This window comes from Felis catus, chromosome B3 (genome assembly GCF_018350175.1).
Source record: "Felis catus isolate Fca126 chromosome B3, F.catus_Fca126_mat1.0, whole genome shotgun sequence".
Lineage (NCBI taxonomy): Eukaryota > Metazoa > Chordata > Mammalia > Carnivora > Felidae > Felis > Felis catus.
In genome coordinates this window covers 86,626,487-86,914,844 of record NC_058373.1, presented here as the reverse complement: position 1 = coordinate 86,914,844, position 288,358 = coordinate 86,626,487, and the positions used below count along the sequence as shown (strand labels likewise).

The window sequence follows — 288,358 nt, the reverse complement described above, 5'->3', positions numbered from 1 at the left end:
AAGGATGAACTCAAACTTCTGTCTCCTAATTTAACTTGGTAGACTTTCTATCCTCTCTTCTAAGCAGTTCCTCTCATTTTCATTATGAACATGGAGGACAGAGGAAAAGCATTTTCTAAATTAAATACCCACAGAGTATATTGTATGTATTTCTAGCTGTATTTTTATGCACAAAAGCATGACTAAAAAGCACAAGGTTCTAAATAGAGATGCTAGGGCATTGATGAGCTGTTTACTTTCTCATGTCATCAATTATCATGGCCAATAAATCAATTGTACTGATTGGCTCCCTACAGCACCGCGTTGGATGTATTTCTTCATACATTGATACACTGCCATTTATCATTACTCTTTAATTAGCATTGTATGGCCACTTTCCAATGCCCAGTGAATTGGCAACGCTTCAAAAGTGAGCTAGAATCAAAATTTCCTGTATCTATTTTTCATTATTAATTCATTTACTTAACTAACATCGTGTCCATTTATTAACCTTTATTCTAAGCACCCTTCTAGGCTTTGTGGCAATTGTATCTTAATCCTTGCTTTCGTAAGACAGAAATAGATATTTTTCTAGCTAGTGTTTACAAAATGTTGTACCAGAAGCATGATAAAGTGGCATAGAGATGCGGGAGGAGGAATACATGATTCCACCTGAGATTGAGAAAGGTTCCATAGAGGACTTAGCATCTGAGCTTATCTGTAAGAGGAAATCTGTAAGAAGTATTTGAACAGATGATATTGGGAAATGAAAGGATATTGGAAGATAAATGGAAGAGCACAGAAAAATATAAGAATATCAAAGAATGACAAATGGCCCAATTTGACTGAGGGGGGGTATACTTAAAGACAAAAGATGTAATTTTGGAAATGTATGCTTGAGCTAAGTCAGGGAAAGCCTTGAATGCTAGCCAAAAGGCTTGGATTTTGTCTTGCAATCTCTTCAACAAATAAAATCAACTTTCAAATTTTATTTAAACAATTCTGACTGAAGATTTCCCATTTATTATACCTTCAATTAGTTCTTCTTTTAAAGAAAAAAATTGTTTTCAAAATGTACAGAGTTAATGTCCTACAATACCAATTGGATTTTTTAAATAAACTGAAATCTTGAATTTTCACGGAATCTTGTCTAACATTCTATGTTAGACAGCGACACCTAATGGTAATATGTTATTTTACAGCCGATTCTATGATCAGGAAGGACACCAAAAGGCCAAGAATGAAATTAGGAGAATCCTCCCAGCAGGAAGACTGCCCAGGACTACAGTCAGGAGTGTAATGAACTTAGGGCAGTGAGAAGAGATGCAGGGTGATTGGAAAGGGCTCAACATTTCCTGAATTACTAAGTTCCAACACAGCCCCAGGATTAGTCAGCAGTTGGGACACTCCATGACGGTGTTCCCTGAACCTGCCAGCTGATGACACACTTAAAGCATTTTTGACCAAAGATAGTAAGAGAGTGAAAAATACACCTCTCTCTACTATTTGGTTCTTCCAGGTCCCCGGGTATTAATAAAAGCCTGCCAACAAGATAAACCCCAAGTGTCCAGAATCTGGTTGACACCACACACAACAGAAATTTCTAAGAACTGTCTTACATTCTGTTACTGGTGTCTTTCTGAAAAAAGATATAACATGGAAAAGTGTTATAAAATGTCACTGTTGTACCACCTCCAGTTCAGAGGCCACTGCAGCATCTGCCTGTCAAATCTTCATGCTGGAGGGTCTTCTCTTCTATGTCATCCTGCAAACAGAGTGGGGAGTGCTCTCAGCTAGGATAAACTCCCCCAAGTACATGTGCATGAGTAATCCAACTTCCTAAAGAGGAAGAAAATGTCACACTCACACATGACAGTGACACCACACGAAGCACATGTTCTCTTGCCCACCCCTAACACTGGCAAACTCAGGAAGAAAATGATCCGTTGTTTAAATGAACAGGAACTTAGTCATCACTTAGTCTCTGCCTGTGTTTCGCATGAAGACCTGTCATCACTCTGGGACTCCAGGCTGCGAATCCCACGCATCCTGGACTGGGGGAGAAAAAGTAAAAGTTAATGCAAAACACCTAGGTTATTTTAGGTTTTCAGTTTGTCAACATCACAGCCTTCCACTCACATTTTCAAGCAGGACAAAAAAAGAAACACAAAATAATCCTATTTGCTTATATGATTCTAATTGGGTACACTTTATTTCAGCTTTTAGCTCAAGTTTTATAATTTTAGCTCACCCTACTTTGAATTATCTTTCTAATTAAGATACAAGTTTCTGAAAACAATCCATATCCCTAAATGACATTAATTTAATGCCATATATTGAATATCTGTTCTGTGTCATCACAGAATTAGGTCCAAGGAAAAGGCTGACAAAAAACAAGCATACTTTGCTTCCCACATCAAGTGTTTGTTTTACTCTGCATTTTCATCCTAAGAAAATACTCTTATGCATACCACATTTACTAAAATTTCTTAGTTGACTTATGGTAGATTTCTATTACATAATGGCTAAGATATACTTCTAAAATTTTCAGTTCCTATTGTTGTCTATATTGTAATCTCTCAAGAACATATTAAAGGTGGGGAAACATCAGGGGAAGATGTTCTAATATACCAGGACTATCCTAAGGTATGTGGCCTGAAAATGGACCGGCAAAAATGCAAATGGAAATCGTGTGCTGGGTCTGAAGGAATCTGATGATAGTGATCAGGGTCGATGGGCCCCAACTGCCTTTCCCAACCCCCAGAGGTAGGCAGCTAGTGTGGGTAGAAAGACCTGCTGTATCCCAAGGTGGTTCTGCCCGCTAATGGCCCTGCACAGACAGGCCCTTTGGTGAGGTAGGAAGACACTGCCAGTCAGGGTAAATTCTCCCAGGGAAGGAGCCTACCAGCTGCCCCACCACAGGTTCTTTCCAGCTGGTTGGAAGCCTGCCTCCTCCACAAGACATATCTTAAAGAGACTGCTCTCCTGCTTCCCTCACCTCTAGCAGAACAATGTTCCCATAGAGAATCACAGAAAGATAGTGATGTCTTTTGTTCACAAGTTTGTTAATTTCCTTTAGCATGAACCTCAAGCCCAATCTGTATTCTACTCTACAACCACAGCTTGATAACATCCCTCATAAAATTAGATAATAAACAGCTACATGAAGTCCATACCACATCACTGTCCTGCATCTACAAGAACTTTTCAACCTTTCTTGGCCACTTCGTAGTGCATACATTTCTTACAAACAGCATATAGTATATTTTTTACACTCATTCTGAGCTTTTCTGTCTTTCAACCAATGAATTTAGCCTATTCACATCTTACATGAAAGGAAATATGCACACTTTGCCCCTTTTGTCTGATTTTAGGTTTGCTGTTTATTATTATTATTATTATTGTGGATCCGTCTGTCCACAGTGGCTTCCCAGATACACAATCAAGAGTAGCACCACCCAACAGAACATTCTATGATGACAGAAGTGTTCTATATCTGTGCTACCCAATTCAGTAGTCCCTGCCACAAATAGCTATTGAACACCTGAAATGTAGTTAGTGCAACTGAGAAACTGGAATTTTTATTTTGTCTCATGACCACAAATGGCCAGTAGCTACCCCATGAGATGGTGCAGCCTAGAAGCTTTGGTTAGGCTGGGGTGCTAGGTGAGGGTGGGTCCTCACTTGAGAGGCAGAGGCCTGGAGCATGGGCTGGGTGACTAAATCCAGTCTGCTTCGTTGGTAGCTCTGGAGCAGAGGAGGGTCTCCAGGTAGCAGAAAGGAGAAGATAACTGCCATCTCAAGTAGGCTCAGGGTCAGTTTTCCAGATGTTCTCTCTGCAGACTCATGGCATCAAAAGCATTGAAATGTCCCATTTCCAGCACTCTGAAGATTTCCACAGCACCAGAAAACTCTCTCAGGCTTTGAGAAATCTCTAACTGTTCTCCTACTACAGATCCAGAGGAGCCAGACCCCTACCTGGTTGCACAATTGGCTTCCTGTTCTGGCTCCTGGCTCTATTCTAGAACCATGGCTCTCAAACTTCAGGAGAAAGTAGGATCAGGCAGTTAAACAGGAACAACACATAACAAGTGGGCAGGCCACCTCCTTTTCAAGAAGATCCACAGGCTTCTACTGGCTAGGCCCGAAAGAAGACACAAAAATCTATCATTTCACTCTAATCTTTGAGAAGACATGGACCCTCCTCCATTTCTGTCATCATTCAGCTCTTTCCCCACAGGGGACTGGCAATCTCAAGGCTCTTTCAAGTTTCCTCCTTTAATTTTTATAAACAACTATTCCAAGAGTCTCCCCCAACAAATTTTCTAAAAGTGTTGCATCTTTGCCCTGCGTACCTTCTAGCCAAATGACTAAAAAGTACTAAATGCTAGACCATCCTAGTCTGGGTCCCAGAAGCCTGTTCACTCAACACTGGATGAAACTTTCCTGAAATTTAGCTTTTCTTACATTTCATTTAAAGTAATCTTTCCCACTTTTAACTACAGAACCACAGGTAACCAAACTCTGCCCTCTGTGACAGCTCCCCACCTGTCCTCCTCCTTTGTTTGATATATGCCCTGTTTACTACGAGCATTTTAAAACTACAAGGACACTAAAGATCTTCTAGTGTAGGTAATCTTACAGGTGAGGAAAAGAGTCACAGGAAGGACAGAGAGAAGGCATGTATGCTGTCACTCTCCCATCCTACACACATGGCAGAAATCACTAATCAGTCAAAGAAATCTCTGCTGAACCCGTACGTGGCCTTAAAATCTTTCTCAACAGAATGTTCCAGGCAGCCTCTTCATATTTAATCACAAAAATGATTGGCATCACACATTAAGCCCATTTGTGGATGCAGTGTTAAATGATGTCAAAGTAATTTGTGGCAAAACTGAAACCAAGACCTGAACCCATGTCCCCTGTTTCTGGGGCCACTGACCTTTCTACCACATCACAATGCTGTGGTTCTGTTCGAATGTCATGCTTTACATTTTCCCAGCAAATATTCCATTTGGGTGTAAGTTTTCCAAAACACGTCTAATCATGTTTTGTCTTTTAGCCTTTTTTTTGTTTTCTTAAATAAGTAATAACATTTACAGGGTTTCAAACTCAAAGCAATATAAAGGTATACCCTGAGAGGGCATGGTCTCACCCCATCACCAAACACTCCAGCCTTCCATTTTTATTAGTTCCTTGTTTATCCTTCCAGGATTTCTTTGTGCAAATACAAGCAAATTGAATATATATTCTCATTTTCTGCCCTGGTTATACACAAAAGGTAGCATATTATATACAATTTTAGCACCTTGCTTTTTTTAACTTAATATATTCTAGAAATGGATCTTCCTGGTTTTATTTTTAGCAGGTACATAATCATGTTACCTTTGACATTCAGACCATTCAAACAAGATCCAATCTGCAGTACATGTCTTCTTAAGCCCTGCTTTTGTTTCCTCTTGGATTTGATGTCTCTATTCAGGCAGTTAACACCTAAGTGGCCCTTTCTGCATAAGTGTAAAGATCATTCATGATCCTCCTCAGAAAGCAGGTGAAGGTTTTCTACCATCCATCACATAACATGGCCAACATTTTTATTTTAAAATAAACTGTATTAAAACCACCCCTCTTCTGAGAAACATTTTTTTTTTATCACAAAGGCACATATAAAGTATCATAGAGGCGTTGATAAAAGCTCAATATTCTGGAGTTGCCAAGTATAAACCTGGAGGCTTCAAAATTAATTTTAAGGACTGAGCCCTGGTTATTGGCCAACACACGGGTGCTCCTGCAACCTCTGTTTCACTACTAGAAAGCCAGGGACTGCTCTGGCTCCTGGGCCTTGGCAGAGCCCCTCTGGATCTGTGACTGCCCTGGAACTGACCCACTTAGACTGGGCTCTGATTAAATGGACCCCAAAGTGCTGGCCTACACTCTTCTGTCAATCGCCCTAAGTGAGCAGGCCTGATCCGTCAGAGGAGAGTGTGCAGTCTGGTCTGCGCAGCATCCTTGCACTTTCTGATCTTTATTACCTTCCGTATAGGTACAAATCACCGGTGTGTTTTCCAGTTCCTTTCAATTGCCTGATAATAAAGAATGATCCCTCTCTCTCAGGAAGCCAACATTTCGATGGGAAAATAAATACTGAGGAAATTATACAAAGCAAAGGAACAGTCTGAAAGATACACATCCTCATTTCCTTCACAATACTTGCCTGGATGACAGATTTCATTCAAAAATTTGGAAAACCAATTTAGGCACAGTGTGAATGGAGACCATAGTAAAGACCTTGAAGCTTGGATTATTGATGCCAGAAAGGCCACTCTCTCCAAAAGGTGGGGACACTACATGGAGATTATTTTTGCCTTTTTCCTACCACTGATCCCCGGAGAGGAACTCCTGTAAGGCAGCACGTTGGCAGTGTTTCTGTATTTGCCTCCTACAGGGCCCCAGGATGGGCCAGGGACCTGTAAGTCCACCTTATTGCTGGACAAGAATAGTAGCGTTGGGGCTCCTGGGTGGCTCAGTCGGTTAAGCGGCTGACTTCGGCTCAGGTCATTATCTCACAGTTCATGAGTTCGAGCCCCACATCGAGCTCTGTGCTGACAGCTCAGAGCCTGGAGCCTGCTTCGGATTCTCTGTCTCCCTCTGTCTCTGCCCCTCCCCCCCTTTCTCTCAAAAATAAACATTAATTTTTTTTAAAAAAAGAATATTAGCCTTAACAACACTAATTAGTAATTTATTTCTTCCTCCTATTGCTGAGCATTTAATGATCCAAATCTTGGGAGGGGGCAGAGTAGTCATTGTTCATTGCTGGACGATCCATCCTGACTTCAGAAGTTGCTGCTGTTTTTACATTACTCTCAAGTATTATCATTAAGTTGTGAGCAAAACCAATTTTCTTAATCATCCCCAATCTCCCCAACCCTTCTTCACTAGAATAATATCATCAACAAGCTGTACAAATCGGGCATCTGAGATTTAGTTGAATTAGTAACACCTCAAAGATCATTTATAGCTGCAGCAATCAGCCACCATTTCATCTAATTAGAGAGCAAGATGATTTCCCTAAATCCTCACTAATATTTCGAGTTGACAAACAATGAAGCAATCCCGGTAAAGAGAATAAATGAGTTTCATAAAGCCACTGCTTTTTTTGCTCCCTCAATAACCTGACCACTAGGTCCCACGTGCAAATGTGTCAAGAACTGAATATGTAAGCATCTGTCACAACAGTCATTAGCCAAGAAACCTCCAAAGAAACCCCCTGAATCATCTGAAGCACTTAAACTCTAGGGTCACCATCTACCAGGAACATTGCTACTGCTTCTATGCTTAAATTCTCAAAACACTCAGGCACAGAGATGACTGTTGCTTGCTCCTGTATCATGAGAATACTTAATAAGTATTTACTAAAGCTAATTTCTGCCAATAACTTATGGCTCATTCCCCAAAGATGTTATTTCTCAAAGATGCTATGAAGCATTTGAAAAGAGTGGTCAATAAAATTTTATAGGGAAATGGTGACCTGACTAAGCCTGCTCTCACTTAGTAAATGACAATGTTTTTCATCTGAGACAACATCTGTAGATATGTCTATTTCAAACATACATAAGATATTAAAATAAACATAAAATTATGGACACAGTGTTGGTGAGTGTGCTCCATAGGAACAAGATGGGAACTAACATAGCAAATACATAGAAAAGGAGATGGAGAATGGAGACAAGAGTTGAATGAAGAGAGGGATATGAATGGAAAGAAGACAAAAATGAAGAGAAAGGTGAAGGGAGAGAGAAACTGCTGAGGTCAGCTTGACAAATAGCATGTGACCACTTACTGCTCCACAGGGGGATCTGATAGGTCAGCCCTTGGGGTGATTGTCTTGTGAATGCACCTGGCTTTGTCCCAAAGCTCTTCATGCAGTGACTCTGGTAGGTCATAATACACCTCAGCTTACCTGGCAACATTCTGGAGGATAAAGGGAGAAGCTGTATTGAAGAAGCAGTAAGAAAAGGGGTGTGCAGTGGGATGCTGGAAAATTCTGGGTTTCTTCTCCCTAAACCGAAGGTCAGGCAGGGTCCCTTAACCTCTGTCCTCAGCAAAATGAAGTATGTCACCCAATCCTGCCATTTGCAACAAGAAGAACACAACAGGCAGAGTTTGCAAATTGCTTCCTGGAAACTTAAAAATGTCTAGTAATTTATTTTAAAGTTAACTCATTTTGAGGTGTGCAAACTTACATTTCCTAGAAAGCTAGAACAACAACTAAACCCCTTGATTTTCTGAGGACCAATAATACAGCTTATTAAGGCAAATGTCAGCATAGCAAAGAGGACCTGCCTATTGTTTTCTCTCTCTGTGTATGTGCAAATAGCACCCCAGCAGGGGTCTGAAGAGCAGTTTAGTTTTCAACAAACAAAGGTGAGGACTATGAAGTGGGTGGAGCCAGATCTGAGCTCTACCATATGGGACTCGGGTTCCACACATGTTCCCTGACCTCTAAACCACACATCAGTCCGTCCTTTGTACTCTGATTAATTACTGAACTATATTTTTCAAACTTCACAGATATTTGAGAAGTGCCAAGAGCTGAAGAGCAAGTCAGGGGGTCCTGCCTTCCTTTTGCTAGAGGGCTGCCTGCCTGTGTGAAGCCTTCTCTAACTTGGTGGAACCGAGGACCTATTTAATAGCTAACATTTATGAAAGACTTAACTATGTGCCACACAGTGTTCTGAACACTGCATGTGAATCAACTCGTTTAGCACAACTACTATGAGAAGTAGTTATCCCTTTTTACAGGTGAGGAAACTGACTCTTAGGCTGGTTAAGTGGCTGAAGGCCTCATCCTCACCACAAATGAGTGGGAGGTGTCTCAGTGTGAACTATGGCTCAGCCTGTGTTTCCCTCTGTGACATCCAGCCACCATTTGCCTGACTTGCTCTCCTTTCTTAAATCTGCTGATATTTTTCTTTAACTTCATAGTCCCAAATGCTTGGTGAAAATATGTTTTATCATTGCAATTTTCTACTAAATTTGTACTTTTTCCCAAATGTTATTGTGTCTTTCCAGTATTTCATTCTGTTTTTTATTTAAAAAAAATTCTCATAGGGCAGGTTGTAGGATCTCCCTCTTTCCTATCACAGCCTTTGCAAACAAATTTAACTCCAGAGATAACCAGGGTTGGAAGTTCGGGGAGGTGGTGTGCACCCTTCTATGTATTTGTTGTGTTGTACCCAAGTACTATATATGGCCATTTATTTATTTAAGTGCACACAAACAACCTTTTTAAAAAACTTATTTATTTATTTTAAGGGGGGAGGAGTGGAGAGAGAGGGACAGAGAGAATCCCAAGGAGGCCCCACAGTGTCAGCACAGAACCCGATGCAGGGCTTGATCTAACAGACCGTGAAATCATGACCTGTGCTGAAATCAAGAGTCGGACGCTTAACTGACTGAGCCACCCAGGTGCCCCACCACATTTTTAACATAAAAGGATTATACCCAAGACACGGTTCCGCAACTCGTTATTTTCAGTAAACAATAGGTCTTGAAGCTCTTTTAATTCCTATGTGTATAGATATGTTTTTCTACTAAGAGATGCAAATAGTCAAATGTCAGCTTATCCGAGGGCATCCCTAGCTATCTGATATAAAATAGTGCCCCACTCACCTCTGTCATTCTCATCCCTTACTTTGCTTGATTTTCTTCTCAGCTTTTATTAAACCCAGATGTATATTGGTTTGTTTATTATCTATCTCCCTCCACTATGAGAATAGGACTTGTGTTTACAGTTATATCCCCAACCCATAGTGTAGTGTTGGCACCTAGGAGACAGTCAAGACATAGTTTTCGAATTAATGCTGTGAGATTACTCTTCAAAAAGACTATCAAATTACATAATCACAATAGTGTATGTGTGCCCATTAGCCCCCATACCTAGTAACATTATATATTATGAGATCTTTTAATTTTTGTTAATCCAAGAGTTTATTTTAATCTACATTCCCAGGAACTTGAGTAAATTACCTGTTCAAATACTTTTTCCTTTAGTAATTGGATTTGATGTCTTTTTATTTATATGTAGGAGCTCTTTATACACGTGGGCATTGATCTTTTGTATCTTGCGTGCTGAAAGCATTTTGTCTTAATCCGTCCCTTGTGTGTTTCTGGTTAGGCACAAAAAATTTGACTGGCTCCCCACGAAGCTCTGCTCCTAGGTGAAACTAGGTGCTCTATGGACTTGCCACCACCACAAATTGGCTTGTTCCAGATAACCTGGACCTTCTAGAACCATTCACTCAGTGTCTACCATTCACTGAGTCCTACCCTCAATAAGGAAGATTCCCCAGATTGTGCCTCCTCCGAGGCCTTGCCAAAGAGCACAGTGTTGAATTAGCTGCTGTCCAGCTGTCATCAAGTCAAGATAAAACATTTAAAGAATATGGTTGGAGGATATGTTGCCCATCCAGGCCTTTATCTACTCTATCCAGCCTAATTATCTGAGAGCTGGATTCTTGGCCTCTGCTCTCTTAGAGTCACACTAGCTGACCTCCACTTATCCAGCTTGCTGATTAACAGATGTTCCCCATTCCCTCTGAAAATGCAGTGAGGAAAGCACATGGCCAGCTGAATGCTCGTAGCTAGCAAATCTGGGCATTTCCGTCTCCCCAGTTATCCATTTGGGAATAACTTTGTTTTCCTGTGTTGTGAATAGTATTAACTTATGTTAACTTGTGTTGCAAATTGTGTTGTGTTTTCTCTCAAATCTATTTACACTAGTTATTTTTGTTATTATAATTTACAATTTGGTTAAATATTATATAAAGTGATCAAGATGCGGATGAAAAGAGATCAGTTGTTTCTGTGAAAACTTAGTGGATTGCTTTCGATACGCTCAGTAAATTAAGTGCTAAAAATTGGTGTCACACTAGGTTTATATTAGACAACTGTAAAAAATTGGGAAATTTCCAAAAATGTAGAAATTCAGAATCATTCCTCATTCAGGTTGCATTGTAAAGAAAAATCCCTGGCTCTACATCAAAAAACGGCTAAATGACTACACCTTTAGTTATAATAAAATGAATATCATAAGCATCTTTCTGATTCCCTGCTTTTATACATTTCTCTAGTAGCTGACCTACTCAGACTGCACTCTGCAGATGGCGGCAGCAGCAACAGCAGAAGCTTACTAAAAATGCAGGACAGCAAGCCCACCCCAGACCTTCTGATTCAGGATCTGCATTGTAATAAGTTCCTCAGGTGATTGTATGCACACTGCACTCTGAAAAGCACCAATCTACAGAGTATTTTTCCTCTGGTTTTATAAGGGACATTAAAATGAATCTGTGGAGTTGAAGAATTCTCTACACACAATTCAGTCCATGTCAAAAATTTCTTTCAAATTTGATGCTAAGAAAAGCTTTTAGAACTGACAGTTTCTTCCTTGCAGACCGTGATAATTATAAAATCAGTCTTACCTCCCTTTTTGCTTTGACCACAAGGAAGCTGACAGACAGAGCTTCTACTCGGCTGTGTCATTTGCTCTCATCTTCCTATTTTAATTTGTAATTCTTTTAGTGTAGCAGTTTCTATTATGTTTTATTATTTCATTGTAGATGTTTCTTCAAATTTATTTACTCTATGCTTTTCCTAGTATCATTTATGGAGAAAGTGGGAAGAGTAAGGAATAGACACTCCTCAGTCTAGCGCTGACGAATTGAATTTAATCTGATCTCTGCCTACCTTCCCAACCTCAGCTCCTGTTCCCCACATACACAGACATCATATTCTAGCCAAACTCCTGACCCCTTTCCATTAGCCATTCTCGTCCTTTTTTCTTGAACTCTCTTTGATCTTTCGAAGTTCAGTCCAGAATTTACACCTCCCTTTTTAAAGGTTTTCCCTGGTCATCCTGAAGCAGAGATTCTTTTCCCTCTAAACTCTAAAGGGCCGTCTGTTAGTGTTCCCCAATAGAAATTCACATTTAGTCAAATATTGTGTCCATTTGCATATGCAGCTTACAAATGTACTTTAAGGGGAGGGAACACATATCCTTTCGGTACCCTGAAGTACCTACTACATTATAAATGTTATATCAATGAATGAATAAATAAATGTGTAGTAGAATGAATTAAGTACATATGATGAGAATTTCTTGTGGTTTAAGTTAAAAAAAAAAGATTTGACAAAGTAGCCAATCTTGTCAGTAAAATAACCCATTATTTTTATTTTCTACTTTACTCATCATCCAAAGGAACTCATAACCCAGGATTTGGTTGGGCATCTGAAAAGTTTACTGAATATTTATAAGACAACAAGCATGAGTGATGTGAATTTTAAGTCAAGCCAAGTGAGTGTTGAGATGGGCAATAGGGTGAGTCAGATGTCTGCATATAGAATTTGGACAAGTGATGGAAGATATATCCATTTTTCCCAAATCACACTGCTTACTTGCGACTTCTGGAACCATTTTTTTTTAATTATTTTTTAATGTTTATTTATTTATTTTTGAGAGAGAGAGAGAGAGAGAGCGAGCGCACAAGCAGGGGAGGAGCAGAGAGAGAGGGAGACACAGAATCCGAAACAGGCTCCAGGCTCTGAGCTGTCAGCACAAAGCCTGATGCAGGGCTCGAACTCACAAACCGTGAGATCATGACCTGAGCCGAAGCCGGACGCTCCACCAACTGAGCCACCCAGGCGCCCCTGGAACCATTTCTAAAGATTCATAGGCCTTTAGCCAAGACTTTTAGGGCCAAAATTTCCCCCACAGACTATCTCACAAGGATCTGAAGCAGAATAAGGTAACGTTGATTTTGGTGGCTGAGAAGCAGAGCAGCATAGCAACAGACAGACAGTCTGGCACACAGCCAGGCAAGAAAAGGGGACATCTGTGTGCAAGCCAAAACGTCCCACTGACCTTGAGCTGAAGGGATGAGGCTCTGGCAAGGACCATTAAAAGGTTCAGACTCCCTAAGTAGAGAATAAACTGTACATACAAGTACAAGGGTGTGGCCCAAGCCACATTCACCAGTCTGGGGCACAGCAGTGATTAACTAAGTCAGATTTCTTAGGGGACATAGGGAATAATAAAGTTTATCAGTACTCTCTTCTATTGAGATCCGTACAATACTGTCTGACAGAAATATAATGCAGGCTACAAAAGCAATTTTAAAATTTCCAGTAGTCACTTTAAAAAGTTAAAAACAGATTAACCTAATTTTAATAATATGCTTAAAATAGTAATAAGCTACATTTAACCCAATATACCTAAACTATTAGCATTTCAATATTTAATATGTCATGTATTTTTAAAATTATGAATACGATGTTACATCCCTTTTACATATTAAGTCTTTGAAATCCACATCTCAGTTTGGACTGGCCACATTTCAAGCACACAATAGGCCCCTGTGGCTAGTGGTTACAATATTGGACAGTGCAGACTTTAGGTCCCAAAATACACAAGTGGTGAATGAAGCATCTATAAACAATGGGAGAAGTCCTGGCTTTGTGGACCAAGGCATCTAGCTTGCATTGCTACTCTTTGGCTTCTTAGTTAGCTCTTGGCACTCGAAAGGCCATCTAACCTCTCTGAGCCTCTCCTCATCAGGAAAATGTTGATAAGTAACCTCTACATTTCAAGTTTGTTGAAATGAATGTATGCAGAGTACCAGGTGTGATATAGCCCCCTGTAGGACACTCAGTAGTGACAATGTACTGATAACAGATCAAGAAGGACTCTGATGTTAGCTGCAGTGAGAACAAGAGATAGAGCCTTTCATTTTTCCTGATTTAAAATCATAATAATAGAAGAGAGTGTCTCATCCTAATTTTTTCTAACTTTCAAGTATGTTGTTCCAATAGACTGTATACCTTTGATGAAAATACACAGATTGGAGGAATCCATATGTTGTTACATTATCATCTTCAAATCAAAGAGTCAAAACATTTTGAATGTCCCACGAGACAACAATTGGAGAAGTTGGAAAATAAATACCTTTCACCAAGACATGTTTCACCTCATACCATTACTCACACAAAATGATTTCATAATCAAATTTAAAAGAAAGTGCTATTGTCAAGTGGCTAAATAAAATACCCAAAAGTGTTCAGACTGCTTGGCTCCCAAGTCACTACTGAACTTAACATCTCATGTGCTTAATTGTCCTTTTCTCTTTGGCCCTTTGTGGGTGTAGTTGGGGTCTTGGGAATCCAGTGCACATTTTTACTTGTTAAAAAGTAGTATTGGAAAATGTCTCAGAAGAAGGGGAAATGAGTTTAGGCATTCAGGAAGTAGGAAGTATTCTAGAAGTGGAGAGTGGCTTTATGTAGATTTTAATGAAAAACAAAAAACAGATTGTCAGGAGACAAATTGTGAAGAGACAATTTCCTGGCCTTAAGCAAAAGGAGAACAGAACCAATTTGGTAGGTGGAAGTGGAGCTTGGACAATATAGGAATTTACTGTCCTCCAGAAAACTCTAAGGTCAAAATAATTACTAGAGAGCCTGGGGAAGAATATATGTTATGAAATAAAGACACAGGCTGCAGAAGGGCAATTTCTCAAATCACTGCCAAGGGGAAAAGGGAATAATTTTCAAAGGCCAAACAGAGCAGGAAAGTAAGAATGTGAAACTAGAGGGGAGATACCAGAACATTTTCCTGGAAGACAAGAATAATTAGAAAACAACAATAGTTTCTCCCTCCAGAACAGAAACATAGCTTCTAGGATGCACCTATAAGAACCTGGGTCAAAATCACTGCAGGCCTTAGGGAGGTCAGATGTGAACTGTGGCTAACCGCTTTGATACATGTGAGAAAGAAGGGCTGGAGTACACTGGAGGCAGAGTGATACACAGAGGCAGAGTGATACACGAAGTTGGAGGATACACAAAATCCTGTCTGGTAAAGCAAAGAGGAATCTCACTTATGAAGCCTTTTAGGACAGGATTCTTGCAGGCTTCCATTGTTCACTGGTAACTGTTAAATATCTGTTGCATTCCCTTCTCCAGCTCTCCACCCTTCAGCTTTTCTTTTTCTTTTCATGGTTGCCATTGACAACAGTTGAAGCACCAGTTCTTGCCTCCTAAGAATGAGGAAATTCTACAGACCCAACATATCAAATGGTTAGATTAAAAGATACTGCTGGGGAGAGGGTAGAGAAGACACCTCGGGAAAAATTTCTTCTATTTAGCAAAATTCAAAATAGTATTTCTGTAAGATTGATTATTTCATACCTGTGTTGTTGGGTTTTTTTTTTTCTCTAGGAAGTTTTGAACTGACACAAATTTTCCAAAAGACTTGTAAAATTTGTTAGCCATGCTTGGAACAAGTTTTACCACATGACTTCTTCAGGTCAAAAGCAGTAAAGTGTGGCTCCTACAAAGGAACTCCTATTCCCTCATGCTGTTTGGCACAGGACACCATATCGTGCCTCTGCAGCCCCACAGGATGAACCCAATATGAACTCTCCACATAGTCTCACTCTGCCATGCTTATAATCTACACTTACCACAGTGTCATGCCTTTCAAAATTGCCCTGGGTCTTTTTGGTAAGTTTTTATCTTTTGGAACATCTGAAATCAGTAGAGGAATACACCACCTACACCAGTGACTTTTAAACCTATTCTTTGCCTTGACCCACAGTACAAAATGATTTTTATATCTAGGCCCTACACACATATTTATAAAATACACAAAAATATCCACAAACTGAATCAACAGCATCATGAAACAACACTTTCTTAGCCCAATACAATCTGAAATTTCAATCCCAGCTCTATTTTATTAAAAAATAAATAAAACAAACTTATTGTTGCCTACTCTGTTGATCACTGCCCATTAGTGGGTCATATACTTGTTTGGAAACCACTGGTGCAAAGGTTGAGATTTTACTTCCAAAGTTGCAAGGTCTTCCACAGTCTGGTCCCATCTCCCTGTTTTATATGAGTTCCCACTCCTCCTAACACAGCTTTAAAAATAATATAATAGCTTCCTTTCATTGGGCACCTACATTATGACAGTTTCTGTACTAGAGACTATGTACATAATATCTCTAATGCTAATAACCCTGTGATGAGAGTATGACTTCCCCTCAAATGACAAATGAAGAAACTGAGGCTCAGGGAAATTGATCAAGAGAGCGCCTGAGCTAGAACTTGCACTAAAATAGATGTAATCCCGGAAGCCCTTCTCTTTCCACTGGAACACAAAGTCCTGTAAATGGATGTATCTCCCCACTGTCCCTCCACTCATTCTGCCTGGAGCCCACCCATGTTCATGCTGTTCCCCTATCTAAAAAGCCCTTCCAGCTTCTGCTTCTGGCAGTTCACACCTGCATACTCATATTTCTAGACTCAGCTCAAACTCTGCTTTTTCTAAGAAACCATCCAAATGACATTTTACCCCCTTCTAATTCTGGTAGATAGTAAATCTCAGAGCTTAGAGCTCAAGCCCTGGAAACAGACTGCCCATTACAAACGTTAGTTCAACCACTTATAGTCTGGTAATGGTATTAACCAACTGTGTCTCCATTTTGACTTCTGCGAATGGAGATAATTATTGCTCCCACCCTTTAGGATTGTTGGCAGGATAAATGAGTTAATAGACATAGAGTGAATAGTAAAGAAGCTGGTACATAGTAGCTTCATCATAAATGCCATTATTATTCAGTGGTATCACAATGAGACTTCCTATCCCTTAATCATTTACTCAATATGTATGTATCTTACTTACCTGACTAGAATGTAGGCTCTTCTTGGGCAGGACTGCACCACAGGTATATTTATTGCTATATCCCAGAGTTACATAGTACTGGGTATGCCATATGCATTCAACAAGTCAGAATTGGGCATTTCAAAACTGGCCAATGCCAGATTAAGAACGTTTTTTTTTTTTAGCAAAGGGACAGCCAGTGAGGAACTGCTAGCCTTCATATTTCTGAAGGTAAATACTGGTGACCTTTGGAGATAATTTTGCTTTGGGAAGCTCACCAGGATGGTTTTTAAGGACCGCACGTAGAAGTGCTCTTGGGAAAATCTGTGGTGCAGATGCCGCTGTGCTCTGTTTGGTGACTGAACAGAAATAAATTTCATAGATTATGTACTGAGACTGGGAGGTGCAAAAATTTACATCTCTTTATTTTTCCAAAAGCGACGTTATTTTAGCTCTTGAAACTTTGTTTCCAATTGATTAAGTTTACTTGGTCTCTTCAAATTTAAAGCTGCCATTCTAAATGTGATTCTCTTCCCCTCACTTTCTTTTCTCTTCCTCTTCACTACAATAGTCTAACTGCCTAAGCCCAACTGGGGCAAGGACGGAGCAAGAAAGAGGCCAATAAATTCGGGACGTTTTTGCACATCCAGGTTTTAATAACCTGTGAACATGGCTCTAAGAGGTCAGTGTGTTATATGGGCCTCTGCAGAAAATAGGACATTTTAAAGTCACTCAATATAGCCACTTCCTTTGCCCATGGTTTTCTTTTAACTTCACCCAGTTTGGTTCATTCTGCAAACCCCTGCCCCCCACAATAAGCATCTTGCTATAAGGAAGTGACAGCTACAGTAAAGGCACAGACCTCCAGCCTGGCTGACTTTTGCCACCAGTCATATTGGAAACACTTTCTTTCTTTTTTTTTTTTTTTTTTTTTGTACACAGAAGCATGAAAGAGCAGACACACCAAAAAAAAAAAAAAAAAAAAAAAGTCACAAAGAGAAATCTCATAGGAAAAAGTATCAGGAACATCTAAAGAAAATCACATATTTTACTGTACTTATTAATTTTTCCAAGAAGTGACAGTGTGAAATCCCTTACCTATCTGCCGTACCAAAAACATTTCTGCTCCATTAAAAATGCCCTTATTGATTTTGAGGGCACCCAAACACTGGCCTCCCTTCTAGAATTTCAACTGTTCAACTGTTAAATGCTGATCCACAGAACATGGTTCTGCACTCTTGCTCCCATATTTGCTAGTCTGGTTCAAGGAAGATTGGTGGGTAAAAAGGAAATATGGACAGAAATGACAGCTCCCTGGAAAGCAGCATATTTTTTTTTTCCTAGAAAGTGACTTGAATAGGCTTCAGCTGAGGGATAAATCATCCTCAAACTCTGCCTGCTCCATTGACGGCTCAGGGAAAGTTCTAAAAGGGCCTAGACAGTCTCTGGTTGCTCAGAATTCTTGGGAGTTATGACCTGTCATTGTCTGATTTCACTCCAGAATCTCTCAGTGTGTTATACGGCAAGTGCTTATGTTAGCACTAGTAGAAATGTGTAAATCAGTATACAGTCAGCCAGCTTTAAGATTTTACAGCATCCTTTGAAATATTGGTAGCAGACTAAGATTGCAAAATCATATTCCTGGCTTCAACCCAAAGCAGTAGGTACTGGTGTGGTCAGACTAGTGCTAAATAAGAGTTTGGAGAAATTTATTTTAGGGACTACACACCTACTTTGGTTTTTGTTCTGAGACTGGTTCTCCCTGGCTTCTTGGGACATCTGTGAAGACCAGACTGCTCCCACCAGCTACAAGCTCAAGTGGCCGATCAGTTTGACCCATTGCAAACCAACTTAGCTGTCCATTGGGGCTTATGACAAAGATAGATGTTAAGTACTACATGTCAGTATTACTTATGAAAAACAAATAGTTGCATATGTTAAGAAATATTAAATAATGTATTTCACTAATTAAGCAAGTTTTCAGTAGTAACAATACAGAACAAAAACTGGACAAAACTTAATGTCTTTCTGACTTACATGAACTTTATTTTGACTTCTCTTTCTCACAGTCTCTACAATATTATTTTATTTTTTTATATATATAATTTGTTGCCAAGTTAGCCCACCTACATAATTATTTTAAAAGTAAATTCCATTTCCAGTAATAAATTGATGTTATCTTTCCTCTACCCTGCGGAAAGCTATAAAATCAGACATGCCTGCTAGTTAGTTTTCAGAGTTCCTAAGTAATCCACCTGTTCCTTCTAAAATAGTATGGAGTACTTCTTCCTGAAGTAAAATCTTTTTTTAGCAAAAGCATACTTTTTAGATTCTTCTTGTCAAAGAGTTCTCCCTTTGAACTTCCCTTTCCAGTAATTCTACCCAGGGATAAACTGGCACCAATGTCTGCTTTAAGCTTAGAGAAAACCACCCTTAACTTTTATACACCAGAGGCTTATTTTCACAGAATAAGCACCATTTGATACAGAGTCAGAATACATTATGGGGACTACATCAAATTTATCCACTGAAGCTTTGGAACAGGAGCTGGCTGGGGTGCATGGGAGAGGACCTATTTCAAGGAGCTGATGAAATATAGGTAGCCACAATCTGTAGTACTGTGATCATGGAAACGAGGAAGGAGGAGAACTGGGTGTCTTTTCCCATCTTACTGGGTGCGGTGGGATACAGTCTGTTCCCGAACCCCAGCCAAAGCAATTTAGCTCTGTGGGAGAGGTCACCACATTGCAATGAGAGAAGGAGGGAAGGAAAGTGATGAGCCATTCCAAAGGCTCAGAGACCACACTTAAATCAAAGACAGGTACTCCCCCAAACTGGTGTCATGGCCGAGAGATTCAGGTCAGCTTCAACCTGTATGAACAACAGCATGTTGGTGTGAATGACAAGATCATTTCATGTCATTCTCGGGTGTTCAAATCTTCAGTGGCTCCCTTTGTTCTCATGACAAATCACCAAGAAGTTCCAAGTCCTATTGAACCTGCACATTTAGCCCTGATGTAGCTCACAGTCACTCTATCTTTGTGCTGCAGCCACAGTCACCTTCCTGGTGCTCCCCTCAACCCCTGCTCCTCTCAGGACCTCCTCTGACTAAAATGCCCACCCCACCCCCCAACCCTTCACCAGTTCCAATACCATTTAAGTGTCATTTTTACCTAGAAGCCAACCTGATCTTCCATCACCTTATACTTTCTCTTTAGGTACTTGACACATTTGCTATTATATCATAAGTTGTTTAATAGCTGTCTTCTGCATTAAACTGGAAGATCAATGAAAGCAGAAACTAGATCTGCCCTCAATTCTCAGCATCTAAGAGAGTGCCTAGGTCAGAGTGGGTGCTCAGTAAACCTTTGCTGAACAAATGTCTGGGAATGAATGAAGTTGTGTAGGAAAACATGGAGGGCACCTCAGTTAGCAACATGTTGCATTTCTAGTATTCCCTAAAGCCCCCAGATTAATGTTTCCTAAATACCCATTGTAATTATATAGAGAGATTTTATAAATTGTAAACAAAATATATCCTTACGGAATAATTTTAGTTTATCTTCAAAGCCAAAAGGTAGCACTTATATTAATAAATGTGGGAGATAAAGAGAAAAAATATGTAGAATGATTATAGTACTGTCCCACAATTCATGTGCTATGCCTTTCCACCATTTGCCTAATGGATTAGGTTAATTTTAATTTAGTGGATTTTTAAAATTTAGAATTCCATGTGTGCTACTTCTTTCTTTGCTATTGTAGGCAGCCATCCTGGCTGAAATGGAGCAGAAAAAAGCATCTAGGCCAGAATTCATCATTATCAAGTAACAGGCCTGGAACAGGTGTCAGAGTGATCAGAAATAATTACCAAGTAGGTTTCTCAAAGTGTAGTTGACTTTGATCAAGAGCAGCACTCACAAACTTTTATGTGTATATGAAAGGGAATCTAGTTAAACTGCAGAATCTGATTCAGTAAATGTGGAGGCCCAAGATTCTGCATTTCCAACAAGCTCCCAGGTAATGTCTACACTATTCATTCAATTCATGCAGCAAGCAAGGGCCTATAACAGATAGAAATGGTCGCAGATTGGCACAGGTCAGAGGGCACAATCATGCCCTGAAGCAAAGGATCTTCTTTACTGAGAGGTAGTGTCAAAAGTGCCAAAAGTAACATATTTTAGTGGCCCCTTAGGCCACAAGAAGGGTGAACAGCAAAGCTCACCTGTCACCAGCAGAGGGAAGCAGAGGGCAGGGTAAATAGCACAGGACTCCCCAACAAGCCAAACACCCCAAGGGTAATTCCAATAAAGCTCAAAACAGAGCATCGATGACAGGTGAGTTGGAGATGCAGAACACTGAGAGAGTCAGCAGCATGGAGCAAGGTTCACATGGATCAGAATACATTCACACTGTACTTTGTAGCAGTGGAAGGAACACCCATCACAGACTCAGGAGACCTAAGATTCAATTCAGGCAGAAGCTGAAATTAATGAGTAGTGTCTTTGGGTGGGTCACTCACTCACCATCAGCTGGATTCCCATATCAGTAAAACAAGAAGTGTGCAGGTGGTCTCTAACGGGGGGTTTCAACCTTCACATTCTGTGATTAGCGCTTCTTGTTCAGACTCTGAGAAACCTGGGAGGGTCCCTATCCTATAGGCAAAGGATGGGAAGTCAGAGGGAGGACAAAGTCCACGAAGTGATAGCCGGTCAGCAGGAGGCAAAGCCAAAGGGCATGTGGATGGGCAGTGAATAGGTTTGGTCTAAAAGCCAGGCCTCTGTTGAGGCTGTGGGATTGTTATTTTTTTTTTATTTGCTATCAAAGATTATGCATAAATTGATTTAAAAAGACAAATGGGGGGGAGGAGCCAAGATGGCGGAACAGCATGGAAGTTTTTTGTGTGTCTCGTGTCCATGAAATACAGCCAGACCAACACTAAACCATCCTGCACACCTAGAAAACTGATTGGAGGATTAACACAACAAACTGCCAACCTGAACCACAGAATTCAGCAGGTATGCGGCGCGGAGAAGTGAACTTGGGGAGTGAGAAGCTTCGGAGGGCAGGGAGGTGCTTTTGTGGGTGGAGAGAGGACGGAGATGGCAGGGGGAGAACACGGGAAAAGCGCCCCTCCCCAAAAGCAGCTGGAGAGAAAGTGGAAAATTGGAAACGGCCGCAGGGACTAAACTAAAAAAGGAGAAAGGAGACGGTTTAAATTCCATTAAGACTTAAACAAGGGGAGCGCAAAGGCTGCAACTCCGCAGCTCAATACCTGGCGGTGCTCCGGTGGGAAGGGCGAATCCTGAGGAGCAGAGTGGGGTCCGGGAGGTTCTCAGGCCACACGGGAAAAAGCGGTTCCACTGCTGGAAGGACATTTGGTAGAGACTGTTGAGGCCAAATGGTCCCAGCAGAACCCAGAAAACGGCCACATTCACTGGTGCTGGAACAGAGTCATTAAGGGTGAAGCCTGGTGCCTGATGTGTGTTGTGATTTTCCATAATCCCTGAAAAGCTGCTTCTACACTGTCTCCAAAACTTTTTCTGGGGCGCACTGGAACCTGGCCACAGTCTCGGTGCACCGGCAGCAGCAGGGTCCAGCAAGCGTTCCTGGGCGCAGCTGACATTCGGCCATTGTTCTTTCGGCCATTACTCATTCGGCCGTTGCTCGGTGAGACCCTCCCGCAGAGGGGTGGAGCAGGTCAAAGCCGTAGTCCTTCGGAAGTAAGGGACCGGGGAAAACAGCCGCATCTAAGACAACACTCGGGAGAGAGGTATTACCTGGGGCGTGGTCACGGAGAGTGAAAAGGCGGGGAGTGGATGAGAGCTGAAGACAGAGCATGGGTGCATGATTGCTGATCGGAGGGAACAGAGTCCTCATACTAGAGACTGGGCAGCTGGGTGACGCCATTCTCATCGTTCTGGCGCATGCACATAAGCACCTACAGGTGCTGCAACACTCCACCCCCGTAGGCTAGCAGCGCCATCTAGTGGAGAACGGAGCTGTTACACTGAACCCCGCCTAACTGGCCCAACCTCTCGCTCTTCGAGAACACAAGTCTCACCGCCTGCTTAGTTTATGGACTATAAAGCACTTCATAGTCTGATTTCTAGGGGAAAACAAAGTAATTTCAGTCCTATTTCAATCTGTTAGCAGGTCCATCTATGCAATTTTCTTTCTTTTTTTTTCTCTTTTTCACTTCTTTTTCTTGAATACAGAAACAGAAAAAATTCATTTTTATTTTCAATTTTTATTAAAAATATTTTTATTTAATTTTTTTTACTATATTTTTTACTTTTGTGTAAACTTTTTCAAATTCTATTTTACTCCCATCATTTTATTTTAGTCTACTTCAGTGTATTCACTTTTCAAGTTTTCAGATGATTTACTTTTTTTTCTTTTTACTCTTTTTTATTTCTTTTATTTTTCTTGAAAGCAGAAAGAGAAAAACTTCATTTTTACTTTCAATTTCAATTAAAATGGTTTTCTTTAATTTTTTACTATATTTTTTACTTTTATGTAATTTTTTCTCAAATTCTATTTTACTTCCATCATTTTATTTTAGTCTACTACAGTGTATTCACTTTTTCAAATTATTTCCTTTTTTTCTTTTTTGTTCCTTTTCTTTTTATTGAATACAGAAAGAGAAAAAATTCATTTTTATTTTTAATTTTTATTAAAAATATTTAAAAAATTTTTTCTACTATACTCTATACTTGTGTAAATTTTTTCAAATTCTATTTTACTACCCTCATCTCATTTTAGTCACTCTGGTGTATTCATTTTTTCAAATTCTCAAATGATTTCTTCCTCTCCCCCCCTTTTTTTTTCTCTAACCTGTCAAACCACTTTCAACACCCAGACCAAAACACACTAGGATCTAGCATCATTTATTCGATTTGTGTGTGTGTGTTTAATTTTTTAATTTTAATATTTTTTATGTTAATTTTTTAATTTTAATTTTTCTGCCTCAATAATTCCTTTTCTCCCTTCAAAATGACAAAATGAAGGAATTCACCCAAAAAGAAAGAGCACAAAGAAACGACAGCCAGGGATTTAACCAACACAGATACAAACAAGATGTATGAACCAGAATTTAGAATCGTGATAAGAATACCAGCTGGAGTTGAAAATAGATTAGAATCCCATTCTGCAAGAAGTAAAAACTAGGCAGAATGAAATAAAAACTGCTATAACTGAGCTGCAATCACGGATGGATTCTGTGGCGGCAAGGATGGATGAGGCAGAACAGAATCACCAATATAGAGGACAAACTTATAGAGAATAATGAAGCAGGAAAAAAAAAGGGAGATTAAGGCAAAAGAGCACAATTTAATAATTAGAGATATCAGTGACTCATTAAAAAGAAACAACATCAGAATCATAGGGGTCCCAGAAGAGGAAGAGAGAGAAATAGGGGTAGAAGGGTTATGTGAGCAAATCATAGTGGAAAACTTTCCTAACCTGGGGAAAGACACAGACATCAAAATCCAGGATGGAGAATTATCTATCATAGACCATATACTGGGACACAAATCAGCCCTAAGCAAGTACAAAAAGATCGAGATCATACCGTGCATATTTTCAGACCACAACGCTATGAAACTCAAAATCAACCACAAGAAAACATTTGGAAAGGTAACAAATACTTGAAGACTGAAGAACATCCTACTAAAGAATGAATGGGCTAACCAATCAGTTAAAGAGGAAATTAAAGAGTATATGGGAGCCAATGAAAATGACAACACCACAACCCCAAACCTCTGGGACACAGCAAAGGAGGTCATAAGAGGAAAGTATATAGCAATCCAGGCCCTCCTAAAGAAGGAAGAAAGATCTCAGATACACAACCTAGCCTTATGCCTTAAGGAGCTGGAAAAAGAACAGCAAATAAAACCCACAACCAGCAGAACACACGATATAATAAAGATTAGAACAGAAATCAATGCTATCGAAACCAAAAAAACACTAGAACAGATCAATGAAACCAGAAGCTGGTTCTTTGAAAGAATTTACAAAATTGATAAACTGCTAGCCAGTTTAATCAAAAAGAAAAAGGAAAGGACCCAAATAAATAAAATCCAGAATGAAAGAGGAGAGATCACAACCAACACAGCAGAAATACAAACAATAATAAGAGAATATCGTGAGAAATTATATGCCAATAAAATGGGCAATCTGGAAGGAATGGACAAATTCCTAGAAACATGTACACTACCAAAACTGAAACAGGAAGAAATGGAAAATTTGAACAGACCCATAACCAGTAAGGAAATCAAATTAGTAATCAAAAATGTGCCAAAAAACCAGAGTCCAGGGCCAGATGGCTTTCCAGGGGAATTCTACCAAACATTCAAGGAAGAGTTAACACCCATTCTCTCGAGGCTGTTCCAAAAAATAGAAATGGAAGGAAAACTTCCAAACTCATTCTATGAAGCAGCATTACCTTGATTCCAAAACCAGAGACCCCACTAAAAAGGCGAACTATAGCCCAATTTCCCTGATGAACATGGATGCAAAAATCCTCAACAAGATATTAGCCAACCAGATCCAACAATACATTAAAAAAAATTATTCACCACGACCAAGCAGGATTTATACCTGGGATGCAGGGCTGGTTCAATATCCACAAAACAATTAATGTGATTCATCACATCAATAAAAGAAAGGACAAGAATCATGTGATCCTCTCAATAGATGCAGAGAAAGCATTTGACAAAATACAGCATCCTTTCTTGATAAAAACCCTCAAGAAAGTAGAGATAGAAGGAGCATACCTCGAGATCATAAAAGCCATATATCAACAACCCAACGCTAATATCATCCTCAATGGGGAAAAACTGAGACCTTTCCCTCTAAGGTCAGGAACAAGACAGGGATGTCCACTCCCGCCACTGTTATTCAACATAGTATTGGAAGTCTTAGCCTCTGCAATCAGACAATACAAAGACATAAAAAGAATCCTAATCAGCCAGGAGGAGGTCAAACTTTCACTCTTCGCAGATGACATGATACTCTATATGGAAAACCCAAAAGATTCCAGCAAAAAACTGCTACAATTGATTCATGAATTCAGCAAAGTGGCAGGATATAAAATCAACACACAGAAATCAGTTGCATTCCTATACACCAACAATGAAGCAACAGAAAGAAAAATCAAGGAATCGATCCCATTTACAGTTCCACAAAAAAACCATAAAATACCTAGGAATAAATCTAACCCAAGAGGTGAAAAATCTATATGCTGAAAACTATAGAAAGCTTATGAAAGAAATTGAAGAAGACCCAAAACAATGGAAAAAGATTCCATGCTCCTGCATAGGAAGAACAAATATTGTTAAAATGTCGATACTACCCAAAGCAATCTACATATTCAATGCAATCCCTATCAAAGTAACACGAGCATTCTTCACAGAGCTAGAACAAATAATCCTAAAATTTGAATGGAACCAGAAAAGACCCCGAATAGCCAAAGCAATCTTGAAAAAAAAAAAACCAAAGCAGGAGGCATCACAATCCCAGACTTCAAGCTGTACTACAAAGCTGTAATCATCAAGACAGTATGGTACTGGTACAAGAACAGACAGATCAATGGAACAGAATAGAGAACCCAGATGTGGACCCACAAACTAATGGCCAACTTATCTTTGACAAAGCAGGAAAGAATATCCAATGGAATAAAGACAGTCTCTTCAGCAAATGATGCTGGGAAAACTGGACAACGACATGCAGAAGAATGAACCTAGACAACTTTCTTACACCATACACAAAAACAAACTAAAATGGATGAAAAACCTAAATTTCGTCAGGAAAACCTAAAATTTAAATTTAAAAAACCTAAATTTAAGTCAGGAAGCCATCAAAATCCTGGAGGAGAAAGCAGGCAAAAATCTCTTTGATCTTGGCTGCAGCAACTTCTTACTCAACACATCTCCAGAGGCAAGGGAAATAAAAGCAAAAATGAACTAGTGGGACCTCATCAAAATAAAAAGCTTCTGCACAGCAAAGGAAATAATCAGCTAAACTGAAAGGCAACCGACAGAATGGGAGAAGATTTTTGCAAATGACATATCAGATAAAGGGTTAGTATCCAAAATCTATAAAGAACTTATCAAACTCAACACCCAAAAAACAAATAATCCAGTGAAGACATGGGCAAAAGACATGAAGAGACACTTTTCCAAAGAAGACATCCAGATGGCCAACCAACACATGAAAAAATGCTCAACATCACTCATCATCAGGAAAATACAAATCAAAACCATGATGAGATATCACCTTATACCTGTCAGAATGGCTAACATGAACAACTCAGGCAACAACAGATGTTGGCGAGGATGTGGAGAAAGAGGATCTCTTTTGCATTGTTGGTGGCAATGCAAGCTGGTGCAGCCACTCTGGAAAACAGTACAGAGGTTCCTCCAAAAACTAAAAATAGAACCACCCTATGACCCAGCAATTGCACTAGTAGCCATTTATCCATGGGATACAGGTATGCTGTTTCGAAGGGACACATGCACCCCAATGTTTATAACAGCACTATCAACAATAGCCAAAGTATGGAAAGAGCCCAAATGTCCATTGATGGATGAATGGATGAAGAAGATGTGGTATATATATACAATGGAGTATTACTCAGCAATCAAAAAGAATGAAATCTTGCCATTTGCAACTATGTGGATGAAACTGGAGGGTATTATGCTAAGTGAAGTTAGTCAGAGAAAGACAAAAATCATATGACTTCACTCATATGAGGACTTTAAGAGATAAAACAGATGAACATAAGAGAAGGGAAGCAAAAATAATATAAAAACAGGGAGGAGGACAAAACAGAAGAGACTCATAAGTATGGAGAACAAACTGAGGGTTGATGGAGGGGTTGTGGGAGGGGGGATGGGCTAAATGGGTAAGAGGCATTAAGTAATCTACTCCTGAAATCATTGTTGCACTATATACTAGCTAATTTGGGCGTAAATTTAAAAAAAAAATTAAAAATAAAAAAAAGAAAAATAGAACTAAAAGGCTTATAACCAAAATATTCTCTTGTCCCCCTTATCTTCCTCATCCTTTTCTCCAGAAGCAATGTCTTTTAATTATTTCAGTGTTTCTTCCCCTATTCGCCTCCATATTTCCGAATGATATGTATAATATAATCCTGGTACTTGACTTGGTGGCCTTTCACTTGTTAATCTGGTGGATCAGGGTATTAATTCAATCCCATCATCTCTTCCCCTTCATTATCCTCCAACTATAGCATATCTTATTTTTCAGATCATATCTATGTTCACTGTTTCTATTATAACTATATGACAGTAATATAAATATTATTCAAGTGAACTATTATGTCAGGTAAAATACTGTGATTATACTTAATCTGTTGTACAACTATCTGTTTTTCCTGGAATTAATTGTCCTATTTTTCTTATTTACTTCATTTCCTTTGACCAGTTGACTAAACTCCCCACTTTCTCCAACATCTCTATAAAGTGTCTCATAGACAGTTTTCTACATTGGAGAATTATCAGATTATTCTGTTTCACATTTTTTGTGTTGGATACTGTTTCCTGAAACCCATTCTTCCTCCCAGGTTTTTTCCCCTCATTTTAGTGGAGCATATCTTCCTGTAGCAATCAACAACCCTTATGTCAATGCCTCTCTGGTCATTGTGGTTGTCTAAGGCACATTCTCTGGTAGCTTCCTCAGGAAGAACTCAGAGGGCCAATGCCTCTTAAATTATGGTATGGTCATGACAGCAGTTCTCAGCTCTTATGAAGGTAACTTTACCTGGATATAAATTCCTTAGATTACATTTTCTTTCCTTGAATATTTTAACTATCTTATTCATTGTTGTCTGGCGTAATGCATTGTTCTTGAACAGTCTGATGAAAACCAATTTCCTTTCCCTAACACAGGAATTGTCTTTTAGCCTGGATACCCCAAGAATTTTTTTCTTTTGATCTTTCAAGCTCAATATGATTACTAGACTATGTATCAATGTTGGACTTTTTTTTTTTTATCAGTTTTCCCAAGTATTTTCTTTTTTAATCTGAGGCTTGAAGTCATCTTTTACCTCAGGAAAGTTTTCTTGAATTACAGATTTTAGGTTTTGTTGTACCCCATTTATTTAGCTTTCTTCTTTGAGGATTCCTATCATACATATATTGGGTCTTTTTTTACTTATCCTTATATCTGTCACTTTCTATCAAATCTTCTGTCTTCAGGGGCGCCTGGGTGGCGCAGTCGGTTAAGCGTCCGACTTCAGCCAGGTCACGATCTCGCGGTCCGTGAGTTCGAGCCCCGTGTCAGGCTCTGGGCTGATGGCTCGGAGCCTGGAGCCTGCTTCCGATTCTGTGTCTCCCTCTCTCTCTGCCCCTCCCCCGTTCATGCTCTGTCTCTCTCTGTCCCAAAAATAAATAAACGTTGAAAAAAAAAATCTTCTGTCTTCATTTTGATTTTTAATTTTTTTTCCTTTTTCCTCTTCTGTTTCTCTAGAACAGCATCCATTGTGTTTGTTTTTATTTTCCTGCTAGTTTTGTCATTTCTGAAATTTTTCCTTTATTTTTAATTCTTTTGTAAGTTATGTTATTCCTCATTTAATGTTCCTTTTCTCCAATTATCTCACTTCTGGGTTTTTCTTATTCTGATTTATGTTGTTCTCTCATAATTTCTATCAGTGTTCTTTCAGCTTACTTTGAAGTGTTGGTTTACAATTGTTATCTGCTCTGTGGGTATATTTTTCCAGAGTCTTGCATGCGTGAGGACGTCATTCTACTTCTTAGCCTCCTTTTTTGAATAGCTTTGCATTAATTCACTCACAACCTTTTTCAGCTGCTCATTTTTCAGACAGATGAATTTTGCTGTACTTTTAGGAAGTAGGGATGAGTTGGTAGCTTTCGTAGCCTTAGAATTCCTTCTTCTGTTGTTTTAGAAGAGAAAAACGCACAGCCTTGAGCTTTCTGAGATGTTCCTCCTCTGCTCCCCTCTCCCATTTTCATCAAGATTTCTCATTCTCATTTGCCATTATTATTTCTATTCTCGATTTGGACTCTACTCTTATTAGTTTCTCTTCAATGAAAAACTTTGCCTCTAATAGGAGCCTTGGGTTTTTAGTTTCTAGAGTTGGTAGAACGCAAACTACCTTAGACACTCTCCAATTAATTACAGCTTCCAGCTCAAATCATAGATGGAATTCAGACTTTAGATGAGAAGTCTAAACACTGGTCTTTCCACCACATCTCCCTGTAACTCAGAAAGGCATGGTGCTGGTTCCGCTCTTCATCCCGTTCCACTCCCAGTGTTTCTTGAGTATGTGTCACTTTAAGAGGTGAAGTCTGAAAGGGAAAGTAACAAAAGCACAATTAATGAATCTCCATAAAGAACCTGACAGAGTGGGGTACCTGGGTAGCTCAGTTAGGTAAGCATCCTCAGCTCAGGTCATGATCTAACGGTCCATGAGATTAAGCCAGGCATCAGGGCTCTGCATTGACAATGCAGAGCCTGCTTGGGATTCTCTCTCTCCCTCTCTCTCTCTGCCAGCGCTCTCTCTCTCTCTCTCAAAATCAATGTCTCAAAAATCAGTAAATAAACATTAAAAAAAAACCTGACAGAGCAACTATTCACCTTGAGGTTTTAAATTCTCACTGGTGTTATTTCAAAATTTTGCAACTCATTGGATCCATGATTTTTGGTTTTCTATACTAGTTGTTCTGAGTAGCTGAATTTGAGGTGATTTTAGGCTTATATAATCTGATTTGTAACCATTTGTAAATGATAAAAGAATAACAACAGCCACAGAGTTATTGAAATGATAAGATGAGGTGATGTGGAAGTTGAAACATATGAAATTGCCTGTGATTTTACCTGATATTATTTATAAACTGTAAAATGATACAGTGTTGCCACCTATTTCAAAATGGATTTATGAAATATGTGAAAACCTATACTTTTGTTTAAATGCATTGTTTTCATCTTGCATGCTTTCCCCCGTTGTCTTTTCCCACCAGGATATAAGCTTTGTAAGAGCAAAGATTTTTCTCGAGTTTTGTTAACTACCTAGTACAGTGCCTGACACATCGTGGGCACTCAAGAAATACTTGATGAATGAGCTAATCACTTTGTGCTAACTTTGCCTTAAATCATATTATGCAAAGGATAAAACAAATGGGCAAAAAGTTGCATTATTATCAGGCTGCTGTTGAATCGGGACTGTGTAACACACTCTGCCAACCCATTTCCTTCGCCATTTTAGTTTGCTTTGCATTCTTCACTAAAAATAACACTGGCCCCCTGCTGTGGAGAGGGACTCCGCAACACCCAGTGTGCCAGAAAAGGCTACTGCTGAAAATGTGGCAGCATTGGCTTCTTGCCTCCGTCCTCCTGTCCAAGATATAAAAAATTTGAAACAATGTGGAGAATAGCTGGGCAGAGAACAAGGCACAGCATTGTCCTTCTCTCACTGGTGTTTGGAGAAGTCTGGCAGTCTGTTTCTAAGTAAATAGACTCGCTTTAATGGAGCAATCTGTCAAAATAAGCTGGGCTGCTTAGAGGAGACGAGAAGGTGCTGCACTGCTTCTGTCTCCCCTGGGAGCTATTTATTTGCAGAGGATGACAAATGAGAGCGAGGCAGAAGCCTGCGGTAATGACACTCAAAGCAAGAAAAATAATAGCGTGTGGCTTAGGAGGGGCTCATCGTAACTCAATGTATAGACGGTTTTGTGTATTTAAATAGCTAGACTTTCCATCTGCATCTCAAACGCTCCAGAGAAGAAGCAGACAAATGCAGAACCGTCACCAGGTGGCTTCCAGTTAGTGGGTTTTGCAAGAGCAGGGGAGGTACAATGAACAGATTAATGGGAAGAAGCTTAGTCTCGGCCAGTTTTCTCCCTCTTTACTAATGGACGGGGGACAAAACCACCAATTTGCTTTTTCACCGCCCAGTACTTGACAAACCAGTAACATATTTACAATTGTGAGGTATATGCAGCCGGGGGCAGGGTGCAGAGGGGCGTGGGGGGAAAATTACCAAATGTTCACATGAAAACTCATATTTTGGACTTTACCCACAATATTCGCTGCTTGTACAATGACACAGTGAAAAGGCCAGGTGTAGGTTAACCCTTTTAGTTTGTGCCAGAACCTTGAATTCTTTGGAAAGAAGAAAAGGATTTTAATGTAAACTACAAATGCTTTAATCAAGTGGCTTTCTTCACATACCATGAAAGCATTTTGAAACATTCAAATAAAAAAAAAAAAGATTCCCTTATTTTCTGAAAATATAACCTCTTAAACACCAAAGACGCTGCCAGACCAAGTCCCATCAAGTAACAAGGCACAATAAGAAGCTTAAAAGGGGTACGGATTAAGTTACATTTGTATGAATAAGCTCGTTTTTGTTGTTCAGGTCTCAATCCTTAAATGATCCTATCTCGTGCATGGAAGGTGTCTCCTCATTAAATTATACATTTATATTCTCAGTGTGGGTCCTTATGGGACCCAAAATGTCCCCAGGGCTTACCAACCTTTGGAGAGAAATACCTACATCAATAATTAGAATTCAAAGTTTGCTTGCCCATTGTCCCCACGTGCAGGACACTCCCCTCACCCCAACCCCAACCAGGTGGTGCTGATATGCCTAGGAACCGTGTGACATGTGCACATGCAAAGCCCGCACCTGCTCCCCACACATGAGCACAGCCACAGCCCTGCTGCGGGCACCTTCTGTGGGGGTGCCATTCTTGCCGTTATGGTGTCCACAGGCTCCCAGATCTGCCAAGCACACCAGCTGCCTAAAGGTGCACATCAGCTTCAGGCCTCACAGGTCAGTGCCATGCTGGCTCTCTAACAAAACGGTGAGAGGGCCTCTCATTCCAGTGCCATGTCCCACTTTGCTTCTGGGGCCTCGAAACAGCCTGATATGGGCCCATGTCTCATGAAAATCTTTCGTGAAGATATCGTCATCCGCTTCTGCCTTCTGCTTCTCTCTCTACCCCAGACTGAGACCCAGGCCTTGGGAATGGATAAACACCTCTCCTCCATCACTCAGAGAGGCACGGATGTCCCTGTGCAAATCAACTCCTTGAGGCCTTCCCTCCCATTTTACAAACTTTCCAAGATATATTTGACCCTTAACGTCCTGCTTCACCCTGTCTTTCACACCCAAGCACCAGGTCCCGTAAATTTTTCCTTTATAAATCTCCACCTTGACCCTCCCTTTCCTTCCCTTCTGCCACCATCTTCATTCAAGTTTTTATCTCTATGCCCCCGGTTTACCTCAAAAATTCACTAACTGGAATCACTGCTCTTCTAATCCATGCTAAAAGCTGCTCCTAAAATAATAATCTGCGAATGCTGCCTTAAACACATAAACTTTCTGCTGTACTTTCTGACTTCAATTGGCCATACAAATCAAGTATGTTATAGTGGAGAGAATGCTAGCCTTGGAATCAATCACCCTGGGTTCAAATCAGAGCTCTGTGCTTGAATAATTTCCATAACTTTAATTGCTTCAAGCCTAAATTTCATCATCTGTAAAATGTGATATCAACATGTGCTTCATAGGTCTAAAGAAAAATTAAATAATGAACATGAAGTGTTTTTTAAATGTGAACTACAAATGTGAAGAATAATGTTCTAAAAATTCAGGTGTATCCCGTGGAACTAAAGTCCTCCATAAGTTGGCCACCACCCATTTTCCCAACCCTTTCTCTAATTAGTCCCATTTCCAGCCCCCTTTCCTGGACTCATCTGTTTCTTGCCCTTCAAATGTGTCTTTCACTTCTGGATAATGCTAGTTGCTGTAACAGAGAAACAAAAACGTCATTGCCTTAATATGAGAGAAGTTTATTGCTTACTCACTTAAAATCCAAAACAGGTATTCCCACTTGGCATATGGTTCTCCTCCAAGTGATGATTCAGGGATTCAGGATCCTTCTCTCCATGGCTCTGCCATCTTTAACATGTCATTTCCAGGGTTGCTCCAGAAGGAAAGAAAACATGGAGAATCACACGTGGGAGGTTACCATGGGTCAAGCCTGGAAGTGGTTCATATCAGAGCTGAGTCATAAAATGTGGTGCAATGGAATGTCCAATGAGAGGAGGACACAGATTTGGTAGACAGCTGGCTACTCTGTGCCATCACCTCAGACACACAACTAGAGAATATTGCCCAGAATGTATTCCCCAGGTGTATCTTTCAAAGACCAGTTTAGAGCTCACTTCGTTCATGAAATCCTTTTAGAGTAACCTAGCAGATGATCTTATTCTCTAAACTCAAACTCCTGACACATATTGATTATACTATCTTTTGACTCATTAGCCTCCTTCTTGTTAAATCACAGAGTCGTTTATCAGATCTCTTTCTTCTCAAGCTCTCTGGGACATTTAAATCTCATAGCACCCTCCTTGATGAAACACCTCCCCCCCCACCATTGATGTCCATGATTTTAGACCTTCTGCTTCCTGTAAGCTCTGTTGCTGGTTCAGATCTCTTTTCCACTGAATAACTGTTAGAGTCTCCCAAGCCAGTATTCTTCTGGTGAAGGTGGCTGGGAGGTTTTGGTCAGGCCTCATACCTCAATGTCAAAGCCAGGAAGCATTGACTGGGGAAGAAGCTGACCCTGCCAAGAGATCTTCCAGTGTCTAAAGCCTCTTCAGCTGTTGCGTTGTATGATGTTAACAATTTAGACATAAAACATAATAGAGTAAAATTTACACTTGTTGGTAGCCAACGATCCAGAGTAAGAAGTGGGTAGTATTGGCTATAGAAATAGTAGTAATTAGGGGTGCCTGGGTGGCTCAGTCTGTTGGGCATCCGACTTCAGCTCAGGTCATGATCTCATGGCTGGTGGGTTCGAGCCCCACATCGGGCCCTGTGCTGACAGCTCAGAGCCTAGAGCCTGCTTCGGATTTTGTATCTCCCACTCTCTTTCTCTGCCCCTTCCCCACTCACACTCTGTCTCTCCGTCTCTTAAAAAATAAATAAACATTAAAAAAAAGTTTTTTAATGGTAGTAATTAAACATTTAAGGAAGTGAACTTAGGAAGAGTAGAAGATGTAAAAAAAAATGTTTCTGTTCACGTTTTATAGTGTTCATTAGTCAGACAGTAAAGTTCTTATAATGTTTTCTCCCTATAGATGGCAACATACGTACTATTCACTCTCGTCTGTTTTTCATTGCTTTGGAGGAACAAATGAGCCTATGAGACAAAAATAAGTATGATTTGGAGATGGAAGAAAATTAAGAAATTGGATTCATCAGTAATTGCTTACAGAAGTTTAAAATATGAAAACAAATTACCAGAATTCCAAAACCCACCTATAATTGTAAAATAGCCTCCAGTTCCCTCTCCTCTCCTTCTCCTGTGAAGTCAGGTGCCCAGACTGCACAGGACAATTTGGAGACCCCTACTCTGAAATCTCTAGAGAAGTCCCAGAGGGTAGAGACCACTGCTCTCCCACCACTCCGTAGTATGTGGTGAGTTCTCTGGGCAGAAGAGCTGGCTCAGCCCGTCCTTTTGAAGAGACACAAGCCTCACTTGTCGTTCCGCTCTTGACAGCATGGAACGGTGTAAACTAAAGGCTCCTTCACATTTATTCATGCAGCTCAGCTCCTGTCCTGTTGATGTTCCTGAGCAGATGTGCAAGTGCCCAAAGACAATTAAATTATGATTCATACACCAGGACGCCTGCTAAGGCAGGCTGCCTGGCCGTGAGTGAAAACATATTTTAGCGGTAGCTGATCTTTCCCTTTGGTTGAGGACCAAGTCGGACTAGGCATGGCTTTGAAGTTATTTCTGTCTCGGTGGATTAGAGGTATCAAAAGCAGCAGCTCCACAAACGTTTTAACAAATATTTACAATTCTGCACTGAACAACCTCCACCGTACCTTAACCTTTACTGTCTTGTGAAATGCTTGCCAACCTCCCTGCCAAACTCACACGCTTGCCAGAGTAGGAGAGAGGGCAGCAGCTCTGAGGAAACGAAGTACAAGATGGTAAAGCTTTTCACTCCTTTCGCCATGGAGGAGCACAACCTCTGTTTATGCTGCCCTACAGAGGAGGACTCCCTTCCCCAGGCTCCATCCAACTGGACGGGGCGCTCCTCCACTCCTGAGTGATATTTTACCTTCTCGCTCAAGGTGTTGGAGGGACGAATTCTATATTCACCTTCGTGAAGTCACGGGAGGGCCCTGAAGCCAAAGCTTCCAAATGTGCCAAAGCGTGGCCACAGCCAGCACAGGAAGGACACAAAATAATAGGTTCAACTCCAGAGAAGATGGTTAGGAAGCTCAGGACTCCGGGTTTTAGTCAGTTACAAGCTGCAATACTTTTCATAGTTTATAATAGGCCTCCCTCAGTGGAGGTTTCTAAATGAAACTGCTCATCACAGAATTCTTTAGTTGCTTCTAAAATGCTACAGGGATTAGTTAAATGGATGACTGATGTATTTTTTTTTTTTAATTTTTAAGACTCCTCACTGTGAGCACAAAGACCTCACAAAAATCGATGGGGAATAAAAAGATACAGGAAAGAAGCCAGCAGGCAGGATACCATATTGATGGTGGGAAAAGAGCAGTGGTTCAGCCCCTGGCTTATGTCCATCCTGACTTCTCACAGGTCATTGCACCTACCTGTGGAGTCAGTTAGGCTGAAGACGTTAAAGGAGGAGGCTCACGGCATTGCTGAGGTGCCCCAAGTGGCGTTAGTCAGCAACTCCATCAGAGACCTCCATCAGCGAAGTTACCGAAGACAGAGCTTTAGAGAAGCAGATGGCAGCTGGGGACATAAGAGCCACTGAGGTTTGTTGGTATAGCCCCATGACATGGAACCCAGAGAACTCCAGAACTTACTGTGAGACCCTGAAGGGACCTAGAAGAGGCCCTGCAGCAGTGATAAAGTGATAAAGAGTGTGCTATACTGTTACAGGACCACCAGCTGTTACCTCTGGCTGGAGAAGCCCAGAAAACACAAATTAGAAGCATATAAATTCAGGGATGTCTGGGTGGCTCGAGTCAGTTAAGCACCTGACTTTGGCTCAGGTCATGATCTCATGGTCCATGGGTTCAAGCCCCACATCAGGCTCTGTGCTGACAGCTTGGAGCCTGCTTCAGATTCTATGTCTCCTCTCTCTCTGTCTCTCCCTCTCTCTCCCTCTGTCTCTCTGCCCCTCCCCGACTTGTGCCCTCTCTCTCAAAAATAAATAAACATTAAAAAAAATTTTTTGAAGATTCCTTAGCAAAAGAGTGGCTTGATAAGATAGTTACTTTGAGAAAGTGTATCTTCAGTAGCTAAGAAAACTCTTGTATGCAGGACCAGGTTCTCAAACTTTATAGTCACTCCTATTACAATAATACTCAGTAGCATGAACTAGCAAGGAGATCATCAGGTTTTAATCCCCAACCATGTCTTCCTACTGCCCAGAATACTCCCAGGCTACCAAATTTTCTGTGTGCTCTGGAGAGAAAACTCATGTTAAAAAAAAAAAAATCTATGCCAATTATAATTATGAAGGGCTGCCTGCAGGAGGGGGGCCAAAGCAGAACACAGTGAATAGTTAATTATGATACATAATATGATTCTTACCCATGGTTCCAACAAGGGGCATAAGCTCTGGGAGGGTTTTCTGGATGCCCTACAATCTCTCCTCACCTCAAATGGATTGAGGGGACCTCTTTCGTCATAGCCCACAACCTCCAGGTACATATTCTTAATTTACTCAGATAACTTATAAAGTCATTCATGCACTATCCCATGCTTGAAAATATATTTTTCTACAGGGGTATTTTATTACATAAAAATAATAGTAATAGCACGTAATAAAAATAATAGCACAATAGCACATTGTGAGTCTTTATTTTTAAGCATTAAATATACAATAAACTCAACACATTATTTCACACACTTTAAGAATACGAAATGGGAACAATGGTCATCACTCTGTAAAATCTAGCCAACACCTATTAGTTATACTCAAATGTGATAATCTTTATTTATAGAAAATGCTTCCACAATTCCTACAGCAGGTATAAATATTTGCTTTTAATTTCAGAATTGTGTTTTAGTTTAAAAAGCAATAAAATAAAATAAAATAAAAATAGGAACTTCAAATGTGAAGTTTTCTCTCTTTTAAAAATGTAGAAAATACATCATTATTAGCAAAATTAGAAAAAAATATATGAATAAAATAAAGAAAAACCTTTAATCCTGTAATCCCACCATTCAAAGACAATGGCTATTAATACAATATTGTATATATTCTTCTACAAGAGCATATGTGCACATTAATATTGTAGTTATATACTGAACAATATATTATGAATATCTTTCTATGGAAAATATTTAGCTGTGATATACGGTATTTGTTAATAGAGAAATAACATTTTATTGTATAAATATACCATAATTCATTTAACCTATATGCTTTTGTATGTTTGGATTATTTCCAGTTTTTCTATTTTAAAGGCAGACCTTTTATGAGCATGCTGTCTAAATATTTGCTTACATTTGTAATGATTTCTTTAGAACAAATTTGTACGAGTCTAATTTCTGGGTCAAAGGATAGGCATATCTTAAAAGTCTTGTGACTATGGATAACTCTCCCAGAAATTTTAGACCAATTTAATTTTCTTCCTGCAATGAATGAAAGTGTCCATTTTCTTGAACACTGGCTATTATATTATTTATCTGATTTCTGTATTTTTGAATTATGTTCTTTGCCCATTTTAAAATGTGTGTATTTGAAAGCCTTCATTCTTATGCTTAATAACTTTTCATATTTATGTTGCAAACATATTTATTATGTTTCAGTTTACCATTTTTGTTCTGTTTTTGATATAGAGTAGTTTAAATTTGTACATGGTCAAATCTGTCCACCTTTTCCTTTTAAGATTTCTGAATTGTCAGGTTTAGAAAATCTAGCATGCTCAAGATTATATAATTAGTCATCAAAACTTTTCATACAATTCTTATGAACTTTTGACAGTTAAATTTCTTTAATCCATTTGGAATTTATTTTGACTATTTATTTATTTATTTATTTATTTATTTATTTAGAGGGAGAGAGAGAGAGAGCAAGCAGGGGAAGGGCAGAGAGAGAGGGAGAGAGAGAATCCCAAGCAGACTCCATGCTGTGAGCGCAGAGTCCGAAGAGGGGCTCAAACTCACGAACTGTGAGGTCATGATCTGAGCCGAAATCAAGAGTTGGATGCTTAACCAACTGAGCCACCCAGGCACACCATTTAGAACTTATTTGGGTACATGGTGGCAAAGTAGTGGTTTGTCAGGATGTGTTTTGCAAGTGGCTATCCCCACACTATTTGGTAAAACTTCCATTCCTCTTCACAGGTTTCCCCTTTTAATTACATACAAAATTTTCATAAATAAATGGGCGATTTAAGGATTCTCTATTTTTTTTAATCAGGATTCCATTCCTCAGCCAATACTATGCACCTCAGTTATTTAGCTTTATAATACCTTGTAATATCCAGTATGGTGTGCTGACATTTTCATGATTGGTTTGTTTTGTTTTGTTCAAATAGAAATTGAGCTACTCTATGTTCTGAAATTTTTCAATCACTCAAAAAAGCACATAGAATAAAAAAATGAGGGGCGCCTGGGTGACTCAGTCGGTTAAGCGGCCAACTTCGGCTCAGGTCATGATCTCACAGTCTGTGAGTTTGAGCCCCACGTCGGGCTCTGTGCTGACAGCTCAGAACCTGGGGCCTGTTTCAGATTCTGTGTCTCCCTCTCTCTGACCCTCCCCCGTTCATGCTCTGTCTCTCTCTGTCTCAAAAATAAATAAACGTTAAAAAAAAAAAAAGAATAAAAAAATGAGCATCCATGTACCCATCATGCATCTTAAAGCTCTTTTGAATTTATTTATACCCTATGTATGTAAATATATACACTTGTTTAGCATTTTTAACTTTCAATTAAAATCATGCTTTGAATATCCTGTTCCTATTGTTTGTTGATGTTGTTCAATATTGTTTTTGTAAAGTTTCTGCAATTTATATATATATATATATATATATACACACATATATATGTGTATATATATATATATATATATATATATATATATGGCTCTAGCTTTCATTTTCTTTTCTTTTTTTTTTTTTTTAAACGCAGCCAGCGTTCTTTTTTTTTTTTTTTTTTTCTTCAACGTTTTTATTTATTTTTGGGACAGAGAGAGACAGAGCATGAACGGGGGAGGGGCAGAGAGGGAGACACAGAATCGGAAACAGGCTCCAGGCTCTGAGCCATCAGCCCAGAGCCCGACGCGGGGCTCGAACTCATGGACGGCGAGATCGTGACCTGGCTGAAGTCCGACGCTTAACCGACTGCGCCACCCAGGCGCCCCTCTAGCTTTCATTTTCATTGCTTCATAATATTCCATTGTATGAATATATCATTTAAATTTTCTATCCATTGCCTTGTAAATGAGGTTTTACGTGCTTTCTTTTGCTGTGAGCATTATTGTTCCTGCTTCCATATATACACGTAGGAATTTCTTTAGGAGGTATACATACTTATGAGTAGAACTGCTAAGTTGTGGGATGCGTACCTCTTCAGTTTTATACTAGGTATGTCCTAACACTCTCCAGAGGCTGTATATTTACTTTGCTACCATTAGTATGTAAAAGTTTCCATTGTTGTACAGCTTTGCCAGAGTTCAGTGTTTTCAGTCTTTTAAATTTTCATTAATCTGATCAGTTTATTCTTCCACGTAAAGTTTGGAATTGTGTTGTCAAGTTCTAAAAACCTAGCTCATTGAGACTTTTCATAGAATTTGTAATTCATATAATTATTTGGAAAAAGTAGCCCTTTTATATATAATGTGAACTCTTCCCATCTCAGAATATGATTTTTCTTTCCAGTATTTCCTTTTGCCTCTTTCTGAAGTTTTGCACTTTTTCATAGTCATGAACATTGCTTAAGTTAATTCATATGCATTGCATATTTTATTGCTATTATGAATGAACTCTTTTTTAAAGTTGTTTTTTAAGTCAAAATTTATTTTATTCTTTTATTGACTTTGAATTTAAGTAGATTAGTGCCCCAAAAAGATGGAAAATATGTTAAGAACAAATAGCTGAGCACATCCATAGCATTATCTAAAATGTCAAATGAAAGGTCAGCTCTGAAATTAAATTTCAGTACTATTATAAACACTGCTGGTCCCCTTCCTCTGATCTGCCCTACTCTCCAGAAGCTCTGTTTAAAAATAAATAAATAAATAAAAAGCCACATTCAATGGCTCCTCCTCCTAGCAGGCCCGTAACCTCGAGGTGATCTCGAATTCATCACATGAGAAGGTGAGCAGAGAGTAAGCAATTCCTATGGGACCCCCTCCCTAGGACACTTTGCACCATCTTGCAACCCCTTATCAAGTTTCACTAGCAGTTATAAGGACAGTGTTTAACCCTTAGCTCTTTGCTCAAGGACAACAGGGAAGGTAGGAGTACAAATGGGGGTGTCCTACCTCAGTGCTCCTCTCTACCTCTGTGAGAATCCACCTCTTCATCAACAGGAGTTATCAAGCTCCTTCTCTAGACCAAGGGCTGGGTCTAACGCTGTCAGAGTAAGGGAGACAATTTGAAAAGTGCCTAAGACATAGTTCTTGTCCTCAAGGAGCATACAGTTCAGCTGGAAAGAGGAGTCATGTGCACATAGAATTAGAGAACAATCCAGTACCTCTGAAGAGTCTCTCATTTTTCAATACTACTTTCAGCTGTATTTGGTGACAGAGATAGATGATGATGATAGATAGATAGATAGATAGATAGATAGATAGATAATATAAAATATTGGAGGTGTGTTAGTTTCTGTGTTACTTTGTGAACTGGAACAGTGGAAAATACCACAGCTAGATAGAGGGACTAATTTAATGCTGCTGTGTCTCATGAGTGACAGCCAGGTACAAAGGATGCCATTGTTTCCCTATGGGCTTTGAGTGTGTCCCACCTGCTATCACCACTCACTGGCCCTCCACCTGCGGGTTGTTCTGGACTATAGCACTTTCCTCCCCAAAGATGTTATGTTGAGTCCCCAGTTCTGTTAAGCAATCTCTGATGTGAAACAGTAAACTAACCTGTTTCTCAGAAGTCTGAAAGGAGTAGGAAAAAGTCCAGAACCCTGTGTACTTGGGATTAATTTTACTTGTTAAAAAAAAAGTTCCTCCCTCTGGCCTATTGCCTTAGAATGACACTTGGAGTAACATCTAGTGAGAGAGAGATTAGTCTTGTCAATTGTCTTGCGTTATGGTGTACATCATTAAAGACCTAAATACAAAAGATATATACACAGTCTTGAAGCTTAAAAGTAAATTGCAAGCTATTTTGGTTCTTCAGAGGGAATTAATAGTATCACATTCCTTAATCTTTGTAGAGGATTTACAAAGTAGTTTCACAAATATGATCTCCTTTGATTCCCACAACAACCCAGTTGGGTAGGTTGAGCAGGTAATATTATTCCCATTAAATCCATGGATCTTCAGGCTAGAAGGGACTTGAAGACCTATCCTGCAGATAAGAAAATGAGGTCAGAGCAGCCGAGCCAGCACAACAAGTAGAGATGGGATGAGAAAATCTCATTCTGACAACCAGGCCCATTCCCTTTCTGTGACATCATGATCCCTCAACTATTCCGAGTAGGGAAAACTAAAACTGATCATTTAGTCGGTAGATGATCACAAAGGAAGGAAGGAGGACAAAGTATTCAGGGGTTTCAAGTAGTAGAATGTTTCTGTTTTATGACCACATCAACTGAGACCCCACATTCAAGGTCATGGGAGTGGGGGACGGGTGGTGTATGTGCCAGTGTTACACCTGATGAAGCAGTGAAAAGCCCCACATTCAGCCTCTCCAACTCCAAGGGAACATTGGTTTCCAGTCAATGCATCCCTCCTGGCTTTCTCAGGGGATGCCTCGGTCTGGAATTTTAGAATCTCTGAGAAGGAAGGTCATTTCTAAAACTGACTGGGATGCATAGGGCACAAACTTTAGCACAAAATCTTGAAATCCCATTAGGACAAATTCTATCTACAATGAAATCAAACTGTGCAGTTTTCCCCCAGAATCAAAGCCATGGAATAGTTCTAAAGTGAGGACAACTTTCCAGCCCCTGCCTCATTGGACTAACCCTTGTGTTAGCCCACAGATGTACTGATAAGACTAGATAAGGTGACAACCAAGCTGGGAAGGGGAAGAAGGCGCATTTATTTTAGAAGGAGACCCCTATATCTACCTTCACATGGGAGACGCAAGGTGAGACAGGTTGCCCAAGGAGCATATCGCAACCCCCTTGCCCCTTGTGAGGCAGGGTAATGTGTGGCCGCCAAGCTAAGCTCTTTACTTGGCAAGCTACCAGGCATTTGGGACAGACAACTGGGTCACCATGCCCCTGTGACATCAACACTGTTCAGACACTGGAGCAAGTAAGACAGGAATTTGATCCAAAGATTGGTTTTGGACAACCACACTCAGACTGGAAGGCTGGGCCCCTGAAAAAGATCTGTCTCGCCAGCTGGCCAAAATAAATACGTGCAAAAAGAAAAGAAAAGGGGAGAAAAGCAGATTATGAAAAGTTTTTCCAGACATGCAATTCTAAACCGAAAGTCCAGATATGCACTTTAGAAAAAAAAAATGCCCTAGTCTTTTAAACTATACATCTCTGGGAACCTTGTTTTACTTTAAAATTGCTTTAATTCAGAAAACTGACATAGAGTGAGTTCAATAACTTATATGCCTTTATGTAGAAGCTTTATTATTCTGAACATTAAAGCACATTAATACAAGACTGAAATGCATGTCAGCTGATTATTACCAATATAAAACATGCATGACTACCTTCTATATCCTGGTAGTTAGCACTGACTTTTTGTTGTAAATTACTGAAATCCATGTTCACATTTTAAAATGTTTCTTCTTGAGGGGTCAAATTTTCCCCCAATATTGTTTACTTATTTCAATAAACATGCATCAAATACCTACTCTTTGCTGTGCAATTCATTACTGAATTCAAGACATCTTGGCTTTTATGTCGAGGAGAAGAAGAAGATAAAGAAAATGAAGTTCCCAAGGGGAAATAGTTTATAAGACTTGATTGTTCACAATCCTAATCTTCATGTAACTTAGAAAAGTGCATGTCAAATTTGGAAAGGTTTTAATACTCCCATTAAGAAGACATGGGCATAGTTTTGCTTCTGTTCATAATGAATATTGTCATCTTATTGTATCTGCAAATGGTAGCATGCATTGGTTGTTTTCGATCCCACAGTCTCAAATAAAGACAATATCAGTGAAACAAAATTATCCAGAATAATATAGTAATGATTATGTGCTAGAAGTTTAACAGCAGCAATATTAACTAGTAAGTAGACCATTTGAAAGTAAAGTCTTCAGTGATAGAGAAGTAATTCATCAAAATACTGTAATACTATGGAAAATGGAAAATATATTCTTATAATTAACTGCTGTATTCCCCTGTTCTAATACTCTGGGGCCTAGGAGAGCAGAATGTTTACAGCCGGTATTAGCATCCATATCCTAAATAGCTTTTTAATGACACTGTTCTTCTTTGGTTAAATTATGTCACATAAAACCTCCCAGAGAAATTAAAAAAAAAAGAAAAAACAGCACAGCAATGAATGAGACACATAAAGTTCCTATACTCCTTCCAGGGCCTTGCTGATACCTTGCCCATTACTGAACCAGCATACGTTCAAGGCAGCCACTCTCACCTTTCTAATGAGCATCTTTTGGGAATCACAACTGTCATAAAGAAAAGAGATCTTATTAACCAAGAAAGTCCATAGTCCATGTAAGCCTCACACATTAAATATTGCATAATCCATTCACTAGGGAGCAGTAAAGATCAATATTCTAAGTACGATAATCTCAGATAAGCTTAAATGAATGCTTTTATATTTGTATAATGATGGCACACTTTGAACCCTAAATTATGAGTGAACTTTTAATACAAAGCACATAAACACTATCCCTTATTTTTGACAATTTATTTAAAACTGTTAATTATGCCTTTGATGCCTGACCCATTTATACATGAGTTATACTATAAATGAAAGCCAAAGGGAAGATGCCTTTACTTGGGTACCACATAGCATAACTAATTTTCCATATCAAAGGACACTTACACTTTTTTGTGACAAATTGAGATCGGTTGTTGAGGGGCTCAGGAATATCAATCTTAACGTAACCTGCCCAGGTAACTGTTTATTACCAAATCTCTGTATGCAAATAGCTAAAAATACCTTGTTTTGAAAATTCACAAATCAAAGAAATGTGGATTATAGGGGGTGAATAAAACAAAGACTTTCAAAAACAAATCCATTCATGTTGTATTGATGCTGGATCTATAGGCTTCATAGGTTTACTTATGTCTTAATATCTGCTTACCCACATCAATCATGTCTGGCTTTGTGGTAAAGCTCAGATTCTTTACATTTCTTTAACAGTGTCTAGTACAATATGATACCCATATAATAAGAAGCTTTGATGATGGTTACAAATCCCCAGTAAAACTCCCAGTTACCACAAGGGTATCTTACAAATAAAACATTTCTTAACAAACTTGTAGTCACCAATAAAAAGGATCCTAGCACTGACTTGTCACTATTTTTAAGTACTCTTTCAGTCAGAAGGAAACTCTTCTGAGTAATGTAGTATTTCTCTAACTTGAATGCACAGAGATAGCACCAAGAGATTCTGATTCTGATTCTGATTCTGATTCTGATTCTGATTCTGATGACCCTGGGGTGAGGCTCAAGACTCTGAGTTTTTAACATGCTCCCAGGTGAGGCCAGTGCTGCTGGTCCGGGAACTACACTTCGTGTAGCCAAAACAGAATTATTTCTGGAAAACCAGTACAAAACCTCAGCACCCTATTGGAACATTCCTTGGATTTTCATTTACCTAACTTCTCAGCAAAATTAAAGAACAACTATCATTGCTGTGAAGACTGATCCTTCGAGTGGAAAACATAAAGCATTAACAGTCTAGCTCTAATTTAAAGGAATTAAATATATCTTTGCTTCACTGAAATATTCACTCATTAATCAAACATGTGCTCAGCATTAATGAAGTGCCACTGTCAGGCAAGGCAGAATAAAAAATGGTGCAAATCTTGTATTTAAGGAGTCTTCAGTATGATAGGAAAGATGAAACATCTTCCCCAAACACAATTATCTACACCCCTACATAGAAAGGAATCAGTATCCTCAAACAAGTGGAAAGCCGGGGGGGGGGGGGGGGGGGGGGTGGCCAAGGAGAGAAACAGAGTGAGCTCACTGTTGTGTAAATCAAGATTACCTGAAGGGGGTGGGAGTCACCCTCTGAAGGATGAGCTGGGCTGAACATATAGAGATGTAGAGTGAGGAATGGCCCCACACAAAGGTACAGATAGAAATTTGGGTGTTTTTGTTAATATTTTTATTTCTATAAACAAAATATTTAACATTTTAGAGCATGTTTTATTAAAGGTGTTTTTTTTTCAGGACTTCAAAGATTAGACTAGAACTTAAAGCTCTAGTGTTCACAAAGTGGGGTTTCTGAACCAGCAGCATTAGCAAGTTTTTGGTCCCCACCAGGGACGTATTGAATCAGAAACTCTGGACCAGGGCCTAGAATTCTAATGAAACAAACTTTCCACAATAAAGTTGGAAAACTACTGGGCTAGACCTTCTCTGCTTCAGTCTGGATAGGAATCTTTCAGGAGCTTATTGAAATGCAGAGTCCTCAGCTCCACTCCAGAGAATCAGATTTAGTATAGTTGAGGGAAGGCCTCAAATATGCATTTTTAATAAGCATTCTAGCCAATTCTGAGTGAGCCACAGGCTCCATTTTGAGAAACACTGAGTTAGAGTCTCAGTACAGGGTATAAAGGAAAGAAAAGAGGTGTGAAGAGAGTCAGCAAAAACAGGGAGAAAAGGAAGAAAAAGAAAATAAAACAGTTCTGTGTTTATCAATATGAAACCAGCCAGTAAGCAAAGGGTTTGATTCTGAATGCTCTGGAAAAAAAAACAAAAAACAAAAAAACAAAAAAACAAAACTAGATCCAGAAAGCTGATACCTAAGTAACTCACACATTTCATAAAGTTTGATGGACAGTTCTGGGAGGATTTTTCAATAGCCATAAACAATTCCTCTTTTATAACAGAGGTCTCTGAGTAGGACTCCTCTTGACATTACAAGTGTAGAGAAATCACTCGTTCTTCCCTGCTTGATGCCCAGGATAAGCCATTGCTGTTTTTAAAAGACTGTCATTTATTGCTTGTGGGTCACAGGAGAGTTGAATGGCAGAAATTATTCTTAAAGCCTCATCCTGTTTAGAAAGCTAGGTCAGCATTAGCCATTTTTTCTTAGAGAGACTGTTCTTTTTTTTATAAACTTTAAGGGGTAGATCTCAGAGAGACTTAGTATCTAGAAAATAAAGTTCTAGTTCAGTAGAAGCCACAACCTATAGCATAGTGAGGTTAGTTACTAGGTTTTTAAGGTCGAATTGTACTTTCTAACCTTCTTCATTTTAAGATGAAACTGTATTGCCACTTTGGGTCTACATTATTCCAAACAGAAGACAGGACATGGAATTCCTGAAGTTCTCAAGGAACCATACAATTTCTGGGGTGTCAAGAGGCAGTGTTTCCAGGGCACAGATCCCCCTGAGACTTGCAGACCGCTGACAGGCACTTCTCCGTATTAGATGTGGCCTCAGTGTCTGTCCTTCCTTAGGCCCCTTAGACTCAGGTAAAGAGCAAAGCCTTTGCAGTCAGATTGTTTGACCCCTTGGTTGATGTGTGGCTTTAAGCAAATTACCTAATCTGCTTCTGCCTCAGTTTTCTCATCTATAAAATGCAATGTTAATTATAAGAACTTCATGGAGTGGTTGTAATAATTAAAGAGATAATACATATAGAGCATTTAGAAAAGGTCTTGACAGTTTGTAAGCACTTAAATGTTATTATTCTACATATTTTATATAGCTTAAAATGGATCTAAGGAGACATGAAGATAGCACTTAAGACATTAAATAAAAATATAGGTACCATGGAAAGTTCTTTGAGAACTGAATTACTCTACTCTAGTTAGTCATAAAGACTTTCAATCAGAATCCTAAAAAAACCCAAAAAAAACAAAAAACAACTCAAAGAGAGGAGCTTCAGTCTTTTTTATCTGACTTTATTGGTATTTTCATTCCAAAGTATTCCTGAAACAGCATTTCTCAAATTTATCAGGTTGCCTGGGTTTGTATTATGATTCTTTCCTTAAATGTGGGACCTTAACAATAGCCAAATCATGGAGAGAGCCTAAATGTCCATCCACTGATGAATGGATAAAGAAGATGTGGTTTATATATACAATGGAATACTACTTGGCAGTGAGAAAAAATGAAATCATGCCATTTGCAGCAACATGGATGGAACTGGAAGGTATTATGCTGAGTGAAATAAGTCAGTCAGAGGACAGATATCATACGTTTTCACTCATCTGTGGATCCTGAGAAACTTAACAGAAGACCATGGGGGAAGGGAGGGGGAAAAATAGATACAAACAGAGAGGGAGGGAGGCAAACCACAAGAGACTCATCAATACAGAGAATGAACTGAAGGTGGACAGGAGGGGGTGGGGAAGAGGGACAATGGGTGATGGGCATTGAGTAGGGCACTTGTTGGGATGAGCACTGGGTGTTGTATGTAAGCCAATTTGACAATAAATTATATTTTAAAAATGTGGGACCTTGATGGGCCACTGAATATCTCTGGACCCAAATTTCCTCATCTGTAAAATGGGCTCACGGGCACCTGCTGTGGAGGAAGCCTCAGGAACAATGTTGCTGTGTTGCTGTGGTGGTGGATGTTGCGACTATTTCATCGTCACCAGGAACAAAGAGTGAATGCTGACCCCTACCGATCTGTGGTATATCCCCAAGCAGCCTTTCAAAAGGGAGCAATGTCTCCAAAGTCTCATGCTTTACTGTTAAGATTTCATGTGAATTTTTAAAGTTCTATTCCATAACGAAGCTGTATCTTTTTATGTGAAAATGCTTAAATTGCTTTCCAGTTAAATTACTTAAATTTCTCTCTCTTCTCTCCCTCTAACATTCCCCAAGTACAATAGATATTCACTGGCTACCCACTTATTCCCTGGTGTAGAGACATCCCAGGTTCAGAACCCTAGAGGAAAGTTCTATTCAAAACTCACATTTTCATAACCACGCTGCAATGAGAAGTCTAGTGTATTAAGCTATTTGCTAGATTGCCAAGGATTTTCAGGTCTCCAACATTCTTCCCCCACCTTGACTACTTACTGTCAAAGATCCAATATAGTAAACATACGGCACAGGAATTGAAAGCGGGAGATGCAATACTAGAAGCCAGCATCCTGCGGAGATGAGAACTCGCTGCAGAGCTATTACACAACTCATACATTATTCAGCATAAATTGCACCCAGAAAAATTGTGTTGAGATGTTTCCCACATTACAAAGGCACAGAGTTGTACTATAGAATTTGCAAATTTTCTGAACAGGGCTTCAAGACTTTAATAAAATCATTGTTATTTTTAAGGAAAGGAGATCTCGTCTCTGGTTTTTGTGTAATAAATCACCTTAACTTAGACACTAAAATTCTTATCTTGGTCTTCAAATTCAGAAGAGAAATTTGTTTCTAGCTTATAAAGCAAACATACCTAGGGGCGTCTGGGTGGCTCAGTTGGTTGAGTGTCTGGCTTCAGCTCAGGTCATGATCTCACAGCTCGTGAGTTTGAGCCCCGCATCAGGGTCTGTGCTGACAGCTCAGAGCCTGGAGCCTGCTTCAGATTCTGTATCTCCTTCTCTCTGCCCCTCCCCTTGCTCATGCTTTGTCTCTCTCTCTTTCTCTCAAAAATAAATAGACATTAAAAAAATTTAAAGCAAACATACCTAAATGGCAGTCTTCCAGTCTAATAAATTCTGAATATTTTAATTTATAACAAGCTTTAAAAAAACTTACTACTGTGTAACAATCATAATGCCATAAATCATGAAGTTAAATTCTCAATTACTTTTTCTTTCTCCAAATAGAAGTCAAGCTAAGTTGATTCATAGATTTACAATGGTCTCCTATGGGAAATTTATAGAAAAAAGAAATATTTCATGCAGTGTAATTAGGGATCTATTCCTTTGGCCTTAGAACCACATAAATAAAAATAATACTTTAAAGTGTTTATATGTGTATATATGTGTGTGTGTGTGTGTGTGTGTATACATATATATGCACAATAAATGGAATTGTCTAGCCTACTAACCAACTGAGGTAAGATTAAGGAGAATTTTTCTATCTGGAATGTAAATGATGCTTTTTCCACTTAGTGATTTATTGCTTGTAAGTGATGGTTATAAAATTACAAGTATCATCAGCATAAACCACTAGTCAGTTAAGCTTCCTTTCTCTATTAAAATTTGTGTCATGAAGTTGACACAGATATGTTGAGGCAAAGTTTTCAGTGATTAATATTTTTTTTTTCTTTTCATCGGGGGCTTGGAGATCTTTCTACCTGCAGAGAAGCAAGAACTCTAAAGTAAAGCAAAATCACCACACAAGTACATGCAAACTAATACCTTATCCTTTTGCAAATAAATTAAAATTGTGGTGCTGGGAAGATAAAAGTCTTCAAACACAGGCTTAAACAGCAAAATTTTATATTTCTTTATAAATTTAAGTGACTACGGTCGCCACACTATGTGTTTTAGGGAAAAAAAATTTTAAGGCTGTTTTTTCAAAGAGATGGTCACAGTACAAACGTGGACTGAGAATTTTGTGGGCAGGAACTGCCTGAGCCAGTTGCACCTGCAAAGGAGGCCTGCCTGCCAGCTCTAGCTGAGTCCATTGTAGGCTCCCAGGGAAAAAGAGCAACATGCATCTTTCATAGTCTTTTCTCTTTTTTTAAGTTTAGTTATTTTGAGAGAGAGAGAGAGAGAGAGAGAGAGAGAACACAGTGAGCAAGTGGGGGAGAGGCAGAGAAAGAGAGAGAGAGGAGAGAGAGAGAGAGACAGAGACAGAGACAGAGAGGATCTCAAGCAGGCTCTGCATCATCAGCACAGAGCCCTATGCAGGGATCAAACTCACAAACCATAAGATCATGACCTGAGCAGAAATTAACAGTCTGACACTTAACCAGTTGAGCCACTCATGTGACCCAGCACAAACTTTGTGAAGGAAGGAAGGAAGTAACTAAAAATTTGTTATAGTCTCTTATTCACTATACCTAATTGGGTTTTAACTTAATTATGTCATAGCATCATCCAATTATAAAAATTACAATGATTATCCTGAGATGTCGTGATTTCATTTTGCCCTCATCACCTTGACAAGAGTTGTTGTTCAGCTGTTATTTTTATAGCAGGCTGACTTCATTCATCACATCTTGAGTTTTTCTAACTTCATTTTCTAAAGTTATTCATCTCATCTTGTGGTTTTCAGGGTGCTGTGTGTATATGTGTAAGTTAGGCATTGTAAAAGCTGTGGTTCTAAAGACCTCTCTACTCACAGGAAAGGTTAAATAAGAATAGCATTGATGTCATTGCTTTGCCTTTTGAAGATTCTGGGCTTGCCTAGAATCTCACAGCATGCTCACTTTATCATAGAAATGAATGGTAAAATGTAGCCATAGTGTGTTGGGTCATATTGTCCTGCAGGACATAATGTTCAGGCTTGTGTTTTGTTTAAGTAAGTTCATCAAATATTTATGAAGCACCTGCTGTGTGCCAGGAACTGTGATAAGCATTGGTGAGGTAGCAGTGAACAAGGTAGACCTAATCCTTGCCCTTGTAGAGTTTCTGAGTAGTGGGGAAGACACTCATTAAACAAGGATGTACGGATATGAAGCATGTTCCACAGAGTAGGTGATAGTGCTGTGGAAGGGGAGAGCACAAATATCTAAGCCACCCCCCTGTGTAGGGAAAAAGTCTCTTTCTGAAAATAAATTAGCCATGAAAGGTAGGTGAGGAGAGGAACAGATGTTGGACATTGGGATCTCATCATGGATAGTCATAAAATGCCTGTTATTCTTGGAGATCAATGATTCTAAGACATCGACTAACATTTTTTATGCTCTGCTGGAAAACTTCTGGGATTAAGACCTTGTTATTACAAAATGCTCCGAATACAGACTAACACTATCAAAGCACACAATTATTGCTTCTGGTTCTGATCTGCCTGTCCAGGTACCAGTCAACTTCTGCTTCTTGTTCTTTCTCTTTCCCTCCCCATCTCAATAGGGATTATTGTTTTTCCCTCTCTCACTCTGATTACTCTTCCAGATGCACTCCAGGCACTAATACTATACAGTGTTTCCCAAATTGTAATATGAGAAACATTGGCATAAGAAGAGATTCTTTCAGGTAGAACAAGGACAAACTTCTCATTATTTACACATTTATTTTTATAAATTCCTTATGTTAAGTAAATTCAATCGATATTAATAAGTCCACTAAAAGAAATATATAGAGTAAATAAAAATGAAACAAAGTTTGGGTAACATCATTATCCTAGAGGTACTCTAAATTGATTATTTAACCTTTTCGTACCTCGTATTTTTCTTCTGTAAAGTGGGAATAACAAGACCTCCATAGGTTATAATGGTGAAATGAAAATGTCCTTAAGCCATAACTGAGTTTCTGATACATAGTAGGTCTTTAACAAATGACGATTTCCTTTTTCTTCCCTCTCTTACTGCCTACATATTGAACTTCTACTGCCATTCTTATCTGGCTTTTATTTTATTTTTAGTTTTTTTTTTAACAGTTCTTCATTTTTGAGAGACAGAGTGCAAGCAGAGAAGGGGAGAGAGAGGGACACAGCATCTGAAGCAGGCTCCAGGCTCCAAGCTGTCAGTACAGACCCCCAACACGGGGCTCGAACTCACAAACCCTGAGATCATGACCTGAGCTGAAGTCGGATGCTTAACCGACTGAGCCACCCAGGTGCACCATCTGGCTTTTAATATTAAAGATAAAATACAAGGTATTGCCCATTGACTATATTTCAAATTAAAAGCTCAAGATAATCTTACTATTATCACACATTTATCTGAGGCTAGATTAGATATACAGATACATAGACACATTGACATGGATATATATATATATATATATATATATATATATATATATATATACACACCAGTACAAAAGAAACATTAAAGACTGAAAATACTTTTTCTGCACTAACGATCATTAGGCAGAAAGCTTTCATGTCATTATGATAAAGACTAATAGACTATGAATTAATCTTGTTTTATCTCTCTCTAGTGAAAAGGAGCAGAAAGAGCAGTGGCTTTTAAAGTAGAGTAAGTGTTGACTCTCAGCTCCACCATTTACTAGCTATAGATAACTCATCATATAACTCAATCTTCTTGAGTCCTGGTTTCCTCATCTAATGATACCTACTACCTCGCAAGACTGCTGACAAGGTAGAGACAAAGTATCTACGTTGCTTCAAGTAAGTGCTAAAAATCATGATTATTATAGTTATTATTTTCAACCTTGACCCACTTTGACCCATGACCAAACTATATAAATACCTTATTGCAGAAAAGATGCTATTACTCTGACTCCATTCATGAGAAAAGAAAAGCTCTAAATTGTTTTTTTAAAAAATCTTTGAAACTATGTCAGTCAGAGTTCAGCTGTAGATAACAGAAGCCATTCTTGTAATTTTAAGAAGAAAGAGGTTTCGTACAAAGAAATGCATGCTCACATCATTGTCAGAAGGTCCAGCAGGTTCTAGACTGAGCCATCAGAAGAGCAACACAAAAGTGGCCAAACTTGGGGAGTCTGCTCTGCCATAAAGAGAAATGTAGAAAATCAAGAAAAGGTCACAGAAGCTATTGGCTCCAGGAAAAATGTACAATTCATCCAGGATCAGAAAGCCAGGGCCATGAGGGCTGGCTTCCGAATAAGGTTGCTAGATAAGATGCAGGACACCCATTTAAATTTGAATTTCAGATCAGCAACAAAAAGATGTTTGGTGTAAGTGTGTCCCATACAATAGTCAGGACATACTTAGACTAAAAACTTTGTTGTTGATTTGAAATTCAAATGTAACTGGTTGTCATGTGTTCAACTAGGAGTCCTGAATTGCCCCTTCTTTATCTGAAATTAAAATTCAACCAGGTGCCCTGTATCTTTATTTGCTAAATCTAGAGCTCTGCTCTAGAGCCACCCATAGCCGACCGTTTTAATATCAGCAGGAAGGTGTTTTGCATGATGCTGCCTCCATTTAGTCTCATGAGATTGTATCAGATTGGCAGAAACTAAATCACATCGGGAACTCTGGCTGCAAGGACATTTGGGAGACATAATCTTAGCTTTTCAGTCTCGGTATTATGGCAGACATGCAGGAGGTACAATGGAGTGTATGACAAGCAAACAATTCACCACAATATCTACACAGAAATATTGACTTATTGCATTTGTAATTTTTTTTATTTTAACAGATATATCTTGAACATCTCTTATTTTTTAGTCAGTATAAGTATTAGGGATGCAGCACTAAAGAAAATAACGATAATAAAATAATAATAATAATAATAATAATAATAATAATATCCTTGTCCTCATAGAGCTTAGGCTCTCATGGAGAAAAAAAACAACAACAAAACCCCCCTGTAAGTTACAAAAATGTGTAAAAAATTGAAAGTAAAGCCTACTTGTAGTCCTACCATTCTTCTTCCATCTTAATGTAACAATAACAACAACAACAACAAAAGGTAAAACAATCTCCTTATCCTTTTTTCCCTCCAATTTTACTTCCCAGGGATAATCATCAGTAAAAGTTGTGAGTGTATGTGCACGTGCACATGTATTGTGAATAAGTTAAACCTGATCACTAAGTCCCATGATGGTGGGAGATATAGGCTCCATTCATCTGCTGAAGAAGTCAACGTTACTCAAGCTAAAAAGAAAAAGACAGAATCCAGACATGTCCTTCCTCTTCCCTTGGGGTCCTTCATGTCTGATTTAGCTCTCATGGCTTTCTGGAAGGCACTTTCTCCCTTGGTCTCCATCCTGCCTCTATCTTCTTCTATCTCTATCCTGCTGTGTCTCCTTCACCTGCCTTTATCTTCAGAGCAGACAGACTCACTCGGAGTCAGAGTGGAGCACATACAGGACAGGGCAAACCTCTCTCTGCAGAGAACTGATCAATTTTCATAAGTCCAGTTTTCATCTGGTGATGACAAAATGTCCTCAGTTCATTAACATGAGGATGCCAGGAGATGAAATGAATGAAGGGGTGGAACCTCTCTGTCAGTCTCCCCACACCAGCCCTACCTTATACGCCACACAGAGTTAGGTCTTAACTCCTTCTTCTGGCTCCTTTATCTAGCACCAAAGATTTTTCATGTCTGACCACACGGCCAGGTTTTCCTCCCACCATTTCCTCACAAAGACTCTGCTCCAGCCACTCTTCAAACATGCTTTATTTTCCCACTTCTGTCCCTGTCCTGACATTCAGTCTGTATTGAGGGCCTACCAGTCCAACACCTCTGCCCATTTATGAGCACTTACCTCTGCTCAGGATCCAGCTTCAGTGCCTCTTCCTTGGTGATGCTGCCTTAGATTCATTCCTGCAGAAGCCAAACCTGAGACCAGGATTTGAGGGCCAGGGGGTTATTTAGGAGGAGGTTCCAGTAAGCTGGTGTCAGGAGGAGAGAGTGAGGCAAGGGTGAGGAAAGCCAACAAAGGGTATGTTATTGAGGAGGCTATATGGTGGGCAACTGGTGGAGGTGGGGGGAGAGTTTAAGCCGATTGGGGAAGTCAGGGAGAGGCGCTCACCTAATATCAAGGAGGCTGAAGTGTTTATCCTCCACCTTCCATCTGTCATTGCTGAAGGCTGCTCCTAATGACATGAACTCCCTTCCAGTTCTGACCTGGCCTATTGTGATCTGAGAGAAATGCCTCAGGTGGAAAGTGTAGGTGTGTGCAGTAGGACGCTGCCAGTGTGCACAGAAACTGGGTGCCGAGGGGATCTGGACAGGGGGACATGTGGCATTTTGACAAGTTAGACATGATTCCATTATGCTAGGATGGCCTTTGGTTTGTATCATTCCTGCTTCATGTTGTAAGTATTTGTGTGCAATCAGAAAAATATCTATATTAAATGACTAATTGCCTTAGCCTGGGTTACCCCAGAAAGCAGATCCAGAGGCAAATGCTCCTGTGGTCTGACTCTATCAAAAAGTGCAAACCCAGAAAAGTAGGAGCAGTGACAAGAGGGAGTGAGGCAGGGAAGACAGAAGCGCCAATACGAGCTATGTTTTAAAGCTGGCTGCCAAGAGCGTCCTCCTCCAGGAGGCTGTATACACCACTGAGTGTCTCGAGACATGCCACCAAGAGAAGGAAGGGAGAACAATCTATCAACTAGTTCCTTTCTCCCAGCATCAGAGGTGTATTTGACAGGGGCTCAGGCCCCTGCACATCCACGGTACAGCTGGGCGAGCACTGGGTGATCCCATGGCAATCCAACACCTCAGCACTAACAGTGATGCCCCAGGGCAGTGGGCGACGCAGGAGGCAAGGGGCTCTCTGTGGGTGCAGGAGGTTGGTCTGAATCTCATCGAGGGTCTGGGCTAGATGGGACAAAAATATCTGGAGACAAATGAAGGCAAGAGATGCAAAGTGGTTTATTAAAATGTGTCTGGTTCACCAATTGAAACAATTCCCTAGGGATGACCCAATCCTCACATGAGCCCACATATCATGCCTGGAAGATTATCCTGAAATAGTGTGAAGCATCCAACCCCACAGTGGCTCACATATTAAAATCAACCTTCTACTGTGAAAATCTGGTACATCAAACTAAAAATAATAATAATAATAACAAAAACAAAACAAAACAAAAACCAGAAACTGAGTAGATGGAGGTATTCTTTCCAACATGCCTGATGTCTCTGAGGAGCTAGAGATGTACAAGAATGAAGCGAAGAAGAAAAACAAGTGACTGAAGCAAATGTGAATGAATCCTTGTTTTTATCAGGAAGGTAAAGGAAAGGGCTTCTCTGGTTCACTCAAGGATCCTTCAAGGACAATCTATACAGAATTTTTACCTGTTTTTTTTTTTTAATTTTTTCAATGTTTATTTTTGAGAAAGAGACAGAGTATGAGCAGGGAGAGACAGAGAGAGAGGGAGACACAGAATCTGAAGCAGACTCCAGGCTCTGAACTCTCAGCACAGAGCCCGACGCAGGGCTTGAACTCATGAACCGCGAGATCATGACCTGAGCCGAAGTTGGACATTCAACTGACTGAGCCATCCAGGCACTCCCTTACCTGTTTTATTTATTCTCATTAACTTCTGTGAGCCGCTAATTATACGTGTATACAAATTTTTGATATATGTTTATGAATTTTGAATTAAAGAGGCAAAACGAACTATATTAAAGAAACAGGAGGGCCAAAATTTTTATAGGTGCTGTCCTGGCAGGGAGATAACATGTAAAAGAGAAACATGTTTATCTGGTGGAATGATGTAAGTAGCAGGAAAAATACAGGCCTGTATAGACATTATTTAAAGGAAGAGAGAGGAATGTACTCAATTTCTTTACAGCTATCAGCTCTGTATTTATTTTTTTTAATCTAGATACTGTTGAAAACATTATGAGTAGGTATTGATGAAAAGGTCAATGACCTTCTATAATCACGAAGTGTTATTTCAAAAGGAATTATTTTACTTTAAAAAATATCTTAGATGTTAATATTCCTTAAGAAACATTCTATTTATGTTTCCTCACCTTATGAGGAAATTCAGTTATTATTAGCTTTTCAAATATGCATAAAAATGATCTAGAAGCTTTATAATTAATATATAGTATAAATATATTGTTAAAATGCATTAAAGGGTTATGTAGATAACAAAACATAATGTATACAATAATGAAGATAGTGCAACCTTTTAAACAAAGAAGTTTCGATTTCTGGAAGAAGAGCTGTGTAGACTCCTGCAGAAAACATGGTCAGTGTAATCACATCACTGGGGAATATTCTTGAAGATCAAGTGCTTGAATATAGTCAGCCACGGCTTCCTCAATCAGACCTATTCTACCACGAACTTCTGCTCTGCGATTATATATGAGAGCATCATCAGGCTTCAAAGACAGGGCTGTAAAAGAAAAAAAAACATTTCAAGCTATGTTTTATGCTAACATTAGAAAATAGGCTCCTTTTTTAAAAATAAAAATTTTATAAGAACTTTAGTGTTATTTATTTGAAAGCATTTTTCTTCCAATGTAAGTAATTATTTAGTAAGATTAAAAATATCAAATCTTTCTAAGGAAACTAACTTGGGGAACACTGTACAATGTCTTTCTTTGAAAGGCTGCCATTGTTTATGTATGGTTTCCCTAATAATTTTCTGTATCTCAGCTTACCCATGCTTTAAGCTGTTCCATAAAGGAATCAACATTGGTAGTATTAAAGATATAATATATAAAAACATTAATTCTTATGTAAGTTTACCTACACAAATAGACCTGATGACTTTCTCCTTTTGTTGTCAAAAACTAAGCATATCAACAACCCCTGTGATCTTAGCCAAAAATTACAAAACAAAAATACCTCTACTTAGGTCTCCCTCGGCTAGTTCATATTGCTTTAAACAACAGTAGAAGTGTGCTCTGTTAAAATATACTGCAGCCCAAAAGGGACAGCTTTCAACCACATATGCAAAATCTTCTTTTGCTTCTTTGTATTTCTTCAAAATTGTATTTGCAATAGCTCGATTCATGGCAGCACATTCATTTTCTGGATCAAACTTCAAAGCCTTTGAGAAGTAGTCACTGGCCTACAAAATGTGAAGATGATGGTAATTTGAATATATTTCAATTGGAAGCTATATAGTAACTTGAAGCACTTTTGCTCTTAAGTTAAAATAAGGACATTGGCATACCAAGGGGACAGAGGAAGCATTTCATCCCAAATAGGGATGATAAAGAGGTGCATTGTCTGTAGACAATGTAAAAAAAACAGTAATAAAAACAGCCAAAAGTCACTTTTGTTTTTGTTATCACCATGTGTTGGCAAATCTCGATAATGTCAGTGATAAAACACTACTCCTTGCTGAGGTGAAATGCTCTACTACCGACCCCTGAAATCCCACATCCCTGTACCGCACTAGAAGAAGGCAAAATATAAATTAGAAAAGAAGGTCACAACAAGATAAAATATGTTGGAAAATTAACATTTTTCATATAAAAGCAGAGTATCTAAGAGCTACAGAGGTAAATGAATTTTAAAAATAAGGTTCTAAACCATACCATTAAGGGATAAAAACTTAGTTATACTATGAAAGTTGGGAAGAAGGAAGAGAGAGGAAAAAAATCAACTTGTCAAGAAGACCAAAGACTCTAGATTATTCTCTACTCATCATCAAGCTGAAAGGAACACTTCAAAGTGTGGTCTGTAGACTGGTTTTGAGGTCTTAGTTTGAGAATCATTTGCTACAGGTCTGTAAAGAACTTAAGTACAGAAACTAAGAGTAAACTGTCAGTAACTTCTAAAGCACTTGGACGCAGCTATGACATTCCGGCACATAAACGTATTTCTAGTAACTTGTTTATATTGTCTTAGCAACATATTGATCAATAATAAATTGGAAACTTTTAAAATAGTCCTTCACCACAACTCATTTCAGATGCTCATTAGACACCCTACTACTCAAGATAGGAGTGTCTTCTCTAATTCCATGATGGATAAAAATTTGGATCCTACTTTAAAACTTACTTCACTTAAAGGAAAAGTCGTTTTTAACAATACAGACTGTTCTCCGATTTTTTACCACTCAGTTTTTCCCAACACACCACAATCTTGCTTCTCTCTATCTCCCCCTATTTTGTGAGTTCTGCTCTTGCTGAGGCTGCAGATGTCCTCAAACCCAATGGACACTTTCTAGTTCTTTTCTTTCATGACATTTCTGTGGCATGGACACTTTTGATCTTTGCTTCCTTCGTAAAATTCCCTGTCCTTGAGACAGAATGTCTGCTTGGTTTTTCTCTTACCCCTCTAATGATTTTCTCTGTCTCCTTCGCTGAACTATGTTTCTCTGTGTATTACAGGGATTCATGAGTGAAATGAAACACTGGTAGCATGGTATCCAGGTATCCATGGTATCCAGGTCTGGTATCCCAGACCATGGAACCAGATTTCTAGATTCAAATCCTGGCTCTACCACTTGTTATCACCATGTCTTTGGATGAGTAACTAAAACTCCTTTTGCCCCCAGTTTTTTCATCTGTAAAATGGAAGTAACAAATAGAACTCTACTTCCAGTGCTCAATTAGGGTTGTGAGGTTCATATGTAAAGTACTGAGAATAATATTCAAAACACCAATTATTTTCTATTCAATTATTACTGATAAACCATTTTTCCCAGTGTCTACAAATGGAGAGACGACATAGCCCTAAGGCAATTCTCTGTGAACTTTGCTACCTCTGATGACTTTTAAGAGGCAATTAGATCAAGACTGTGTAACCCATCTTATTCCTGGATGGAACTATTCTATGTGGCAGATAAGTGCAGTTTAAGGATCTACTAAAATGGTGACAGAAATGACATCCTTCTCTGAAGAGCTTAAAGAGAATTCACTCCCGAACAGAAGGCTGGACTCAACAATCATCAGAAATGAGGCAAGGAAATGACTCTAAGCAGGGCCAAGACTTTCTTCAAAAAGTAATTCAGGCTTCATTTTAGTTAACCAGTGAATAATCAATAAAGCTCACACTATTCTACATCACAAAAGCATGACTTCAATCAAGTAGGAGCAAATGCTCACTTAAGCTACAATAAAATAATTCAGTAACACACAATAATGTGCCTGTGAACAATGTAACTTTCTATCATAGCTTCCAAAATATATTACTTAGAAAATAAAAGCCCATACATTTAATGAGGTTACTTGCAGTATAGGAGTAATAGTTATGAAGCAATTAAAGGTCAAAGACACCTACTGCAAAGATGGCCTTGATTTTTTAACAATTCATCTAATGCCATAATATCTGTAATTAAAAAGCAGATCTAGTTACTTTTTAAGTCACCCATACTTCATGATGTATGTACGTAGCTCATCCAAATGTGATTTAAAATGATTAAGTCACTAACTAATGATAAAAGAAGCCAAAACATAATACACACACACATATGTGTGTGTGTGTGTGTGTGTGTGTGTGTGTGTGTGTATATATATATATATATATATATATACACATATACACATATATATGCACATATATATTAAGTCTCTAGAGATTATTTGATCTGTTGAAGGACCCTTTTTCCTGCCCCTAAATCTTCCTTTCAGTATAGTTAGAAACAAAGTTTGAGGAGGTGGGAAGGAGGAAATAGAAGCCACTTTCTCCACAAAGGCTTCAGGCATACTAAAATAGCTGCATAATTACTGTCAAAGTCTGCTTAACTCTGGAGAGGGTGTGCTCTGTGAAGCCTAAGTATCCAGCATATCAGGAAAGAGGACAAAATACATTTTAAATGAAATATTCACCCAGCTAATGAGTCCCTAGTGCCAGGAAAACAGAGCCATACTCAAAAAAAAAAAAAATCAAGGATCAAATACACCTTAAATCTAACTAGTTTCATCCTAGTTATTAAAGGCAAGTTTAGGGGCGCCTGGGTGGCGCAGTCGGTTGGGCGTCCGACTTCAGCCAGGTCACGATCTCGCAGTCCGTGAGTTCGAGCCCCGCGTCAGGCTCTGGGCTGATGGCTCGGAGCCTGGAGCCTGTTTCCGATTCTGTGTCTCCCTCTCTCTCTGCCCCTCGCCCGTTCATGCTCTGTCTCTCTCTGTTCCCAAAATAAATAAAAACATTGAAAAAAAAATTTTAAAGGCAAGTTTAAAAGATTGGAATCTCCCTCCCGTGTGGATCTTAAACATTTATGGGAACAGAAAACTGACCTGGTCATTTTATTTATCTTTATCTCACTAACTAACTCCACAATGCAGGGAAACATTGCTAGGACCCAGACAAAGACGGTCTAAGATTGATGAAGTTTAAGGCAACTGACCTTGGCTTATCAACCTGGGAAACATTAGCCTCCCAGCTGTCCATTGAGGTCTGAGCTACAACAACCTCATTCACACCTCATAGAATTATACCTTCAATAATTCTCTGTCCCAGCATTTAGCTTCACTACTGAGGTCAATGAATCTCATCACAGGGCTTGGTGTCCAGGGTCATGATCTAACTTGGGAAAAAATAAGACCTAAATAAACCAAGGCAATGGCAGTAGAACAGAATGGAGGGCACATGTCTGAGGGAAAGAAATCAAGAAGCAAAACTGACAGGATTAGATAACTGATGGATGAAAGAAGTTAGGAAGAGAAAGATACGGTTGATGCTGATGTCTCTACTCAGGTGACCTGATGGAAGATGACATCTTGAACTGAGAGAGGATCTATATGAAGAAGAGCTCGACAAGAGGTAGGGGATAGCGAGATCAATCCAGTTTGGGCTCTAATGTACTTGGAAAATATCCAGTTTTAGCAACTCATATATATGAGTTAGGAGATCATGATCTGAGCTGAAATCAAAAATCGGATGCTTCCCTGACTGAGCCACCCTGCCACCCACTTCCACAACCCTTTTATTCAAGGCTCTGTCTCTGCTGCTGTGACAGTGTTCTTGCCAAAATCATCAGTGACTTCCTGCATCCTCCTCTTTCCTGACCTCTCCCAGCAGCATTTGCCACAGGACACTTTTCCCTTCTTAAAGCCCATTATTCTCGAGGTATTATCATAATCTCCTACTTTTCTTCTGATCATCCTAGCCAGGTGCTCCCTTCTCAGTCTACTTTCTGGTATCTCCTCTCTGCTTTGCTCTTAAACACTGTTGCTACCACAGGGCTCGCTCCTCAAACCCCTCTCTCCAGCTATACTACCTGCCCAGGCGATCTCATCTCATATAGTCCCACATATATGCTTATACTGATATAATGCTTATGTGAGACTGTACTAGATGTTTGTCACTACTAATATTTTTCTTGTTTATTTTCTATTTCTTCCTCCAATAAAAAGTAAGCTACATCAGAAAAGAAGCCTTCCTTATCTTGCTCAGCTCTGTATCCTCAGGGTTATTATTAATGCCTCACATTATAAGTATACGGAGGTTGAAGAGATGAAGAGCTAGTGGAATCAGAAAATATTTGCTGAACTTTTCCAGCAAAATAAAGAGAAGAACGATAGCTCTTGGTATATAAAGATGCCCCACAGGTCATTTTATTCAGGGATACGGAGGCAGTCTTGGATGTCAGAGGAGAACACTGAGGCTATAGTTCTCAGAAAATACAAGCAATAAAAACAAGTTTTTAAAATGAGTACATCATCTTAGAAGGTAAGGGTTGTGAAAATTTCTAAGAAACACAGAGCTTGTAGTGGAAGCCTTCCTAGACCAGGTAGGCTTAGAGAGGACATTTTGCAGTCTTTTGCCATAGCATCAAGGCGAGCAGAACTTAGAAAGTTACCATGGCCCATCACCCTGCTTCCCACAAGAGGCTCTGCTGTTAGTCCAGGAACAAGATGTATCTCATTCAAATGTGAGTTAACAGAGAAGCAATTTGCCTGCCTTCATTGTAAAAGCCAAGGATGAAAAGTAATAGCTTAATTTTTGGAAAGATTATAAAAACTCAGTAGAAAAAAAAAGTATTGTTACAATTAGAGAAAAATTACAATGTAACATTTCAAAACGAACTAGAAAAAAATGCTAAGGGAGCAATTGTGTTTAAGAAAAAAATAAACAAATACTGAAGGATATCAGAAAAGACATGGCTATGAAGACATGACATAGAAATCAGATGGAAAAAAAAATTAAGGTCCACGGGGGATAACAGAGATCTCAGAAAACACAGGAAATATTTAGAAGAGAAATGTAAAAAAAGCAAAGAAATGCAACAGAAATTAAGAAATTAAAAAACATAAGAAAAAATAATTGGTATATAGAAGTCAGAGGGCATCTTATATATAATAATTGGCATTCATTCCAATGAAGAGAATAATGAAACAAAAAAAGTTTTACACTGAATTCAACAAAACTCTTCGGAAATCTGCATCTTGAAAATGCACACTGTATACTTTGACTCCAAATCATCAACTCTGAGACGTACCTTGGTAAAACCTTTTACTTAAAAACAATAACAAATGAACAAAAAAACTTTGGTTGTCATGACAAAACGAAGTCACCAATAAAAGAACAAAAATCACGTTTGCATCAGGCTCTTTGACAACAACATATAACACCAGAAAATAGTGAAATACTTAAAACATTCAAGGAAAGAACAGTGAGTCAGGACCTTAAACCCAGACATGCTACCTTAAGTTGTAAAAGCTGCAGGCAAACAGCTATGAACATTAAAAAATTCAAGGAATATTGCTCTCATGAGCCCTTTCTCAGGACTCTGCTAGAGGACCAATTTCAGGCAACTAAGAAATTAGCAGTTGGGAGGGAAACTTTGGCAAAAAGCCTGGCAATGACAACTGAGTATGCTTAACTGGAGAACAGAGGCTAAAATGTGAAATAAGGGTAACAAAATAGTGTGCAAATATTAACCCCTCTGGCAGTGGAGGAATAACGAAACTCTCAACAAAATGGGAGAAGGGAGAGACACAGTGGAAGACTGGCACCAGCTGATACCATAAGCTTGAACATATTTAAGAATAAAAATAGACACCTTTTTTAAAAAAAGAATACTATTAACTAAAATCAACTAATAGATGAGAGGGAGGATTAAGGGAAGAAGAGATTCAATGGTAATCTTGTTGTTCATAGTAGAGAAACTGGAGAAATAAGAAACTAAGAGTATAGAAATATGTTTATAAAGGTAATCACTAAAGCAAAACTGAAAACCTTCCTAAATATCAGAAAACCTTTCAAAAAATTAAATAAAGCAGACTACAGAATAAAATATTTTAAATGCAGCACACAGAAAATACGACATAAAATAACAGAAGATCAAACATACTGACCATGCCAAAATGTAAATGGACTTAACCCATCTATGAAAAGCCACAGATTTTCAAATTGCCATCTAAAGCAAAATCTAACTCTATGCTGTATAAAAAGAGATGCAAACCTAAAATAAAGGATTCTACACATTGAAAATAAGAGGAAGGGCAAAGGAGTATCAGGCAAAAAGCAAACCAAATGAAATCAGAGGTCACAATCTTCATATCAGATAAAAGCAAATTTATTCCAAAGAGCTAAAAGAAACAGAAGGGCATTTATAATGCACTCACAATGCATATGTAATGTGTATGACTATCTGTACATAAAATAATAATGTAGCAGCAATATTTATAAAGCAGAAATTATAAGAGATGTAAAGAAAACTACAGAGGGCCACACTAATTTTAAGATACTTAAATAAACCTTTCGGGGCACCTGGGTGGCTCAGTCGGTTGAGCGTCCGACTTCGGCTCAGGTCATGATCTCGCAGTCCGTGAGTTCGAGCCCCGCGTCAGGCTCTGGGCTGATGGCTCAGAGCCTGGAGCCTGCTTCCGGTTCTGTGTCTCCCTCTCTCTCTGCCCCTCCCCCGTTCATGCTCTGTCTCTGTCTCAAAAATAAATAAACGTTAAAAAAAATAAATAAATAAAAATAAATAAATAAAAAAATAAACCTTTCTTGGTCCAACATTAACCAAATGAAAAACAAGTATGGATGTAGGCTAAATTAAAAACATAATTTATAAGGTATATTTTATATAGATATTTTTAACTATATATCCTTATAGCATAAATTGTTTTTAGAAAAGGCCCCTGCAGTATTTGAGTTGCCATATACTAGACCACACTAAAACTCAATAAACTCTAAAATTAGAAAATATAAAAGTCCTTCTACCTAGACATTTTAACTGCCTTGTTAATTTATTATTCAGTCAAAGGGGAAATAAAATTTCAGGTGTAACATTTTAGGAAAACAAACAAACAAAAACATTGCAGACCGAAATACATAGGAAACTGCTAAAAGCAGTACTAGGGAAATGGCCTCACCTTGACAACTCACCACAATATAAAATAAAGGGTGACAATAGATGAATTGAACTTCTGACTCAAAGACAGACAAAGAACAAAGATAAACTGAAGATAAAGAACAAAAGAGAGAATATAAATAAAAAATTAAAGTTGAGTTTGAATTATGTAAATATCAGAATAATTTGAATTATGTAAATATCATCTAATAACCCAACATTTTCATTTCAGACTCTGAATTGCAGTCCAAAAAGATTAAGATGTCATAAAACCACAACTAACATCTTTATCTCCTTACTCCCGGTCAAGTGCTCATGTGACTGAAGTTTAGGAAAGGTAGCAATTAAGACAAGTTAGATAATCACGTCATGAAAAAGGAGTCTTGGAGGAAGTCTGAGATTTGGCTAAGTGGAGTCAAAGAGAGGATGCCAGGACAGAAGCTGGCAACAATGGATAGCCAGGCAATGGCCCGTGCTTGGGGAAGTCCAGAACAATGTTTACTGGACAAGTATCAAATGGTTGATGATAATGACAAGAATAAACCCATAGAGATGTAAACATTTAATAAATAATTACAAACATTCTTATGAAAGAGAACTTAAAAAAAAAAGAGCTAATGAATGATTAGCCTGTTATGTAAGGATTGCATTTTGAAACTATATATAACAAAGAAAGCATTTAGTGTCTAAAAGGCAATGTTAAGGAAAACTCGTTACCTGGGAAAACTGCCTGTGGTGAAAATAGATATTTCCTGCATTGAAGTAAGCCAGTGAATATGTAGGATTTAGGGAAATTGCTGCTTGATAGTCTTTCATTGCATTCTGTTGTTGACCCATAAACTCGTGAATCACACCACGATTTGTTAAGAATTCTGCTGTAGTATTGATCTGCAATATAATAGTATGAGTATTTAGCATCTGGGAATAGTGTTTATCTCCAATTTCAAGTCTAAAAATGAATGTTATGAAATCTACTTGTGGGAAACTAGTAATTTTATAGTGCAGGTGAAACCCATTAGAGCAAATATTTTGAGAAACGACAGGGTATGAAGTTGATTCAAAGTCAACCTTTGTTGATTTGGTTGCAATAAAACAAATAATCTTAGTGCTTTACTCAGTTCCTTTCCAAAAGATAGACACAGTGGTAGTGGGGGGGGGGGGGGGCAAGGGGGGAGGTTGTCTGTTTAGCTCTGTTAAGCTGGAGAAGAAATTAAATAGTTAATATGTTTATTTGTCCTAGGTAGCAGCAATTATCTTTCAGTTCTTTCCTTTCTCTCATCTCAAAGATTACAAAATCTGCCCATTTCTACAGAAACAGAATCCAAACTCCAGAAGAAAAGAGAAAGATTTTTCTGTCACTGTATACAAAACCTAAGATTTTTATTTGCCATTTCACTACAGAAGGATTTTGGAATTTATATTGTTCTTTCTTTAGTTCCTTTGAACCCAGAACATTATTTTATTTTTTGCATTTATTTTTTTTATTACAAACTAATATTTATGTCCCATGAAACTATAAATTGCATTTACTGACAAGAGTCAACATTTGTCATGAGTTTGTATTTTAGATTTTAAATGTTATTTACATTATAAAATTGACAAACCATGATAACTCTTTAGGATTCTTCTGGAAAAAGAAAACATACAAATATCATTTTCCCTATAAGTTACTTTAAAAAGTAACCAAGAAGTTACATAACCCTATCTATTAATGGTGCTAATTTATGCCAATGATAATATAATCTAAGTGCATTTTTACCTTTATAGCAGCATTAATGTCTTGAATTGCAGCAAAATTATCACCCATCTGAAGAGAGACCACAGCTCTTCCTTCATAGGCTAAGTAGCATTTTGGATCAACTTCTATGGCAACGGTAAAGTGATTCCAAGCTTTCTGGAATTTTCCTTGGGCCTAAAATAAGGTTTCATTCACATGAAGTTAGAAATTGTCTATAACATGACAAGTTAGAAATTGTCTATAATGTGACAAATGTTTATGGTTCTAACTTAATCAGTTAAAGCCTTCAGTAAGGGCCAATTTATATTGTGCTAAATCCAAGATATTAAAAAAAAAAAAGAAGTAGATTGTACTGTGAGTGCACTCAATTGACTAAATTACCTCTGAGTATTTATACTAACATTTTAATTAATTAAAATAAATCTACTTGTCAGAGTCATCTCTTATGCCAATCTTGGAGAACACTAATGCTTCTGACAATCACCACCATGAGGTTTACTTGAGCTCCATACACACACAGGTAGGGATTGTATTTATTCCTTGGCATTGAATCTCCAGCTACACATAACATATACATAATGAAAATAACAAAATAAATGTGTTGAGAATAAACTAATAGCGTAAAACCTATTTTGACAGATTTTACCAGCATCTAGAATTTTAGAATCACTATACATATTTCATGGAAAAATGCATTCAAATCTACCAAGTATCTGTTCATACAAACCTTAGCACCAACTGGAAAATAAGAACAAAGGTTAGGAGAGGGGTGCTGTTAACTGAAAGATGTCCAAGTACTTCCAAGGGAAGACCAGCTAGCAACTAAATACCTCATCACCGTAAGGCAGTGAGCTGATAAATTCATGGAGGTCCAGAGTCTGTCCTTTATTCTCATAGGTTAAAAATCCACCTTGCCAGAAGCTGCCCCACATACACCAAACTGAGCCCAGTGACTCTTACATAAAACTAATATTTTAACTATACACTGTTTAACCAGCAAATCTTCTGCCTCTGCACAAATTATGTGAAAATCAACACTGTCATGACAAATTCATTTGAGAAACAAGAATAAGAATATTAAGCTGCAGACAGCCTCACAACACGATATCTGTCATCTGTTTCTGACATCTGTTTTGGCTAACTTCTATATCACTAGTGCTAGGCACACAGTAGAGAAATATTTGTTGAACAAATGGTTACTCTTTCCCCTGAGCAGAAATTGGATGAACCTCTGTAACTCTTCTAAGTCCTTCCTTTCCTGACTCAATCCTTCCTCATACTGATGTTTCTCAATCTTCTTTCAGGTTGATATATACAAAGTGAGATCTTCATAAAACAAAACTCTGATGTCACTGCTTTGGTTAATTATATTAGCATTTTTAACTGGCCTGAAAGGCCTTCACCTCCAGTCATTTTCCAATTCTCTAGCCTTGTCCTACAACACTCTCTTCTTCCCGCAACATTCCATCCACTTGGGCCCTGTTTTTTCACAAGACTTTCTAATGGGTTGTTCACTGTGTCTTAGCCCCAATTCTTAACTCTGACTGATTACTAGTCTTTCACACTCCCTTTAATTGTTAATTTCTCAAAAAGCCCTCCCTTACCCCTTCAACAAATCTAAGTTCACTTGTTATAAGTTGTCCTAAAACACATCTTTTTCCTTTGTTGCACTTATCATAAGTATAATTAAATAATTATTCACATGAGTGCTTGATACTCATCTCTCTAGTAGGCAGTAAACTCTAAAAGAAGAACCAAGTATATTTGGTTTACTGCATATCACTAGGCCTAGAGCAATTCTTATCCTATATTAGGTGCTCAGTAAAATGCCTTTTGAATGCGATGCATGACAATGTTAACACATTTCATTGGATTGCAATCAGCTCTAGCAGCTTTGGAAGTCATCCTGTCTCTTCAAACTGACTTTGCAAATTTCTACTGTGATCCAATAATGGCTAATTTTATGTTTAAGTCTCAGAGGGCCATCTTTCCCTTATTATAAGTTCTTGGGCACACTTCACTATAGCTGCCACTCCTAACAATCAACTCCAATGTTATGAATATTATTAGATCAGCCAAACTCATTTATTTTCAAATTAAAAAAAAATCAACTGTAATTGCAGATTATTAATTAGAATTTCTGCAAATTACAATATTTTGAACATATTTGTTGTCCATTATCTAAAATTTTGAATATTGAAAAAAGATTTTAAAAAAGAGAAGAAAAATTTAATTACTCAGTTCCTCTTCATGGAATATAAAGCACACTTAGCACTTTATTCCAAGGATGTCGCTACATATTTTATTAGTGCAAATAGGTTCGTGAGTGCATGGGTCAGGTCAGTGTGTTCCAGAAACCACTCAGAGAAACCTGTGTAGTGACACAGAGAGTAATACTTTCCCATCTTGCTGAAAGGACAAACACCTAGTCTCTTGCCTGCCCAGTAAGTTCTCATTCACTGCCATTTGGAAGATGACCCGAATCCCTGTACAGTGGTTATCTGACCCATTGTATGGCTAAAGTCCACTTCAAAACTCTCACCCATTGCTTATTCTCACCCCTTAGCTTTTCATTAATTCAACAGGACAATAGCTCTGGGGTCCAATACAGGTTAGTGAAACAAATGTTAGCCAGGTTTGTTATATGTGAAACCCATCAGGCAAATTTCAAAAGATGTAAGTGTGGGGGTAAGGTAAGGCAGGGCACAGGTGTTAAGGAATCTCAGGTTTGAAGGGTCATCACCTCACTATGCACCAGTCCCCGGGATGTGGTCCCCAGGCAGCCTCCCTGTGACTAATAAACCCTCGCTTCTCACTGCTGCTCTAGCCTTAAGGGAAAGGTAAAATGTACATAACCAAGGAAATAACATGTATCCTAATCACCAGTAAAGGGCCAAATATATTCTTCTCCTTTTTCCAAAAGGAATTTTTATGAACTAATATGTTATTATAGAATACTACCTGTAAATTATAGCCTAAACTAATTCTGGCTTTTGTGTATGTTGGATTAATGCGCAACACTTTAAGAAAGTCCTTCTGTGCTTGTTTGGTAGCTTCAGCATGGCCGTATTCCATGTAAGAATTTCCCCGTCCAACATAAGCATCCAGAAAACATGGATCAATTTTAAGAGCCCAGGTGAAGAAATCAACAGCTTCTTCAAACTCCTTATTTCTGAAAATAAATGAAAATATTGATGCTTTCTGATGAATTTTCTAAGTGCTTTTCTGTATATAATTTACCCATGAAGATTTGCATTGACCCTTATAAAAAAAATCTTTCATTTTTATTATCCATCATAGGAAGTGAGTACATGAGTTCATATGACCTAAGGAAGACTGACAGGGTCTTTGAAGATTTTGGTGAAAGGAAAAAGGCAGAATATGTTGAGATGATATTCTAAAGTTCTTTTTTCAGAACTATACAAGTATGAATGGCATTCCCGAACTTGTTTTTTTTTTTTTTAACGTTTCTTTTTTAATTTATTTTTGAGACAGAGAGAGACAGAACATGAAGGGGGGAGGGGCAGAGAGAGAAGGAGACACAGAATCGGAAGCAGGCTCCAGGCTCCGAGCCATCAGCCCAGAGCCCGACGCGGGGCTCGAACTCACGGACCGCGAGATCGTGACTTGGTTGAAGTCGGATGCTTAACCGACTGCGCCACCCAGGCGCCCCCCGAACTTGTTTTTAACAGCTATCAGTGGCCAGTACAGAAAAACATACACTATTAATGATGAAAATACACTATTTAAATCAGATAAATTCTCTTGTGGTAGGATGAGAGCTAGTAAAATAATCAAATATTTGTTCGTGGGCAGATATAGTCACTCTTCCATCGTATATGCATATCTAATAATTATATTCAGTCTCTAGAATGAGGGAGCTAACACTGAGTAACTTCTTACATACCACGTACTGTGCTAAATGCTTTACCTATGCTATTTCACTTAATCCCTCCAACAATTCTTAAGCTAGTTATAATTTTCTACATTTTGTAGATGAAAAGAAAATGGCTCAGAAAAGTCTGTGTGCAGTAAATAGCATAGTGACGTTCAACAGCGTGCAATATCTAGGATTCAGACTTGGGTAAACCATAACCTCAAACGTCACGCTTTTTCATGTGGTCATCTCTGCTCACATTCTTTGCTTTAAATCTACCTGCTGTTGGTGCACAAGATCTGATATCTCAACAGTGTAGTCAGAAGAAAGCTCAGACCTAAACCTGAATGTGTAAATTAATATTAATTTTTCAAAATTGTTCTGAAGAGCAAATGAGCACGTGTGAAAACCACTGAGCAAAGAAACCCTCAATAAAGATGGCCATCTTTCTCCCAGCCTCTTCTTCATTACTTCTCAAAACGGTCTCAAAATTTAACAAGATGCACCACTACTTTACTAATTTTTCCTTCATAAAATACATGGAGCCCAGGGAAACTGTTCTAGAGACTGTCATCTCCTAGATATTACTCAGGAATATCTCTTTATAGTGTTCCCCAAACTTCAGCTCCTCCTTTGTGACAGCTGCCCTATGTTCTACCTATGCTATCACTTACTGAACATTTTTCTTTAGGCCAAATCACTGTTTTTTACTTAACTCAATTTATTTTTTTTTTAATGTTTATTTTTGAATGAGAGAGAGACAGCATGACTGGGGTAGGGGCAGAGAGAGAGGGAGACAGAATGTGAAGCAGGCTGTAGGCTCCGAGCTGTCAGCACAGAGCCTGACTCACAAACTCACAAACTCACTCAAACTCACAAACTGTGAGATCATGACCTGAGCCAAAGTCAGACGCTTAACCGACTGAGCCACCCAGGCACCCCTTAACTCGATTTATTTTAAAAGACAACTTAATTTCAATCCCATAAGTAGAAAATTAATATTTCATACCATAAATAGAAAGCAACCGTAAAAATAAATAGCTATTGGAGTTGGATACTATGGTCTGTAGAAAACTGAACCTGAGTTCTATTACAAAGTGTTGGAAAGTTGTTAAGAATAGATTTTGGCTGAGACTTTCCCCTTGATGTATTCATAAGGTTTGAGAAAGAATTCAGTTTGAGGCTGAAAAGCAATTCAGTTTCTCACAACGTGATTCAATATTGTTTAATGCCTAAGCCATGAAGAATAATTGTGGTACTTAGGATATTTGCTGCATGTTTTGGCAAACACTCCCCAAACATGGGGCATCAGGTGTTCTGTCAGAAGATCATACAAGAATCAACAATGAAATACCAGGAAGCTAGCTAGTCCTTCCTTCTAGTATAGGCAGGCAAAAGTGAACATTCACATACATGAGTCAGTTAGTACCCACTGAGTTCTCTCTGTGGATTGTTACTAAGAAAACACAGGTTCACTTCCCTCAGTAGTTTACAGTGAAATTGTGCTTCTCTCCTGATTACTGACACTATTGGAGAGGTAAAAGTTCACTGAATATAGGGTAACAATGTCTGAGGCTGCAGTCTCACTGCTTACAGGAATCATTCTAAAAGTGGATAACGCATTCTGTTTTCCTTTGTACCTCTCAATCCCCTTCACCTATTTTGCCCATTCCCCATCCCTGTCCTTTCTGGAAACCACCAATTTGTTCTCTGTAGTTAGGAGTCTGTTTCTGTTTTTGTTTGTTTGCTCATTTGTTTTGTTTTTTAACTTCCACATTTGTCATTCTCTGTCTGATCTATTCGACTTAGCATAATACCCTCTAGGTCCATCTATGTTGTTGCAAATGGCATTCTTTTTTATGGCTGAGTAATTCCAGTGTATGTGTGTGTGTGTGTGTGTGTGTGTGTGTACCACATATTCTTTATCCATTCATCTATTGAAGGGCATTTGGGTTACTTCCATATCTTGGTTATTGTAAATATGCTGCAATAAACATAGGGCTGCACAGATCTTTTCAAATGAATGTTTTTGTTTTCTTTGGGTAAAGTAATGGAATCACTGGATCATATGGTATTTCTATTTTTAATTTTTTAAGGAAATTCCTTAATGTTTTCCACACTGGTTGCACCAATTTACATTCTAAACAGTGCACCATGAGGGTTCCCTTTTGTCCACATCCTCGCCAACACTTGTTATTTCTTGTCTTTTTGGTACTAGCCATTCTGACGGGTGTGAGGTAATCTCTCATTGTGGTTTTGAGTTGCATGTCCCTGATGATAAGTGATGTTGAGCATTTTTTCATGTACCCTTTGGCATCTGTATGTTTTCTTTGGAAAAATATCTATTCAAGTTCCCTGCCTATTTTTGATCTAATTATTTGGGGGAGGGAGGGGTTGGTGTTGAGTTGTATAAATTCTTTATATATATTAGATATTAACCCCTTATCAGATACTTATTTTGAGAGAGAGAGAGAGAGCATGAGCTGGGGAGGGGCAGAGAGAGAGAGAGAGAGAGAGAGAGAGAGAATCTCAAGCAGGCTCTGCACTGTCAGCACAGAGCCTGACATAGGGCTTGAACCCACAAACTGTGAGAGCATACCTGAACAGAAATCAAAAGTCAGATGCCTAACTAACTGAGCTACCCAGGTGTCCCTAAACTAACAAATTTTAAAATAAAAAATGAGGCAATAAATCAAAGCTATTTTTCTATACCTATCTAGTTATCAGCCCTAAAGTTTAATGAGCACCTAGTCTATTCGGGCTAAGTAAATAATTATTAAAGCTTAAAGCTGGAAAGGAACTTTGAAAGACACCTCGCAAGTTCTTCAAAGCTGACAATGACTAAAAATTAAGTCCAGAGGAGGTGGACAGTGCCAAAACCAGAGACTTCCCAGAGACTTCTGTCTTCCCAGAGACAGAAAAAGAAATAACACAGATACCACTATAGACATAGCAATTTCATTTTTCTGAAGATGTGAATATCACACAATATCCTAGATTGAAGCTCTTGTTAAATAATCACATGTAGTTAAACAATTGGGAAACAATAGTAAACAACAGGTAGAGTATCTATGTTCTATCAGGATACATATTAATCAAGACATAAATTGTTAAGCATCAATTACAAATATATATAAAAGTATATTAAATTAGTTTTTCTAAAATAAAATGTGCTTTTATAAATTTAAAAATAACGTGATCACTGGGGAAGATGCATGATTTTCATTACAATGTCCATAACTATGGACCATGTGCTGAGTGTGCAGGTGAGGCCACAGACACAAAGGTCCACTGCATTTTCAAATTAATCACATACGTGACCAGATGTGCGCTACTGAGTTGTACAAATAAATCATAAATACCTCCCAAAACTAAAGAATGTGGTTTGCAGAGTCCAGGATTCAAAAATATTTTATGCAAATGTAAGAATAGGAAAATAAATGTGCCAGAGTAAAAAGTGGATAGGATACATAATTCTGAGTAAATCAGGCTTTCTCTCTGTGCCATTTTTTTTTAATCTGAAGGTGGCTTTCTCAAAGAGATCTAAAAATTAACTCTACCATAACACTCTTAGTGACCAAATTGGACAACAAGTAGGATATTCAGCCTAAGGAATGTTGTCTCCTAGCAACGACAAGAGTGAGAGCCAGAGATATACAAAGGCATACTTCAAAAGTCTGCAACCCCATGAGTTCAAAGATCAAAGTCCTAAAATTTAAAGATTTATTCCTTTTTCTTTTTTTTGAATTTTCCAAATGAGAAAACTTTTACTTTCCCCGCTAGAAGACATCAATAATGAATCTCAATACTTAGAAACCATGCTGCTGTGTTAAAAGTATGTTATGGCATACCTTGAAAAGCAAAAATACGTTTCCTGAAATAAATACAACCAATCACTAAACATTCCTTATTGCCAAATTCAGTAAAACTGAAACCACATGGAATTGGGACTGTTGAGTTATCAGGGCTTTACTGTTGATTTAAATTCTACTTTTATTAAAGGACAATAGAGATTCCAGTCGGCTGATGAAAGTTGGGTTATTTGGAATTGCAAAGCAGTATCAGCTTAAGGAGGCTCTGCCATATAGACTCAGTGATTACATTTCATAAAAGAGATCGGGAACTGACAGAGAGAGAACTTTACTGTCTCTAATAGTTGCTAAACATAGGAATGAGGTTAGGAAAAATTTTGGAGTCTTTTTTTTTAATTTTAAGAGAATACAATGACCTCAGACATTTTTGGTCTGCACTCACCCACCAAAACAAACACATCAGTCATCATTAGTCCATCTCTCTTTAAGAATGACAATTACCTAAAGAGATGGGTTATGCAAAGGTTGCTGGATTAACACAGACAGTGGTGTGACTATGTTTTGCTGTCTATAGAAAAATAAATGCTTTTTAACTCAGTGATGCCTTTCACAAGTACCAGTTATTAGATTACTATATGTTTGTTAAAAAAAAAAAAAAGTCTTACTCTCACAGGGAAATGTAGCTGTACTACCTATGTCCTAAAGGGAAAAACAGAATGTTGATTTCCTAAGTAATTCAAACTGTATTCTATTCTCGAAATTGGATATTTACAGAGCTTAGTCTACATAATTTATGAATATCCTAATTTCCCTTCCAATTAATTGCTATTGTTTCATGAAAAATAATGCTGTAAACTATTACTTACTCAAATACATTTTATTCCACATTAAAATCTTCATGTGTGAACCTCTATGCTTTTAAAAGCAAAATGACGAGAAATTAATTTTTAGATGCTAAATGTATATGTAGAAACACTATAGTTAACAAAATATATCTACTCTAATACTAAGTTGTTTTCAGTGTTTATTTATTTTTTAGAGAGAGAAAGACAGAGAGTGAGTGGGATAGGGGCAGAGAGAGAGGGAAACACAGAATCTGAAACAGGCTCCAGGCTCTGAGCTGTTAGCACAGAGCCTGATGGGGTCTCAAACTCACAAACCGTGAGATCATGACCTGAGCCGAAGTCAGACACTTAACTGATTAAGCCACCCAGGTACCCCCAATACTATCTAAGTTATTAACTGACCACCATCTGTATTTTAGCCTATGTAACTGCTCTTTTCTCCCCTTCTATAACTTACTTATTTTTATAATATCCCCAGAAACAGGTAACAATGTTTTAGTAATATGGGTTTTTTTTTTTGCAGATTTTATTGTATTTTGTGGATATTTACTGGTATTATTGTAATTGGTTTTAGATTTAGAACTATGTTTTCTAAATGCAAAATATTCTTGAAAATGTATTACTTTTTGAAATCACCCTCTCTTCCAAGAAACATGCTTTTTAAAAGCTAGTTCCATTTTATAAACAAAATTAATTAATTTGATTTTATTTTTAGCTATTTCAAGCTATGCATGATTTTATTCAGTATATTACCAAGGTCCTGTCCTGGGGTGTAGCAGGTGGGTATCGCAATGCCATGATACAGGTATTTTCTTGCAGACTTGGCAAAATCACTTATTGGAAGGTAGAAGGGTACTAATGACACATTCAGGTGTGCCCCCCACTACTTCATAGGGAGTCTTCGTGTCTCTCCCCATTTTTGTACTCTGTTACTTCCACAACATTTTCCTCTGTTTCTTCTATTCTTCTATCATTACTATAAATTTGTTGGTCCTACCTGCTTTCAATGTCTACATTGCACTCCGTACCTGTGATGGCACATGGCAGTGGCTTGACAAAGGCTCACATTAGTCTTGCTTATCAGAGCAGCTTGTTTAAAATCCTGAAACAGTTTTACAGGGCTTTGTTAATTTTGCAACATGATCTTCTGTGCTTTCTTAAACTTCTTTCTAACTTTGATTCTACCATGAACATACTTAACACAAGCATTAAAAATATACATCTTCCTAAAACTTTTTTTTTTCCTTTTAGTATCACAGCTAGTGAGAAAAGATGGAGCAGAGGAAACCCATAACTGAAAACTCACTCGGAATCTTACGCTACTAATCTCCACTTTCCTTGTGGTTTTGCCCTGATGTGTGTAAGGAGATATTTCATTTGCTTTCTTTTAATTGTTTTTTGTTTTTGTTTTTGTTTTCTGAGTGCACATCACCAGAAACATCCTCATCTAGATAGAGAAATTCACTTGGAGACAAGCTTTGGCAATACATGTCTATAAGACAAGCAGATACTCAGTCCCAGTTAAAGCGTATAACTGGGCCTTTCATGTGGATTAGCTAAGGCTACTCCTACCTTTGGAATCCACACTTCTGGGAAGGAGTGTATCATTTTGTGCAGGAATCCTAGAAGCCTCCTGAGAGGGAGCAATGTAAACTCTAACCCCACGATTTTGAGTTAGAGAAGTCAGCTAGGATAGACCTGAATGACCCTGGGGAAGAGGCTGTTAAGAGAATTATAAGTGCTAAATCTGATGCTGTGGCCCTAACGTTGTCCTCTAGTAGGTGCCAGAGATGGGCTAAGCTTAACAGATCGTCTCCCTGTCCTTCTCTGTTCCCCCTTTTCTATCTCCTTCCCATCTTTCTTCCACAAACCTTCCAGGGCTGTGCCAGAGGGAGGAAGCTGGCTGTCTTTTGGGGATAGAATGAGTTTTCTGCAAATACTGGGGTGAAAGATGGAGTAGTGGGGTCAAATGAGCATTCTGCGATCCTACTGGGGGAGGAAGGTATTAGTTACCGAGACCAACCCGCGAATATGGATTCCCCACTTAGATTCCTGAAGTAAATTTTGATACCAAATGGAAATATTTGGGAGAAAATAAGAAAGTCATTGTCTAATCAAATATAATCTAATCAAATATGCTGGTAGCTAACTCCTCTAGAAGGATCATTTGGCTAAAATAGAGGCAAATTTGTAAGTGTGAGATTTGCTTAAATGTTCCTATTAATTTGAGGAGTTGTGGGGAGTGATCATAAACCTAAAAGGTTGAGAATACCAATTTCCGTTTTGTAATCAGATAAAATTTATAAATGTCAACCTGACTTTATATATATATAACCATTATTACACTATATGGTACTTAGACATTAATGATCAGCAATAGACATAAATGATGACTGTTAGCATTACTCAAAATAAAGCTATCAGCATTTTTATTATTTTTCTCATCTGCATTAATCTTTTCTTTAATATGGAGATCATAAATAACAAACCACGCCAAGTCATTTTTACACAAAGCAAAGTCCCAACTCTCATTCTCTCCACTGATTTGAGTTTATTTGTAAACACCTTCACCCACACTGTCTTGCTTTCTGTGTCAGAGGGTGGGCTGGGACCTCATTCGTTCCTGTCTCTTCTGGATACCTGCTCCATCATAGTCCTGCTGTTTTCTGTACCTTTAATCCTTGTCTCACTGCCCCACTCTAACGTGCCTTCCCTCAATCCTCCCACTATCAAACTACACATGCCCTGTCATTCTAGTTCTTGTCCTCGAAAGAACATCTCCTTGAAAGCATGGTCAACACCAATGGCTGCCATGTCTCCACATTCCCTCAACTTCTACTTGTTGTTTAATAAGGCCAATTTTAGGGGTGCCTGTGTGGCTTAGTTGGTTGAGTGTCCAACTTCAGCTCAGGTCATGATCTCATTGTTCGTGAGGTTGAGCCCCGTGTTGGGCTCTGTGCTGACGGCTCAGAGCCTGAAGCCTGCTTCAGATTCTGTGTCTCCCTCTCTCTCTGCCTTACTCTGCTCGTTCTCTGTCTCTCTCTCTTAAATATATATAATAAACATTAAAAAATTTAAGAAAAAAATAAGGCCAATTTTATTTTGTAATTTGTAAACTGCCTCTAAAGACATTTGTTGTTTATTTATTTTTATTCTTATCAAAGCAACCCGTGTATACAGTGTATAGGGTCTAATAAAACTAGAAAGCTTACAGTGACCTCCTGTTCCCCCTCTCCTTACTTGATTCCCACTCCCCAGAGGCAATTCTTTTACAACTTGCTGTTTTTTGTTTTGCTATTTACCTTCCAATTTCTAAATAACATGAGTATCCTATCAGGTTTAACTTCCACCATAGGATAATACTTAGCTATCTTACACCATCGCTCCATGCACCTCACACCTCCTGCCACCATCCCGTATACCTATGGCCATGCATTTGTTGGTTTCAGTCTCTGTTTTACTTCACTCAAGTGTAGGAACCTTGGTACTCATTTATTTTTAAGTTTGAGGTATTAAAATCTTGAGTAGTAGTTTGGGGTGCCATGAACAACTCTTTTCCACTATCTTGAATTTGTGGAATTATATATTTTTTATTCCTTTACTGTCTTCCTGGTAGGTTTTCAAGAGGACAAAGAGATAAACAAATGTTCTTAATCCAACCAGCTTAACTATTAACTTCCTAAACAATGCCAGTCTAAATGCTGCATTCTACTTCCTGGTCAACGTGTTCTTATGAAGGTCATACAACTTTCAATTAACTAATAAGTTTTCAGTACTCATCCTACTTAACCTCACTATTAATCAATTACTCCCACTAAAAAATTTTCCCTGGGAAGTTTTAAGACTGTTTCTCTTGCTTGTTTTATTTAGCCGTCTTAATATTAAAAGTCATATACTTTCACTGGGTTTTTTTCAACTTGCATTTTTTAATTTAGTTTTTAAATTAATTTTTTTACTTTACATACATGAAAAAAAACTTTTTTTCTTGTTTTTACTTTTAATTAGTGGTTGCAGGGCATGCTTTTTTCCAAGACTTTTACCTATTTATATCATTTAAAGTATATTTCTTATAGCCAGAATATAGTTGGGGCTTTTTAAAAATTCCAATCTGATATTCTCATTATTTTAATTGGCACATTTTGCCCATTTCCATTTAATGTAACATCTGATATGATTAGATTCAGGTCTACGATTTTATTATTTGTTTTCTGCTGGTTTTCTCTGTTTTCTGTCCCTGTGTTTTCCCTTTCTAGACTTATTTTGATTTATTTTAAGTTTTTAAACATTGGATTTTAATTAATCTATGGTCTTTTTTACTAAGGAGGCCACATTTGGGCAGAAACTGAAATGAAAGCAAGATAGGCACCACAGACAGATCAGTGGGAAGAGTGTTCCGTGCTTGCTTAGGGAATAGCTTGTGTGAGGGCTCTGAGGCAGGAAGGGAGCCTGCCATTTCCAAGCAAAAGCAAAAGGCCAGAGTGGAGTGACTTGCGTGAAGAAAAGAAGAGCATTTGACCATGAAGGCAGATCAATGGGCAACAGTCAGACCATGTAGGGTCTTGGCTGGCCATAGCCAAGGATTCATATTTTATGCTCAATGTGATGGGAAGCCATTGGAAGGTTTTGAACAAAGGAATAACTTGATCTTCTTTATGTTTTTAAGAGGTCTCTCTGGCTGCTGTGTGAAGAACAGCATGTAGAGGAACAAGAGCAAAAGCAGAAAGGCAATTAAGAAGCTACTACAGGAGTCCAGGGAAGAGATGGCAAAGGCCTGAATTAGGAGGACAGCAGTGGCAAAAATGAGAAGTGATGAATTCAAAATATGCTTCGACAGTAGAGCTGATTGGACTTGCTCATGAGTTAGATGTGGGGTAAAGAAAGAGAAGGGTCCAGAATGATTCCCCTGAGACCATGAGGTCCTCAAGAACTGGAACTCTGGTCTTCCTGATTCCCAAGGCTTCAATGCCAATGCCAGTACCCTGCTTTTTCAGAGAGAACATAGGACTTGGAATCAAGAAAGATCGGAGCTCAAATCTTGCCCCAGTACTTCTTAGTTGAAAGATTTTATTAAGTACTAAATAAATACGTACTTGTTAAATAACACGGGTCCTATATTAAATTCTCCAGCAGCTGAGGTATTTTGCTCCCAACCCCTACTGTCCTCACTTGCTCCACCCCAACACTGGTACCCAGAGTTCCAGAGCTTACTTGCCTACTCCAAAGAAGTGATGGAGCTCTACCTACCTGAGAGAATTCTGAATGGTGTATCTCAAAACCAAAACCTGAAGGAGTTCAAATCTTGAAACTGCATTTCATCACAGTATAAATTGCCTAGAATAAGTTTTCTCAGGCACTTCCTTAACAATAAGTAATTCTGGGGGGGGAGAGGGGCAGAATCTCAAAAGATGGCTCCCAGGCATAGGAAAATAATATAAGCCATGTCTGGAGGTGAAAAAATTAGGGACCACTCCACTCCATATTATTCTGTTGTGGTTCTTCAGACACACAAAAGCAAAACTGCCACTATTTAACTACAACCATCAAATTGCTATTTAATTTTTGCCTCATATCAATTCCAAAATTAATTTAAAAGAGAAAATACAAATAAGATAAAAATGATAATAGTGAATTTTGTTTAATTATAACTAATAATTTTTTTTATTTTTTAATGTTTATTTTTGAGAGGGAGAGACAGAGAGCCAGACAGAGCACAAGCAGGGGAGGGGCAGAGAGGGAGGGAGACAAAGAACCCGAAGCAAGCTCTGAGCTGTCAGCACAGAGCTCGACGCAGGGCTGGAACTCATGAACCGCGAGATCATGACCTGAGCCGAAGTCGGAGGCTTAACCAACTGAGCCACCCTGGTGCCCCAATAATTAATTATTAAAATACATTTTAAACCACCCGTTTTTCTTCTGATACACTACAGATGCTATCTTCCATTGCAATTCTGAGTGCCTGTTTCCACTAAAAAGGCTATTCCCAGTAGCCTATTTTGAGCACCTATTTTCTGCCCTAAACAAAACAAACAGATTTATTTTGATATATTGTCAATGGGGAATGAGGAAAATTGTGAATGAGAAAGAATTATCACTGAGCAGCAAAATAAATCAATACGTAAATCATTCTATTTGCCAAATAATTGAGTTTTGTGTGTAGCCAAAATATTCCCTGGGGGGAGGTGAGTGTTTTGATACTTCATCAAATCAGAAACATTTTTTTTTTTTACATATTAGATGTTTCCCTGTAATCAAAGCAAAGTAAACATACACGATTTCTTGGCAAAGATTCTCTTATTCATTCAAAGTAGTTCAATACAATTCTTGCTAAAGTTGTTATTGCTCATTAATATTGCCATTTGATACCAAAAGAAACCTGTTCACTAGTTTTCAGAACAGAACATGCAATATCAAATAGGTTCATTTTTGCAAGGAAACAAGGTTTACCTCCAATGCGAAAGTATACTGCTCTAACTCTACATAGATGAGTCCACGGTTAATGAAGGTGTTTAACATCACAGTTTCCCCAGCATCGAGAAGCAGCACAATGCCATAATCTGTTAATGCCTAAAAATAAAATAACCACTTACAACCTGGATTCAACTCTAGAGTCTCACTACACTGGCTATGAACAAATGTGTTTATGCCCAAACTAGGACCTCACATCAGTTCTTTAATATGACGTACATTTATGGCCAAAAATAGTCATTTAGATTTAAAGGGTCTCCTTAACTAAGTGTTATAGATACTGCTATGCTTTAATAAATGGTCCACACTGCTCGCTTTTCACATGTTATCTGTGAAACGCTTCTAAGCATTTTTATTGTGTATGGTTTGGTGGGGGGGCATGCAACACCCTCCCTCACCTCAGTAGTTTCACCAAATGACTGTTGACATGAAAGCAGAGCACTTGCTACCTTTTAAAATTTAATTTATTTTTAGTGTTTTATTGTTTTCCCCACTGAAACCTAAGTTTTATGGAGGTAGAGCTTATCTATTTTGCTCACCATTGTAAAGCCAGTAACTAGTTCAGTGCCTGTACATAATAGAAATCAGATAAATTTTTGTTGAATAAATCATGAATCAATGTAAATAGATTTTAATAAACAACAAATAAGCACTCTTTTAAATTTTTTTTGTTTTCAACGTTTATTTGTTTTTGGGACAGAGAGAGACAGAGCATGAATGGGGGAGGGGCAGAGAGAGAGGGAGACACAGAATCAGAAACAGGCTCCAGGCTCTGAGCCATCAACCAGAGCCCGACGCAGGGCTCAAACTCACGGACCGCGAGATCGTGACCTGGCTGAAGTCGGACGCTTAACCGACTGCGCCACCCAGGCGCCCCAAGCACTCTTTTGATAAGCACTTTGATAAGCATATTTGTGTTCTGTAAGACATTATTCTAAACTAAGAATGATCAACTCATAGGACCTTTCTCCATTACTTTAATCTTTCTAAATTATATTATTCACTAAGTATGTTTTTACTGGTCATCTACTCTATGCCAGGTACCAGGAATATGGCAAATTTGGGTTGGAACTAAATCTTTTAACTCATTTTCCTGCTGAATATTTTGTCCAAAAAAGCCACATGGTTTCATCAGAAAAGGGCCAAAACGTACACACTTGTAGCACATACTAACTGAAAATGAAAATAATATTATTTTGCTATTTGCTCATTGGTCCTTCTCTAGTGTTTCATTACTAGGCACTCAAGTGTCTAAAAGAACTGTACAATTAAAGGTCCTATATGTTCATTGTGACATAATTATCAGTGGGCCTATGCCAGGGCTGTAAAAATAATTTGTAACACTTATAAAACAAAAACAAAACTAGAATGTTAGCAATTTTCCTTTCACAGAATAACAGAATGTAAAATCTGTAAGATGCCTTAGAGATCCACTAAGCAACCGAATATGTGACACAAGAGGAAACAGAAGCTGGGAAATGTGATTTCATGAAGGTCAATGAGCAGGATTTGGATCGTGCCTCTGCTATTTTTACTTAGCTTTTCAGTCTTGGGAAAATTGCTTAACACTAAGCCTCAGTTTCTTCGTCTGCAAAACTGGGAGGTAATTTATCATATTGTTGTTGTAGAAGTCCACTTAAAAATATTTGACTTTATGCTGGTAAAGGATTTAGCCCTGTGTTTGTCACCCAATAAGCCCTAAGTAAGTGGTAACTGTTACTTATATTAATACACGGTGGTAGAAAGCAGAATTCACCTTTTGTTAGTTTTTATGAAAGTATATCTTGGAAGAAAGCCTAAGTACATTTTCTACAGAAAGATACTTGGGTTTCCTCAGTCTAGTGATGGCAGGAATCACTGTTTCTCCCTGAGAAACAGGGCGGTAGACAAAAAGAGAGGAGGTGACACTGTTAAATGACATCCGGTCCACATGCTTGATGTCAGATGGCTTTACAAAGCCACCTAAAGACTGTTAACCAGAAGCAAACAAACCTGTGAATACCAATGCAGGTCTCTACTCTCTCTGGGACTTGGTTGTGTTTCTAACTTCTCCCTACTTTCATTTCCTCCTCTGTAAAATGACTCAACGGGATGAAATGTGTTGGGTACAGAGCAGCTCTAACATAACCAATATGTTATTATTCTAGTTAGGTCTCTCGGTAGTTTTACATTTTTCCCATTCATAGAACACTGACTTTGTTATATATCAGAGATAACAAAAGTGGGAGTTCCCTGCCCCTACCCAGTCCATTGTTTGTGGCTTCAGAATTACCCAGAAAAGGCAGGAACGGGGGTGGGGAGGGAGTTGTCAAAGACACCTGCTATGCAGGTTTCTCTGATAAATGATCCTTTAATTAGCTCTTAGAATCTTAACAACTCCTTTGTTAAAAATTAGTTATTCATTTGTCAACATTTCTGGAGGAAACCTGACAGACTGGTTACCAGGAATTCTACAGTCCTTAGGTAGAAAAAATGGTTCTCAACTTTTTCCCTTCCATAGCAAATAAATTTCTAAATCTCCAAATGCTTTAAACAGATTTAACTGTCCAAATTTCAAGGAGATTGGAGGAGTGTATCCACACAGAACAGCAGGAATGTGGTGTAGTTTTTTAAAGGAATGTTTCACTGGCTATGGAAGTAGAGAGGAAAAAAGGAAGACAAGCAGGCAACAGAGAAAGGGAAGCAAGAGGATGGGACAGAACACTAACAGACTGAGACCAGCTGGCCAGTGAGGAATCTCCACTGGAAAAGGACCAAACCCACAAGAGTAGGAAAGAGATGGGGAAGATTAGAAAATATAAAAGAGGCCTTGCACTGGTGGAAGGTGGATCATGACAAATTGAGAAAAATGATTACTGTAGCCTTTAGTTACAGCTTCATAATAAATACACAGGCAATACTGGTCACTGGTCCCAGTCTTGGAAACCATCATTCAAAACTCCCTGCTGTGCCCATGGTCTGAACAGTGTACAAAAAAAAAAAAACAAAAAACAAACCAAAAAACAAAAAACACCCTGACAAACTGTTCTGGCTAATGTTGAAATTTTAAAGCAACAATATTGCTAGTGATCACTGCTTAAAAATTCAGTAGAAACATTTACTCAAGTGAGAATTATGCAATATATTTTAATTTATAAATGCCTTCAAATGCTTATATAAGCATTGTAAAAGTCATTTTCATTTGACATTGCAGAGATTGGTATGAAAATATTTGGTGAGGACCAACAAAAACACTAAATATTCTTTGAAATGGTTCTTTGGTTTCTCAAGTGTGTAAGTGTGTGTGTGTGTGTGTGTGTGTGTGTGTGTGTGTGTGTGTGTATTTCCATAGGAATTATTTTTCAAAATTATAACAGAAATAGGAAGAACATGTTTTACACATACTTTAAATGTGTTTACAAATGCGTTAACATGTTGTTTACTAAAATGGTCATCTTACCATTCGAAGCTCACTTATCTTGGTATAACATAAGGCTCTGTTATAAAATGCTATGTAACTGTTTTTGTCCATGTTGATAGCTGTAGTTAAATCTGTAATTGCTAGCTTATAAGTCTACAAAGAAAAAAATAATTAGATAACAAGGGTTAATCGTAATGGAATGAAATTTAATTGTAAAATAAGTTCTTGATTCTATCAGAATTTTTTGAACACTCATTCAACCATCCTGCGTATCATTTGAAATTAAGACAAGTAACCTAATTTTTCATAGAGTTAATTAAGAAGATCTTTTGATAGGAATTATTATAATAATGTTTCTCCTACCTTCAAATAAAATTCAATATACAAACAACTTTAACTTAGATGATTATTTTATTGCCAATATTGCTATAAAGCAAAAAGAAAATTATACTTATTAGTAAAAGAGAAATAAGCCATATTCATCCAGCAAATATTCATCAGAGCTTGCTTCTGTCACTCTTACTGTTAGATCACATAATCGCGATGTTACCTACCCATGTTCTCCTTCACTTCCTCTTTGATGCTTTCCTGATACCTTATCACTCATTTCTATAGATAGTAATTTTCATGGAATTAACATGTAATGCAAGGTCTTACCTTTACTTTCAGGCATTATTTGCAAAGTATTTCATATGAAATAGTTACAAAGAAAGGTCAGAAAAGAAAAGTAGGGAGAAACAATGTATTCCATGAAGTATCAGATATCAATGGTACTGCTCACACCCTTTGATCCAGTAATTTCCACTTAAGAATCAATCATAAACTCAAGCAATGACTTTGTTTTCAGTGTAACAGTATGAAGATAGTAATATAGTAAAATAGTAAAATATTTAAAACAATCCAAATGTCCAACAATAAAGTGATTAAGAATAAAATATGGTAGAATATTATTCAGTTGTTAAAAATGGTACCCTCAAGTATTGTGACAAGCAAGGCACAACAAATTTATAGGTAGCATAATCCCAATTTTGGATTACATATATATATACAATATATATATATACATATATATATATATATACATACATATATATACATATATACATATATATACATGTATATACATATATACATATATATACACACGTATATATGTATATATACATACATATATACATATGTATATATACATACATGTATATACATATATACATACATATATATACATGTATATACATATATATATATACACACATACATATATATATAATATATATATTTTTCCCCCCAGGGGAAAAAAGACTAAATGTAAATACACCAAAATGCCCTCTGGAATTTTCATTCGATGGTGGGGATAGTAGGTGATTTTAATCTTTCCCTTTATTCCCCTGTGTACTTTCCAAATTCTATAATAAATATACACCATTTTCTTAATCAGATAAATAATGAGTGCTATTCAAAATACAAATGTCAAAATTAAATATCACTATTTTGTGAAAAAAGTATAAAGTGTCTTATGCAGTTCTGTCCTTTATACCTTGGCAATTCTCCTCTCACAGAGAAAAAAAGGAAGCAAGTCATAACTTGGCATCAGGGCACTCTAAAATCTCAGTTAACAAGACAGGAAACCGCCCTACCTTGTTGTAGTATTTCAGAACTCCTCTGTAGATATAGGCACGCACACTCTGAGGATAAATTTTGATGGCCTCATTACAATTCAAGATTGCTTTGGAGTATCTTCCTTTTAAACCATAGAAGGCTACTCGGCTTAGATACGCCTTTTCAGAGAAAGAGCAGAGGAAAGCAAGAATGGAAGTTTTAGTAAAAGCATCACTTCCCCCAAAATATGTAATAGTTTGAACAAATCCATGCCACCCAAAGATTATATAAAATATAGTCTTTTTTCCCACTCTCTTTTATTAGAAAATATTTCAAATATATAAAATAGAAAAAATAGTATAATGAACATCAATATGACTACCATCTTGATTCAATAATTATTATTTTGCGATATTTGTTGTATCTATTTTTTTTCTGAATTATTTAAAAATAAGTTGTAGACATAACTTCACCCCCGAGTTTTCCACTATGTAAACATTCTCTTACATAAGCACCCTATCATTATATATCTAACAAAATTAATAGTATTTCCTTAAAATCATCTAATATTTAGTCCATATTCAAATTTCATAGGCTTTTAAAATCAAGATGCAATCTCGTGTCATCTCTCCAGCCTCTTAAAAGGCAAGAATAAATGTGATAGCAAAATAAGAAGTAAATGAAATTAATAACAGTATATAAAATTATAATTATTAATAGGTAAGTAAAATATTAACAATACTTATAAACATCACAATTCAGAAAGCACCTTTACATATAACATATCACTGTTGGAAATAACATCTTTAGTTCAAAGGGAAATACAGATATATGGATTATCAAAACACAGTTGGCTAAGAAGTAGGTATAAGTAAGTGATTCTTGCTAACTAATAACAACAACGTACAAAGGCTTGAATAGTTTTAGCAAATTTAACACACTCTCCAAATCACTGAAATTGTTCATTTAAATACCTGGTAATGTTTTGGATTGAGGGTAATTGCACGATTAAAATCCAGGACCGAGCTATCCTTGTTAAGTTTTACTTTACAAAGACCACGTTGATAAAAGCCTTCTGCAAAATCAGGATTTGCTTTCACAGCTTTTGTAAAACAATCAAAAGCCTAGGAGAGTATATTGTTAAAAAGAAAATCATTTAGGGAGTAGAATAGATTAACTTAAAATGCTAATAAATTACAGTGTATAACAATTGTTTAAAAGTTTTCACTTATTTTTGGTCATTTTAAATACATTTTCCAGTGAAATACGTGGAGAAAACAAAAGTAATATAAATAAGTCAGGTTTATTACTATAATTTATAGGTTCCTTTACTCCCAAACTGATATCTATATAATCCATGTTGTTAGATACCAATACTTTTGGAGGTGTAATTTTAATTGTTATTCTTCATAATGTGTTTCTTCAAAGAAATCACAACCAGTACATTTATTTTCTATGAGGGCCCAAGAACCATAACAGATACATAGTAATGACATTTCTGAACAATGGAACTCTAAAAATTTCCCCAATGTTGTAAAGCAAATGTTGGTTTGCTCTGGTTGTCCAAAAGGACTAAAAACAGAGAAAATATTTATAATTAATTTTATATTTATTGGAATTTCTTAATGGAACAACTCATCAAGTGCAACTCTTCTTCAAGTTTATGGAGATTCAAGTTTCAAACACTGTCCACCCCTAAATACAAAGACTGGAATGGTGTGTGTGTGTGTGTGTGTGTGTGTGTGTGTGTGTGCATCTGTGTCTATGCCTGTGTATAGGGAGATTCAGTTATGGAATATCCAACATTAGCCACTGTAAAATATCAATTGTATTACTTATTTATCACATCATTGACAATTTTAAAATGGTGAATTATATAAATTAGCCGAATATTGGATCAATACATAATAACTGAGTCAACTGGCTTTCAATGAATCTGACCATCTTAATAACCAGTTTCAATCTGATATGAATTGTTCAGTTGTCAAGAAAAGAAATTAGTATCCTATTCATGTTCTATTTATTCTATAGTATTACTCAGAAGCACTCAATTTAAAATGTTTACAATTTAATGAGTAAATTCATGTTAATGTGATGAAAATATTCTGCTATAACAATTTCTTACAGTTAGATTTATTGTTTTGGTGGGAAACACACATTAGTCTTTGGAATACTGTTGGCAAACCAACATCAAATAAAAGGTACTGAGTAAATAAAATGATATAGCAGGTATTGCAGGGTGCAGACTGATTGTATTAAGCCAACCTTTATAAGAAACTTTGGTCTAGTCAATCGCTGTATAGGTAGCCTTCAGAAATAGAACTGAATTCAAGAAATCAATTTCCAAAATCACAAAAAACCTATGCTCCTAAATACACAAAATACCATTTGTATGTTGCCTTCCTCCATGTAACAAAGGCCCAAGTTATACAGACAGTCTGCTGAAGCTGCTACGGCATTTGGTCCTTTATCAGAATGAGAAAAGATATCCAACGCCTTTTTAAACATTCTCATAGCTTCCTAGAATGATTAAAAAAACATGGAAGGGAATGCTTTAACATTTATTTAACATGACAGCCTTAAACGTTAAAAAGAATGCTAAGCATGCAGCTCTACTCTCATTTCACAGTAGGCCACAGTAGGACACAGGCCTTGTCAGTGCACCACTAGCTGAGGACCCAAGCAGGGAGTCTGATGGCAGGGAATCCCAACAAGGTGTCTCTCCTAAATCTGCTACTTAAGCAGACTTATAGATATGCACTTTTGATACTATAATTTCTAAATTATTAAGGCTATTTTCTTGTAGTATAAAATCAACTTAAAGTTATAGACTAGTTTATGACCAGTTTTTCAGTAATTTTCCTGAAAGAAATAATGAGCAGCTATTAAATAGTAAAAGATTTCCAATGATAATATCTGATGTGGTTTTAATCAAACTTTATTTTGTCCTACTGTGCTCTTTATAATTTTTTTTTAACGTTTATTATTTTTGAGACAGAGAGAGACAGAGCATGAATGGGGGAGGGTCAGAGAGAGGGAAACACAGAATCTGAAACAGGCTCCAGGCTCTGAACTGTCAACACAGAGCCCGACGTGGGGCTCGAACTCACAGACCGCGAGATCATGACCTGAGCCGAGGTCAGCTGCTTAACTGACTGAGCCACCCAGGCGCCCCTGTCCTACTGTGCTCTTAATGGAAATCCACTGGCACCAGAAAATAAACTAACATCAAAAATCACCCTCTTAGGGGAACCTGAGTGGCTCAGTCAGATAAGTGTCTGACTCTTGATTTCAGCTCAGGTCATGATCTCATATTTCATGGGTTTGAACCCCACATCAGGCTCTGCACTGTCAGGACAGATTTTCTCTCTCTCTCTCTCTCTCTCTCTCTCTCTCTCTCTCTGTGTGTGTGTGTGTGTGTGTGTGTGTCTCTCCCCCACTCACTCTCTCCCTCACTCTCTCTCAGAATAAATACATAAATTTTAAAATAAATCACCCATTTAAACTAGTCAAAATAGTTGAAATTTGCTAATGAAAAAAATTCAATTTTCCAGATAGAAATGACTTTTTTATAATTAGCTAACAGATATATTTATGGAAATATAAATATTTGTGACTCTTTAGACCATTTTCTTAATCATATTAAATTACTAAATAAACAACGAGATTTAGCTTGGATATGCTAAGTGTCCTTTGTGCTTCCACTTAGCATCTATTTCACATATAACTTCAACATCCATCTTTCCATCCTTATTCTCAGCACTTGACCTTGCCATAGAAAAAATACATCACCTTCTTTCTGCATTTTCCTCCTTTTTACTTTTCAACACATCTATATATTCTTCCATTTCCATTTTTTTCTCTCCTGACTTTGAATGGTTTCTATTCTTCTCCTTTTCAGAAGGAGAAATTCCTTCTGAGATTTCTAATTCTAATTCAGAAGGAATTAGATTCCTCAAGCTGTGTTCTTGACCCCTACTCCTTCTGCTCTGCCTGAACACAAGTTATTTCCTTCCTCTTCTGGGTCACTGCCCCTTCACTGTCTCTTTGAGTCCACAAAGTCTTCCATCCCATTTAAATTAAAGTAAATACATCTTCACTTCCTCCTGCTTCCTCTCATAGCTAGCTGATGTCCTACCTGTCTCTTCTTCACTTCTCTGAAAAGACTCCTGGGGAAGATCTAGAGGGGTACCCAAGTAAGGCATATTTATGTTCTAAAAATAACACAGCAGCTGTTATGTGGATAAAAGCTTAGAAGAGTGCAACAGTGTTGCTATCATTCTAGTAAAATAAAAATATGTTCTGGATTAAGATAATGACCATAGAAATGGAGAAAGGAAGTAGAACTAAGAGATATCTAGAAAGAATCAAGAGAACATCACTATTGATTGGATAGAACAGGGCAATCAAAGGTAATTCCAGATTTCTATAGAGCAATAAGTGGAGGAGAGGAGGTTAAAGTAAACATAAGAGGGGTGCCTGGGTGGCTCAGTCAGTTGAGCATCTGACTTTGACTAAGGAAAGGATCTCATGGTTCATGAGTTTGAGCCCCGCATTGGGCTCTGTGCTGACAGCTCAGAGTGTGGAGCCTACTTCAGATTCTGTCTCCATCTCTCTCTGCCCCTCTCCCACTTGCACACAATCTTTCACTCTCCCTCCAATATGAATAAATTTTTGTTTAATTTTTAAGAAAATGTCAGAATATTCCCAAAACAAATTCAATATCATAAAGGTGTCAATTCTCCCTAAAATAATCTAGAGATTGAATACAATTCAAAGAAAATTCTGAATTTTCACCTTTCCCATGCATGTGCATACATGCACATGTGCACCACAACGATACACCCCAGTAAGCTAAGCAGCCATGCAGTGGAGAAAGGAGCCATTACACCAAGCCCAATCCAATTGCACCAACCAAGCTCAGGGCCTAGAGCACCACCATGTGTCTTTCTGCCTGCTTAGTGTAAACTATAAAGTGCTTCATACTTTGACTTCTAGGGGAAATTGTATGTAATTTCAGATTTCATTCTGTTTGCTGGTCCATCTATTTGTTTTTTGATTTTTGTTTTTCTATCTTTTTTTTTTCAACGTTTTTTATTTATTTTTGGGACAGAGAGAGACAGCATGAACGGGGGAGGGTCAGAGAGAGAGGGAGACACAGAATCGGAAACAGGCTCCAGGCTCCGAGCCATCAGCCCAGAGTCCGACGCGGGGCTCGAACTCACGGACCGCGAGATCGTGACCTGGCTGAAGTCGGACGCTTAACCGACTGCGTCATCCAGGCGCCCCATGATTTTTGTTTTTCTTTTCTTTTTCTTGGATACAAAGAGAAAATTTTATTTTTATTTTCTGCTTTCTTTTTATTTTTTAATTCTTTTTTACCATATTTTCATTTTTTATAGACTTTTTATTCTATTTTACTTTCTTCATTTCATTTTATTCTATTTTATGGTATACATTTGTTTTAATTTTTAAACATTTTCTTTTTTTCTTCTTTTCTTTTCTTTCCCTTTTTGCTCTATTCTGTCAAGCTTCTTTCAACAACCAAAACAAAACACACCTAGGATCCAGCTTCCTTTATTTGACTTTTTTGTGTTGTTTTTCAATTTTCAACTTAATGTTTTATTTACATTTTTTTCTTCCTCCAGAATGACAAAACGAAGAAATTCACCCCAAAAGGAAGAACAGGAAGAAATGACAGCCAGGGACGTTATCAACACAGACATAAGCAAGATGTCTGACCTAGAATTTAGAATCATGATAATAAGAATACTAGCTGAAGTTGAAAAAAGCATAGAATCCCTTTCTGTGGAAATAACAGGTGAAATTCAGTGAGGATGAAATTAAAAATGCTATAACTGAGACACAATCTCAAATGGATGCCACGTGGCAAGGATGGATGAAGTAGAGCAGTGAATCTGTGAAATAGAAGACAAAATTATGGAGAATAATCCCGAAAAAAGAGGGAAACTAAGGCAAAAGAGCACGAAACAAGAATTAAAGAACTCAGTGACTTATTAAAAAGGAATAACATCCAAATCATAGGCATCCCAGAAGATGAAGAGAGAGAAAAAAGAGGAGAAGGTTTATGGTAGCAAATCATAGCAGAAAACTTTAATTTAATTTTAACTTTAATTTAAAATTTTTAAGTTTAACTTTAAAATTTTAATTTTAATTTTTTCAACCTCATTAATTCCTTTTCTCCCTTCAAAATGCTGAAACTAAGGAATTTACCCCAAAAGAAAGAGCATAAAGAAACAACAGCCAGGGACTTAACCAACACAGATACAAGCAAGATGTCTGAACCAGAATTTAGAATCATGATAATAAGAATACTAGCTGGAGTTGAAAACAGATTAGAATCCCATTCTGTAAGAAGTAAAAACTAGGCAGAATGAAATAAAAACTGCTATAACTGAGCTGCAATCACAGATGGATTCTGCGGCGGCAAGGACAGATGAGGCAGAACAGAGAATCAGCAATATAGAGGACAAACTTACAGAAAATAATGAAGCAGAAAAAAAGAGGGAGATTAAGGCAAAAGAGCATGATTTAAGAATTAGAGATATCAGTGACTCATTAAAAAGAAACAACAGGGCGCCTGGGTGGCTCAGTCGGTTAAGCCTCCGACTTCAGCTCAGGTCATGATCTCGCGGTCCGTGAGTTCGAGCCCCGCGTCGGGCTCTGTGCTGACAGCTCAGAGCCTGGAGCCTCTTTCGGATTCTGTGTCTCCCTCTCTCTGACCCTCCCCCGTTCATGCTCTGTCTCTCTCTGTCTCAAAAATAAATAAACGTTAAAAAAAAAATTTTTAAAAAAAAGAAACAACATCAGAATCATAGGGGTCCCAGAAGAGGAAGAGAGAGAAATAGGGGTAGAAGTATTGTGAACACGTCATAGTGGAAAACTTTCCTAACCTGGGGAAAGACACAGACATCAAAATCCAGGAAGCACAGAGGACCCCCATTAGATTCAACAAAAACCGACCATCAATAAGGTATATCATAGTCAAATTCACAAACTACTCAGGGAAGGAGAGAATCATGAAAGCAGCAAGGGAAAAAAAGTCCCTAACCTACAAGGGAAGACAGATCAGGTTTGCAGCAGACCTATCCACAGAAACTTGGCAGGCCAGAAAGGAGTGGAAGGATATATTCAGTGTGGTGAATCAGAAAAATATGCAGCCAAGAATTCTTTATCCAGCAAGGCTGTCATTCAAAATAGAAGGAGAGATAAAAAATTTCCCAGACAAACAAAAGTTAAAGGAGTTTGTGACCACTAAGCCAGCCCTGCAAGAAATTTTAAGGGGGACTCTCTGAGGGTATAAAAGATAAAACAAAACAAAAAGAGACCAAAAGTAATAGAGACTAGAAATGACCAGAGAACACCACTAGAAGAAACTCCAACTCTAAAGGCATACACAATGGCAGTAAATTCATATCTTTCAGTACTCACTCTAAATGTCAATGGACGAAACACTGAATGGATAAGAAAATAAGGTCCACCTATATGCTGTTAACAAGAGACCCATTTTAGACCTAAAGACACCTTCAGATTGAAGGTAAGAGTATGGAGAACCATCTATCATGCTAATGGTTGCCAAAAGAAAGCCAGAGTAGCCACACTTATATCAGACAATCTGGATTTTAAAATAAATACTGTAACAAGAGATGAAGAAGGACATTTATCATAATTAAGGGGTCTATCCACCAAGAATATCTAACAATTGTAAACATTTATGCCAACGTGGAAAAACCCAATATAAATTAAACATAAAGAAACTCATTGATAATAATATCATAAAAGTAGGACCTTCAACACCCCACTCACAGCAATGGACATATCATTTAAGCAGAAAATCAATAAGGAAACAATGGATTTCAATGACACACTGAATGAATGGACTTAATAGATATATTCAGAACATTACATTCTAAAGCAACATAATACACATTGTTCTTGAGTGCACATGGAACACTCTCCAGAATAGAACACATACTGGGACACAAATCAGCCCTCAACAAATACAAAAAGATCGAGATCATACCATGCATATTCTCAGACCACAATGCTATGAAACTTGAAATCAACCACAAGAAAAAATTTGAAAAGACAACGAATACTTGGAGATTAAAGAACACCCTAGTAAGGACTGAATGGGTTAGCCAATAATTTAAAGAAGAAATTAAAAAGTACATGGAAACCAATGAAAATGGTAACAGCCTAAAACCTCTGGGACGCAGCAAAGGCGGTCATAAGAGGGAGGTATATAGCAATGCAGGCCTTCCTAAAGAAGGAAGACAGGTTTCAGATATGCAATCTAACCTTACACTTTAAAGAGTTGGAAAAATAACAGCAAATAAAACCCAAAACCAACAGAAGACAGGAAATAATAAATATTAGAAGAGAAATCAATGCTGTCAGAAAAAAAAACAAAAACAAAACAAAACAACAGTAGACTAGATCAATGAAATCAGGAGCTAGTTCTTTGAAAGAATTAACAAAATTGATAAACCCCTAGCCAGTTTGATTAAAAAGAAAAAATAAAGGACCCAAATAAATAAAATCAAGAATGAAAGAGGGGAGATCTCAACCAACACCCCAAAATGCAAACCATAATAAGAGAATATTATGAGCAACTATATGCCAGTAAGTTGGGCAATCTGGAAGAAATGTACAAATTCCTAGAAACATATAAACTAGCAAAACTGAAACAAGAAGAAATAGGAAAGTTGAACAGACCCATAACCAGTAAATAACTGGAATTAGTAATCAAAAATCTCCCAAAAAACAAGAGGCCAGGGCTGGATGGCTTTCCAGGGGACTTTTACCAAATATTTAAAAAAGAGTTACCACCTATTCTTTTGAATCTGTTCCAAAAAACAGAAATGAAAGGAAAACTTCCAAACTCATTCTATGAAGCCAGCATTACCTTGATTACAAAACCAGACAAAGACCCCACTAAAAAAGACAACTACCCACCAATTTCCCTGATGAATATGGATGCAAAAATTCTCAAAAAATATTAGCCAACCAGATCCAAGAATACATTAAAAAAAATTACTCACCATGATCAAGTGGGATTTATACCTGGGATGCAGGGCTGGTTCAATATCTGCAAATCAATCAATGTGACACATCACATTAATAAAAGAAAGGACAAGAATCACATGATCCTCTCAATAGATGCAGAGAAAGTATTTGACAAAATACAGCATCCTTTCTTGATAAAAACCATCAAGAAAGTAGAGACAGAAAGATCATACCTCAAGATCATAAAAGCCATATACAAAAGACCCACTGCTAATATCATCCTCAATGCATAAAAACTGAGATCTTTCCCCCTAAGGTCAGAAACACGACAGAGATATCCACTCTCACCACTGTTATTCAACACAGTACTCGAAGTCTTAGCCTCAGCAATCAGACAACAAAAAGAAATGAAAGGCATCCAAATCAGGATGGAGGAAATCAAACTTTCACTCTTCACAGACATGATACTTTATATGGAAAACCCAGAAAGAGTCCACCATAAAACTGCTAGAACTGATCCATGAATTCACCAAAGTCACAGGATATAAAATCAATGCTCAGCAGTCAGTTACATTTCTATACACCAATAATAAAGCAGCAGAAACAGAAATCAAGGAGTTTATCCCATTTGCAGTTGCACAAAAAAAACCCATAAAATACCTAGGAATAAACCTAACCAAAGAGGTGAAAAATCTAAACACTGAAAACTATAGAAAATTTATGAAATAAATTGAAGAAGGCACAAAAAAATGGAAAAATGTTCCATGTTCATAGATTAGAAGAATATGGTTAAAATGTTGATATTATCCAAAGCAATCTACATATTCAATGCAATCCCTACCAAAATAACACCAGCATTCTTGATAGACTTAGAACAAACAATCCTAAATTTTGTATGGAATCAGGAAAGACCCTGAAGAGCCAAAGCAATCCTGAAAAAGAAAACCAAAGCTGGAAGCATCACAATCCCGGACTTCAAGCTGTGTTACAAAGCTGTAATCATCAAAACAGTATGGTACTAGCACAAAAACAGACACATAGATCAATGAAACAGAATAGAGAACCCAGAAATGGACCCACAAACCTATGGCCAACTAATCTTTGACAAAGCAGGAAAGAATATCCAGTGGAATGAAGACTGTCCTTTAGCAAATGGCATTGGGAAAACTGGACAAGCCACAAGCAGAAGAATGAACCTGGACCACTTTCTTACACCATACACAAAAATAAACTCAAAATAGATTAAAGACCTAAATGTAAGACAGACACCAAAATCCTAGAGAAAAAAGCAGGTAAAAACCTCTTTCACCTCAGCCACAGCAACCTCTTACTCAACATGTCTCCAGAGACAAGGGAAATAAAAGCTAAAATAAATTAACTATTGGGACCTCATCAAGATAAAAAGTTTGTGCATGGCAACAGAAACAATCAGCCAAACCAAAAGGCAACTGACAGAATATGAGAAGATGACATATCCAAAATCTATAAAGAATTCAAACTCAACACCCAAAAAAACAAGTAATCTGTTGAAGAAATGGGCAAAAGACATGAATAGATACTTTTCCAAAGAAAACATCCAAATGGCTAACAGACACATGAAAAAATACAACACTTCACTTATCATCAGGGAAATACAAATCAAAACCACAATGAGATACCACCTCACACTTGTCAGAATGGCTAAAATTAACAACTCAGGCAATGGCAGATGTTGGTGAGGATGCAGAGAAAGAGGCATCCTTTTGGACTGCTGGTGGGAATGTGAACTTGTGCAGCCACACTGGAAAACAGTATGGAGATTCCTCAAAAAATTAAAAATAGAACTACTCTATGACCCAGCAATTACACTACTAGGCATTTATCCATGGGATACAGGTGTGCTATTTAGAAGGGACACATGCACCCAATGTTTATAGCAGTGCTATCAACAATAGCCAAAGTAAGGAAATGTCCATTGGTAGATGAATGGATAAAGAAGATGTGGGGTGTGTGTGTGTGTGTGTGTGTGTGTGTGTGTGTACATATATATACACACACAATGGAGTATTACTCTTCAAGCAAAAAGAATGCAATCTTGCCATTTCCAACTACGTGGATGGAACTAGAGTGTATTATGCTAAGCGAAATTAGTTAATCAGAGGAAGACAAGTATCATATGACTTCACTCATATGTGGAATTTAAGATACAAAACAGGTGAACATAAGGGAAGGGAAGCAAAAATAATATAAAAACAGGGAGAGGGACAAAACAAAAGAGACTCTTAAATATAGAGAACTGAGGGTTGCTGGAGAGGTAGTGGGAGGGGGGATGGGCTAAATGGGCAAGGGACATTAAGGAGGACACTTGGGATGAGCACTGGGTGTTATATTAAAGGGATGAATCACTGGATTCTACTCCTGAAATCATTATTGCACTACATGCTAACTAACGTGGATGTAAATTAAAATAAATAAATAATAAAATAAAATAAAATAAAATAAAATAAAATAAAATAAAATAAAATAAAATAGAAGAAGAATAAAGGCCCAAGAATAACCAGTAGTTTCCTAGAGAAGAATATGGTGTAGGGGCTAGCTTTACCAGATATCAATAATTACAATAAAACTAAAATAATTAAGAGAGTGTACTATTGGGCTGGGGATAGAGAAACTGACCAAAAGACAAGAATAGACAGCCCCAAATCAGATCCACATATGCATGAAAACTTATGACAGCTGTACCACTTCAGATCTTTGGCTTGAGAGAACAGTCCAATAAATGACACTTGAACATTTGAATATCCATATAGGAATTAAAATGTTACCACTATCTCACACTCAAAGAAATCAATTTAAGTTAGAGTAAGATCTTAAATAGAAAAAGCAAAACTTAAACTTTTAGAAGAAATATGGAAGAATATCTGTATGACCTTGGGAGAGGGAAAAACTTCTTAAACAAGAATTGTTTAAAAGCCACAACAGTAAAACAAAAAAATAGATACATTCTACTATATTAAAATTAAGAACCTCTGGGGGCGCCTGGGTGGCGCAGTCGGTTAAGTGTCCGACTTCAGCCAGGTCACGATCTCACGGTCCATGGGTTCGAGCCCCGCGTCGGGCTCTGGGCTGATGGCTCAGAGCCTGGAGCCTGTTTCCAATTCTGTGTCTCCCTCTCTCTCTGCCCCTCCCCCGTTCATGCTCTGTCTCTCTCTGTCCCAAAAATAAATAAACGTTGAAAAAAAATTTAAAAAAAAAATTAAGAACCTCTGTAAAACCAGCCACAAATTACAAGAAGGTATGTGGCATACATGACAACCAACCAAGGATTGATATGCAGAATTTATTTTTTAATGCCTAAAATCAATAACAACAAGACAAACAAAAAATATGTGCAGGAAATTGAGAGAACATGAAATATGAGCAATTAACAAACATATAAGAAGATGCTCAATCTGTGCTCAGAGAAATGTGAATTAAGACCACAATGAGACATCAGTTTTTACCTACTAAATTGACAAAAACAAAGTCTGACAACCAATTACAGTAGAGGATAGAGATCAACAGGAACATTCATACATGACAGGTAGGAGCATAAATTGGTACAGCCCTATGTAACAACATGCCATTTTCTTGAAAGTTAAGTATTCACATTCTATACATACCAGCAATTCCATTCATAGGAATATATCCTGGAAAGCGACTCCACATGTTAACAGAAAACATGTAAAGGAATATTTATAGCAGCCCTAGTCTTAAGAGGAAAAATAAATAAATAAAAAGAAATAACCCAGATGTTAATTAACACAAGAATCAATAAATAAATGTTATAATCTAGTCCTGCAAAAAAAAAGTATATAAGCTGTCATGCTGAGCACAATATAAAAATTCTATTAATAGGTTTAGTAAATAATACACAAGACTTTTCACCTTGATTTTCTTGGCTTTCATTTGGGCTTTTGCTAATAGAGTATACATGGTGAGCTCAGGCCTGTTCAAAGTGATCCGATCCAAGACCTGAATGGCCTTGTCATGGTTTTCACAAAATGAATAAATGAGTGCTTGCTGTATAGGACTCAGCTCAATGAGACCTAAAAGGAAAATAAAATTTATCAATTACCTTTGCCAAGTATCTAGGATTTAGAATATGATTATTTTAAGGAAGTCAAGCAATTCAATAATTTATCTTTGTGATATGAATAAATCAATGCAATACTAAAATCCATTTGCTACCAACAAACAATAAGATATTCCAATTACAAACAACAACAAAAACAAAAAAACTAAAATTATAACCCTGGAATCTCCCATAATAATCTCTCAGAAAATTCATTTCATCAATGAAGCATTTACTAGTTGATTTTGTACATGTGAAACTGAAAATTTAAATTTTCAAAATCATCTTTGATGAAGTACACCTTCCATGTTATTCCTACTTGCCTATTGAAAACAGTATAAACATTGTAGGAGGTATTTATTTTAAAATTAAGACAATTATAATTTTGCATTAATTATGTTTACCTTTGTTCATTTCTGCCACTTGATAAATAGTAAACTTTGCAAGATCATAACATTTCATCATAAGAAGATATTGTCCTCTGAAAAAAATAATACCTTTTAATTCTAAGTAGTTAAAATAATTTTTCTAAAATAAAATTTCTTATAATCAGTTACTTAAAATTTTATAATTATAGTACCTTTATTCATACTTATATGTGTATAATAAAAACTATGTAAAAATTATAAACATTTTATATAGTCTAAATTGACCAATTAGCATACAGATGTGATGAGAAAACAATTTAGGAAAAGTGAAGCTGAAATAAAAATACTCAAATCTTTTTCCAATTATCTATATTTTAAATGTTATACTCTGACCCCACAGCTAACATCATACTCAGTGGTGTAGAGCTAAAATTTTCTTCTTCTAAGATCAGAAGTAAAACAAGAATGTCCATTCTTTTATTCAACATAAAAATCTGAGCCACAGCAATCAGACAAGAAAAAGAAATAAAACACATCTAAATTAGAAAGAAAGAAGTAAAACTCTTACTATTTGCAGATGACATGATACTATATAGAAAACTCAAAAGACTCCCCCCCAAAATTATGATAACTAATAAATGAATCCAGTAAAGTTGTAGGATACAAAATTAATATACAAAAATCTGTTATATTCCTATACACTAATAATGAACTATCAGAAAGAAATTTTTTAATCCCATTTACAACTACTTCAAAAAGAATGAAATTACTAAGAATAAATTTAGTCAAGGAGGTGAAAGATCTGTACTCTGAAACTTATAAGGCATTGATAAAAGAAACAAGATGACACAAATAAATGGAAAGATATTCAGTGATTAAAGATGGAAAAACTAATATTATTAGAATGTCTATATTACCCAAAGGTACAATCCATATCAAAATACCAATGACTTTTTTTCATAAAACTAGAAAAAAAGTCCTAAAATTTGTATGAAAGCACAAAAGACCCCAAACAGCCAAAGCAATCTTGAGAAAGAAAACAAAGCTGGAAGTATCATGCTCCTTGATTCCAAATTATACTAAAAAGTCATAGTCATCAAAACAGTATGGTACTGGCACAAAAACAGACAACAGACATATAGATGAATGGAAAAGAATATAAAGCTCAGAAATAAACCCACAATTGTATGGTCAATCAATGTATGAAAAATGAGGCAAGAATATACAATAGAGAAAAAAAAAAACATCTCTTCAATAAGTGGTACTGGGAAAACTAAACAGCTATATGCAAAAGAATGAAATTAGGGCACTTTCTCCCACCATACACAAAAATAAACTCAAAATGGAATAAAGACTTTCCCTAATGTAAAACCTGAAACTAGAAACTCCTATAAGAAAACATAAGCCAAAAACTCTTTATCATTTGTCTTAGCAATATTATTTTGGGTCTGTCTCCTCAGGCAACAATAGCAAGGAAACAACAGCAAAAATAAACAAATGGGACTACATTGAACTAAAAAGCTTTTTCACAGCAAAGGAAACCGTTAACAAAATGAAAACTCAACCTACTGAATGGGAGAAGATAATTGAAAATGTTATATCTGATAAGGGGTGTATATCCAAAACCTATAAAGAACTCCTACAACTCAACACACACACACACAAAAACCAAGAAACAAAAACAAAACAAAACAAAACAAAAAACAAATTGTCTGGTTATAAATGGGCAGAGGGCCTAAAGAGACATTTTTCCAAAGAAGATATGTGGATGGCCAATCATCCACTAATCATCAGGGATATTCAAATCAAAACCACAATGAGATATTACCTTACACCTGTCAGAATGGCTATTATCAAAAAGACAAGAAATAACAAGTATTGATGAATATGTGGAGAAAACCCTTGTGCACTATTGATGGGAATGTAAATTGATACAGCCACTATGGAAAACAGTATGGAAGTTCCTCAGAAAATTAAAAATAGAAAAACCATATGATCCAGCAGTTCTACTTTTGAGATTTATCCAAAGAAAATGAAAACACTAATTCAAAATAATATATACACCACTATGTTCATTGTAGCATTATATAACATACTCAAGATATGGAAGCAATCTAAGTATCCATCAATAGATGAATAGGTAAAGAAGATGTGTATAAATATACAATGGATTATTACTCAGCCATTAAAAAAATGAAATCCTGCCACTTGGGACAATATGGATGGACCTAGAGGATATTATGCTAAATTAAATAAGTCAGAATGGAAAAGATAATTGCCGTATGATTTCACTTATATGTGGGATCCAAAAACCAAACGAACAAACAGCAAAAGCAGAAACAGACCCATAAATACAGAGAACAAACAGGTAGTTACCAGACAGGAGGGGGCAGAGGGATAGGCAAAATAGGTGTAGACAAATGGGTGGTACAGGCTTCCAGTTATGAAATGAATAAATCATGCAAATGAAACAGCATAGAAAATACAGCCAATGGTATTATATGGTGACAGATGTAGCTACAATTGTGGTAAGCATAGAAGAATATATAAAGTTATTGAATCACTATGTTGCACATCTGAGGCAACACGTATCATTGTGTGTCAACAATATTTCAATTTAAAAAAAGATGTGGTATATGTGAGCAATGGAATATTCCTCAGCTGTAAAAAAAAAAAGTAAAAAATCTTGCCATTTGTGACAACATGGATAGGACTAAAGATATTGTACTAAGTGAAATAAGTCAGAGAAAGACAAATACTATATGATTTCACTTACATGTAGACTCTAAAAACAAAATGAGGGGTGCCTGGGTGGCTCAGCTGACTAAGCTTCTGACTTTGGCTCAAGTCACAATTTCTCTCTGTGCTGAAAGCTCCGAGCCTGGAGCCTGCTTTGGATTCTGTGTCTCCCTCTGTCTCTGCCCCTCCCCAGCTCATGCTCTCTCTCTCTTTCTCTCAAAAATAAACACTTAACAAACAAACAATAAAAACTAAAATGAATGAGGAAACAATCTCAGGTGTGCAATATAGTGATTCAACACTTCCATACAATACTCAGAGCTCTTCGAGATAAGTATACTCTTTAATCCCCTTCACCTATTTCCCCCATCCTCCCACCCACCTCCCCTCTGGTTACCCTCTGTTCTTTATAGTTAAGAGTCTGTTTTTTGATTTGTCTCCTTTTTTCCCTTTGTTTTGTGTCTTGAATTCTACATATGACTGAAATCATATTCTAACTGGCTGGTTTATTTTGCTTTGCATTATACCCTCTAGATTCATCCATGTTATTGCAAACGGCAAGATTACATTCTTTTTTATGGCTTAATAGTATTCTACTGTGTATCTTCTTTATCCATTCACCCATCGATGGACACTTGGGCTGCTTCCACAGTTTGGCTATTGTAAATAATCCTGCAATAAACATAAAGATACATATATCCTTTAAAATTAGTGTTTTTGTATTCTTTAGATGAAAACCTAGTAGTGGGATTACTGGATCATAGGGTAGTTTAAACAGGTGTGTTTTGATGCAAGGATAGAGAAAAGGGTAAGATATCTGGTTATCTTATAAATAATCTTAAAATTTAACAAATACAATAGCTATATCTGACTTGCTAGTTGAAAGGTGGTCATTGCTGGGAAATTAAATGTAAAAAGAAGAGGACAGAAAGATCAAGAGGGAAGTAAAGATCCCAACAGCTAGCTCATGTGCTTAGTTATGCCAAGAAGAACTGTTCGTACCTTATTATATATAATTGGATTCCATCTGGCTGAAGGTGGATAGCACGAGATAACTCTCTTACCGCCTTTTTCAATTTATGCAACTGTTGAGTGATAAACAGAAACTTTGCTTATAATAATACTGATTTGTTTCCCTTCTGATGCTTCCCTCCCATCCTTCAATACAGAAATTTTGCAAGAACATCTCCTAATATACATGAGTTCTTTTGGGTTTTGTTTGTTTGTTGCTTTTTAAGAATCATCAAACCAAATGGGATACAAAGAAGTTTTTTAAAACTTTTTAAAAAGTTTTTAAAGGTAAAAAGTTTTTTTACTGCCCTGGGTCTTCTACCTCCACCATCAGGAAAGGAAGGGCATTGCACGGGACTCGAGTCACATTGGGTCCTGAGATGTCAACAATGGAGAACAGAGACTCTAGCTAACTCGCAGTTGACAAGCACTGTGAGCAAGAAATAAACCTTTGTTATTTTAACACAGTGATTTTAAGTGTTCGGGGTGGGGGGAGGGTTTGGCGCGTGTGTGTACGTGTTTAGCCACAGCACAAACTAGACTATCATGGCCGAAACCAGTGTGACCAGAGAAGTTGTAGAAGATGAGGGCAGAATGGTAATAAGGAGCCGATTCCTGTGGTTCTTAGAGGCCTTTGGCTTTTGCAGGATTCAGCTTTTATTCTGAGCACAAGGGAAGCTATTAAAGGGTTCCGGGCAAAGTGAAATAATCTGACTTATGTTTTAACAGGATCACTATGGAGGCTATGTTGAAAATCCTTCCGAAGGGAGTAAAAAACAGAAGCAAGAAGACCAAGAGGTCCCTGTAGCAATCCTGATGAGGAATGACACTGTCTTGGACAAGATGATTAGTGGTGGAGTGGTAGACAGGGATATCTATCTTGAAAGGCAGAAACAACAGCTAACAGTGTTTATCTCTGGAAAGTCAGATTTGGTTGGAATCAGGGAGGACTTTTGCTATTTATTGCATCTTTGACTTTGCAACACTAAAGATATATCACATTTTTTAATTTAAATAACTTGTAAAATTTAAACAAAATCTTGGGGCGCCTGGGTGGCTCAGTTTAAGCGTCCGGCTTCGGCTCAGGTCATCATCTCACAGCTCTTGAGTTCGAGCCCCACGTCGGACTCTGTGCTGACAGCTTAGAACCTGGAGCCTGTTTCAGATTCTGTGTCTCCCTCTCTCACCACCTCCCTTCTTCACGCTCTCTCTCTCTCTCTCTCTTTCTCTCTCTCTCGTTCTTGCTCTTTCTCTCTCAAAATAAATAAACATTAAAAAATATTTTTTAATTTAAACAAAATCTAAAGGTAAGTATGAATGAGTAGGATCCCATTATATGCACAGATCCCATTCTACGAACCCACCTGCTCTCTTTCACACACACACACACACACACACACACACACACACACACTCAAAACCACTGTAAAATGTTAATAGTAGTTGTCTCTAGAGAATAAAATTATGGATTATTTTAACTTACTGTTATTTGCATACATATATTACATGAAATAAATATATATTGTTTTTGTAATAAGGAAAAACATTGTTTTTTTAATGAAAGACAAAATTCACACTTCATAAGTAAAGGCTTTATACATAGGTAATTATAATTAACTATATCTACTTTATATTTATTGCTTGGACATGCATTAGCCTCTGTAATTAACTGAAAACAAATATATTAATATACTGAAATTACACTGAACAATAGATATCCAGAAAATTAAAGCATTTTTTTTTAAAAATCAAGGTTTTCAAAACTTAAATACCTTATGATAGGTTTCTGCTCTACAAATATAGCTTTGGATATATAAAGGATCAAGTCTAATAGCCTCAGAAAAATGCCAAATGGCTTCAACGTAGTTATCCAAGTATAGCAGATGTATGAGGCCAATATTTACGTAAGCCAAAATAACAGTTCTAAAAAAAAAGTGAAAAAGCAAAATCTTGTTAGACATTTGAATTAATCCAAATGTTTTCCAATTTTGAATGAACCTAGTGAAATACATACATCAATATATATCAGGATGTTTTATTAAATGTTTTACTAAAACAAAGTAAATCAGTTAACGATTCTCTTAAAAATTATAAGCACCTTTATAAAATCCTTAGTTGAGAATCAACATTTATAGAGTCTATGCTAGGAACAGAATTCCTGAACTCCCCGCTCCATCTTTACTCTTCCTTGACTTAATCTTGACTTATCTTGAATTTCAAGCTTAGTTTTTCTCAATTTAAAAGTTTTCCCCTCAGGCTATGTTGTATTCGCCATGAGTAACAGAGAGAAACAGTAATATTCTCAGAGCCTGGGGTTAAAAATCCTCTCCACCTACATATTAACCCAGCTTCTTTTCTTTATAAAATAAATGTATTTTTTCTCTCTTTGAATCAAAACATTTTCAATAGAGAATTGATCTTAGAAATTACTTTATTTGATGCCTCTATTTCAAAATGAGGAAACTACATACCCTATAGCCCAGCTTTGTTAGAAGCCTAGACCCTTTGCCTAAAAGACACCAAAGTTCTTACTGCCCATTTTTCGGCTTTTTTTGCAACTGAAACTCTTTTCTTTCTGGCTCAAAAATATCTAAAAAGGAACTACTTTGGCCATATGGAGCCATTCTCCATGACTTTCCTAAGTCAAGTTTAAAGTTTACCTTAGATAAAAGTAAACAGTCTGCTAGTTGGCATGGAATTGGCATGTTGTTTTTAGGTGTTTTTTTTTTGATGCCTTTCATTTTAACAAATGCTTCTTTGAAAAGAACAGAAATTAATTAATTCTGTGTTTTAGAGCTTAGATTTCTGTACACACTAAAAGTGTGTACAACTTTTAGTCTTTGTTTCTTCCTGAACCTACACTCTAACGGTATTGGTTTTTTCTTTTGCTTTACTATCCAAAATGAAGTCAGATTCTAAATAGTTTCCTACTATTGACTCATATGTTGTGTGCATAGCAATATATCAAGCAGAATATTTTCTCATTATTTTAAAACTTGATAACATTTTTTCATGAAGTTAATTTCAAGAAGCTCTGATCTGTTTATCCCCACACTGCTGTTAGTAACTTTATGTTGTTATCTGTGAATTGGACTCATCTCAAAAGCATTCAATATCTAAAATTTGCAAAAGTATCTGAGGTAAACAGATGTTGGGAACCAGATCTTATCTTAGAAGTAGTATTCTAATTCTAGGATGCTTTTACAATTGTTATTTTATAAGGTTATTAATGATGAGGGGAAAGGGCTTTTTCTTTCATTTTGTTTTTTTTTCTTAACTTTATACAAAAGTGAAATCAGTAAGAATGAAAAGGAAAACATACCTTTCTAGAGAAATAACAGTTTCAAAGTCACAGATTGCCAGCAACCAAAGCTTTAGATCTGCATAGAGTATGCCCCGATGTAGAAAACAACCAAGATTCTCATAGCCATCATTTATGAGAGCTTAAAAATAACAACATACATCTTATTTGGGTTCTGAACAAAAATATCTGAGTTGTGTTTTAGTCTTTACCCTTCCCATTGCTTATTCTTACATTTGAACACTTTATAAAACATATCTATGATGAGCGCATTTATTTGGTAAGAAACAGTATTCACATAAAAATGTATTTGTCTATAAGTAACAATGTGGCTATCAAGGTTCACAAATTCATTAAAACTGGAGAAATCCTGATGGTAATCTAGGATAGTCCACTCACTTCACAGATGAAGAGATTAAGGTGCAAAGGGGCTTAACCACAGTCATGATTAAGTCAATGGCAAAGATGGAATCTAACCTCTGATTCACTTCAGTGGATTGCAGTCAGAAGGGCACCATTGCCCTTGATGGGCTGTTAATTATCAGGAAAGCATTGCTATTGGTCATAACACAGGCTCTGGTACAACTCCAGACACGCAGATGACAGAGATCAGGCTGCTACACATCAACCAGGAAGAGCAGCTCAAAGAGACTACTCCAAGGTAAGCTGAACTTGGAGTTAAGGCAGGCAACTTGACTATGCATATTCTAAACAACAGGAGTGTGGGGCAAAAAGAATCTTCCAGTACTCCAGGTGTGTGTCTTTCATCTATAAGCAGTCTAGAGGTCATCTCATGTATCCCCACTTACTAATTTTCCCTTCACTTTCCCAAAAACATGCTAGTGAATTACATGGGTTTTCCACAACATTTGATCCATGTCTTCTAAGCTTCTCAGGCCCATTCTGGCTAAGTAGGGAAAGTTCTGCCAAAAATGTACATAGTGCTCACAGTCTGGGACAAAAATATTCACAGTGTTAGATTTGGGGAAGTATATTGAGTTTAAGCAATGATGACACAGATTAATTAAATAATCATGGAGGCAATCTGCTCCATTCACAGTATAACTGGCTAGCAAAGACAAAGTCAGCTGCACTTTTGGTGGTTGCTCTAGGAAAATTAAAAAATTCTACCTAAGGAAAAAATATTAGAATTACTTAACCTCTCTGTGCCTCTGTTTTCTTATCAGGGATGAAAATAATTCCTAACTCATAGCATTATTCTGAATATTAATTGAAACACTCTATATAAAGCATTTAGATTAGTGTTTGGCAATTAGTGAAATGCACAATAAATGTTAGATATTATTATTAGCTTGGAAAAATATCTTAAGGGTCCTTTTTGATTGTGGAAGATAAAACTCCTTAAGCTAGCCTGTAGAAAAGAATTAAAGCCAAAATCAAGTTGGTCTGCTCTGAATAATTAAATAACAAAGACTTTGTATTATTGTGATAGCCTAGAAAAGAGGGAGTGAGGAGCCCACAACTTGGAGAAGAGGGAAGTATGAAAAAGAGGCTTTTAGAGATTACCAAGAAAGGAGTTTGGCCAGATGGCAGATAGACAGAGCTGACAGAGAGAAATAAACTTCAAGAAAAATGGGTGGGCTTGACCTTCAAATTTAAATCGCTTTGGGGCATCTGGGTGGCTCTGTCAGTTGAGCATCCAACTTCGGCTGGGGTCATGATCTCATGGCTCCTGAGTTCAAGCCCCGCATGGGGCTCTGTGCTGACAGCTCAGAGCCTGAAGCCTGCTTCGGATTCTGTGCCTCTGTCTCTACCCCTCCCCCACTCATGCTCTGTCTCTCTCTGTCTCAAAACTAAACAAACATCAAAAAAAATTTTTTTCTAAATTTAAATCATTTCTGCTAACTTTATCCTTTGAATCCTAAGATATTCATTTTCTTAATATTTATTTATTTTTGAGAGAGAGAAAGAGATCATGAGCAGGGAAGGGCAGAGAGAGAGGGAGACAACAGAATCTGAAGCAGGCTCCAGGCTCTGAACTATCCATAGAGCCCAAGGTGGGGCTCAAACTCATGAACTGTGAGATCATGACCTGAGCCAAACTCCAATGCTTAACCCACTGAGAGACCCAAATGCCCCCAACCCCAAGACATTCATTAACAGTAATCACAAGAATTGTGTGGATATACAAAAATAGAGAATCAACCAGAGAGCAGAAATTAGATGCAAAGATTACAAGAGAGTTAAACAAAATTTAACTTAGTCTTCCCTTCCAAAAATCCTTAGAAATAGAAGGGAGGGTACCAGATTCCTCTCAGCACATAGGATAGACTCTAGGTTATTTTATTTGAATATTCATGGCACAGGTGGCCTCAGAAGACTATCATCTTATATTGCCTTCCTTCAGGAGCTATGTAATTCTCTTTGTAAGAGTATAGTTGTCTCTTAGTCTCTAGATACTGACACTGCCTCATCTAGAATGATGGGATTGTAGTACTTTGCACCCAGGGGAACACTGTTGGTCTCTGGCTGGAATTAACTAATCACAATGGGCTAATTTATTCAGCTGGGACTGTTTACTGAGCACTTACTCTATGCACAGAATGGTGCAGGGCATATTTATATACCAAGAATACACTGATACAGGGTAAAGTGGAAATGACTTAGCTTTTGGCATCCTATTATTACTAAAGATTCTCAAAGCTCATTTTTAGTTTAAGGGTTTAAAAACTCAGAATTTGACTAATCAATGGGCTAGGCCTATGGAGTAGGACACAGCCCACTAGGAAAATTCACTGCTGCTTTAGCAGGCTGACTAGAAAATAGACCTGGATTTCCAGAAATAACCTGAGAACTCAATATATAGAAAGAGATTTCTTTGATATGATATTCTCCCTTTGCCAAAGTTATACACATACATGTAAGTACAAACACACTCACATTCACTAAAAGGGCATACTAGGAACACTTAAACCATTGTAGCTCGTAAATATATGTGAATATATATACTATAAACATATCTTAATATGTAACTACATAAAAATATACATATTATATTAATCATCCCATATTAGTATTCCACTCCATGAACTTCAAATCAAATTCCTATGTATGTGCAGTTGAAGGCAAAGTACCTGAAACGCTGTAGTCCTGGAGCGCTCTAAAAGGGCTACTCTTTCTAAACAAGCAGGCTCTATAATACAGTGCTAACCAATTATTAGGATCTAAGTGAATTGCCACAGAAAGATCTTGAGTTGCTTGCTTATAAAATTGCCGTTTAAAATAAGCTCTTCCTCTGTATGTCCTAGAAAAAGAAAAAAATTCAGTATGTATTGCAAAATACACATTTTCTTTTTTTTCCTTTACAACTAATTTTGTATTTGAATAACAATTTCTGATTATTTCCACTTGCTCCCCAAAAAAGGTTAGCAATGATGTTAATAGCAAAAAGGATATGAACTTTTTATAAATAAACTTAATTTTATATATAATTATATGCTTATTAATAATATGCTAATTATATGCCTACTAATCTTATTACATTTCTTGTATTTATCATAGAAATGTATCAAGAAAATAAATATGAGTTTATTTATTTTTATTACTTATTGAGTACCCAAAATGTTAGGCTTTAATTTATGTAAGATTGTTCTCTAGAAAAAACATAATCCATTTTGAAGGAAATGGGCCTCAGTGAGTGGAGTTGTTAGAAGATTTTTCTTTGGCACTGAAAATGCACCCAAATAAATAGGAGGCTGCTTCACATGGATGAAAGCTATTGTATCAATTGTGTGATTGGATTTTATCTCCATTAACTTCTGACTCCAATTTCAAAATTATCATTAACCTACATCAATTCCTGAAAATTCCATTTTCAATCATTTAGTAATGTAAAGCAAATCAGCTTTTAGAAATAAAATAAGGCAATTAAGGAAAAACAGGAGGAATAAGCTAATAGGTTATCTGCTGCAAAGAAGTTAACATAAATCTAGTTGAGGGGAGGGAGAGGGGATAAGGAGATGTATAAGAAAGTTATATTATGAAATCAATGATAACTTGGAGAAAAGAGTGAAGGCAGTACATTGACAGACTGGTAACAAAGATCTCTCAAAAGCACTAAGCATCCTGAGACTCATGATATTTTATCTTTCACCTAAATGTTTATTGCCCCATCTTTAAGAAATGTCTTATTTATTTTCTAATAAATATAAGAATTTTATATTTATTGTTAAGTATTTCTGATTGCTAAGAATATTCCTAGTGATTTTTCAGCATATTATATGACCCCAAACTTAAAATTTACAGGATAAACCTTTAGTAATATTTCTGTAGGATGCCATTAAGTCATGTCAACTCTTCAAACATACTGACTTTTATATCTTTTCCTTATTTTGTTTCCACTGCTTCATACTTCACACCCTCCTCAGCTCACACCTGTACTATTTTACTCCATTCCTAGTTCTAGAGTAATAAGATCTGATCATCAGATAATAAAGATCTCTTTTCTCAAAAACTTTCAACAAACCCCTATTGGCAATGGAATGAGGTCAAATTCTTCAAAATGGCATATAAGGTCTTCCATAAGCTAGCATCATCTTACAATAGCTTTAATTAATCTTCTTGTTCTCCAACTAATTTGATGCTTTCCTGCAAGTAACACCCCTTTTACTCAAGAAGAAGTAGACAACCAGAATAGAGCAATAACTAGGGCAGAATATTAAAAGACTTTCCAAAAAGATTGTCCTCCTTTCAAATGACTACAAGTTGGGATAATTTTAGAAGCAAGTTATCTCAAACTTTCAAAGAACAAAAATTATCTAATCCTAAAGGATATGTTCCTAAGAAAAGAAAAAGATGGAAGGCTTAATTCCTTTTGAAAAAGAAGCCAAATACTGAAAATACAATCTGACTATGAAACTAGAGAACAATCTCACTACAAATGTAGATGAAAAATCTTCAAGAAAGTAAAAACAAAGAGAACTCAGTATAGTTTGATAATATTCCATCCAAAAATATATGAGATCCAAGAAGCACTTATCTTTCAAAATTAGAAAAACTGTTAATATGAGATTCCTATAAGTAAATGAAAATTCCTATTATTACTAACAGTATTGTTAAGTTAAAGTCAATGCAATGATATAAAGTTGTGAGATTAGAACAGAGAAAAACTGGCAGAATAGGGAACTTCAAAACTTCATCCTTCCATAAAGGTAATGAATATGCTAACACCATCAGAATAAACTTTTTTAGAACTCTGGAATCAATATAATTAAAAACTTCACAACCACCATGAGAATGCTTTATACAGGAAAGAAATCTACACATCAGATGAAGCTCAGGATGCTAGGGAGGATAAATTCAAAGAGATCCACACAGAGACACCTTATGATTAACCTGGTGAAACAGAGACAAAAAACAAAAAAAAACAAAAAACAAAAACAGAAACAAACAAAACTCTTGAAAGCAGGATGAGCGAAGTAACTGCTCCTTTACAGAAGATTTTCAATAAGACTAACAACTGATATCTCATACAAAATCATGGAGGCTAGAAGGCAGTAGAATAGCACACAGGCATGCCTTGTTTCATTGCACTTCCCTTTATTGCATTTTGAAGATACATTTTTTATTTATTTTTTAATTTTCTTAATGCTTATTTATTTTTGAGAGAGAGAGAGACAGACAGACAGAGTGTGCAGGGGGCAGGGGGAGCAGAGGGAGTGGGTAGGTGCAGAGAGAGTGGGAGACACAGAATCCAAAGCAGGCTTCAGGCTCTGAGCTGTCAGCAGAGTCCAATGAGGGGCTGGAACCCATGAACCACGAGATCATGACCTGTGCCAAAATCGGATGCTCAACCAACTGAGCAACCCAGGCACCCATTTTTTTTTAATTTTCTTAATGCTTCTTTATTTTTGAGAGAGAGAGAGAGAGAGAGCGAAGATACTACATTTTTTACAAAGTAAAGGTTTGTGGCAACTGTGTATCAAGCAAGATTATTCACACATTTTTTCCAACAGCATTTACTCACTTCATGTCTCTGTGTCACATATTGGTAATCCTCACAACATTTCAAAGATTATTATTATATTTGTTATGGTGATCTATAATCAGTGTTCTTTGATGTTACTATTGTCATTGTCTTGGGGCTCCTTAAACCATGTCCATATCAGACAGCGAACATAATCAATAAATGTGTGTGTTCTGGCTGCTCTACCAACTGGCCATTTCCTTGTCTCTCTTCCTGTCCTCCAGCCTCCTTATTCCCTGAGACACAACAATATTGAAATGAGGCCAGTTAATAGCCCTACAGTGGCCCCTAAGCATTCAAATGAAAAGAAGAGTTGCATGTTTCTCACTTTAAATCAAAAGCTAGAAATAATTAAGCTTAGTGAGGAAGGCATGTTGGAAGTCAAGACAAGCTAAAAGCTAGAACTCTTGCACCAGTGAGCCAAGTTGTGAATACAAAGGAAAAGTTCTGGAAGGATATTTAAAGTGCTACTCCAGTGAACACATGAGTGATAAGGAAGTGAGACAGCCTTATTGTTGATATGGACAAAGTTTGGGTGGTCTGGATAAGGATCAAACAAGCCACCACATTCCCTTAAGCAGAAGCCTAATCCAGGGGAAGGCCCCAACTTTCTTCAATTCTATGAAAGCTGAGAGAGGTGAGGAAGCTTCAGAAGAAAAATCTGAAGCTAACAGAGGTAGGTTCATGAGGTTTAAGGAAAAGAAGCCATCTCCATAACATCCAAGAGCAAGGTGAAGCAGCAAGTGCTAGACATAAAAAGAATACTACCACATGATTCTATTTATATAAAGTTAAAAAAAAAAGAAACAGGCAAAACTAAACTAAAAATATTTAAGGACACACACTTATGTGATGAAACTAAAAAGGACTACAAGGAAGTGATTAAAATGGACATCAGGATAGTGGTTGTTAATCTTCTAGGAAGGCAAAGGCACAAAGGGGTCTCTAGGGTGCTGGAAATGTTTCTTGACCTGGTAATAGTTACGCAGGTATTTACATTGTGATAAGTCATTAAGTTGCACATTGGTACACTTTTCTGGATGCATCCCTTATTTTACTATAAAAAATTTCAATATTGAACAAATTGTAAGTAAAAAAATGAGCAGGTACAACTACCTACACATTTAAATCTCTTCAAAACAAAACTTAAAGGAAAAAGCAACAAAATGAGAACTTTTTATGCACAATAAGGTTGGAAAAAGCAAAGTTCATTATCAAACTTATAATAAGATATTACAGAAACCTATATAAACAGTTCTCTGTACTCAGTGAATAAAAAGCATATGAAAGAAAACTTAAAGAATAAAATATAGGTCAATATTTTCAAAATTGATAATGTATCTAGTATTTAGGAAATGTAAATGAAACAACTCTAAATTCTCATTTTATGCCTATTAAATTACCCACTACTGTTAGGACTGAAAATTGACTTCACTATTTTTAAAAAGCTGTCTGACATATTTCCAGCAATTTTCTTTCCTCAGAATGTATTTTAAAACAATAATTTCAAAAACCACATCTAAAATAATTCCTACCTGGCTTGAGAATTTTGGGGATCTATATTTAATAAAGCTGTAAAATCTTGTATGGCTGAAATCCAGTTTTCATTTTCATAGTAAAACATCCCACGTTTCAATAATGCATCTGTTCTTTTGGGATCATAAAAAATACACTACATGGGGTGTGGAGGGGAGGCAGAAAAACATAGCACAATAATGAAAAAAGAATAAAACACAAGAAAAGTATATAATCTCATAGCAAATTAACTAGCCGACAACTACGTTTTTAACTTTAGATTATATAAATGCAAACTAACTTAAGATGCCTAAACTTTCAAATTTGCATTTAAAGACCAGGTCTTCAGTAAGAACATTTATCAACAAATTCTAAAAAGGGGAGGAGGTTTACTGAGAGAGGGGAAAAAAAAAACCCAGCATATATCAGAAGCCAAAGCTTTTGCCCACCAAAATTTTTACTGATAAAATTTCAGAGGTGCAATGTTCAACTAAAGTGAGGTTGTATTAGATCATAGCATTTATCCCAATTAAAGATGATACATATTAGACTACATCAAGGCTGATTCAATCAAATCAAATATGTATTAATCTAGTCCTTAAAATGGTAAAAAGAAATTAATTGGTATTGGCCTGGTTTATTCATTTCACATTGACATGCAAGGCAAGAGTGAAAAGGCTACATCATTGTATATTCAGTTGTAAACTCCTTGCCTATTGATAGTGGGGGTTGGGGGGGGGGGAATGGGGAAGTGAAGCACAAAGACTACTGAGTATTTTTTTAAAACAGTAGAAAAAGAAAAGAAAAGAAAATCCTAAAGATTTTGAAGCTTGTTTGGCCTCAAGTGGCTGCATTAGTCAATGCATGGAGGAAATGAACATGAATAGATAATCTAATAATTTCATTATCTTAGAAGAGATTTTTGGTCACTTCTAGTTTACAATCCTCTTGAAACAAAAGAATGTCAACTATGAGGCTAACCATCATGAATTAAGAAAAAGGGTAGTTGGGAACACAGAAAGCTAAGTTATTTAAATAATTTCTAAATTCTCAATTGTATTAAGAAGTAGAATTTAGAGTTAAGTCAGGAGATCAAGGTTACAATTCTGCTGCAATTAGGGGACTATTTGGCTGACTCTAGCCTCAAAGTACAGTTCAGCTAAAAGTTCACTTCTTCAAGGGAATTCCCTGATATTTCCCAATATAAATATATAATTAAATATATATTTACCTCTCCATTATCTTTATTTCTTTCATAGCACTCATCATAAATTGTATGTATTTATGTACGTATTTATTTCTGTAATATGTCCTTTAACCTATAGGCTCCATGTAAGCAAGAAACAGGTCTGTTTCATTCACCAAAATTTATCCACTACATTATGCAGTGATAAATATACAGTTGATAAATATTTGTGAATGAATGAATGAATGAGCCAGCAAGCATAGCTTCTTTAAGAGCAGATGGGTTCTCTGTAGAAGAGAATCAGCAATGTCTCAAGAGTTAAGAGGTGGAAAATAATTTTCTCTCTTGTCTGAAGGGAAGAAGCAATTTTAAAAGGTTTCTTTAAGCACTTTTCATGCTTCAGAAGAGCTAGTAAAGTCATGCCTCCCTCCTGGAGTTGTTTCAATGCACCCATACCCAACTCTTTGATGTAAATCCATTCATTCACTAATAATAAAAAAAATCATTGACATAGCATTAATATCAATTCTACTACTGAGTGCTCTAGGTCCTAACATATAATAAATTCGTTTTTATTATATAATATATGTGAAAGACACTCAATGATTTGCTCTAATATTAGGAGGAGAATATCATGATCTAAAATACATAAATGTCAGCATTATATATGATAAAGCTTACCTTAGAAAAGTCATCGATGGCCAGAACTTTGTTTGCTATTTCATACATCTCACCCCTCCTGAAATATATATCAGCATCTGTGGGCTTGCACTTAATTGCCTGGGTATAGTTTAGAATTGCTAAAGTAATGTCTTTTCTTCCCCTGAAAATTTCTGCCTTTGATAAATATGCCTCTAAAGAAAATTAAAAAGGTAAAATTTAGTTTCACAGTCCTTTTATTAACTATGAAAATTTTAATCCCTTTCCCTCCAAAAACATAGAATAATGTTTCTGTATTACACTTTCTTAACCATTAAGGGTTTTTTTTTAATCTATTTCAACAATGCAGAATTTGTTCTCAAATGCTGGTAAGTATCTATTTGTAGTTATAAGCATTTTCAATTTCAATTTTAAGTAACAAAAATGACCTTTTATCTTTCTGTATATCTGAAGTGTTTCATACTCTTTTAAAGTTTATAGTAAAACAAAAATTTATGGACTTCGGCAGAAATAGGCATAGATCGAAAAACATTTATTAAGCTCAAGTTATATTCTAGGGGTATGTTATTCACGCTGTGGATACAAAGATGGACAGGACATTTTCTCATTCTCAAAAAGTTCCATGTTTAGTCATTCAAGCTGGTTAGAGGACGGTACATAAAGGCAAATGTATAGATTTCATCCAACCAAGAAGTCTTAGAACACTAAAACTCTTCAGAGATTTGTGGTCAAGAAAAGATTTGTCAATCACTTCTATAACTAAAATTTTAAGTTCATATCCTTCTTGTGCGATGACCATTAAGGAACCAATTTATTGTAATGTACACAAGGACATTAATTAACATTTCAAACCATGATGAGTATTTTGAAAATACCATAGGATCATACAAGTCCCATATATACAATATCAAGAGTAAATTTAACTTTAAAGAGCCAGAATCATTTTTGGACACTTATATCTATTAACTTCTATATCTTTATAACACCACTAAGTGACCAAAGCTTAGGTAAAGATATAAATAATATAACTGGACAGAAAACCCACCTGCATTATTTTTATTATATTTATTTACATAATTCAAATCATCCAAAGCTTCATTAATTTTGTCTTGGAAAAGATAAATAAAATGTCGGTGCCAATAGGCATTGAGGAACAATGGCTCCAAGAGTATAGCCTAGAAAATATATGTATAAATTCAATTAAATTTGGTTTATTGAAGGAAGATATCCCAACAAATGAATTTTTAAAATACTATTGATCCCAATGGCATTCTATGTGTATATTATAAAATGATACCTCCCAATCTGACAGACAAAATGTAGCGTTTTCATATCAGTCATTTGAAAATGCCAATAATTATAATTTCATAATCCTACACTTATACCACAAAAATTCATTGTTCAAAATTCTAGTAGAAATTATTACATACATTCTTACATAGAGAGGACAATTACATAACAATATTAATATAAGTACAAATTATTAATATTGCTATTTTGATTAAATAAAACTTACTTCCTGTAGATCTTTCAGGGCACTCTGCAACTTTCCCAGTTTCCTATAAATAGCTCCACGCCTACAATATGCAAATGCAGGATAATTTTTCTTATCATTTATTTCTTTAGTCAAGATCTCCACTTCGGATTCATAATATTTAGTAACTTCTGGAGAAAGACCAGACTTCAAAGAATCACTCAATTCTAGTTTTGGTGGTTCTTTCATTCTTTCAGACATGTCGTTATCGATAGATATTTTAACTCTTTTGTGTGTGGTTGTCTTCTGATGTTTGTGCTTAGAGAACATATCAAGAGCCCATGTTCGAGGGTTAGTATTTTCTGGAATTCCTCCCTTACTTTGGACAAATTCATCAAAATTTAAACACGAAGGTAGACTGGGACACTGAAATTTACGTTCATATAATGGAACTCTGAGTAAATATTTCTTCTGTCCAGGAAGGATTCCATGAGATGTTGATCTAGTTATTAAAAGAGTGATTTTTAAATGAAAGAAATACAATTATTTTTATAACCAATAAATCAACTCAGTTTTACACAAAATTAGTTTCTTTATTATTAAAATAAAATTACATGCTATTTTCATTCAAACCAAGTTCTCCTGTTCATTCTTCAAAATTGTAACATATGAAGAATATGTAGAAACTCTATAGAATTTATGAAAGCAGAAGATTATTATTAAATATGTAGCTTTCTTAGAATACTGAAATAAGGGGTCAATGCTCCTTTCAAGTTTAATTTATAACCCTGTCCCTAACCAGACAAATTACAATGAGGAACTGAGGAGGTAAAACTTGATGTGAGGAAGGCAATGTCATCCAAGAGTTTGGAGAGGACATGAACTTTAGGAAATGGGAAGAAGAAAAGATTTAACTACACAGTATACTACCAAATTAATATCCCAGACGCCACCCTTCTTTAGTAGACTATCAAATTAGAGAACACCTAATATGCTTTCAAATGCAACATTTCTAGTATTTTCCTCCTCAAATTTTCCATTTTCTGAAGTTTTCATTCAGTAAAATTTAGCATATGATGGGTATTGTACCAGCCACACAAGTGAGAGTAAGTACATTCTATTGGAAGAAAAAAATGTAAACCCCATCATTTCATAAATATTTACTGAGTTTATACTGTGAGAAAGACCTATTGCTAAACATTAGGAGAATTAAAAAGTCAGTATTCTTCTCTTCCCTTACATTGTGACACTCTTCATTCCTCTCTACACTCTAGTGCAACCTGCCATATCTCTTTTTGCCTAGAGTACAATCACTTCTTAATACCAGACTTCTACTCTTACTCTTTGTCTAATCTGTTCTCCACATGGAAGTCAGCATGCTTGCTTATTTTTTTCTTAACAAATGTAAATCAGATCATGTTACTCCCTCCAAGAGCTTCTCCTAATATCTAGAATGCAAATCAAGCTTTTCTTCATGGTCTACAAGACTCTACATGATGAGGCCCAGGCATATATCTCTGATAACACTACTCTCGCCTCTCAATTTTCCAGCCATATCATCTGAGAGCAAGCCTCAAGGCTGTTGCACTTTTCAGCACTTCTGAATGGCTGGCTCCTTCTCAATTCATATTTCCTATCAAATGTTACCTTAGAAAGGCCTTCTGTGCCAGATGCATTTTGTTTCTACCTCCACGTTCAACTCTACCCTTGTCTACTTTGCCCTCAGACCTGGGGGACTTAATCTGTTCAGACTATATTCATAAGATCCTTGTTCTCTGTCTTCTAATTGGGTATGTCCAATTAGAAACCCCAAAGAGGAAAGGAGGAGAGTGAAGTCAAGGTATTTATTCCTCTGACACCCTCCTAAAGGGTCACTTCAAAATGGCTATGATCCTTGACCACGGATCACGATTTTTTTTTTTTTTTTTTTTTAAGGAAACCGTTTCTCCAAAATTCCTCTTCTAGGTTCTAGTAATCACTCCTACTTTTTGTCCTCTCAGACTTAGGGGCAGAAAATGCTCTATTTTTTTTTTTAACATTTTTTTTAATTTTTTTTTCAACGTTTTTATTTATTTTTGGGACAGAGAGAGACAGAGCATGAACGGGGGAGGGGCAGAGAGAGAGGGAGACACAGAATCGGAAACAGGCTCCAGGCTCCGAGCCATCAGCCCAGAGCTTGACGCGGGGCTCGAACTCACGGACCGCGAGATTGTGACCTGGCTGAAGTCAGACGCTTAATCGACTGTGCCACCCAGGCGCCCCTGCTCTATTATTTTTAGCCACAGCATACTACATTATCATTTGTGGTTTCTTATGCCCTGACATTTTTGTAAATTGTTTCTTTATTATATTTTCATAGAATTATCCCAAATTGAGAGTGCTGTTTAGTACTGGTACCCTGACTGATAAAATAATTGGTACCCGAGGTAGACTCAGGAAATACACACACAGAAGGATCCTAGTATAAACTTATTCCCAGGATAAAATAGGACACAAATAATCCACGGTGTGTGGTGGCATCAAAGCTCCTCAAATTATCACTAATGTTAGCAGGGGATGGTGCCCAGGTGGAAGGCAAAGTTGTAGGAGATCAAGTAGCTACCACTTAGTCACTAGGACAACAGTAATGGTTATAAAAATTGTAGAATCACTTTACTTCTTTCAGACCAAAAGAGAAGAACAGTACCTAGTAAATGCCCAAATTCCCTAAACCTTGGATACCATGATAATGAAGCTACTGGAAAAGGAGTAGGAAACAGAGGATGTGAACATTTGAGCAGGCATGAATGAGGCCAAGAAGTTTGAATCTCCAAATTTCACTTATCCTCTCTTGACAGAAGAGACTGCCTGAGATACGGTCAGATTCTCCAGTCTGAGAGACTCAACCCTCTCCTGTATAAATATTTTTCAAGGACTACACTGAGATATTGCTTCATATGTTGTATAAAATCTGATTCAAGGACTCCTCAAAATCACTCATCTGGGATCTCCCGAGCCCTCTCATGGAGCTACAATGACTATTGTCCCTCAGTCTCTTACATACCTCCTCCATGGATGGGTGGTTGCTAGCCCTAGCCAGTGAAGCCTTGCTAGAACTTCCTGCCAGTCTCTGAGTGATTCTCAAACTTTAGCATTAGTCACCTGGAAGACTTGTTAAATGCAGATTTCTAGCGTAGATTTCTAGCTAGATTTGGTGGACAGAATTTTAACTCATGGAGATCAGTGGTAAGAACTAAAAGACTGCAGGTCCTCAGAAAGTGAGATATGCGGGCAGCCTGCTAAGGTGTTCTTTGATTTACATAAATGAAAAACCTTTAAGTCTTCTGGGCATAGGCGTAACCAGCTATAGCTGGGGTTTAAAACCTCTCATGCAGCTCTCTGACCTCAGCTAGTTCATATCTAAAACTTCTCACCTGACAGGAAGGCCAGGCCAGGTCCCTCTGAGGAAGGATCTGGCAATGTGGCCCAGGTGGATTTAATGAAATTTCCCCCAAATTTTACAAAGGTCTGGGAGAGAAGAAACACCCAAACCTTCTGAGAATTATTAGATACTTAACCCTAAACTTATGTTGATATACAGATACCCATTGTGGATGCCACTGAAGTTCACAATCAAATTGGGGGATTCTGAAGGTCAAGTGATATAAAGAATCTTGGCCTGAAACCATCTAACAGAATCTAGTGAGACATGGACCCATCCTGTGATAATTTCCCTAGTCCCAGAATGTGTAGTAAGAATGAATCAACTTGATAATTGTGTAAACTACACCATAAAGAAGATAATAGCAGTAAGGATCAAGTAGAACTCTTTGGAACTGCCTCCATTCCATCCCATACCACCACCCATCAAGATAGCACACCAAAAACAATACTAGGCCATCAGGGAAATTACAGACTAGTAGCACTAAGGAAAATATGTCACCTACTGTTTGGGGTAGGGGGAAAATAAATTCTGCCTCTCTTGGGGATGTAGTGGCAGCAAGACGGACAAAAGAAAATCAGGACTGAGACTATAGATTCACTGTCAGGAGGTAGTGAAGTTTGGAAGTTTTGATAGTGGAAGTGGGGACCATGGTCAGTTATTCTAAAAAGAGACAGAAGGAGATGCATTTACAGGGATAAGAGAGCCAATAGCAAAAGGCCTGGTCTGAATCTCAGTTCAATATGTTAGTCAATCCTGGAAGACAGAACACTGGCAGAGATCCGAGGGACTGGCGATTCACAGAAGTCCAGGTAAGAAAGAAGGTAATGAGTATAAGGAAGTAAAGGTGAACCAGGAACCATCAACATGCACATCTTCTTGCTGCAACAGTAAGCTTCTGAAGAAGGTCTCTGCTAGTCCCTCACTGGCTAGTCCACCAATATTGGATGCAGAGATCAAAGCTGAGGGAAACTTCCAGAGAAACGGTGAAGCTACAAAGTTATTACAGACACATAGCATCCTGCCATGATCTAGATGAGGGGCTAGGCAACAGGGGTAACCTATAGTAAAGGGACTGGCAGAAAACACATGGGGCTGGGTTTTTAATCAACTCAAATGGACTTCGGCAGGAGTTACTTTCCACAGTCAAGCTTTGACTTGATATATGAGTACATACACTGTCTGCTTCTAACCATTTAAGGGAGCCAGCAAGAATGAGTATAACTAAACAAGCTTAAAGGTCAGATATACAGTGGTTAAGAAGGATAATTCTGTGTTAACCAAGTTAAGATTCGTGAAAAAAGATCTCAAACTATACAAATAAAATTATTTTTAAAGTTTCTCCATAAACTTGTTTTAAAATAACAATTATTTAATAGCTACACTTTTGTGCTAGTTTAAATTAAGATTTTTTAAAAAGAAGAAAGCTGTACTAATGTATTATCCTAGATAAATACTCCTATAGTTTGTTTTACTGCCTCCACCAAAAGGCTCATCCTATTACACCTGTTGGCAGTATATACAAATTTCAAATTCAGTTGTTAAAAGGCAAATAAATCTCTTTAAATGTGAAACTTTATAATCAAAGTGATAAAGAATCAGTAAGCGGTAAAATACCCTACCAAAATAGTGTTTCATCTGCTTATATTCTTTATAGAGACAGAAGCCACTTAGGTACGGCCAGAATGGTGCAGATATTATCCTTTCTAGGATAGTAACGATCCATATGCTTTGAAATCAGCAAATGTATCAAAACTTTATAAGCAAATTTCTGTTTCTTATCAAAAATATTTGTCAACTTAGAAAAACCTATCTGAAGCCTTCTAAAAGATGAGCTAACAAAACCAGTTCCACATATTTGCTGCCGGGAAAACTCAAGCATAAGTAGTGTGCAGAGAACTTGGGACTTGAATGGCATCCTCCACTAGGATTGGTCTCTCTTTCACTCTGTCACTCACATTTACAGTGATTGTTCCCAAGTCTTTTCAGGGACAATAAGTCACTACACCAAAACATCATGAACCCTTTTTCAGAACCACAAGACTTTATAACAATAAACAAAACAATATGACTCACTTCAACAGTAAAGTCTTTAGTTTTCAAAAGGGCATACACTTAATGAATTCCTTATCATCTGGGGTTATCTAAAGAGGAATAAAGCCCAGAGCTTTCTGCAAACTATTTTGCACAACACTTCAGTCTAAGAAAGTTACGTTCTGAACACTTAAAAAATGAGCATACCTGGAACTTCAGCTATTGTTATCTCAGGTCCTTGCACATTTTAAACATGCTAGATACTATTACTTCCAAGTAAGGAGAAAAATTATTTCTATGTGTTGATCCCTGAATAAGGGCTCACACAACATACAAAAAACAGTTTGTCTACCTAGGTTTCTCAATCTATTAGTTACAATTTGAAAACAGTTAAATCTCAGCAACCTACTTCAACTTTTGAATGGGTGACACTTATTTGGAGCAGGCATTGTTTTTTGGTGTTAAATCGCTTCAGAAAAATAACTTAGTAGATTTTATTTCTTTCCATTGAAAGATTTCATCAAATCAAACTGACTTAGTTTTACTTCATGTCCTTAATCAGCCCCAACTTTAAATTATAGTTTAAAGCAGTCATACATTTGTACCATTAAATATTCATATATTTAAAAATAAGGGATTGTCCTTTAGTTAAGGATTTAGCATATTTTCAGTGCTGAATAAAATAATAACAACTTCAGTTAGTGAAATTATAAGATTAAGGCCAAAACTACAATACATTTCTTAAACTATAACAATTACTGATTAAATAAGACCTTTTAAGAACTTTTGGTGGCTTGGATAATTCATCATACACGTTTGAGAGTTTACTGAGTTTCAATCGTTTCTTCCATTTCATCTTCTTTTTCTTGGGATAAACAATGTAACTTATGCCAGCTTTTCTAGATGCTTCAATGAGAGAGAGAGACAGATCTCTCACATTGCTTCTGTTCTGGATGTGATCTAAGATAGTGTCTATATTTTCTTTCACAGGGATGGCTTCCTCAGTTTCACTTTGCTGAGTCATCCAGCGCTCCAGCTCCTTTGCTTTCTGAAATAGAATCTGTTTCATATTGCTTTGCATGTCATCCTTAATCTCTAGTGGAGTTATGGTCTCCTCTTTCCTCAACTCCACTGCAGATTTTACTCTCTTAATTAGCAAGAAACAAAGACAAAACCATTTAAAATCAATTTAGTGGCTGTGTGTTTTAATTAATTCAGTTACAATTACTATTAACGTAGTTTGGTCGCTTGTTGAAAATTTTTAAATCGTATTTTTGATGTTTTTCAAAGTCAACTTATAAAGTTAATAGTAGGTTAGTTAAAGCAAAGTACAATAATTTGGTAATGTGACATTTTGTTAGCTACATAAAAATAACACTATAAAGTATATATGTATTAACTGTGATTTTATATATTCTTAATTAAAAGAGAATGCTCTTTACATATTGAAATAAAGTACAAACTCTACTTTTACTTGTAATGCAAATAAAAAAAATTGGTAGAATGGGTAAGAAATACTAAAATGACATATCCTAAAAATCAATTTGAGTCAATTTTCTTTTCTTTTCTCTTCTTTTTTTAGAGAATGTTCTTTTTTTAAGTTAATTTTATTTATTTTCGGACAGAGGGAGAGCTCCTGTGCATGAGTGGGGGAGGGGCAGAGAGAATAGGACAGGGAGAATCCCAAGCAGACTCTGTGCTGTCAGTGGGGAGCCCAACGTGGGGCTTGAACTGTGAAATCACGACCTGAGTTGAAATCAAGAGTCAGCCGATTAACTGACTGAGCCACCTAGGCACCTCAGTGAGTTAATTTTCAAAAACAACTTTAACAACACTGAATTTCTATACAGAAGTATTCAAGTATTCTTTACAATAATTTCAAGTCAATATTTTCAAGCTTAAGAAAAAGAATTCCAGCCTAATATTTACTTTATCTAATCATCAGAGAATCCACTTAACTTTTAATAATAATATCAATATTATAATATGCTAATAATTGTAAATAACTTGTAATAATTATGCATTAGTACTTGAAACTCTAACAATAAACCTAATAAAAGACATTAACTCCAATTCTTTAATATAGAATTTCCAGTTTATTGAGCCATGGTCCATAAATTAACTGCATTTAAGTTTGCTAATAAATTTGTTATGCAAATATTTTTCTTTTTTTTTTATATGAAATTTATTGACAAATTAGTTTCCATACAACACCCAGTGCTCATCCCAAAAGGTGCCCTCCTCAATACCCATCACCCACCCTCTCCTCCCTCCCACCCCCCATCAACCCTCAGTTTGTTCTCAGTTTTTAACAGTCTCTTATGCTTTGGCTCTCTCCCACTCTAACCTGTTTTTTTTTTTTCCTTCCCCTCCCCCATGGGTTCCTGTTAATTTCTCAGGGTCCACATAAGAGTGAAACCATATGGTATCTGTCTTTCTCTGTATGGCTTATTTCACTTAGCATCACACTCTCCAGTTCCATCCACGTTGCTACAAAAGGCCATATTTCATTTTTTCTCATTGCCACGTAATATTCCATTGTGTATATAAACCACAATTTCTTTATCCATTCATCAGTTGATGGACATTTAGGCTCTTTCCATAATTTGGCTATTGTTGAGAGTGCTGCTATGAACATTGGGGTACAAGTGGCCCTATGCATCAGTACTCCTGTATCCCTTGGATAAATTCCTAGCAGTGCTATTGCTGGGTCATAGGGTAGGTCTATTTTTAATTTTCTGAGGAACCTCCACACTGCTTTCCAGAGCGGCTGCACCAATTTGCATTCCCACCAACAGTGCAAGAGGGTTCCCGTTTCTCCACATCCTCTCCAGCATCTGTAGTCTCCTGATTTGTTCATTTTGGCCACTCTGACTGGCGTGAGGTGATACCTGAGTGTGGTTTTGATTTGTATTTCCCTGATAAGGAGCGACGCTGAACATCTTTTCATGTGCCTGTTGGCCATCTGGATGTCTTCTTTAGAGAAGTGTCTATTCATGTTTTCTGCCCATTTCTTCACTGGGTTATTTGTTTTTCGGGTGTGGAGTTTGGTGAGCTCTTTATAGATTTTGGATACTAGCCCTTTGTCCAATAGGTCATTTGCGAATATCTTTTCCCATTCCGTTGGTTGCCTTTTAGTTTTGTTGGTTGTTTCCTTTGCTGTGCAGAAGCTTTTTATCTTCATAAGGTCCCAGTAATTCACTTTTGCTTTTAATTCCCTTGCCTTTGGGGATGTGTCGAGTAAGAGATTGCTACGGCTGAGGTCAGAGAGGTCTTTTCCTGCTTTCTCCTCTAAGGTTTTGATGGTTTCCTGTCTCACATTTAGGTCCTTTATCCATTTGGAGTTTATTTTTGTGAATGGTGTGAGAAAGTGGTCTAGTTTCAACCTTCTGCATGTTGCTGTCCAGTTCTCCCAGCACCATTTGTTAAAGAGGCTGTCTTTTTTCCATTGGATGTTCTTTCCTGCTTTGTCAAAGATGAGTTGGCCATACGTTTGTGGGTCTAGTTCTGGGGTTTCTATTCTATTCCATTGGTCTATGTGTCTGTTTCTGTGCCAATACCATGCTGTCTTGATGATGACAGCTTTGTAGTAGAGGCTAAAGTCTGGGATTGTGATGCCTCCTGCTTTGGTCTTCTTCTTCAAAATTCCTTTGGCTATTCGGGGCCTTTTGTGGTTCCATATGAATTTTAGGATTGCTTGTTCTAGTTTCGAGAAGAATGCTGGTGCAATTTTGATTGGGATTGCATTGAATGTGTAGATAGCTTTGGGTAGTATTGACATTTTGACAATATTTATTTTTCCAATCCATGAGCAGGGAATGTCTTTCCATTTCTTTAAATCTTCTTCAATTTCCTTCATAAGCTTTCTATAGTTTTCAGCATACAGATCCTTTACATCTTTGGTTAGATTTATTCCTAGGTATTTTATGCTTCTTGGTGCAATTGTGAATGGGATCAGTTTCTTTATTTGTCTTTCTGTTGCTTCATTGTTAGTGTATAAGAATGCAACTGATTTCTGTACATTGATTTTGTATCCTGCAACTTTGCTGAATTCATGTATCAGTTCTAGTAGACTTTTGGTGGAGTCTGTCAGATTTTCCATGTATAATATCATGTCATCTGCAAAAAGCGAAAGCTTGACTTCGTCTTTGCCAATTTTGATGCCTTTGATTTCCTTTTGTTTCTGATTGCTGATGCTAGAACTTCCAGCACTATGTTAAACAGCAGCGGTGAGAGTGGGCATCCTTGTCGTGTTCCTGATCTCAGGGAAAAAGCTCTCAGTTTTTCCCCGTTGAGGATGATGTTAGCTGTGGGCTTTTCATAAATGGCTTTTATGATCTTTAAGTATGTTCCTTCTATCCCGACTTTCTCAAGGGCTTTTATTAAGAAAGGGTGCTGGATTTTGTCAAAGGCCTTTTCTGCATCGATTGACAGGATCATATGGTTCTTCTCTTTTTTTTTGTTAATGTGATGTATCACATTGATTGATTTGCGGATGTTGAACCAGCCCTGCATCCCAGGAATGAATCCCACTTGATCATGGTGAATAATTCTTTTTATATGCCGTTGAATTCGATTTGCTAGTATCTTATTGAGAATTTTTGCATCCATATTCATCAGGGATATTGGCCTGTAGTTCTCTTTTTTTACTGGGTCTCTGTCTGGTTTAGGAATCAAAGTAATACTGGCTTCATAGAATGAGTCTGGAAGTTTTCCTTCCCTTTCTATTTCTTGGAATAGCTTGAGAAGGATAGGTATTATCTCTGCTTTAAACGTCTGGTAGAACTCCCCTGGGAAGCCATCTGGTCCTGGACTCTTATTTGTTGGGAGATTTTTGATAACCTATTCAATTTCTTCGCTGGTTATGGGTCTGTTCAAGCTTTCTATTTCCTCCTGATTGAGTTTTGGAAGAGTGTGGGTGTTCAGGAATTTGTCCATTTCTTCCAGGTTGTCCAATTTGTTGGCATATAATTTTTCATAGTATTCCCTGATAATTGTTTGTATCTCTGAGGGATTGGTTGTAATAATTCCATTTTCATTCATGATTTTATCTATTTGGGTCCTTTCCCTTTTCTTTTTGAGAAGCCTGGCTAGAGGTTTGTCAATTTTGTTTATTTTTTCAAAAAACCAACTCTTGGTTTCGTTGATCTGCTCTACAGTTTTTTTAGATTCTATATTGTTTATTTCTGCTCTGATCTTTATGATTTCTCTTCTTCTGCTGGGTTTAGGCTGCCTTTGCTGTTCTGCTTCTAGTTCCTTTAGGTGTGCTGTTAGATTTTGTATTTGGGATTTTTCTTGTTTCTTGAGATAGGCCTGGATTGCAATGTATTTTCCTCTCAGGACTGCCTTCGCTGCGTCCCAAAGCGTTTGGATTGTTGTATTTTCATTTTCGTTTGTTTCCATATATTTTTTAATTTCTTCTCTAATTGCCTGGTTGACCCACTCATTCGTTAGTAGGGTGTTCTTTAACCTCCATGCCTTTGGAGGTTTTCCAGACTTTTTCCTGTGGTTGATTTCAAGCTTCATAGCATTGTGGTCTGAAAGTATGCATGGTATAATTTCAATTCTTGTACACTTATGAAGGGCTGTTTTGTGACCCAGTATATGATCTATCTTGGAGAATGTTCCATGTGCACTCGAGAAGAAAGTATATTCTGTTGCTTTGGGATGCAGCGTTCTAAATATATCTGTCAAGTCCATCTGATCCAGTGTATCATTTGTGGCCCTTGTTTCTTTATTGACCGTGTGTCTAGATGATCTGTCCATTTCTGTAAGTGGGGTGTTAAAGTCCCCTGCAATTACCACATTCTTATCAATAAGGTTGCTTATGTTTATGAGTAATTGTTTTATATATTTGGGGGCTCCAGTATTCGGCGCATAGACATTTATAATTGTTAGCTCTTCCTGATGGATAGACCCTGTAACTATTATATAATGTCCTTCTTCATCTCTTGTTACAGCCTTTAATTTAAAGTCTAGTTTGTCTGATATAAGTATGGCTACTCCAGCTTTCTTTTGGCTTCCAGTCGCATGATAAATAGTTCTCCATCCCCTCACTCTCAATCTAAAGGTGTCCTTAGGTCTAAAATGAGTCTCTTGTAGACAGCAAATAGATGGGTCTTATTTTTTTATCCATTCTGATACCCTGTGTCTTTTGGTTGGTGCATTTAATCCATTTACATTCAGTGTTATTATAGAAAGATACGGGTTGAGAGTCATTGTGATGTCTGTATGTTTTATGCTTGTAGTGATGTCTCTGGGACTTTGTCTCACAGGGTCCCCCTTAGGATCTCTTGTAGGGCTGGTTTAGTGGTGACAAATTCCTTCAGTTTTTGTTTGTTTGGGAAAACCTTTATCTCTCCTTCTATTCTAAATGACAGACTTGCTGGGTAAAGGATTCTCGGCTGCATATTTTTTCTGTCTAGCACCCTGAAAATCTCGTGCCAATTCTTTCTGGCCTGCCAAGTTTCAAAAGAGAGATCAGTCACGAGTCTTATAGGTCTCCCTTTATATGTGAGGGCACGTTTACCCCTTGCTGCTTTCAGAATTTTCTCTTTATCCTTGTATTTTGCCAGTTTCACTATGATATGTCGTGCAGAAGATCAATTCAAGTTACGTCTGAAGGGAGTTCTCTGTGCCTCTTGGATTTCAATGCCTTTTTCCTTCCCCAGTTCAGGGAAGTTCTCAGCTATTATTTCTTCAAGTACCCCTTCAGCACCTTTCCCTCTCTCTTCCTCCTCTGGGATACCAATTATGCGTATATTATTTCTTTTTAGTGCATCACTTAGTTCTCTAATTTTCCCCTCATACTCCTGGATTTTTTTATCTCTCTTTTTCTCAGCTTCCTCTTTTTCCATAACTTTATCCTCTAGTTCACCTATTCTCTCCTCTGCCTCTTCAAGCCGAGCTGTGGTGGTTTCCATTTTGTTATGCATTTCGTTTAAAGCGTTTTTCAGCTCCTCGTGACTGTTCCTTAGTCCCTTGATCTCTGTAGCAAGAGATTCTCTGCTGTCCTGTATACTGTTTTCAAGCCCAGCGATTAATTTTATGACTATTATTCTAAATTCACTTTCTGTTATATTATTTAAATCCTTTTTGATCAGCTCATTAGCTGTTGTTATTTCCTGGAGATTCTTCTGAGGGTAATTCTTCCGCTTGGTCATTTTGGATAGTCCCTGGCGTGGTGAGGACCTGCAGGGCACTTCCCCTGTGTTGTGGTGTATAACTGGAGTTGGTGGGCGGGGCCGCAGTCAGACCTGATGTCTGCCCCCAGCCCACCGCTGGGGCCACAGTCAGACTGGTGTGTGCCTTCTCTTCCCCTCTCCTAGGGGCGGGATTCACTGTGGGGTGGTGTGGCCCGTCTGGGCTACTTGCACACTGCCAGGCTTGTGATGCTGGGGATCTGGCGTATTAGCTGGGGTGGGTAGGCAAGGTGCACGGGGGTGGGTAGGCAAGGTGCACGGGGGCAGGAGGGGCAGGCTTAGATCCCTTCTCCTTAGGTGATCCAGTTCAGGAGGGGCCCTGTGGCAGCGGGAGGGAGTCAGATCCGCTGCCGGAGGTTTGGCTCCGCAGAAGCACAGAGTTGGGTGTTTGCGCGGAGCGAGCAAGTTCCCTGGCAGGAACTGGTTCTCTTTGGGATTTTGGCTGGGGGATGGGCGGGGGAGATGGCGCTGGCGAGCGCCTTTGTTCCCCACCAAGCTGAGCTCTGTCGTCAGGGGGCTCAGCAGCTCTCCCTCCCTTTGTCCTCCAGCCTTCCCGCTTTCCGAGCAGAGCTGTTAACTTATGACCTCCCAGACGCTAAGTCGTGCTTGTTGTGGGAACACAGTCCGTCAGGCCCCTCCGCTGCAAATATTTTTCTTTATAGTGAAGTTAGGCCCAAATTCCAAACAGAACAATTTCACACAAACTAGTTATATACTTTAAGATATACTAAAGTACAATAGAGATATTGACACTCCATAACTTACCATACTTCCCCTATCTCAAGAAACTATATATAACTCACTATATAACTAGAGAATAGGGTAATACATAAACTACAGAATATGTGTATGTACAATACACACATACACACACACATATATATATATATCAAGAAAGATAGTCATGTGTATGTATGTGATATATACGTCAATAAAACACATTCCTGAAAAAAAAGTGGAACATAAGATTTCCCGCTTGCTGACTAGATATGAATTACACAGAGAGGCTCCATGCATCTCTGTCGGACACTCAGGAAGGAATCCTAAGGAATCTATAACTATAAAGTAGAGCTAACAGAATGGGTTTGGGACTTTTTCATACCCTTATTGAAATATTATAGATATATAACATATGTAAATTTAGGTATACAAAATAATGATATGATACATGCATATACTGTGAAATGATTACTACAATAAGATTAGTTAACAACTCCATCCCCTCACAAAATTACCATTGTTTTTGTGTGGCGATAACATTTAAGATCTACACTCTTAACAACTTTCAAATATATACAGTATTGTTAGTTATAGTCACCAGACTGTACATTAGAACCCCAGAACTTACACATCTTATAACTGACTCTTGTACCCTCTGGCCAACATCTGTTCGATCCTCTTTTCCCCACACCAGCCCCAGTATTTACTCTATGTTTCTATAAGTTCAGCTTTTTTAGATTCTTCATATAAGTGAAAACACACAGTATTTATCTTTCTCTGTCATGTAGCATAATATCCCAAGGTCCATCCGTGTTGTCACAAACGGCAAAATTTCCTCATTTTTTGTAGTTGATATTCCATTATTTATATATTGTATGTACACACATACTACAAAAAAAGAAAACTGCTGGCTGATATCCCTGATTAGTATAAATGGAAAATTCTCAAGAAAATACTAGCAGACTGAATTCAACAGCACATTAAAAGGATTATACAACATGATCATGTGGGTTTTATCCATCAGATGCAAAGACGATTCAACATATACAAATCAATAAAAGTGACACATCACATTAACAGAATGAAAGATAAAGACTATATATGATTGTTTCAATAGATGTAGATAAAGCATTTGACAAAATTCAACTTCTTCTCATGATAAAAACGCTCAACAGATTTGGTATGGAAGGAACACACCTCAACATAGTAAAGGCCATATACGACAAACCCACAGCTAATATCACGATCAATATCGTGATATATCATATATCATATATATCATATCGATATATCATATATATCATATATATCATATCGATATATCGAAAACTTTCCTGCTAAGATCAGGAACAAGACAAGAGTACTCACTCTTGCCACTTTTGCTTAACATAGTACTGGACATCTTAGCCAAAGAAATTAGGAAAGAAAAATAGGTATCCAAATTAGAAAGAAAGTAGTAAAACTGTCTCTGTTTGCAGATGACATAATCACATACAGACAAAACTCTAAAGACTCTACCAAAAGACTGTCAGAACTAATTACTGAATTTGGTAAAACTGTAGGTTACAAAATCAACACACAGAAATCAGTTGCATTTCTGTACACTAGCAATGAATTATCGGAAAAATAAATTTAAAAACTCCATTTACAATAGCATCAAAAATAATAAAAATACTTAGGAATAAATACATTCAAAGAGGTGAAGGATTTGTATACTGAAAATTACAATACGATGATGAAAGAAATTGAAGAAGACACAAATAAGTGAAGGGTATCTCATAAACCAGAAAAACTAGTATTTTAAAATGTCCATACTACCAACGCCATTAATAGATTCAATATAATCCTTATCAAATTTCCAATGTCACTTTTCAAAGAAATAGAAAAAACAATCCTAAAATTCATATGGAACCAGAAAAGAACCTGAATAGTCAAAGCATTCCTGAAAAAGAACAAAGGTGGAGATTTCACAATTCCAGATTTCAAAATTCATTAAGAAACAATAGTAATCAAAACAGTATGGTACTGGCACAAAAACAAACACATAGACCATTGGAATAGAATCAAGAACCTAGAAATATCCCATGCATATATGGTCAACTAATATTTGACAAAGAAGCCAAGAATACTCAATGAGGAACTGATAATCTCTTCAATCAATTGCTCTAAGAAAACTAGATATTCATATGCAAAAGAATGAAATTTCCTATCTTACACTACTCACAAAAATGAACTCTAACAAATTAAAGATTTCAATTTAAATTCTTAAACTATAAAACTACTAGAAGTAAACATAGGGAAAAGCTATTTGATATTGGCCTTGGTAATGCTTTTTTCAATATGATACCAAAAGTACAAGCAACAAAAGCAAAAATAAACAAGTAGTGGGACTACATCAAACTAGAAAGCTTCTGCACAGCAAAATAAACAATCAGTAAAATGAAAAGCCAACCTACAAAATGGGAAAAAATATCTGCAATCCATTTATCTGAAAAGGGGTCAATATCCAAAATATATAATAAGCTCTTTTAACTCAATAGCAACAACAAAATCCAACTAAAAAATGGTCAGAGCAATTGAATAGAGATTTTTCCAAAGACATGCAAATGGCCAATGGGTTCATAAAAAGATGTTCAACGCCAGTAATCATCAGGGAAATGCAAGTCAAAACTACAATGAGATATCACCTCAAACCTGTTAGAATGGCTATTATAGGGAGGAGTTCCCATGAAGATGGCAATATAGCAAGAGCCTGAACTCACCTCCTCCACAGAACACACTAAATTACACCTATTCACACAACGATTCCTCCTGAAGAACTGAAGACCAACTGAACAGCTTCTGAACAACCAAAGATAGAGAATGACAAAAAAGAACAGCAAGACAGACAAAGACATGGAAACAAAGGGAACTCCCACACCTGATCCTGTACACAGCACTGGAGAGGGATAGTTCTGAGGAACTGGGAACAGATTTGTCTTTCCTTAGGCACAGAAAAAAAAGCCACAGTTTAAAAGAGCAACTAGTATATAAAAGAGACAACACTGGACCAAATGGAGGAGGAGCTTTGGGAAGCTCTCCAGGTCAGAGGAACTAGAGGATAACACAGTTTACAGTCCTTCTCCACCTTAAAAGCCTAGATAGAATCAGGGTCTGGATACCATAACTGGTGGGTCCAGTCATCACAGCAAGCTTACGACCTCAGTAAGCCCAGGGTCTGCAAGCCCATGCCAGCCCCCAGTGTGCCGGGGCACAGAAAAAAGAGCCAAGGTTTAAAAGGGAAGGAACTGCAGGAATGCTCCCTCCCCTTCACCTTGAAAGCCTAGCGGAGAACACGGTCCAGCCCAAGGTCAGCTTGCAAGCTTAGCCAGTCCCAGGAACTACAATCCCAAGGTCCACAAGCCCACACCAGTCCCTGTGGTACTAGAGCACAGAAAATAAACCAGGAATTTTCTTTGGTTGTTTTAGTTCTTTTGTTTTTATTTTTCAATAATTGTTTTTTTTTTTATTGTTTTTTTATTTGTCTTTTTTTTATTTGTCTTTTTTTTTATTTGTCTTGTTTTTATTTTTGCCCCTTTGGGTTTTTTCTTTTTTTTTTTAAACATTTATTTATTTTTGAGAGACAAAGAGAGACAAAGCACAAGCAGGGGAGGGACAGAGAGAGAGGGAGACACAGAATCTGAAGAAGACTCCAGGCTCTGAGCTGTCAGCACAGAGCCCGATGCAGGACTCAAAACAACGAACCTTGAACCTTGAGATCATGACCTGAGCTGAAGTTGGATGCTTAACCAGCTGAGCCACCCAGGTGCCCCATTTTGTTTTTTTTTTCTTTTCTTTTTTCTTCTTTTCCTTTCTTCCTTTTTTCCTTTCTTTTCTCTTCTCTTTTTTCCTTTTTTATTTTACTTTTATTTTATTATTATTTTCTTCTCTCTGTAAAAAGCCACAGTTTAAAAGAGCAACTGGCATTTACAGCCACAGCTCCAAGCAGACAGCAAAAGTCGCCAAGCACACAGTCTGCACAGGGGACACCATATACAAGAGCGACCATTCCTTCAAGTTTAGGAGGAGTAGCTATTCCACCTAGAAACAAATCCAGAAAGTCAAGAAAATGGGGAAACAGAAATATGCTCCAGAAGAAAGAACAAGAAAACAACTCAGAAAAATAACTAAATGAAAAGAGATAAGCAATATGCCTGATAAAGAGTTTAAATTAATAATCATAAAGTACTCACTGGGATGGACCAAAGAGTGAAGAAGTCAGTGAAACATTCAATAACGAGATAGAAAATATATATAAAAAAATAACCAATCAGGACTGAAGACTACAAGAACAGAAATAAAAAACATACTAGAGGGAATCAACAGTAGATGAGAGGGTGTCGAAGAACATAACAGTGACCTGGAAGGCAGGGTAATAAAAAGCACACAAGCTGAACAGTAAAATGAGAAAAGAATTTTTTAAAAATGAGGATAGATTAAGGGATCTCTTGGATAACCTCAAGTGGGCAAACATTTGCATTATAGTGGTCCCAGAAGATAAAGAGAAGGAGAAAAACATAGAAAACTTATTTGAAGAAATAATAACTGAAAAGTCCCCCAACCTAGGGAAAGAAATAGACTTCCAAGTCCAAGAAGCACAGAGTTCCAAACAAGATGAACCCAAGGAGGTCCATACCACAGCACATAATAATTAAAATGTCAAAGGTTAGGGGTGCCTGGGTGGCTCAGTCAGTTAAGCATCTGACTTTGGCTCAGTTCATGATCTCACAGTTCAAGAGTTCAAACCCCAGTCAGGCTCTGTGCTGACAGCTAAGAGCTTAGAGCCTTCTTCAGGTTCTGTGTCTCCCTCACTCTCTGCCCCTCTTCTGCTGTTCTCTTTCTCTCAAAAATAAATAAACATAAAAAAAATTTCTAAATAATAATAAAATGTCAAAGGTTAAAGATAAAGAGAAGATAAAAGCAGCAAGAAGAAACAAAAAGTTTACCTGTAAGAAAAAAACCTATAAGGCTTTCAGGTGATTATTCAGCAGAAATTTTGCAGGTCTGAAGGGAGTAGCATAATATATTCAAAGTGCTGAAAGTAAAAACCTACAACCAAGAATACTCTATACCGACAAACTTATCATTCAGATTTAAAGGAAAGATAAAGATTTTCCTAGACGAACAAAAGATAAAGGAGTTTGTGACCACTAAACCATCCTTACAAGAAATGTTAAAGGGATTTAAGTGGAAAACAAATGGCCACAGTTAGACATAAGAAAATTATTAATAAAAAGATGTAAACTATGACAACATATGTATAAAATGTGGAGGAGGGAGTAAAAAGGGACAAGTGAAGGGGAAAAGAAAAAGAAAGCAATGTTTTTTCTTTTTCTTTTTTTTTTAATGTGTTTGAACTTAAATGACCATCAAATTTATATAGACTACTATGTACTTTGGATGTTACATATGAAGCCCATGGTAACTGCAAACCCAAAACCTATGATAGATACACAAAAAATAAAGAGGTAGAATGGCTATTATAAAAAAGACAGGAGATATCAAGTGTTGGTAAAGCTATAGGGAAAAGGGAACCCTTGTCCACTATTGATAAGAATGTAAATTTGTGCAGCCACTAGGGAAACAGTATGGAGGTTGCTCAAAAAATTAAAAATAGAACTACCATATGATCCAATCCCACTTCTGGGCATATATCCAAAGGAAATGAAATCAGGACCTTGAAGAGCTATCTTCACTCCCTTATTCCTTGCAGCATTAGTAACAATAGCCAAGATATAGAAACAACCTAGGGGCCCATCAATGGAATAATGGATAAGAAAATGTGATGTATATATATTTCCATATATATAATGGGATATTATTCAGTCATTAAAAAAGGAACTTCAGGATGCTTGGGTGGCTCAGTCAGTTGTGTCCAACTCTTTATTTCAGCTCAGGTCATGATCTTATGGTTTGTGGGATCGTGCCCCACATTGGGCTCTGTGCTGACAATGTGGAGCCTGCTTGGGATTCTTTCTCTCCCTCTCTCTCTGTCCCTGCCCCTCCCCCTCTCAAAATAAATAAATAAACTTTAAAAAAAAAAGGGAAATTCTGCCATTTGCAACAACACGGATGGACCTTGAGGGCATTATGCTAAGTAAACGAAATAAATAAGTCAGACAGAGAAAGATAAATACTGTATAATCTCACTTATACATGGAATCTTAAAAACAACAACAACTCATAGATACAGAAAAGAGATTGCTGGTTGCCAGAGGCAAGGATTGGGTGATGGATGAAATGGGTGATGATGGTCAAAGGTTACAAAATTCCATTATAAAATAAATAAGTCCTGGGGATGTAATACAGCATAGTCACTGTGGTTAAAATACTGTATTGTATATTTACAAGCTGAAAAAAAAATTTTTTTAAATTGGGAGCACCTGGGTGGCTCAGTCAGTTGAGCATCTGACTTCAGCTCAGGTCATGATCTCACAGTTTGCGGATTCAAGCCCTGCATTGGGCTCTATGCAGACAGCTTAGAGCCTGGAGCCTGCTTTGGATTCTGTGTCTCCCTCTCTCTCTGCCCATCCCCTGCTTGCACTCTGTCTCCCTCTCTCTTTCTCAAAATAATAAATAAACATTAAAAAAATGTTTAAGTTGCTAAGAGTAGATCTTAAAAGTTCTCATCACATGTAAAAAATGTATCACTGTGTTAACTAGACTTGATGTGGTGATCATTTTGCAATACATACTGTTATTGAATTACAATGCTATGTACTTGAAACTAATATAATGTTATATGTCAATTATATGCCAATAAAGAAATCCTAAGGATAGTGTGATTGTACAGAGATATAAAACAGAGGAATCAAAAGGTCAGTAAGAAGAGAGAATGTCAGAAATGACATAGTAAGCAGGCTAATGTTACGCAAGTTAAAAGCAAGTTACAAGCAAGTAACATGGAGGGTCAAGAAAGATTTCTAAGATTTCAGACAGAAAAACAGAAGCTGAAGCTAGATGTCAACGCCACTGAGGGTAAGCACCAGCCACTCCAGGGGCACCGGGGTGGCTGAGTCAGGTAAGCATCCAATTCTTGGTTTTAGTGAGCTCAGGTCATGATCCCCCAGGTTGTGAGATCAAGCTCCACTGTGGGTTCTGCGTGGACAGCATGGAGCCTGCTTGGGATTCTCGCTCTCCCTCTCTCTCTGCTCTCCCCCAATTGTGCTTTCTCTCTTTATCAAAATAAATAAATTAACTAAAAACAAAAACAAAAACAAAAACAAAAACCCAGCCACTCCAAAAGGCCTGTGCATTCTTCGTGCAGAGGAAAGTACATTGCATTTAGTAAGAGGCGGTGTGGGTTTAACTTCTAGCTCTGCCATTTATCACTTTCTGACCTTTGTTTTTTTTCACACATAAAATAAGGATAATATCTGTCTCACCTTCCTTCTCTCAGGATATTGTGAAGCTTGAGGCCAGACTGGACTAGTGTTCATGAAAATGCTTTAAAACTGTGAGCCCAGTGCAAATGTAGGTCAATATTATAATGGCTTGACTTATAATATATCAAGTAAAGTCAAATTATGAACATGAGATACTTCCAAAAGCTGTTGAAAACCTTAAATTGGGACCACCAACCACAATTTTACAGGGGCTACCAAATACACACTCAAATCCAAACTTTTAATCAATTCTGAATGAATCAACTCACTATACTATTTCAGGAAAGCAAACAAAAAAAGCATCAATAGTGATTATTACTAGAAATATAAGCATTTCTTTTGAATAGTAAAAACCAAAAATGATCATACCTTTAATTGAGGAAATGGTGTGCTGAAACATTTTTGGATACTTTCAAATGATGCAGATTTTTTTAGGAAAAGAAACTGAAATAATCAAATGACAAATATGCATTGACTATAGATACTATTTGGTAAAGTACAATATCATATGACAATTGAATAATTATAAATGCTTAGGTAAATTAATTAAATGCAGAAATGCTAATTAAAATACACATTCTGAGTGACTTTGAAGTCACTAATTTCACAGAGAGGAACAGAACTGAAAATCCATCAGTTAATTTAGAAAAGTGTATAAATAATGGAAACTCTTATTTTTTTAAATTCAACAATACAACAAATACTTACCAAAGCTTTCTGGTTGGTGCAAGGGGCACAAGTGTGTATAAATGTGCCGTAAATATGCTGAGCCATTGATCCCCTCGGCACTGAGGCTGCACTAGTAGGACCTGAAGCAGCTCTGTCCCCTGAACAGTCACCTCTTATCATGAGCAACCTCAACCTTTTACTCCACAGGAGCATACAAATATCATCACTTACTGTGAGAGCTATTATATTGTAAGAGTTGGGAAATACTACTATACTAGATAGTGTAGAAAGTACAAAAAAAAAATGACATGTTCCATATCCTCAACCAATGTAATGGTAGAAACAGAAAGAAAAGAAAACTGTAATCCAAAGCAGCTGTGGCCCTGACTTCAGATGGTATGAATGAATCTGGTGTAAAGAGAACACAAGATAGGCAGAGTCAGTTCTGAAGGGGACGGGACCTGGATATACTGGCGGGAAGAGGTAGTGCGGGCTGGCCTGTGAAAGGTGGCAACATTCCCATAGACTGAGCTGGAGTTGAGACTATCCCAGGCCAAGGGAACAGCCTAAACAAGCACAGAGAATGCAGCAGGGGCATGGGGGAGTCACCAAGGACTCTGGTGCAGGCAGACCACATAAAAGCAGAAACATAATGGGAGGTAAGCTAGAAAGTCTGGTTGAGGCCAGGTTATGAGCCTTAATGAAGCACTCTGACTTTATTTGTTAGGTGGAGTTACTCAGTTTGAGACATGAGTGACATAATCCTACTTGTTTTAAGAATATAGCAGGTGGAGCACCTGGGTGGCTCAGTCGGTCAAGTGTCCATCTTTAGCTCGGGTCATGATTTCATGGTTCATTGGTTCAAGTCCCGCTGTTGGGCTCTGTGCTAACAGCTCGGAGCCTGGAGCCTGCTACAGATTCTGTGTCTCCCTTTCTCTCTGCCCCTCCCCTGCTCATGCTCTGTATATCTCCCTCTCAAAAATAAATACACATGTAAAAATTAAAAAAAGAAAGAATAAAGTAGAAGGCAGTAGGAGCATGGAGGAAGAAGCAGCTACTAAAACTGGGAATAGCTGACAGGCAGGTGTACATAGTGCTACTAAAATAGTCTAGAAAGTGCACGTGGCACTCCAAACTAGAAGGTGACGTTCATTGGTTCAATTATTCTTTATGTGATGGTCACTGCTCTAGGTGATATGGATAAAAGAGTGAAGAAGAGTGCTATGACCCCAGGCTGGTGAAGAATAAAATGATCAAACATACATATGGACAAATATTTAGTAAGTGCTATAAGGAAAATAGCAAAAAAGTGATCTATATTAACATATCCCCTCCAAAAAAAAAAAAAAAAAAAAAAAGAAGTATTACCTAACTGTATGGGGGATAAAGGAGGAGTCATAGACATATCTTTAGCCTAGTTAACTGACCAGAACAGGATTTGATTTGTCCCAAGGCACCAAGACTTTCCACTATGTGCCATTCAGCATCCCAAGATATTATCAAGGGGAGCAGAGGGCTGAAGGCACTAATGAAAGAAAAATAAAACTGTTTCTTGTTTGTCCCCCATAAAGTGCAGGACATTTATTAAACCAGTTATGTATAGTTTATACCTTTCTTCTTTTCTTAGTTTCTCTCAATCATTGTCTCTTTTCTGTCCAATTATGTATATTATTTAATTAGTTTACTTGTATACACTACAGTGATAACAAAGCCATAAGCATGAGTCTAATCACCATTTAGAGAATTCAGTTTTACTGTTTCATGGCCATAACCAATGCCCCCATTTGGTCAAAACATTCACAAACATGTTTCTTTAATCATTTAAGACCTAGGCAAGAAGTGATTAATGAGTGTAAGACTGGAAATTTTCAAAGCTTTAAGAAAATTCATAGCAGACATTCTGCTATTGATCAGTAAATAACATCTTCTGAGTGTCACAAAGACAACACATTTGAAAAAGAAAGTGTGTCCTCAGCAAAGACACCAGTAATGAGTGTTCTGAGGCATTTCCCAGACTAAGGAAGCACCAACAAATAATTTCCAAAACTACTAGAAATTATAGCTGAGCTGTAGGCAGATAAAGCAACCAACCCACAATTTAAAATAAAAATCACACATACCCTAGAACTTCTGCTATGCCGATTTAAAGCGACACTTTCCTTGCTTTCAGATGAAAATTTCTCAATTAAAATTTTGCTTGCTTGAACACTCTGTTATAAAAAGATAACAGTTTTAAGTTATATAGTGGAGTACTTTAAAAAGCCTTTGATTACTGTTATGTCATAATACAACATTATTACCAAATGTGTGGAAAAGGTAGAAGTACAGAAAACGTTTACCACAGACATATTAGAAGTCCAGCTACAGCCATAATATTTGGCCAAAACCCACAATTTGGCTTCTGTGTTGGCCATTGGCCAAATAGATTCTTTTACTTTACTTCTGGCAGTACTAATCTCAGGAGCAATCAATGATACTGTGATCCCATAGGTTAGCATTGAATCTATTTAATATGCCAATATCAGAATTGTGAATAAGACATATTATTTGGATTTACTGTCAATATATGACTATTCTCTGTCAGATACAAGTAAGCATTCTAAATTTTTATTGGAATGGAAAGCTCCTTAAATGCTTTACAATTCAAACTCTTTCCACCAACTAAGTTATATATGTATGCTTATTGTTGTAAGGTTAAATTATTATTAAGTGTGTTATTCTTCTATATTATAATCAGTGATTTGGATATATAGAAACAACTAGAAGATCTAAGTTTGACAGCCTGGTGTAGTCATGATGAGTTAAATCATACTGCTACTTTGCTGAAATTTTTAGGTCTCAAACAATTAACATTTCAAAATCAAACGATATGTATTCAATAGGAAATTAAGCTTTTAAAAGTACCAGGAAATTATCACTGAGAATGGAACAGATATGGAGGCGGCTATGGATAATTTAGGAACTACCAGCATTGATTTTTATTTATCTTCTAGTGTATTTTTATAACACAGCTATAGCACAGTATAAGCTAAGAGAATTACTAAACATAGCAGAAGGCTACCTGGGGTCACCATTACTCTTCAAAGACAAACTACGTGATATACAAGGAACTATTGGAACTATTGGAACTATTTTGTCATATGCTTACACAAAATATGATGGAATAGCAGCTATTATATATTTAAGAAAATTCTTTTAACAATAACAAAAGACAAAAACCATAATACTGTATTTTACAGATATCAAAACAGCAAAACTTACTAATAATAAATGGTTGCTTTTTAAAAAGAGAACATGGTTCAAATATTGGAACCTGACAAGATATTGGCCAAACCAATGTGTCTTGAGAGAGCAAGTATTGCTTATATGATACCTGATGTAACTCTAGAGTTATTGCTCTACTCCAGAGGTATTGCTAAAACTTGTATGCATTCAATAATAGCTGGGATGCAGATAGAAATGGAAACAGTTTTGCTATCTGAAAAGTCAATTATGACTCTGCTTCTAATTATGGCAGGCTAGGTAATTCTGCTGAGGAAAACTAAGAAAGCTACTTGTAGTATGAAAAACACAATCTTCAAAGCATCAAAAAGCTAACATGATGATGAACAGATACTGGGCCAAAATCTAAGAAAAGGCAAGAACCTGGAAAAGTAAGCCCAGTATTCAAGATGCTTTTGTTATGATACTTGCCAAAGCAGCTGCAAGTCTGAGTTACAGATTGACGAATTCTTGGGGTAAGGGTGATAGCAATTGAAGCCCAGAACTTACCTAAGTTATGGAACTTGATTTATTTATAGATTATTTATTTATTTATACACAAATGTAATACACTTTATAATATTGTACATATACAAAATATACAAGTATCCAAGGCTACAGGAGATGCTACATGCTCAGATTTAAAGTGAAAAGAAGCATGGGTGCCCGGCGGGCTCAGTCAGTAGAGAATGTGACTCTTGATCTCAGGGTCCCGAGTTCAGACCTCACATTGGGCATGGAGCCTACTAAAATAAAATAAAATAAAATAAAATAAAATAAAATAAAATAAAATAAAATAAAATAAAAGTTTTAAACCTCTTTTTTAAAAAAGAATGGTAGTAAGTAACCTTTGTGTAGACTTTCAGCCTCAGTTCCATCACAAGGGTGGTCAAATAAATTCAAGCCTCAACTTTAGACTAAAACTATTTCTGAGGACTAACTTCTGACAAGAAGTTTCTCTGGAGAAAAGAAATGCCATTGTTATTCTCAAACGTTTCCTAAAAATAACGTTTTAAATACAATAATAAACATTTAAAGATAGGTACACAAAGAAATAAAACACTAGAACATAACAGATTTGGGGAAAAAAATAAATATTCTAAAAAGAAAAACACAAAACCGAATTTAAAAATACAGTAAACAAATTTAACAGTATCTTAGACACAACTGAAGAAAGAATTTATGAACTTGAACTATAAGATAGACCAGAAGGGAAATTACCCGGAATCCAGCATCAAGAGGAAAAAAAAAAAAAAAAAGCTAATACGTATGATTAAAATCCCAGAAAATTTAAGAAAGAATGGACAGAGGCAACATTTGAAGAAGTCATAACTAAAAATTCTCCATAGTTGATGAAAGACATCAAAGTATGCATTCAAAAATCCCAGAGATTCCAAAGCATAAATAAAAAGAAATCTGCCCCTAGACACACCATATTGAAAATAGGGGGGAAAAAAGAGAAAAACTTAAAAGTAGCTACTTTGGGAGGAAGCAAGGAGTTGATCATCCTCAAAAAATTCACATTTAAGACCCATTTCTCAACAGCAATAGTGGATGCCAGAAACTAGTAGAACATCATTAGTGTACTAAAAGAATATATCTGCAAAGTACATCATACCCAAGTATAATCTCTCTCAAGAATGAGCTAATATAAAGACATTTCAAACAAAGAAAAAACAAGATTTTCACCAACTATGGAACTCCCACTTGCCTTAAAGCAAATTCTAAAGGATATATTTTAGGCAAAAGGTAGAATGATGCCAGACAGAAAGATCTGAGATACTAGAGAGAGAAAAAAAAAAGAAAGGAAGGAAGGAAGGAAGGAAGGAAGGAAGGAAGGAAGGAAGGAAGGAAGGAAGAAAGAAAGAAAAGGAAAGAAAAGAAAGAAAGGAAAAAAGAAAAGAAGAGAGAGATAATTATATTTTATAAAATATTAATAACAATGTTTTGAGGGTTTTAGAAGATAAATATCTAATAATATATCAAAGTAAAAACATACTAAGTCAAAAGGGGGTAAATGGAATTGAAAGGTTTTAAAGTCACTGAATTTTCCTGGAAGAATATAAAGAGTATAAAGGTATTGATCAACATCAGATTTTGATAAGTTAAAGATGTCTGTCGAGGGAAATCACCATAAGAATAAGAAACAGTACACTTACTTCCAAAATAGGGATGATAAAACACAATTTTTTGAAATAGAAAAAGTAAAAATAAAACCAGAATATATTATATCCAGACCACTGACTTTTTTAAAAAAAAATTAACAACAAAAAGATAAATTTAGGAAAAGGAATAAAAGAAGAAATAAAGGCAGAGTCAATAAAAAACACAAAGTATATGGTAGGATAAAACAAAAAATATCAGTAATCATAATATATATATAAACATGTTAAATACACCTTTAAAAAGTAGGGCACACAGACCTTTGTATCTAAATACCATTTCCCATTCAAAGGAACAAGGATTCTTTGAACAAAGGTCTGATTCCAGTTGCGATGTATGGAAAGTGTCCTAGGCCATCTTTTTGTGTCGGAAAGTCCTCCTGGATCCTTTTTCTTCTACACATTGGTGTGAACACCACCAGCACTGATTTGCTTTTGGACCACCTCTCTAACAGGTTACTTCATCATCACCAGTTGTAACCAGTCCTGGTTACAAACCAATCTTGCTACAATTCTTACTTCTGTTCCAACAATTCTGCCTACTCTCAATTCCTTCTATTCACATTTTCTAAATACAAAGACAGAAAAATACATGCCCCTCCTTTATAAACACAGAGTTTGTGTTTGTACTCATTACAGTATATTGCAGTAATATTACATAGTATTCCTATTACCCCCCAGCTGTGTTAGTTCAGTTAGAAGCAGAAACGACCAGTGGAAGACACAGAGAGAGGGAGCAGTAAGAAGCCTTCAGACCATGATGCAGTCTGACACCTGTGAAAGAGGAAGAGAGAGGAAGGAGTGAGTAGCAAGAGCCTTAGATCACAGAGCAGTTCTGAGCCAGGCAGATGGAAAGTTCTGGAGCCAACGCTTCCTGTGAAAACAACCCTCCATCAAGCAGGAATAGGGTCAACATTAGCAAACCCCTTGTGTTCGTTCAGCCACTGGCTAGGAGCAGCCCAGAGGAAAAATGGCCTTGGTGCAAATGCCCTGATGGATCTACAGGACAGCAGCTGGAGGCCGGTGGTCGTGTATGCTTATGTCAATGGATTCTCTTGAAGGAGATGTAAGCATCACATTTTCATGGATGCCATGCCTATTTTTGCAAATTAATATTTACCAATATTTTACATTAAGGCAATCTTTTGTATCCTTTATGTTATGAACTTTCTTGTTTTAGCTCATCACATATTTCCCCCAAAAATATTATCTTCTGAAATAAATTAAAAGTTTAGACTACACTTAAGGAAATGCAAATATACACATCAATCTTCCAAGATTTAAATTATACATATACTTTGACCAGGAATTCCAAATAGAAAAATTTACAAAGATATATGTGCAAGTGTGGTTTGTAGGGAAGGGGTTGTCTTTGTTTTGGTTTTTGGTTTTTGTGTTTTGTTTTTGTTTTTGCTTTTGTTTTTTTGATGCAGCCTCAGCTGAGATCCTCACTCAAACAACATGACAGATCTTGAGCCAGAACCTTCCAGTTAGGCCAGAAACAGTGGATTCCAGACCCTCAGAAACTGTGTGAGATAGTAATAGTTTGTCGTTTTAAGCTGCTACATTTTGGGATAATTTGATCTGCAGCAACGGATAATTAATATGCCCTTCTAAACTGGGTTAGTAGCTATCAGCACCAGAAAGAGGTAGGGAAAATGGTAAGGGAACAAATGGGAAAGGAGGGATATTTTTTTGAATGAAGACAGAATTAGTACCTTTCTCTTTGGGCTCATAGGAAGGTCAAATGAAATAATACAGGAGAGGTGCCTGGCACAGTGTCTGGCTCATAGTAAATACTCAATAAATGAGAATCAACAGAAGCAGGTTTTAAGCAAAATAATCAAGATGAAGAATATAGATTATGTGATTCCACACACGGAAAAAACATTAATTTGCATATATCTGCATTACATAAATGAAAATGAACGTGTTTGAAAGGATACACACAATGTAGTTTATAACTGTTAACTTCAGAGAGAAGAGATCCAGGAAAGAACAGCATTCAAGGTGGGGAGTGATCTTTTTGCCATACACAGCTGTATCATTTGACTTTTTTCTGCACGAAATTATTCATCCACTATCGTGCAAGTTCTTAAATAATTTTAATTGGCCTTGTTACTCAGAACAGCAAAAAACAATAATATTGCTAAAGGAAACAATGGTGGTTTAACAAAAAAAAAACAAGATAGAAGATTTTTAAGACAGAAACCACAGATTAACAACAATAATAATACCAATAAGACCAAATTAACCATATGCTACTTACGTGGTTCGTCTGAAACAAAGTAAAAATTAAAAAAAAAAAAAAAACAAGGATTAAAATGAAAATACTCCTGAATACAAACAGAAAAGAACACAGGGATGGCCATATTACAGTAGAATTCCAGCATTAAAAAAGCCAAAGTAGACCATTTAAAATTGATGAGACAGAATTCATAAGAAAGGTAAAACATTGCTAAATTCATAATAAAGATAAAACAGCTTCTAATTACAAAAAGTAAATAAAAACTACTGGTAACACATGAAGAAATAGATTAAAACAACTGAACTAAAAAATCCTCAACAGTGTTTTTTAAATCAAGTAAAAGAAATATGCCACAGAAGAATGGACTAATATAACAATATAACAGCTATATCTATTGTTAACTGAGCACTGACTTTTCATTAGGCAATATGCTACAACCTCTCATTAAATTCTCAGAACACCCACTTTACATACAAAAAAAAAAACAAAAAAAAAAACAAAAAACAAACAAACAAACAAAAAACGAGACTTGTGGAAACTAAAGATTATCCAGGAAGTGTGTGGGATTCAAATCCAAGATGGATTGGAAAGCCTGTGCTCTGCTTAGTGCTGCCACAAAATGGTCACAACTTAGAATACCATTGAATTAATAGACAATATTGGGATATGTAGGATACCACCAAGCAAATACCAATAAATTCCAAGACACTGATATTCTAAAGAATATATTTTATTATGTTAATAAGGATAAAGAATAAAATCAAAATAATGCCAAGTCAGAACAGTTCTAAAAACACTTTCCCACATAAATCATGTATCAAAAACAAAATGAAAATGGCAATACAAATTATTTAGAAAATAAATGAACACACTATAAATAAAAATTTATGAAATGAGATCAAAATCTTACATAGAAGAAAATTCATGAAGTACTTATACTACTTAAAAGGAAGAAAGATAAAGATATTCATTCAATTGTAAATCAACACAAGAAATTTAAAAAATGCCCAAATAGAAATGTCAACCTTCTATAGAAAGCAAGAAGCCAACAACCAAAAAATTTTCAAAAATAGAAGTATATGAAGAAAATACTTCTGAATATAAAAATTCAGAGCAGCAAAAATTGAATTAATCTGGAAGTGTTTTCAGTCAAAGGTGATAGGTTGAACTTATTTTTCTGACTTACAGGCCAGAAAAATCTAACAGCTAGGGGATCCTATACTATAAACCTTGCTAAAAAAAAAAAAAATTAAAGGTATGATTTGATACTGGTGTGAGTATAGTAATTTGAGAAGTAGAGACTAAAGCATTTGTAATTGAAAACAAATGAGAAAAGATAAAATAAACTCATTTAAAAAATATTTTTTAGAAAGAAAAAATTCTCAAAAATATGATCAGGAATGGGAAAGAAAGTGATGCAACATTAGAAATAAAGATTAACCATTAGAAATGGTTAAGCAGAGGAGTGCCTGGGTGGCTCAGTCGGTTGAGCAACCGACTTCGGCTCAGGTCATGATCTCATGGTCTGTGAGTTCGAGCCCCACGTTGGGCTCTGTGCTGACAGCTCAGAGCCTGGAGCCTGCTTCAGATTCTGTGTCTCCCTCTCTCTCTGCCCCTCCCCTGCTCATGCTCTGTCTCTGTCTCTCTCTCTCTCTCTGTCTCTCTCTCTGTCAAAAATAAACAAACATTTAAAAAATTTTTAAAAAAAAAGAAAGAAAGAAACGGTTAAGCGTCCTATTTGATTTTGGCTCAGGTTATGATCTCACAGCCATGAGCTCTGTGCTGGGTGTGAAGCCTTCTTGGGATTCTCTGTCTCTTCTCCCTCTCTGCTCCCTCTCTCCTTGTGTCTCTCAAAATAAATAAACATTTTAAAAAAAGAAATAAAGATTAACCCTGAAGAGACAGCATATTCATACGCCACATATAATTTATACATCTCAATCAAACAGATGGCTTTCTGTAAGAATGAAATGACTCAAGAAAAAATACTTATCATTGAACAACCCAAGAACAAGGAACCCTTGTGCACTATTGGAGTGTATGCAAACTGGTGCAGTCACTATGGAAAACAGTATGGAGGTTTCTCAAAAAACTAAAAAGAGAGGCATGCCTGGCTGGCTCAGTTGGTATAGCAGAAAACGCTTGATCTTGGCATAGTGAGTTTGAGCCCCCAATGGGTGTAGACATTACTTTTAAAAAATTGAAAACAGAATTACAATATGATCCAGTAATTCCACTACTGGACTTAAGAATATGAAAACACTAATTCAGAAAAATATATGAACCTCTATGTTTAGTGCAGAATTATCTACAATAGCCAATTTACAGAAAAAGCCCAAGTGTCCATTGACAGATGGATAAAGAAGAGGTGGTATATATATACAATGGAATATTACATAGCCATAAAAAAGAACAAAATCTCGCCACTTCCAACAACAAGAATGGAGCTACAGAGCATAATGCTAAGTGAAATAAGTCAGTCAAAGAAAGACAAATACCATGTTCTTCCACTCATATGTACAATTTAAGAAATAAAACAAACAAAGGGAAAAAGAGAGAGAGAAACCAAGAAACAGACTCTTAGCCATAGAGAACAAACTGATGGTTACTAGAGGGGAGGTACGTGGGGGGATGGGTGAAATAGGTGATGGGGATTAAAGAGTACACTTATCATAATGAGCACTGGGTAATGTACAGAATTGTTAAATCACTATATTTTACACTTGAAACTAATAAAACCCTGTGTGTTAACTATACTGGAATTAAAATAAAAAATAAATTAAAATGAATAAAAAAAAGTGAACAACCCAAAAATTAGAAAAGAAAAACTTCTCTGTTTTCAATGACTTAAGCACACATTTATTCCAATATTCTTTTATACATGTTTGTAAACACATCTTAATTAAGGAAGGTGTTACTTGAAAGCAATTATATTCAGTGTAGTTTCAATGAGATAATAAGCATAGGACTTTTCTTTTTTTTAAAGTTTTTATTTAAATTCCAGTTAGTTAATACACAGTATAATATTATAGAAAAGAAAAAATTCTAATTGTCAAACAATTACTTTCCCAAATGGTTCAGATGTTTCCACTGAGTTCTTCCAAATTTTCTAGATTATTTTATGCTATATCAGTTTCAGAATATTTTTTAAAAAATGAAATCCTACCCAATTAACTTCATGAAGCAAGAATAAACCTGATGGGAAAATGCAACAAAGAAAAAGACATTTCATACATATTTCACCATGAGTATACATTAAAAATAAAGTATTGCCTTACAGAATTCAACATAATATTTAACCAAGTAATCTAAAACATGTAAAGATGTTTCAATATTAACATTCAGAATAGATCCAATATGAATGCAATTCCTTCCCTGTCTTGGTTGCAGGGAAGCTAAGTGGTAAACTGATTATTCTATTTCATGCAACATCATGTGTGGACAGAATTTTTTATTTAATTTTACCTCTATTACACAAGAAGGGTAATATACCCTTCTTATGCTCTCCCTATGATTTTTTCAATTTTTTGTTTTATCATGATCTGAGTTTTAGTAAGCTGCCCCAAATACCATGCAAATAAAATAATCCTAAGTACTATTAAAAATTTAAGCACAGGGGCGCCTGGGTGGCTCAGTCAGTTAAGCCTCTGACTTCAGCTCAGGTCATCTCACGGTTTGAGAGTTTGAGCCCTGCATTGCACTGTCTGCTGTCAGCACAGAACCAGCCTCAGGTCTTCTGTCTCCCTCTCTCTGTGTCCCTCCCCAGCCTGCACTCTCTCTCTCAAAAATAAATAAACATTAAAAAAAAGCAGAATAATCTTATTGACTGGCTAGAGTGACATGGATAAGTACAACACTATAAGACCATCCAATCAGTCTTAACTATGGCAACAGTTGTCTGACGATTTACATAGCAACTGTCCAGTAAAATTTAATGTCATAATCAATTATACAATTTAATTATTAAACAACCAAAAAAAGAGAGAAAAGTCATTCAGTGTGTTACCTCATATTTTGGATATAGAATTTCCTTCATAACAGATACTGGAACAGAGAATTTGGGTGAAGTTGGATTCCAAAACGACTTCGTACATCCTGGATAAGCAGACACCTTTGGAAATAAAATGAAAGGTTAGTGAAAACCAGCAAATGATCTCTAGTGTAAAGACCCAAACTTCTGTCAAATATGTTCCTGGTTGCCCAGATAGTGAGTTGATTGGTTCCATAACCACTGAACGTCTGGGAAAGGCAACTTTTCACACCCACCAGATTAGCAGAAATGTAGAGTTGGCAATTCCAACAAATGTCAACGATGTGGGGAAACTAGTAGAACCACAATGGAGACAAACCAGCCGTTTCTAGTAAAATAGAAAATGTACATGCCACATGACCCAGCAATTTCACTTCCCACTGTATACTCTAAGAAAATTCTTACACATGTGCATGAAGAGACATGTACAGGGATGTTCATGCAGCATATGAAATAGCAAAAAAGAAAACCCAATCTAAATGTCCATTAATAGAAAAACAAATTAATAAAATATGGCATATTCACATAACTAACACTATAAGGCCATTCAAGCCCAAAAATTATAAACCACAGATGGATCTTAGGAGCACAGTATTGACAGCAAAATAAGCATCTTTTAGAAAGTGTCATTTACGTAAAAGTCTCTAGACCACACAGAACTATAGTATTTATTATTTAGTATCACACATATATCTAATAAAGTATAAAATCATGAACTAGAAAGACTGCAATTATAACAGTAACTGCTGTTGGGTTAGGAGGAAGAGAAATGAAATTAGAAAGAAGTACAAAATGACTTATTATTTTTTTAATTTATTTTATTTAAAAAAATATGAAACAAGTACGACAAAAAGTTAAAACAAATTCTTGCTAAAGTGTCACCAGTTGTATGTTAGTTTGGTTTCTATATTTGTTTGTTTATTCAAACTTTTTCAAAATAAAACTGAATCAGGCATAGGTGAATTTTTAGGGAGGTGAAACTATCCTGCATGATACTGGAAATGTGGCTATACAACATGATGCATTTGTCAAAACCCACTGAACTTTAGAGCACAAACAGTGAACCTTTGTGTACAGAAATTTTAAAAAAATTATTTAGGGGGGAGCATGGGTGGCTCAGTCAATTAAGCACCTGACTCTTGATTTCAGCTCAGGTCATGATCTCATGGTTCGTGGGATTGAGCTCCAATTTGGGCTTTGTGCTAAGTGTGGAACCTGCTTAGGATTCTCTCTCTCTCTCTCTCTCTCTCTCTCTCTCTCTCTCTCTCTCTCTCTCAAAAAAAAAAAAGTAAAGGTAAGAAAAGAGGAAAGGAAAGGAAAGGAAAGGAAAGGAAAGGAAAGGAAAGGAAAGGAAAGGAAAGGGGAAAAGAAAAGAAAAAAAAAGAAAGAAAAGAAAAAAATAATTTAGGAAATCAAGGGGAATCCCAGGATGGAATGCAGAATATAACAAAAAAACAATCTAACTGTATTATAAATGTATGAAACGACCTCACTGAAGGGGGTTGGGAAAAAAGTTGCTGACCTTAGTAACTTTGGAAATGAGTACAGTTTATAAAAATAAAGACAAAATAAATTGTATATAACACTACTTAAGTTGATGAAGTTGTATCCGCCAGGAATATGGGATAATAATTCTAATACGTCTACACTGAAGTTGAACAGTTAAGTGAATGGATGGAAGATGGTAGCAGCCAGGGTTGTCACTGTTGGTTGGGAGTTTAAAGAAAAGCAAGGGGGGAGGTTAGAACGATCACGTAATAGATTCAAGTTGGAGACATCAGTATGACCCCATGTTTAGCTTAATTTAGACACAGGTTACATACAGACATATTTATAGGAGTTAGTACATATTTCCTTACTGTGTCAGCTAAGAAGGCCTGGAAGCAATAATGCCCCAGTAGCAACAAGCTACACCTAATGTCTAGCTGTTGGTTTCTAATTACGTTCTGCAATAAAGGGAATTAGGGCTTCTTGTTGAAATGGCTGTTTCTTGGGGTGCCTGGGTGGCTTAGCTGGTTAAGCATCTGACACTTGATTTTGGCTCAGGTCATGATATCGCAGTTTGTGAGATCGAGGCCTACACTGGGCTCTGCACAGATAGCACCAAGCCTGTTTGGGATTCTCTCTCTCCCTCTTTCTCTGCCTCTCCCTCTCTTGTGCTTTCTTGCTTTCTCACTTTCTCTCTCTCTCTCTCTCTCTCAAAAATAAATAAATAAACATTAAAAAAAAAAAAAGAAATGGCTGATTCTGTGGTCTGGGACAGGAAATATATAAGATGAGCCTTTTTAAAAAGTGTTGGGGCTTTTGGGTGGCTCAGTTGGTTGAGTGTCCGACTTCAGCTCAGGTCATGATCTCGCGGTCTGTGAGTTTGAGCCCCATGTCAGACTCTGTGCTGACAGCTCAGAGCCTGGGGCCTGCTTCAGATTCTGTGTCTCCCTCTCTCTCTGCCCCTCTCCCGTTCATGCTGTGTGTGTTTCTCTCTGTCAAAAATAAATAAACACTAAAAACAAATGTTTTAAGTGTTATAAAAAAATCCCACGGTAATGGGGGATGGTATTGAAGGGACATAGGAGCCAACTGAAGGAACTCTCAATAACCAATGCTCAAAATGTTTTAGCAAAATATTAATATTAATAATAATAATAAAGTAGTATTGGAGTATAACTCAAAGTGCAACATAAATATCCATGACTCATACTATATAAATAATTGAATGAATAAATAAATGAGAAGAAAAGACAAATCTGCACAAATACAAATTAATTTTTTTTTTTATACTCTGGCCTCCAGGAGATAGAACACAACTCCACATTCGTAAAGTGTGAGCTGAACATAAGTGACTTCCTCCCAAAGAGTATGGTATGAAAGTGGGGGAAAAGAGAAACTATACAATGAAGAAACTTGACAAACACTACCTCAGATGATTAAGACTAACATCAACAGTCATAACACATGTTGATAATACGTACCTTTGATATGATGTAATCAAAATGGTGCTTTCCCTTGGTTGTCTTCCTTCCAAAATCACACCAGGCAAATCCCAATGGGGGCACATTCTACAAAATACCTGACTACTACTCCCCCAAAATCTTAGAAACTGCCACAGCCAAGAGCAAACTAACAAATATGACAACTAAATATATTGAGGTATCCTAGATGGGATCCTGGAACAGAAAATTAACATTACATAAAAACTAAAAAAGTCTGAATAAAACATGGGCCTTAGTTAATAACAACGTATAAATACTAGTTCATGGAACTGTAAGCTGTATTAGTTTGCTGACGCTGCCCTAACAAATTACCACTGGTGGTTTAAAGTAACAGAAATGTGTTCTCTCACTGTTCTGGAGACTAGAAGTCCAAAATCAAGGTGTGGGTATTTTCCAGGCTCCCTTGGAAGGCTCTCGGGAAGAATCCTTCCTTGCCTCTTCCGAACTTCTGGTGGTTGCCATCAGTCCCGGGCATTTCTTAGCTTGCAGATGCATCCTTCCAATCTCTACCTCTACTGTCAAATGGCCTTCCTGTGTGTCTGTGTGGTCAAAGGCATTTTCCTCTTATAACGACCCTGTCCTATTGGATTTAGGGCCCACCCTAAGTCCAGAATTCACCCCAAGATTCTGAATTATATTTGCAAAGATCCTATTTCCAAATAAGGTCACATTCACAGGTATTGTGGGTTAGGCCTTGGACATATTTCTTTGGGGCCACTATTAACCCACTATTATCGTATTAATAATGGGGGAAACAGGATGTGCAATATGTGGGAAACCTCCATACCGTCTTTGCAATTTTTCTGTACTCTGAAACAATTCTACAAAATAAAGTTTATTATAAATAAAAAAAATATTAAATCAAACAAAAAAATTTATCTCAAAAAATAGTTGGAGGCATAAAAATTAATCATTCATGACAAAACCTTGAAGAAAATGTGGTAAGATTTTTAAAAATAAATAGCTGTTTGAATGCATGGTATTATTGGTGATTATGTTTTCTTTAATGTTTCCATTGACTTTTAATAATACTTAATTGGACTATTCATTTTCCCAAAGAAGATTTTTCACCAGAAAAATGACCTCAAATAACGTTAGAGCATCAACTTGCAAGCATCACTGCAGCATTGACTATGAAACCTTAATAGTGATATCTCCTAGAGGGTGGGTGTTACACAGACCTTTTAGAATAATATACAAAGACCCAAACACAGTACATAAAGATCCACAATTATAAGGTGACAGTGAGTCTTGACCACTTTATTTCCAGTCAGATATACTTCAACTACTCCATATACTTGATTGCATTTCCTATACCAACCTAGTAGAGAAAAGCAGGTTTTGCGGGTGCCAGGTTAATTTGTCCACGGTAGGAATTCGAAATTAAGTTTCTATCTCACTCATCCTCTGTTTTGCTGGGCACATTATGTCACTTTATGCTGTACATACCTACAACCAGGAAGTCCTTGCTAAAAGATGAATAAAATCTTCCAAAATCATCTGACAACTCTTCTTCCAAAGATCAACTAGAAATTAAGAAGATTTCAGGCATTCAAATGATAGGATACATACAATACAGTAATTCCTTCTGTGTAGTAGATAGACTTCCAGCAGCTTAAGCATCCAGAATAAAATTATTCCCCTAGAAGTAAGCAAGATATGACACTCAAAGAGGGAAGAGAGGAAAATCTATCACCAAGCAACAGCACTTTGCTATTAAGGAAAAGCACAGGTGCACCTTCAGGAGAGAATTTATCAAATTAAACTGGTAAAGAAACACTCATCATGGTAAACTGATTTCCCCTGCAATGCTCAGAACTTTCTAAGAGAAGAACTAGGAAAATAGTTAGAAATGACAGGGTTGGTGGCTGCTAGTACTCAACAGGAAGACAGGGATTGCACAGCAAAGTAAATTACTATTAAGCAACCAGGCTGATATAGTGTAATAGCACCTGCACAGCCCCTGTGGTTACTATGTACATTACAACCCCATACAATAACTCCTGTTCACACTGAAGAGCCAAGGTCAGAATATTCTGTTCACTAAGGGACAGAGACATGCAAATTAGTTCCCAGGGATGAGTCAAGCTTCAGAGAAGTGAAACATAAGGATGAACGAGACTTTTCAAAATGTGGTCTGAGACTCTGAAGAGCTCAAGATCTTTTCGAGGGTCTTTTCAAGACCTTTTCAATACCTTTCCACACCTGAAAACTATTTCTTCAATAATATTAAGAGGCTCCTTGCCTTTTTCTCTGTGTTGAAATTTGCACTGATGGTGCAAAACAAACAAACAAACAAACAAAAAAAAAAAACATTGAGTAAAACTGATGGCACCTTACCATGAATCAAGGCAGCAGCACCTTAAAAATGCACACCAGAAGGCAGGAAAAATTGTTAAGAACACATCTTTATTTTGTAAGCACACATCAATGTGACTAAATGAGAATTACACATAAAGTGTTTCGGTGGCCGCAGAATGGTGGATTTGAGGAAAAACACGTGCTATTGTTAGAGTTGTGAACTGAACCTGCCACCATTTTCACTTTGACAAGACACACATCAAACTGGTCATTCAGACTTGGATATGTGGCAAGCATTTTCTTGAAACTAAATGAAGAAATCCTGTCATTTCAAATAAAACCACTTATAGTGCCTGTGCCAATGAAACAATTTAAGCATTTAGCCAAAATTAGAATTTTGGAAAATTTGTGCCCCTCACCATGAGCCTGTCAGGTTCCCAATGTAGAAGACTGCTGAGCACACTGACTCCATCTTTGGCCCTCCACCTTGTCCATGCCCGTGCAATGACCTCCCTCAGGGCCACATGGCAGACCCCATGGAGGTTGATGTATACACTGACAGGAATGTGGGAAGGCTCATTCTGATCTCCCTTAAAGTGGTTCACAGAAGGCTCCGCTTTTGGTAACTAGTAGAGCTGACTGGTGCACAGATGCCACCACTTTTGATAACTACCTTTTAACCTCACCAAAATGCCCCTCACTCTACAAAAGCTAAAGATTAGGGTCCAGATTGGACAGAGAATAGCTGCATAGTACCTGAGTAGTTTGTCTGCCCAATCCCCCTTGTCAGTAAGTTACCCTGAATAAAACTATAAATGGTATGGAGTGGTTTCCTTGCTTTTTCAGTCATAAAGTGCCTTCTCAGTCTGGAGGATACTTTGCTGTCCCTCCTCCACCTTCTAACACAATCCTAAAACCTTTTTCTGATAATATTAAAAATACGGTATTTTGATATTATAGTGAAATGTACCAACTTTTGAAGATCTACATAACTTGATGAACAATATTTTCCAAATAACCAAGGTACAATGTTACAAAATAACAAATGGGTAAAAAAAATACATTGCAAGTACAAAAAACCAATAGATTTTAATGTATCAAGGTATGAAAAAGTCATCGATATGGTTTCTGCTTTCATTCGCAAGAAAAATGTTTAGCTGTAGGAATTATCATTTAATACATTCTCTTTCAGCTACACAAATTATCATTCAATATTAATAACGAAGTTTAATTGCTTTGTTGTGATCTAACAATCACAATTTTTTATTGAACTTCTTTATTTTGAGATAATTATAGATTCACATGCAGTTTTAAGAAATATTAAATAATGAGAAATCCCGTCTATACTAGTTTCCCTCAAAGGTAACATCTTGCAAGACTATAGTACAATATCACAAACAAATATTAACATTAATACTACCACAAGGATCCCTCATGTTGTCCTTTTATAGACACACCCATCCCACACCCCATGCTTAAACCCTAGATACCACTAATCTGTCTTCCATTCCTATAATTTTGTCACTTCAAGAATGTTATGTAAGGAAACCATAAGGTATGTAATCTTTTAAAAATGCTTTTTTTAGCATAATTCTCTGAAGATTCATCCTTATAGTTGCATACATCAAGAGTTCATTCCTTTTTATTGCTGGCTGGTAGTTGCATGTTCAGTTAAAAAAAAAAAAAAAAGACTGCTGAAATGTTTTCCAGAGGGTTGAGAGGGGATTTTTTTAAATTAAGAATTCAATTTCCTCCATAAAGACTCCACCAAAAAAACTACTAGAATAAATGGATTCAGTAAAGTTGCATGATACAAAATTAACACCCAGAAATTGGTTGAGTTTCTATACACTAATAACAAAGTAGCAGAAAGAGATATTAAGAAAATAATTTCATTTACGATTGTATCAAAAATAATAAAATACTTACCTAGGAATAAACTTAACCAAGGAGGTGAAAGATATGTACTCTGAAAACTATAAAACACTGATTAAAGATATTGAAGATGACACAAACAAAAAGATATTTCATGCTCATGGATTGGAAGAATTAATATCATTAAAATGTCCATATTCCCCAAAGCAATAATTTCAGTGCAATCCCCACCAGCATTTTTCACAGAACTTGAACAAATAATACTAAAATTTGTATGAAACCAGTAAAGAGCCTGAATAGCCAAAGCAATCTTGAGAAAAAAGAACAAAGCTGAAGGTGTCACAATTCCTGATTTCAAAATATACTACAAAGCTGGAGTAATCAAAACAGTACGACACATGGCTCAGTAGAACAGAATAGAGAGCCCAGAAATAAACCCACACATACATAGCCAATTAATCTATGGCAAAGGAAGCAGGAATGTACAATGGAGGAAAGTCTCTTCAATAAACGATGCTGGGGAAAACTGGACCACTTTCTAACACCATACACAAAAATACACTCAAAATGGAAAAAGATCTAAATGTAAGCCCTACAGTAACATTTTCCTAGATATGTCTCCTAAGACAAGGGAAATTAAAGCAAAAATAAATTATTAGGACTACATCAAAATAAAAAGCTTTTGCTCAGCAAAGGAAACCATCAACAAAATGAAAAGGCAGCCTACTGAATGGGAGAAAATATTTGCGAATTATATATTTGATAAGGGGCTAATACCAAAACATATAAAGAACTTATATAATTCAACACACACACAAAAAAAATCTAATTAAAAAAATTGGGCAGAAGAGGCATCTCGGTGGCTCAGTCCATTAAGCGACCGAATCATTATCTCGGCTCAGGTCATGATCTCACTGTTCATGAATTCAAGCCCCACATAAGGGTCTGCACTGACAGCATGGAACCTACTTAAGATTCTCTGTCTCCTTCTCTCTCTGCCCCTCCCTCACTTGTGTGCACTTGTGCACTCTCTCTCTCTCAAAATAAATAAACTTTAAAAAATACTTCAAAAAACTGGGCACAAGACCTGAGTAGGCATTTTTCCAAAGAAGGCATACAGATGGCCAACAGATACATAAAAAGATGCTCAACATCACCACTCATTAGTGGAAATGAAAATCAAAATCACAAGATATCACCTTACACCTGTCAGAATGGCTAAAATAAAAAAGACTAAAAAATAACAAGTGCTGATGAGGATGTGGAGAGAAAGGAACCCTTTTGCACTGTTGGTGGAAATGTAAACTGGTGCAGCCACTGGAAAACTGTATGGAGGTTCCTCAAAAAATTAAAAATAGAAATTCCATATGATCCAATAATTCCGCTACTGGGTATTCATCTGAAGAAAATGAAACACAAATTTGAAAAGATGTGTGGTACCCCTATGGTTGTTGCAGCATTATTTACTTAGGAAGCAACCTAAGTGTCTATCAATAGATGAATGGATAAGGAAGATGTAGTATGTAAACACACACACACACACACACACACACACACACACACACAGGAATATTACACAGCCATAGAAAAGGATAAGATGGTGCCATTTGTGACATGAATGAGCCTAGAGGGTATTATTCTAAGTGAAGTAAGTCAGACTGAGAAAGACAAATACCATATGATTTCACTCACATGTGGAATATAAAAAATGAAATGAATAAACAAAAAGCAGAATCAGACCTATAAATATAGAGAACCAACTGATTGTTGCCAGAGGGAAGGAAGGTGGAGAACGGGCAAAAATGGGTGAAGTGTATTGGGAGATACAGCTTCTTATTATGGAGTGAATAAGTCATGGGAATGAAAAACACAGTGTAGGGAATACAGTCAATGATATTGGAATAGTGTTATATGGTGAGAGAAGGTAGATGCACTTGCAGCTATGCATATATATGCACTATGCATACAGCATAAAGGTTAAAGAAGCTGAACCACTATATTATATACCTGAAAGTAATGTAACATTGTATGTCAACTATACTCAAACAAAAACACATTTTTAATAATTCAATTTCCTTAATAGTTATAAGGCTATTCAAATTATCTACTTCATTCATAATGAGTGAGCTGTGGCAGCTTTGTTTTCTGAGGAACTGCTCCATTTCATCTAAGTTGTCAAATTTATATGTGTAGAGTCACTCATAGTGTTCCCTTATTCTTTTGACATCTGAAAGATCTTTAGGGACATCTCGCATTTCATTTCTAATATCGGTTAACTTGTGTCCTTTCTTTTTTTTCTTGTCAGTCTTGTTAGAGATCAATTTTATTGATCTTTTCAAAGAATTAGATTTTGTTGCATTGATTTTCTCTATATTTTCTGTTTTCAATTTTACTGATTTCTGCCCTTTATTATTCCTTCCCTTTGCTTACTTTTTATTTTGCTCTTTTTTTAGGTTTCTGAGGTATAAGCTTAAATTATTTATTTAGGGGCACCTGAGTAGCTCAGTCGCTTCAGCAGATGACTCTTGGTTTTGACTTGGTCATGATCTTGGGGTTCCCAGGTTCGAGCCCCACATAAGGTTCTCTGCTAACCATGTGGAGCCTGCTTGAGATTCTCTCCCCCCTTCTCTCCCTCTGCTCCTCACCTGCTCATGTATGCTTTCTCTCCATCTCCCTCTCAAAATAAACAAATAAAACTCAAAAATGTTTTAAAATTATTTATTGATACTTTGTCTTTTCATTTTTTAAAATGTTTTTATTTATTTTTGTGACAGAGAGAGACAGAGCATGAGCAGGGGAGGAGCAGAGAGAGAGGGAGACACAGAGTCGGAAGCAGGCTCTAGGCTCTGAGCTGTCAGCACAGAGCCCGATGCAGGGCTCGAACCCACAGGGTGTGAGATCATGACCTGAGCTGAAGTCGGACGCTTAACCAACTGAGCCACCCAGGCACCCCGATACTTTGTCTTTTCTACGGTAAGCATTTAGTGCTATAAATTTCCCTTTCAGCAGTGCTTTAACTGTGTGCCACACATTCTGATATGTTATATGTTCATTGTAATTCTGTTCAATTGATTTTCTATATGGTTTTCTATCTGTTGAGACTTTCTTGTTAAGCCACAATTACTTATAACTTTATTGTTTAGCTTCTAGCTATTTGGATATTTTCTGTTATCTTTGTTATTGATATCTAAGTTGATTCCATTATGGATTTGCTCTGTCTTGGTATATGTCCTATGAGAACTTGAAAAAAACGTGTATTCTGTTTTTGTTGGGTGTAATCATATATAATTTCAACTAGATTCTATTGCTTAATGGAGTTTTTGAGTTCTTCTACATCCTTGCAGATTTTCTCTCCAAATGTTTTATTAATTACTTACAGAGGGATGTTGAACTCTCCAACTGTAAATGTGGAATATCCCATTTCTCATTTAGTTTTTGCTGCACATATTTTGTAGGTCTGTTCTTTGGTGCACATACTTCTTAAGACTGCCATGTCTTCCTGGTAGGTTGGCACTTTTATCACAGTATAATGCCCCTGTCTCTGATAACTTCCTTCGCTTGAAAGTCTACTTTTTCTGATATTAATGATATTAATAATAATATTAATAACCTGCTTTTCTTTGATTTATGTTTGCATGCTATACCTTTTTTTACCCTTTTGCTTTCAACCTTCCCATATCATCATAACTAAAGTCAGTTACTCGTAGACACTATATACTGAGTCATGCTCTTTTTTTTTAAATTTTTTTTTCAACGTTTATTTATTTTGGGGACAGAGAGAGACAGAGAATGAATGGGGGAGGGGCAGAGGGAGAGGGAGACACAGAATCGGAAACAGGCTCCAGGCTCTGAGCCATCAGCCCAGAGCCCGACGCGGGGCTCGAACTCACGGACCGTGAGATCGTGACCTGGCTGAAGTCGGACGCTTAACCGACTGCGCCACCCAGGCACCCCCTGAGTCATGCTCTTTTAATCTACAATCTCTGTCACATAATTGGTGTATTTAGACAATTTACATATAACTTATGGATATAGTGTGCTATTTCATTTTTTTGTTTTGTTTGCTCTATCTGGTATTTTTTGTTTTTCTGTTTTCTTTTTCCTGCCTTCCTATTGCCTGGATATAGTTTTAAATTCCACTTTTATTTATCTATGGTGTTTTTGAGTGTATCTCTTTCTATAGCTTTTTAGTTTTGTTCTAGGAATTACATTATGTAAAAATAACTTATCAAAGTCTACAAATGTCATCATTTTACCAGTTTGAGTAATATGAAACCTTGCCTCCCTTTATGTCTCCTTACCCTTCCCCATTTATAATATAATTATTTTAAACATTTCCTCCATATACATTTAATAACATAATTTTTGTTTCAACTGACAAACATAATTTAGAATACTCAAAAAGGAGAAGGAAACTAATGCATTTACTCATATTTTTGCTTTGAATGTTTTTGTTCCTTCCAGATACTCCAAGATTCTTCTTTTCATCATTTTTTTCCTGTTTAGAGAACTTCCTCTAGTCATTTTTTTAGGGCAAATCTGCCAGCAACAAATTCTCTGTTTCCTTTCGTCTGAAAATGTCTTGATTCCCTTTTATTCCCAAAGGATATTTTCTCCAGATACAGGACTGATTTCTGGCCTCCATAGTTTCTGATGAGAAATCCACTGCCATTCAAATTGTTTTTCTCCTACAGGTAACATACTGTTTCTTGGTTCTTTCAAGGTTTTTTTCTATGTCATTACTTCTCATAAGTTTTAGTATTATGTGACTTAGTACAAATTTCTTTAGATTTTTCCTGCTTGGGGTTTGCTCAGGTTCCTAAATATGTTTGTATTTTTCCAAATTCAGAGTTTTTCAGCCATCATTTCTTCTTACACATTTTCAGTCACCTCTATCTCTTCTTTTTCTTCTCCTTGCAGGGCTGCAACAACACAAATGTTAGATCTTTGGTAATATTCCCACAGGTCAAGGGACCTGTTCCCACAAGTCTATTTTTTTTCAGTTTATTTCTCTTTGTTGTTCAGACTGGATAAATTCTATTGTTCTATCTTCAACTTCACTGATTCCTGTCTCTGCCACTCTACTTTTGAGCCCATCCACTAAGCTTTTTATTTCAGTTATTATGTTTTTAATTCTAAAATGTTTTCTGTTTCTCCCCTATATTTTCAATTTCTTTCCGAAGACTTTCTATTTCCCTTCTCTTTATTTTTATAATTGAGATATAATTGACATATAACATTATATTATTTTCAGGTGTATAATATAATGATTCAATATTTGTATATGTTGCAAAATGATCACCACAATAAGTCAGGTTAACATTCATCACTATATATAGTTACAGAATTTCTTTTCTTATAAAAAGAAACTTTTAAGATCTATTCTCTCAGCAGCTTTCAAATATGCAATACAGTATAATTAACTGTAGTCTTCATGCTGTACATTACATCCCCATGACTTATTTATCTTAAAACTAGTAATTTGTAGCTTTTGATCCCCTTCACCTTCACCCACCTCCCCACCCCTCACCTTTGGCAACCACCAATCTGTTCTCTGTATCTATGAGCTTGGTTTTTTGGAGTTTGGGAGGGGGTAAGATTCTACATAGAAGCAAGATCATTTGTCTTTCTCTATATGGTTTATTTCACTTAGCAAAATGCCTTCAAGGTCCATCAATGTTGTCACAAATGGCAAGATTTCATTCTTTTTTATGGTTGAATACTCCTGTGTGTGTGATTGTGTATGTGTGTGTGTGTGTGTGTGTGTGTGTGTGTCACATTTTCTTTCACATTCATCCATCAGTGGACACTTACATTGCTTCCATATTTTGGCTATTATAAATAGTGTTGCACGAAACATGGGGGGTTGCATGTATCTTTTCAACTTAGTGTTTTAATTTTCTTTGGACAAATGTCTAGAAGTGGGATTGTTGGATCATGTGGTAGTCCTATTTTTAATTTTTTAAGGAACCTGTTTTCCACAGTGGCTATACCTACTTACATTCCTACTAGCAGAGTACAAGAATTCCCTATTCTCCATATCTTCATCAACACTTGTTATTTCTTGTCCTTTTGATGATAGCCACTCTAAAAGGTGTGAGGTGATATTTCATTGTGGTTTTGATTCGCATTTCCCTGGTGATTAGTGATCTTGAGCATCTTTTCATGTAACTGTAGGCCATCTGTATCTTTTCTGGAAAAATCTCTATTCAGATCCTCTGCCCATTTTTTAATTGGATTGTTTTTTTGCCTTTGAGTTGTATGAGTTCTTTATATATTTTGGATATTAACACCTTATCATATATATTATTTGCAAATATATTCTCCCAGTCTGTAAGCTGCCTTTTCATTTTGTTGATAGTTTCCTTTGCTTTGCAGAAGCTTTTTAGTTTTATATACTCCTACTTACTCACTTTTGCTTCTGGTACCTTTGCTTTTGATGCTAAATCCAAAGAATCATTGCCAAGACCAATATTAAGGAGATTACCACCTATTTTCTTCGAGGAGTTTTTATGGTTTCAGATTTTACACTCAAGCAATTAAACCATTTTTAGTTAAGTTTTGTGTATGGTATAAGATAGTGGTCCAGTTTCATTCTTTTGCATGTGGCTGTCCAATTTTCTCAACATCATTTATTGAAGAGATTGTCCTTTCCCCACTGTATACTCTTGGCTCCTTTGTCATAAATTAATTGACCATTAATTGAGCCTAGATTTATTTCTAGGCTCTCTATTCTGCTCCATTGATCTATGTGTCTGTTTTTATGGAAACACCATATTGTTTTTTGTTTTTGTTTTATTTATTATTTTGAGAGAGAGAAAGAAAGAGAGAGAGTAGGGGAGGGACAGAGAAAGAGGGAGAAGGAGAGAGAGAGAGAATCACAAGCAGACTCCACACTGTCAGTGCAGAGCCCTATATGGGGCTCAAATTCATAAACCATGAGATCATGACCTGAGCTGAAGTCCAACGTTTAACCAACTGAGCCATGCAAGGCACCACATTACCATACTGTTTTGATTACTATAACTTTATAATATAGTTTTAAATCAGGAAGCATGATGTCTCCAGCTTTGTTCTTTTTCAAGATTGCTTTGGCCATTCAGTATCTTTTGTGGCCCCATACGTATTTCAGGACTGTTTATTCTATTTCTGTGAAAAATGTTATTGACTCTTGATCTTATTTATTTACCCTTTCTGTTTTAGGTGACCCTCCACTGGGCTTCCTCTGATACCATCAAAGTGGGGAAGGGGAGGTGTGGTCATTACTGATACTTGGGGATAGAAGTCCAAGATCCCCATGTGGTTTCAACTGACAACAGGAGGGGGATCTCTTTAACACTCTGTTAAGATTAAAGTCCCAGCTCCACATGCAGTCTTCTTTGATATGACCCTGGCAGGGGTGGAAGAGTGCCTCATTAACTCTTATCAAGAGTTAAGTTTCAATTTCCCAATAGGCTTTTGATGGTAGGGGGTAGGGCCACTGTTTTTCCTTTGGTGTTTAACTGGAATAGAGCAGCTACTGTCTAAAACTTTTCTGTCTTGCTAGGCTGCCCCTTTCCTGGTTCTTTGGCTAAAGAGAGCAGGTTTTTGTTGAGGCTTTTTTTTCCTTTGCCTATCTTTGCTTCTATATTAACATCGTTTTCAACTCCAAGTCTAGTATATATGAAGCAAAAAAGAAAACCCAAGGAACTAACTCACAGCCATGTCATTTCTTGGATGCCAACATTTCTAATTAATGTGCTTTGTTCTCCATTTTTCTTTTTTTTAATGTTTATTTTTGAGAGAGAGAGAGAGAGAGAGAGAGAGAGAGAGAGAGAGAGAGACTGTAAGTGAGGGAGGAGTAAAGAGAGACGGAGACACAGAATCCAAAGTAGGCTCCAGGCTCCATGCTGTCAGCACTGACACGGGGCTCGATCTCATGAACCGTAAGATAATGACCTGAGCAGAAGTCAGATGCTTAACCGACTGAGCCCCCGGGGCACCCCTGTTTTCCACTTTTCAAGACTCTTTTATGTTTGTAACAATCAGCATTTTTAATTGTACTTAGCAGGAAGAATAGGGAAGAGTAAAAATACTTTTTCACCATCTTCCCCAGAAGTATAAATCTTGCAACAACTTCCAAGAAACTACCACTTATTAAGTTTTGGCATATTAACAAAGGAAAATATCCATTATTATGTTAAAAGTATGTTAAAGTAATATTTTCCAACTACCTATCTGTGTGAGACCAGAATTTTCCTCGTATATTTCAACCAAAACAACCTACCACAAAATTGAATGCAGAAGCAGTCATGAGAATCCAGCCATCTTCCAGCAAGCTACACATTAAAGATTGCAAAACATGTAAGCCAACCCTAGTTTTCTCATTAAAATTTTGTTTTCAAAAATATAATTATTTTTCATAAAAATTCATTTTATGTTAACATATTACTGTATTAGTGTTATTTTTTAAATGTTTATTCATTTTTGAGAGACAGAATGCAAGTGGGGGAGGAGCAGAGAGAGAAAGACACAGAATCAGAAGCAAGCTCCAGGCTCTGAGCTGTCAGCACAGAGCTGACGTGGGGCTCAAACTCATGAACTGTGAGATCATGACCTGAGCCGAAGTCGGACAGTTAACCAACTGAGCCACCCAAGTGCCCTATTAGTGTTATTTTTAATAAATAAAAAATAAACATTTAGCATTTTCTCAGTTTTAATTCCCAACATTTGTTGTTTGTTTCTTTGTTTTTTAAGTTTATTTATTTTTGAGAGAGAGAGAGAGAGCAAGCAAGGGAGGGGCATGGGAGGGGGTGGATACAGAGGATCCGAAGTGGGCTCTGCACTGACAGCCCAATGTGGGGCTGGAACTCATGAACTGTGGGATCATGGCCTGAGCTGAAGTTGGACACTGAACCAACTGAGCCACCCAGGTGCCCCAATTCCCAACAACTGTAAATGCCAATAGATATAACCTACATAAATAATTATTGAGGTCCTCAAAAATTCTTAAGATTACAAAAAGGGTCCTGAAACCAAAAGGTTCAAGAGCTGTGAGGTAGAGAAAAGTACTATTAAGGTAAGCTCTTACTTCCTCTCCCAAGAGTTGTAGGTGTGGTTTCTGAGCACGCTGTCTAGTTCCTTGTGCCAAATCAGGTAGTATCACTGGTGGTGTTGGAAGGATGGCAACATGTTCTTGATTATCACCCACAACAGGATTTCCTTGCAATATTCTACAGTATGATAAAAAACAATACATTGGTTTGTTAAGTCACTGATGAGACTCATTTCATATCTCTGCTGAAATAAACACACCGACATTTGATATCTGTAATAAGCAGAAATTGTGCAGAAGTCAGACAGTCTGAAATGGGAAATAATTCAAAATAATTTTTCTGTGGTTCTGCATACATTTTAATAGTAACCTTCATGATGGTTTTACTATATTAGAATAACAAATTCATCCTGTAAAAGTCTGATTACAAAAGAGGTAAAAAGGTCTCTACCTTCTGATGGTTAACCTGTTCCCCACTCAAAGCCCATAGGAAATGGTCTCATTTCTTAGAGTGAAGTAAAGTGTCAGCCCAAGAAGAACTGCCTTCTCACATTAAAGTTTTCTCTTCTTGATTCACATCTTGCCAAGATGAACAAAAAATCTATGGCATTTATCTTCCTTTCTAGGCTACAAACTATATATATATAAAAATTATATAAAATTATACAAAAAATATAAACAAAAATTATAATACAAAAAATTATAATATAAAAATTATAAACAAAAGTCTTAATTAAGCCAAAGACATAAGCTAAATGAAAATTTGAAGGCAAGATGTGTCATTAATTTATGAACTGCTTTAAAATACATTAATTTTGTATTAAATTTGGTATTAATTTGTACTAATTTTTATAATTACTGTAAAAGAATTATAAAAGGATATAAAATGAGCCTGCACAGACTATAGCTATATCAATTTCACACGGAAGCCAGTGTTCCACTTTTTGATATACCCTTATGTGAATAGGCAATCACTTTATGAGTCATCAAATGTGAAGACTAAAAGTTCACAAACCACCCAACTCACTTTAGTTACTTAATAATATGCTGAAACCTTCATATTCTATCATACCAGCTCTTAGAAAAAACAGGTCCACCCAAAGTTAGGCTCATGGAAATAGGGCTTGCCAAAGTAGAGTCATGGAGAAAAGCCTCCTATCCCAACTAGTCAAATATTTGAATTCAAAGAGAAGATAAAGTTCAACTGCCAATATGGTGAATATAGTAGACGGCCACTCAACACCCAATTATCCTCCTTCTAATGTGCTTTCCTGAACTACTGAGGATGAAGAAGTAAAACTCTCTTGCAGCCAGTGTCCTAGATGTGAGTTAGGATCCACTAATGAGATGCACTCAGCATACAATTTGGAAAGCAGAAAGTTCTGATGTTTTTGTTAGCAAACAGTCATGGCAACATCGAGTTCTACTGTAGCAGTGCTTCAGTTAATAGTAGTCCTTTTGTAGGTTGCTTTTCTTTTTTTGGGGGGGAGGGGCAGTGAGCAGCGAGCATATCAAACAGACATACTGTGGTTTCAGAGTCTAAAGCTGTAACAATAGAGGCCACTAGATCCCTGAATCATAGCTAGGGTGGTATGTTCCCAGTACTGGCTTCCAGATTTACTACCTTCCTGACTATGCTAGAAGCAGCAGCTTCCTTGGCAGACATTTAAGCATGCTGTGTGTCATCTCTGGAAACCCTCCTTGCCTACAGCCCACTTTCCCAATCTTTCCATTGGTTTTATAAGCATCAAATTCTCATTACTAACTCCCTGTTTGCCTAAAATAGCTAAAAAATATTTCTGTTTTTGTCAACTGAATCCTGAATGGTATGTATAGGAAAAACAAAGAACAGGGTGAAGTCTACTGGCTGCAATAGTGAGCCAAGAGACTACATATATCAAAGTCAGTATTTCTAAGATCATGAAGGACAGGCATGACATAAGAAGCTACCTTGAGGCACTGCTGTATTTTTATCTAGCTCTAAGCCAAAACCAAGGTAGTAAGAGTAATTCCCAACTTACTGTCTTTTCACATTCCAAATGTGCACTAATGACGCTGACAGTGTGGTTGGTGGGAAGAAAAATGAAAGAAGTCATTGGAGTGCATAGTGTTGGTAGACATGTATAGAGGACCTTAGTGAAAGGCTACTCAAGATTAGCAAGTGTTCCTACAGGACAAAGAGTAATCAATTACTTTGAAAATTTTCTCCAGACTTTCCCTTCTTCCTTCTTTATATCCAGAGAGAAGAGCTAATCCTTTCTAGAGTTCATTCTCCTGTTTGGAAAACACCATTTCGGATTGAAAATCTCTTCATATCCAATCTCTCCACCACTTCCAGCAGTAATCACTGGTTCTGCTCCTTCTTCCAAGGTGTCTCTCCTGTCCACTGCATTTTCTCTCATCTGAGTCCTACGATATCATCTTTGCTGGTCCCTTACCTCTAGACCTTCCCTTCTCCAATCCATACTATATACCCTGCCAGAGATGTCATCACTCACCCCCTTTCCAAATACTTTAATGACTATATACACTGTATAAACCTAAGCTCCTGGGCTTTGCATTCAGGGTCCTCCACAGTCTGGATACCATCTACTTGCCAATCCTACTGCCCTCCCCTAACTCCTGGCCCAACCTACATTCACTATGTAGAAGGTGCCTGAGGTGCTGAGATTACTTAGGGACAATAGGGAAGAGAGGCAAACCAGATTACAATACAGTATGGCTATGAAAATAATGAAAAGAAGGCTTGCAGATTGCAGCTCCCTCATGAAACGTTTATAAATCCCCCTCTGCCCAGTCAAAATTCATCTTTGCTTCCCTAGTTTTTCTGCTGCATTTGATCGGATCTTTCATTGTAGAATATGCTATTTTTTATTCTATGTATCTTTTTCACAGTAGACATAGACTGGTTTGAAGAGAAAACTGATTCTTATTCATTTCCTATCTTCTGTGATGCAAATGTAGTACATACTGAATACATATTGTATTTTGGCTCAGCAAGAAAAGTCTCACAGCCTCTGTGAGTTCCCAGTCCCAGACTCTATCCCAGGGAACTGAGAATCACAGGTCAGCATGATGTATTGCAGTGGTTCTCAAAGTGTGTTCCCTAACGCAGCATCATTAAAATCACATACAAACTTGCTAGAAAATGCAAATTCTTGGCTGCCCATTATACCTAATGAATCAGAATCTCAGGGTAGGACTCAGTCACCTGTTTTAACCAGCCCTGCAGATGATTCTGATATACACTGAAAACCAGTGATGTACTACAATCTTTCCTAAAACAGCCTGATTCTAAGAATATCCTGGGAGCTTGTCAAAACTATAGCTTCCCAGATCCCTCCTCTAGAGATTCTAATTCACATGTGGGGTAGGTCACTTCTCCTTTCTAGGTCTCAGTTTCTCCATCTATCTATAGCAACAGTGATCAGGTCTTTCAGGGTCTAATGCTTAGAAATAATATACGTGAGAAATGTCACATTGTACATGTTCAATTATTAAGTAATTAGTAAGTGGCTGATATTCAATTATTATTGCTATTATCATTGAGGATATTAAATGAAGGAAACATGCCCACCTCTCTCAGAGTGAGTTAAGTTTCTTTACTTGTCCCCCATGGGCCAGAGATATAACATATATTTCTTATTGTAGGTTGCTATCAAAGAAGTTTAGAAAACATTTGCTCTAACCTGTGAACACTTTTTAAAAATCTCTGCATACATATTCTACGAGTCACATGAAAGAGAACATGAGCTCTATCCTATGAAGCATAAAGAAGGGTTCTCCCTCCAGCACTCTCCCCTCTTCTTGGATGTGACTCTAACAGAGAAGTTCCCCCGTCACATCTTTGCTGTCCCTTCCTTACTGAACTTAAAATCTTGCTTGTTGGGGTACAAAACCTGTTAAAGGCTTCACAGGATGATGCTCACAGTTGCTTTTATACAACTCAAAGAAGAGATGTACAGGGATATTTTCAGAGTGCTCATGTGCAAAAGTTGTGTCACAAAAATACAGGCAATAGAGTATTATATTCCACACAACATTTTTAAAGTACTTGTCACAAGGCACTGAATTGATTTCACAACCCCTTATTAGGTCACAATCTACAATTTAGAAAATAGTAACTTACAAAGAATGTTATTTGAAAAGCAAACTCCTAGATCTAGAAAAGACTTTAAGAGTTCATCTTCTTGAAGATTACAAATAATTTTCTTTACTATAGTCTTCAAAATCTGTAGCAGAGGTAATGAACACTTTGAACACTTTTTAAAAATTGAGGGAACCATAATCTTAATAAAATGATAAATCTAAAGGAGAATAAGAGTATAACTATGTAGATTTTATTTTTTTACAAAATATGATTAGGGTAGTGGGGGATTTTATTTTTAATCATTGTAACTTCATTGTTACATGCAAACAGTGACATCTGGTGGAATGATACTGCTTTGCTTTAAAAAATTTCAGCTTTCACATATTGACAGTTATGAAATCAGATAAATGTCCAAGTAATTCCTGTTTTTAAATATCTATATAAAATAAAAAATACACTAATCTAATAGCTTATTAAACTTTTATAGTACATAGTAAAATGACTTCTGTCATTCCAATCTGTATTTTTTAAATATGCTGAAGTCTTCCTTAGGTATAAGGGGTATTTGTTAAAAATGGATACAATGGAAATCTAACTGAGGTTACTATTGATTCTACTTCTAACTCCGTCACCAACTGTGATTTGGACTGCAAAATTTACCCTCAGTTTCCTCATCCATAAATATGAGAAGGTTAGGCTAAAAGAAGGATAAGATCCTCTTATGGCTCTAAAACATGTACTTTTGTGACATATGCCCATCTAGACCTCAGACAGGGATTAAGTCTTATGTGCTTTGGCATAATATCTTGGGTCACTGCCTGGAGTATGTACCAAGGAACAAGCTAAGTAAGGTATGTGGGTAGGGCCAGGATTAGATTTAACCATTGAGGAATGGAAGACAATGCAGGAAATGGGGAATAGTGGGGGAAAGTCAGTTCCAGATACCCACGGTGGAAAGTAACATACAGCAGAAGATAAAACACAATATTCCAAATGTAGTATGACAGACCACAGGTAGTGGTGCACTAGAAGTAGTATCAGAAAGTTCTAGCAAGGGATGATGGTTCATTCTAGTAGGGAGAAACCAGTAATAGGGAAAACAAAACCAGGCAGTATTCAGTGCAAGCTACAGGTAAATAAGTAATTAATATCAGGGAAGTCTACCATATTTAGCAAGGTCCCAGCCCTGGCCTAGTACTCAGAAACAAGATTTCAGTTCTTAAGAGGGAACAAGCACTATAAGAACTTCCACCCCAATAGAAGCAGAAGCCCTGCTTCCAATACTGGGTCACAATGGATCGAATAACAAAACACAATGGTAAATAAAATCTCTCAAATTTTATTTGAGATCTCAAATAAAAATTTTATTTGCATATCTCAAATTATTCGACTAGAGCTCCTCAGATTCTTCCTAGCTTATATCAAAATTGGTTCTGAAAACAAGATGAGAACAAGTATTCAGAATGAAGCATGAAAAGAAAAAAACGAGAGGGTCTTCACAAGTTCACAAAACAGTGGAATATAATCGAAACCACATTTAGAATCAAAGAGATCTAGGTCTGAATCTTAGCTTTTACCAGCCCTATACACATGGACTAGTCACTTACACCTACTTTGAACTACATTTTCTTCACTTGGGAAGAAAATACAAAATTTTCCATTTTCATATTCAAATATCAGCAAAATATTTAGAAGATTCAGATAAAATCTTTAAACTGCAAGTGCACTTTATATAGTTGATTTGCCAACTATAGGTAGTAGAGATAGTAAGTCAAAATAATTACCCATGTGCCTGTATTTCAGTTTTAAAGTAAAAATCTTCAAAGGAATATAAACTACGAAAACAACACCCTTAATGTCATTTTTGTAAAATGTATATGTAAGTGCATGCACAGAAAAAAAGGCCTAGAATAATATTTTTAAATTTTTTTATGTTTATTTATTTTTAAGAGAGACAGTGCAAGTGGGGGGAAGGGCAGAGAGACCCAGGGAGACACAGAATCCAAAGCAGGCTCCAGGCTCTGAACGGTCAGCACAGAGCCCAACACAGGGCTTCAACTCATGAACCATGAGATCATGACCTGAGCCGAAGTCGGATCCTTAACTGACTAGGGGAGCCACCCAGGCGCCCCTAGAATAATCTTTATCATATAGAATAAACACTGGAAAAGGTCTGCTTCTGGTATAGTAGTCTTAACAATCACAGAGAAAATGTGTAAAGGCAAAATTCTCATAACCTAATCCACCCCACCCTCAACACCTTTCAGGATTCTGAATGACTAAATTAGTAATATAAACCTGCATCTTCTAGTGCTCCTACTTAAGATCTAAACATAGTATTCTAGGGACACCTGGGTGGTTCAGTCAGTTAAGCATCTAATTCATGATCTCACAGTCATGGAATTCAGCATGGAACACAGAGCCTGCCTGGGATTCTCTCTCTCTCTCTCTCTCTCTCTCTCTCTCTCTCTCTCTTTCTGCCCCTTCCCTGCTTGGGCTCATGCAAGCACTCTTTCTCTCTCAAAACAAATAAATAAATCTTTAAAAACTTTTAAACTCTATCTTTTTTTAAAAAAAGCAATCCATTCCCAAACATGTTCTAGTGACATTATTTAAGGCAAAACTTAAAGTCCTATAAGCATCCAGGAGGAGTAGAGAAGAAACAGATTACTTGCAAATAAAATAAAAACAGGCTGCTTTCAGATTTTTATTTCATAACATCAGATATCAGATGATACAAACAATAAATACATAGATAAATGTCAGCAAATATGACAGATTATAGGAAACAGCAAAGAACTAAAACAAGAGAGAATACAAAGATGACAAAAATAATACCCAGTATAACTGATAATGGCAATAAATGCATATGGGGTGATCCAACCTGTTATAAAAAAAATTGGCTTAAAAATATTCTAGTCTATGCAATCTACAAGCAACACAACTACTAAAGATTAAAAATAAAAGGGCAAACATACACCATATAAATAAAGCAAAAAAATAGGACAAAGTGTAGTTTTACTTTTTATGGAATTAGTGTACAATCTATAATGAAAACAAAAGGACTACAGTTAACAATTTCTTTTTTTTTTTTAATTTTTTTTTCAACTTTTATTTATTTTTGGGACAGAGAGAGACAGAGCATGAACGGGGGAGGGGCAGAGAGAGAGAGGGAGACACAGAATCGGAAACAGGCTCCAGGCTCTGAGCCATCAGCCCAGAGCCTGAGGCGGGGCTCGAACCCATGGACCGCGAGATCGTGACCTGGCTGAAGTCGGACGCTTAACCGACTGCGCCACCCAGGCGCCCCTACAGTTAACAATTTCTTGAATTTTCTTCCACACATACACAAAAATGTGTATATAATAACATATCTGTTTATTTACTTCTATCTTCTTTCAGTGCACAGAGCACTACCTCGTTCTTAGTCATGATTGCAATGCATCCCATCACTGGATGCACCATAAAAAAATATTCTATTGATAAGCACCTAAGTTACTTTCAGTTTTTAGTTACTATAAGGACAATGAACATCCTTCTGCATGTATTTTAGTAAATTACAGTCATCAGCATATAGATGACATTTAAAGCCATGGTCTTGGATAAGATCACTTTGGTAAGTATGGGAGAAAAGAGGTGCCAGTATCAGTTTGGGCACCCCAATGTTTTGAAATCAAAAGATAAGGAGACACCAGCAAAGGAGACTTGAGAAGGTATAGCCAGGGATACAGAAAGAGAACCAGAAAAGAGTATAGTCCCAAAGGTCAAGAAATTAAAGGGTTTTAAGGAAGAGTTAATGCAACTGTGCCAAATGCTACTAAAAAGTCAAAATGAGGACTGTGATATCTTACAGCAAATCTGATCATGTCCTTCTTCCTCAAAAAACTCTATCAATGGCTTCCCAATACACTGTGAATAAGAATCTCTCCCCCAAAGCCTCATATACATGCCCTCACACACCTACAGAGAATCTGTAAAATCCTACATGATCTGATTCATGCCTTCACTCAACCTCCACTGCATCACTGCTCCTCCCGTTCTCCAATGCTGGACTTCTTTCCAATTCTTAGATGAGTTCCAACTGTCCACAGCTGACTCTCAAACTTCAATATGCCTTCAAATCATCTGCTTTTTTAACAAGTTCCCAAGTGATGTTGATTCACTCGCAGGTTGCAATTTAAGTAGCAATTCCTCAAACCTCCCAAGATGATCAGGAAATCTTCCAGTTTCCACAGCACCCTGCACTTCTGTGTATTAATTATCCCATTCACGATAAGTAATTTACCACCTTTCTTCTTTGCCAATCTCCATATTCCCTGAGGGCAGGGATTATTTCTCTTGTTAGCAGATGCTTCCCTAGGGCCTAACTCTATGCCTGCCACACAGTAGGTACACAAAAAATATATGCTGATTGATTTAAGTGATTAGTCAGATCCATATTTCTTGACATGGAAAGATAATTACAACACAGTTAAAAAAATCAGGTCACAAAACGTTCACAGCATTATCCCAGTTTTGTTCTATCTTACTTATTTTCATACAGAAAAGTCTGGAATCATGTATTTAAGCATGTAAATAGTATCCCTGGATAGCAAGATTTTGAATAATTGTAGGGTTTTTTGCATTTTCTTGCATATTTTTCACATTTACTAAAGTATTGTGTTTTTATTGTTATTTTATAACAATAATAAATAAGAGGAATTATTTTTGTTTAATTATTTTGAAATTAAACATTAAATTCTGACACTTAGCCTTTGGTTTTCCAATTATTGCAGTTGCCACTATTTTAACATATGGAGCTAACAGTCTGTCCACATTTTTTCAAAACACGGTTAAGAATTTCTTTTGTAACATGAAGCCAAGTGGAGAGTTAGGTCTGGGATCTATAGCCTAAGCACTGCTTCCCACCAGGAAGCTGGCTGTAAGGTGAACCTGACTTGAGAAGGTCAGCCAATGTTTGTAAGACAGCATTTTTTGCCAACTCTCTCTTTATTGATGCTGGATCAACAAAATACACAAGCAATTTTACATAGACAAGTCAGTAAAATAGGACATAAGTCCATAAATAGACTCAATAACACATTGGAATGTAAGGTATGAGAAGCTGCCATTTCAAAATAGTGAGAAAAGAGGATTTATTGACAATAATGATATTATGCATTTGACTAGTCACTTGGTGGGGGAAGGAATAATGCTTATTCTTCTCATCAAGTTAATTACAGATGGATCAAAGTAAGCTATAAAATGATAGAAGAAAATATGAGAAAATACATTTAAGTGTAAGTGTAGAAAAGCCATTTCTAAGAATGAAACCAAGACTAGAACGCATAGAGAATGACTGCTAGTTTTTACTACATAAAAATTAAAACTTCTGGAGAGCATAAAACACCATAACAAAGGTAGAAAGCAAACAACAAAGTAAAAGAAAATGTCTACCATATATAACAAATAATTAAAATCTTTAATATAAAAAGATCACTTATAAATCAATAAGAGATGAATGATGATCCAACAGAATATGAATTGATAATTCTCAAAAGGAGAATAACCAAAAGACATCACCATCATTTAAAGTGAAAAAATATACAGTAATAAAAAGATATGTTTCCTCATCAGATTAGGAAAAAAATGAAGCAGATTGACAATTAGTTATTTGATAAGGGTAAAAGGAAATGGACATGATAAATTGTTGGTAGAGTATAAGTCTGAATAATTTTTCTGGAAAGAAGTCTGGCAATATGCATCAAAAATTTTAGAGCAAGGGGAGTCTGGGTGGCTCAGTTGGTTAAGCATCTGACCAGCTCAGGTCATGATCTGGTGGTTCATGAGTTCGAGCCCCGCGTCGGGCTCTGTGCTGACAGTGCGGAGCCTGCTTGGGATCCTGTCTTGCTCTCTCTCTCTCTCTCTCTGCCCCTCACCCACTTGTGCGGGGTCTCTCTCTCTCTCCCAAAAATAAACATTAAAAAAATTTTTAAATCAAAAAGTTTAATAATTCACACTTGAAATCTTCTTACATTGCAGCTTGGTTAAGTTAGTGAATAATATGAAAATATTTAAACGTTCACACACAACCCTGAGTGAAAAATCAGTCTATAGAATGTCATACATGGTTTAAACACATGCACATACAGATGTTAGAGGGCTATTCACCAAACTGTTAATGTAATCTAAGTGTTTAAACACTTTTAATGATTTACCTTATTTTAAAACACCAAATCTAAAATTCCATGCTAAGAATTCTAACAAAACAACTATAAACTTCTCTTTAAAATACAGAAACTTTAAAAGCAAAATTATAATTCATATGAAACATTTTTATAGTTCTCAACAAAATTGCTGTTTAGCAAAATAAACATAAGTTTGAGCAATATATTGCTATTTTAAATAAACTTAAGTATGTACCTATCTAGTCCATTAAAATATCCTTGGTGTTTGCCACAGGTAACAATTACTATATGGAGAATTGGGAAAGCATTAAAATTATATAACCACAAATACTGTTAGGCTTCATAGTTAACTGTTCATCTCACAGAAAAAGCAAAAGCCACCAAATGAAAGGGTATTCATTTTGTGTTTACAATTACCTTTCTTGAGAACACTTATTAGTGCAGAAAAAATTATACATTTCTCTGAACTTGTAGGCTCAGCAGACAGATATATTTTGAAAAGGTTAAGCTATGTTTAGCAAGGTAATCCTCAAGAGATGGATGCCAGAGAATTAAATATTCAGTGCTTAAATTAACTTCTTATTTGGTACTTAGGAACAAATTGCCAAGAATTATCATCCTCAAATAGAACATTTATTGACTCTCTTGGAGAAAGCAAGATCTACTTGAAGAAAAAAAATTTTTAGAATTTGAAAGATACCAGTATTTTTAACACTTTACATGACTACTAGAAGCTGTGACACCTCAAAATGATGCTTAGCTACAGTGCTAATGGAAATGACTCAAAACAGTGGGTTCATGACTACTAGATTATGGTTATACCTTTATTTTCCACTTTCAGCTTTAGGCTTTCCAAAGACTACACTGCAGAACTGTTATTTTCTACCAGAGAAACTGGAACCGTTTGGAAATTTCCAAAGTTTTTCACATATAATTTGTTTCAAAAATTTCAAAACACTTACCTGATAAAACTAAAAGACAGGTGTTTAAGATTTTGAGTAGCGAATAAATCTTTGAAAAACATTTTTGCCTAACTAGAAAATAAACATGAGAATGGCTCTCTTTTAGGAATTCAAATTGAATTTCATTGTGATTACTGAACACAGGGAAACCAGATGTTTATTTATTTTTAAAAGAGAGAGAGCATGAGCAGGGGAGGGGCAGAGAGAGAGGGAGACAGAGAATTTAAACCAGGCTCTGTGCTGTCAGCTTAAAACCAGACATGGGGCTTGAACTCACGAACCATGAGATCATGACCTGAGCAGAAGTCAGATGCTCAATGACTGAGCCACCCATGTGCCCTCAGATGATTTTAAAGCTTGAAAGAATGCAATAAAAGTATTAACAATTATCACTAAAAGTCAAGTTTGAGGAAATGAGCTCAGAATACACCATGAAAAGAGTTGAGAAGTTACTAATAATTCTGTGATAGTTTGTGTAATTAAAAATGGTCTTTTAAAATATTCTCACAGGTCTAAAATACTTAAAATATAATACTTAAAATGTCTCTATTTAAATTTAACTTAATATTTAATGTTTTGAATATTCTTAAACATGCAGTAGGTGATTTTTCAGGATTCCTACCAGCTCTTATGAAAGGCAAGAGACTTAACAAATATGCATTCTCAATGGGCAGGTGATACCAATCCCAAAGGGGTGAATGTTGGTGCCTGGGGAGGGAGATGATGAAAGCTTACTCTTTTTATGTATATGGCATGTGCGTATGTGCACACGCGCGCGCACACACGCACACACACACACATGACCATGAGATGCACAGTATATCCAGGGTATTAAAATGTAATGGGGAAAGGCAATTGGGAGAGAAAAAGTGAAAAATCCTTCCTTAAATGGTTGATCATAAAAGATTTTGAGAAAAACTAAGTTAGACACATCTGGATTTTTATCATTATCTAGAGATAAGATCTTTGGCAAGCAAACGGATATTATGGAGCCTAAGCTTCTTCAATAATAAAATGGAAATGATGACTGCTTACAGTTGAAGATTTAAAAAGGAAAGATGCAAAGTACATCACACAGTACTAGGAATGTGGTTTCTGCTAAACACATGTGAGCTTCCTTCCCTTTTCTCCTCTCTTTTGAGGATGCTATAAATTACATCCTATCCGCAAAAGAATACTCAGGTGCCAAAGGAAAATGAGACACACAGAGAAATGGAAGAAACTCCAGAGGCAATGACTTTTGAACATAATCCCTGGACTCAAGTATTCCCAATGATGGTGTGAAATCTAAAAGACTGACTTTGAATCCAAATCTATGATTTTCTTAACTGTGTAAGCCTGGAAGAGTTGCTTGATTTTTATGAACCTCAATTTTCACATCTGTACTCCACAGAGTTGTTATGAAGAACAAATAATATAAGGTATGTGACACTCTTTGGTAACTAGATGCCACTAAACTAAAGCTACCTTATCATGGGCCACGGTTCATGTTAATAATAGTAGGAAATGACACTATCCTAGACTGTGTATGTGCTGGGAAGGAATGGAAAAGGACAAAACCTGCTCCTCTCTAGTGTCTAAAAACAGAATTGTGTCATCAAAATCTAAACCTCAAACGTAGAATTTGACAGTTTAAATCTACTTTAAAAGAAAATTACCAGTGGAACTCTTACCTGTCTCTGCACTCTTCATCTGTAGTGTGATCATCTAAGAAAGAGGTTCCCAATATCCCAAGCAAAGTTCTGTGACCTTTCTTGTCAGCTGTATGGTACACTCGAGAAGCCAAGTGTAAGTTGACAGGCAGCTCCTGGGCTGGGACAGTGGTGCACAGATCATGGAGGGTAGAAGAGGGGTAGTCTTGAGGAATTCTGCAGCAAAAAAAAGAAAGGGGACTTCTTTGATCATTTTGTGATCTTTTGATATAAAATACATTGACATTGACAGTTTAGGCTCTAAAAAGGGTGTCTAAATGTATAAGATTTAAAACTATAATAATGATTTATAATGAATTTAATATCACAACTGGCTACCCGATCTTCAAAGTTATATACCCAACTTTCTGCTGAAGATCTCAACCTATAGGACTTACAGATATCTCAGAAACATGTTTAAAAGCAAACTCATTACCATCCCACCCAAATGCCTTCTCTCCCAATTTCTGTAACTCCTTTGGTGACACCATATCCAGCCATCATGCATTACTTCTTTGCTACTCTGCTCAAATGCTAATGTCCCTGAAGAGGTAGAACAATGTAGTACATTATCCATTAAATAGCATCAATAAACTCAAGTTTATGCAGCATCCTCCTTTCCACTATGCTAGAACTTGCCTCTCTCCTGCCTTTCCAAAGCAGAGAAGAAGGCATGAAGATCTTTCTTAATTTCCATTGTCACTTGCCACCCAATGTACAAACACTAATTGAGCAAGAACCACTACTACTCTATGCTAGGTGATTTACACACATTCTCTCCAACTCCCACAATGAACTTATATGGGAGGTATTATTATCCTTATATTAGAGCAGGCTTATTTTGGAGAGCTCATAAAATTAATGAGTAACTGCTAGGATCTAAACACAACGTTGCAGACTATAAGACAACTTTTTTCCTATTACTGCCTGTTAATGACCCCTGAGGTAGATGTAGCCCCTATCCAGTTCTACTCCATCCCCACACCCCTACTAAAATTATACTTTTTTTTTTAAATTTTTTTTAACGTTTATTTATTTTTGAGACAGAGAGAGACAGAGCATGAACGGGGGAGGGTCAGAGAGAGAGGGAGACACAGAATCGGAAACAGGCTCCAGGCTCTGAGCCATCAGCCCAGAGCCCGACGCGGGGCTCGAACTCACGGACCGCGAGATCGTGACCTGAGCTGAAGCCGGATGCTTAACCGACTGAGCCACCCAGGCGCCCCTAAAATTATACTCTTACATTAACTAAATGATGACCTTTTCATCAAATCAAACCAAATGAACTTTAGATCATGTACTCTATGATCTACAAGACACAGCTGACAATATCGATGACTCTTCCTGAAATGGCTCTTTCTTTGTGAGATTTTTAAAACCTGTGTTATCCCAGCTTTCCATCTACCTCTAAAATTCATCATAATTTGATTTAGTCATTCAATTTTCTTTCTCCAATTTCAAAACTGGGTATAGCTTCCAAGGTTGAACTCCTCTTTGAATATTGGAAAAGTAAGCTTCACTGTTTCAACTATTTCCTCTTGTGCCAAGACCTCCCAAATTTCACCTCCAGTATCACTATCTTACCTAGATTCCTCATCCTTAAGATACAAAAGATTGAGCCATCTTTGAGTCCTCTTCCCTTCACCTGCACATCCTATGAAAGACTGAGCTTCTCTGCTTCCCAGGGCTGCTGCTTCTCCCTCTTCACTTCCAACACACTCCTGTCAAGGTCCTCATCACCTCAGCCTGCATTAGCAAGGGTCTGCCAGTTGGATTGAGTACCACATCCTCTGTCTCTTCCTCTCTTCAATTCCTCCTGCAAAATTCTGCCACATTGGTCTCTAAATACTCCTTTGCCCAGCACAATGGCTCTCTGTTGCTTGCTGCATTCATCTAATTTCCTCTCTAAGTTTCAAGGCTCTTAGCATGTGGCCCTACTTCTAACACAGTAGTTAGAGTCAGACTGCCTCTGTTCAAATCCTGTTTAAAATTATTAGTAGGTCAGGGGTGCCTGGGTAGCTCACTCAGTTAAGCATCTGACTTCAGCTCAAGTCATGATTTCATGCTTCATGAGTTTGAGCCCTGCATAGGGCTTGCTGCTGTCAGCACAGAGCCTGCTTTGGATCTTCTGTCCCACTCTCTCTCTGCCTCTCCCCTACTGCCTCTCTCTCTCTCTCTCAAAATAAATAAATAAACTTAAAAAAATAAAATAATCACTAGGTCGTACGCAAGTCAATTTATTTATATTTTGGCAAATAGGAAATAACATGAGCACATCCTGGATAAAGTTACTTTAAGGAAGAAAGGAATTGAGAACAAACTGATGGCTACCAGAGGATAGGGGGTGGGGGATGGGCAAAATGGGTGAAGGGGAGTGAGAGATATGGCTTCCAGTTATGGAATGAGTAAGTCATAGGAATAAATGGCACAGCACGGGGAATATAGTCAAGAGTACTGTAATAGCGTTGTGTGGTGACAGATGGTAGCTATACTTGTAAACATAGTATAACATATAGAATTGTTGAATCACTATGTTATATACCTGAAACTAATGTAACATTCTGTGTCAACCATACTTCAATAATAAGGACTGAATGCATTTAAAACAGTATCTCTCAGGGGCGCCTGGGTGGCTCGGTCAGTTGAGCCTCTCACTCTTGGTTTTGGCTGGGGTCATGATCTCAGCGGTTTGTGAATTCAAGCATGGCCCACATTGGGCTCTGTGTTGACAGCACAAAGCCTGCTAGAGAGTCTCTCTCTGCCCCTCCCCCGCTCATGCTGTCTCTGTCTCTCTCAAAATAAATAAATAAAACAGTGTCTCTCACATGGCAGATATTAGCTATTATATCAGTCTCCAGGACAATTCACAGGGCCAACAATATCTGTCAGTTCCTTCAGTTGTGGATCAAATGCTGCCTATCTTTTTGTCCGTGCTTACACATCCTTCGAACAAGGCCTCCAAGACAAACTTCTCTGCAAAATTTACTGGTTTTTTTTTAAATATCTCTTTTCATACATTGCCTTCTTCTTGTGCCACCCTTTCTGACCCTTTGTCTAATGGGTTGATGCCAATCTGTCCATCAACTGCTCCATGTGTTCTAGACGGTAGCATACATAGTATGAAGAAGAAAGACTTTAGGGTTGGCTGGGCCTGGATCAGAATCTCAGTTCTAACACTTGCAAGCTATAGCACTGGTCTCCCTGGAGGTCTTCTGTAAGATAAAAATTAAAACCCCTAACTAATGCCTTTGTAAAATCGATAATAAGAAGTCCTGGCCTGTGGAACTCTCAAGAAATGCTTGTTTTATTTTTATTGCTGTTGTTATTAATTTGAACTGGACAGCACCTAACCCATTGCTAGGCACAATATGGACATTACTGAATCACTAATAGAGAACAGTTTATATCATTTCCAAAATAGCATAGGGCTCAACAAAAACAGGACATAAACCGCACACGTTTGAATAGGACAAAGCTGCAGGAGCAGGGGGTGAAGAGAGGTAAAACCAAAGCATTTGGAAATGCCTGAGACAAAGAGACCTAACTGGAGAAGTGAACATGGGTGTCCAGAAAGCCAGGGATCCTGAGAAAGGATTGGGGGGAAAAAAGGAGGGGAGAAAAAGGTGAGCTCTGATGTCAAGCTCATCCACATCATCGTTCTGTCTGGAACAGGTCCTGGCTAGTGGAATGTACTTGAGATTACATTACCAACTTTTTTTTTTTTCCTTAAAAAGCATCACAACCAATCTGAATTCCTATGTTCCATCATACTCTAATAACAGATTTGTAAGTGAATCTCCCTAGGTTATTGAGCTAAATAACATCACATTCCAAGAGATGGATGAATTCCCAAGAAAACAATTTAATGTGGGGGATAGTCACACGTGAGAAAAGTTATGTTAAAAAAAAAAAAGGTCTAAATTAAAAGGAGCAGCGAATAAAGGATTTTCAGAAACATTTTTCCAAAATTCCCTTTCATTATATAAATTTCTTAACTATCAGGTTTTCATTCCTCTGCATCTTATTCTTATTTCTCTCCAATGGAAATTTCTCATTTCAATTTTAATGAATTAACACAGTACTATATATTTCAAAAAGATCTACAAATATTTTTGGCATGTTCAAGAAAGGCTGTATGTTTTTATAGCACACTCTCCTTAAACAGGACTATTTGTCATTCTTTGAAACACTAAGACATAAAAAAGAAAAGACTCTGACTCTGTGTGTGGCCACACTACTTTGCTTAATGCACTAAATGCAAGGTTTTTTAGGGAAAAAAATCAAGAAGTTTCTGCTTCATTGATAATCTGACAGTAACTATTTATTGAAGGTAAAATACTTGTTGTCTGCTGTCACTATTTGTTTTAATACATAATCTTGCTAACTAAATGAGCTCAAAGCAATGCAGATAAGCAATGGCATGTACAGGGTCACTTAAATGCCAATTTGACTCTTTCATAAACTTTGGAATTCTTTTCCCATGAGTCTACTCTCAGCTACTAAATTGTGAGTAATATCCATTTACAGAGTTTAGGCTGGCCATAAAAAGGTTGTCTTCCATGTCCAGCACACCTTTCAATGCCCTAAGCAACAACAAAAGCTAATAATTAAAGCTTCTTTGAGCCCTAATAAAGAGTTGAATGAAGAAGAGTCTAGAATAAACCAACCCATAAAAGCCTAGTGGTAAAATAAGGAAAAAATCAGTTTCAGCAAGGTGATTGGCAAAAGATAAGCCCATAAATCTAACTTGCATTTACACATTATTCAAAATCGTGGTTGTATCCCTGTGTATTAAGAATTTCCATTAAAAATGAGGGGGGGGGAATAAAACATGATATAATGGTAGAGAAAAATAAGGTCATCTAAATTACCAAATTGGCCTATAAACATTTTATGTTGGGTTAAATTTTATTTCATTTTGCCATAACAAAATTAACCAATATAATAAGCAGTTAATACAAATTATGCATTACCGTGACCAAAAATATCAGATCTGACATGTTAACATTTAATTTCCTTTGTCTCAAAAAGAGCTATTTTTATTATAGTTATATCATTGTTATATCATTAAACTAAGTACATTGGTCAAAAGCATTAATAGAAAGAAGTGTGAAGTATAGCATATATATCCTAACCATAATATCTGATACCAACTCTTCCTGTGGGAAAGTTTAACTTAGATCTCATATATGAATTTCCTCAATATTTCTTCTTCCTTTAAAAATGCATGTTCAGTTATCAACGCTACTGACAGTAAAAATTGTAAACATAAGGAAGTTACTTTTTTTTAGGTAGTTTTCGATCCTGTTGGGGTTTTGTACACCTTCCTTGTCTCTGTTGTGGAATTCCTAATTTACTTTTTTGTGTTTGCTTAGCTTCTTTTCCTCTGATTTGCAAAAATTCTGATGATTTCACCTTCAAGAAAATATAAAGTATGCTGTTAAGGAAAGTTGTAACATGAAAATTAGATCTTTCTCTCATATTTAATGGTTTATCTTATATTGAAGCTCCTAATTTTTATATATATTTTATAACAGAATATAAACCCTAAAGGTAAGTTGATATTTTCCTCTAAATCCTTGCCTAGGTTTTCACATATACACCTCAATAGCAATAAAAATACTAGTACCATATTTATCTGTAATATTTTATTTATTGCCTTAAAACTATTAAAGAAGAAATACAAGATATTTTTCCTCCATAAATCTTCTCTTCTTGATTGGTATTTTTTCTTTAAGATTTTATTTTTTTAAGTAATCTCTACACCCAATGTGGGGCTTGAACTTAAAACCCCGAGAACAAGAGTTGAACGCTCCACTAACTGAGCCAGACAGGTGCCCCTTGATTGATATTTTTAATAGAACTTGCGCTTAGTCTCTTTAAAAGTCTGGCATGACTGGTGGTTGCAACCACAAGCCAAAATGAATAACTGTTTTGAGCAATGCTTATCAATTTGTACTTATTATACTATTGTATTGTTTTCTATTTCTACTATTTGAGAAAAATCAAATGCATTTCTGTTTCTTAAATAATTGCCTTTTAATCACTATAGGTATTAGTAATATTGTTTTTCTAGATATCCTAGAAAATTTGCAGAATTCGTGATAATAGTTCATCTAAAAATATTTTTTCTCTGTTGGTTGCTTTGTTTGTTTGTTTGTTTTTAAGCTGGATTTAAGGAAGAAAGCAGAGAGAACTTCCTTAGGGAAAGCAGAAAGATATGGTTGAATAAGTAGAAGGAGGCCAAATAAAGAGAGGTTCTCCTAAATTAGGTCCAGGGTTTGGGCTCCCTGCAGTAAACAGGAGAGAGCTATTGCAATTTCATAGGTAAAGAAGTGATGATGAATAAGAAAAGCTCAGAGTACAGGCCATTCCATCTCACTACCTAGTTAATGTTTGAATTTCCCTAAAGTTTCTCCACCTAATGGTCATCTATCCTGGCTTGAACACGATGAGGAAAAGAGGACTTGGATATATCCAAAGGCAGCCACTTTCTCTGAAACTCTCCCAGTTTGTTTGTTTGTTTGCTTGCTTGTTTGTTTGTTTGTTATACAGCCTAACAATTTTTACCCACCAGTCTCATTTCAAACCTCAGGAGCACACAGGTACAATCTAGCTCCTTCCATTTGATTGACAATCAAATATTTGAATACAGCTGACTCTTCTGGACCCATTTTCTCCCAGATAAACATCATCAGTCCCTTCAATTCTGCCTTACATGTTTCTGAAGTACTGTGCTGTTTCATCTTGAATGTTCTCTTCCAAACGGTCTCCAATTTGTCAGTGTCGCTCCTGGGATTGGATACCCAGATCCGAACACAACATTTGAGGTGTGATGTGATCAGATTAACCAGGAGAAAGATGATCCTCTTTTATGGTATTCGTCAATCAGCACAAACTATGATTGCACTTACCTTCCTATCACAAACCTAAGTGATAGCCTAAAACTCTGAGGTCTTTTTCACATTTGCTCTACATCACGTCACCTCATATCTATGCACTTAGCCTATGGACCCAAGGGCAGAACCATTCACACATTTATCCCAATTAAATTTCATCTGAGGTCTGGCCAACCAAATCTTACCAATCTCATTTGGATGTTATCTAAAAATCCAATCAGTAAATCTTCCATATTCTCATCCAAATTACTAGGAAATATGTTGAATTAGACCCAGCCCTATTGCAGTCCACTAGGGACTCTTATGACGAGCTGTGCATCCTTTGCATAACTAATTACAAATCCATCTAGTAGTTCACCTGATTGCACTCTTGTCTACAAAACTGTCATTTGGAAGCTTACATAAATGGATTGCTATAATCCAAAGGCTAATAACAACAACTAATGTTGATTGAGCATTCCTGTAGGCCAAGCTCTTCACCATGATAGCCTTGCATTGAACTCCAGGTCTAACGCTTTTCTGATGTTCAGTCTAGTAATTCTAGAAAAAGAAATAAGGTTGGTCTTCTGTAGCTTGTCCTTAGGAAACTCATGCTGGCTCCAAGTGATGGCTGTTTCCTCTTATAAGCAGTATACAGGGGCTCTTACAAGGTTGTTAAAATTCTTTTAATGAATCACTTAATCATTCCAGAGTTTTATCCAAGATCAGTGCCTACATACAGAAACCATAACCCTTATCCTTAAAAAAATAAAACTCAGATTTTCAGCTGCCAGTCTCCAGGCTTCTAGGTCCTCTCCTACTAACTACAGCACCTCCTCAAAGCTGCTGCTGACAGGGGTGCAACAGGCTTCAACCTATCTACCTGAGCTGACAGGCTCAGATATCGAAGTTAACTCTGAGAATCTTTAACCAATCTTGGGCTTCAAGTTTCTTTTATCACTTCTTTTTCTTTTCGTTCTAAACTAAAGATTATTCTCCTTGTCATATTTAAGAGAAGCAAAGTACAAGTTTATCAGCTTCCTTTTCTCTATGTCATATTTCTGTTTATTTAAAACTTCAGCCTTTTCCCAAAAATAAATTAAGGTAGCTCTGTCACATGTTGTCATCACATTATTCATCCATAATGACAGGGCTATCCTTCCTTTTTTCTCTCTTTGCTCTTAAACTAATATGAAAAAAAATAATTTTTTTTAATTCTTAGCATGATTCACAGGCCTAAACACATTCTGAATCTTAGGGTTTTTGATATAATTGTTACAGCCACATGCCACTTTTATGTTTATCTATGGATGTGTATTTATTCTTTCATCTTTTGTGTATTTTTAAAACTCTGAATGGAATAGATCACTCATAACTGTTTTCTGAGAACTGGAGGGATTTAGGGCATCCCACATCTCTTAAACTTTCTTCCATTTAGAATCTCAGGACATGTGGTATCTACATTTTGTACAGACTTTTTACCCTTTTCCTTCCTAAAATGCTCAACAATCCTCTCACAAGCCCTTGTGTCAGTCATTTCTTCATAGTCACCATTATCTAATTTGTCTTTTTTATTTAATTTATCTAAGTCATGTTGGTCATGACTTAGAGCAGAGTCCTAATAACCTTTATTATACTAATGAGCTTCTAAGAATATAAATGGCCAACAAGGTAAAGACTGATCAAATTCTGTTTTTTGTTTTTTGTTTTTTTTTTCCTGAATGAGACCTTCTGGCATTTTTCTGAGCAGTGCTCTTTTATCACACCTTTTGGGTAGTTCTATTTGCTATGTCAAAAGAGGTCTTCTTGTCCCCAAATCTGGCCTGGCTTGCTGGAGTCTATTGTTCCTCATTCCTGTGCTAGAGATGCTAGAGACTAATTTTATGACCTCGAATGTGCAGAGTAAAGTTCATGGATTACAACTGATCTTGAAATGTTAATGCAAATAAATACAAGATACTTGGTGGGATGAGTCACAGGAATACTTCCAGTGCCATTTTCTATGGCATTTTTAATATGTCCCACACTATTCCAAAAACAATAATCCATAAAGGTCTTTTTTGGTCCTCTTTTCCTCCTCTTGAAACACTTCTGGGGGGGCGCCTGGGTGGCTCAGTCGGTTGGGTGTCCGACTTCGGCTCAGGTCACGATCTCGCGGTCCATGAGTTCAAGCCCCGTGTCGGGCTCTGGGCTGATGGCTCAGAGCCTGGAGCCTGCTTCCAATTCTGTGTCTCCCTCTCTCTGCCCCTCCCCTGTTCATGCTCTGTCTCTCTCTGTCTCAAAAATAAATAAAAACGTTAAAAAAATTTTTTTAATTAAAAAAAAAAAAGAAACACTTCTGGTTCCAGTTTAGAGCTCTCTTAATCCATTCTCCAAGTCTTTCTTGTCCAACCATTTCTCCTAGTTTAATGAGGACACTCCATCCCTAGTCATTTTTGCAAGTGAGAGTCTGTTTTTGTACTTAACCAGACACCTCTTTATTGTTGTTATGAAAAACAGTGTTGCCAAGGGGTAAAGAGTAAAGGTTCCAGAATTAGACCATCTCAGTCCAAGCCCTGCTTTCATGACCTAACATGATATTTATACTTGGACAAGTTATTTATCTTCTTTATGACTCAGTTTTTTCAAATACAGTCTTGTTAAGAAATCAGTTATTAGGAAAACATAAGATAACATATGTAAAACACTTAGCAAAGTGTTTAGCATGTGGTAAATACTCAATAAATTTAATTAACTTAGGGAAGGACTGCCTCTTTTGACCAAAAATAAATACATTTCCATAATTTCTTAATAATATTTAACAGCAGTCACAACAATCCAAAAGAATTAATGTGAAACTTTTCTAACAAGGGATTTGAATTGCTTCCAGGCCATGGTGGTTAAATTGCTATCCAGAAAGTCCATGTCATTTTTTAACACATTTAGTAGCTAATCATTTGCCTTTCAGGCCCACATTTTACTTCCAAAGTCCCAATGTTCAGGTATAAGTATAGATGAAAACACTACCTGTGCCCAACAGCCTAACACTTTTTCATTAAGATGCCATAGTCTTTAAAGATACTGTCAGGGAAAGGCAAAGCAAGGGGAGGGGAGGGGAGGGGAGGGGAGGGGAGGGGAGGGGAGGGGAGGGGAGGGGAGGGAAGGGAAGGGAAGGGAAGGGAAGGGAAGGGAAGGGAAGGGAAGGGAAGGGAAGGGAAGTCTTTAAAGATACTGTCAGGGAAAGGAAAGGAAAGGGAAGGGAAGGGAAGGGAAGGGAAGGGAAGAGAAGGGAAGGGAAGGAAAAGGTAAAAGGAAAAGGAAAAGGAACGGAAACAGAAACGGAAACGGAAACGTGAAAGGAAAGGAAAGGAAAGGAAAGGAAAGGAAAGGAAAGGAAAGGAAAGGAAAGGAAAGGAAAGGAAAGGAAAGGAAAGAAAAAAGAAAAGAGAAAGGAAAAGAGTATCTAAGATCTCCACACCTAGAAGGTGTCAGCCTGAAACACAGGATTCACCTGGAGGAGTTAGCAATGAGTGGGTTCACTTAGCCTTGGCAGAATTCATTTCATACCCCTAGTGTAAGCTTTAGAAAGATAGCATGACTTCTGATGAAGTCTGTAGCTCATCATAGGATAAGTCCTTTCTCCATAGCAATGGTGGATTTTCTCTGGTCAACTATTATTTGTGCACCTTCCTTATTACCCATTATTCCCAAAAGATCAATATGCCAGGAAGATGAACTTAAGAAAGTAGGGCTTGAGAAATGAAGGAAAAAAACAACAACAGGAGGAAACTGCACTAATCCAACCATAAGGTCACCAGGACCCAGACTAGGATGAGGGCAACTGGAAAAGACAAGGAAAAAAATTACAAGCAATGTTAGGAGGCAGGGTGTCTGGCTGGCTCATCTCGTAGAACATGCAACTCTTGATCTTGGGGCCATGAGTCTGAGCCCCAAATTGGGTGTAGAGATTACTTAAAAATAAAATCTTAAAAAAATAATAATGTTAGGAGGTATCTAAGCCTTGGAGACTGATTATGGGTGAAAGCAAGGGAAGGGAAGATCACAGATAAATCCAAGGTTTCAGAGTTGGGATTTGTGGCACAGGTTGAAGAATGGCCAGTTGAACTGGGGAAAATAGAGCAGGAACATGGTCTTCAGTGGGGAGAGAGGACCCAAAAGGAGAGGGAAGGTTATTACCCAAGAAGTAGTATCCATTTGAGTAAGTCAGAGAGCTATCCATGGTAATAATCAAGACAGTATTTTGTGGTTCAGAAAAAAAAAGTGGCTTCTTTAATCCTAATAATAATGTACCCATTTTTGGGGTCCCTGGGTGTCTCAGTCAATTAAGCATCCGACTCTTGATTTCGGCTCAGGTCATGATCTCACAGTTCATGGGTTTGAGCCCAGCATCAGGCTCTGCGCTGGCAGCACAGAGCCTGCTTGAGGTCTCTCTTTCCCTGTCTCTCTCTTCCCCTCCCCCACCCGCTCTCTCTCTCAGGATAACTAAACATTAAAAAAATGTACCATATTAAAAATTTTTTTTCAACGTTTTTTATTTATTTTTGGGACAGAGAGAGACAGAGCATGAACGGGGGAGGGGCAGAGAGAGGGAGACACAGAGTCGGAAACAGGCTCCAGGCTCCGAGCCATCAGCCCAGAGCCTGATGCGGGGCTCGAACTCACGGACCGCGAGATCGTGACCTGGCTGAAGTCAGACGCTTAACCGACTGCGCCACCCAGGTGCCCCAAAAATGTACCATTTTAAATAAACTCATTTAAGTCAAAAAGTAACTCAGATTAAAGAAAAGTAATAAGCAAATAGTAGTAAGGCAATACACAAACGTGGTAAAAATTATTAAATTACACATATATAAAATGAATTTGGAAAGCATTCTCACAATAGGAAAAGACTCAGGGTTAGGATAAACCTATAAACAGGGCAAAGATGTAAAATATACAAAGTTCACCCAGTCCTGGTCCCTGGGCTACAGTTCCTGACTCCCTCAAGATGGTAATGGGAGGACTCTTGGTCAATTTCTGAAAGCCCTGAGGTTCCTTCACTCCTTAAATATGTGTCTTCTCTCTCCAGAGTTGTAATTAGGTTTGAGACTAAAAGTCTGCAAAACACAATTTGCATATTAGAGAGCCCTTTTTTCAGGGGGAACCTACCTCCATGCCTTGGCCCTTACCCGGCCATTTCTTCACATTTGCACATCCTCAACAATCATAACTGTTTCCAACACAAATAATGTTTTACCTTTAAAGATTTGGCTGCTTTGGAATCACCTATGGGCTGTTCATCTTTCAAAAGTTTACTTGATTCATCTGCTGGTTGAACTTCCAGAGTTTCCTGTGATTTAAATACTATGCTTTCTGTTTCTGAGACTCCCCACTCCAATACATCCTCTTGTTCAAGCTGGAAAATACTTGATAAAGTTTCAGGAAGTTCCTCAAGCACATTCTGTAGGAAAACATAAATGTACGTTTAAGATCTTCTTATTGGTCCTTCCAAAGTTTTAAGTCACACAATGTTTCTTTCTAACCATAAAATGATTATAAAAATACATGATTGAAATTAAACAAATATAGTAAGTTTCCTGTGAAGATTTTGAAATAGAAACTCAAATTGAGTTAAAAATGTAAAGCCTACCAAATTATTTCCTCTGGCTCTTGTCTCAGAAAATACAACTACCCCCAGGTTATTATGCACCAACTCTAAGGAAATCATAAGACTTCAGTCTTACCCTGACTTCACCCCACACGCATACAGAATCAAGGCCCACAACAACAACTGACCTCTGCCCAATCCGAGGTTCTCTGGTCCTAAGAAACGTGGCTCCTACTAGCCAGATGCTCCTCCAGAAGACTGATCTCAGGTCTTCAAGAAGAGCTGACCCAGAAGTCTCAAGAAGACCACCCAGACATCCCAACTCTATCCCAAGCCCTAATGAAAAATTCTCACAAAATATCACTCTTAAAACTATTTTGTCTTCCTTAAAAATGTCTCAGTGAGGCGCCTGAGTGGCTCAGTTGGTTAAGCATCTGACTCTTGATTTCAGCTCAGGTCATGATCTCACAGTCATGAGATCAAGCCCCGCATCAGGCTCCATGCTGTGTGTAGAGCTTTCTTGGGATTCTCTCTCCCTCTCTCTCTGCGCCACTCCCACTCATGGTGTGTCTCTCTCTCTCTCTCTCTCTCACTCTCCCAAAAGAAAAAATAAACATTAAAAAAAAAAGTCTCACTGACTTAATCTGTATCTCACCAAGTCTTATGGAAAATATCTTTATAGCCATATTTGGATATTAACCAATTTTAAACCAAGATTATTTGGGATTATGGAGTACTGGCAGTTAAAACTTCACTGCCTCAAATTAACAGATGATAAAACTAGTCTGACTTACCTAAAAATCTGAATTCTAGAGAATGACTTGAAAATGCAATTGTATCACTTTGTTCTTGATACATTCATTTGCTAATAAGTAAAATAAGAGGTAAAGCTGGCAAACAGTACCAAATACTACATAAATGTCTTTATTACGCCAAAAGGGATGGCTAAACCAAGAAATTTCCATTTATAAAATTAAACTTTAATCTGGAGCTCGTATTTTTATAAAACTGCTTACTGGACATTACTGTAATTTATTGTAACTAGATGGGACATTATTCAAATCCTATATCTGTCAATTAACAGATGTATGATTTTGGTCAAGTTAATTAACACTTTTTAGTCTCATTTTCCTCACTGATAAAAAAAGAGGTTAACAAAATCTTTTTCATAAAATGGCAGAATAGATACCCTCGAGGGACAGGTGCCATAGGCCCTATGCTGTCTACTTATGACAAACTCATTCGTTTCATGCATCACAGATTTGGCACTGTTTATCACTCTCTTTTGAATTTCTCTTCTACTGGCCTCAACACATACTCCCAGTATTCTGGTTTGGAGGACTAAACAGATGAAGGTACCACCCTCCAAAATAGAAAATGAGGAAGAAAAGTTTGAGGAGAGGCAAATGACCCTCTTTAGTACTCATCCCAGCCTTATTTCTCCACAAAATGTTTACTGGTCCTATCACTCTGCCCTGCATCTATTTCAGCATGTATCATACTGTATTATAATTGTCTAGGTAATCATCATCACAGTTGTAATCATCAACATATAGAAGCATTATCTCATTTAATCTTCCACCACAACTCCATGAAGTAGGAACTGTTTGTAACCCCATTTTGTGGATGAAGAAATGGAGACTTACAGAATTAAGTAACCTGCCCAAGGTCACATTGACAGTAAGTAGCAGTGCTCTGTTTGAACCTAGACAACCTGATTCCAACCTGTACTCTCTTACCCTCCTTCCCCTATACCCAACAGACTAGCACTTCTCAAAGTGTGTTCCACAGACTCCTGGCAATCTTTGAGCCCCTTTCAGATGATCTGCAGTGTTAAAAGTATTTTCAAAATAATACTAAGCCTTATTTGCTTTTTTTCACTGTGTTGACATTTGCAGTGATGATGCAAAAGCAGTAGTAGGTAGAACAATGAACCAATACTTTTCTTTTTTTTTAATTTTTTTTAATGTTTATTTATTTTTGAAGGAGAGAGAGAGAGAGAGACAGAGCATGAGCAGGGGAGGGGCAGAGAGAGAGAGGGGGACAACAGAATCTGAAGCAGGCTCCAGGCTCTGAGCTGTCAGCACAGAGCACCACGTGGGGCTTGAACCCACGAACCCTGAGATCATGACCTGAGCCAAAGTCAACCAACTGAGCCACCCAGGCACCCCTGAACCAGTACTTTTCAAATGATTAACACATGAGATTACAAAAGTGTACAGGGGTAAAGAGTCATTCAAAGAGCAAGGCAGATCAATGGATTTTAATGTAAGGATATACAATAAGTTAATTTATCTTGTTTCAGGTTCCCCATTGCAACTCATCTTTAGGAAACTACCACTTGTACAGTTTGGATGTATTAATAGAGAATAGTACCCATAATTATGTTAAAAGGCTATTAAAATATTACTCCCGTTTCAATCTGTATGAGACAAGACCCACTAAATATACTTCAACCAAAAGAACATACACAACAGATTGAATGTAGAAACAGATATGAGACTCTAGCTTTCTATTAAATCAGGTATTACAGAGATTTGCAAAAAAAAAAAAAAAAAAAGTAAAACAATGCTACCATTCTTGCTAAATTATTTTTTGGATACAATTTTTTTCTTAATATGTTTTGTGTTCATATGTAATTGAACATAATAATTGTGTTATTATTTTAAATTAATGAATAAATATTTTATATTTTTCTCAGTTTTAATTTCAATTATGGTATATATTGATCGAAATAATCCACATAAACAAAAACTCCTTTGGGTCCTTAAAATATTTTCTAAGAGTTTAAAGGCATCCTGAGAACAGAAAGTTTAAGTACATTAAAACTTTAAAGTCTGGGGCCCCTGGGTGGCTCAATCAGTTGAGCATCCAACTTCGGCTCAGGTCATGATCTCATGGTTCATGGGTTTGAGCCTCATGTCGGGCTCTGTGCTGACAGCTCAGAGTCTGGAGCCTGCTTCAGATTCTGTGTCTCCCTCTCTCTCTCTCTGTCTCCCCACTCCCCCACCCCCCACCTCTCAAAAATAAATAAACATTTTTTAAAAAAACCTTAAAATTTGAGGATTTCTTAAAAAGGAAATTGTGTCTGGGGCATCTGGGTGGCTCAGTCGGTTGAGAGTCCGACTTCAGCTCAGGTTTTTGATCTCATAGTTCGTGGGTTCAAGCCCCGCGTCAGGCTCTGTGCTGACAGCTCCGAGCCTGGAGCCTGCTTCAGATTCTGTGTCTCCCTTTCTCTCTGCCCCTCCCTCGCTCGCACTCTGTCTCTCTCTCTCTGTCTCAAAAATAAATAAACATTAAAAAAAATTGTTTTAAAAAGGAAATTGTGTCTTACCTATCTTTTATGTCTGAAGTACTTAGTGCACTGTATATCATCAGCAATTATTTGTAAATGAGTGAATGAATAAATAAAAGAAAATGATATCAGTTTCTTCCTCTGCTATGTATTTAGTCTCTATTTAGAATATTCATTGAACGGTATTGTACTTTGTCTCTTTATCTATTGGTCTACTCCATACAATGAGTTCTTCAAGGTCAAGAACTGTCTTTTCTATCTTTGTATTAACCATGTCTACAACAATATCTATCACATTGTAGAAAAGGAATAAATAAATAAGTTCCTTGATTTTTTTATAATTATGTGAGGAAAACATTCTCCATGATGATTCAAAAACTATTATATTTAAAATGGTGGGTACTTAAAGAAAATAAGTTGTATCAAAGAACTGAGAGACCTTTGGCCTGTGGCACTGAGATGTTCACAAGTGAAGCTACATACTCTGAGGATGCCAGGCACAACTTAGAAAGAACAGACCCTCTTCAAATAAGAGCATGTTGCTCTATGCTCCCGCAGACAAATCTCAGCTGAGGAATCTTCTAGAACTCCAAGGGACAAGTAGGATAGACAGGTAGAGTTCTGCTTTCTAGCAGAGTAGGCACCCCAAAAAAATGTACCTAGAAAGATACCACAGAGGAGTCTTTTTACATGACCAGGTATCAAATTAAAAGGTACTTACTTTATGTCAGGGTACCTGGGTAGCTCAGTTGGTTGAATATCTGACTCTTGATTTTGGCTCAGGTCATGATCTCACACTATGTGAGTTCAAGCTCTGTATCAGGTTCATGCTGAGTATGGAACCTGCTTGGGATTCTCTCTCTCTCTCTCTCTCTCTCTCTCTCTCTCTCTGCTCCTCTTGCTCTCGTTCTATCTCTTTCAAAATAAATAAGCTTAAAAAAAAAAAGGTGCTTTACCTATTAAAAAGCCAGTGGCCAGAAGAGGTCCAGTGATTGCTTATAAATGTCAAAGCTGAGAGAATGGTTCCCACAAAATTACAAGGAAATCAATATTTTTGTTTAAATCTTTATTTTAAATAGTCAAGATAATGTCTAAGCTAGGCACCTGATAATTGGCCTTTTTCATAGGTTCCTGAAAATGGTATCTTTTCCTATACTTTACATGAACATAATAAATGGTATTAAGTCACTTCATTTATTAATGAAGAACTTCTATTTTTCTGCACCTAACTACTCTTGTATTTTGAATTTACTATATCTATTAGAAGTTTAGACATCAGAGATTTCAATATCTACCTGTAAATGGTGATCCCTAGAGGCAACTACCATAGATGTCAGTTTTAAGCCCAAAGCATATGTGGGAAACCTTCAAAATTGATTTAGCCACATATTAGTGCCACACATCCTGGGTCCTGAGGTAGGAGGTGAGAATACAAAGCAGAAAAAGGCATGGTCTCAACCCAGGAGCATTTCAAACTCTAGCAGTTTAACCAGTTGTGGAAAGTAATATCACTGGGTCCATGGCTTTTGTGAAAAGATTCCATATATTTTCTAACCATGACATATTATCATAAAAATGAAGTGTGAAGTTTTATGTATGTGGATTCACATTTTCAGGAACTATAGAGTTTGCAATTTAACAATATTTTACAAATTCTTTACAAAGGAAATGACCATCATGCCATCATTTGTATTATGTAAATACGGACTTCTATACATATGGAGCTGCGTCCCATTCATAGGGAATATGTTCCAGATTGCTTTGAATCTTGTAAATATTTTGCCAATGATGGATGGAAAGGAAACTTTATTTCTGAAACAAACTTCTGTCATCAACAGTCCATATTTCTCCACAAAATTTTTCCCCGATCAATAATAGAAAAAATAAAATGATGCTTTCTTAGAAGCTAATAACCTTTAATTAACTCTCCAACTACTTTCTAGATCTAAATGCCTAGACCAGAGGAATTGTTAAAATCTTTCCCTTCTGAAAAGAGTTTTGGGCCTTATCTCCAAAGGTCTATGATAGGCGGCAACAGTGACCGAAAACAGCCAAGACTCTCAAAGTGATATTGGATTGGGTATTTTTACAGTTAAACACACCTCTAAAATAAATTCTTTATTTAGATAAGCATTGTAGCAACAAGAGACAGGCTACTACTTCAATATTGGCAGGGAGGATTCTTATTAAAGACTTTACCATTTGAGGTTCCTCAAAACTTATCTGTAATCCTTGCTCCGCTGGCACTTGAGATGGCTTGTGACCGTACTCTTTCCCCATTAAAGATGTATCCTTGAAGAAGAAAAAGACAACAATTTAAATAATGACAGTTTTTAAAATCATTGAGCTATATTATTCAATGCAGCAAAATTCTACTCATTTAATCAGTGGGGAATAAATACAAGCTAATCAATACTATGCAGTAAGTGAGAAATATAAAACAAAAGACACAATAAAAATATTTTGTCTATTACTCTGACTTCTCGGCTTTTTAAATTATTGGCATCTGTAGGTATATCATCAGATTTAATAAGACAATTGAGTAAAGGTAGAGATACTGTAAAACACGGCTATTAAATAGCTGCACAAGAAAGATAAAATCAAAACAAAAATTTAATCTAATCAAAAGCAAGAAGGAGTATGATTATACTTAAAATTTCAATAAGTATAACTGCTAGTATCATTTTTATCGCTACTAATGCTAATTGCTATGATATAGTCTCTATTCAGCTGAAGTGGTAAGAAGAGAGTCCACCACAACGTCTAACAATGAATAGTAATAAAGAGACCCAGCTCCTGCCCAAACTGTAAAGTCACAGACCAGGTATCAACAGGCAAGTTATTTTGCTCCCCTTAACCTCAGTTTTATCCTCTTTAAAACGGGCATTTGACCATACGACTTTTGACACCCCCTTCCTCCTCTAGATTTTTAGTACATTCACTATAAACCTCAGAAGGGTCACACATTGGTAGTGGTGCTAAATCAGCTCTAGAGTAATGGCTTCTTAGGACTTTAATAACATTTTAAAATAATGCTGGAAAAGATAAAGCTGATCTTCAAGTAGCTTAATGGACTTTTAGAACAAACTCCATCACTTTTGAAAGGAAAACAACAAAATCTCATATTCTACAATGTAAAATGCACAATATTCAGCACTCAATCAAATTTGACCAGTCTCATGGAGAAGCATGAATATGTGACACTTAAAAGAAGAAAAATTAGAAAAAGAGTCAGAAATGATAGATATGTTGGAATTAGTGGATAAGGATCTTGAAATCTCTAATATAAATATAAAATGCTCAAATATATAAGAGGAGCATAAGACATAAAAAAAAAAAAAAAAAAAAAGAATTGGGCACCTGGGTGGCTCAGTCAATTAAGCATCTAACTCTTGGTTTTGGCTCAGGTCATGATCCCGTGGCTCGAGATGGAGCCCCACGCAGGGCTGTGTGCTGACAGTGTGGAGCCTGCTTGGGATTCTCTCTCTCCCTCTTTCAGCCCCTCCCCCACTCTCTCTCTGCCCTTCCCATGCTCACTTGGTCTCTCAAAATAAATAAAAAAGCTTTAAAAAAAACAGAATCAAATGGAATGTCTAGATAAAACACATTATCTAAAATAAAAATTTCACTGAATGGCATTAATAGCAGAGAAGACACTACAGGAAGATAATATTTGTTAACTTGAAGACATAGAAACAACACAAATGAATCACAGAGAGAAATAAAAACTGAAAGAAAATTAATACCCAGTCTAACATAATCTTTCATTAGAGTCCCAGAAAAGGGAGTATGAAGGGAGCAGAAAATATTTGTAGAGAAAAAAATGGCCAAAAGTTTCCAAATTTGATAACAACTATAAACCCTTGATGCAAAAATTTCCATGAATTTCAAGCAGAAACAAAGAATACTATGCCAAGCACATTATAATCAAAATGAAGAAAACTAGTAATAAAGCAAAAAATCTCATCAGCATCCAGAGAAACATTAAGTACAAAGAAACAAATAATTAGTGGTAACAATTACCACAAACTAACATTGCAGGCTTCCTATCAGAATTATGCAGACTGGAAGACAATGAAGCAACATATTTAGAGTACGTGTACTGAAAGAAAACACTGTCTACATAATATTCTATAACCAGCAAAATTATCTTTCAAAACCAAAGGTGAAATACTTTTTCAGCAAACTAAAGGTGAAAGAATTCATTGCCATCAAACCTGCATTACAAGAAATGTTAAAGGAAATACTTTGAGCAGACGGAAAATGGTATCAGGTCAAACCTTGAATGCACACAATGGAAATAAGTAGTAGAATGATTTAAAATGTGTGTAAAATAAAAAGAGACATTTTTCTCTTTAAAAATTTTTTTTAAATATAATGAATGGTTTAAATAAAATTAGTAATGTATTGTTTTATAACATATATATATATATGAAGTATGCATTAATGATAGCACAATGATGGGAGAAGGGAAAAGAAGTATTCTTCTGTAAGTTTCTTATACCATATGTGAAACATTATATTATCTATAGGGATAATTTAAATATGCACATTGTAAAATCCATTAGCACCTACAATAAAACAATAAAACAAAGAGGTAAATAAGCTAATTAAGTAGTACAAAATACCATAAAATGCTTTAAAAATAATTAAAAGAAGGCAGGTAAAGAGGAGGAAAAAAACAATAAACAAATGTGGCATATAGAAACCAAATAGCAAGATAGTAAACATAAACCCAACCATATCAATAATTCTATGTAAATGGTTCTAAATACTCCAGTTAAAAGACAAAGATTGTCACTGCAGAGAAAAAGAAGACCCTACTATATGATTGCTATAGGAAACCTACTTTAAGTATAAAGATATAAATAAGTTAAAAGTAAAAGGATTAAGGGGGTTATAACACACAAACATTAATCATAAGAAAACTGGAGTGGTTGTATTAATATCAGACAAAGTAGACGTCACTTCAAAACAAGAAATGATAGCAAGAAAAAGAAGATAATTTCATAATAATACAAGAGTTAAGTTCCTCAGAAAATATGAAATTACGCACTAATGACAATGCTTCAAAGGACATTGAAAAAAACTAACAAAACTGAAAAGAGAACTAGAAAATTTCATTATTATATTTGGGAATTTCAAACCAACACTATCTGGCCCCTGAGATTTAGCTTTTTATAAATATACTAACTAAACAGGAAATGTAAAATGTGAAATCCTACAAAAATTTCTTTACAATATTTTAGGTTTATAAATGTAACATTAAAGTATAAAACCCTGACAATAATGAACACCAAATTCAGGATATCATTCACACCTGAGGAGGAAGAGAATTATTGGAATTGGAAACAGGTACAAAGGGGACCTCTACTTTACTTGTAATTTCCTATTTATTTAAACAATCTGAAGTGAATATGACAAAAAGTAAATTTTGAAAAATCTGATGAGTACTTTTTCTACAATTGAAAATATTTTATAATAAAGAAATTTCTAACACATTTCATGTAGGTAATGTAGCAATGTCAAAGATGGATTAAAAATATCTTAATAAAGAAAACTAGGGATGCATGGGTGCCTCAGTCAGTTAAGCATCCAATTTCAGCTCAGGTCACGATCTTGTGGTTCACAAGTTTCACAGTTCTGTTCTCAGTCCTGGGCTGACAGCTCAGAGCCTGGAGCCTGCTTCAGATTCCGTGTCTCCCTCTCTCCCTGCCTCTCCCCTGCTCATGCTTTCTCTCACAAAAAATAAAAATAAAAATAAAAAATAAAAAAAAGAGAAACCTATAGTTTACCTTACTTGTGAAAATAAATGGGAAAAAAATCCCAATTAAAATATTTTCAAATGAAACTAATCATCATATTTAGAAACAATAAATCTTGACTAAGGAAATTCTTCCCAGAACTACATGGAAAATTCATTGCTAGTTCATAAGATTAACAGATTAACATGGAAATTCATATGATTAACTCAGTAACTGCTGAGGATGACCATCAATAAAATTCAACACCTATATCTGAGTAAAAAGTAACTAGAAACAAAAAAACTTAAACCCCATGGGAGATATTTGCAGATTCCTGTACCAAACATATTTCAAAATAAAACATTAGATAGATGAGGCCTAATGCAACAAGTAAAGAAACACTACATGTATAAATAACATAGAGTAGAAGACCAAAATGTTACAATTAGTAGATTATGTGACCATATATTTCATGGAAAAAAGAAAATTAACTGAAAAACTAGTAGGCCAAAGCATATCTAATAAATTCAATAAATAAAATTTCATACCAGCAATAACCACTTAAGATCCCATTTTTAAAATAAAAATAAGCAAATAATATAAGCAATAAAATGCATGAATCTCAAAAACATTACGCTTAGCAGAAACAGCCAGGTTAAAATGGTATCAGAATAGCCAAAACTAGCATCCATCTCCAAACCACCCAATAAAGTAAATATAAAGACAAAAATATATGAAAACTTAAAAGTATTTGTCAAGTTAAAGTCTAATGCCTGGGCTTTTTCTTTTTTTTCTATGGGTCATACTTCCTTGTTTATTTGTATGCCTCATAATTGATTGTTGAAAGGCTTATAGCAACCCAGGGAGCACTTTTTAATGATGACTAGTCACAGTAAGAACAGTGAGTATGTTTAGTGTTTTAACTTGCCCTATTCCCATAATCTGGGAATAAGCAGTAGTCTTGAAAAATAAAGATAACAATAAAATAAATATTTTAGTAACTCTCAGCCATAAGAATGTCTATCAGTTGTTTATGGTCAGTCTCAGCCTATCAATAGTGATGCTATTAACTGGAAATACCTGTGGGCAACTACCTGGGCTCATACTATTTGTGGTGAGCCCTCAGAGACATTTCCCCAACCACAGCAAATGTTGTGGCTGGATCAGCACTTGCTGTTCTTATTATCACTACAACACATACCCCAGCAACAACTACCAGGGAACTTTGAAAAGACAAGGTTTATTACTTATGAGTTCTAAAGAGTACATGGCATACCAAGGAGCACACAGTGAGTTTGTTAGGAGAGGGAGGGAGAGGAATGGGACATGGACCTGGGGTTCTGACTTTATTAGAGTTGAAGTGGGATGCCCAGGGTTTACCAGATTCACTATTTATTGGTGAATTTAAAACACCAGTGTGGGAATTAAAGCACAGGAAAGAAAACACAGGCAGGTAGTCAAAGGATTATCCAAGTCAACCAGAACTTTCCAAAAAAGGGAAACTTCATGGTTGGGGCAGCCTGGCTCTTTATCTAGTTGTGTAGTTGACACACATTCAAGATGGATGGATGTCTTTTAAATGAATGCCTTAGCAATCAAAACCTGAATGTCAGGCACTTACATTACAATCAAAAAAGCTAATTGTCAGGCGCCTACACTACATTGATTTGCACACCATAGACTGTGCACATTCTCTGAAAAGACTAGAAGTCCTAAGTTTTCACCTCCGACTGACACTGAGGCTCTAGGCAAGCTGAAAGTTAGAACTAACTCAGGGTTGTAAATTGTCTGCCTGAGGATTGAGGTATGTTCCAACACACAAAAGAGCCCCTCCGAAAATCTGAGACACATTGGTTCCAGGCATTCAAGAAAATCTAGATTCAATCATTACCTGACCACTAAGCTAATAAAACAGAGACTTCAGTGGCCACACACAACAGAGAATACAAACTTCACAAAGTTAGTTCAAGAAAGTCACTAATTTTTTTTAATTACAACAAGAAAAACAACAACAACAATAGGAAATAGCACCATTAACAAACCCTGGGGGGAGAAGTAGGATCTTATTTCCACAATTATCACATTATATTATTTTAAATGTCCAGTTTATAACAACAACCAAAAACAAAAACAAAAAACAAACAAACAAAAAGAGACATGCAAAAAAACAAGAAATTATGGCTCAACATAGGAAACAAGATATAGAAACCATCCTTTAGGAAGCTCAGACATTGGACCTATTACATAAACACTTTAAATCATCTTTTTAAATACATTAAAAAGCTAAGGAAACCTTGTCAAAGCAACTGAAGAAAAGTATGACAGTAATGTCTCAACAAATTGATAATACCACTAAAAAAGCAGAAGGAAAAAAATTAAAAATAAAATAAAAAGACAAATAAACCACTAAAACTGACCCAAGAAAAAGCAGAAAAATTTATCAGACCTAGAACAAATAGAGAGATTGAATCAGTAATCAAAAACCTTCCTGCAAAGAAAAGTCCAGGACCAGATGGCTTCCCTGGTGAACTCTACCAAACATTTTTTTAATCTTTCTTTTTTCATTTAAATGTTAATTTATTTATTTTTGAGAGAGAGTGAGAGAGAACAAGTTGGGAAGGAGCAGAGAGAGAAAGAGAGCACAAGCCCGGGAGGGGCAGAGAGAGGAGACACAGGATCCAAAGCAATCTCCAGACCAAGCTGTAAGAACAGAGCCCGATGCTGGGCTCAAATGGTGAGATCAGGACCTTAGCCGAAGTCAGGCACTTAACCTTAACCGACTGAGCCACCCAGGTACCCCTCTACCAAACATTTAAAGAAAAATTAACATCAATCCTTCTCAAACTTTTCCAAAATATAAAAGAGGAAGGAACACTTTGTAACTAATTCTATAACTCTAATACCAAAACGAGATAAAGACACTGCAAGAAAAGAAAACTATAGACCATTTTCCTTATGAGTGTAGATGCAAAAAATCCTGAATAAAGTACTAGCAAACTGAGCCAGGAACAAACTATGATGACATGGTCAAGTGAGTTTTATCCTAAGAATTCAAGATTGTTAAGGGGCACCTGGGTGGCTCAGTCAGTTAAGCATCCAACTTAGGCTCAGGTCATGATCTCACAGTTCATGAGTTTGAGCCCTGCGTCAGGCTCTGTGCTGACAGCTTAGAGCCTGGAACCTGCTTTGGATTCTGTGTCTCCTTCTCTGCAGCTCCCCCACTTGCTCTCTCTCTCTCTCTCAAAAATAAACATTAAAAATTTTTTTAAAAGAATTCAAGATGGTTAAATACATGAAAATCAACAATATAACATATCTCTTGAACAGAATGAAGGGAAAATGAATAGACATTTCTCCAAAGAAGACATGCAAATAGCCAAAAGCACTTGAAAAGATATTCAAAATCTTTAATCATTAGGAAAACACAAATCAAAATCACAATACCACTTCACACTCACCAGGATGGCTATAATAGAAAAAAAAAAAAAAACAGGCAATAACATGAGTTGGTGAGAAAGTGGAGAAATTGAAACTTGTACATTGCTGGCGGGGACGCAAATGATGCAGTCACTGTGAAACAGTTTGATGGTTACCTAAAATTTAAACATAGAATTACCATATAATCTAGCATTTCTGCTTTTATGAATATTCCTAAAAGAATTGAAAGCAGGTATTCAAACAGACATCTGTACATCGATTTCATAGTAACACTATTCACAATAGCCAAAAGGTGGCAACAACCTGATATCCATCAACTGATGAATGGATGAAAAAATGTGGCACATACATACAAATGGAATATTATTCAGCCAAAAAATAAAAAATGAAGCACTGATGCATGCTATAGCATGGATGGGCCTCAAAAACAGTATGCTAATTGAAAGAAGCCAAACATAAAGGCCATACATATATTGTATGATAGCATTTATATGAAAAATCCAGACTAGATAAGTCCATAGAGTCAAAAAGCCAACTCATGGTTGCCAGGCGCTGAAAGCGAAGTGGGGAGAGCAGTAGATGGGGGGGGGGGGGTGACTGCTTAATGTGTATGAGTTATCCTTTCAGGTGAGGAAATTGTTTGGGAACCAAATGGAGTTAATGAGTCTATATTGTGAATATACTAGGTTTCCATTGAATTGTTCACTTTAAGATGGGTTAATTTTATGTTATGTGAATTTCACTTTGATGTAAAAAGAAAAGTGATTAGTATGATAAGGACTTGGAGATATTCTCTGCTCATTTGACATTTTTACTAACAGTAAAATTTATACTTGATAGTTATAAGACATTGTCCTATGACAAAAGGACTTATTTTTGTTTGTCTGTATTATAATACATTCACAGAATGTATTATAGAAAAATTCACATCTGACATTTAAAAAAGACCTGTAATATAAAAAATAACCATTCATTGACAATAATTTTGCTAGTGTTGGATTAAATTCTAGCAACAGAGACACATAATGGATGTGTAAAGAGTAAAAAGTAGTAAAAAAAAAATGCTTCCTCTAACCTTAGGAAATATATTAATTAGTAAGTCAAATTTAAAAAATAGTAAAATAGTTGCTTCACTTAATCTCAGGAAATTAATTAATTTATAAGTCAAAAAAAATAATCATCTTCATGGCAGTCTCAAGTGAAAATTATACGGAAGGCAGTATGATAAGTTGGTTGAACATACATGCTCTGTGATCCAATTGCTTGGATTTAAATCTTGCCTCTGTTACTTTTAGGCAGACATGAACAAAGTACTTAATCTCTCTGGGTGTCAGTTTTATAAAATGGAGATAATAATAGAACATACCTTTCATGTTTATTATAAGGAATAAATGAGATTATACATGAATATAGAAAATATTCTGTACATAATAGCTATTATTATTCACATTAAAATAAAAACAAAATAAGGATGCCTACTGTCACCATCATCATTTGACATTATACTTACAAATTCTAGATATGAAACATAAATAAAACATACAATTATAGGAAATGATTTAACCAAATTACTGTTTTTTGAAGAGGCTATCACTGTATGCCTAGAAAACCCAAAAGAATCTATTGCAAAAGTATTAGAAATGTTATTTAGCAGTTAAATCCATTAACAAAAACCAAATTTAGAAAATGATAAAAGGGGGGAGCCTGGCTCACTCAGTGAAGCATGTGATTCTTGATCTCAGGGGTGTGGGTTCAAGCCCCACATTGGGCGTGGAGCCTACTTAAAAAAGAAAAAGGAAAAAAGGAACAAAATCACAAAAGCAACAAAAATATAAACTATCAAAACAGTGCCTTAAGAGTGTGAGGAAAACTAAAAAACTTTATTGAAGATACAAAAATTGACTTGAATCAGAAATCTTGGATTTGGGACTAAAAAAAATCGAAAAATTTTAAAAGAAATACAATTACAGTAGTCCCTTCTTATCCACAGGGGATATGTTCCAACATGCCTGAAACCACAGATAGTACCAAACTATATATACTGTTTTTTTTCCTATAAAGACATACCTATGATAAAGTTTAATTTATAAGTTAGGGACAGTAAGAGATTACTAATAATAACTAATATTAAATAGAACAATTATAACAATATACTACAATAAAAGTCAATGTGTATGTGGTTTCTCTCTCAAAATATCTTACCGTACTGTACTCACCCTTCTTGCGATGATACGGGATGACAAATGTCTATATGACAAGATGAAGTGAGGTGAACGACGGAGGCATTGTGACATAGCGTTAGGCTACTATTGACTTTCTGACAATATGTCAGGAGGAGGATCATCTGGTTCCAGACTGTGGTTGACTGTGGGTAACTGGACCCACACAAAACAACACCATGGATAAGGGGGAGCTACATGTATTAATGCTATCTTGTCCACCTGGGTCAGAAACTACAATAACTAATATACTTCTACATTTTTCACATGGTCTGTCAGAGTTGAACAAATTTTTTTTTAACTTTTTTTTAAAGTTTATTTATTTTTGAGAGACAGAGACAGAACATGAGCAGGGGAGGGGCAGAGAGAGAGGGAGACACAGAATCAGAAGCAGGCTCCAGGCTCTGAGCTATCAGCACAGAGCCTGACACTGGGCTGGAACCCACAAACAGTGAGATCATGACCTGAACCCGAAGTTGGATGTTTAATCAACTGAGCCACGCAGGCGTCCCTGAACAAATTTTTAAACACCTGAAAATTTATAAAGCTATGAGCAGCCCAGCTTCACAATCCTGGATACACTTTTCATGTGTTTCACAGAGCAGTTTCGACCTCTCGTGTCTACCTTAGAGTCCAGAATGTCAGAGCCGGAAGGAACTTGAAAGATCAGTGAAGTCTGAAGGAAGCGCAGATTTCAGCCACTGAAACCAGAGCTCGGAGCCCCAAAGTGTGCTGTGTAGTATTCAAAACAAACAGAGCCCACGGTCTTTCCCCTGAACCGCTTCTAGCCGCTGGACTGGCAACAGAAGCAGCAGTGTTCCTCTGGCCTGTTAGGCAGAACCTGTATTCTTTTCAAATCCTCTTTAAAAGAAGAGAGGTGCGGAGCGCAACTTTCCCCCTACTCTTCCTCATGCAATCCAGGTTCTCCCCAGAGGAGGCCGGCTGCAAAGACATGGGCCAAAAGAATGTTTTTAACGGATACTCTTTTAAGATTTCGTCAGCACTTATTCAAGGTGCGCTATCTTTAAATAACTTACTACGAAGTTTAAGTTTCAGAAAGAAGGAAAGAAAAGACATTTTTATAGCCCTAAACTAATACTTGTCCACACAGGTTATTTTCTTGAGAAACAGCCCTGATTTGCATTGACTTTTTCTTGTTTCCCCGCAGGCAAAACCCTGCTGGCATTGGCCTGCAGAATCCTGCTTACGGGCCCAAGAATGTGTCAGGGCTGCTTTGCAAACCTTCTCAACCACATTTGACTTTTTTTTTTTTTAATTAAACATTTTACATGATTGTTCTGGATGGCTGGATCATATATTCAGTAAACTGTCAGTTGTAAAAAAAATATGATTAAAAAAACCAACTTGAATGGCTACCACATAAATTTAAATATCAAAATTGTTACAGACACTATCTATAACTAAATATGCATGGTATCTTTTCCACAAAGTCAAAACAGAATACAGTCCATGATTTCCACTTTTTATATTACTTTTCTGATAGGTGCCCTATCTCATAAAACTATAGAGTACTTTTAGGAAAAAAATTATTGAAGCATTCATGAAAAGTTTGTTTAATCCAGGTCATCTAAAACAGATATAATCAGAAAAATATTTCCAGAATATTATCAAGTAATGCACTATCCCTTACTCCTCAACATTCATACCAGGGAAGGCAACACAAATCTAGGCTTTTCCTTTCAAAAACCTACAGATAAATATGAATGAATATGCCTGCTTCTAGGTTATGGTATCTACTATATCAGATATGATATTCCTCTGAATTAAGCAATAATTATTCAGTGATTTAGGACCAGCTATTGACCAACAGTGTGTTACAGTGCTTTAGGGCCAGGGATCCAAGAGAAATAGAAGGCAAGGTTCTTTTCCTCAAGAAGTTTACAATCTAATTAGGGAAATTAAAATAACAGACTAGAAATAATTTTTTTTAATACAAAGCAATGTACTCAAGCAACCTAATTATTATGTACAGGACCCAAGTTCAACAGGGATTCAGTTTATAGGCAGAGATGAGGATAAGAGTACAAATATCAGAATATGCACCAGTTCCAATTATGCCTCTGAAAAAAAAAAAAAACTGGGGCTGGGAGCAGAGGAAGAGGGAAGGGAGAACAGCGGTTCTCATTTCATATCTTAATATAAGACCACCTGATTAATTATATGCCTGTATCAATTCACGTTGAAAGTTTTTATACCTCTTTTATTTATTTAGCCAACAGGAATTTATAATTCTAAAACTTTCAAGACATAAACTGAAAAAGGATGAAAACATTTTTGTTATGGTTTCTCAGATGACATTAAATCTGAACATTTCTATCCGTTTTTGCTGTCCCTAAAATCAAATAACAAGTTCAATTTATTTTCTTAAATGTTTTCTATTATAAAATCATTCAAAAAATTTAAAACTTACTAAGCTAGCACATACCTAACCTATCCTAATATTCAGCAAAAACATTTGCAGTACCATTCCCAGGTCTTATTAAGAAAAAGGCTCTGGGAGCTAGTGTCCAAGATGGTCCCTAGTGATTTCCACCTCCCAGCAGTTCCCTCCACAATGAATAGGGCTAACTTGTGTAATCAATAATCAGTAAGATATAGCAGAAATGATAGTGTATGGCTATGTCGTAAAAGATATGGCAACTTCCACCTACTCTCTCTTAGATCACTCACCCTAGGAGAAACCAGCTGTCATGTTAACACTCAAGCAATCCTATGAAGAGGTCCACATGATAAGGAATTGAGGTCTCCTACAAATTTCCAGCACCAAATTGCCAGTCTTGTAATTGAAACCTTCCAGCCCCAATCAAGTCTTCAAATTATGGCAGCCCCCAACAAGATCTTGATGACATCCCATGAGAAACCTCAAGCCAGAATCATACGCAGAAGTTGCCCCTGGATTTCTGACCCACAGACACTATATGAAATCATAAATGTCCATTACTTTAAGATGCTAAGGTTTGGGATGATCGGTTACAAAGAAATAAATAACTGAAAAAAACTCAAAAGGTAAAACTCTAGCTCTTCACGTATGTCATGACATTTCCTAGAAAACCTATGATCTCAGAATCACATAACAATTATCATTTATTTAGGTAAGTGTGTATTTTCTTCCTTATTACCTAGTCTCCATAAATTTTGTTAGCCTTTTTGTTTAAGAAAATCTATTAAAAACTGAAGTACTTTGTGCTAGATTATTAATGAAAACAAAAAGTGTGTGCATTAACAATATATACCAGGAGATACTTAATACACCCTTCTTTGTCCCACATACATCATGAAATAGTATCATCTAACATTTCATTACATATATCAGCAACTTTAAAAGACACATCCCTTTCACCTCACACCTGTCAGAATGACTAAAATCTTGTGTTGTTACACAAGAAACAACAAGTGTTGACAAGGATGTGGAGAAAGGAGAACCTTGTGAATGTTGGTGGAAATGCAAACTGGTGCAGCCACTTTGGAAAATAGTACGGAGGTTCTTCAAAGAGTTAAAAATAGAACTACCCTATGATCTAGCAATCTCACTTCTTGGTATTTGCCCAAAGAATACAAAAACACTAATTCAAAGGGATACCTGCATAGGATACCTCCTATGTTTATACCTGCATAGGATACCTCCTATGTTTATACCTGCATAGGATACCTCCTATGTTTAAAGCAGCATTATTTACAATAGCCAAGATACGGAAGCAGCCCAAGTGTCCATGATTGGTGAATGGATAAAGAAGAGCTGGTATGGATACATACAATGAACTGTTATTCAGCCATTAAAAAGAATGAAATCTTGCCATTTGCAATGACATGAATGGAGCTAGAGTATAATACTGAATTAAATAAGTCAGTCAGAAAAAGACAAATACCATGTAATTTCACTCATATGTGGAATTTAAGAAACAAATGAGTAAAGGAAAAAAATTGAGAGAGAAAGAAACCAAGAAATAGACTCTTAATTATAGAGAACAATCTGATAGTTACCAGAGGGGAGGTGGGTGGGGGGATAGGTGAAGTAGGTGAGTGCACTTGTTGTGATGAGCACGGGGTGATGTATGGAAGTGTTGAATCACTATATTGTACATCTGAAACTAAAATAACACAGTATGTTAACTAACTGGAATTGAAATAAAAATTTGGAAAAAGGACACATCCCATGAACCAAATGTTAACAGCATTTATGAAGGCTACCAAATCACAGAGAAATAAAGAGCTTACTAGAAGCAAAAGGTGTTATAAGCCCACACCAAGAAATGGTTCCTCGTCCTATTATTAAACAAAGCCAATGAAGGAAATTCTGTAAGTCCTATAACACAGATCTATAAATAATAATATCTACACTATGTTTATAATTTAGGCAGTTTATACATATACACCTTCCTTAGTTAAGATGAAAAATGACTAATACCACCCATAAAGGAGCACTGATAATCAGCCTTCAGTTATTCCTTCTCCATACTAAATTCCAGCTCCTCCAAATTTTTCTTGTATGGATCTGGGAGTAGAAATGATAAATTTTCAGAAGGACCTATAAGAATGTTCTTGAAACCTCCTAATGTCACACATGATTTAATAACATAAATAAATACTTCAATAATAAAATTCATGTCTCTAAGAGAGAGCATATTTTAATTTATACCATTCAACAAATATTTATTTAAAGAATGACTACTAAGTCCAGGGAATTATGCAGGGTGATGTGAGGGATAAAAAATCACAAGATAAATAATCTTGCCTCCAGGTTGTTTATGATCTGATAGAACAGATTCAGCATTCATTTGATCCATCCTACTAAAAATAAAAAGACAAGTAAGACTCGATTCTGATCACTTAGGTATTCACAGCCTGGACAAACATATATATTGGTACATACATAAATAACAATAATACATGGCATAAAAGACACAGAAAGTAAATTTGTAACACAGAGTTGGAGTGAGGAGGGGGCAGATTAAATAGATTTAAAATAGAAGGCAGTATTTCCACAAAATAGGCCATAAGAGAAAAGTAGGAGATAAATGTGCCCAGTGGATACAAAGGGCATTTCATGTGGAGAAAGATTCCTTGGTCAAATTTTCAAGTCCTTTTTCCTCCCCCAGAGCAGGCACAAATATGCCACTTACTGCCAATAGGTAAGGTGAGGATGGAAGGTATCTTCATATTGGTCCCCTCATTCCCTGTACCCAGTTCTACTTCCAAGGGATGGTGATGAACCCTATGGTTTGCTTCTCTAAAATAGCTGTACTGACAGCCAGATTCCAATGTAAAGGGGGAAATCACTCTATTCATTTGGGTTTATATGAAGTTGTGAGAACTTGAACCACATTACCTATGACCTTAATTTCCCTCCTCCCACTTTGCTCATTTCTGAAGCAACAAAGTTTATCTCTGGGTAGAAGCAAATAGCTTATTCAAGTCATGAAGTGGTTTGATCACTGTTCTCAGTTGGGAGCATCAGAAACGGACCCTTTTTCATGTAGATGGTATTGAAAGGCTGGCAAGATCACAGAATCAGTGTGAAAGAAACCAAAGGAGTCACAAGATCAAGAAACAGGAAGCATCATAATAGTGTTATAGCAAGAATAGACTTGTCAGGCTTCCTCATGACACAATGGCTCAAAACAAATCCTTACCATTCCTTTCTTAAGCATATATGGTATGTTCAGGAAGTTTTAAAAGTGTAGTGGATATGGGACACCTGGGTGGCTCAGTTGGTTAAGTGTCCAACTCTTGATTTTGGCTCAGGTTATGATCTCGTGGTTGGTGAGTTCAAGTTGACAGCACAGAGCCTGCTTGAGATTCTCTCTCTCTCTCTCTCTCTCTCTCTCTCTCTCTCTCTCTCTCTCCCTCTCTGTCTCTCAATCTCAATCTCTCTCTCTTCCCCTCCCTCTCTCCCCTCTCAAAATAAATACATAAACATTTTTTAAAAAGTGTAGTGGATGGCTGGTGTGTCAAATCATATTAATGGCTTCAATTCTTCACTTCTCACTCTACCTACACACTTTGCTATGTAACTTTTCAGTTTTCCCATCAAGAAGCAAAGTATATTTTCCTATGTCTTGACTCTTAATTCATCTATGTGAATTTTTTAAAAATTTAAAAAATAACTGATTAACACTTGAAATTAACTTGTAAATCTTGGTAATTAATCATCATATAATTTATATTTCAAAGAAAAATAAACTCTGTGTCACACAACGATTATACCTTAGACTAATATCTAAATTTTACAGCAAAAACACAGCTATGTTCTTAAAAACTGTTATGAGTTTCCATAACCATTCCATATTACATACATTTCAAAAGTGAAGATGAAATAAGGACTTTTTCAGAAATTTTATTTATCCAGAGCTTTTATAAACACAGAAAGCCAAAACTAACCAAACCAAAATTACTCCCACCAGAGGCTTCACCACCTCACATGCACTTTCAATTAACAATGCCCAAGGTCCTCATGTTCTCCCTTTTATTCAGAAAAGAAGCATGAGTGGGACACCTGGGTGGCTTAGTCAGTTGAGTGTCCGACTCTTGATTTTGGCTCAGGTCATGATCCCATCAGGCTCTTTACTCACAGTGCTGAGCCTGCTTGGGATTCTCTCTCTCCCTCTCTCTCTTTCTCTCTGCCCTCTCTGTGCTCTCTCTCCCTCTCTCTCTGAAAATAAACTTAAAAAAAAAAAAAAAGGAAAACATGATCACATAAAATGACTGACATGCTTCCACAATATAATATAAATCAAGAGTTGGCAAATGATGGCCTACCAACCAAATCTGGCCAGCCACTTGTTTTTGTTTGGCCCATGAACAAAGAATGGCTTTACATTTTCCAATGATTTTTTAAAAATCAAAAGAATAATATTTATAACAAGTGAAAAATATATAAAGTTCAAATTTTAGCATTCATTAATAACATTTTGGTTTTCATCAATAAATATTTGTGGAAATTTATCTTCTCTCATAATATTAAGTACCTACATACTGTCCTTGATTTTGCCTCTTGGCCCACAAAGCTTAAACTATTTACTATCTAATCCTTTACAGAAAAGTTTGGTAATCCTTCATGTAAATGACAGATAAGTAATAAGAAATCACCACCTTATGGGAAAAAATGCATTGCTATAGAAGACCAAAGGAATGAATTTTTCACTCTGGAATTTCAGACAAAACAAATACTGCTAAGAGTTGGTACATATCACAAAAAGAAATCAAACTATTTCCTTATGTAGAGTTACATGGGTTACACTGATTTTATCGCCTCATTACATACCATATTGTCTGAAAAAAAATAAAGCGGGATCTCCTCTCAAAATTAAGCTCCTTAAAAGTTGAGGCCTAAAAATTCAGCAACCACTACACTTTATTCTTCCACTTAAAGTATTTTTATTAATGAAAATAATAGTTTACAAAATTAGTATCTCATGCATTAAATAATTTTCAATTCATGAAGCATACCAATAAACTTTGTATTTTTCTTTATAAATTGTTCAAATCATTCATACTGTAATAATTTCCCAAATACACTAGGCCCTTTCTTGGCTCAGCAACCTTACTTATGCTTGATCTTCCATTAGGAATTCTCTTCCCAAATACCCTCCTGCTATAGTTTCCTCCAGGTAGCATAGGTAGGTAAGATATTTGGAGTTTGTGTGAAAAAAGACAAGGGTTCTTTTTTTTTTTCACCTAGATAGCTCCCAAACTTTCTAAACCTCTTGAAAACTATTTTTTATTAAAATGCCTCTCCTCCTTTAACATTCATTCAGAATTCATTGTCCCCATAACACGTTACTTGTATTTTCATTTTTCCCTTAGGCCATTCTATCCAGTTAGAATGTCATTTTAGAATCAACCACCTACTTCTTTATAGATTTCAAGAAGCTAGTTATCTTCTGGTGTTCCTCATCTGGAATGGCACTGCCAGGTGCAAATACCAGAAAAGAGGAGCCATCTTTGACACCTCTCCTCTCCCTCACCTCCCAAATCTAATTCATCACCAAATCCTTAAATTGCTGCCCACATATTTCTGGAACCTCCACTATAGCCTCTTAACTACTGTAACCCATATTAGTTCGCCAATCTAACTACTTCCTACTGTAGCTATTCATTCTCCACAAAACAGTCAGGAAATCCTCTCAAATCAACTCTCATCGATACACACATATCCTGACATCCCTGACTAGTTCATCTACCCATAGCCCAAGCAATCATAACACTCCACAGCTTATAAAATAATATTAGAGTTTGAAGTCTGTATCTCCTGCTATAAGTAGATCATAAGTTATGATGTGTATACAGCATCTGTTCAAAGATGTTTCATGATCGAATTAATGTTGGGCAATATCTTATTATTCTTGGCATTCTTCAGGTTGCCAACTACTTTAAAGAAATCCATTTTGGAAGTTCTATACTTAATCCTGTAATTTTAATAATATCTTTCAAAATTGCCTTCAGAGACAACTTGCCATCCACATAAGAAAATTTGTCTTTCTGCTTCCTTACTACACCTGGATTTTTAACCCAGAGTGGTTTTACTCCAAAAGTGTTCACTCCTTTCATTCAAAAGACATTGCTTTAAATGACATTTGGTTGTTTCAAAAAATCCAACCCATCCCTGAATGCTAGATAGTTGACAAAAGGTAAGCAAAAGAATGTACAATGGACTATGAATGCAAACAATTACCAAGTGCTTACTGTGTGCCAGGCATTGAGTATTTTGCAAACATTATTTCACTTAGTTCTCACAACAAACCCATGTGATAATGGTTATTACTGTTCCAACTTTAGATTGGATTAAAAAAACAACAACATAAATTGAGTGAACAGTTAAAAATCTATTCTCCTCAAACTATTCCAAAAAATAGAAGAGGAAGGAAAGCTTTCCAATATACTCTATAAAGCTAATATCACCGTGATACCAAAACCAAAGACACTATAAAAAAAAGAAAACTGTAAGCCAATATCTCTGATGAACACAGAAACAAAAATCCTCAACAAAATATTAGCAAACTAAATTCAACAATACATTAAGGCTCACTCATCACAATCAAGTGGGATTTATTCCAGGTATGCAAGGATGGTTCAACTTTTACAAATCAATCAACATGATACACCACATTAACAAAGTGAAGGCTATAAATCATATAATAATCTCAATAGTTACAGAAAAAGCATTTGACAAAATTCAGTATCTGTTCATACTAAAAACTCAACAAAGTAGGTTTACAGAGAACATACCTCAACATAATAAAAGTCATATATGAAAAACTCATAACTAACATCATATGCAATGGTGAAAAACTGAGAGTTTATCCCCTAACCTCAAGAGCAAAGATGTCTACCCTTACCACTTTCATTCAACATAGTATTGGAAGTCCTAGCCACAGCAATTAGACAAGAAAAATATAAAAGACATCCAAGTTGGTAAGGAAGAAGTTAAACTGTCACTGTTTGCAGATGATATACTATACATAGAAAACCCTAAAAACTTCACCAAAAAACTATTAGAAATAATGTATAAATTCAGTAAAGTTACAAGATACAAAATTAACACAGAGAAATCGGTTGCATTAGTATACACTAATAATGAAATAGCAGAAAGAGAAGTAAACATCCCATTTACAATTGCACCAAAAATAAAATATCCAGGAACACACTTAACCAAGGAGGTGAAAGACATGTACTCTGAAAACACTGATGAAAAAACTGAAGACAACACAAACAAATAGAAAGATATTCCATGCTCATGAATTGGAAGAACTAATATTGTTAAAATGTCTATAATTCCCTAAGAGATCAGATGCTGGGAAGGTGGTGAAGTAGGAGGACCCTAAGCTCAGTTTGTCCCATGAATACAAATAGATAACATTCACATCAGCATAAATAATCCACAACAAACTCCACAACTAATGGTAGAGAACAGACCACATTGAAGAAGGTAGGAAGGGCAAAGATGCAGTTTGGGAGTGAAACAGACCATGGCTGCCCATAGTGGAGAGGGAGACAGTGGCATGGAGAAGGGTGAAAAACAGACTTTCACACCAGGGAGGCCACATGGGGAAGATGAATCCCCATAACATTTTGCTTTGAAAGCAAGAAAAGCTAAATTTCATGAGTTCTTACAATGAGTGGGACTTAAACCCTGAAATTTTAAAAATCAGCAGGCTCCACTGTAGAAGAGCCCCAAGGGCATTAGGAAGTGGAGTCCCCACCCTTAAAGACACAGCATGATGAAAGACCTTGCAGACACAACAAAGAACAAGCAGTTTGAAAAATGCTGGGAAAAGACAGGAGGGAGAGTGATTCACTCATATCAGAGCATGGCCCTGAGAGTCAGGGATCACAGGGAGGCCCCTCCAGGAACACAGGAATTAGCATGCACCATTTCCCTCCTCCAACCCCCAACATAAACACACAGCCACCTGTGGGAGCTAGCCCAGTGTCAACACTCGCTACCTAACTTGCTTGCACCAAGCCCTGCCCCCTGCACTTCAGGGAACCCAGCTTTCCTAGTCACACTTGCCTCAGTCCCAGCACTGTGGACCCCCTTCCCCAGACGACCAGCACAACACCCACCAGACCTGGTCTCCCCACCCATGTGATTTGCAGAATGTCAGTTCTGGCATTGGTAGTGGCAGCAGGTCTCATTTCCCAAGCAGACCACCTTGTTAAAATGTTCCCCACCTCTTCTGGGGACCAAACGCTGCCCACAACAGGTAAAGAAAGCTTCTTCAGAAAATGGGACTGAAGGAAAAAGAGGCCAGGACTCAACAACAGGGCAAACAAAACACACACAGGACACACTCTATAAAGTATCAGACCCTAAAACACTGGGGACACTGCACTGCAGGGCACTATAGGACCTCTTCTTCATAACACCATTACCATCAAGAACAAAAGATGTAACTTACTTTCCTAACATACAGAAATAGACACAGAGAGACAAAATGAGGAGACAGAAAAATATGTCCCAAATGAAAGAACGGGACCAAACTACAGCAAAATTCCTAAGCAAAACAACACAAGTAATATGCTTGATAGAGAATTCAAAGTATTGATCATAAAGATACTCAATCAATTTGAGAAAAAAGTGGAGGACACCTTTAACAAAGAGATCAAAAAGAACCAATCAGAGATGAGAAACACAATAAATGAAATTAAAACTATACTTGATGGAATAAATAGCAGGCCAGATGAAACAGAGGAACAAATCAATGGCCTAGAAGATAGGTAAATTGAGAACAGTCTTAGGGAACTCAGTGACTCCATTAAGCATAATAACATTCATATTATAGGGATCCTAGAAGACAGAGTAAAGGGGGCAGAAATTTTATTTGAGAAAATAATAGCTGAAAACTTGCTTAATCTGGGGAAGAAAAACAGATATTCAGATCCAGGGGGCACAGAGATAGAGATTCCCCCCCCCAAAATCAACCCAAGAAGGTCCACAACAAGACACATAGTAATTAAAATGACAAAAAGTAGGGATAAAGAAAAAAATTTAAAGCAGCAAGAGAAAAGAAGACAGTTACATACAAGAAAAACTCCATAAGGTTATCAGTGGATTTTTCAGAAGAAACTTTACAGTGGCATGATATATTCAAGGTGCTGAATGGGAAAAATCTTCAGCCAAGAAATTCTACCCAACAAGGCTATCATTCAGATTAGGAGAGAGAAAGAGTTTCTCAGACAAGTAAAAACTAAGAGTTCATGACCACTAAACCATCCCTACAAGAAATATTAAAGGGGAACTCTTTGAGTGGAAAGGAAAGACTATAAGTGAGAGTAAGTATTTTTGTAAAATCAGTCAAGGGATTCATAAAATAAAAGGATGTAAAATATGACTCCCTAAAACATAGGGAGGAGAGGAGTAAAGAATGGGTTCAAACTTAAGTGACTGTCAAGTTAATATAGACAGCTATACGCAGATGTTATATACAAACCCAATGGTAACCACAAGTCAAAACCCAGTAAGAGGTATACAAAAATAAAGACAAAGGAATCCAAGTATACCACTAAAAAAAGTCAACAAACCAAGAAAAACAGCAAGAGAAGGATCAGAGGTAAATTATAAAAACAACTACAAAATAAATAACAAAATGGCAATACGTATATATCTATCGATAATTACTTTGGTTTTTTTAAGTTTATTTATTTATTTATTTTGAAAGAGAGAGAGAGTGGGGGAGGGGCAGAGAGAGTGGGAGAGAGAATCCCAAGCTGACAGTGTGGAAACTTATTCGGGGCTCAATCCCACAAACCATGAGATCCTGACCTGAGCTGAAGTCAAGAGTCAGATGCTCAACTGACTGAGCCACCCAGGTGCCCCTATCAATAATTACTTTGAATATAAATGAATTTTAATCCCCAAAGCAATCTATAGATTTAATGCAACTCCTACCAAAATACCAACAGCATTTTTCACAGAACTAGACCAAGTAACACGAAAATCTGTATGCGACCACAAAAGACCCCAAATAGCCAAAGCAATCTTGAGAAAGAAGAACAAAGCTGAAGGCATCACAACTCCTTATTTCAAGATATACTACAAAGTTGGAGTAATCAAAACAGTATAGTACTGGCACAAAAAAAAAAAAAAAAAGACACATAGCTCATTGGAGCAGAATAGAGAGCCCAGAAACGAGCCCACATTTATATGGTCAATTAATCTATGACAAAGGAGGAAGGAATATACAATGGGGAAAAGACAGTCTCTTCAATAAATGATGCTGGGAAAACTGGACAGCTAGCTACATGCAAAATGATGGAACTGGACCACTTTCTAACACCATACTCAAAAATAAACTCAAAATGACCTAAATGTGAGACCTGAGACCATAAAAATCCTAGGAGAGAGCATAGCCAGTAATTTCTCTGATTTCGGCCATAGCAACATTTTTCTAGATATGACTCCTAAGGCAAAGAAAACTAAAGCAAAAATAAACTATTGGGAATACATCAAAATAAAAAGCTTTTGCATAGCTAATGAAAACATAAACAAACAAAACAGGCACTCTACTGAATTGGAGAAGACATTTGAAAATAATATATCTGATAAGGGGTTAATATCCAAAATATATAAAGAACTTATACAGCTAAACACAAAAAAAAATCTAATTAAAAAATAAGCATGTGGGGCGCGTGGGTGGCACAGTCGGTTAAGCGTCCGACTTCAGCCAGGTCACGATCTCGCGGTCCGTGAGCTCGAGCCCCGCGTCGGGGTCTGGGCTGATGGCTCGGAGCCTGGAGCCTGTTTCCGATTCTGTGTCTCCCTCTCTCTCTGCCCCTCCCCCGTTCATGCTCTGTCTCTCTCTGTCCCAAAAATAAATTTAAAAATGTTGAAAAAAGAAAAATAAGCATGGCACAAAAACAGACACTCAGATCAACAGAACAAAGAACCCAGAAATGGACCCGCAAACATACGGCCAACTAATCTTTCACAAGGCAGGAAAGAATATCCAATGGAATAAAGACAGTCTCTTCAGCAAGTGGTGCTGGGAAAACTGGACAGTGACATGCACAAGAATGAACCTGGACCACTTTCTTACACCATAAACAAAAATAAACTCAAAATGGATGAAATACCTCAATGTAAGACAGGAAGCCATCAAAATCCTCGAGGAGAAAGCAGGCAAAAACCTCTTTGATCTTGGCCGCAGCAACTTCTTACTCAACACGTCTCCAGAGGCAAGGGAAACAAAAGCAAAAATGAACCTACTGGGACCTCATCAAAATAAAAAGCTTCTGCACAGTGAAGGAAATAATCAGCTAAACTAAAAGGCAACCAACAGAATGGGAGAAGATATTTGCAAACAACATATCACATAAAGGGTTAGTATCCAAAATCTATAAAGAACTTATCAAACTCAACACCCAAAAACTAATAATCCAGTGAAAAAATGGGCAAAAGACATGAACAGACACTTCTCCAAAGAAGACATCCAAATGGCCAACCGACACACGAAAAACTGCTCAACATCACTCATCATCAGAGAAATACAAATCAAAACCACAATGAGATGACACCTCACACCTGTCAGAATGGTTAACATTAACAACTCAGGCAACAACAGATGTTGGCAAGGATGCGGAGAAAGAGGATCTCTTTTGCACTGCTGGTGGGAATGCAAACTGGTACAGCCACTCTGGAAAACAGTATTAAGGTTCCTCAAAAAACTAAAAACAGAACTACCCTACGACCAAGCAATTGCACTATTAGGTATTTATCCAAGGGATACAGGTATGTTGTTTCGAGGGGCACATGCACCCCAATGATTATAGCAGCACTATCAATAATAGCCAAAGTATGGAAAGAGCCCAAATGTCCATCAATGAATGAATGGATAAAGAAGATGTGGTAAATATATACAATGGAGTACTACTTGGCAATCAAAAAGAATGAAATCTTGCCATTTGCAACTATGTGTATAGAACTAGAGGACTTTAAGAGACAGAACAGATGAACACAAGAGAAGGGAAGCAAAAATAATATAAAAACAGGAAGGGGGACAAAACATAAGAGACTCTTAAATATGGAGAATAAACAGAGGGTTACTAGAGGGGTTGTGGGAGGGGGGGATGGCTAAATGGATAAGGGGCATTAAGGAATCTACTCCTGAAATCATTGTTGCACTATATGCTAACTAATTTGAATGTAAATTAAAAAAAATAAAATTTAAGTTAAAAAAAAAGGCAGAAGACCTGAATCGACATTTCTCCGAAGAAGACATACAGATGGCAAACAGACACATGAAAAGATGTTCAACATCACTCATCATTAGGGAAATGAAAATCAAAACCACAATGAGACCTGACACCTGTCAGAATGGCTAGAATAAAAAAGACAAGAAATAACAAATGTCAATAAAGATGTGGAGAAAAAGGAACCCCCATACACTGCTGGTAGGAATGTAAATTGGTACAGCTACTGTGGAAAACAGTATAGAGGTTTCTCAAAACACTAAAAATAGAAATACCAGTGGCACCTGGGAGGGCTCAATCAGTTGAGCATCTGACTTGGGCTCAGGTCATGATCTCACATTTCATGAGTGTGAGCCCTGTATCGGACTTGCTGCTGTCAGCACAGAGCCCTCTTTGGATCCTCTGCCCCATTCTCTCTCTGCTCCTCCCCTACTGGAGTGCTCTCTCTCTCTCTCAAAATTGGATAAACATTTAAAAAAACATAGAAATACGAAATGATTCAATAATACCATTACTATTTATCCAAAGAAAATGAGAACACAAGTGTGAAAAGATATATGCATCCTTATGTTTGCTGCAACATTATTTACAATAGCCAAGATATGAAAGCAACCCAAGTGTCCATAAACAGATGAATGGATAAGGAAGATGTGATATATATACATATAGCCACACACAATGGAATATTACATGGTCATAAAAAAGGAGATCTTGCCATTTGCAACAACATGGATGGACCTAAAAGGTATTATGCTAAGTGAAATAAGTCAGACAAAGACAAATACCTTATGAGTTCACTTAATATGTGGAATCTAAAAAACCAAACCAAAGCAGAAACAGACCCATAAGTACAGAGAACAATCTGAACAAACTGATGGCTGCCAGAGGAGAGGGGTATAGGGGATGGGGGAAATGGATGAGGGGAGTGGGAGATACAGGCTTCCAGTTATGAAGTAAGTCATGGGAATAAAAGGCACAGCATGGGGGGAATACAGTCAATAGTATTGTAATAGTGTTGTTGTGTGGTGACAGACGGTAGCTACAGTCACACAGCATATAGACCTGCTCAATCACTACATTGTAAACTGAAAACTCACATAACATTGTGTGTCAACTCTATTTCAATTAAAAAAAGAGAAAGAAACTGAAGTTCAGAGAAGTGAGTAAGAGTCTGAAGACAGGCAGCTTTCAGTTTTAGATTCCAAAGCAGAGTGATTTTGTAGCAAAGTTCCTTATGAATACCCATAAATGGAATATTGGGTGGTGGTAGTATCAGATTAATGTTTGTTTTTGCATTTCCTGAGAATCCATAATCTTATTTCATTATCTTTTGTTGATCCCTTTTTAAAGTATTTGGGGCCCTTCATGATGCTGAGTCATTCTGAATAAGCCTGGGAGGAATTGTCAAAAAATAACAACCTATGACAGGAATATCACATGCCTTCATTACAGATACAGCAAATAGTTCAAGGCAAAGGAAGGTTACTTCAAATTGACACAAAGGTAGTTCTGGAAGGAAAAATCCATCCTGGTTGGTTGTTCATAGTCTATAAATTCAAAATATCATGACTCATAAAAATATCATGATAGCAAAGTAGCAATATAGAAATTAAAACAGGAGGTTTTATTTTAAAACTTCTGGAAATATCTTAAAATACAGAAAGTTACATGAAAATAGAATTTATATGATAAATTATCCATTCTATACTTAGGTGTTTTTTTGTTTGTTTTCTAGTCTTTGCTCTTCTGGGTATCATTCAGTTTCTTTATTTAATTTTTTTTTTAATGTTTATTTATTTTTGAGACAGAGAGAGACAGAGCATGAACGGGGGAGGGGCAGAGAGAGAGGGAGACACAGAATCGGAAACAGGCTCCAGGCTCTGAGCCATCAGCCCAGAGCCCGACGCGGGGCTCGAACTCACGGACCGCGAGATCGTGACCTAGGCCGAAGTCGGACACCTAACCGACTGAGCCACCCAGGTGCCCCAGTTTCTTTATTTAGATAAACATTATTTGTCAGTTTATGTTTTAGCATAAATATTCATCTTTAACAGTATCAAAATTCCAGAGTGGTATTTGGCCATAGTTCTTGCTTTTCCAACCTTTATGTCAAAACCTCTAGGCCTGTTACACTAGACAAGAAGTGGCTTAACAGCTGGGGTGGTGGGTGCAGTGGGTCAGTAGCTGTTGCTGTAACGCACACCTTAACAAGCAGCCCAAACAACTCAGTCATAGTGTTCACAAACCTATCCACAGACTGAAATGAAATCATATACTTAGTATTTATTTAAAAGTTATTTAAGGAGTAAATTGATAAATGGTAAAGTATAATCTCCAGATTAATGTTAATAGATTTCAGTCCACCATAAAATCTAGCATCATTCTCTGTGGATTGGAACACAAAATTTTTCAATGACTCAAGTACCTGACTTACCCATATTTCTGGGAGCACTATTATTCCAATTTAATTTTTGTCTAGGTACCAACCATCTTTTCAAAGAAAATTCTTATGTATCTCCTTTCAAAATAAATAAAACAGGAGAAAAATTATTTATTGCTGAGCTGCTTTACTCTCTGACAATTCTATCAGTTCCAACACTCATTTTCTTAAAATGATTTTCATTATCTTCTCAATAAAAGGAGGATTTCTAAAAACTATCTGTAGAAAAAGTTATATTAAACAAGCTTTAACTATAAGAAGACATTGTTTTATTTTTATTTTTTTAATTTTTTTTAATGTTTATTTTTTTTTTTAATTTTTTTTTTCAACATTTATTTATTTTTGGGACAGAGAGAGACAGAGCATGAACGGGGGAGGGGCAGAGAGACAGGGAGACACAGAATGGGAAACAGGCTCCAGACTCTGAGCCATCAGCCCAGAGCCTGACGCGGGGCTCGAACTCACGGACCGCGAGATCGTGACCTGGCTGAAGTCGGACACTTAACCGACTGCGCCACCCAGGCGCCCCTAATGTTTATTTATTTTTGAGAGAAAGAGAGATAGAGGAGAGGGGCAGAGAAGGGGAGTGGTGGGGACACAGAATCTGAAGCAGGCTCCAGGCTCTGAGCTGTTAGCACAGAGCCCAATGCAGGGCCCAAACTCAAGAACCCTGAGATCACAACTTAACCGACTGAGCCACCCAGGCACCCCAAGAAGACATTGTTTTAAATAAACATTTTTCTAACTAGGAATATATTAAAAGAAGTTTACTTTGGGCATGACCTGATAGACCATAAGAACCTATAAGTATATTCTATATGAGTTATTTTTTTTCATTTTTTAATGTTTATTTAATTTTGAGAGAAAGCACAAGCAGGGGAGGGGCAGAGAGAGAGAGAGACAGAATCTGAAGCAGGCTCAAGGCTCTGGACTGTCAGCATAGAGCCCCATGCGGGCCTTGAACCCACAAACCATGAGATCATGACCTGAGCCAAAGTCAGATGCTTAACTGACTGAGCCAACCAGGCACCCTTTCTTTATTTTTTAAAAAATTTTTAGAGTTATTTATTATTATGTCTTACTATTATAATGCATACAGTAAGTTGCCAGTGTATATGTGTGTATGTGTGTGTGTGTGTGTGTGTATATATATATATATATATACATATAACAACAGTAATAGTGATAAATTGACATGAGAATGTCTTGTAAATATTTTATTATTTTATCAAAAACTCTCTAGGAAATGTAACCACATTTTACAAAAATGAAAATGCCTCCCTAGGTCCCCTTCCATACAAACAAATAACTCTCTCTCCCACACCAGAGCAGAAGACAAAAGGGGCTGAAAGTAAAATATGTCAGCAGGAATGTTTACTTCGAATACAAAGGAAGAAGAAAAAAAATTGAGAAAATTCTCCTAGAAAAAAAGAGGAGACAAGGAAGAAGAAAATAAGAGAGAAATATTAAAAAATTAAGGGAATTACTCCAGAGGAGTAACATTCAAGTAACACAAAACCCAGAAAGAAAGATTTGAGAAAATAGAGGGGAAGATATTTTTTAAAAAGTAATAAAAGGAGATTTCCCTGAACTAACTGACAGAAATGAGTCACTAGAATTCAAAGGACTACTGAGGGGCCACCACGAGTGATAAAAGAACCACATCATGGCATTGTGAAATTCCAGAAAACTTGGGGTGAAAAGCTTTTAGAGAGGGGAAGAAAAAGTGACTGAAAAGGAACCAAAATGAGAACATCACTGGATTTCTTACCTGCAACTATGGACGTTAGAAGATGAAACAGTGCTTCCAAAGTTCTGAATAAAATGATTTCCAACCCGGCATCCTGTGACCAGCCAAACTATTATTTTAAGTGAAATTAAAATAATAAAATTTTCAGAGGTGCGATCTTAAAAAAAAAAAAAAAGTACCTCCCATGTATCCTTTTCTGATACTAAATCAAGAAAGAGGAAAATATAGGATGCAATCAATGGATAATGAAGGAAAATGTGAAGTCCACAGCTAAGTAGTGGGTTTATTAATCCTGATTACACCAGGAAATCAAAGAGCTCCAAAAGGAATGTCTCAATAAAAGAAGATGAAGGGTGCCTGGCTCGCTCAGTTGGTAGAGCAGGTGACTCTTGATCTCAGGGTCATGAGTTCAAGCCCCATGTTGGGCATAGAGCCTACCTTAAAAGAGAGAGAGAGAGAGAGAGAGAGAGAGAGAGAGAGAGAGAGAGAGAGATTATCTGATGTATGTAAACATAGTAAAAGGATATTTGTATCAAAGAGCTTAGGGATAAATTAGTAATGTACACATAGAAAACTAACAAAAAGAAAACCTTTTCAATCATCAACTCTACTAAGAAGCAGTTACTCCATAAAGGAAATTTTATTTGTGATGTCTTCCTAAATATAATATTGCAAATACCAAAAATTATGATTAACGCTATTGAGAAGATACAAAACTGTATGTACCATGGTAAGGGGGGTGGCGTAAGTGGTAGTAAAAGCACTTAACTGCCATGTTCCATAAAGGAAATCGATAAATGCTAATATGAAGAAAAATTAGAAATAGAAGCATTAAAATATGTTTAGAAATACAAAGATATATAGAAGGAGAAACAGTTAAAAGGTTGGATTGTAACGTTCTATGGGGATAGGAATGGGAGGTATGGAAAGGTTTGCAAAGGAACTACTGTTATAAGCCTAGGAACGTATGACTTTCCAAACTATATTTAGGTATCACTTTGACAAAACTTAAGTTAAAAATGAAACAAAACAACAACAGCATTAAATCCATTTCTTCTTCTTCTATTTCTAATCTCTTTCTTTCCCCTCAGTGCATAAACATCTTTTCAAAGAAAATCCTTATATAACTTCTTATAGATATAGTCCAATTTCTTTTTTTTCCATCACAGCCAATATTACTGCAAATTATTCCCAAATCAGGTCCTCGCCATCACTCCTAAATCTTCTGCAATGGGTTGAGTTGAACCATATGAAATGGTTGCTTTGGCCATTTTTTACCTATATAAAGAGGCTTTCCAATGGTTGAACCTAATGGTTTACTGTCATCGCCACCACCAAATTCTGAGTCCCTTGCCTGAATATGTCTTGCTGTGTCATTTATGCCCTGCTTTCCTGCCTTCATTCACTCTTCATTTCTTTCCGAAGTAAGGCTTGAGCCCCCTCACTCTTGCTTCCCACCAGTCTATGTTGGCACTGCTGTCAGAACAGCCTTTCCAAAACACTCATTGTATCATGTAACTCCCCTGTTTAAAATTCCTCAGTGCCTTCTCAATGCCATCAGAATCAAACCTCAACTCTTTCCCATGATCACAAGCTGACCTCTGCCCGCCTCCCTAGCTTACATCCCTCCAGTCTCTACATCCACCCTTGCTTGACACCCAACTTAACGTAGAATTTACCACAACTTGATACTTATGTCATACTAAACAACTCACGTGCATAAATGTTCTTTTGATTTTTGTATATTTAAATATATCTGATTATATATCACTAATATTTGGTACTTCTAAGGCACTAGATAAATATACATGAAAGAAAAATTCAGTGTTTTCTTAAATGACCCCAAAATTAATCATAGATGAAAAATATATAAAGGTTCAATTTTTTCTAAGGGCCAAGTGAGTACTGAAAAGGCTGATGATGACCAGGGGGAGGTGGGGTGGGGCTGGGTGAAATAGGTGAAGGGGATCAAGAACACACGTAATCAAGACCAGCACTAAGTAGGCTCCAGAATTAATGAATCGCTATATTGTACACCTGAAACTAACGTAACACGTTAACTATGCTGGAATTAAAATAAAAATCTTAATAAAAAAAGAAAAGGCTGATGATGTTTTCTTAAATATCCAAATGCATAATGACAGGGAACTAACAACAACTTATAAACTGTATTAAATTGGGAAGACGGAGAAGAATGAAAGAAAGAAAAAAAGAGAGGGAAAGGAGAGGAGTCTAGAAAAATAAGCGTCGCTCCACTTTTACAATGTAACAACTATGTGAAGAAAGAAAATCTGTAAACATTACAATTAATCTATATGCAGAAAATTGTTCATTTTCCAAAAAGTGATAAAAGGAAGACTTATGGTTATCCTTAAAGAATATACGTACTAAGTATTAGTACTTCTATGTGTTTTCTGGTAAAAGAACAGCTCATTAAGTTTTAAAAGCTGCCCAACCAGTTCTCAAACTAGCACCCCATCCAACAAAAGTTTAATTAGGTTGGGAGTTTTGTTTAAATTGACAGCTGTGGTTCAAAAAGCCCCCAAGGTCAGGGTATAGTTTGCATCTTAAATAATCTAATTGCCCAAAGGTATTCTGTGGTTCTGTGGTGGTTATTTTTTATTCTGATTCCCAACGAATCTAGGTAATAGCTCTGTGCTAGGAATATGGTTCGTTCAAATGCAAAATATTCTTACATTATCTCTGAATCAATAAAAAAGAAAAGAAAAAAAAGCAGTTATTCCTCACCTGTTCACCTTGCAGACATCCTGCAACTTTACGGATCTAGGATCTAGCCGAGCCCATAGGAAGCAGGATGTAAGCAAAAAAGGCCTTAGAGCAGGCAAAGGAGATGTCAGCAAAGGCCCACACAGAGGAAGCTCACACACTTTCCCATAGGAAAGCTTTTAAGGCCCTCCCTCAGAGGCTATTTACTCTCACTTTACAAACAATATTACCAAGCTTATTTATCTAGTTTCGAAGCCTAGGGCAGAATAGAAATAAGATATTAGGAAGAAAGCTGTGGGAGAGGGGCTCCTTACGACACACTGAAATACTGACTGCAAAACAGAGACAGCTGTCAGCGTAATGGGAAGGAGGAAACAAAAATTATAAAAAGAAAACAAAGAACTCGAAGCACAGCTGAATATAGGGTGTGGGGGCAAACACTTCACTCACCCAGTAAGACCTTGGGCATCACTATATTATAGCACAGTGTAAGGAACCAGCATCCAAAATGGTATCCCTTGTCCTCAAGAAAGGGATCGGTCAACTTAGCACCTGAGCTAGGTAATTGGAAGGCAAGCAGAACAAGTCACACCTGCTTTTACAAAAGGACAAAGCGTAAGAGACTCTTAAAAACTGAGAACAAACTGAGGGTTGATGGGGGTGGGAGGGAGGGGAGGGTGGGGGATGGGTATTGAGGAGGGCACCTTTTGGGATGAGCACTGGGTGTTGTATGGAAACCAATTTGACAATAAATTTCATATATTGCAACAACAACAACAACAACAACAACAACAAAACCAAAAGGACACACTATAAAAGAATTTAGAGGGGCACCTGGGTGGCTCAGTAGGGTAAGCATCCATCTTTGGCTCAGGTCATGATCCCACGGTTCGGTTCGGTTTGGTTCGTGGGTTCAAGCCCCACGTCAGGCTCAGATTCTGTGTCTCCCTCTCTCTCTGCCCCTCCCTATCTGCGCTGTCTCTGTCTCTCAAAATAAACAAAACATCAAAAAAAATTAAAAGAATATAGAAAATGTTTCTACTGAAAGAGTAAAAATTAAAAACAGCATATCTGTCCTTAAGGGATTGAACACATAATTATTAAGAAAATGATTCATTTTCTAAGGAACTCTCATGATGGCAGTTATAATGTATTTAAAAAACTAGGTGAAATAACTATTGAGTATTTACCCAATGAAAACAAAAACAGTAATTTGAAAAGATGCATGTACCCCTATGTTTATTGCAGCATTATTTACAATAAGCCAAGATATGGAAGTAACCTAAGTGTCTATCAATGGACAAATGGATAAGGAAGATGTGGGGTGTGTGTGTGTGTGTGTGTGTACGTGTGTGTATATAATGGAATATGACACAGCAATAAAAAAAAGATGAAATCTTGCCACTTGAGACAACATGATGGACCTAGAGAGTATTATGTTAAGTGAAATAAGTCAGACTGAGAAAGACAAATACCATATGATTTCACTCTTAAGTGGAATCAAAACAAAACAAAACGATGAATAAACAAACACAAAGCAGAATCTGACCTATAAATATAGAAAAAAAAAACTGATAGGTGCCGGAGGGGAGGAGGGGAGGGTGATGGGCAAAATGGGTAAAGAGGAAAGGGAGATACAGGTTTCCAGTTACAGAATGAGTAAATTGTGAAATAAAAGGCACATTGACTATATAGAGAATATAGTCAATGGTATTGTAATAAGCATTGTATGATGACACATGATAGCTATACTTGTGATAAACATAGCATAATACATAAAATCAGCAAATCGCTATGTTGTATACCTAAAATTAATGTAACATTCTGTGTCAACTATACCCAAATAAAAATAAATCTAGGTGAAATATATATTGGGCTATAGAACCTAAACTCGGTATTTGTTTCAAATAACAAGTATATAATACCAAAGAACACAAGAGTAGTAGAGTATCTGGAGTTTGGTCTCTCTGCTCCACCATTAACTGTATGTGATCTTGGCAAATCAGTTACTTTTCTGACACTATCTCCTCATCTGTCAAATGAAGGCTCTGGAGAGATAGTTTTGAAGCATCCACTGATGTTTCCCTTCAACCTACACCCCTAATATTCTCCCTTTGCTCAGTTTGGGCATTCTGAGACCATGGCCTCAGGTAAAAAGTGCTATCCCAGAATATAAAATGATAAAACAAGAGTCTTTCTCTGGCTTTCAGGTTTCAAAAAGCCTAAGAATCTTTTGTAGCAGAAGAACACAGGACCATGACAATTGATCTGGTAGAAAATAAGATGAGTTTATTTGAGTAATATACCCTCACTATGCAGCTAGAAATGAATTGAATCCCTGGGCCAGAGAAAGCTGGTGGGGAGGTGATGAAAACGTGGATGCCGCTAGGTCCCTGTGATAGGATCTCATCCCCAGCTCCCCAGGGCTGAGCCCAAAGGAAACAACAGTGGAAAGTGTTAGTGGAAATGGAGAGAAAAAAAAATATGGGACCATTTCCCATGAAGAATCCAAGATGCAGCAAGATCCCAGAGAAGAAACGGCCATGTGGGAGTGTTGAAGCAGATGGGGGATTATATAACCTTGCACAGTTTACCAGGCCTGAGCAAGTCTTGAGAACAGCAAAATGACTTCTGTATGCCCGAAAGTGGCAAACGCAGATGGGACAGCGGGGGGAACTGAAGGAGCCTTAGAGATGGGAACAGGAGGCAATTCAGCAGGGACCTGTGTTGACTGACAATGGAGGGGAGACCTGTTGAGCAAGTGGCATCGGTTGACTGTCACCAGGAGTAGAAGTCCAAACACTTTCAACCATGCCTCCTGGTATTACAGACGCCAAGGAAAACAACACAGTCAAGCTCTGGATGGAGCAGTGTTACATAAAGAAGTCACAGAGCAAGATCAGCTTCAGCCGTGGCCATCCATCCATCCCGGCCAACAGGTCCCTCCTGACAGCCAGTGCAGGACCGTTGGCTTTCACGCTCGCCTCCTGAGAAGCAGAACTAAGGGCCGCATCCCCTCACTAGAGGAGACAAATACAATACTGGGACTGGCCAGGTGCCATGTGACACACATACTGAGCAAAATAAAGAAGCACACATTGAGTCTGAAATAGGAAAACTGATTTCCACACAAGGCTACCAACCCAGCACAAGCTGTGAGGACTCTAACTCTTGGCAAAGAAGTGTTCCAGACCTAAGGCCCATTCTTACGGGCCAAGTAGGGGTCAAAAGACTGCACACACAAGACTTCATTTCCCAATAAGACCTAAATGGACCTCCAGACGGAAGTATGGATGTTTCAGCAGTGGTCAGCATGGCACGTGACCTTTGGGAACCCTGTAACTATCCCAGGAGTGGAGATGGGAATCCCCAAATCGCCTAAGACCAAATTTCTGTGGTCCTGATGGAATGGGAACTCCAAATAAAGACTAAATTGAGTTCTAGAGAAATAAACATATTTCTTCCACATCTGTGTTTGGAGACTGAGATTCAAAGCCACGACACACTGAGACTCCACAGCTATGAAATCAAAAGATTAAGCTACAGAATAAGAAGAAATAATCTGTGAATAACTTCATGCCAATAAATGTGGGAAAACTTGGATAAAAAGAATTATTGTCTAGAAACATGTGTCGCAAAAATGACCTAGGAGTGGAAAGGGGATTGAAAGTCTGAATAAATTAATAATCCTTAAAGAAACTGAGATAATTGTTTAAAAATCTCTCTTCATCCAAGATACCAGGCCAACAACATAACAGATGAAAATTACCAAACTTTCAAAGAACAAATACGAGTTTCTAGAAACTGTTTTTAGGGAACAGAAAAAAGAAAGCATCCAATTTAAGTGGTTATTATAACCCTGATAGCAAAAATGGACACGCACATTACAAGAAAAAAAAAAGTATACACCAATCTCACATACAAACACAAATGCAAAAACCCTAATAGAAATCCTCAGTGTATAAAAACATACTGTAACATAACCAAAAACATTTCTCCCAGATTGAAGGGATAGTTCAGATGAATCCACATTATGACAACAGATTTAAGAAGCAGAAGATGTACTGAATGAAATTCAACACATTCATGATTTTAACATTCTTAGCAAGCTGAAAAAGAAAGTGAATCTAATAAGGAAATCTATCAAAAAGCTAAGGTAAACATCCTACTTAGTGGTGAAATTAAGAACCACGCCTTTCTTTTAAAGTCAGGAATAAAATAGGGATGCTCACTACCACCACTTTCATCCAACACAAATTTTATTAAGTAAGAAATTCTATAGGCAAACTATTGGAACAAATAGGAGAGTTCAGAGAGATTATGGGATAGTCAACACATTAAAACCAATAGGGTAATAAGCAATTAAAAATGTAAGTAGAAAAAATATCTCATTCACAAAAGCAATAAAATCTGTAACACAGGTATAGTGTGTGTAGTTAAATATTATAACACTATGATTAAACCTTACAAGTTCTCATCTTACTTGACTTAGCAGGATTTGACACAGTTACCATATTCTTTTTTTAAAACATTTATTTATTATTGAGAGACAGAGACAGAGCCTGAGCATGGGAGGGACAGAGAGATGAGGAGACACAGAATCCAAAGCAGACTCTAGGCTCCGAGCTGTCAGCACAGAGCCCGATGCAGGGTTCAAACTCATAAACCTTGAGATCATGACCTGAGCCAAAGCTGGACGCTTAATCAACTGAGCCACCCAGAGGACCCCAGTTACCATATTCTTCTGGAAACATTTTCTTCACTTGGTTTCTGAGTCCTCATATACCTTCTCCTAGTTTTACATCTACACCTGGCTGTCCTTCCCAGTTTCTTTTGTTCATTATACCTCTTCTCTCTGCCTCTAAACAATGGTATGCCCCCAAGCTCCTTGTCCTTAAGAGATTTATTCTCCTTTCCAGCTATACTTTTTCCCCTTGTCATCTCTTTCAGCTTAATTAATTTTAAATACCATTTGGTCACTGATGATTTCCAATATTTCTAGCCCTAACCTCCCCACTGAACCCTAGATTTAAAACTAAATGCTTATTCAATATCTCCACTTGAAAGTGTATCAGGCATCTCAAACTTAATATGTCCAAAATGAACCCCACAACCTGGCTTACCTATGGTCTTCACTACCTCAGAAAAACCTATATTCTACATTAGCTACACCCATTAAAAAACCATGGAGTTATTCTTGATTTCCCTCTCTCTCTCTCTCTCTCTCTGTCCCTCTATACACACACACACACACACACACACACATTCAACCCATAAGCAACCTTCAAATTGTATGCTGAATCAGACTATTCCTCATCTCCTTATCACTATAGTTGGCCCAAGCCACCACCGTCTCTCACCTGGATTATCATAATAGGTGCCTAACTGGTCTTCCTTCTTTCCCCTATAATCTATGTCCACACAGAAGGTAGATATAATTTTAAAACAAGGTCAGATCATGTCATGTCTCTGCTCAAAACCCTCCAAAGTCCTCCCACATCACTCAGAGAGAAATCCAAAGTTTTTATCATGGCTTACAAAATGACACATCAGTAATAGTACTCCTCCCTAGGGAACATTTAGAAATTGCCTGGGGTGGGGGAAGGCCAGCATTTTGGGTTGTTATAATGGGAATGTGCTACTGGCATTTAGTGGACAAGGAAGGACAAGGCGTTGATTAGGCATCCAGCAGTTCACAGGGCAGTCCCACAAAACAAAGAAATAACCCACATCAGCTTGAATGTCAAATGTCCTAAAAGGCTTTTATATCAGTAAAAAACATTTTTACAAATGTCCGAGACCAGAATCCAACTCCATTTTATATTTAAACACAAAATATTCCCCCTCGTTTATTTTCCAGGAAGGCAACTACCATGTAAACAGAGGGAAGACCATACTTCGTTTTCCTGGGAAATCCTTACTATTTTAGAATATCAGGTCAACTGTGCTATCAGCTTTTTCACCAAAAGCTGAAACACACCTGTTTCATTCTGCATTGGTAGCAGTAGCACGCAGACATGAACAGAGGATAAAAGAAATTCATTCCATTAACTTAGAACTAAACATAATGAAGCAGACATATGTGAAACACAGGAATAATAACTATTTAATTAATAAAGGAAAAGTTTTAAATACATTATGGCTAATGTATATAATTTTTAAATCTTTTAACAAAATAATAATAAATGTGTCATTAAAATTACATATGAAAGTTATTTTGTTTTGTTTTGCTCTCAAAGCGTTTACAGAGGCCTATTTCTCCACACCTTCTTGGATTACTCTTTTTTTCAGCAGTCTCATCATCTATCAGAAAAGATGGCTTCCAAGGTCTTTTTAAGTTCCAGAGACTGAATGTATCCTGACGTATGTTGAGATTCCAAGTTGGAAGACATGTGGGAGGGTTTTTCTGATACTTTTTCATTTTGTTCCATGTTGAAACAGGAATTTATTTGGACACTACACTTCTAGAGAGGCCTAGCTCACTTTCTCCATTTCACAAGTCCTTAATTGGTCTTCATTGGTCTTAGCACACATCACCATTTCACTTGTTATTTCCTATTTCCTTTTATCATGTACACAAAAGTCTAATCCGTTCTTATTTATCCTAAGATGTATTCTAGTGCTACCTGCACTGTGTTTTCATTTTCTGGTCCCTGTTTTATTTGTTTTTGAGAGACAGAGAGAGACAGCACGAGCAGGGAAGGGGCAGAGAAAGAGAGAGAGAGAGGGAGAGAGTGAGAGGGAGACACAGAATCAGAAGCAGGTTCCAGGCTCTGAGCTGTCAGCACAGAGCCTGATGCAGGGCTCAAATCCCTGAACCACGAGATCATGACCTAAGCCGAAGTCGAACACTTAACCAACTGAGTCACCCAGGCGCCCCATTTTCTGGTCCTTCTTTTTTTTTAAATTTTTTTCTTTTACATTTATCTATTTTTGGGAGACAGAGAGAGACAGAGTGTGAGCAGGGGAGGGACAGAGAGAGAGGGAGACACAGAATCAGAAGTAGGCTTCAGGCTCCCAGCTGTCAGCACAGAGCCCGATGTGAGGCTTGAACCCACGAACCGTGAGATCATGACCTGAGCCGAAGTCGGACACTTAAGCGACTGAGCCACCCAGGCGCCCCTCTGGCCCTTCTTATACATTATAGCTGCATATATACCTACCAAGAACACATAACAACTTCATTGTATCTTCCAGTGAATTATGATTGAATTATAAATTACTCTCATTTATCCTTTATGTTACAAATAGGGCATTATGTTAATTTTTGACATTATGTGGGTTGGGAGATGATAATTATCTATGAATTTTATTTCAAGGTAGTAAAATGGGCAAAATATATGCAAAGTATATATAATAAGAATGGAGCACTGGGTCCGATAGTATTGAAAACCACTGTCCTAACTGACCGTGCTCTGGGCTATCTCTCTGACTTTATCTCCTACCAAACCTCCATTCAAAGCCCCACCACTTTGCTGTTCCTCAAACTCCATAAAAACATTCCTGCCTTGGAGATTTGCAATGTTTCTTCCCTCTGCTAGGAATGATCTTTCCCCTTACATGAACTGCATGGCTTGCTCCATTCTTTCAGACCTCTGCTGAAATGTCACATTCTCCCACCATCCTTTCCTGACCATCTGATTTAAATGTCTCTCCACATTTGGGCACCTGCGTGGCTCAGCTGGTTGAGCATCTGACTTTGGCTCTGGTCATGATATCAGGGTTTGCATGTTCAAGCCCCATATTGGGCTCTGTTGTCAATATGGAGCCTCCTTCGGATCCTCTGTCCCCCTCTCTCTCTGCTCCTCCCTCTATTTCTCAAAAATGAACTTTAAAAAAATAAATATCTCTCCACACTATCAATGTCTATTCTATCCAGCATTTTTCTTTTTTATGTCACGTATTGCCACCTGAGACGTTACTGATTTGTTTACTCTCTGCCTCCTTTCTCTAGCACGTAAACTCTAAGAAAGCAGGAACTTCATTTGTTCATTGCTATTTCAGTGTCTTGTATAGGCACCCAAAAAAACTGAGCAGATAGACAAATGACTTAACGGCCATACAGTGTGCTGATGTGAGCCTGGATCCAACAGGTAGGTTCCAGGCCCCTCATTCCCAATTGAGACACTGCTGCCATGCTATTAAATGCTTAGGATATTTAACGTTCGTTGAATACTGCATTTGAAGAAAAATTTCCACAACTGAAAAGTATTGGAAAGCCACTGGCCTTTCAAATTCGCAAAGTTTCAGAAACACAATAATGTACAATGTTGGTGAGGCTGTAGGGAAACAGATCAGTGTTCACTACTGGTAGGAATACAGGTGGTTCAACTTCACTGAAAGGCAATGTGAAAGTATATATCAAAAACCTTTAAAAATGCAGTATTTTTTTAAATGTTTACTTATTTTGATAGGGAGACAGAGCACAAGCGGGAAAGGGGCAGAGAGAGAGGGAGACATAGAATACCCAGCAGGCTCCACACTGTCAGCACTGAGCCCTACACGGGCTTGAACCCACAAATCACGAGATCTTGACCTCAGCTGAGATCAAGAGTCAGACGCTTAACCGACTGAGACACCCAGACACCCCTAAAAAATGCAGTATATTTAACAAGTATTGTTTTATTTAAGAACATTTTCCTTTCACAGTATAGTAAGGTAAGTATTATAAACTCTAACCACAGGGATGAGAAAAGTCAGATGCCAATAATTTAAGAAACAAATAAATTATAATCAAGAATCCCTATTGAGGTCATCAAACTGCAATCCCAAGACTTTCTCCACCATTTTTCATGATCAGTTAGTTCCCTTGATATGTTACCTAACTGCTTAAAGCTAAAAATTAAGTCACACATAAAACCTTTCAATTCTTAGTGCTAGTACAATGTTAAACACTGCAGGTACTCAATAAAACTTTGCTAGAAAGGTAAAGTCTCCATAGAAGGCACATCATATATAGAGACTGTGACAGAAACTGCCCTAGTGTCTCTTCTACCCTCTTCCATTGTAATAGTACATGAACCCAGTATAGTGACTTCATTTTTCATCCTTTTTTGTAGCTAGATGTGGTCATGTGGCTAAGCTCTGGCTATTGAAATATAAGCAGAAGTGGTGGGAAAATTCAGGCACATGCTTTTCTTATTTACACCTTCCTACTGGCTGGAATGCAGATGTGATGGCTGAACCAGCCATATTGGACCTTGAGATGACCTTGGTAATGAGGATCACAGTCAGTGAAGCAGTAAGATGGCAGGTAGAATCCCTGAGTCTGCAGGGGCGCCTGGGTGGCTCAGTCGGTTGAGCAGCCGGCTTCGGCTCAGGTCATGATCTCGCGGTCCGTGAGTTCGAGCCCCGCGTCGGGCTCTGTGCTGACAGCTCAGAGCCTGGAGCCTGTTTTGGATTCTGTGTCTCCCTCTCTCTGACCCTCCCCCATTCATGCTCTGTCTCTCTCTGTCTCAAAAATAAATAAACGTTAAAAATAAAAAAAAAAGTTAAAAAAAATTAAAAAAAAAAAGAATCCCTGACTCTGCAGAACACCATATCAGTCCTCTATTACCTTTTACGTGACATTTTACAAGACAGAAATAAACTTCTACCTTATCTAAGTCACTCTTATTTTAGGTTTTCTGATTATCTGCACCCATTAGCTGCCCAGAACAAGTTCTATTAGGACTGCCACTTACTCCCATTTCCTTGTTACTTGATATTTGGCTAAACTGATTTGGCATTGTACTGGTGACAGCCTATATGAATTATGCATTCCATTTAGCATTTTCAAAGATTCCATTGTAAATGGATATTTAATAAGCCTTTTCGCTTAACCCTAAAGAGCAATAGAATAGAGTTATGCATATAAAGCCATAATTCCATGAACTGTTGAATAATCACTTTTCAAAGTAATAATTGATTGTCAAAGACTGTACATCTAGGCAGGTCTCAACAGCATAATGAAATCAGAACAATGAAAAGTGTCTCAGCTGTCTCAATCTTTCATTTCTTCAGAACCTTATTTCAAATGATTAAGAGATGAAGAGCTTGAGACTGGAGATGTTCTTGAGGGGAAATTTGGCTGAAATGACGAGGTCTAGCTTTATTATAATCTTCTGTTGTGTGTCTAATAAATTTGCAGTAAGCCAAGCAAAGAATGGGAATTTTATTTACTGCATTATCTGTGAGATCTACAGAGAAGATGACTTACAATTTAAAAGGTGTAGAAGGGGTGGAGGGTGCAGGGGATTTTACTTATTATCAAGACTGGTCAAATTTGATAACCAGTATGCCAATTAATAGTTAGCCACATGATCATGACAATCCTGCATCCTTACTTAGATAATGTCCAAAGCATTATCTTTTGGGAATTCCTGGTAAGGCCACTGACACACTTCATTCTCTCAAGTCGAGAGTTCTCAACAAGACCCCAAACCACCACAGATAATAAAATTTCAAATATGTAAAATGTTTCCCCCAAAAATGGGGACTCAACCTAACTGGACTAAAAAGAGAAAGTGTTGTGGGTATTCTTTCACTTTGAGAATAGCTAAATGATTTAAAAATAAAATAAATAATGTAAAATAAAGCTAATAAGATGAAGTAGAAGTGGGTCAGTCTGTTACTCTGCCTTTAGTTGACATGAGATGACAGATAATGGAGATTTTATCATTTGTTCATATTAAGACCAACTTAAGTTGGCAGAATCAGTGGTACTTGAATGACTGTAACTGACTAGTGACTATATAATCAACTACTAGTGTCATCAATACCTGTAATTCATCCCACCTCCATCTTTTAATGTTATGACTCAGTGTGGATCTTAGGTACCCAACCTGAGTCCCATCTCACACCCACCATCTCTACCATCACCACAGGGCTCTATGAGCAGCAAATCGTTGCTTCTTGGTCTAAAACTGCTGAGCTCAGAGGTCACCAGGATGGCCATCCCTGAATGGGAGAGTGATGGTCTTCCCACTAATGCAGTCATCACAGAAATCTGAGATGGGAAAAGTCACGGTGAGAAAAGATTCTGGATACCTGGGGTCTATGTATTAAGATAGTGAAGGAAAAAAGGTAAGAGACGATGGGGGGGAAAGAAAGAAAGTGCTATCAACATGATGTAATAAGAATGAAGACAATTCTAGTCCGGCTGTCAGAAGAGCTGAAGGGATCCAGTCTCCACTATGCTAATTAGCTGCGTGGCCTTGCAACAGTCACTTTCTCTCATTGGGTCTCAGTTTTGTTATGTAAAATACATAGTTAATTAGGTCATCTTCCAGCTCCAGGCACTATTCCAGTGAAAAATGAGAGTAAGGAAAAACTATGGAAAAATTTATCACCGAGACTCTAACAGTTCCTTTCCATATAATAAAAACACAAAGTAAAATATGTAAAAAAAATTTATTAAATGAGACTATATTTAGTAATTTAGATGTTATATATATATTTTAGTTTCAATACAATAGACTAAAAATTTAACCTTTCTGTACTGTGCCTTATAAAAACTCATAGAGATAAGAAATATGACAGACTTTGTCAAGTCATTCTTTTCCATTGTGGTGAGACCAGGATTCAGTGCATTTTGCAGTGGACTAGGGAAACCAGGTACCTGTAAAATAATATGCCCCCAAAATGAAATACATACTCAGTACAACTAGATAATGTGCCGCACAGTCTATTAGGCTGCCTGGATTTGGGATGAGAGATGTTCAGACATGATTGTGGTTTGCTGGTTCTTGAGATTTTGATTTTACTGTCAAAACTGTTTATCTACCCATCCTTAAAATTCAATGTTTACCTATTATGCTTTAAAACAAGAATTGTAAAGAATACAGCTGCCTAGCTTCAGGCTGTTTACAGCTACAGAATAAGAGACTTAAATCACAATCAAATACTATGCTTTTCAGTAATAAAAATAAATGGTTTCCATGTACAATAAGTCAACATGTAACCCAACTAGGATATTCCGGTATTTCAATTTGCTGTCAAGGCGGCCATATTACTCTAGGCCCTCAATTTCAAAAAACTGTTTTAAATTGTATAAAGTCTCTCCTCTCACTTTACACAAAATAGATGAAAATCATGACTTGAAGATATCACAAAAATTACCCCTAAAGTGGACTAAAACCATACAATGTTAAGGTGGCAAATGGTGCTGGATTTTAAGTATGCAACTTCTTAGATAATGCCCACTTCATCTCCTACGGAAAGAAAGTCTAAGCCCTTGGACCAGTCCTTAAAATTTTAAAGCATCTAAAAACGTCTACATCAGGAAATCAAAATTTAAATTGCGCTATGTGTTGAAATAACAATCCACAGAGGGGAAATGCTTTTATCATAAATATCCAAATAATTGTACCTGAAACAGTCAGAAAAGGCAATTATTTTGCCAACATGTTTCTTCACTTCTCCTCACAGTACTTAAACCCTGGTATATGTGAAAATGGATCGAGATTAAAATGCATTTGTCCTGTAGAGTTTAAATTGAGGTACGTTACCATACAAACAAGCAAAAGAAAAATTATTACCGTGCAGCATCTGTGCAAAGAATCAGAAAAAAACACATCTGAGTTCTACACTAAATTAGCATTTCATTTTTCAAATAACTTAGTATTTCAATCTTGAAAGAAAATCCTCATGGAAAATAAACTGCATTTGTATCCAAAAGAATAAGTTTATTTTGAAGGAACAACTTCCAACTCGGTTCAAAATCATTGCTACAATCAAACTGACTAAAGAAACAGTAATTTTCCTTCAAAAACTAATATAATATTTTCCATCTTCTAAAAATGAATGTAAATTAAATATATAAGTATTTGGTATTTGTTGAAAGCATCCAAATCTGAGAGATTTAAAACTTCACAGAGGTGTAAATCAAGAAATCATTATATCATTTGTACTAGCCTAAGCCCGTTCTGTCTATGAGGACAACAAAGTACTGCACAAAGGGAATGTGTAAAAGAAAGATGTAATAAGTGTGTCTATCATTGTGAATAGAAAAGATCTGTCCAAACTAGTCCCTCCCAATTGTATTATGTCATCCAAACAATATAAATTGTTTTTCTTGGCCCAGATCCAGGTAGGTTCCCTAATTTATACCTCCAATGAACAAAAATTTATTCCTAGGATAGGAAAAGTGAAATTTGAAAAGCAAAGAGCCAAGGAAATGTTTAAATATTATGAAATAATAAGCAGCTATTTAAAGGAAAAAAATAGAAGCTGTACATATTGAAATATGTCAAAAAGTAAGTTGCAGAATAATGTACACCATATATTCCTATTTTTATGAAGAGAAACCCCTGTTTATGTGTGCATGTATGTATGCACATTTGTACTAAAATATTAAGATAAGTGTAGAAGAATAAACAACAATAAGCATTGGTTACTATGGGGAGCTAAGGAGGACTTAGAAGAGAATATATTGTTTCCTTGTGTCTCTTCTTACAACTTATAAAAAGAAGCATATAGACTCTGATAACATTTCAGTTTTTATTTTGAGATAACTGTAGACTCATATTCACTTGTACCAAATAATACAGAAATATCCTTTGTACTCTTTACCCCTTTCCCCCAATGGTAATATGTGCAAAACTGTAACACAATATCACAACCAGAACACTGGCACTGCTACAGTTGATACAAACATTCCCATCACCACAAGGATTTCTCATGCTACCTTTCTAAAGCCACACTGACTTCTTCCCACCCTACCTCACCCTAAGCCTGTCCTTAACCCCTTGCAATCACAAATCTGTTCTCCATTCCTATAGTTTTGTCCTTCTAAGAATGTTGTATAAATGTAATTATACAGTCTCTAATGTTTAGAGATTGTTTCTTCTGGGTTGTTTTTTGTGGGGTTTTTTTTTTTTTGGTGGTTTTTGTTTGTTTGTTGGGAAGTTTGTTATTGTTTCTGTTGTTGTTGCTGTTTTTCAGGGAGTTTGTTATTGTTGCTGTTGTTGCTGTTGCTTGCCTCAGCATAATTTTCTGGAGATTCATCCAAGTTGTTGTAGGTATCTTTCTTTTTATTGCTGATTAATATATCTATTTACCCCATGAAGGACATCTGGGTTCTTTCTAGTTTGGATTATTAAATAATAAAATCTGCTATGAACATTCATCTCAGGTTTTTGTTTGAATGTAAGTTTTCATTTCTGTGGATGAATGTACTGCTTTGCCTGTACCCCACAAATTTTCACATGTATTTTTAAACTTGGTTCAATATCTTTTTTCCCTGAGACTTCCTTATTGATCCATGGATTATTTAAAACTGCATTGTTGGGGCACCTGGATGGCTCAGTTGGTTGAGGTCCAACTTTGGCTCAGGTCATGATCTTGTCCTTCATGAGTTTGAGCCCTGCATCCGGCTCTGTGCCAACAGCTCATAGCCTGGAGCTTGCTTCAGATTCTGTGTCTCCTTCTCTCTCTGTCCCTCCCTGCTCACACTCTGTCTTTCTCTCCCTCTCAAAAATAAATAAACATTAACAAAAACTGCATTGTTTAGCTTCCAAGCGTTTGGAGATTTTCCTATTATCGTTCTGGTATTAATTGTTAGTTTTATTCCATTATGGTCAGAGAATAACACTCTGTATGATTTCAGTTCTTTTAAGTTTATTGAAGTTCACTTCTATGGTCAAGATATGGTCTTAGTATATGTTCCATGGACAATTGACAAGAATATGTATTTTGTTATTGTTGGTGCAGTGTTATATGAACATCAATTAGATTCTGAAAGTTGATGGTGTTGTTGAGTTCTTCTCGGGGAATTTCTGTCTAATTTTTCTATTAGTTGTTAAAAGAGGGGTGTTGAAGTCTTCAACTATAATTGTAAATTTTCCTATTTCTCCTTTCAGTTTTTATCTGTCTTTCAGCTCTGTTATTTGGTGCATACACATTTAGGATTGCTTTGTTTTCTTGGTGAATTGGCCCTTTTACCATATTGGAATCCCCTCTATGTCTCTGGTAATTTTCTCTGTTCTGAAGTCCACTTTATCTGAACTTAATATAGCCACTCCTGATTTCTTTTAGTTAATGTGTGCATGATATGTTTTTTTCATCTTTTATTTTCAACCTACCTATATCATTATATCAGAAGTAAGTCTCTTGTAGACAAAATATAGTTTGGTTATGTATTTAATTACTTGCCAATCTCTGTCTTTCAATTGGTGTATTTAATCCATTTATATTTAATGTAGTTATTAATATGTTAGAATTTGAAGCTGTCAGTTTATTTTTTGTTTTCTTTTTTTCTGTTTTTGTTTCTCTGCTTTTTACCAGCCTTCCTATGAGTTAACAGATTTTATAATTCTATTGTGATTTATCTATAGTGTTTTTTGAGTGAATCTGCTTGTATGGCTTTTTTAGTCACTATCCTAGGCATTATGTTATATATACATAACTTATATATACCAAGTCTACTGATATTGTCAATTAGAGTGAAGCATAGAAACTTTACCTCTTTTTATGTCTTTTTACCATCTCCTATTTATAATTGTCTTACATTAAATTAAATTTCCTCTACATACATTTAGAATCACATTAGACAGTGTAGAGCCTGTCTAATGTTTAGCATGAAATATCAAACAGAGGAGAAGGCAAGTCTGTTGTATTTAGCCACAGTTTTTGTTTATTGTGTTCTTCCCTCCTGGTGTCCTTTTTTCTAATCATTTCCTTTCTGTTTGGAGAACTTTTTTAGCCATTCTGTAGGGTAGGACAGCTAGTGACAAATTCTCTGAGAATGCCTTGATTTCCCCTTCAATTCCTGAAGAATAATTTCACTGGACATAGAATTCTGGGTACACAATGCTTTGCTTTCAGCACTTGAAAAATATTGTGCCCATTCCTTCTGGCCTCCATGATTTCTAACAAGTAATCAATTGTCATTCAAGTTGTTTTCCTCTATAGGTAACACTTGTTTCTCTCTCACTGCTTTAAAGGTTTTATTGGTTTTTTTAATGTTTTTTTTTTTTTTGACAGAGAGACAGACAGACAGACAGATCATGAGTCAGGGAGGGGCAGAGAGAGAGGGAGACACAGAATATGAAGCAGGCTCCAGGCTCCGAGCTGTCAGCACAGAGCCCAACACGGGGCTCAAACTCACGGACCGCGAGATCAGGATCTGAGCCAAAGTTGGACACTCAACTGACTGAGCCACAGGTGCCCCTATTGTTTTTTTTTCATTTTCAGAAGTTTGACAATTATATTTTGGTGTGGATCCTTTGGGTTTCTTTGGTTTGGGGGTTACTCAGCTTCCAGGACCTTGATGACATAAAGTTAAATCTTTTGTGATAGTCTCATAGGTCCTGAAGTTAAGTACACTTTCTTCTCAGTCTATTGTCTCTCTGTTGTTCAGATTGAGTAAGTTGATTGTTCCACCTTCAAATTCACTGATTCTTTCCTCTGTCCTCTCCATTCAGTTGTTTAGCTATCAACTGGGGCTTTATTTCAGTTATTGTGTTTCCAGTTCTAAAATTTTCCTTTGGTTCCTCTTTACATCTTTGATTTCTTTAACGAGACTTTCTATTTCTCCGTCAACTCTTTCCACTTTTTCATTTTTTCACATGTGCTCATATTTACTCACTGAAGCCTTCTTTTTGAGGGCCACTTTATTCTAACATCTCTGTTATTTCAGTGCTGGCATCTGTTATCTTTTTTTCTTTCAAGTCAAGATATTTCTGGTTCTTAGTATGACAAGTGATTTTCTACTGAAACTTGGACATTTGGGTATGTGTTCTGAGACTCTGGATCTCATTTAAACTTCCTATTTTAGCTGGCTTCCTATGGCATTGCTCTAGTAGGGGTTGTTGGGGGAGGGCACAGGTTCCAACTTGGTCTCTGTTGACACCAGGGGTGCAGGCTTCCTTATTATTGCTGGGTGGGAGTAGGAGTTCTGGCTCCCACTAGGCCTCTGCTGATACCATTCTAGTTATAAGGGATAGGGGTATCTCATTACTGTTCCCCACATGGCCCCAGTGATACAGGGAAAGTGGAGAGGGCAGCCTCTTCACTGCAGAGCAGTGTTCAAAGTCCTGACTTTCCACTGACACCACCTCAGTGGGGAGAAAAGTTGGGGTAACTTGTTATAGCTTAGTGAGATTGAAAGGCCAGGATCCCCATTCAGCCTTGGCTGTTATAGGTGGGGATGGGGTCATAGGCTTTTTTTCTGCTGTTTCTGGCTAGAGGAGTACAGTTATTGCCTAAAAGTTATGTCTTTCTAGGCTGCTCCTTTCCTGATCCCTTGGCTAATGAGAGCTGGCTTTTGCTGGAGCTTTTACTGCATCCACTGGCATTCCTATTTTGCCAGCATCCTTATATCCAAGTCTGGAGGATATAAGGCAAAAAGAAAGCCCTAGAAAGCATCACTATGTGATTCCTCAGAACCCGAAGTTCCTAGCCAGTCTGTCTTCCTCTCTCCACCTTTTGGAGTATTCTCATGTTTGTCTTATACCTAGTGCACTTAGTTGTACAGGAGAAATAGGAGAAAGTACATCTATTTCATCTTCCCTGAAGTGGAAGTAGGCATAGATTTTATGATATAACATTTGTGAGCTACACATAATTTGTTCATAAAAGATCTTGGAACATGAATTCATTCTTACCTAGGTCATGTGAAGCCATTTTTCTTTGTGCTTTGTGGCAAAAAGCAACTATACATGAAAGAAGCAAGGATGGGCTGGCTCCTTCATTCTCAATTAATGTCCAGAAGGTAGTCTCTGAACTCCAGTCTCATATAATTAGAATGTATGTTGTGAGTGATTGATGCCTCAGTAAAACAAACACAGGGCCATATAACATTGCTATTCCTCCTACAATGGTGTATACATACTGTTTAGGCCAGTGGTTCTCAACGTGGGAGGCATGGTGCCCTACTCTCCAGGGTCTCATTTGGCGATATGTAGATACTATGACTGTCATGACTTGGGCAGGGGATGAGGAAGGGAAGCAAGAGGATTGTGCTACTGGCATCTAGTGGGTAGAAGCCAGGGATAATCCTTAACAACCTACCATTCACAGAACAGCCACCCACAACAAAGAATTATTTACTCCAAAATGTCACTAGTGCCAAGGATGAGAAAACTTGACAGCTAAGTAGTTGTGAAACTCTGAATGCTAGGTCGGGAATGGCCTTGCCCAAGCTCTAAACAGAGACAACACATTCTGCCAAGACTGTCTTTTCCTCTAGCTTTCCCTCTGAGAATTGCTGTGTGACTCCAAATTAAGATGTCTAAAGCGAAGAACCATATTCCTTGCTCATCCTCGAAAGTATGTTGTTTACACAAATTACAAATGTTTAAAACAAATGTCCTTATTCTAATCTTATGAATTTTTAAAATCAGAATTTAGACATCACTTTTACACTTGCATTGTTATTACTATCCATCACCTACGTAACCAGCCACAGCCATTTCTCACCCTAATAAAACTTTTGAAAGGACTTTGATTCAAAATAATGCAAGGCTCTGTCTTCTGGAATCGTTTGCGTGGAAAGGCAAAACTTCAAAAGCAAGAATGAAATCGCTAAAGCACTAAAAAAATCACAAAAGCACTAAAAATCAATGTAATGGAAAGCAGGGATGAGACTGGGGCACTTGCTACTGGCTAAGTCCTATAACACAGTGTCAGCACCCCTTGCTCCTGAACTCTGATGCTCCAGGCCACTCTCCTACATTAAACAATTCAGGTAACTGAAAGCACCAAAAAAGGATACACAAGACAAATGGAATACCACAAAGAACAGAACTCACCGTCCCAGTATTCATTCATCATTTGATACTCTTTCTTCTTATATTTTATTCTATTTGAACCCTTCAAAATGTACTCTATCTTATGGCCTGAAAGCAACTTTTTCCCAACTGCACGGGACCTCTGAGCCAGTTTCTAATATGGGCCCCTCTTTATGTCAAGTACCTTGACTAATGTCACAGAGTTACTTCTTACGGGGGCAGACACTGAGAACATTTTTGTCTTTTCTTAAGGTTCTCCAGTGCACATCCCTGATTCTTTTTTCTGTGAGACCCACACAAAACCCAACTAGAAATCCCCAAGCAGCCACGCTGATCTTGTTGAGTAACTGTGAGGAGGTGTGGGTCTTAGTTGAAAACATTTGTCCTACTCTGCTGACAAATGTTAGGTCAAAGACGACACTGAGGACTCTTGTCCTTACATGTTTTTGTTCCCTAATAGGCTTTATGATCACATTCCTTAAATGACAGCCAGAGTGTATTTTGGTACTGAAACTATTTTAAAGACACAATGTGGCAGCAGTATTCTGTGTACAAATAACAGGTCTGGCACTGCAGCCAAGGACAGTAACGGAATCTTCTTCCCTCTTACAGTCATCCTCATTGCCATTCTCAAAAAAAAAAAAAAAGTCTCTTTTTTCTTTTTTCATCCCCTCCCCTCCACTCCCCCCCCTTCCCTCCCTCCCACCCCCCTCTGTCTTTCTGTGGGACTCAGATTCCCTTGTTATTATTTTTGCTTTGAATGTCTCTGCCAGAGTAAAGTCTATATAATGGACAAAATATCTTAACCCATGACCCTATTTGGCTTTGCTCCCTCCTGGGGACATATCACAATCAACAAACGGACAGTTCTGGCATGCTTCGAGTCCAGTGTCTGGGGTGTGACCACCTGGGGTAGAATCCCAGCTCTGCCATTCCTTAGTTTGGGACAACTGAGACAGTCCTTTAACATCACTAAAGCTAGGAAGCCTCTTATGTAAAATGGGGCTCTTATGGGTATCCACCTGATGAGGTTGTCAAGGCAAAATGCACACAAACTCTGTCTTCTTTTGCCTGGCACACAAGAATCACTAATAATCTCTTTAATTGACTAGTAAATTTTTAAAAATATTTTAAGAGAGTGATTGTCACTAAAAAAAAACAACACAGAACTCTTACTAATTCAACTTCTTAGTAGTAATACAACGATGTGCTCTGGATAAACATTCACTGCTAATGCTAAGCCGTAACAGAAAAAGCCTGAGTTTTTCATATAAAACATCTGTGATTTCAATACTAAATAATCACAAAGACTTTGAAAGGTTACCAGTGATGTATTACTCAGGTCTACAGCTAATCTTTGAACTAATTTTTGAAATAACCTCTCAATTTCTCCCACTGAAAAGACTGTACCCTCCCGCAATGAAATATTAAAAAATTCAAATTCAAAATTCAAAGCACTTGCATAACACCCCAGTGTTTAGTCTAGCTTGTCTTGCTTATACCACACCACACGCACTTAAATCTATAATGAACGTCTCCTGAAGCAGCATTTACCCAGAAGAAATACTACCCTGCGGCTGGTTTACCTACTTCCATTTTCATGTCGTAGTGCTGGCCGAGGACACTCTGTATGAGCTCTTTGATGGTCCGGTCGGAGGTCAGCTGGGCCTCAGACTGCAGTGAGGCGATGACCTCCTCAATGCACGTCGGGATCACTCGCACCTGCTGCTGGGCCTCCAGCGAATGGCTGGGCGCGATCCTCTCCCGCTGGCTTTTGGACACTGGCCGCGCGCCTTCCCGCGGCAGGCTGACGGAGCCCTCGCCCAAGGACGGGGTGCGACTCCTGGCTCTCCACAGCCGGCTGCACGCCTCCGCGTCGTCCTCCTGGCTGGAAATGGAGCTGCCCTTCCTCGGCTTGGCCAAGAGGGCCTCTGCGAGCGGAGCGGTCTCCCGTTTCGCGTCGCCCTCTGGGGCCGGGTGCAGGACGGGCTTGGAGGCCGTGGGCCGCGGGCTCCTTGGGCCCCGGCGCGGCCCGGGCCTCTCCCTGGGCGCGGGCGGCGGCATCAGGACCACCGGTCTGGACGTGCCGGCCCTGGAGGCGATGACCGGCGGCTTCTTCTGGGGCCGGTGCCGGAGGAACGCGGAGCTCCGCAAATAGAAGTCCTGGGGGCGAAACGGCCGGGTCTTCCCGGGAGTGGCCGCCTCGCTGGGGCCCGGGGGCCGAGCTGCGCCTCGGGGCGCCTGCTGCGGGAGGGCCGCAGCGGGGGTCGTAGGGCTTTTAGCTCGAGGGGACCCTGATGGCTTTGGGGGTCCAGCGCAGGAAGCGCTGCCCTTCTCCCCGGGACGCGCAGGGCCGGGGACCTGGAGGCCCAACACTGGGCCTTCATCCACAGCCGGCTTGGAGGCCAACTTCTGCTTGAATCGGAGAAAGTCCTTTTTAGTTTCCTGGCGAATCTTCTCAAGCTCTTTAAAGATGTATGATTCTTCTTTGTATTTCAACCCAAAATGCTTTGAAATTGCAGACATCTTGACTAATCTGTCCTGTGAAATAACAATATATCGTATCATATATATATATATATATATATATATATATATATATATATATATAGTATGACCCTATTGTATGACTATATAACAAAACTCACGTTGATATATGCAAGACCAGCTCAAAAACCCTCTCATGGTAGAATACTTGCTGTGCTCCAGAGGCACAAGTGGGCAGTATTAGTTTATATCATTTTAAATCCAACTATTGGCCTTTTCAAAGGAACCATGAAAAACCTTTAGAGCAGTTAACTTTTTTACAGTGGAATTTCTGAAATGCCTATTGGATTTATTTTAACAATTCTTTAGACTATAATATAATGTCCCAATTCCAGACAAGGGAGACAGGCATCTAAAGAAAGAACAGAGGTCATCAACTGAGGCATGGATCTAGCCCACAAACACATTTTTCAATTGCTCCAAGTTTTTCAAAATTATTAATTTGTACCAACAATTTTGAGAGATTTTCATATGAAATTCCAGATTTGCAGTTTGGAGTGAAGGGGTGGGGGGTAGGGAATGAAGACTCTGGCAGTGCAAGGTCCAAATCCCTACTCCTGAGGAAAGATGGCAGTTTCCTCTTCCTTCTCCAACTAACTGGTCCTGAGTGTCTCCATCCCATACCCAGCCCATTTCCCTCAATATGTCTCCTGAACTACAGTGGACTGTATGAAGGAAGAGAGGCGATCAGCCACAAGGTAGGCTGTAGCAGGATCATGAGGCCTTGAATGCCAAGTGTTTGTACTTCTGTTGGCTACTGAAAACCATTCAAAAACTTTTAACAGAAAAGTGGCTTGATAGGATCTGCTGCTTGGGCAATACTGAGTGAGAGAAATAATAAAGGGAGAGAGGCAAATAAGAACCTGCACAGCTTGAGCATAAGGCCTGGCCTCGGTAGCTAGCAGCGTGAAAAGAGAGACATAACAAGGTAAAACTGATGGGATCTAGCCAATGAGAAGGAATAAATAGGAGCAATTAAAGATCCTTCCTAAAATAAGAACTTTGAATCATCTTGATGAAGTCTGGGTCATAGCCAAGTACACAATAAAGCTTCTGCTATTCAGTAACTTGTACACTTAAAGATGGTTAAGATGGTAAATTTTATGTTATGTGTATTTATTATCACAATTAAAAAAAAAAAACCCTGCTATTCAACAGGGCCAGTTCATGTATGATCATAAGTGGATTTTCAGATCCTGAGAGCTCTGAGGTCATAAACAAAAGCCAGGCTGACAAGAAGTGTAAACAGAAAAGGGCCCAACGACAGACTCTGGGGCACACGCATCTGTGGGAGGTGGGATGAGCAGGAGCAACAGAGAGGAAAATGGGGAGAACAAAGTTCACAGAAGCCAACAAGAGGAGAGTTTTAAGAAATAAGGGTAAAATACGAAATGATGAAATAATAATAATAATGAAAACAAAAGCAGAAAAAAATGAATTGAAAAAACTAATTTGTTTTAGTTAATTTGCCTAAGGCCAAGGCTCTTTGGGAAAAAAATACTAAAGCAGAAACATCTCTGGAATATCATCATTATTTGCAAATATGATTGTCTACCTGGAAGATCTAAACATCAAAGAACTATTTAGAATTACAATAGATTTCTGCAAGGCATTTAAACTTTTTTAAATTTTATACAAAACCAATTAACTTCCTTTATACCAAAATGATCCTTTAAAAACATAGTGATAAAATTCCATTTGTGTTTTTTTAAAAGAGTATCTAGCAATGAACATAACAAGAAATGTGCTGAAACTGCATGAATACATTTTTAAATTTTTACTAAAGGACACAGAAGAAAGATTCTACTAAATAGACAGTTACTGTCCCTTGGTGAAAAAATCAAATATTATAATTATATCAGACCTTCCCAAAATACTGTATTGGTTTAATGCCATCATAATCAAAATCTAAAAATTATATTTTTGAAATCTGAAAAATAATTCTGGGTTCATTTGAAATAACAAACAGGACAGACAGGCAAAGTTTTGAAAAAGAGAAATGAGGGAGCACTTTTCTAACAAGACAATTAAAACTTACACAGATATAAGAATTAAAACTGAAATACGACTGCTAGAATCATCAAATAGACTGAGCAAAAGAATTAAAAACAGTATGAGTTATAGTGTAAAGACAGCATTAAATTGTCAAGAAAAGAGTTATTCAATGAACTGTGCTGAGGCAACTGGTTGATTACTGGGGGGGGGGGGGGGATTATATCTCATTTTAAGCCATGTACCAAAATAAGATGGATTTAAGACTAAATGTAGAAAATATTTTCTTATTTTACTTTGCATTTCTTTTTTTTATGTTTTTATTTATTTTTCAGAGAGAGAAAGCACAAGCAGGGAAGGGGCAGAGAGAGGGAGGGAGGGAAAGAGAGAGAGAGAGAGAGAGAGAGAGAGAGAGAGAGAGAGAGAGAGAGGAGGGAGACACAGACTCCACAGTAGGCTCCAGGCTCTGGGCTGTCAGCACAGAGCCCGACGCAGGGCTTGAACTCACAAACTGTGAGATCATGATCTGAGCCCAAGTTGGCCTCTTAACTGAGCCACCCAGCTGCCCCTGCATTTCTTTGTTTATCATCTTATCCACCTTCTTGATTGGGCTTACATTAATTCATAAAAACATTATCTTTATAATTAGATTTCTTCATTTACCAAGTATTATGGGCAATATGAACAAAACATCCTATCTAGCCTCTAAATATAGTCATGTTGCTTTTCATCTCTAATATCCGCTGTTGATTCTCAATCAGAAGACCCTGTTACATGGCAGAGGGCTCACCTCATCAACAGGCTTTCTTTCTCTACCCGTCTCCACCAATGCCTAGACCTCGAACAGTTCAGCTCTATCCATAACCAGATTTCACATTAAAAAATGAAAATAGGGGCACCTGGGTGGCTCAGTCAATTAAGTGTTCAGCTCTTGATTTCAGCTCAGATCACAATCCCACAGTTTGTGAGATCCGCCCCACGGACCTGTCAGTGCGGAGCCTGCTTGGGATTCTCCCTCTCTCTTTTTCTCTCAAAATAAATTAATAAACTTTTAAAATTTTTTAAAAGAAAGAAAAAGTGAAAATAATATGCTGTTGCCTCTTTCCTGTCCTATAGTATATGAATATTAGAAATGATTTCTAAAACCCTTAAGGAAGTTTCTCTTTTTAAAAAATGCTGCATAATCCTCCTCATAGTGTTTTGGCTATTATTGTTTGCACAGGTGGTAATATGCTCACACTGACACCATCTGCATTTCTTCCTACAAAAGACTGAAAGGCAGTAACTAGAAGAGAGCACAGAACAGAAGCACATTAATACCTGATGAGAATCTGACTTGACTCTCCCAATGCACTTCCCTTTTGTTTCTTAGTTCCTGTTTTGTATTCCCTTCCCAACTTCTCTCAGGCCCTTGGTTTACTATTGAAGTTTATCAAGTGTTCATTGTTTAACATTTCTCAGTACATTTCCTTGAATTCTTCATAGGAAAGTTGCTCTTCAAGTGTAAAAATAAACCAATAGGATATAGAACTTCTAATTTGACAGTAACTTCTATTGTATTTTCAAGGTAGGTGGTATCGCAATGCTAAATGGGCCAGTCCATCAAAACTTGGTGCCTTTCTTCTTCTCACCCACCCCTCAACATTACAAAATATGTGAAATAACTTTTAAACATCCAATCTCATGGGAAAATAACAGGTTCTCTTTTTCTTGGTAAGCAATTTATTGAAAGAAAGAGACTAGTTCTGGTTTGGAGATTCTCAAGGAAAAATAATGTAGCTGTCCCCAAAAAACAAAGTATTAATTTACATACGGTGTCAAGCCTGCTGCTCACAATCCAGGTTAAATTTACCTTACATTTTAAGACGGACAGAATGTGCTTGAAATCTTTGCAACCTGAGCAGTAATTTTACTCTCTGTTTCTTTCCCAATTATTGGAGCTCTGAGCCTTTTTCTTCTTCCTCTCCCAGGAGGTTCAGCGAGGGAGTCAGAAAGACCAAGAGCCAGCCTTTTTTCCTCAACCAAAGGTATGATCAGACATGAGAAAGCTCTCCAGCCAAAAATGGCTAAAGGCCCAAAGAGAACTAACTAGTGAATTCTCTGGACTCTGGGACAGGTTGCTATCCAATTCTTGCAGGTATGGCCATTCTTCCGATCGGAACAGAAGATCCATACTCTGCTCTAGACTTAAAATAAGGTAGAAATAAACAGAGCAGACCACCAGATAACTTGGTTCTAAGCTACATGGAACCACCTCACACAGGGAAAGGAATCTTTCATATGTTAGACCTAGTTCATCAGATTATTATATTAAGAATAGAGCCAAAGCACCAGCTGCTTATGCGGAGGCCTTGACCTCTTCTACATATGGTCATGGATACCTCAGTGGGAGGAGTAACACATTAAGGGCAAGATTTAGGTTCTCTTGGGTCCATGGCCAAATATTATCACAATTCACTTCCTAAATTTCATATCAATATCAACTTCCAATGCACAACATCAGAGTTCCAAAAGAAACATCTAAGTCCAAGGATAGTCTACCATATCTGGTAAAATCTTCACATTGCAAGGAAAATAAAAATATTCTGAAAATAATTATTTGATTTTGAAGTATCAGTGGTAGAAGTGAGATCTGTTTATGCATTGATTATAATTTATGAAAAAGCTTAATAGAAAATATACAATTATTTTAACCAATTTGCTAAGAAAATAAGATAATGGTATTTTTTCTATTTTTGAAACTTCCTATAATATTTGTTTTGCTGCCCTGAATCTTAATAATATCAATAATGGTAACTCACACTTATATTGTGCTGGTTAAAAATGATACAGGATGGGGCGCCTGGGTGGCGCAGTCGGCTAAGCGTCCGACTTCAGCCAGGTCACGATCTCGCGGTCCGTGGGTTCGAGCCCCGCGTTGGCTCTGAGCTGATGGCTCAGAGCCTGGAGCCTGTTTCCGATTCTGTGTCTCCCTCTCTCTCTGCCCCTCCCCCGTTCATGCTCTGTCTCTCTCTGTCCCAAAAATAAATAAACGTTGAAAAAAAATTAAAAAAAAAAATGATACAGGAAATAGAGACGAGCTCACAAAAAGCTTTTTCTCTAAACTATTCAGAAGCCTATAGAAATTTCAATGTCTCTAAAAAACTTACTCTACTGTTATAACTAGTACCTAGAATATGCCCATAGCCTTTGTGATATACATATATACACACAAACATAAATACAGAACAGGCAATGGAACAACAAAACATCCTCCCTGCCTTTTTCTTCTCCCATGTTCTTTCTTTCCTGAACTTCCTTCATCAAATTTGCTTAAATAGCGAAAATAGGAAAACAAAAGAGTTGTATTATTATCATAATGCTTTTGACATATGAAATGTTGCATGGTCTCAATTTCAAAAGCAGTTTATTGGAGTTCCACATCTACATCCACAGAAAATCCCCTACTAATAACAGAGTTGATAAACTCTGGGAAAAATATAAAAAAAAAACAAGTACCTGAGGATTCTTACAAGTAAACAAAAGTAGGACTGGGGAGCAGAGTAGAAATTTGTGGAAACACTGGCCTAGAGGTAAGTTTCCAAGTTATTGTGGCTTTTCCCTAAATGCCATCCATACTGTAAAATGGCATAGTGCAGGTGGCAAAAACTTCGATAGAAAGCCCTTCATCATTATGGCCAGAAGAATCAGAGAAAAGAGCCCTGGCAACAACCACCACTGAAGGGAAAGGGAAAAAAAATCCCAAAGGAGAGAAAGCCAGAGAAGGTAATCCCCTAATTCTGTGTCTAAACCCCATCCAAGTCTAGACTGACCTCTGAACTGTGCATATGTGGAACAAACTCAAAGCAACACAACAAAGGCTTAAAGAGCTGACGTGAGATTTAGCTGAACTTAACTTCCAATCACAAAGAGTAAGATAGAGCTTACAGTGAGTGCAACCTGGTGAATTGCCTGCCAAATGAAAAACATCAACATTCTTCAAAGGCATAAAACAGAACCCAGAATCCACACAATAAAATATTAACAATATCCAGAATATAATTTAAAAAGTCCTCGGCATAAAAAGATCCAGGAAAATGTGACTCATTCTCAAGGGCACAGATGTTAGTCCAGAGATGACACAGAAGTTGAAATTATTAAATGAGGACTTTAAAGCAAATATTATAACTATGCTCAGTGAAGTAAAGGGAGGTATACTAAAGATGAATAAAAAGATAGAAAATCTTAGAAATGAAAACAAATAGAAATTTTATCTCTGAAAAATATAATTCTTTCAATAAAAATTTGGCTAACAAAATGGAGATGTCAGTGAATTGCAAGATAAATCAACAGAAATTATCCAGCATTTAAAAGAGAAAGAACAAAGCTGGGGGAAGTGGCATGGGGAACAGCCTTAGAGCCTTGTGAAGCAGTATCACCAGCTATAACATATAGGTAAGCAGTATCAGAAAAGGAGAGGGGAAAATGGGATGGAAAAAATACCTAAAGAAATAATGTCTTGGGGCACCTGCGTGACTTAGTCAGTTAAGCGTCCTACTTCAGCTCAGGTCATGATCTCGCAGTTTGTGACTTCCAGCCCCGCGTTGGGCTCTGTGCTGACAGCTCAGGGCCTGAAGCCTGCTTCGGATTCTGTGTCTCCCTCTCTCTCTGCCCCTCCCCCACTTGTGCTCTGTCTCTCTCCCTCTCTGTCTCAAAAATAAATAAAACATTTAAAACTGTAAAAAAGAAGAAGAAGAAGAAGAAGAAGAAGAAGAAGAAGAGGAAATAATGTCTCAAATATGAAGAGATATATAAATTTATGGAATCATGAAACTCAGCACATTCCAAGCAGAATAGAACCAAAGAAAACCACATGTAAGCTACTGGAAATCAAAGACAAAGATAAAATACTGAGAGCCTACAGAGAAAAACATTGTTTATAGGGAAACAATTCAAATGACCATAAACTTCCCATCAAAAACCACCGAAACTGGGCACCTGGGTGGCTTAGTGGGTTGAACATCCATCTCTTGATATAAGCTCAGGTTATGATCCTAGGTTCGTGGATCCTCACTGAGCTTGGAGACTGCTTGGGATTCTCTCTCTTCCCCTGCCCTTCTCCCATGCTCGCTCGCTCTCTCTCTCTCTCTCTCTCTCTCTCTCTCTCTCTATATATATATATATATATATATATAATTTTAAAAAATTTAAAGGCAAAAAACAAAGAAACCAAATAGTGAAAAAAGATTTATAATGCTAAAAACAAAACAAAGAACTGTCAACACCAGATTATATATCTAGCAAGCATATTCTTTAAAAAATGAAGGCAAACTAGGGCACATGGGTGGCTCAGGCATCTGATTTTGGCTCAGATCATATTCTCACAGTCTGTGAGTTCAAGCCCCGCATCAGGCTCTCTGGTGTCAGCACAGAGCCTGCTTCAGATCCTCTGTCTCCCTCTCTCTCTCTCTGCCCCTCCCCCACTCACTCTCTCTTTCTCAAAAATAAACATTTTTTTAAAAATGAAGGCAAATTGAAGACATAATCAGATACAAGAAAACTAAAAGAATTAATTACCAGCAGACTATAAGAAATGCTAAAGAAATTTCTTCAGACTGATGGGAAATTGTACAAGAGGAAAATATGAATCTTCAGGACTGAATGAAGATCAGAACTGGCAAATATCTGGGTAAGTTTAAAAGGCCATTTTTTTAGTCTTTTTTTTAATTTAATTGTATGAAAATCCCATGGTATTGTTGGGGGGTTTGTATCTAGATGTAACACATATAACAAGAACCAAAAAGACTAGGATGGGGTAGGTAAGGTAACTATGTTTGTAAGGGTTCTGCATTTTATGTGAACTAGTTCAGTATTAACTCTAGACTGTTAAATGTTAAGAATGTATATTGTAATTCTTGGAGAAATAGTTTTTAAAATAATGCAAAGAAATGTAATGAAAAAGTCAATAGGCAGTAAAATGGAATACAAAAAATATTATTAAATCTTAGAAAATATTTTAGACTAAATAATAGTGAAAATACAACATCAAAATGTATCAGGGGCAGCTAAAGTAGTGATCAAAAGGAAAAGTACAGCTTAAATGCTTAAATCAAAAAGAAGAAAGGTCTAAAATTAATAACCTAAGGTCCTACATTTAGAATCTAGAAAAAGAGGAGTAAAGTATATCCAAAATAAACAGAAGAATGTAAGTATAAGGACATAAATCAGAAAAATACTTGAGAAAATTAACAAAACCAAGAGCTGGTTCTTTAATAACATCAACAAAATTCTGAAAACCCCTACCTAAACTGTTTAAAAATACATGAGAGAGAACAAAATCACCAATATCAAGAATAGAAAAGGGCTTTTCACTACAGGTCCTAAAGATAATAAGAAAATATGATAAACAACTTTATATCAACAAATTCAACGACTTAGATAAAATGATCAAATCCTTGAAAATTTCAATTTACCAAAATTAGCATAAGAAACAGAAAATCTTAATATTACTATATGAAATAAACGTATCCATTACCAAAAATCTTACCACAAATAAACTTCCAGGCACAGATGGTTCTCTCAAACACTCAAGAAAGGAATAACAGAAGTATTTTCAGAAAACAGAGGATGAAGGAACTTATTTTCTGAGACTTACATAACCATAATACCAAACCTCACAAAAGCATTTATTAAAAGGAAAGTTATGTCACCAATATCCCTCATGAATATAGACACAAAAATCTTTAATAAAATATTAGCACATCATACCAAAAACTATATTTTTAAGTATAATATATTCTGATCATATACTTTATCCCAAGGTTGAAAAGTTGATTTAACATTTGACAATCAATATAGTTCACAGTATTAACAGAAAATGGAAAAAAAGAAAATATATGATCATTTCAATAGGTAGAGGAAAATTGTTTGACAAAATACAATACTCATGCATGATAATAATAAAGAAATAACTCTGGGCAAATATGCTTCATAGGGAACACCTTCTATCTGATTAAGAGAATTTACAAAAACCTTACATCTTAACATTATATTTTTCCTTTCCTACCGAAATTGAAAAGTAGGCAATAGTGCCTCAACTCTGACCACATCTATTCAACATTATGCTGGAGGTCCTAGCCATTGCAATATGGCGAGGAAAAGAAATTAAAGGAATCGATTAGAAAGGAAAAAGTAAAACAGTTCCCATTTGCAGATGACGTGATTTTTAGGTCAAAAATCCCAAAGAATCTACAAAACGATTACTAGTGCTAATGAGTGACTTATCAAGATTGTAAAATATGTTAACATACAAAATCAACTGTATTTTAATATGCCAACATCAAACAATGGGAAAATAATTTCCAAAGACATAAAATACTTGAGAATTAATCTAACAAAAGATGTCCAAAATCTCTACACTGAACTTTACAAAACATTGCTAAGAGAAATTAAAGACCTACATAAAATTCCAAACCATGTTAACTAGAAGACTCAACATTGTTTAAACGGCAATTCTCCCCGAATAGATGTATAGATTCTATGCAATCTGAATCAAAATTCCAGCAGACCTTTTTTTATAGAATAGCAAGCTGATTCTAAAATGCATGTACAAATTCAAATAACTTTAAGTGGTTAAAATGATATTTAAAAAAACTGGAGGACCTACACTACCCAATCTCAAAACTTACTATAAAGTACAGTAATCAAGGCAAAGGTCCTAGCAAACCATTATGCTGCATAAAGGAAGCCAGACACAAAACAGTATATCTTGTATGCTTCTATTTATATAAAATTCTAGAAAATGCAACCTATTCTGTGGTGTCACATAGTAGACCAGTAGTTGGTTGGGCGATGTAGGTGCAGTTGAGAACAGGGGTGGATACCAAAGGGAGCAGAGGAATGAAAAGATTCAGTTATAAGGAATTTAAGTTCAAATTTGGAAAAAAAAAAAAAAAAAAGAGGTTTGGTAATCTTGATTGCAGTAATTGTTTCAGAGGTTATACACATCTGTCAAACTGTGCACCTGTACACTACACTACAACACATTATACTAACTACTATCTGTACATTCTGTGCAGTTTAGGAAATATAAATTATACCTTTATAAAGCTGTAAATAGGAAAAACCAATTTACTGAACTCTTATATTTGAATGTTGCATAATTAAAAGAACTATTGAACTCCTTTAAACTCCTGCTGTGGCAGTCAGCATAGTTTCACTGTGGATCTGTGGCCTTAGATGCTAGATAATCCTTGCATTAAGCCTACAGTGTCCCACAGCCCACCAGAGTTTTTGGGTCACACTCAAGAAACAGCTTACTATTCCCAAATGAGACGCGTTGACATCAGTGGGGGGGGGGGGGGTCACCTAATGGTGCTTAAGGTTTGTCCAAAACAACCAGCCCTTGTCAAGGGACACAGGAAAGGTCAGGGCGTTGGAAATTAAATTCCTTCCACTGTGACCTTACTCCCTCCCCACAGTCCCTCTGATTCCTCCCAGTCTTCTGCCTTCCTCACTCCTTTTCCTTTCCCTACAGCCCGGCCGTCACTATCTTTCCCTTCCACCCGGTTTTCACCCTTCCCGACAGCACCCCAACCCCTATTCCTGCCCCAATCCCTTCTTCTACACCAGCCTTATTTTCTACCCTGATATTCTCAGAGATTAGTTTGGATTATAGAGGCGGAAGGGGACACGATAGCTCCGCCCAAAAATCGCAGCCTCTACTTCCCAGAGTCCCAGAGTAAGTCACCCGCGCCCGGTCCACCTCTCACCGGCCGGTGAGGACGCCCCTGCTCCCCTGCAGGTGGCGAGAAGTTTGGCACTGCCGCGGTGTATCCAACCGGCCTTCCTGGGGCGGAGCGGCCGGGTGGGCTCCGATAGCCCCTACGGGAAGGAAGAACGCGCTCCGTTGCTCGGCAACAAGCCGCGCGTCCTACGCCGCACCGCAGCCCAGGAGCAAGGTGGGATCTTGTGGATCCCTCCGCGCTACCGGTCCCAGCCCGCGCGTTTCTGCCTAGCAGAAGCAGCTGCAAGAGCGCCGTTGGGCTCGAAGCCCTAACCCCACACTGAACGATCTTTGTTTACCCGTGCGTGAAGTGGCTGGTCCCAAAGACCCTCCTGGACTGGAGTTTCCCACATCGCCAGTTTTGCCCAATTTAACCAACTGCTTACTTGGCAGTCATGTACTTTTAAACCAATAATGCTGAACCGGGAAACTTAAAACTTCTTTTTTTTTTTTTTTTTTGCTATACTTTTAAACTGTATGTCTGCACTAAATGCCAAGAGTACATTTCAGGGGTATTTCCCATGCCCTGCACCTAGAGCACAACTCATAAAAAGAATCTTGAAATCAAAGGCATGAGATTCAGAATTCTGGAGAGTTCCTACTAAAATCCTGATTCAGCATATTCAGTTTCTGATGTCCAAGATAAGAAAGGTCATAAGCAGTAGTTGGCATTATCTATTAAAGTTGACTATATCCATACTCTATGGCCCAGCAATCCCACTCCCAATAGAAATGCATGTGAACAGGGGCACCTGGGTGGCGCAGTCGGTTGGGCGTCCGACTTCAGCCAGGTCACGATCTCGCGGTACGGGAGTTCGAGCCCCGCGTCAGGCTCTGGGCTGATGGCTCAGAGCCTGGAGCCTGCTTCCGATTCTGTGTCTCCCTCTCTCTCTGCCCCTCCCCCGTTCATGCTCTGTCTCTCTCTGTCCCAAAAAAGTAAATAAACGCTGAAAAAAAAATTAAAAAAAAAAAAAGAAATGCATGTGAACAGGCACCAAGAAACATGTACACCAATATTCATAGCAGTTTCATTCATAATAGCTTAAAACCGGTATGGATCCAAATGTCCATTAAAAGTAGTGCACATAAAAGGGTGCCTGGGTGGTTCAGCCAGTTAAGCCTCTGACTGTTGATTTCTGCTTAGGTCATGATCTCATGGTTGGTGAGATTGTGCCCTGTGCTGACGGTGCAGAGCCTGCTTGGGGTTTTCTCTCTCTCCCTCTCTCTCTCTCAAAATAAATAAATTCTTAAAAACTTTTTAAAAGTAGAGTGCTGGGGCACCTGGGTGGCTCAGTCAGTTGAGCGGCCGGCCCGCTACGGCTCAGGTCATGACCTCACGGTCAGTGAGTTGGAGCCCCGCGTAGGGCTCTGTGCTGACAGCTCAGAGCCTGGAGCCTGCTTCAGATTCTGTGTCTCCCTCTCTCTCTGCCCCTCCCCCGTTCATGCTCTGTCTCTCTCTGTCTCAAAAATAAATAAATGTTAAAAAAAAAAAGTAGAGTGCATAAATTAATTGTGCTATATTCTTAAAATGCAGTACTAAACATGAAGGGTGTGAACAACCTTCATGTATGGGAAACAACATAGATCAATCTCTGTGAGCTAGGAGGCCAAACGCAAGGAGTACACACTGTACAATTCCATCCATATAATATTTAAAAACCAAGACAGCAAAACTATAGTGCTGATGGATGCATGCTCAGCTGATGTATTACAAAGAAATACAAAAAAAAGTAATAACCATAAAAGCCAAAATAGTAGTCAACTTGGGAGTGGGGAAGGTGATGGTGTTTAGGCGGACACTTACAAGGAGGAGTCCTGAGGTGCTAGCACTGTTCTGTATTTTAACCTTGTTGACGGCTGCTGGAGTTTTCTCTGTGATAAACCACTATTTTCTGTTTTATTTATTTTCTTGTGTTATGTTTCACCATTGTTTAAAGGAGCCCAAAGAGAAACCAATTAAATGCCATCATGTAAATGAAAGTGCTTTGCTCAGTGCCTGGTACTTAATGGCCCTCAAATGTTTATTTTGTATTTCTCTACTTTCTACCAATGTCTATCCTTCCAAATACTCAGGCAACCAATAAATGAGATGAGGAAAGTGGCAGATAGAATCATCTGGAAGTCCTGTATGATATTGATGCTTCCCAGAAATTCAAGAGAAAAGAATGCTCTGCCGCACAATCCCCTGGTGCTGGGCCTCGGAGCAGCCCTGCTGTGGAGACAGGTGTGCTCAGCTATCCTCTGGCCTCCCTGAGGCAAGCCCCCACTAGAGGCACACAGAGCCAGGTAGGGACCCCAGCCTTGCTAACTGTGCCAGTCACTATGCTCCCCGAGTTTCTGCAACCTGCTCTGTCAAATGGAGATGATAATCTTACCTGGAAGGTTTGTTGCCTTACTCCCCAACATAAGGAACTCAAAATGGCTGCTGAGTGACCACAGGATGAGAAGCATCCCACAGTAGATCTTTCTCTGTAGATCTCTGTAGATTTCTCTGTAGTCGCCTGAAGTTTCATTGCACCCACCACTGCCTTGTGGACTTCTTGAGGGCAGCTTCACCCTAAGTGGACAAGTAACTTTATTGTCTAAAGGACAATAAGAACATTATTTTTTTATGCTAATTAAGATAATAAGCAAATAACGAAAGTGCTTAGTGCAAATTGTTCTTGGTGCCATCCTGGATGCTGCATAAAAATAACATATAGGCCATGTTCCTAAAATGGAAAAAAAATTAAATTAATGTAGCCCTGAAATGTGACTACCATACGGTCAGGAAGCAATTTAAATGAATGAATGGAAATAAATATTGTTCATTAATACTTTTTATAATACACAATGGTAGCTAACCATTCAGATATCCATGTTATAGGATAATACAATCCATGAGCTGGATGCTATTAGCTTCATTTTATAGATAAGGTACTGATGTTCAGAGAGATTAAGGATTTGCCTTGGGTCCCATAGCTAGTAATCAGTTCTGTGCTAGGAACTCTATTCAAGGAAGGAAGGAAGGAAGGAAGGAAGGAAGGAAGGAAGGAAGGAAGGAAGGAAGGAAGGAAGGACAGAAAGAAAGAAAGAAAGAAAGAAAGAAAGAAAGAAAGAAAGAAAGAAAGAAAGAAAGGAGAGGGAGGGAAGAAGGAAGGAAGGAAGGATGGAAGGAAGGAAGGAAGGAAGGAAGGAAGGAAGGAAGGAAGGAAGGAAGGGGAGAGGAGAGGAAGGGAGGGAGGAAGGGAGGAAAGAAGAATGGGGGAGGAAGGAGGAATGGAAAGAGAAAGGAAGAAGAGGAGGAGAAGGAATAATAGTTACTGATCTAAAGGCATTTCAAATTTATTGTTGATATTGTAATGCCTCCATATGAAAATGTTAATACTTTGGGTCCTATCTTCTAGAAAAGGGCATTAGACTCAAAGAGTAGCATAAAATTACTTAAACAATCATTGAAACACTATAATTTCAGGGGCGCCTGGGTGGCTCAGTCGGTTGAGCATTTGACTTCAGCTGAAGTCATGATTTCACTGTTCATGAGTTCAAGCCCCACATCGGGCTCCATGCTGACAGCTCAGAGGCTGGAGCCTGCTTCAGATTCTGTGTCTTCCTCTCTCTCTGCCCCTTCTTACTTCTCTCTCTCTCTCTCTCTCTCTCTCTCTCTCTCAAAAATAAATAAACATTAAGGAAAGAAAAGAAAAAAAGAAACACTATGATTTCATCTAGTTTTTGTCACTCTCAAACCACCACCCTATCAGTCCTCTTGTCATCTGCTTTTGGAGCCTCCTATTGGACTCACTGCATAGCAAGCAAAGGATGATCCAAAAATTCAGCTTCTATACTTCCAAAGTATCCTCACAGAATAAATTCCAAACAAAGTTCTCCAAAGATAATTCAAGTTTCCTCATAATTAGGGCCTGCCCAAAAGTCTTTTTGGAAAATTAATAATTAAAATTATATCTTGACTTTGTATTATGTATCAAAATAAATTCCAATTGGATGCAAGATTTTGTTATATGTAAGAATAGCAGGTGTACATAAGACTTACAAGCATTAAACCATAAAAGGTAAAAACTCTAATTAAAATATTGGTAGATTTTTTAAAGCATCTATGCATTGAACATAAAATTAGGGATGCCTGGGTGGCTCAGTTGGTAAAGTGTCCAACTCTTGGTTTTTGGCTCAGGTCATGATTTCATGGTCTGTGAGTTTCAGCCCCCCATCTGGCTCTGTACTGACAGTGCAGAGCCTGCTTGGGATTCTCTCTCTCCCTCTCCCTCTGTCCTTCCCCTGCTCACTCTTTCTCTCAAAATAAATAAATAAACTTTAAAAATTTTTAATAAAAAATAAAGATATTAAACAAAATTATAATGCAAATGAAAACCTGGTGAAAAACTCATAATATTTATGACAATGGATCAATATTCTTCTTATGAGAAATAGAAAAGTACTCAAAATTTTAAACTGGCTAATAGAGGTGTGGAAAGGCAGTTCCTAAAAGAAGACATACTTGTGGCTAATAGAAATATGAAAATACTCAACTTCGGTAGTAATTCAATAGTAATTTACATTCAGAAGTGTAAATCAAAATAACAGTATGCAAGGGCACCTGGGTGGCTCAGTCGGTTAAACATCCAACTTTGACTCAGGTCATTATCTCACGGTTTGTGAGTTCGAGCCCCACGTCGGGCTCTGTTCTGACAGCTCAGAGCCTGGAACCTGCTTCAGATTCTGTGTTTCATTCTCTCTCTGCCCCTACTCCACTTGTGCTCTGTCTCTCTCTGTCTCTCAAAAATAAACAAATGTAAAAAAAAAATAACAGTATGCAATTTTTGCCAATCAAATTACCAGGTTAGTCATAGAGTTCCTGCATGGAACTGAGAGAATAGTATCACTCAGATTTCTGTTGCCATTTTGCTGGATGTCATTTGCTAGATGCCCATCATTCCTGCACCATTGCTCCCACATTGACCAAACCCAATCAGAAGCCCAAAGACAAGGAAAACTGGATGACATGTGCAGAAAACAAAGGCAGGGGATAGAGTAGAAGAGAGAGCTTGGGAGAAAAACAGAGAATAACCAACAAAGTCTATTACCCAAAGTTGCCTGTACTGCTTTAATCCACAGACACTAATGCAGCGAGACAGCTTTCCCTTGTCCTAAGGTCTTCCCTTGGCATTGCTTACCCCCAGCCTTCTCCTCACACCCTGCTCATCCTACTTTACCCTTGGTGATCTACTCAACATATGCTAGGCCTCCCTCCAGACCCTAAACTCTGCCATGATTCTGACATCTGAGCTCATGGAGTTCAGAAAGGGCCTGTGGGAAGTCAGCCACCACCCTTCCCTGTGGTGTCTCAAAAGTCTGGCGCCAGGCCTGATCTCAGGGTTTTTAAGGTAAGATAAAAATAGCAAGCACTGAGCAGCAAGAAAACTCTGTGAGTGAAACTATCCATTTGAAAAGAAAAGATACAAATAACACTAATAAGCCTGGTCCAAAGCAGGTGTACCTGGCTGAGAATTAAGGATTTCTTTTGCTAGGACACAGTGGCTGGTATTTAGCATTCCAATTACCCTTTACACTTCCAAAGGGCTTTGCTTAGGTGTTCTTCAAGTATGGTAATGCACTAGAGAGTTTGCTGAGTTTGAGGTCAAAACCATTCCTTTTCTAAAGGTAGGTATGTAAGACTGTTGGATGTGCTTTGTAGCCTAAACATTGAGCTTAGAGAACCAATGCCTGGTTTATGCTTAGAAAAACTAACAGCTCTCCTTAAGTAAGCTGTAAAAACAGAAGCTGCATTTAGCCAGAAATTGCTCAAAGCCTGAGATTTCTGTGTACCAGCCCACTTCTGAATGCACCTCTCCCGGTACCAGGCCAAAAAACTTAATAAGCTTTGAAGATGTGCTATTTTTCTGTTCTTCGGTGAAGGAAATAATTTATTTTATCCACCTAGTTCTGATTACTAAATGAAACAGAATTCAAAAACTCATTAGAATCTTGTACAGGACCTTCTTAACCCACCCAAGCCCTGTCTGAAATGTGGGTTGCTGTTCATATAAGCCCCAGGGATCCACCCCCCAAACTCCAGCTCTTCCAAGACCCCTGAGCAGGAGGAATGAATCAACTCCTGAATCTTCATTTCAGCAAATGGATCTATATCTGGTGAAAGTCTTTTGTGATTTGGTCTTTTCATATACAACACTGTTTTGTTCTTAATGAAGCCTTGTCACCCCGCTAGGTTTTCTTGCACATGCACGGTAATATTCAGCATCTTTAATATTTGAAGGACCCATCATAAGCCCAGCGTGTTTGCTTCATTTCAGGTGGACTCCCAGGAAGTCCCTTTTATTAAGACAGTTATGTCAAATAATTCTAAAAGATATCAACAAAAGTTTCCTTACGGTAATATTGTCTTGGGTTTTGAGGATTTTAGAAAATGTTCTAGGTGATACTCTTCCAAATGGGTCCTGAGTGGTTTCTTCTAACTCTGTCCTTGAGAGAGGAAGCAGAAAAGAGAGAAAGAAGGGTGTGTCCAAGGGACACGAAGGACAAAGCGTCCAAGGGAGAAAGAAGAAAGTGTCTGGGTGAATCAAAGTCCTGCTTTCTTACCTCCAAGCTCCCCAAATTCAGGTGCTGAGGGTGGAATGGCCTCCCAAAAGCCCAGACTCACTCCCTTCACCTCTCCGACAGGGACGTTTCCTGGGTCCAAGCCCCAGGTCTTGACTGAGCTTGCTATAGGCAGGTCTACCCTCTCAGAGACTCGGGAGAGTCACAGACTGGCTTCTGCAGCCTGACCTCTGCCATCCCTGACTCCCCAGAGAGCGTCCCGAAGGTCACGTCAGGGAGATTTGAGAAAGGATTCTAGGCAGGGTCGCCATGGAACAAGAGACGAAGCCCGCCAAGGAAGTTCCCTCCCACTCTCCACCAACTGTAGCCAAGAGGGACCACAACATCCGGGGAGCTGGGCTGGTGACTACCAGCAAAAGACCTGGAGGAGGGAGGAGGGAGGGTGCCTAGATTGCAGGGCCGCATTACTTGCCACTACGTGTTCAGCATCCAGAGCCACCGCCAAGACTCCCAGAGCTCTGCAAAGGCTCTTTGTATTGTTACAATTTAGCACACCTACTCTGTGCTCAACTGGAATGAGGTAGGTACTACCCATTTTATATGCCCATTTAACAGTTGAGAAAACAAAGGCTCAGAGAGAGCAAGTCTCTGGCAGAGTACGGAATAGAATCCAGATCTCATTCCAAATCCCCTGCTCTTAAACACAAACCCTACTGATCCCATCGGTCACACAAGCTAAGCTGGAGCTTACTTAGGTGATGAGAGACAGTCTCAGAGACCAGCCCTGTCCAGAGGAGTGTGCACAGCACTGTACAGCCTCCTACCCTAGGAGGCTTTGCCTGGGCTTGGGAATTGGAAGACGCTGCTCTCTCCCCTGCCGGTTATCGTCTTTGGAGATGCTGGGAAGTGAAAAAGGGAGAGGCTTTTGCCCAAAAGTTACCATGAAACATAGACCACAAAACCAGAGCAAAAGGGAGGGAACTCTTCTTCCTAGCTTGTTCTCCCAGCATTATCCGCCCCTCACCTAGAGGGATGCTTTGCTACTCCCAGAGCTAAGCAGCCCCCCACCCCCTTCACCAGAACAGTTCCCTTCCTGGGTTCACACCGGTACTGGTCCCATCACTGCCCCTCTCCCCCGGGGTGAGGGTGTGGGAGGCATCAGGCTTGACTGCTGTGCCAGCCACTCCAGACTTCCTTCATACAATTGACGTCTGCCAGAACCCTCCTCAGTCCAAGCTACTCTTTTGGAAAAAGGGGAACCTGAGGCCGGAAGGATCTGACCGGGTTCCCCAGAAGCTCAAGTTCAAATGGTTGGACCACGAATTCACGACTGGATCAGGGCCAAGCTCCTGACAATGCACCGCTACCCACTCTGAGACCCGGTTCATATCTCCTCATATCCTCTCATCTCTTAGGATGATGGTCTGGTTTATTCCCATTCCAGCACCTGCAGGAGGTTTAGAAGCTTCTGCCCCAGTGTAAACTGACCTTCAACCCGACCACTGTGCTTTATTTATTGAAACCACTTCTCTTGGCAGGGTGTGAGAGGAGGGTCATGAGGAGGTCAGAGGAGTCTAGAGATTCACAATAGAAGGTATTTTGGCAGCAGGAGACGAGTCGGGTGAGGAGAGTGGGATCTACGCCACAGACTTCATCATCGAAAGCGTTGAAAGAGAAACCTACTTTGGATCTGCTAGCGCCCTAAGTCTCCAAGGCCAGTGGGGCTCCACCTGACTTCTGAGCCCCTTTCGCAGTAGTCAGGAACCTGGGTCCGGTGGGGTGCGGCCATGGAAAGAAAGTGTGGTCTGAAAGGAGTTTGGGGCACAGATCCCAGGTAGCATCCCAGCCAGGGCTTAGCCCCACACCACCCAGCACGGGTTAGGGGAAGGGGGGCTGCACATCAAGGACTCCAGATGCAGCTGCGGTATCGCCTGCCAGGTAGTTTCCAGGTAGTGACAGGAGCCCAGAAAAGGAGGCAAATGGGCTTCCTCTCTCAAGGATTCCCACGCATGCTCTCATGGCAAATAAAACTTCAGGAGGAGAAGTTGACACGAGAGGCCTCCAGTTAATACCTTGCAACAACACAGCAGATTTTGAGAGGTTTAGTGGACCTTTAAGAAAATCATGACATCACACAGAGAAAGCGTGTGGAATAAAACGCTTTGGATCCTAAAGACAGGGAGGCACTTCGGGTAAATGCTTGATAATTTCACTCACGCTGCCACCGCCAAGGCCCACAGAGTGCCGGGCACCCGGAAGGATCATGTCAGTCACTCTCGACGCGCAGACCCCGCCGACCTAACCACCGCCTGCTCCCCAGGCGCCCTCCAGCGCCAGGGTGGGAACGCAGCGCGCCACACGCTTTTAGGCGGGCACACCGCCCCGGACTAACAGAGAGCCCTGCTGCAAGGCTTTTCCTTCCCAGTGCATGGGCTCCGCTTCGTTTGCTTGCCAATTTAAACATATTATTCAAACACGGACGTTTCCTCTACAGCCCTGAGAGAAACATTTTGCTTGATGGAAAGTTGATGGGGTTCTTTAACTTTTAATCAATATCTGCTATGGAAAGGCTCGGCTGCTGCCTTTTCACAACGAGGGAAAAGTGAAATATTTGCCTTTGGTCGCACGTTGAACGCCCTGGATAGGCAAGCACGTGAGTGTGGGGGTGGGTGGTAGTGCCCATGCTGCTTAATTCCAGAAACCAATGAGGTGGGGGCATTCCAATTTGATCATGTCACCCTGACGATTTGGGTTAATATCAAGCATGGATGCCAGGATGAGAGCCATGCCCAGTTGGTCTGGAAGCCCAGGGATTCCAGGGCTCTGAGACCCCTGCCTTTCTGCCAGAAGCATTTGTCCATCCATTTCCCTGTAAGTCTGTCAGTCCATTTGTTAAATAACCATCCTCCCCACGCCCCGCCACCCGCCCCAGCTAAGAGGATTCCCTAAGGTCCTCTCTCAATTGGAGACTTTGGAGTTCAGTGGATAAGGTTTCTAGGCTCCAGCATCTTTTCTCACCAGATGCCAGCCTGGCCAGCATCTGGATTGGGGCAGTTTATTGATTGAGTCAACAAATCTTTATTGAAAGTCTACTATGCTCCAGGCTCTGCTTTGGCAGTGGGGACTGTGGACCCCACCCCCAGAAATCTTCTAGTCCAGGGGGGAGATAAAAAAAAATGAAAATGACACAAATGGAATATGTTGTTCAGAATGATACAACCTTGGTAGGAATGTAGATTAAGATGTGGACCTATGGGGCGCCTGGGTGGCGCAGTCGGTTAAGCGTCCGACTTCAGCCAGGTCACGATCTCGCGGTACGGGAGTTCGAGCCCCGCGTCAGGCTCTGGGCTGATGGCTCAGAGCCTGGAGCCAGTTTCCGATTCTGTGTCTCCCTCTCTCTCTGCCCCTCCCCCGTTCATGCTCTGTCTCTCTCTGTCCCAAAAATAAATAAACGTTGAAAAAAAATTTTTTTAAAAAGATGTGGACCTAAGGAGAGCAGAGCTCAGCTGGTTGGGAAGGTCTGCAACGTCCTCACCACACATCCCCGGAAGCTAGGCTTGACTTACCACCACAGGTAAAGCCCAGTGCTGGCAGCCTCATTTCCTTACTTAGATCCATTTAAAGTAGACAACCAGGATAGCTGCATTCAGGAAGTTGTCAAAGTTACTGCAAATCTTGCTGGTATCCCAGCAAAAGAGAAAGCTGACAAGGAGGCCTCTTCCCAGTGTTTCTGTTTAGAAACAAACTCACGACAAGGTGAGTTTTACTCTGTGGCCCATAGGACAAGGAAAAGCAACTTCAAACAAATGCACTGCTTTTGATTCTTCTGATGTTACCTCTGGAATAGCTGCTGGAAGTCCAGAAGCAGCCACTCAACAATGTCTTTCAGTCGAATTTTAGTTTTAAATAATGAATGCAATCTTCCTCTAGCCATGCCAATAAATTAGTCTTTTTGTCAGTCCAATCCACAATTTTAAACTTGGGGGGGGGGTGATGAGGAAGACCATATGATGAAAAAAGCCTGGCTAGAATGCATTTTTACCTTTTTTTTTTTTTTTTGCCCCATGTGTAGGATATGATTTATATGATTGTTACAAAAGCATCTGTTAAAAAAAAAAAAACTATGTAAATTTGAGGCCAATCACATTTGAATAGCCAAAGTTAAACCACCAGGGCCAAGTGAGGGGCCGTGGGAAAGCTCCTGGATGTGTGTGTGTGTGTGTGTGTGTGTGTGTGTGTGTGTGTGTGTGTGTTGGGTGGGGGAGGATGGGTAGGTTGGGGGGTGGAGTTAAGGGACTGAGAAGCTAAATATTCTTCCACCTTAGGGAAGGATTTAGGTTTAAGCTGGCAGCCTCCAGGAGAGAGATAACATTCTAGAGTTTTCTGAGGCTCTTGGTCTCCCCCACTGGCTCCCCATTAGGGCCAGCTTCTGCCGGTGGGGTGGAGTCAATTCTCAGGCTTTCAGGCTCCCAGCTCTTACACACCTGGGGCAGCAGATGGGGCAAATGCCCGGATCTCAAAGCACTCCATCTAGTCGGTGGCACACAGTAGGGCCCCCAACCACTCTCTTCCCTCTCTGCTGTCAGACCTAAACTTTGTCACATCCCCCCTAATTTTCCAACTCAATGCCTGAAGTGTGCACTTCCCAGTCCTTCTAGGACCCCAACCCTAGCAGTTTTTAAGTAGCCAGAGGAAAGTATGGGCGGCACTGAGCAGAGACAGAGCGGAAGAGGTGCACAGGGGTGAGGAGAGGCTAGCTGGGACCGGGCACTTCCTCTCGCTGGAGATGACGGTTGGTAACTTGGGGAACACAGCTGCCTAGAGATGCGCGACAGCCTGGGGACCCAGCCTGGGCGGGGGCGCCACGTCGGCTACTCGGGCGTCGAGGAAGGGAAGTTTCCAGTTCTCTGCAGGTACCCATAGGACGCTTATTCCTTCCTTCCAAGGCTAGGGATTGCCCAAGAGAGCAGGTAGCCCTTCCCAACCTTTCTCATTTGAATACATGAAAATGCTAGTTGATTTTGGCAAGGCGACGCTAGCTCAAGGCCAGAAGGACGGTTTTGTCGCCCGAGGGCAAGGCCGGGTAGGGAACAGCTCCGGCTCCGACATCCGGCTGCGGGCCAGCCAGGCCTGAGCCCCAGGCCGCTCAGAAACCCGGCGGCGGCTCCAGGAGCAGTAAGGGAAAGGACAAACCCAGAGATAAAGAATTGGGATTAAAATATTACACTAGAATTTTTTTTTTCTTCAGTACAAACATTGGGCCAGGGCGCGGCCCGGAACCTGAGATTTCTCCACCCGAAACTGCCAGACAAGGCTGGTAAGGTGGTCCCAGGGCCCCTACCTCCTTAGGGTCGGACGCCGTGGGAGTTGTGAATCAATTTCCTGATTAATAACGTAACGATCGAAGGAAAGGCAGAGGAAAGAAGATAAGAGAAAACAAAGAAAAGTAAAGGAAAAGAAGAAAGGCCGTGAAAGAACGGGAGCTCGACGTTTCTCCTCTCCTGGCCCCCTGGGCGCAGTGCGCCCCAAAGTCTGGGGCTGCGGCGCCTCCCGAGTCGTGGGCTAGAGGCTGAAGGCCAGCGCTGGGGGCCGCTCTCTGCGGCGCCCGGGCCCCTTTGCCGGCTCGGACACACACCTCGGTTCGCAAAGGCCAGTCACACGCAAGTGCAAACAGTTTGCTTTCGGCGTCCCAGGCCACCCTCAGTCCTAAACGGACCCGAGTCCCAGTGCAGGTCTGCTTTGAACCACGTGAAAGACAGCTGGTCTCAGTTTCCTAGCATCTGATTCTGCCCCGCAGGCGAAGGCTGTAAACTTCTAATCTGGGTGGCAGGTGGGGGTGTGCGGAGAAGGAGGTCGGACCACCCTGCACCGAGGGCGGCTGGGCCCACGTCGGTCGAGACCCGGCCACAGCCCGCTGTGGGGAAGAAGGTCGGTGGAGATAGGGGACAGACTAGGGAGACCCCCAGAGGGAAGTCCTCGGAAGGCTCCACAGAGCACCACAGAGGCCCGCCGCCACCGCTCCCTGCGCACCCCGCAGTCTGGCTAAATGGGAAGGACCCCGGCGCAGCCACTGACAGAGGGCTGGGCCCAAGGCCTGAGGGGCGAGCCGTCTCTCGCCGTCGTCACCCCCTGCTTCTCCCAGCCCTGGTGAAGATCTGAGGAAGGAGATCCCAGCCAGGTAATACTGGGAAAGGGAAGCGAGGGTAGCCGAGTTTGGCGGGTGAATGTCGTACCGCCCGCCGCCACAGCCGGGACTGCGCTGGGAGCGGACCCCAAAGGCGCAGAAGGCGCATCTTTCGGGAAGGGCGGGGCCGCTTCCTCAGCCCCAGGCCACCTGGACGGTCGTCGCACCACCTTACGGACCGCTGCGGCTCACACCGACTGAGGAGCTTGCCTTCCCCTGGGCTGCACTTAGCTGGCGCACACCCATCCTAGCCGAGCGGGATCCGCCCGAGACGCCCCAGCAGCCGCCACGTGGCTGCCCTCGAGTCCACCCAGCCTCCCGAGGAAAGCACAGCACAGCCTCCTGCAAAGCGTAAAGACAGGGCCTATTTGGGAGACGAGGTTTTGTGACGAGTAGACTACAGCAACCAGGCATGGCACCTGGCTACCTACCGGCCAGCAATCCTGAGACTGCAGCTTTATTTTATTTGTTTGTTTGTTGTTTATTTTCTAAATCAAAGACCCGGCATGGCCCTGACGATTCGCTTTTAAAACTCTGGGAAATGACTGGCTGGCATCTGAGTACCCTAGAACTTCACTTCCTAAATTTGTTAGGTGTGTTGGAATATCGCCACTGAGATGAAGAAAGGCTGGGAGCTAACCCAGCCTCCTTCTTGGCCGCAGGCAGTCAGCTCTATGAACTAAAATCTCAGGCTAAGGGAGGAGTGCGGAGTTCCAGACTCCCCTGGCTCTGCTCTCCGGGGGCGCCTGCAGGAGGATTCAGCGCCCCCCCCCTTCCCCGCCCCTCCTCGCCCCTCCCCTCCCAACATAACAGGAGCTGCTGTGAGCCGGGTAATTCCTCCAGCGGCGACCCAGGAACTCTAAAGGTGGATCAGTGCTCTACAGTTGTCAGAGCCCACTCTACACCACCAGTCTTGGGCTTTGAAGAAGCCCTGTAAAAACTTTGCTTTGGACATCCTGCTATAGGCTTTTTTTCCTCGACTTTTTTTTTTTCTTTTTAAAGATGAGCTCTGGTAGGTTTAGAAAGTGGGCTAAAAGAGGAAGAATATTTGATTTTTTAATTGACCCCCCCATAAAACAACAGCGCCCCACCCCCACTTCTTAAAGCACCAGCTTTTTGTGTACCAAAGCTATTACTAGGTTGTTACTACCCATAGAAAATACCCTAGTCATGCTCGATTTTGTTGAAGAGCCAAGAGGGCGTTGGAGGATCACTGTGGGAAGGAACAAGGAAGCTCCATTAGCACTGAAAGTCCACCCCCCCCCACACCCCACACACACACACCCATCAGGCCCAGGAAGCTAAGCATCCGTGTACTTTACAAATGAAACCAAGGTCCTGCTGCTGATGAGAACTTTGCACAAAAGAATTAGTTTCTGGCGGTGGCTCTGAGAAGGCTGTGCAGATCCACACATTTACAGATACATTTACACAAACTGATGGTGGCACTTGCAGCCACAGGGGCAGGCTGCAGTTGGAGAAGGCGCCTGCTCTGAGTTCCAGGTGGATTTAATTTCACTCTCATTCCATTCCTTACAATGTGACACCCCCCCTTTTGTTAAAAAAGGAATTGTAATCCGATGCTTTTATCTTTTTTATTTCCTTAACTGCACATCTTCACCCTCTCGTGCTCCCCTGCTGATTTAAGAGATTTGTTTGGTTCAAGGATTTAACGTAATTCTGTTGCCAGATTTCAAGGAAGAAAGATTTGAAAGAACAAAGTACAAGGGGAGAAAGGTATCTGAAAGACAAGTTAAAACACATTTCTTAATATGAGATTAATAACATGCTTAAAACTTTGCCAAACAAGAATATTTTGCAGATTCTTAAGTCATTTTAGAAAGATTTAATTTTGTTGTCACTTCAAGAAAACTAGTGGGTTCTACCTAGGGTACAGCACACACGTGGTCACCCCACACACTTAGAAACAGACATGATCACACTCAGTAAGAAGCTCACACATAGGCACAGTCATATACTCAGAAATACACGCACCATCCCACAGCCTATCACCAACTCAGTGCGTATCAGTTGGTCCTTCTCCCCAGGACTTGTGGGCAATCCACTATCCAGGACCTTATAGGACCAAGAGGCTTTGCTTGGGGGAAAACTTCCCGCCAATGTCCAAGACCCATTAGGAACCACGCAAGCGCCCAGGGCGCTAGCCTGGCCCCTCTGGGTCTGGGATGGGACCAGGGACCGCCGCACGCCATCCCTGGCTTCAAGCCTGGCACCTCCCTTACGGAGCGGATGCATTCCGGCACCTCGGTTCATGCTCTCCCAGTTAACGCGCGCATTTAGGGAGATGTCCCCTCCCCCTGACCTTTCCCTATCAGAAACCAGACGGTCGCCTCAGCTCAGTCCCCGGGGTTTGCAGAAGGGGGGCAGGAGGAGGAGGAGCTGGGCAAAGGAGGACGGCCCGACTCGGATGCGCCTGCCCTATCACACAGACATCTGTTCTCAGTTTCTTCCTCTTTATGATCGCTACAGATGACAAGGGAAGTAGAGCGGACCGAGGCGGAAAAAAAAAAAAGTTATGTCATAAAGATATAAAACGGTGCTGTGACTCACCTGCTCTTAGCCGCAGGTACGGGTTTCGTGGCAGCGTCTCCACTCTGCTAGCCAGGAGCCCAGATAGGCCTAACGTCACTCGGCTAGGTTGAGAAACTCAGATGGCCGAGTTTCTAGTGAAGGGGCAAAAGTGGGGCTTTCTCCTTTTGCAAGCCTGAAATCAGGGGAAGGGGTTGGTCTGTATTCTCCAGTCTCCCAGGGTTGAACTTTGGGTCAGTAATCAGGACGGTGGGGGCTGGAAGCGGGCAGAAGAGCAAGAGGGGCGCGGGACGGGGCTGCAGCCGGCGGCCCCTGGAAGGCGGTGGGTCCCCCTGGGGAGGGACCCTGGGGTCATTTAGCTGGCACTGCCCTGCGAGCCGGGGCTCCAAAGCCACCGCCCCCAGCCTTTCTCCGGCTGCGCGGTTCCTATCCAGAACCCTCGTTAGCCTGCCCGGCCCCGCCTATTTTTCTTTTTTCCTCTTTCAAAGGGGGTTACCCCCCCCAACCCCATTTCCCTCTTCCCCCAGCCTCCGGGCTTAAACCAATTACGCTGCTTTGCAAACAAAGTGAGGGCCGGGTTTGAGGGAGGGGGCTCGGCGGGCGGGGGCGCAGGGGGCGCGCAGTGGCAGCGCCGCTGGGCGGGAGGCGCGGCGGCTGGACTGGCGGGCGGTCGCCTCGCAGGTGCACCTCGGGCTTTGTAGGTGCGAGCGTCTTTGTGCGGCGGACAAATGGGGAGAGGACGAGGAGGTGGGCACTCGAGCGACGTAAGATCCACATCAGCTCAACTGCACTCGTCTCGCAGAGGCCACCCGCTCACTTCCCGCGGAGGCGCTCCCGGGCGCCGCGCTCCGCGGCCGCCGCCTGCCCCCGCCCGCCGCGCCGCCTCCGCCGCGCACGCCGCGCCCCGCAGCGCCTGGCTTCCTCCTTGCTAGGGTGGCGTTGGGCTGGCGCGGGCGTTCGGGTGACTGCAGCTGCTCGGCTCTCCGCCCCCCGCCCTGCGCCGCGCGGCTGCCCCGTCGCTTCGCACAGGGCTGGATGGTTGCATCGGGCAGGGTGGCTCCAGGATGTTAGGGACTGTGAAGATGGAAGGGCATGAGAGCAGCGACTGGAACAGCTACTACGCGGACACACAGGAGGTGAGAGGCGGGCGGCAGGCGGGACGCTCCCGAAGCCGGTGCAGGGGGACGCCCGGCAAGGTGGGCGGCTGGCGGGCTGTGGGCGCCTTCTCCGTGCCATCGCTGCCTGCCCACCCCCCGATGTGATCCCGACCAGGCCTTGGTCGGGCCTTGGAGCCGGATCCGCTGCCCCGCGAGGGAGGCTGGATCTCGGCGCTTGGAGCGGGCCAGAAGGTTTTAGGAAACTGTGGGCTTTTAAAGCACCCTCTCTGGAAAGCACTTGCCTCTTTGCGGAGAGCGAGAGCCGGAACCAGGCCCGGGGAGCCACGGGTTGGCGGGCGGGCGCCGGCACGAGTTGGAGGTAACTTTAGGAAAGACAGAGCTTGTCTGCAGGGCGACCTCTTCCTCCCATGGTTGAATTCGAAGATGTCTTCAGATGAAAGGGCGCCGCCGTTAAGTTGAGCGTCTTAATAATGAAACGATTCCGAAATTTTATGAAACTTCTTTAAAAGCCCTGTTTGGGGAGAAGTGTGCTCATTCTACCGTAGTACCGCTGGGTGGCGCTGGTGCGAACTGACTTTTCCTCCAGCACGGCGAACCGGGAACCTGTTTCTCTTCATTGTCCCCTTGGTGGCACGTTCATGTGGTTTATTTTACAATGTGCACAAAGGGATTGTGAGGAAAACCAGGTACAGGCAGGACCACCATCTACTAGAAATATTTCCCTGGAAACAGCTGGCGATTAACCCCCAAAAGTTCACCATTGTTAAAAACACTTAATGATATTGCCTTGGAATAATCTTGGGGAGAAGAAAAGAAAAAAGAAAAAAAAAAACGAAAGTAAAAAATACTTTAAGACATGGACAGAAAAATGTAGAATCAGGAAATATTTTTATGGTAATTGTTTTATTTAGATTTGTATATTTTTATATTTACAAACTGAGCTTGAGTTTATTTGCATACCATAGCAGAGTGTTAAATCTGTACAGATTTTATGTTATCAAATGGAATTGTATTTGCTGATGAAAAAATTTATATTATTTTTATTAAATTATCAGAAGTTTTTATGTTTCTGACTGTATACTGTTAACATATATAGTGCATTCCCAAATTGCTGTTGATAAGGATTTTCTCCTCCTGTTGGCTTAAAAATGAGCTCAGAATTCTTCCTCGGGTTTAATTCAATGCAGTCATCTTGACCCACTAGTCAATGAAGTCCCCTGTGGAAAGAGCTTCCTTATAGGTTAAAGCTGAGAATTGGGAAACAGAATAGCATTAAGATAAAGTAAGTCGACTTTGATTTAGAAATTTAAAGTGAGATTTTAAAGCCAGTCTTTGAAATGATCCGCAGCAACATAACAGTATGTGAAACAAAATAGATTATACCAACAAACTGTGTCACCAAAATTTTTAAATGTTATGGGGCTGAAAATAGATAACGAAATTGATGCAAGTTTTTGAATGTCTTAAAGAGATGTACATGTGAAGTCATGCCAAAGTTAAGTGTAGTGCATTGATATTATTAATCACCCCTCCCTGCCCCTTCTCTTCTTGTAGATCTATTTTTAATTTTTCTCCAAACTTATTGAGTTTCTTTCCCTTTTAATATTACAGTTGCTACAAGTAGATGGGAAACACTACTCGTAAATATTATAACAAAGTCACCATTTGGGAAAAAAAAAATGCTAAGGGTGTATAAAGCCAGTTGTTGAGAAATGGATGGGTCATACGGCCATGAATAGTCCTATCAGGGAGAGTTTAATTAACAGCCACCCCGTACAACAGAGTGCTCCTCGGTCAGCTCAGGCTTAGGCAAGATAGGCACAGAGCTGGTGTTTCTGTTGCACACCCCCAGGCTGCACCGCCTTTTTTCTCTAGTTTGGTTAAAACTCCTTTTAACCAAAAGGGCTTTGCTGAGGCCGGCCTGGGGTGGAGACTGGGATACCAACTGGCGTGGATGGGGTAGGCGATGGAGGGACCCCAGAAGCCGGCCCCTGGGCCTGGCATGTAAGGCGATTACACATCTTCCTGGGGACATATTTTCTGTGAGCGCTTCTCTTTCATGCCTGCCGCGATAGGATTTTTCCCCTGCCGCGCAAGACATTTTTTTGCTCTTTCTAGGGAGGGCGCCTGACGGTTTGCCCCGGGTGGGGGGTCCTATGCTTTGCAGAAATGCTCTCTGAAAATCTCCGGGTTTGCCCCGGGAGGATCGGCCGCCCGCGCCCACCACTAACCCCGCCCTTTGGGGCCTCTTCACTTGCTATCTCTGCTCCAGGCCTACTCCTCGGTCCCCGTCAGCAACATGAACTCGGGCCTGGGCTCTATGAACTCCATGAACACCTACATGACCATGAACACCATGACCACCAGCGGCAACATGACCCCAGCTTCGTTCAACATGTCCTACGCAAACCCGGGCCTGGGCGCCGGCCTGAGTCCGGGCGCGGTGGCTGGCATGCCAGGAGGCTCCGCGGGCGCCATGAACAGCATGACGGCTGCGGGCGTGACGGCCATGGGGACAACGCTGAGCCCCGGCGGCATGGGCGCCATGGGCGCGCAGCCCGCGGCCTCCATGAACGGCCTGAGCCCCTACGCCGCTGCCATGAACCCGTGCATGAGCCCCATGGCGTACGCGCCGTCCAACCTGGGCCGCAGCCGAGCGAGTGGCGGCGGCGATGCCAAGACTTTCAAGCGCAGCTACCCGCACGCCAAGCCGCCCTACTCGTACATCTCGCTCATCACCATGGCCATCCAGCAGGCGCCCAGCAAGATGCTCACGCTAAGCGAGATCTACCAGTGGATCATGGACCTCTTCCCTTATTACCGGCAGAACCAGCAACGTTGGCAGAACTCCATCCGGCACTCGCTGTCCTTCAACGACTGCTTCGTCAAAGTGGCGCGATCCCCGGACAAGCCAGGCAAAGGCTCCTACTGGACGCTGCACCCGGACTCCGGCAACATGTTTGAGAACGGTTGTTACTTGCGCCGACAGAAGCGCTTCAAGTGTGAGAAGCAGCCAGGGGCCGGGGGCGGAAGCGGGAGCGGAGGCGGCGGCGGCGGCGGCGGCGGCGGCGGCGCCAAGGGCGGCCCGGAGAGCCGCAAGGACCCCTCGAGCGCCGCCAACCCCAGTGCCAATTCTCCCCTTCATCGGGGCGTGCACGGTAAGGCGGGCCAGCTAGAGGGCGCGCCGGCCCCCGGGCCGGCTGCCAGCCCCCAGACTCTGGACCACAGCGGGGCGACAGCGACAGGGGGCGCCTCGGAGTTGAAGACTCCAGCCTCCTCGGCGGCACCCCCGATCAGCTCTGGGCCAGGGGCACTGGTTTCTGTGCCTCCCTCCCACCCGGCGCATGGCCTGGCACCCCACGAGTCCCAGCTGCACCTGAAAGGGGACCCCCACTACTCCTTCAACCACCCCTTTTCCATCAACAACCTCATGTCCTCCTCGGAGCAGCAGCACAAGCTGGACTTCAAGGCGTACGAGCAGGCACTACAGTACTCGCCCTATGGCGCTGCGTTGCCCGCCAGCCTGCCGCTCGGCAGCGCCTCGGTGGCCACCAGGAGCCCCATCGAGCCCTCAGCCCTGGAGCCAGCGTACTACCAAGGTGTGTATTCCAGACCCGTCCTAAACACTTCCTAGCTCCCTGGGACTGGGGGTTTGTCTGGCATGGCCATGCTGGTAGCAAGAGAGAGAGACACACAGAGAGAAAATCAACAGCAAACAAACCACACATATCGAGCCGACAACAGCATAATAAAATCCCAACTATTTTTATTTCATTTTTTTTGTGTGTGTGTGTGTGCACAATCTTTTCCCCAGTGCAAAGGACTGTTACTTTGTTATTGTATTCAAAATGCCTTGTGTATATTATTACAAAGAAAACCCATCCCAAACCAACAAAAAATTTTTTCCTGCCAAGTTTAACGATCCACAAATGTATATATAAAATCTTCCTATTTCCTTATTCCTGTCCCTTCCCTCTTTCCCCTCCAGACACATTCCAGTCTGTGCAGGGTTTATTTAAAAAAAGAAGAAGAAGAAGAAGAAAGATGGTCAAACTTGTAAAATATTTGTTTGTGCTTCCCCCCCTTCCACCACCTGACCTCTCCGCAAGTTTACAGGTCTATGGCAATACTCTTAACCATAAGAACTGAAAGAGTGAAGAAACAAGTAGACACTAGGGACTATTAAAAGTATTTGAAGGACAATACTGCTGTTATGCAGCAAAACATAAACTGATTATAAACATCAGAGCCATTTGTTATTCAGCTTACATTTCTGATACATTCAGATATGGAAAACATATATATTATGTACGAACTTATTTATGCACATGCTCAGATATGTAGACATCCTCCATATATTTGCATAACATATAGAAGTAATATGTAGGTGTTATACATGCTACATTTTCAAGAGTTGCCTGACCAAGAAGTTACAAAGACACCCCTCTCCCTTGTCCTCTCTACCCACATATAGCCCTGGGAATCAATTCCTCAAGAATTGCAATCCTCAATAACTCTGCTCCTTGCTTTGCAGAGTGCCATTGTCATGTCATTCGGAGGTCACAGAACATGTATAAAATTAGCTTCTCTGTATCTATACCATTTAAATAATATTTTTTTCCAGGAAAAAGGGAATATTACAATGTTGGAGGAGAGATAAGATATAGGGAGTGGTATTTCAAAATTTGGTCCAAGATCCCAAAATCCAATTGATTGTGGTCATTTTAATTATTGCCATCATGTGCTTGTTTCATTCAGTGTTAATGCACTTTTCACAGCTGGACATGGTGTTAGTATAGCCAGACGGGTTTCATTCTTCTTCTTTGCTTTCTCAATGTTAATTTATTGCATGGTTTATTCCTTTTTTTTTTCTTTATAGTTGAAATTACTTTAAATGATGGTTAAAATTACAAATTAAAAATGTTAATTTTATCAATGTGATTGTAATTAAAATATTTTGATTTAAATAACAAAAATGATAAATTTTAAGCCGTGGAATATGTTCTTGATCATTTGCAGTTAAGGACTTTAAATAAATCAAATGTTAACAAAAAAAAGTATTTCTGTTATTTTCCTTAATTAAGTCCAAAATAGGAATTCTGATTATGATATTTTGCAAAGTCCGGCACTGAATATAAATGGCAAAAAGGAAAATGATCTAAAACAAAATTGTTTTGTTTATGTTTATTACATGAACCTGAGGCTAGTAAAAAGCAGTTACAGTAATGCAATAAAAGTGGGTAGATAAATTGATGTGATATCCCAATAATTGAGATTTTTAAGATTGTTTATTCCCGGTAATGTTTACTTCAGTTTTTGAGATGAGCTTAAGCCTTCTATGTTTCCTTTGAGCCTGTCCACAATGAAATCAAATTCATTAATATAACTACTGGGCCCCCTTCCTCAATGTATAATTTTCCCTTATCTGAGAAGTATTCTAGGAGAGTAAAATATCATATGTGGCTGATAAAATTAAGTTGTCCACAACAAAGAATCCTGAACTCTCTCTCTCTTTTTTTTTTTTTTCCATTAAAAGAGAAACAAAACTCAACCATCATGGTTGCTTTGGAGGGGGTGAAGGGGAGGCAAGTTAATTCACTCCTGCAGGGGAAGCTTTGTGCCATCAGGACATTTCAGGGTAGCTGCTATTTTGTATTTTGTGAAGATACTTCTAAAAATACGGTTTCTAAAAATATCATTCCTGAGAATTTAAAGCTGATTTGTTTGCCTTCTAAGAAGCTTTTAAATGCAACTTCACACCCCTACAGTTGCTTGAGATCACAAAATCATTAATCTCCTTTGATAGTAGGCTCACTTTCCAGTCCACCTATTTCTTTGTAAGTCTTGTTCGGATTGACATCAACAATAACAACACCAGCCCAAGCAGAGGCTAGCCTGCCTGAGCCCCTGTGTATGAACTCCATCCTCGCCAAGGCTTGAACTTGGACAGCCTTTACTTTGATCGCCCCACTCCACACTGCGGACAAGATAAAAAGAGCTGTGTGAGTCCCTTAATTATCGCGTAATTGCCTCCCCAGATGAGAGAAGGGGTGGCGTGTAGCACTTGAGAAAAATCCAGAAATCCAAGCCCTCCCCCCCGACACACACTTCAGCTAATGAAAGGAGGAGAGAGAAATAACTGGTTTGAATAATTTCAAAACCTAATTTAGAGGCCTCTCGGGAGGACATTAAAGTCCCAAAGAGAGGAAAAAGCTTTCAATCTCAATAGTTACTTATATTTATATAGCAGGTAAACAAAAGTTGGTAAATTCGAATTCCAAATGTGATATGAGGGCGTGAGTTTGGGCCTAGGAATTTTACCAGCCGCGCTGAATCTAAATCGTCTACCCCTCGGTGATGTTCCCTTCCTCTCTGTAACAAATTAGCAATATCAATGTTTTGCTTCACCCTCTGGGCTTAAGTCGGCCTTAGCTCTCTGTTACTTGGCAAAGACTTTTTCTAGGCTTGCGGGGGGCGAGGCGCCGTTGGCTGACCACAGAGGCTACTTTGGAAATGTGCCTGAGAAGCTAGCACGGTGGATCTCGGGGAGCTGGTCTCGTGGGGTTCTCAGGCGATTTTCCGCCACCTCTGGGCAGTAAACCGCCCCCTCCCCCCTCCCCGGGCACCTTGCGCGCGCTCTGCAACGTCTGGCCGAGGTGATCTGCGCCCCGCGCGTTAGGTTGTGCGCCGTTTGGGGCAAAGGCAGCCGGTTGCCGGGGAAGAGGGACAGAGCAGGCCCGCAAGCATCTCGGGGTGACAAGTGCAGTTAGTTCTTCATTGTTTGGGCATTTTCCCCTCCTAGCGAATAAATCTTCTGTTGAGCCCGAGACCTAAAAGTCAACAAAGAAGGCCAGGCGTCGCTTTACCGCTACTGTGGCCCAACGCCCGCGTTGCCGCGGCTGCTCCCGCTGCGTAATCCCTTCCTCGGAAACCCGGACACACAAACGCCGGAACGCCCGGGGCTGGGGCGCCGCGCCCCAGGGCCAGGAGGAAAACATCTGTGGTTCCGAGGGAGTGCCGGGACCCTCCTCGAGCGCGGCACCTTCTCGTGACCCCCGCCCGCCCCCCTTTTCGTCGTCGAGTTTCTGTATTTCTCTTCACCTCGGACGCTCCCGTAGATGAGGGCCGGAAAGGGGATGCTGACCGCTCAGCCGCGGGCCACCGGGCTCGCTTTATTTAGGAATTTCCCTCGTGGTGGGGGAGGGGTCTCCGGATGGGGCGGGAGGGAGTGAGAAGAAAAAAAACCCAAAAAACAAAACCCTTCCTACAGACCCTAGAGCAAAGCTGCCGAGGCCCTCCGATGCAGTGACGACGCCACCACTGAGCACTTTTAGAAAAAAACAAAACTGTTTTGGGAGTGAGTGGAGTCCAGGGGAAGAGAACTTTACATGTAACTTTCACCTGGTTCCGGGACTGACGCATTTTTTAAATTGATATAAAGAGAAGAAGACAACTAAACACAGATAGGGAAGAAGAAAAGCTCACCAGAAACTACACAACTTAGAAGTGTTCCCAAGTAGAAGGCAGCTCGGTCTGTTTCTGCTTGATGGCTATTACAGTGTGTACGTCACAAATAAAATGTAATTTCCATTGTCCCTTCTTGAACTCTTCATAGCAGAATAAGCTGGTGAGAATTATTAAGGGAGGAGGGATTAAACAAACAATCCTATTAAAGTTCTTAACTTCTGTTTTCATTTTCTGAAGCCTAGAATACTCAACTGATTTCACTGAAAGCATACAAAAAAACATTGTTTTTCTCAGGAGTCTAACAGATTTGAATGATCTACAGCATAAAAGAGTTCCTGGAGTGATAAAATGTAAAAATTTTGTTTTGGCTCTTTGAAAAATTGATCTCAGTTCCACAAAAATGCTTATTCAGTTTCTTTGCAAAAACTTCTGCAATCAATTCAAATTCCTTTCAATGCAGACCAAAGTAGGAGACCTGTAGCCCAAATTAATTAACCTTTCCTTAAGATCAATTGGTTTTCTGTTGATTTAGCAGTAATAATGTAGAACATTTAGCTATAATGTATTTTAATGTGATACTTCAATATGTCAAGAGGAAATACTCATTGAAAAGATAAAATTGCTTAAATTATTTAATAGATGTTTAATAAATTTGTAGAAATATTTTATTTTCAAAAATTAAACCTTAATCGCTTATTTGAATTGTAGTAAAATGTGTTTTGCAACTAAATGGAGTTAAGATAATGTCTAATTAGTTCGAGATAATTATGTGCAAAAAGTTGACTATTTGTAAACTACCTTGGACAAAATAGGTCAATAAATTATGCAGAAATTTAGAAATAAGATTTTCTCAAATACAAGGAATCATTAACATCAATAGAAACTCATGAGAGTAAGAGTGTAATAAAATGAAACAAGTTGGAAGATTCTACAACCTTTCCATCTAGAAATAGAATCTATTTGGGGAGATATAAGGTGTGTTGTTTTTTACAGCAGCCATTTCTGCAAGTTTTATTTTCTACCACTGATCCTATTTGGTGTATCCAAATAACATTTAACAGATTAAACGTTCTGGTTTTTTTTCTCCCAAATAGTTACATTTAAGGCCATAATGGTTTCATTGGTGTCTCTCTTTTAGCTCCCAGTCTAGCTGGGTTCACTGAACCTTGGACCCTGCAGACTGCAACCCTCACCACCCTCGACTCCAGGCATCATTCTGGCAAGCAATGTGGAGTTGGAGAACACCCATGCATTTCGATTTTCACGTGCACAATGCATACATTTTCTTACTATAAACATTTTTTTAAAAACCTGACAAGAGGGAAATCCTCACTTGCTACCTTTCTCTAACTTCTTCATTTCTCCAATTATGTCAGCTATGACTACAGAGCAAAAAAAGCAGAGTTCATGGTAAGCACAAGCTCTCCTCTGTAGCCCAAGAAAGTGAGAAGCCACCTTCTTTCTAGATGCCACTTCTATATGTTCTACTCAATGTAAAGTATAAAAGCAGAATATTCTCCCTCAAAATCTGGGAAGGAAAAGGCTTAAATGAAATAGGTGCTTAGGGACTTCCGAATCCAGGTGGGATGCTGGTCAAGGCCCATCAAGATCAAGTTCAGAGCAGCCAGTACTAAGGCAGGCCTGACTCCCAGTTCTAAGTGTGAGGTTTCCCTTGGTTGACTTTATATTTCTCTCCTCAAGATTACATCACGGTCTTTTTTTAAAAAAAATCCCTGAAACCCAGAAAAACAACCTGGAAATACCCCCCAAAGGACTACTTCGAAATAGGGAACAATGCATTCAACCGGAAATCTCTTTAGTTTCTTTCCTCTCTCCCATGAAATTTTAGTTACTCCTTTGCTTGTCTAATCATGTCCTAGGTCAGTTGTTGTTGTTTTTTCCCTTTCTTTCACACCAAAGAGCTCGTATTTTAAAACACAACCAATATAATGAGAACTGTAAGGGGTTTCGTGGTGGTTTGTTTCGTTTATATATTTAACTTTAAGGACCCATTATGCACGAGGGAGGTAGGAGGCTCCCATTTAGTGCTACACTCTTAGAGAGCTGGGTTTCTTTGCGCGATCCAGTCGGCAGATGCATTTTTGGAACGTTCCCCTAGCTCTGGGTCCCACCTGGGAGCCTTGCGCTTCTTCACTCCCATAGCCCAGCCACAAGCGCCTAACCCAACGTCTGCTTAGCCGGAGCGCCAACTCCCGCCGCGTCTTTCACCGCTTTCGCCTGGGTGGAGGCCGATTCATCAGCTCAAACTGCAACCAGCCGTGTTGCGGCGCAGGGCAACGTCCAGGTTTCCTCACCTCTCCCCGGAGTCACACTGCCTTCTGCCGACACGCGCTTCCTTTGTGTTATGCCTGGCTAATATATTAATGGGGCGGATAACCCGGATCCTTTGTGGGGGGTAGCGGGGGGAGGGGTGGGGACCGGGAAGGGAACGGAACAGCTCCAGTCGCTGACCCTTGGGCCGGAGTTCAGAGGAGGGAGGGTTGGCGGAGGGGGGCGCGGGATGCGAATGGAGGTGAGGGAAGTTCACGTTAAGGGCACTGAAAGTAAACTTAATTAACTTCGTGCAACAAGTTTTTGGAAAAGGTG

General features: G+C 38.1%; 2 protein-coding genes across 12 annotated transcripts; one reads left to right on the top strand and one right to left on the bottom strand.

Annotated features, from left to right (window-relative positions):
* Window positions 1-57,273: 57,273 nt before the first annotated feature.
* TTC6 (tetratricopeptide repeat domain 6) lies at window positions 57,274-277,584 on the bottom strand. Of its 9 annotated transcripts, XM_045059825.1 has the most exons (33): window positions 277,188-277,577; window positions 264,259-264,440; window positions 250,171-251,121; window positions 199,043-199,135; window positions 193,198-193,401; window positions 186,365-186,498; window positions 181,066-181,260; window positions 168,210-168,351; window positions 151,950-152,054; window positions 142,393-142,482; window positions 139,973-140,047; window positions 125,031-125,404; window positions 118,845-119,304; window positions 118,374-118,503; window positions 117,350-117,522; window positions 115,503-115,639; window positions 111,077-111,246; window positions 108,003-108,123; window positions 106,453-106,603; window positions 104,672-104,754; window positions 100,967-101,043; window positions 100,376-100,536; window positions 89,825-89,959; window positions 88,414-88,563; window positions 87,478-87,618; window positions 85,880-85,993; window positions 82,420-82,539; window positions 77,004-77,077; window positions 70,403-70,613; window positions 67,463-67,615; window positions 66,421-66,591; window positions 58,296-58,521; window positions 57,274-57,840 (listed from the first exon to the last, which is right to left on the bottom strand). In XM_045059825.1, exons 2-33 carry the CDS (start codon window positions 264,394-264,396, stop codon window positions 57,704-57,706), a joined length of 5,796 nt encoding a protein of 1,931 aa, XP_044915760.1. In that variant the 5' UTR covers window positions 264,397-264,440; window positions 277,188-277,577; the 3' UTR covers window positions 57,274-57,703. The 9 variants fall into 9 exon arrangements, with proteins under 9 accessions (XP_044915760.1, XP_044915761.1, XP_044915762.1 ...); XM_045059826.1 differs by lacking the exon at window positions 82,420-82,539 and having other exon boundaries at window positions 277,188-277,579; XM_045059827.1 differs by lacking the exons at window positions 264,259-264,440; window positions 277,188-277,577 and adding an exon at window positions 261,870-262,026.
* A 223-nt stretch (window positions 277,585-277,807) lies between these two features.
* Window positions 277,808-287,713, top strand: FOXA1 (forkhead box A1). Of its 3 annotated transcripts, none has more exons than XM_045059834.1 (3): window positions 277,808-278,302; window positions 280,557-281,883; window positions 286,890-287,713. In XM_045059834.1, the coding sequence occupies exons 1-3, from the start codon at window positions 278,231-278,233 to the stop codon at window positions 287,099-287,101; spliced, it is 1,611 nt and encodes a 536-aa protein (XP_044915769.1). In that variant the 5' UTR covers window positions 277,808-278,230; the 3' UTR covers window positions 287,102-287,713. The 3 variants fall into 3 exon arrangements, with proteins under 3 accessions (XP_044915769.1, XP_011281501.3, XP_044915770.1); XM_045059835.1 differs by lacking the exon at window positions 277,808-278,302 and adding an exon at window positions 278,327-280,288; XM_011283199.4 differs by lacking the exon at window positions 286,890-287,713 and having other exon boundaries at window positions 277,821-278,302; window positions 280,557-285,879.
* Window positions 287,714-288,358: the final 645 nt, after the last annotated feature.

What these genes read in the sequence shown, in the direction of transcription:
- TTC6 (XM_045059825.1), bottom strand. Translation starts at nt 264,396, where the DNA reads ATGAAACTTCAGGCGACTACAGAGAAATCTACAGAGATCTACAGAGAA. An exon ending in GAGCAGAAACCTATCATAAG is followed by an intron (nt 104,755 to 106,452) that starts GTATTTAAGTTT and finishes ATCACTCAACAG; the next exon opens with TTGCATAAATTGAAAAAGGC. An exon ending in AGTATACTTTCGCATTGGAG is followed by an intron (nt 77,078 to 82,419) that starts GTAAACCTTGTT and finishes AAACTGTTTCAG; the next exon opens with GATTTTAAACAAGCTGCTCT.
- FOXA1 (XM_045059834.1), top strand. Translation starts at nt 278,231, where the DNA reads ATGTTAGGGACTGTGAAGATGGAAGGGCATGAGAGCAGCGACTGGAAC. An exon ending in ACTACGCGGACACACAGGAG is followed by an intron (nt 278,303 to 280,556) that starts GTGAGAGGCGGG and finishes TCTCTGCTCCAG; the next exon opens with GCCTACTCCTCGGTCCCCGT. An exon ending in GGAGCCAGCGTACTACCAAG is followed by an intron (nt 281,884 to 286,889) that starts GTGTGTATTCCA and finishes TCTCTCTTTTAG; the next exon opens with CTCCCAGTCTAGCTGGGTTC.